The 205,529-nt window shown below is 37.9% G+C and overlaps 22 protein-coding genes and 1 pseudogene across 31 annotated transcripts; 15 read left to right on the top strand and 8 right to left on the bottom strand.

Annotated features, from left to right (window-relative positions):
- The first annotated feature begins 28,903 nt into the window (after nucleotides 1–28,903).
- LOC106636539 (uncharacterized) lies at nucleotides 28,904–58,789 on the top strand. 2 transcript variants are annotated; one of them, XM_014348935.2, is made up of 3 exons: nucleotides 28,904–29,202; nucleotides 55,665–56,144; nucleotides 56,453–58,789. In XM_014348935.2, the coding sequence occupies exons 2-3, from the start codon at nucleotides 55,726–55,728 to the stop codon at nucleotides 58,038–58,040; spliced, it is 2,007 nt and encodes a 668-aa protein (XP_014204421.2). In that variant the 5' UTR covers nucleotides 28,904–29,202; nucleotides 55,665–55,725; the 3' UTR covers nucleotides 58,041–58,789. The 2 variants fall into 2 exon arrangements, with proteins under 2 accessions (XP_014204421.2, XP_023245387.2); XM_023389619.2 differs by lacking the exon at nucleotides 28,904–29,202 and adding an exon at nucleotides 30,686–30,912.
- Nucleotides 58,790–61,562: 2,773 nt separating this feature from the next.
- LOC106640477 (phospholipase ABHD3-like) lies at nucleotides 61,563–67,922 on the top strand. The gene is made up of 7 exons (XM_089592703.1): nucleotides 61,563–61,920; nucleotides 63,928–64,097; nucleotides 64,381–64,591; nucleotides 65,247–65,359; nucleotides 65,966–66,209; nucleotides 66,398–66,563; nucleotides 67,187–67,922. Exons 1-7 carry the CDS (start codon nucleotides 61,816–61,818, stop codon nucleotides 67,369–67,371), a joined length of 1,194 nt encoding a protein of 397 aa, XP_089448829.1. The 5' UTR covers nucleotides 61,563–61,815; the 3' UTR covers nucleotides 67,372–67,922.
- A 3,070-nt stretch (nucleotides 67,923–70,992) lies between these two features.
- LOC106636583 (phospholipase ABHD3-like) lies at nucleotides 70,993–76,227 on the top strand. Its single transcript, XM_014348996.2, has 7 exons — nucleotides 70,993–71,452; nucleotides 73,934–74,103; nucleotides 74,197–74,407; nucleotides 74,728–74,840; nucleotides 74,923–75,154; nucleotides 75,262–75,427; nucleotides 75,509–76,227. Exons 1-7 carry the CDS (start codon nucleotides 71,330–71,332, stop codon nucleotides 75,691–75,693), a joined length of 1,200 nt encoding a protein of 399 aa, XP_014204482.1. The 5' UTR covers nucleotides 70,993–71,329; the 3' UTR covers nucleotides 75,694–76,227.
- A 194-nt stretch (nucleotides 76,228–76,421) lies between these two features.
- Nucleotides 76,422–77,875, top strand: LOC106636629 (transforming growth factor beta regulator 1). The gene is made up of 5 exons (XM_014349049.2): nucleotides 76,422–76,636; nucleotides 76,703–76,931; nucleotides 77,006–77,282; nucleotides 77,356–77,575; nucleotides 77,640–77,875. The coding sequence occupies exons 1-5, from the start codon at nucleotides 76,514–76,516 to the stop codon at nucleotides 77,802–77,804; spliced, it is 1,014 nt and encodes a 337-aa protein (XP_014204535.2). The 5' UTR covers nucleotides 76,422–76,513; the 3' UTR covers nucleotides 77,805–77,875.
- A 59-nt stretch (nucleotides 77,876–77,934) lies between these two features.
- On the bottom strand, nucleotides 77,935–81,205 carry tank (EI24 domain-containing protein tank). Its single transcript, XM_014349018.2, has 6 exons — nucleotides 80,734–81,205; nucleotides 80,249–80,427; nucleotides 79,896–80,160; nucleotides 79,341–79,684; nucleotides 79,178–79,252; nucleotides 77,935–79,107 (listed from the first exon to the last, which is right to left on the bottom strand). Exons 1-6 carry the CDS (start codon nucleotides 80,746–80,748, stop codon nucleotides 79,020–79,022), a joined length of 966 nt encoding a protein of 321 aa, XP_014204504.1. The 5' UTR covers nucleotides 80,749–81,205; the 3' UTR covers nucleotides 77,935–79,019.
- A 2,841-nt stretch (nucleotides 81,206–84,046) lies between these two features.
- On the bottom strand, nucleotides 84,047–87,992 carry LOC106636548 (cytochrome P450 4C1-like). The gene is made up of 11 exons (XM_014348947.2): nucleotides 87,921–87,992; nucleotides 87,679–87,828; nucleotides 87,169–87,281; nucleotides 85,805–85,895; nucleotides 85,557–85,742; nucleotides 85,384–85,456; nucleotides 85,195–85,321; nucleotides 84,985–85,125; nucleotides 84,675–84,906; nucleotides 84,427–84,606; nucleotides 84,047–84,326 (listed from the first exon to the last, which is right to left on the bottom strand). Exons 1-11 carry the CDS (start codon nucleotides 87,961–87,963, stop codon nucleotides 84,145–84,147), a joined length of 1,518 nt encoding a protein of 505 aa, XP_014204433.2. The 5' UTR covers nucleotides 87,964–87,992; the 3' UTR covers nucleotides 84,047–84,144.
- A 1,693-nt stretch (nucleotides 87,993–89,685) lies between these two features.
- Nucleotides 89,686–94,564, top strand: LOC106636549 (uncharacterized). The gene is made up of 6 exons (XM_014348948.2): nucleotides 89,686–90,044; nucleotides 90,861–91,166; nucleotides 91,247–91,357; nucleotides 91,702–91,965; nucleotides 92,043–92,214; nucleotides 92,931–94,564. The coding sequence occupies exons 2-6, from the start codon at nucleotides 90,917–90,919 to the stop codon at nucleotides 92,968–92,970; spliced, it is 837 nt and encodes a 278-aa protein (XP_014204434.2). The 5' UTR covers nucleotides 89,686–90,044; nucleotides 90,861–90,916; the 3' UTR covers nucleotides 92,971–94,564.
- A 991-nt stretch (nucleotides 94,565–95,555) lies between these two features.
- LOC106636501 (radial spoke head 1 homolog) lies at nucleotides 95,556–99,522 on the bottom strand. The gene is made up of 6 exons (XM_014348899.2): nucleotides 99,454–99,522; nucleotides 98,028–98,247; nucleotides 97,737–97,963; nucleotides 97,173–97,283; nucleotides 96,051–96,218; nucleotides 95,556–95,705 (listed from the first exon to the last, which is right to left on the bottom strand). Exons 1-6 carry the CDS (start codon nucleotides 99,520–99,522, stop codon nucleotides 95,556–95,558), a joined length of 945 nt encoding a protein of 314 aa, XP_014204385.2.
- Nucleotides 99,523–99,670: 148 nt separating this feature from the next.
- On the bottom strand, nucleotides 99,671–114,251 carry LOC106636676 (uncharacterized). Of its 2 annotated transcripts, none has more exons than XR_016293066.1 (5): nucleotides 113,998–114,251; nucleotides 113,647–113,882; nucleotides 112,996–113,571; nucleotides 100,310–100,634; nucleotides 99,671–100,231 (listed from the first exon to the last, which is right to left on the bottom strand). XR_016293066.1 is itself a non-coding variant. In XM_014349162.2 (5 exons), exons 1-4 carry the CDS (start codon nucleotides 114,042–114,044, stop codon nucleotides 100,510–100,512), a joined length of 984 nt encoding a protein of 327 aa, XP_014204648.1. In that variant the 5' UTR covers nucleotides 114,045–114,251; the 3' UTR covers nucleotides 99,671–100,414; nucleotide 100,509. The 2 variants fall into 2 exon arrangements, 1 of the variants encoding a protein (XP_014204648.1); XM_014349162.2 differs by having other exon boundaries at nucleotides 99,671–100,414; nucleotides 100,509–100,634.
- On the top strand, nucleotides 109,737–112,169 carry LOC106636679 (uncharacterized). Its single transcript, XM_014349167.2, has 3 exons — nucleotides 109,737–110,093; nucleotides 111,433–111,656; nucleotides 111,741–112,169. Exons 1-3 carry the CDS (start codon nucleotides 109,825–109,827, stop codon nucleotides 111,935–111,937), a joined length of 690 nt encoding a protein of 229 aa, XP_014204653.2. The 5' UTR covers nucleotides 109,737–109,824; the 3' UTR covers nucleotides 111,938–112,169.
- Nucleotides 114,252–114,428: 177 nt separating the features above from the next.
- EMC7 (ER membrane protein complex subunit 7) lies at nucleotides 114,429–116,310 on the top strand. The gene is made up of 4 exons (XM_014349166.2): nucleotides 114,429–114,663; nucleotides 115,034–115,292; nucleotides 115,366–115,440; nucleotides 115,516–116,310. The coding sequence occupies exons 1-4, from the start codon at nucleotides 114,455–114,457 to the stop codon at nucleotides 115,648–115,650; spliced, it is 678 nt and encodes a 225-aa protein (XP_014204652.2). The 5' UTR covers nucleotides 114,429–114,454; the 3' UTR covers nucleotides 115,651–116,310.
- On the bottom strand, nucleotides 116,219–118,354 carry LOC106636677 (uncharacterized). Its single transcript, XM_014349164.2, has 7 exons — nucleotides 118,260–118,354; nucleotides 117,913–118,156; nucleotides 117,726–117,835; nucleotides 117,545–117,655; nucleotides 117,296–117,436; nucleotides 116,599–116,649; nucleotides 116,219–116,536 (listed from the first exon to the last, which is right to left on the bottom strand). The coding sequence occupies exons 1-7, from the start codon at nucleotides 118,336–118,338 to the stop codon at nucleotides 116,349–116,351; spliced, it is 924 nt and encodes a 307-aa protein (XP_014204650.2). The 5' UTR covers nucleotides 118,339–118,354; the 3' UTR covers nucleotides 116,219–116,348.
- Nucleotides 118,355–122,566: 4,212 nt separating this feature from the next.
- On the top strand, nucleotides 122,567–133,130 carry LOC106636500 (uncharacterized). The gene is given in 5 exon segments (XM_089592632.1): nucleotides 122,567–122,740; nucleotides 123,608–124,121; nucleotides 124,662–124,922; nucleotides 131,565–131,829; nucleotides 132,794–133,130. Coding segments are annotated over 5 exon segments (1,551 nt in total).
- A 2,374-nt stretch (nucleotides 133,131–135,504) lies between these two features.
- Nucleotides 135,505–136,919, top strand: RpS12 (ribosomal protein S12). The gene is made up of 5 exons (XM_014349021.2): nucleotides 135,505–135,583; nucleotides 135,718–135,753; nucleotides 135,975–136,109; nucleotides 136,311–136,515; nucleotides 136,816–136,919. The coding sequence occupies exons 2-5, from the start codon at nucleotides 135,737–135,739 to the stop codon at nucleotides 136,879–136,881; spliced, it is 423 nt and encodes a 140-aa protein (XP_014204507.1). The 5' UTR covers nucleotides 135,505–135,583; nucleotides 135,718–135,736; the 3' UTR covers nucleotides 136,882–136,919.
- Nucleotides 136,920–136,977: 58 nt separating this feature from the next.
- Nucleotides 136,978–138,919, bottom strand: Zmynd10 (zinc finger MYND-type containing 10). The gene is made up of 8 exons (XM_014348897.2): nucleotides 138,822–138,919; nucleotides 138,599–138,707; nucleotides 138,211–138,491; nucleotides 137,942–138,147; nucleotides 137,657–137,826; nucleotides 137,447–137,584; nucleotides 137,148–137,380; nucleotides 136,978–137,068 (listed from the first exon to the last, which is right to left on the bottom strand). Exons 1-8 carry the CDS (start codon nucleotides 138,917–138,919, stop codon nucleotides 136,978–136,980), a joined length of 1,326 nt encoding a protein of 441 aa, XP_014204383.2.
- A 219-nt stretch (nucleotides 138,920–139,138) lies between these two features.
- LOC106636612 (serine/threonine-protein phosphatase 2A regulatory subunit B'' subunit gamma) lies at nucleotides 139,139–141,307 on the bottom strand. 2 transcript variants are annotated; one of them, XM_014349030.2, is made up of 7 exons: nucleotides 141,069–141,307; nucleotides 140,846–140,991; nucleotides 140,382–140,771; nucleotides 139,986–140,311; nucleotides 139,695–139,908; nucleotides 139,482–139,609; nucleotides 139,139–139,397 (listed from the first exon to the last, which is right to left on the bottom strand). In XM_014349030.2, the coding sequence occupies exons 1-7, from the start codon at nucleotides 141,112–141,114 to the stop codon at nucleotides 139,286–139,288; spliced, it is 1,362 nt and encodes a 453-aa protein (XP_014204516.1). In that variant the 5' UTR covers nucleotides 141,115–141,307; the 3' UTR covers nucleotides 139,139–139,285. The 2 variants fall into 2 exon arrangements, with proteins under 2 accessions (XP_014204516.1, XP_089448959.1); XM_089592833.1 differs by having other exon boundaries at nucleotides 140,846–140,980; nucleotides 141,085–141,307.
- A 1,585-nt stretch (nucleotides 141,308–142,892) lies between these two features.
- LOC106636680 (anillin-like) lies at nucleotides 142,893–152,275 on the top strand. 7 transcript variants are annotated; one of them, XM_014349171.2, is made up of 20 exons: nucleotides 142,893–143,390; nucleotides 145,642–145,768; nucleotides 146,024–146,242; nucleotides 146,743–146,912; nucleotides 146,994–147,164; nucleotides 147,427–147,663; nucleotides 147,736–147,946; nucleotides 148,300–148,583; nucleotides 148,670–148,772; nucleotides 148,838–149,052; nucleotides 149,128–149,259; nucleotides 149,330–149,514; nucleotides 149,579–149,714; nucleotides 149,787–150,036; nucleotides 150,129–150,293; nucleotides 150,368–150,624; nucleotides 150,710–150,880; nucleotides 150,967–151,189; nucleotides 151,263–151,407; nucleotides 151,488–152,275. In XM_014349171.2, exons 1-20 carry the CDS (start codon nucleotides 143,373–143,375, stop codon nucleotides 151,588–151,590), a joined length of 3,522 nt encoding a protein of 1,173 aa, XP_014204657.2. In that variant the 5' UTR covers nucleotides 142,893–143,372; the 3' UTR covers nucleotides 151,591–152,275. The 7 variants fall into 7 exon arrangements, with proteins under 7 accessions (XP_014204657.2, XP_089448714.1, XP_089448713.1 ...); XM_089592588.1 differs by having other exon boundaries at nucleotides 147,361–147,660; nucleotides 148,937–149,056; nucleotides 149,174–149,259; ... (2 more) ...; nucleotides 150,368–150,601; nucleotides 150,717–150,880; XM_089592587.1 differs by having other exon boundaries at nucleotides 147,427–147,946; nucleotides 148,300–148,562.
- A 227-nt stretch (nucleotides 152,276–152,502) lies between these two features.
- On the bottom strand, nucleotides 152,503–158,291 carry CPR28 (cuticular protein 28). The gene is made up of 2 exons (XM_014349172.2): nucleotides 158,130–158,291; nucleotides 152,503–153,602 (listed from the first exon to the last, which is right to left on the bottom strand). Exons 1-2 carry the CDS (start codon nucleotides 158,136–158,138, stop codon nucleotides 153,291–153,293), a joined length of 321 nt encoding a protein of 106 aa, XP_014204658.2. The 5' UTR covers nucleotides 158,139–158,291; the 3' UTR covers nucleotides 152,503–153,290.
- A 1,520-nt stretch (nucleotides 158,292–159,811) lies between these two features.
- On the top strand, nucleotides 159,812–182,286 carry LOC106636614 (flexible cuticle protein 12). The gene is made up of 3 exons (XM_014349033.2): nucleotides 159,812–159,896; nucleotides 178,786–178,968; nucleotides 181,951–182,286. Exons 2-3 carry the CDS (start codon nucleotides 178,960–178,962, stop codon nucleotides 182,284–182,286), a joined length of 345 nt encoding a protein of 114 aa, XP_014204519.2. The 5' UTR covers nucleotides 159,812–159,896; nucleotides 178,786–178,959.
- A 7,666-nt stretch (nucleotides 182,287–189,952) lies between these two features.
- Nucleotides 189,953–191,215, top strand: LOC106636619 (larval cuticle protein 65Ag1-like). Its single transcript, XM_014349039.2, has 2 exons — nucleotides 189,953–189,961; nucleotides 190,880–191,215. Exons 1-2 carry the CDS (start codon nucleotides 189,953–189,955, stop codon nucleotides 191,213–191,215), a joined length of 345 nt encoding a protein of 114 aa, XP_014204525.2.
- Nucleotides 191,216–194,185: 2,970 nt separating this feature from the next.
- LOC106636498 (larval cuticle protein 65Ag1) lies at nucleotides 194,186–195,354 on the top strand. Its single transcript, XM_023389621.2, has 2 exons — nucleotides 194,186–194,194; nucleotides 195,019–195,354. The coding sequence occupies exons 1-2, from the start codon at nucleotides 194,186–194,188 to the stop codon at nucleotides 195,352–195,354; spliced, it is 345 nt and encodes a 114-aa protein (XP_023245389.2).
- Nucleotides 195,355–197,290: 1,936 nt separating this feature from the next.
- LOC111642909 (uncharacterized) lies at nucleotides 197,291–199,297 on the top strand. Its single transcript, XM_089592596.1, has 8 exons — nucleotides 197,291–197,446; nucleotides 197,519–197,638; nucleotides 197,717–197,834; nucleotides 197,949–198,210; nucleotides 198,305–198,332; nucleotides 198,735–198,868; nucleotides 199,043–199,172; nucleotides 199,241–199,297. The coding sequence occupies exons 1-8, from the start codon at nucleotides 197,291–197,293 to the stop codon at nucleotides 199,295–199,297; spliced, it is 1,005 nt and encodes a 334-aa protein (XP_089448722.1).
- A 2,825-nt stretch (nucleotides 199,298–202,122) lies between these two features.
- Nucleotides 202,123–203,166, top strand: LOC106636497 (larval cuticle protein 65Ag1 pseudogene; annotated as a pseudogene).
- Nucleotides 203,167–205,529: the final 2,363 nt, after the last annotated feature.

Below are 205,529 nucleotides of genomic sequence, written 5' to 3'. Positions count from 1 at the left end.
CCCCGGCATCTCGAGAACCCACCCCCTTCCCGTCTCCTATACTCCACGTGTGCATGGACCACCACCACCCTTGCCCGTGGGGAAGAGCTGTACCTGCACGAGGTGTACTTGCGCGTGCCCTATCTCTCTCTCTCTCTTTTCCTCTTTCTCTCCTTTGCTCTTGCATCGCCAAATCTATATATACGTACGTCATTTTAGGGGTGAGGGATGCGTAAGTGTCGGTGTCGGGCGCCCCGTGGCAGCTGTGTGGCTCTCTGACTCGCTCTGCGGGGCTCCTGTCTGTTTAGGATTGTTATCGGTGTGGGCATGTGGGTACGAACGATTCCGCAAAAAAAATTTAGGTACGTTTTTTGGTTTTCGTTTGAATGACATCTGAAACGAGGGTTTCTTTGTGCGCCGTTGAAGATGATTCATTGTTTCATCCGGGACCATTACAGCGAACCTGATGTTGTATACAGCGTACTTTTTTTGTATTGCAGTGAAATGATGAAAATCAAGTATAGGTTTTCCTGACAGGCGATGGTTAAAAATCATCCGTACGTGAAATTACTTTTGCAGAAAGAGACATTCAATTTTTTTGGCGAGAAGCTGCACAATTGCAAGTTATTTAAATAGAAAATTGGAAAGACTTTGTAAGGTTTCCAATAATTTGAAGACACGTGAAAACTTTTAATAACTTTCAAGTATTAGTTTCATGGAACTGTAACTATACATATAGCCTCATTTTAAATTTTGCATCTTTTGATTCGTAGACTACAACTGCCGAAAAGCATCATATTGGAGAACACAAAGAAATTCTCTTGGTTGCTCCAACAATTGATATTTCAAATATTTCAAGGCGATTCAGGAAAAATAGGTGTGTCTCGTGACAGCGATGACGATTGTCCTCATCGATCGTGAAAAACAAAACAGGACCAGTTGTACGTATCATACACAACAAAGGACATTTCACGGACTCCCTCGTATATACATACCCATCGAATCGCCGCATCACCGTGATGGGTTGCTCTTTTTTTTTTTTTTTTTCATTCTCCACCCCTCTGCTTTCGTTTGGGAAAATATTTTTTCGTAGATAGCATCCGCGCGCACTGCAGGCTCTGACTCAAGGGGAGCATCGTCGGTTACTAAACACCGGCCCATTCCTATGTACCTTCATAGCTGCTTTTTGAGGATCTATGATCTACCATGTTACAACAACCGGAGGGTCAAGGGGGGAGAGTGGAGTCAACGCACCGGAGGAACAAGAGAGAAAGGTCGCGTGTTGCTTGTATGCGTGAATGGCATCATATAGGGGTATATAATATAGGTACGGGCAGGAGAGACACAACAGACGAGAGACGGGCCGGGAGTCATCCGTTCCTGGAATTTTCGGTGAGAAAACGCTCGCCGGGAAATTAGTACCGCTCCGAGACTGACTCTTTGACTGTAAGTATACATGCAAGCGCGGGGAGGTATAAAGGTATGAGGCAAATAAGATTGATGAATGAACATTTTAGGGAACTGGCATCAGGAGGAGGAGGAGGAGGAGTACGCGTCTGGATGTTGCCGATGTGACGGGGGACCCGCCTCGAATCTTGTACTACTTGGGTTTAAACGACAATGGTCATTAGTATTCCCGTCGCGTCTCCGATGCGCGGATGAGAAATATTACCACCACCACCACCGCCGCGGTGTAATTGTGGGGCTACGAGCCTCGAAACTCCGATTGCGTCGATTTATACATATATATGTATATGCTTCCAAAAGAAAACTGTACAGCTATACGCGCCTATACAGCCGACCTCGTTGTCATGCGTGTGTATTAATAGCGGGGAAAAGTTTGCTCCCTCTGATCTATTTCTATATGTACGCTGCTTTCTCATCTCGCTATTGTCGGTATTTTCGTGACTATTCGTTTTCGTGTGTAAAAGTGCCGTTTCGATGTACTTATTTCCGGGGCGCACGAGGATTCCGTACATATTTACACAAGCAAATCGGTAGATAGCTTTACACTTTTTTTTTTTTTTTTTTTATGTACAATCTTGCATTAGCGTAATTTTCTTTTTCTTTTTTTTTTTTTTATCCATTAGCTGAAGTGCACCGTACGCGCGTCGCTGTTAGACGAAGATCATTTAAATTTTATCAAACGTTGAGCAAACTATCGGGTCAAGTGTCCCAAGAAAGAAGTCATGATTCCTGCCGCGTCTCCAAGTGGAAAAATCTATTATTCACATTCCAATCTACTTTTGATTCGCGCAAACGTCACCGACGTACCAATTTCCAATGATTTTCAAAGCTTAACGATTCGAATGATCTTATATTACTGCGTGCTTTTGCAAGCACATCCCATTTGTACGGGATTAGTGTGTATACATAAATCAACAGATTTTATCCACAAGTTAAAAGATCAGAAAGTGATATCCGACATATATGCACTTAATACAATTCCGAAGGGATTAGGCGCGCAATATCTCAAGGAGGAGTATACCTTATATATGTATACCTACCAACTGGTGTTGGAAAACTTGTAACATAAATTTGAAAACTCTTACAATGTGCGATCCTTATATCATAGTCCCTCCCCTTGTACATTCCACGGTGCACTGAGGATATATATATATATATGCCTATACGCGTGGAAAGTAAAAGCGGGGAAGAAATATCACCTGCTTTTCAAGGACAACGCTCGTAAAAAGAAAAAAGTGAGCCCCAAGTATGTACGTACATGTATCCATATCTCGTCGTTCGTAAAACAAAATTCAATCGGTTTTCCCTTCCAAGCCTTTCGCTCGACTTTTCTCTCTTGTGTGTTTTGTTTATCTCGTTTCGAAACTTGTTGCTCGGAAAAAGTCAAGGTGAAAAAAAAAAAATCGGGTCGAAGCCGCATTACTTATGCATGTATGGACACAGCCCCGGCGAGACGTATATCTTTCGGAGAACGTCCATCACGCATCGGCCCGAACCCGAATGAACTCGCTTGTAAACTCCCAACCTGACAAAAAGGATTGATATATCGCCGCGTATGGCTTTGAAAGAGAAAAAGAAAGCGATGTTGCAACGGTCCCTCGAATGATCTTATTCGATATGAGGTGTAATTTTTAATGAACACCTTCTCGATGACGAGTCCGCGCCAGTGCGCGTGTACACGTCCATTCACCGGTGTCATTAGCATATACGCTATTTGCTCGAGAGCATCCTCCTAGCGTCTAATATTTTCCTATATATAAATATCCGGGTGTGCCACTGGAAAAAAGGCTTTAGGATACAATACGTTTGTTTCAACAGCACACCATTCGAGGGGCAAGTCTACTGCAAATAACACCCGGTTGCTCAACAACACACTCTCCGAGCAGGATTACCCTCTTGAACAGAGATGGCCCTCATACTTAATTCTTGTCGTTTTTTTATTTTTATTATTATTAAAGTCTCAGGGTGTCAATTTTATCGTACATGTATAACTTATTGTTTTTTTCGATAAAAATGTATACATCACCATCAGAGGGATCAACCTGTATACGATAGAACATCATCGTTTGGGAGGAATCATGAATTATCCAATTATCAATATCTCTTTATGCTACATAAACAAGTAGCGAGCACAGGGAGGTATGACCGAGGAGGGAGAGGGGCCCTTGTATGTGTAACCCCCGAAAATCGATTCCAGTTGTAATAACATTCGAGAGAGATTACGAGTTTCCGAAACTCCCTTACTCTCTCTCTCTCTCTCTCTTTGACCTTGGAAAAACAGCTTTCGTTGTACCTCCACGAAAGGTATACGTACCAGAAGCGCGACGGCCCCCTCGCCGAGCACACACGCGCTCCCGGCTTTTCGTACAATACACACGTACATGGGCAATATGCCCTTACGCGCTGAACCCGTGAAAGAACCGGGAGCTGGTGTATATATACTGGAGAGGGTTTTTTTTTTTTTTTTTTTTCTCTTGCTTATTGTTTTCTTAGGAGTTCCTAATTACGGTGGAACAACAGACGCCCATGGAGGTTCTATTTGTGGAGGCTAATTGTGTTTTGAAAATATATCTCATGTTGGATCCACGCGCTTGAGAATTTCGCAGTTGGTACGTGCAACGATTTCTCCGCAATATTTTGCACTTTTTGTCAGTACTATGTAAGGGCATTTTGCTGTAAAATAGCACTGGCCCAACTACTAAGCAACGCGACATGTATAGTAATATCTGGGAACGACTGTAAAAACTTTTCAAGAAAGAACTATTTTTTTCTTTTTTTTTTTTTCACCCGATAAAAAGGTATCTCCAAGTGCTTGGGGTTCCATCATCATCGATAAGGTTAGTTAACTTGCATAATTTGTAAATCTCAAAAGGTAGCCGGTGGGCATAGTTCAGCCCGTAGTGTGGGTGCCTCGAGGAAATAAGGGTATTTTCAGGTTGATACAAGTTTTAAATTGAGTATATGCCAACCACCACCTGTGCAGGAGGAGAAAAGCCAATACGCGCTATACGTCAAAACGAACGTATGGGGAAAAACCACACGAAGCGAAAAAATGATGCCACGAGATGAGAAGCTCGTAACGAATGGAGCGAACAAAAATAAGGAAAATTCACGCATTTTCTTTTAAACGTATGATTTATTTTTTATTTTTTTATTTTTTTTTTCATTTTGTGCTCGGCCATATGCTGGAATGTTCAAGGAGAGGTGTGTGTTTTCTTCGCCAACATGGGTATTTTCACACCTGGACACCGTGCAACACGTGCACCCAAACATCATATCACAATACAAGGAAACAGAAATCACTCGATCATTCCCATGTTCCATAAATTTTTACAAAAGTACCCTAGAAACTCCTCAAATGAAAAAAAAAAAAAAAAAAAAAAAAGGTACTTTTGTAATTTTCAATGAGACAAAAACTATTTTGGACAAACGAAGAATAGTAGCGGCAAATCTCCCCCAAAGTATATAACATACCGTCGTACGACCGATCGGAGCCTCAAATCCACCGGGTAACTCTTGTTTAGGGTAAATTCACTGCAAACTTTATACCTCGAAGGGCGTCACAGCGTATGTATCGCTGTGATTTGCTCGCTCAGCCGCAGGGGTACGCACACCCAAGACCTGCGAGTCTCTCCCTCTTTATTATCGTGAGGATTTACTCTTTGTACACCTCTCCGGCGCGGCTAACGCACAAAAGGAGCCACCGGAGAGCCATTTGTATGTATATAATATATACGCACGCCATCGCGCACCTACATATATACCTACTGTATTCACGCGAACCCGCGTTTTCGACCCTCCAGATCCGCACTCGGTGGTACACATGTATGTGCGTGTGCACTCGGTCCCTTTTGATCCAACGGGGATCTCTGGCGCGTCGGCGTATAGGTATACACTTGCACATTGTGCCGTTCGCGAAATTGCGCCTTCTTCCGCAAAGGCACGTAAGTCGGGGGGAGAACAGCACGAGAGATCCAAAAGTGAAAAAGAGGCACATAATACACTCCCCTTTGCACGAGGGAAAAAAAAAAAAAAAAAAAGTCCCGTTTGGATTGCGTATGTACAACCTGCAGCGATGCGTGCTCAAACTAGACCTAGTGTATTACACGCGTAGCAGCTTGCGTGCGCTTAATGCATATTAAAAGCTACACCCGCACTCCCGCGCACGACCCGTGAGGATCACCAGTCCCTCTTTCCATACCCCCCCCCTTTTTTTTTTTTTTTTTTTTTAATTTTTACTTTCAATTTTCGCTGGACTACAGGCGCGTGGGCGATAAGGCGAAAAAGACGTCCATCCACGTGCGTGCGCGTCACGAGTGTTTTGTGTGTATGTATATTGTACCAACGGCGGTGGCTTGGTTGTTAATTTGCATGTTTTTCACGTGCACGCTTGTTAAGCGAAATTGCGCACCGCAAGTGTGTACTTTGGCGGGGACGGGGATGACGTTGCGGGCACTACACTGGTGTGGTGTGGCACGACGTTGAGATACCTCGTTGACGCTGTGTGTACTGTATAGTATGGTTGGTCGTACGTTGTGGTGGTGCTTTTGTTTTCCCTTTTTTTTCCAACCCTCTATTATTTTTCGCGGTAAGATAAAGGTGGACGTTTCTCAGCTATCTTGATCTCGGTGTGTATACATACATCTACTTTGCAGATTAACGATTGTTTGCAGAAAAGTCTTTGGTGGCTAAAATCTCGTGGGTTATTACATTTTTCTTTTTTTTTTGTACTGGCTTTTCTTGGAAAAAAATTTTGCGTAATTGATGTTCAGTCTTTAGCCACTCTTTGAAAAAAATGGCCCGTTATTTCGAGGACCATTTCTTAGATGGTATAAATAAGACCTGTGACAACTTGGGCATCGATTTGGATAATCTGCCTTTTTTTCGCCTATCCCAACTAAATTTCTATACCTAACTTATTACTGTTACGCTTGAGGTTCTCACTTGTGGGGCAAGGGAAGAACCGAGACTGATAACATTAAATAAAAAAATTTCAGAGATAAAACTCGCCCCTTTTTGTGAAAAAATAGCTCAGAAACGGCCATTCCTTTCTTAATCTCTTGCCATGCTCACATCTCCCTTCCTGTTGGCATGCGTTTAAGGATGTTTTGCACAGTTAAACTAAAATGTATCGTAACCCGAAACCATATTTTTCGCTCATGCCAGCGATGAAATGTCAAATTTCATCTATTTAAAACACCCTTTCTTAGCTCATAAAAAAAAAGAAGAAGAAGAAGAAAAAAAAAGAGAAAGTCATTCGAGCACAATAAAATCCACGGGTATAACGTGTACCCCATTTCCTCAATATCTCAAGTGTATTGTAACACTCCAAAGTAGAAACTTCCTTTGATCTTCCCTCCAGCTGCAGTCGTGGCACCGGCGCGCCATTTTATTACTTTTTCCTTTGGTCGCATCGGCTAAACTGTGTCACTCGTCAGTCCCGGCAGCTTTCTTTCCTCTTAATCTTTTGCCAAAGTCAAGTCTCCTATATACATACACGCGTAAAAAAAAAAAAAAAAACAAAAAAAAAAACCACCAAAGCACATACTAGTAACAGCGAGACTCAAAGTGTACATGTGTATACACACTAAATCCCACGGGCAGTGGCACCAGCCAAGGCATCCAAAATAGTCAAAGTCTCCCAAAGCTGGCAGTTCAAGCTACAATCTCCGCTATTCGCCCCTGCGAAACTCCAACTAAAGGGCCATAAAGGCGGCACAGCTTACGTATATATATATATACTATCAATCTTATACGCGCGTATCACCACACACCCCGGGCCCGAGCTCCGCGAACTCCGCCACTTTAAGTGTACGTACACGTTCAAACTCGTAAAGTATACTCATACACCCCGCGCGCGATGATTCTCCCACAACCATCGTGTGTAACCCACATCCGAGAGAGGAGGGACAAGAGGGAAGAAAAAAAAAAAAATACAAACGCATCAGCTCTTGATGCCGCGGAAGTTCCTTCAACACGCGCCAGGATAATTCGATCCGTGGTGATGTCCCGCAGTTCCGGTCGTTTTATTCGCACAAACGGGCAAGCCCCCCCCTTATATGTATATACTGGGGGGGGGGGAACGCGATACACACCGCCGTCCTCGAGACTTGACAAGATGATGTAGATCGTTTGCTCACCCTCCGGGTATATATATATATACACATACACACGTCACCCACGCATTCGTTTGATGCGCCCGAAGCGAAAGCTAAAATAAAATGACGGAAGGAGTGCGAGCGGCAGATGAGACCCCGAATATACATACATATATATACTTACCGCCGTATGTATTTTGTTTCCTCTCTTTTCGACTCTCGGGGTGGTTGCTTTCTTTCCCTCGGCTATAGGGTCCTCCTGGCCCTTCGCGGGCGTCAGTGGCGTCTCGCGTCCGCTGTAAAAAGCACCGAGCCGTAAAAGCGCGCACTTTCCTCTCTCTTGTTTTTTTTTTTTTTTTTTTTTTTTTTTTTTTTTTTTTTTTTTCGGGCAAGGAACAAACTTTGTAAGGGAGGTACCAAGTCGCATCTGCGATACCAACGCGTGTATTGTGTCTTGTACGTGCACTCGCCGACGTCCAATCTGACACTAAATGACGCAATTGTACAGCTTTTTTTTTCAATACCCCCTGTGTATGTATACGAGCGACTCGGCAATTTTGCCTTTTAATGGTTCCTTCAAACAACTTGTAAAAATAGTGCAATTTAACATCAAAGAGCTTAAGATCACTCATCCCAGTTTGCTCGACAGTGCTCGTACAACAGCATGTGTATACATTTGGTGTTTCTCAAGTAAACATTGTTATATTACGTTGTACGTAAGCTAATTGATGAATAATTTATATGATATCAATGGTCAAGTGTTTCTTTTGTATATCCGGTATAGATGCCACAAAAGCAACCTTACAAAGATTAGTTTTTATTTATTTAATTTTTTTATTTTTTAATATGCAAATAACACGACTGTTCGTGTTGAAAAAATGTCGATGTATAGTACCCCCGGATTCAAAGCAACACGTATACATGTTAAGTAAACATTGAGCTTTGCATAAATACCATGCTCTGATTGTATATGGAGGGCATATGTCGATTCCTTTTAAATCTCGCGCAATCCGATCGAACTATCGAACGCGCGTAGGTACAGTACTTGAATAAACTAGGAAAAAGCCGTTACCAAACGAAACCAACCGTCCCGGGTAATCTCATTTAATGCACGGGCCGACGTAAATTTTTCTCAAATCCCAAATTACGCGTGACAAGATCCCACCGAGTTTTCGGCTTCGCGCGGCAGTGTAATCCCACGTGCCATGCGGTTACTTTTAAATTACCTCCCAAATAAAGTCCGAGGGCTGTAGCAGCGAATACCCGGCATTGGCCTTATCAGAAAAATGCGTTTTATGCGCCAAAAGTGTTTCCTCCCTCGCACGCAGTGGCACTCGGAATATTTTCTGGTCGCAGTGACAGAAGTCTGGCTCCACTGGAGCCCAGATACACAGATACGCGGGAGATCTCGCCTGTTTTTTTTTGCTCGATGTATACATACAGTTAAAGAGCCAACCCTCGGAAAATTGCAGGAGAAAAAAATAATAATAATAATAATTCACGCACCAACATTTTGCACTCCAACCACTCGGGTCCGAGCTTCTTTCGTTTCCATTGTGCGGCATTTTCGTATTACACTTTGTTAACCCAATGCATAAAAGTGTATGGCTCAACCGTGAAAGAAATGAAAAAAAAAAAAAAAATATACACGATCCCAAGCCATGAATCACTCGTAGCGTCGAAAATCATGTACATTCCAGCATCTTTCCTACTCGCTCAAAAACTCGGAAATAAATAGAAGGAGCACCTCCGACCCTTACATTGTATGGCGTATCAAACTTTTTTACTCCCGGCGATGAAACTTCTCAACTCGCGGAGGAAAAAAAAAAAAAAAATAAAGATACTGCGCACCCAAGACGACACCTAAAATATATAAAACGCTTGCCGTGCTAAGTATTTTTGTAAAAAAAAAAAGACCTGCCGCTCTCCGCCCCTTTCCCTTTATCACCCCATGGCCCTTCGCGTATACATACGTTGCACGCAGGTGACTTGATATCACCTATACTAATCGATTGTCGTCAACGAGAGAAAACAGCAACATGATCATAAAAAGAAAACGTCCACGGTCTACGACGCATGTATATAGTATACACAACACATAAGCACACGCGCACGGGGGTTGACTCCCCTCTTTTATATCGGCGATTATTTACGATCTCTTAATTTTGTTCTCGAGAAGCCCTCGGAGCTGACGATTGTGTGTGTGTACGTGTATTTTTTTTTTTTTTTTTTTTTTTCATGCGCCAGAGCATGACGGACTTAACGCGTGCGAGACGACGGCATGTATACACGGAAGGTCCGTGTGAAAAGAAGGGAAGCAAAGCCCCGCGCCGGCCACTCTGGTGACATACACGTACGGGCGCCTATGTCAGTGGCTCTGCAGCGAATTTTTGGGGGAAAACAGAGGGTGAAAAGACAAGAAAAATCGCTCGGGAGGGGAGAAAGGAATTGGAATCTGTATGCCTCTGCGTCTCAATTAAAACTTTTTTTTTTTTTTCGCTCCTTTTCTTTTTTGAATTGTGCATGACTTACAACATTTCGACTACAAAGCATTCATTATACGTTCACAAAGCTTATAATGGAATGGTACGCTCTAACGCGCCTTTCGAGATGGTGGAGAGATATTTTTACGCGACGCTTTCCCGAAAGGAAACTAAAAATAAAACGACACTCGAGATCAGCCCCGCGTGTATAAAACAATGACGCGAAAGATTTCCTCCTCCGATCGTCCTGCACCACCCCTTTTCGAGACCCCGTGTGCACACACGTAGAATTGGCGCACAGCCTCCCACCGTACGCACAGATTTAGTGGGAGGGAAGAGAAATGCCCCCTCTTTTGTATAGGTATACAGGGACGCGACAACACGCACTGCGCAACGGATAACCCGCTATCCCTCGGAAAACAGAAAATCGGTAAGGCGAACGAGATGGAGAGAGAAAAAGAAACGGCATCGCGAGCTGGGTGTGAAAAATGGCTCGAAGCGAGCGTGTAACTTGGTATTGTCGAGCTCTCCTGTATACACGCGCTGGATAATCAGATCGTGAAACACCTGCAAACATGTGATATACCTCGTGGCACTGTGTTGCGAACCGCTAATCAAGCTCCCGACGCTGATGAATCGCGCGACGGAAATCGGATGATACGCGAGACGCGCGGTGCCTTTCGAGAGCCCGTTTGATTAATGGCCACGTGCGCACGCGAGTCGATCAACACGCACGCCTTGGGCGCCGATCAAGCAACTTTTTGTCCGCGATGTGGGAAAAATCATTCCACGGAGAAAGGGTGAACGGGGCGTCGGGGAGAGGGCGATGTCATTGTTTCCCCGGCGAGACGCGCCACGCGGACCGTGAACGCCAAAAGCGCGTCTCGGTGCAGCGAGAGCTTCGACGCTCGAAAAGCTCGGCCGACGAAACGGAAGGTATAAATACAAAAGCCGCTCTCCTCCCGCCTCCTTTTGGGAGAACAAGACACGGCGCGCTGTCGTTCGTTGAGGTAAAAAAGAGCCGCCGAGGAGTAGCCAGCGCGTCCAGGAACAACCGGCGAAATGAGCACGCAGCGAAGACAGTGGAGACAGAGCTATATATATATATATGTACGCGGAGGAAGGGCATTAGGCGGGGAGTTGGCTACCAGCCCGGCGGCAACGGCAGCACAGTGGCCGAATTACTTGCACGCATTGTGTTTCCGCGGCACAAAAAACGACAACGGTGGTGATGTGTGTGTGTAGGAGCCGTTGCTCGCGCTGCGCCGCATCGCCGATCGAAATGACGAGGGAGAGAGAATTAAAACACCACGTTGGCCAGCATAAGGAAAGGAAATGGAATGGAATGTATGGGGCCACGGGAAGAGAAGAAGAAGCCGTGCCAAAGCTGTTAAACTCTCGTGGAACGATGGGTGTATACCGAAAGGGTCGACGCCCGCTTTTCTCCATAGGTTGTGCTTTCCTTTTTTTATACATCACCGCAGCACTGCGCGTTAAATCGTACGTTTTTTTGGTACGTTTTGTGTCTACGTGCACTTGTGGAGCGGTGCCGAGCCATGCAGGTATATGATTTAAAAATCTCGATTCAAATGGTCTCTCGACCGACTGGCGTCGCTATACCTATACGGTCAAATGGATCCCATCTCCGTTTGCGCGTCTTGGGCGCCGTAGGTGATGGTAATAATATCGCGGCTATTAGTCTCGCGCCACCGTTTTCATAGCTCGGACGTTACGTGCTTTTTTGTGATGTATTCTAGACACGGTATAACGTCTCGCGAGACCATCCATACTGAGGGATGCTATCTCGTGGTTTCATAAATAATAGTTTCAACTTTTTGTTGTTTAATTTTCTACTCTGTAACTTTATTCGTCGTAAATCGAAGAAATCGACCGTCGAGGTGTAAAAGAGGAAGAGAGGGAATGATTCGTTCATGCAATTTGGGAATCCAAACGGTGCAACGAGACAGCTGCGCGTAGTTAATTCCCGTTGTGATTAAATTTTTAATGAGATACCTATTAGAGAGTGATACCACACCCTGTGCTTTTTTTTCATTATAACAAATTACCCGTGCCAGAGCAATTATAAAAGCTAATTTGCTCTAAAATCGAACGTTCGCCCAAACAACATATTCAATTATCAATTTGGATCGTTTAACGGTGTATCAGTCTGTACCATTAACAAGAAAGAAATTAGCACTTTACCTTACTATCTTTTCAGAATTTACGGTAAAAATATAATTGATTAAATGAACAGGTTTTTCCTGGAGACACACAAATATTGCACTGTACTGCTGTCTCGAAAAATATATATATATTTTTTTTTTACTTCTACAAACACGAATGGAAAAAGGCTTCTCGTTCGTCAACGAAACTTTCTACCAAAAAGGAACTCCTACATAGCAGAGACAGACCAAATACGAGAAATCACCGTTCAATCACGAACTCTTTTTTTTTTTTTTTTTTTTTTTTTTTTTTGGCGAATCGATTACTGTCCGTACACGTTAAGCCCTTACTCAAACAAAACTCGAGAAAGAAGTCATACACATTTCCCCACGTATCGTATAAACTTTTGAAATCGAAACAGCTTGTACACAACATGCGTGTGGCACTATACGTACCTCTAAGTACTACAACAATCATGAAACCATGTGTATATTATTATAATATCAGATTCAATAGAAGTATCAAGTTAGTAAATGTAAGTAATAAAATTTAAATACAGAAAATCAATAAAATTCGAAATTGCTGACATAGAAAATGCTGAATTTAGAAAGACTTGTTGGTACCAAAATAAAAAAAAAAAGTAAAATTGACAACACAAATATGCACATGTGGTTACGCGTAATTATGCTTAGACGTGTGTATACATATATGTATATGTACACGCGCGTATACATTAACGGGGATGCATCGATCCGGGTCTAACAGTGGCAGGCATACCTCGTGGCCAGAAACGTGACCACAATGCGCTTTGGGAAGGGAAAGAGAGATGGACCAGCAAAGAAGCTGCGCGGATAGGCCAACTCTTGATCACCATCGCCGCTAACTAACTTCATATACGTGCTTTGCCTTCTATTTGCCGTACACTTTTTGTGTTTTTGGGTGTGTATGTATACATGGCTGTGTTAATGTAACAGCGGCATTGCGAGGGAGGGCGGAGCTGCACTACCCCAACGCTTACAAGGGGGAGAGTATAATTAACGCGCACGTCGGCGCGCTAATTAACGCTCGAGAGTTATTCGAAAACACATACGTGTATACGCACATTCAGGCATAGAGTTTTATAGCCCCTTTTGGGTACAAACTACGAAAAATGTACTTTTACTTCCTACATCGGCATTACTGTCTCTGCCTCTACCTTTTCATTGGAGAGATTTTTTGGTTGCTGTCTCAGTCCCTGTTACCTACAAGTTTTGATTTATACGTGTACTCTTCTTTATGCCCGTCTCTCTTTGCCTTCGTTCCTTGGTTATTGTAATAAAATACAAATCTATCTTATTTTTACAATAGAGTACTTCTGACTCTAAATCTGATTACCTTTTCCAAAAGTTTTTATATCCCTTCCTCTTTACTCTTTTACCTTTAAAATTTTTGCAAGCTTCTCCGGCATTTGGACCCAAACCTTGTAGTGCACTTGTAGAGGAGTAAGCCACTCGGACAACTGAGTTATATCTACTTCCTCTACATCAATTGTCTCTATTTTCAAGGTCTCTTTTTCTCTGTAATTTTAAATTGTTCATCTTTCCTTTATCAATATCCTTTTTTTGTACACGTAGGTATATTTTTTTAACCTTGACCCCCTTCCAATTTTTTTTTCTCTTTGTCTTTTTTTTTTGCGTCTCTCTTTGAATCTTTGTTATACCACTACATTTCCGTCTCTTTGTCTCTGTCTCAATATATCAGGGTGTAGAGACATTGCACACATACACTGCGAGCATACACACATTTGTAAAGGGTGTTGTTTCTTATCGATAGCACGTATGAATAGCCACGGCTAATAAACGTCGTCCACTGCACCCACATTATTCACGCGGGGCGTACATGTATTGCCTGCGTGTATAGTAATCGAGTGGAATTACGTCGATCTTCCCTCGCGTGCGAGTTTCACTCCATGCTCGACTATATAACTTTGGTAACTCGCGTGTATATACATATATATATATATATATATAAATATGTATACGTATAACATGTGCGTAAGTTCCCTAGTATGTACATTTCTCCAAGTGTATAATTATATAGGTCGAAGGAGCAGTGCCAAGTCAAAGGGGGAGGGGCTGCGTGTACGTATAGGTACAATCGTGTGCCACGCACAGGTGCAAGATCAAAGCTTTGCAACGCGCGACTTGGATTATGATCGATGAGCGATGATTCGACTTTCCCCCCTCTCGGGCGTGTGTGGGTATATTTGGGGAAGATTTGGCATAGGTCAAACAAGTATGTAATTGGCGAAATGCATTATTGATGATGTTCCCTTCGGAGGGTTCATTCATATACGTCATGGCTAGCTGTATCGACAGTCGTATGTTTAGCACGTATTCTTTTTTATTCATTTCCTGGTATAGTTTTTATCCTACGTCCAAAAATTACATACAGAGGTGTAGGAAAATTGGATGCGATTCCATTTGTTTTTTCCTTTTCTTCAAAATACGTGACCAGAGTAAACAATAAAGTCCTAACGAGGCAGCTTTACGAGGAAATAAGCGTCTTTCTTCTGTAACGGATCCTCGCCTGTTTCGCGATCGTTTCACGCGCGTGTACCCGCAAAAAAGAAGAAGAGAAATGAGAGGTAGCGACCCTTGACACGCAGCCCAGAGTTCTTATATACTTGTACAACAGAGAAAAACGAGCGGTAGCAGCGGTATGGCAAAAAGAAAAAAAAAAAAAAAAGACGAGTTCGGAAAATCGCGCAAATTCCCGCATTCGCACGCGAGCGAGCCCCGGCACACCTGCCAACATCGCACACCTACTCCGAGCGTTTTTTTTCCGTCTCAACCCTTTTTCTCGTATCGATTTCACGTTAGACCGAGACTCCGGAGTTAGGTTCAACGTCTCATAATTTCGCATACACATGCACACACGTACGCACACTGTGTGCACGCGCATCATGAATACATGCATGTATCTTAGTTGGACACGCGTGTGGATAAGAATCATCAGCGGCGTAACCGTGAAAAATTCCGTGATGGCGAAAGGAAATGCGGTCGTGCGTGATATTTTACGATACATATAGGAGGAAACGAACAAAGGGACCTTCATCAAAATTTTAACCAGGGTGATTTTTGTAAGCCTCGCGAGAGAACTGTTTTTTTTCTTTCGTATTTTTTCTCTTATTTTACATTAGAGGAGATTTTAGATTCGAATGTGATGGTATGAAAGTTAGTATACCTCTCAAGTTGAATGTGCTTTTTTTGTTCCATAATTTTTCAGGTATTTCTCTTAAAATTAAACTATTATACGATGCGGTTGATTCGTCTTTTCGTCGGATTTTTATATCAATGATAAAATAAATCAATTCCATATTTTCCTTTGCTCGCTTGGGTTACATTTACTATCTCTAAACCTGACATTCACATATCTTCTTATTTATCACAACTACAGAGTCGAAAACTTACCGTCCAGTTTTAAAAACGTATGTCAATAATATAAAATATAGGATTATTAGAACATTGAACATTGAATGACGTTGTTAAATCTGAGTAGCATATATATATATAACAATGGAAAACGTTTTCAAAAAATTGTAAAATTCAAGTCCCTTTGGGCCTTAGAGTAAAAAAGTCGATATTTTATTTAATTAGATATCGTATTTATACCACATATGGATAAAAATGTAATGGTTCAACACTTCATTGTTATGCATATTTAATGATTAAGAGTGCGAAGCGTAAACTCACCCCTCGTATAGTCAAAAATACTTGTACTTTCGATGAAAGAAAACTATTTTCGAGTTCCTCATTTATTATTAAGGACTCCAACATCCCAAATAGCCAAAAAATCCCGTACTTTTTTGTACACGAAAACCATATGAAACTCGTCGACCCCGACATCTTGTCCACGTAATACTCAGATTGTCGTAGCTTGTGATTGATCACAAAATAATTGAATGAAACGTACACCGATCAAAGCGACCGGATGAAACTCCATCCCCGTACCGATGTATTTTCTTAATTACCTCGCCGATACCTAAACATCCCATCCTCTCAGTCACGTTGACAGAGTCAACATATCGACGCCGGCTGATGCGCGTCTTCTTGACCAGATCAATGCGAGAAAAGTACGCGTCTCGATGAATTATGAGGAGGAGGGGGGGATATCGATTGTCGGGTTCCACTCGAGTGGATCGAAGATTTGCTATAGCGACAAGTTAAGCTCCAACGCTCCCGTGTTTACTCATCCACTGCTTCTCTCCCTCGCGCACACCAGATGTGTATATTACCGGAGATGACAGCAGTGCGGTCCATTTTTCGTATATACATGGTGGCACCGCTGTATAGTATATATACACGTGCACACTCGGTACCGTGTACATACATATATACATGCTCGACTCGTACATGTTTGCATGCGTATACGGAAGGTGACACACGATGGTAATTTATTTATAGTCTTGTGATATTTCCGACATTTCTTTTTTGGGCTCGAGCTCCATGCTGCCGTTGGCTGACGCGCTGATGGATCGTGGGTAATATTAGCGTCTACGTAAACGTCTCGTACAATTACGTGACGTTGAAACACCGATCGACGCTGAACAAATACAATCGGCCATCATTTTGTGATGCCAATTATTTGTTGTTACTTATTGAATATTGGAGTAATATTATTTTATATGAGTGTACCCGGATTTTTTAACAGACAACATTTGTCCTTTTGAAGTTAAAGTGGAAGTTAAGGTGTTTTTAAAAAATTCAGGTATAGTAGGATGACGACAACTCGCGTTGCCATAAATTAATGAAAAGGCTGCTTCTGCTGAAATCGAATAAATTAGTATAATTGAATAGTTGTTTTTGAAAACGTTAAATAAACACTTCATGCCCAATCCGTAAACAGGAAAGATATATGGCTCGTTTAAAAAGTCACAACAAGACCTTTATTATTGACACTATCAACATTAATCAAACATATTGACTTCACACCCTTGAAAACGACGTTGTGGATAAAAGAAATTTTTAAACGAATATTAAAGTGTGCTTCGATATTTTACAACACTTTTATTGATAAACTTTTTATTTTCCTTGGCTCCCCTTTTGAAGCTCTATTTTAGTAAAAAAAATGTTGCAGTGTTACTTACATTCATTCTCTGGAAGAACTCGTGGACCCTACGTTGGGAAATTTAGTTCCCTCCCTACCACCTGCAGCGACCCTCCATAATACACCACAAGTCATGTTTTACTGTACAGTTGTAAAAATACACGGCTTGGTTGTTGTTTTTTTTTTTTTTAATAGCACAAAAAAATCGGAAAACCATCTTTACTCCATCATGACGCGTTACCCTCTGCCTTTTGTTGCTCGCCAATCCACCTTTGCTACGCAGCTAAAACACACACAAAAAAAAGAGCATTCCAGCAGGGCAGTGAGCGCAATTTTTATAGGTACAAGTCGTTAGCGATTGCTATTGTTCGCCTCTCCCCCGTAACGGCGCAGTCGTCCCAACGAATCAAGCCCTAATCCAAACGAGGTGTAAAGAGGCACCGAACAAACAGCCAAGCGAGCGCCCGATAAAAGTTATACCGCGCGCGTGTCACTCGCGCGAACGTTACAAATCGCGCCTGCGGAAATTAAGAGAGAGTCATAAAAAAAGTGCCGACGCCACTGGAAAAAAAAAAAAATACCTTGTGGCGTGGTAGAGGCGGAGGAGGAGGGGACGATAAAGCCAGGCACTCCCGTGACGCGACGTTCGCCGGGTTATATTCCCGTGCACCGACGCTCCTCCCTCGTGGGCTTTATTGCTCCTCACGGTTGTATTACCGATTTGTATCGCTCTCGGCCCAGCCTCCGCGATCACTCGGATACGGACTACAGGGTACAACGTGCACGCATATACACCTTACCCCTCCCGCGACTCTATCTGTCTCGAGTAATCAAGCACACGCGCAGATCCGAGATTAACCTTTGCTTTTTTTTTCCTCCACGACTACATTTCATCTCGTTTTGCGCGCGTGTCTTTTTTTTCTCGTTTGTTTGATCTGCCAATGTGTATCAAGCTCTTGCGATATTTTTAATATAAACGCTCGGGTTATTTTGTTTTTTAATTTATTCATTGGGTTATTATCATTATTACTATCTACGGATAAGCCGCAAATCCATCGGTTGGTCATTGTGCTCAAAAGAGCTAGTTTTAATGGACTTTCATTAAAAATTAATCAGCTGGTAATGAGCTTTTCCCCTCCCCGAGTCATTTTGCGTTACGATATTGCGTCATTGTATATATACCGCGTGGAATTAAACCGAGGGTTTTTAATGGGGATCCGGCAAACACGGGAGAGCTGTAACGTTCACAACGTGATTAAATCGACGACTAATTTACCGAGCTATTTTCAACCCGATATGGACACACTGGAATCTTCTTTTTTTTTTTCTCTTCAAATCAAGCAAATTTACGAGAACGGGAATGTAATTTCTGGAATATCTGAAAGTAAAATAGGAATAGTCGCGGAAAAAAGAGATAAAAAAGACACGTGCAGGTGTACTGCCGAGCTTTGATGAAAAATCTGATGGAATGTCACAACAACTAAATCCACGCGTTGAAGTACACGTTTGATCTTTTTTCCGTTTTTATAAGTTGTTCAAGAAGTAAAGAATTGTTGCCTATACCAAGCTTTAATGAACCGACCATATTATGTTGCAGGAAATGGAATAATGGATAAATTAATCATCGTTCGGAGGGCGCATTTCACATCAAATCGGATGCCCCGAGTGGTATATATACATTTACGTATTTTGAACAACTTCCTCTTGAAGATAAACGTGGCATTCTCAGCTTGTCCATCAACATAATCGAAATATCTCACCTGCACGCAGGTATACTATGTGTAAGATTAGTTTTATCGTTTGTTTGGACACATATCTTGTCATTTCAACAGTTAAAAACAAAAAAAAAACAAAAAAAGTTATAAAACGTGAGATCAGCAATTATTTCAGACTGAAGGACGGTATTGTTCCAAAGGTGGTGTTTTTCTGACGCGATCATCCTCGCTCGCATATTATACGTATTTCTGAAAGACTTGAGCGGAAAAAAAGCTCGAAAAACGTAAGAGAGGGCATGTATTATCTCTCTGACGGGCGGTACAGGTACACGTACAGCCGAAGCGGTGAAAAATTAAAAAGTAAACGCTCGCTCCCCAGCCAAGTTATATCATGTACACGTACACGCGTATATTATAGACCCATTGGGTATAACTTCTCCACCCAACGCAATTCAATCGAATCGACTGTGCGCGGATGAAATCTTCGGCGCCTGTGCACCATCTTCCAGTCGCTCGTCGTCGACCCACCCCTTGAGCTATACTTGACTCTCTGCGCGCACAGCCACACGCACAGTATAAAAACGCCAGCCTGTCGGATTTGAATCATCGCGTGGCCCACCGCTATCCCTCTTTCTCCGCGTGACAAGTGTGACTTCCGAACCCCCATGTGCGCGCCACTCCTACGTGTACATGTATATATACGTATACATCTACACGTTCGTGATCCCATTCGTCTTACTTTCCTCCCCAATACCCACCCTTGTTCTCGCAGTCTTTTTCAAAACGAACAAGTTCCAGTCGAGGGCTATATATATATGTGTACATATTTAGCTTTTTTTTTTTTTACCATTCTGTAGAGCTCGTATTGGTAATACGAGGTGTGTGATTACAGGAGTAGCTCAAAACAGTCGAGTGGGGCGGGGGGACGGAGCCAATATATGTTAGGTGTATAGGGTGGCGGAGGCACTTATTGATTATGCGACGATCGTGATTGATACTGCGGCCGTGTCGAGACTCGCGATAAGACGGGCGTATACGTGTATGTGTGTATTCTGTTCTGGTGTGTATATAACGTATACGCATACGTGCGTGTGCGCGCGATGGTTGCGAGAAATTGAGATTTACGGGTGGCATGCGTTATTGGCACGAGTCTTGAGTTTCGATCTGCATAATGGCGCCGGTGCTTTATGACGAGTGTACAGGAGCTGAGGGGGGGGAGACGCGGAGATAAGGGCTGGGATTACTTTTTCGGGATTGCCAATGAATCGTGGCCGAGGTTTAATGTGCGCGTGTGTGTGTCGCGGAGAGAGATTTTCAATTTCCACATCGCGACATATTAAAAATGTACGTCCCTGGGCTGCAGCATTGGAATTATTGGCGCGGTAAATTAGACTCCGAGGAGGAAGATTGGCGGAAAAATGGAAAATTCAATATTTTACAAGGGAAACGTGATTTATAAATTATTTCTTCGTCTTTATGTTTTCAATATCTTTTTTGTGAAATCGGCCGATCTATCGATGGAAAAAAGCGAAGTTCAAGATGATGATTACTAGAAATTGTTGGAAATGTAGAAACATTCGTTAACACTTTTGGAATTAAAGTTGAGAGAAAAAAAGTTGACAATTTAACAAATCAGGAAAAAAATACGTGTTTAAGGACTAAGTACTTGAATAACAATCGTCACATTTGATTTGTTTTGAGTCACTTTTGGCGAGCTCATTTACCTTTACTTTGTACTGATAATACTAGTTGGAGATTCAGAACTAAATTCAGTGCCAGTGGGTTACAAGCTCTTTTCCCCGTACAATTCGGCTCGCTTCGATGAGCGTACAATTTGCTTTGATTTCTCGAGTAGTTCTATCATTAAATATTCATCAGTGGAATCAATAAAGTTATTTTATGCTCATAAAAAAATTATACCATTCACCGCTGCTCGATTCAATCCAAGACAATGGCAACACCAAACCAAGGCTTTGAAGCATCAACGAGTTAGGAAAACAAAAAAAATAACCCAATAATGACATCAAACGATCATTTACGTTATTTCCGTGCAACCGATTCCTCCGATCCCACCGACCTTGGAAATAGAATCACGGCTGCATCGACGGTTTAGTATAGACAGAGCTTGGCCACTGAGCGCATGTAGTAGCATAGACACGCGTCTTCCACGTGAAGCACGCGACTTTAAGACGACATGCGACACGGCCTGTTCGATGCATTATCTACATATATATACGCACGAAGCACTCGAGTGACCGGCTTAAGTGAATCATTGACGCTTGAACGGCGAATGATGCGAGATGTGTTGGTACAGTGTACACCTTGATAGCGGATGGCAGCTTGTTTGTAAACAAGACGAGCTCTCGTGCACACGCGTGCATTTGAGCGTTTATCCCATTAACCGGTGATGCAGTTCGGCGGATCGATTGATCACTTTGACTCATTTCGATGGAACCGATGCAACCGATACGTGTTTTCTCCATCTGCTTCCTCGAAACGCTTCATTCACTTTGTTGGACGATTCAATTATGTCGTTAATATAAATGGTGATGCGTTGGACGAAGATGCATTTGATAAAAAAAAAAAACGTTTTTCGATATTTGATTGAAACAATACGTTACTTTTACTAATCAACTTTAGCTAATATCTGTTTCCACTTTTTCGTCGCTAGATGTAATTTTTCAGTTGCATGACTTTGAATCCTTTTGTGGTTCTTTTTTTTTTTTTTTTTTTTTTCTTTGTTTGGTGCATCTCTAATTCTGTAGTTGTTATTTCATCTCTGAGGTCCTGTACTTTTTAATATGTTTTGGTTGCCATACTTCTTTATCTGTGTCTCTCTAGGTCGGTTTCTCCTAATCGCTTTATCTTGTCTTTTAGTTTCTTTCACCTCCAAGTCTCTGTCTGAGCAGATAAATGTTCTGCTACAAAATTGAAAAGTTCAACATCATTTGCTCTTTCTTTCAGTTACCATGACACCATATCTTTTTTTTTTTTTTTTTTTTAATGTTTCTTGTTTTTAATTTTTCGTGTTCATTATATGAATAAATTTTCCGTTACTTTTCTCTTGTAACACTGTTCCCTTTTTTTTTGTCGAACTATCTTCTGACTTTTTGTTACAGCAGTCACAAATTTTCGTTCAAAATTATACATTTTAGCAATTCTTCCTCTATATTTGCTTTGATCTCGCCTTCTATTTTTAAACATTTGTCCTCACAATACTGTTTATCTCGTAGACAGACCTGTTTATAGTATAGATTGTGTCTCAATCATAGTAGGGGTTTTTTTACATTTGATGTATTATTGTATACATTTATGATTATCCGTCCTTATTTTTAAATTAATGTTTTAATCCACGATTCTACATCATTTATTTGTCTCTATTTTAAATACAGTTGCTCACACGCAAACGGTTTACGCCATAAGTAAGGGAAAGGAAAGAGAGAGAGGGGGGGCGAACAACAGAAGGAATAGCTGGTTTGAGATTGTTTTCGCGCTATAGTTGACATCCCCACGCGCTCCAACTGCACATTGACGACAATTTCAAAGATAATCGATGCCAAGCAGTATCGATGAGTAGGTGCGAGGAGTGGCAAGTGGTCGTGCCGGTGAGCGTCTGGGATTGTTGGCTTCCGGATGCCAAGGATCGTGGCAAATTTACCCTCTCTGTCTCTCTTTCGCGAGAAAATCGTGAGATCACTCCACCGTGGAGGTAAAAAGGGAGCGAGGGAGAAACTGAACCCAAGACGGATGAAGGAGTTGTATTGATGGTTAAATTGGAACATGTCCAAAGTGCGAGGAAAATAGACTATACTGCACGGGGAGAATGCGCGGGAAAGCAGCTGAATGAGTTCTCGAATAATTAAGCTCCTCCGAGTTATTTACAAGCCTAGGGAAGGATGGGGTTGGAGAAGTGTCTGGATACGCGGGTCGTTGAAATTGAAGTTTCAAGTGGTATAGGATCTTTTTCGATATGAGTTGTATTGACTTGGTTGTCGACACAGGCATATATACGTACTTATAGAAAAGGACAGCAGTGCCTGCTGCAGGTAAAATTTATCTAATCATTTTAATAAATAAATCCATGCCAGTATTTGGTGCTGACTAGACGTTGGAGTGAAATTTTGCGACAAACGGTTTTTTAGATATGACCCTGAAAATCAATACTGTTCGATGCAAGCGAGCAAAAAAAACACAAGCATAGTAGGAGAGAGCTTATTTTTCTTCCGATTCGTTGGATTCTGGAATTTCTCCGCGATTTTTCCGATATCGGCGATGTTTCGAGCTCTGCGCTTAGAAAAATCTCGAGAACAAAAGTATTGACACAATCATTGACCACCGAACTCATTAGATCATTCATTCGCGTGCTTTTTTCCTCTACTCTTTTTCTTCTTGAAAATTCCAGTTTCATTTTCAAGAATTGCCATGATTAAATTGACCAGATTGACGTTTTGCTCCAACACAAAGTATGAAAATGAAATCCACGGATTAAGATTATTTGATACGTTTTAGGTATTGATTGGATTAGTATCAATGATCTCGAATCACTGAACTGTCAAAGAGTAACTTTAAAGACGTGTATGAACCTGAAACCAAAGATGATTTATCTGTAGATACTGTGCTACTCTTAAGTCATTAAAAAAAAATCAAAATTTTTTTTTTTAAGTAGAAAAACCTACGTATGGTCAGACTTGTTATAATTTTCTATTATACTAATAAGCACATTGAAATTAAACAATTTATCATTATTTTTTAATTTATTTATACCTTGTAGTAGAGATTAAGCTAGTAATCCAGGAGAAGTTAATTTAAGTATCGATTATTACCATGTTATACATGTAACTGTTGGATAAGTATAGTGACACATGTGGCATCCACACCCAGACAAGTGAGCAATAGTTATTTCAATTTATTTTTAAAAAATGATGACGAGTACAGTATTGATACTGAAAAGATTTGTTTGCATACTGTGTGCTTAATATAAATATTAAAATTTAATGGTAACAGTTGGACATTGTAAAAACGACCCAAAAAGGACAAACCACAATGGCATCTTCTTTAATAACTCAAATCGAGCATTTTAATTCCCTGGACATGAAACGATAAGCCACCAATTGCGAATGTAATTTATAAATAGTAATTTCATGAGAATTTCCAAAGTCGTCGAGGAAACGTTGGACCCTACTTTTATTCAATAGTCGTCCAGAAGATCGTAATCCCAACACGCTAGGCTCTTGCATTCGAAGAGCAACAATCGGTACGTAGCCATCACGATAACCGAGGGAAAAAAAAAAAAACCCCGAGAACACCACGTAATCAACGCCATATCGAAAAGCCCTCATCCCCCCATACCAGAGCGCAAAGTATAAGCGAAAAAATAAGCTCCCCCAGACTCGTAAAGTACATCCCCCCGCCATGGAGCTAGAGTAAGTAGAGTTGGTGTATATGTAGCAGCAGCCCGCGGAGCGAGGCGATAATAGAAGACTGTGTATACGCAGCTCGCCCGATGTATTTATGCCACAATAAAGAAAAGCTCGCTCGCCCATAGTGCACGGAGGAGGGCTTTCGGGGGGCAACAACGCGCCGCAATATAAGTAAGGGCAGAGGAGGGGGTGGTTTTAAGTTTCGACGGGGAAGCACGAAAATTATTGGGGATCGGGGTAAGGTTTATAAAGCAGCGGGGGGCTGCCTGGCGGGGTATCGAGGGGTGGTGGGGGGTATTTTTCACGGCCGATCGCGAGCGCGGACGTGCGTGCCCCCCTTTTTTTTTTCTCCGTACATTATAAGGGAGCCCCTTGCGTGTACCTATACTTGCGACAGCTCGGGGTGTACGCGCGCGGAGAGTCAATGACGCCGCGAGCGCCCTGACCCCCGGGAAATTTGCTGCTGCGGGCTTTCGTACGCGGTGCATTTCAATTGTCACTCCCTTCGCGTTTGTGTAATAAGTACATACGTGCGCTAAACTGTTTGCTTTGGAGGTTTTTTTTTTTTTCTTTCTTTCTTTCTTTCTCCTGCGATGGCACGCCAAAGTGTGCGAATTGCGCCAAGTGTCGTATCACTGCTTTATCTTTTGCCTTTTTCTGTAAAAGTTCCAACCCTCGTGAGAGATTTACACTTACTCTGGATGATTTCAAAGTATATATATTTTTGTTTTCTTCATTATTTCAAACGAGTAGCTATTTTCTTTATTTGAGCACAATATATTTTAAAGAGGACATGTACCCTGGCACCAGTCGAATTTTCATTTCTACATTTTTCTACGTAGCATAAAGAATAATGTATAGGGCTGAACAAAATCATACCATTCGAGGAGCTACAAAACGCATTTATCAATATACGTTGTTAAAGACGTTTATTTTTATGTTTTATTGAAGTTGGTTGTTGAAGATGATTGGAAAATTTTCTTGATTAAAATTACACTTGCGGCTCTCGCGTAATTTTTGAAATTTGTTCATAGTACTAATTTGTACAAGTATAACGTACGATAAATACACCATTGCTTTTTTTATCGAAAACACAAGTCGTTTCGTTACAACACGCAAAAACAGGTTCCAAGCCCACAACGCGAGGTGGTACATCCCGCATTTAAAAACATAAATTTTCACGCAGTGAACAACGAGTCGATAAGCACGAGGCGTTGACCTTAACAATGATAGCACCACTGCAACAACAGCTAGAGAATTATAGGAATTACGTACCCTCCACTTGTATATAGAGTAACGCATGAGCATATTCATACGCGCCCACAAAAGCAAGATAATCCAAAGAGAGAGAAAGAAGATAGCCACGCACTCTCCACAAAGCTCACGTGCGCATATATATGTATATTCACGCACGGAATGCTCGGTTAATAAGGGTATATACGGGAGGGCTGTTACGTTATACAATAATATGCACACGCGTTATAACTTCGCCGTGGGTACTTGTTATGTTTGCTCAACCTCGAGTACACGATCGGTCTTTTTACCATTGTGTATGTACTGTCCGAGTTACCATTGTACACTGGAACGACGACCCGAGCTTTTTGTCTCGCGAGTAGCTGCGAATGTCTTGGCGCACGTGGATATTTTGATAGATGATCCGGGGTGATGTGCACCAAAGATAAGTGCAATGCTTTTCCATGGTGCTGTTTTGCTTGGGACCAAGTTAAACGGTCTGTAGATATTTAGTTGTTTTAAATAACGTATTTGGAGAGGTTTATAAATTAATTCCAAATTTTTGCTTTTTTTGTGCTCGAACGATAACTATTTGATAATACCACGTGGTTATTTATCAAAGCGTAAAAAGCTTTGTTATTTTAAAAATCATTTGTTTCGTGCGCACCGGTACGTTTATCCGTTTAACCGAATCAAAAAATGCTACGAGCAATCGAAGCGTGAATTTCCGGGAACATCCTGTAATCCGTGTTTTTCCTTTGATTTTATCATGGATTCGTCACTTGTGTGTTCGATCACATGTAGCTGTTATTCCTTTTTAAAGGATTCGTCTGTTGTTTCGTTGAACCGTGAATGCCGATGCATTGAATTTCGATTACAGCGAATTTCCCCCGGAATTATTAAAGCTCGTTCAACAACACAATTTTTATTTTAAACAAAAAATATTGACATCACACCAATTAACATTTTTTACGAGCTGTTCAATTTCATAGTGTTTTTTTTCCGTTATTTATTTTTAAAGAAAATTAAAATCATTCAAGTAAAAAGTAAAAAGTTGGAAAATAATTTTATCTCTGGGGACACAAACAAAAGTTTTGCTTCCATAGGCAGATCAAAGAAAAAATTCATTTTCTGCTTTTACTTTAGTTAATAAAAGCTTGTATTAAAACTTTTTTGTTACATATAAATTACTTTTATACTCTTTATAGTCCAAGATTGTCAACTTTTTTTTCATCAAAGTGTACATAGCGCTCGCAATATTTTAAAACTTTGTCCATAGACTGCACTATACTATGATTTTTGTCCCTGTCAAGTCGAAATACAAAGATTTTTTTGCACAAAAGTAAATGCTCACGTAACTTGAGCTCAAATTGGTGAAAAAAAAAATAATGTAAATAACGTAAACGTTTAAAACTGCCTGTGCGAGCAAAAATTGAAAATTTATCCATCGAAATGTGTGAATATACAACACACCCACTGAATCACGGGGCCTCAAAATCCATTGAACCGTCAGTCAAACAAAAGCAATACAAATAAAAAACGCCACGTCCATTCTTCGTTACCCGCGCAAATAAAGCACAGTTCGGAAGCGCAGTTTGGAAAATATAAAAAAAAAAAAAAAAGAGCTGCAAGGGGGGGAAAAAAAAATTGCTTGCAGTGGACAGCCCACGTTAAACTTTGACCACTCCCTGGACGTGTGTGTATATATTTTCGAGTTGGGTCATATAAGTTCCGCGCCGGGGAACCACAATGGCCCTCTCGCTCTGTGTAGTGGGGGGGGGGGCACCGAGACAAGCTCGTCCCACCGGAGAGCGAGCCATCAATGAAAGCCGGAAAATAAATCAATCAAAATTCCAATGCGCTTGCAGCGCACAAAGAGCCAAGTCCCATAAACCAGTGTCAAAGCGAGCACACGAGAGAGCACGAACACATAAGCTTTCCAGCTCCTCCTTCAGCTCCCCGTCCTCCTATATATGGCGTGCCATTCAAGTCGATCGCACCTGACTATATTCGTATCTCATCCCTTTATCAACCCCGTGCTGCATATATGTATACTGCAGCCCTCTATACTCCACGAGGGTGTCGTGTGTTTGGGCTCGTGTTTCGCAAACAGCCCACAGTCGCGCATCAATGTCTATTCGATGATCTCGAGTTTGCATTATACTCCTGTCAACTGGATTTACATTTTTTTTTTTTTTTCCAATTTCTTGGTACTTTTTCCAATTGGTTAGGGTATAATTTAATTACTTCAGACTAAAACACGCCACGAACACTATCGTACGTTTGCCTCGAAATTTTTCGACAGGCCTATTATTGTAATTGTTATTATCATCATTATTATCCAAGAGATTTCCACACAGAAAAAGATTGACATGTATAAATACATTTTAAAAAAACTAGTTGTAAAAAAACAAACATCAATAACAGAAACTAGGATTTTCAACGGGTATAAAAAAAAACGATCGTTTTTTTTATGTTTTTCAGAAAAGGAGGGCTACTGCCGATTGGCTAAAATAATATTGCATAATAAGGGAACAAATGAGTCGTTCCAATCAGAAACTAATCATTATTTACGATGGCAAAAAGCAATTGGAACAACCGGTTTGAATCGAGACATACATTAATTTATGATCCACAAAAAAATAAAACCAAGTCTTCGAAACTGTTTAACTCTTAATATTTGTCTCACGATACACCAGCTCATTGCGTGATGATGGAGTTTCATCCTCGCTAACGGATACAATTATATACATAGCCGATCTCACCGATATCCAACAGCATTTAGGAGTATAACTGTTACTACGAGCGTATAGTAATTACACGCGTGTCCCATGTAAGCGTCCACTGTCCTTAAGAGATCTCCATTACGCAACTTCGAAAGATCCAGGGTATAATTATCATCCACAACAAATTGTGTCCAACGTTATAGCATCGTACCGAACGATCATCACACATTACGTTGACTAATGTTTCGACTGTTGTTATTTGTCGTCCTACGTTTTTTTTTTTTTTCCTCTCCAAGTATAGTACATAACACGATTAACTAGAGACGTATAGACCTATAGACTAGCTAGACCAAACACACCCGTATGTTTATGGCAGTATCAACTTCTCGAACTGGAAAGCTGAAGAGAAAAAAAGGAAGAGAGAGAGAGAGAGAACAGAAGTGGTAAGCTTAGCTATGTAGGTGATGGAGGCTACATAGCCGTAAAAAGCATACCCGTGAAGGGTACGAACGCATGCGCGCCAAGCTGGGTCTCAGCTGCCTCGCAATGACGAGAAATTCAGTAAATTGTGCTGCGTAATAGAGCTTCTTATTCTATTGTCTTCTAGTTTTTTTTCGTTTTTTTTTTTCCTTTGGGTCACTCGTTAGAGTTGAAAAAAAAGAAACAATCCTTCCACTGGAAAAAAAGCGATATGTACCTTCGAACGTTGAGGGTAAACGGTTGGAGAAAAGAACGACGTGATACACAGGAGTAGCATAGTTGTCTCGACCACTGAATCAAAGACACCGTATTGTTTGCGAGCACAGACGACACAGCAACCCTTAACGCAAGTAGGTGCGTACCTTACTTGTTTAACGTTCACTCGAAGCGCAATTCCGGGGTGGTAGAAAGTTAAAAACTTTTTAAAGTAGAGAGAGGTTAGGTCGGGTTCCATACGTAGGGTATATTTTAGACGAATTTTAAGGGAGTACATCGCATATTTACGCGAATACCCAATTATCGTAACAATAGTTTGTCAATGACCCCGTTAATGCTCTGTATAATTTTCCCCGGAGAGCTCCCGCGAGTTCCATTGTTGCGCAAAGCTTCGTGGTGGTTGTTGTATATGTATTGTATGCGCGAGATGAATAAAGTTGCGCGATTGTTTGCTCTCGAGGTGATTGTTTGATATGATAATAGACGGATTTCGAGTATAGTGCAATCATGCGATGGATCCACTGCGTGGCCATTGTCGCTTTTTCGGGGTACAAGTTCTCATGAATATACCGTGGTTATCAGTACCAAGATAATATCATTACTCACTTTTATTACAATTTAATCATATTTTTGGGGATTTTTGCGACAGCGCGGAAAAAAAGATAAAATTCGTTCAAGCTGTTAGTTTTGTCGTTGTTTAAATGTACATTCAAATGAAAGAGGATTTCTTGTTTCGCTAAAAATCTTGCTATCTATTTTTTTTTCCATTTTATTGGGAGTATTGCTTACATACTGTTTTTTTTATTTTAATAAATCGTTGAATTATAAAAAAATTCTTGCACTTCACGTGCAACAAAATAGATAAGTCGTATGATAATACATAATTATTCTCTGTACGCAAGAATGTTATACACGCGACAAACAGTTTCAAAATTGGCACACGAATTCTGGAATAATTAATCAGTAAGTACATTGAATATTCGTTGAAATTCTCGCGATTTCATTCACTGACATTTACATTTCATTGATTGTCCGTGAATACGTGCGTATTTTGATCAATGTACAACTAAACACTGATTTCAATAGTAAATATTTAAATACTTCACATACTGAAGAGCTAAATTTCATTTTTAAATGAATCTAATATAAATCTACGTTGTGAAGATATTTTCTTTATTTTGAAAATACGAATTCAAATTAAGATTGTACCTGTACAATTTTATATTACTGATTTGTAGCCCAATGTTATTGTAGTCAATGCCTGCTAAGAAAAATCTGTACAAAAAGCGATACTCGAATTTCAAAAACGCGTTTTCCAAAAGTATAATTTGTAAATACGTGATTTGACCAACACTAGCTTGTATATTTTATCCTATAATTACCGTAATCGGTAGTCAGCTCGCGTGCCTACATGTAACAAGAACCCAAACACACGTGTATAGATACTTACAATAGCCACAAGTGAGTGAAGTAAGACAGAGTTGTATACGGATTTGTCTAGCGAGAGAAAGAGAGAGAGAGAGAGAGAGAGAAGCGCTGCTGGCAGGTCGAGGAGAAGGAGTCACACAGGCATCACGTACATGTCAAATCGACAGCAGCGGCAACGCGAAAAAAGCGTCGGCCAGTACTAGCGCGACAACCGAGCCGATCGCACAATGAGCCGGCCGATCGCGTGAGCCATACCGATATCTTCTTTTTTTTTCTTTTACGTCATTCGCCAAACAGTACACACACTGCACAGTGTTTTCGCAATTGGGCCAGCCTTTGGAGCTTTGTATGATCCAGTCGTCCTCGATCTCCTTACGGCTGTACGGGAAAACAAAACGTACCCAAACAAGAGATCGGTAGGTACCTAATCGCATAATCATTACGATCGGTAACGCGATGCGACGTGTAAACACACGCACACGCACAGAAGTAGATACGTACACGAGCGAATGTTTTGAGTTGTACAGAAATTGCACGGTTCGAATTTCCGTGCACCGGGAACTCGAGCTTTAATTGATCGTGGCTGTGAAAATGCAGGTATTTTTAGAACTCTTGGGTCGAAAATCTCAACAAGCGCGCCGTCCGGGCTTCAATCGATTTTACACCAAGTTTTCGTGCATGCTTATAAGTGACCTTGTTCTAGAGATTTTACGTAATTTTTGCATACATTTTGTCGGTTGAAAATTACCCAACGATTTGTTTATCGGTATTTTTGATCTCGGGATCACAAACATCGGTTGAAACGTCATCCGCGTATATTTTATATATTTATTTTTTACGTGTGCGACGCAACGTGTACTTATTGATCTACAGTCTTTTCCTTTAACGGCAATGTACACTCTGTTATATCATACTCGTTTGCGTTGAAACCGGTACACATTGACCAGTTTTAGCAATACAAGTTTGATGGTAAAAATTTTAATGTTTTGGTAAATGCTTGAATTCACCGAGATTGCCAGATTTATTTTAAACAAAAAAATTTATTTTCACCTACATTCCGTTCAATTTTTTTTCTTTTTTTTTCAATTAAAATAACTAAAATCCATTGAAAAAAATACTTTATACACTCAAATAAATATTTCCTAAAAAAACTTTTTTTCAGTTTATCGAAAAAAATATTTACTTTTAATGGAATAAAATCTTTTTTCCAGATTCGTATGAGTAGTTTTTATTTATTTATTTAAAAAAAAAAAAAAAAAAATTTAATTGAGTTAAATAATTTTTTGTTTCAAATAAATCCGGCGCTCGTAGTGAGCGATTAAAAACTTTAACTATATCCTATTGAGAAAAATCGCAAAGTTTTAACGCATCGTGATTGTTTCGCAAATTTCCTCAAATGCCTATGCACGCAAGGAAATAAAAATATCATTCTGACTAAGCACGTGTGCATCACGCGTCGGTGAATAGAATATTGATCAAAACAATAACTTCCCAGTGCTTGGGCATCTTGAATATAAACGGTATATAATAAATTCTCAACTTGTTTCTAGGGAAAAGTAAACAAAATATAATGATATTGCTAAAATTAAAGAACAATAATAATAATAAGTTTTCCTAGATTCATCCATTACGCATATACTCTGATATACGTATACTCGTGTCTACGATAATAATAAAAGATGACAATAATAATAATAAATAATAATAATAATAATAATAATAATAATAATAATAATAGAGTGATGAGTGGGGGTTTGAAACTGAATCCAAACAGCCATAAAACAGATACGTTAAAGATCGTGGGATGATAACAAAATTACACTTTGCTTTAGCTGGTCTGTAAATCTGTCTTATCAGCAGCTATTTCGGGATAGGTCTCATCATATTTTGGCAACAGGACTGAGCGTATTATTTGAGTGTATACGATCGCAACGCCAAGAACTTTTGAAGATGTAGAGATTCTTGTAGAGCACGTGATCGCAGCTACGTCGTGAATCTTAGATGTTGCCTCTTTTCTGATGCGAAGCTCTATCCGCTTTGATTTTCAATTTCACACTATTTTTTTCCGATTGGTGTGAGCTTTCTTATAAACTCAAAATTTTTGTTTGACTTCAGGAGCTTTTTTTTTTAATTTTATTAATGTATATTGGATACACTTTAATTTTGATTGATTTTTAAATAAAAAATCTTGATTACTTTTTGCAAAATATATCCAAACGAGTGATGCATTTGAATTAAATCTTTTGTAAAAAAACTTCTCATGCAGGTCGATTTCGAATAAATTGGGTATTACTAAACAACTTTTGCCTTAAATTTGTTGTGTATTTTCATTTTTTCACTCGTGCAATGCAATTTTAATTATTTGTAAACACGTGAACACTTTCATTCAATTGCTAAATCAAACATTATAATATCTTCGTTTGAAAAAAAGAAAGCTTTAACTCGATTTAATTCAATCAAGTGCCCTCACAAACCATAAAGCACTTCACACATTGACTCGGTCTCCAACGCGGCATAATTCAATTACTTAACGTCGGTTTTTACTCACTATCTTCCAAGCGAGTTTAGTCAGTCGTTCGCTCCGGCCTCTGTTTCATATCCAAACTGAAAAGCCTGTTTGAAATTCACGAGTTGATACACTTGGGGTAATTAATTCTAAAGCCGCGACGTGGAAGAGAGAGAGAGAGAGCGAGAGAGAGAGAGAGAGAGAAAGAAAAAAAAACCTGCTGAAGAGCAAAAACACCTTGTTTTCACGTGCAAACTATTTTTCTCTCTCTCGCTTTTTCAAACTCGTACACCCGTACAACAAGTAAACGAAGTAGTCAGCTAATTAATCACGGGCATCAGTTTCCTCACGCACCGCGCCCAGAGCCCCTTTCTCTTATCTGTTTTGATAAGCAACCCTCGTCTCCTCTCACCATCACTCATTTTTCTGCGGTTTTATCTTTTTAAACGAACAAAAATTTTAATCTCTTTGCAAATTACGCACGCCCTTTTTTTTTATATATACTCGCAGTGGGAGCACGTACGCGGGAATATCGCGCTTTTAAGCGCCTGCTTATCAGTAAGCATTTAATGTCACAGCGAGCAAACTTTTACATTTTTTTTTTGTAAATTCTTCAGGCAGTAATATTTCTTCCAGAGCACTATTTCAGCGACTATTTGAATAAATATTTTAAGATTTTCTTTCTTATTTATTACGTCACTTTCGATAAAGTGTCTCTTGAATCATTAACGATGTCTTTGCGGAATCAAGTGATACTAGAGAAATCTCAGACAGTTAAAACGATAATTCAATTTCGTACTTCACGTATTTTTATTTTTTGCTTTTTATAAAAAAAAAATTTTGTCTAAACACAACAATGTATTAAGTTTGTTATGAAAAAAATAGTTACTCAATTGAAACTGAGAAAAAAACCATCTGGTATTTTACAAGCATAATTAACCCGTTAAAAATTATGTTTGCCAGCTCAACCGGATGTGTACTCAAAAACAAATATTACGTACCTACTTTACAACAAAAAACTATATTTTTTCAAGTTTAACGAAAAAATCTACGAGTTTGCTGGTTCAACAAGCGCATTGCGAGCGTGTAGGTACAATTTTTTTTCACTCAGCCGTATCGCTTACTTTTCTCATTTTCGAAGAGCTCGCTTTTCGCGTCGACGAAAATTGAATCGACGAGCAACTTCGTACTCCATCGCGCAAATAAGCAAGCTTGGAATGAGAAAAATTTTTCAAAAATTTACTTGCTACTTCCGCGGGGCTCTCTCATCCTCCAATAAAAAAAAAAAGGAAGCTACAAGGGGGAAAAAAAGCTCGCAGACTGCCTCGGCGAGATATCGAAGGGTCGAAAACGTCTGCTCTATAAGCTAGGAAGGGAGGGGAAAAGAAGGAGACGCCGTTAAAAGTTATGAAGAAGAGATGGGGGGGGGGGGGGGTGTGAGCGAAAAAATCGCGTTACGTGTAGCTGCACGATAGGTATATAAGTGTACGCGTGTGTTGAAAGTCGAGTGCAGCGGCTTATCTTGACGCAGCTGACGGCATTAGCATATAAGCAGCCACTTCCCCTCTGTAGGTATACCGTATAGTCAACAGGCATCGAGTGCCTGTGCACACACTACACGTACACGTATACACGTATTAATGTGGGTGGAAAAAAAAAAAAAAAAAAAAAAAAGCAGAGTCAAAAAGTCAAGTATAGCCCCTGTTGTGCGGTCGATCGTTTGTTCGCTTTGGAAAAAGCATTAAAAAAAAAAACCCGAGTTCGTGTTCGTAATATAGGGGCGCGACTCTTTCTTTCGCTCTGCCACGACTCTTTGAATTTCATTTAATTTTCGACGGCTAACTTGGGTGGAGTAGCATGAAAGCTGAAACGCGAGACAAGTGTATATGCTAATTGTGCTTTCGTGCGCCGATGTCTTCCTTTTTTTTTTTTTTCGTGGCGAAAGTTTTTTTTTTTTTTTTTTTTGCAACAGTAGAGCATTTTAGTCGTCACGTCAGACCTTACCGTCGGAGTACAGCGGCCACGAGCATAAATTTGTTCCTTAAAGCATGCTTTTGAAGTATATATACCTTTGTTTTGTTTAGCATTCCGTAAGACAAAATCACGCACGTGCCTGTCATAGTATTTTTTTTTTTTTTTTTTTTTTTTTTTTCGTACATCGATGTTTCATCCGAATCTTCGATTGTGCTGTCAAAGTTGACTTTGATAACATGTCGATCTGAAATCAATGGACTTCAAGCCTATAAATCAATAAAATCTTCTACCTCAGTCATTAGGAGTTTTTCATTGTAATATGAGCTAAAAGTGTAAGAAACAGGACTCAAAACCTGTTGTGATTCTATCAAAGCTTAAGATTAAATATTTGTCTTTGAATTGGTGTTTTGAAATATCTTTTTTTTGTACCTGCAGACTACATACCTATAAGTTTTATTTTCTGTATCTCTGCCTCTAAATCTTTATTTGTTTATACTCGAGACTTTATTGTTTGTGCTTTCTCTTTGTCGTATATCTCTGACTTTATATGATTATATTGATATCTTTTTTTCGTACTTGTGTCTTTGCATTAATTTTTGTTATCTGCTTACACATATTTTTTTTTAAAATAATTTATTCTTTAGAATTGTCTTGACGACATAAATTTCATTGACATGTATTAAACTCCTTGTTGACGTATTTGTCTTCATTTTACCTATGTTTGTATCACCTATTCTCTAATTTCCATCTCTAGATCTCTATCCCCAACTCTTTACCTGTAACCCCTTTTGACTTTTTTACCTTTGTCTATAAATGTTTTTTACTTTGGATCCGTATTTTAGCTTCTAATATTACTATGACTATTTTTTCCTCTAATTGTCTACACCTTTGTGTTGTTTCTTAAGTTTCTTTGTATCTGTCTCTTTATAAACCATTTTAAAAGTTGCTATTATCGTCTCTCTACTTTTGTTTTTGAATCCAAGTTTTTATCTAAATTTTTTGTTTGTCTTATCTTTTGTACTATAATTAATGTGTCTCTATTTTTTCGAGAATACATCTTTATCTTTGTGGCTCTATAAAGTTATTGTAACTCATATCTCTATCTTTAAACTGTCAACTTTATTTTTCCATCTATTATCTCTCACTCGATTATACTATGTGTTTCTTTGTATGTCTCCTCTATATTTTTGTTTTTATGTCTTTCCATGTTACCGTAATGTTGTGTTTATCCACCCTTATTTTTGATCCATAGCTAAAAATGTTGAGTGTTATACAGGGAACGTATGATAAAGAGAGAAATCGCAGGTATCAAAGAATGAGAATTTAACGTAATTTGTACACAGATGAAAATCACAATTTCCTCAACTGAAGCTCTATTTTACACGCAAAGAGTATATGTGTGGGGTGATTGAAAAATAGGCTTAATCAGCAAAGTCAATAAACATAACAAACGGCTGGTGTACAATGCACACGTACCCATATATGTATATATACAGACGCGCACGAGCCGAGTGGAATTGCGCTTTATATTGCACCCGAGTGGCGTAGATCAGACGAACAATTAATCACTCGTGCGAAGAAGCGCCAACCTATATGGGACTTTAATAGGTGCTCCAAGCAAGAGAGAACACGACGCGCTTTTAATCGTCCCCCCCTCCCCACCGTACCTACGTTGCACCCATACCATACGTAACAGCCGCAAACTCTCGGCTGACACGCGTGTGTATTGGGTACACGTACACGGCAAATTGCTGCACCGAGCCCCGCCTTTACTACATCCCTGCAGTATACTCTCGTGGAGAGCGAATCGATATAACGTCCAATTCATTACCAAACGTGTAAGAGAGGCTGGAGGAAGAGTATATAAGAAGAGAGGGAAGGGAGAGATGCTGGCTAAGGCAAATTGCCGACCTGTTCTGCTGGCGTTGATGAATCTCGGGCGTTGCTCGTTCAATGCTCGCCTCTGCGCTCGCGGACCTGATTCGTATTATAATGGCTATGCGTATATCTCACGAAAGCCCTCTGTGTCTATATATATATATGTATACACGTGTATGACTGTGAGCCGATTCTGTCCGGGGCTGATGCTGCAGGGCACGATGATGTAAGATACCCGCGACGATTTTTCACGCTTAACGAGCTTCTTGGGATTGCGCTTAAATGCTCGGATGCTATCGCAATTCCACATGTATAATACATTACGGGCCTTTTGAGATAACGCGTATTAGGTGCTTTCATAAATTCTTCTATTACGAGACACGATGAATCGTTGTTGTTTTTTTTTTTTTTTTTTTTTTTTTTTTGCTTTCGGTGTGCGGCTATGTCATTTGTACGCGATTAACATGAAATTCGATGAGATACATTAGCGTTCAATTGAATATCTCGTTATTAAATGGTGGTGCAGAAACAGCGTTTTATCATTTTGAAATTACTCTAATAGTGCCGTATTAAGATCGGTTGCGGGGCATTTGGCATTTTATTATTGTGGTCACTTAATTTTAGATGAGCTTTCACGTCGTTGACCAAGTGATTTTTTTGCAAACACAAACATCTAAATTTAAATTATATTTTTTGTTTGATGTGGTGAGAAATGTTAAACAGCATTTGATATTCTTCTTTAATATTAACAAACGAATTTCCCGACAATTTCCACAACCATAAATCCCATGCACCAAACGCGGTGATTAAACGAATTTGGCTCGAATCTTGAAACTGACAAGCAAACCGTGGCTGGACGTTGCAGGTGTTGTACGCGTGTACGGCCAAGTTACGAGGACACTCGCTCGAAACTATTATTAATGATAATTTTGCGCTCGCGTGGAATTCCATTCCCGAGTGTGAGCATGTACAATATACACGCGGCTGTCGTGACGTTGCGGGGCAACAATGGAAATAAATACACAGCGTCGTACCGAGGACTTGCATTCCCGCACGCGTCCACTTTTGCATGGAAACAAGAAAGTTGCATGTGGAAATTGCTGTCAGAGCACAGGGGGACTAACTGCAGTAATGGGCCACAGGTGGGCTTCGCCGCACTTTCGGAGGTACAGAGTGATTATTCAAAATCCCCCCGTTTGATGTCCTGGACACGGAAAAGAGACCAAAGGGGAACCACATCGTGGATGTAAAAATCCAAAAAAAAGGCTCTTCATCGTAACAAAGAATTACATGTAATGGAATGAAATTAAAAATTTATGAAAGGTACATCAAAGTATACGGACACGCTGCACAGTTATTCGTAAGAAGTTTTGTTTGAAAGACCGTGTCGAATGGCTTGACGTAACCATGAAGAAACAATATTATCCTCGAACGTCAGCTCTGCACAGTATTGGCTCATTGTCCGTATGATCCTCGAAACCTCTTGATTGTACAGGCAAACGTTGTTGAAAAGTTGCGGAGCATGGAAAAAAAAAAAAAAAAACAGCAATGAATACACGGGCCCCAATACCTTCGCAAAAGGGGGTACCGCTGCGAGGTAACAACGGGACTTAATGGGAGGGGAAAAAAAAATACAAGCGCCATCCAGTAGCCCCGTCAACACGTCCCACGTGACCCACAATTACGTAACGCGTTATATACGTGTGCGAAGCCGATTATTACGGCTATACCTACCTCTACCGCTCGGAAAGGGAGGAAATCAAACTTCTCAAGAAATTCAATAGCCGCTCTCGTTGTTGAGTCCAAACCCCCCATTCAATGCCCATTGAACCAAACTCCATCCACCCCGAACCCCCAACCTACCTGCACGTGTTTTAAATAGCTCGTTCATTCCGATACATCGGTTATTGGAGGGGTGGGGGGAGGTTGAAATCTGCAGCACCGCAACGCGAAAGAGCACAAGTCGGATAACTTCTGCCGATTCGTACATACAAAGTCACAACGGGCGGCTCTCGTACGTATACATATATATATGAGCTGGCGGTGCTAGTACCAGTCGTTCGGCAAATATTTGCTCATGAATTATACTCGGGGCCGCTAATGGAGCCGCGTTTATCGCGCACAATGCGCGGTGGATGGAGAGAGAGTGGCACAAGGGGTTGAGAGCCTATATACACGTAATACACGCTGACTCGCTCACTCCGAAGCCCGTACATATATATACATGTATGTGATGATATGCGTATACTTATGCGTGCACAGCTGAATGTCGACGGATGATCGATACGACACTCGAGGCCTTCTCTCTTTGTACTTACCCCCTGTGGAGAGAGAGAGAGTGCGTTCAAGTATATGCATCGGTGCGCTCTCCACCACGTGGTGTTTGCTGCCGGTGGTATGTATAATATGTAGGTGCCACCCTCGACTGTAATAATTATTATTATTATATATATATGAGGGCGTGTGTGTCAGCCAAGTCGTGCCCTTGGCGCCTACGTTTGCGCTCCGTCGGAGCGCTGCTGGGTAAATTACGAGAGTATATATGGTGGCAAAGAGCGAAAAGGGTGAGGGCGGGTGTGTATATGATTTTTGAATAAAAGGGGTGGGCCGAGGGTAAGAGATTCGTATAATGTATACACACACCGAAAACGGAGCTGTCTGACGCCAGGGAGGGAATTAAAACTGGTTTCCAGCGAGACAGATTGCAAACCTTATGCTGTGTATATACATTCTCTCTCTGGTGGGCTCTTACGAGCAGTTGGTGTGTACACTGGGCTGGTGTACATATCACCATTCCTGTCGGCGAAAATGTGGGTTAGCGTCGCGAGATGAGTCGCGCCGAACCATTGTGTGTTATTATTCTCATACACCTGTACCATACGTACACCTCTCTTACGCGCTCGACAAACCACGTATACACACATCTCTCGCTTGAAAATTGAATTTCGTTTGGTTTTTCGATTTTTCTCCTCTTTTGTGCGATGTCGTCCCTTTGCTCTCTTGCTTCCGCGTCCCGCCTGTGCTCTCTTCCTATACTCTTGCTATACTTCTCCTGTCCCAGTTTCCGATCTCGGTATTCGTACTTGTGGGTGGGTACCTGTTAATGGAGATCAATAAGTGACGCGTCGTTTTATCACAGGCACGAGCGGTGGAAAACATTTCGATACTCACGACCGGTAGATTTCGGTTCCTCCTTTTTTTTTTTTGTTTATAGGGTCGGAAAGGGGTGGATGGACACGTCTATGACACTTTTCGATATTTTGGGCCTTTTTTTTCTTTTTCTTTTTTTTTTCTTCATGACGTGGATGATTGATAGGGTTTTGCAAAAAAAGCAGCTTTTTGGGGGTTCCGGGAACTTTTTGCGAAAAATGTACAAACAGGTGAATTGAGAAAGTGTGTCACCGTATCGTGCGGTTAATCAAGATGGCCTGAATTTTGTACGCGTTATTGTCTCGAAGTATGATCATAGGTCAATGAATTTTGAAAATGTTGTCTAGATAATTAACATCTTCGAGTGCAGTAGCATCTGTCCCGTTTTTTCTAGTTGAACACCAACTCATACTCCTTAGTATCAATTAATGGAGTAGGTATTTATATATTAAGACTGATATTTTTGGGTAACATTAATAAACTTTCTGTAAACACAAGATTCGAACAGAAAAAGAAAAAAGAAGGAACATCTTCTTCCTCGTTGCGAGAAAACCTCTCGACTCTTTCGAGTACTCCTCGAAGGATATTGCCTCGCACTCGCAACAATAAAATGAATAAGCAGGAAGACAAACGAACACCAGTCGAGCAAAAAAGTCAGTCGAAGAAGGGGGAGAAGAAAGGAGCTACACGTATATATTGATACGTATACGTGAGGAAAAGGGTGTGCGAGGGATGCTGGGAGAGCAGTAGGTGGCGCGCGTATAAATCGAAGGCTACAGTCCCCGTCCATTTGACGGATCGGCGCGGCTTCTTCCTGCAAGGACGCGGTGGTGTGCTGCATTCACAGTAGCCGGGGAGCGATCGTATCTACAAGGTCTCTTCCTCTTTTGTGGTTGAAAAAGAGTGGGGGAGCCTTGAAAAAACTTCCGCAATTTCCGGAATCGACAGGCTCCTCCCCCCCCCCCACGACCCCACCCTCCTCCTCTCCCTTTTTTGTCCGACTCTAATGGGATTTCTCCTGTACGCGTCCTTTTTTTTCCTTTTTTTCTTTTTTTTTCGTCATCGCCGACCGAGAGAATCGGAATATTTGAAAATCGAGCTTCGGGCTCGTACGTTCTGCAAATTCCGCGCTTCAACTTCGTTAATCGCTCGACCCCGGCCTCACGAACACGTCCCGCGAAAAGTTAGAAAATCTAATTTTGCCCGAGCCCATATACATGCATGTGACCGGTACACATGTGTCCCTCGTGACGCGTCGCGCTATTCGATTATGACGCATGAAACGGCTTCGGGAATTTGCCGGCGACGTCACACGTCGCGTCCAGTTGTTATCTGGGTCGGGCGCAATTGGCGTGTGCCGCGATTTTGGACGGGATCAAAAAACAATGAAAAAAAAGAAGAAAAATAGCCCCAGAGGAACGCGAACAAGTAGCAATAAGCTCATATTCGACTGTGTACACGGTGTTTTCTTCTTTGTTTGTTTTGTTTCGTGTTTTCGGCGCAGTTTGCAGAGGGAGGGGGTCATTAGCCTCCGGATCGTTTGCATACCATCAATGCATATTTTGCAGATTCGTACGGGTTGAGCTCTCAAGCTTGTACGGCAAATCTGTGCTTTCAATCGTGTATACAAACAAAGCTGGATCTCCTCTTTTTTTTCCTTTTTTTTTCATTATCTCTCTGATTATGCAAAACTTGTACACAACAGCCGTGCACGTGGATGTCTGTTTGAAAATCAACACTGTTGTTTTTTTTTTTTATAAGTTTGGGCGAAACATTAATTTATCGAAACGAAAAGGATAACGTATACGAGATAGATCGCAGAGTTTGAAACACGTGATCCGCCGTTACGCAAACGTTATTTACAATAATTACGAATGTATCAAACCGATCTCGGAGGAAAAAAAAAAATAAAGCCTTCCTGGATCGGTCCATTGGCTTATCCGAACACACGCAGCCTATCTCATATCTCCGCATGAACGTTGTGGAAAAAATAAAGAAAAGAAAAGGACTCAGAGCCCGAAAATCGTATAAGGAGGTTACAGCGGGGGGAGAAAGCCCAGCACGTCAAAAGAGCTCCGTTTGATACATCCGTAATCCTAATCTCTGCGACGCAAAAAAAAAAAAAAAAAAAAAAAGGAAACGCTTTTGCCCATCTTGAGCGCTATCTCCTTTGTTCCCCGTAAATATTTCATAAGCCGCACGAACAATGGCTCCTCTTGGGAAAAAAAAAAATTCATTACCGCTGAGAGGGGCGCTCCCAAAAATGCAGCCAAATAACCCTCTCGCCTGCACGTTCGCTTTTTCCATACACGTGGGTGTATGATACGTATACATCCTTCTTCTTCCGGCTCTCCCGGTGCGTTTTATCCTCTGACGATGCTGTGCCCGGGATATATGCAAAAATCGGCTGCGTCTAAATCCACCTCTTGGCTCTACTCTCTGCGTACGTGTATGGCACTGAGATGGGAGGAGGGGAAAAAATCGACAAAAAAGGAAGGAGTAACAGAAAAGCGAGCGAGAGAGAGAGAGAGAGCCAAGGGAAAACGCCGGAGCGCGCATATCGCGACGATATTTGGAAAAGAGAGCCGGAATAACTCAGCCGAATGCAGATGAACTTTCGAACTGTCACGCGCGAGAGATATCTCCTTTTACTACTTTTTTCCATTTCCCCCCCCCCCCCTCTCTCTCTACTCTTGTCTGCGTGGCTCATGAAAAGTCTCCGTTGTCCTTTTTACCACGCCTGCGGGCTGTTGTTTTCAATTTTTTTAATTCTCCCGATAACTTTGACGTTTTCCTCCGTTCATTCGCTTCGTTCATATTTTGCCTAAATAATAAGTATTACGGTGGTGCTCAATTTCAGGTGACCCGAATAAAAACTGGGGGATAAATTGTCCCCCTTTGGTGTTCCATGATACAAAATGACATCGCGGAACACATCCTCTTCTGACCCAACGATGCAACCGTTAATAAATAAGATGGTGTAACAACGGCGAGTAGCAAAGGGAAGAAAAAAAAAAAAAAAGAAAAAAGAAAAGACGTGGAGAGAGAAGATGGGGTTTAGCGGCGCCAGAGGCGGAGCCAGCTGCGATGATTCTCCACTGGTGAGAGATAACCGTGTATATATATATATATGCACACACGGACAAGTCGCGCACGCGAGGAAGAAATACAACATGAGGGGAGAGAAGCTCGGGGTGCGGGACACGGTAGCGGGTACATATATATATACATAAATACAGTGCAATAGCCAAAGCCAAAAAGCTATACATACAGGGAGTAGCACCATGGAACGCATCCAACACCGAGAAAGAAAAACTGCTGCAGCCTCTGGCTAGTTTCTTCCAATTCCTTTTCCCTCTTACTCTCTTTTCGCCTCGAGCGATTTTCCCGTCCCTCCCTTTTTTGGCGAAATTTTCCATATCTTCGTGGCTTACTCCCTAAAAGTTCACTCGTTTCATTCTGTCTTCGTTTTAACGTTTCGCACCAACTCCTTTATTTTTCCCTCCCCTAGCGTGCATCCCCAAATTTTTTTTTTTTAACGGCTTGCTACTTTTACGCACGTTTTTTGAAATTATTTTTCAACGTATTCTCCACGCCGTGCACGCAACTTGGAAAAACGTGATTTAGTGGCAAAAAGGAAACAAAAATTGTCCCAAACACACCTTTGATTCTTATAATTAAAAAGCTCCTACCCCAACAGTCCCCCATTAATCTAAAGCACTAGAAATTGCTGACCAAAATCGCAAATACCTGTAGGCACCCTCAAAAGAGTAATGGCGACGCACTTGTATTTCTTTCCTCCCCTAAACCGAGCGAAATATCGCGCACTACACACGTACGCGCAGGGATGGAAAAAAAAGCTTCGCGCGTTTCCACGGAAACTTATTACAACCATCCCCTTTGCGGGCCCCTCCTTTTCCAAGATAAATATATTATTTTTTAAAATCCACACGCGCACCCTTTGCTCGCCTGAATAAAAAAATTTACGACGCCTCCACTCTACCACCGGTCCTGAGACGCGGTCGTTCCAAGCGCCTCGCCCCGCGCAGCCCGTTTTTTCTCTCGCTGATCCACGCGAGCACGTAGCTCTCTGGTCGATGATCATTTTTCCCTTCCTCCACCCTCGCCTCGAGCCTTTCTCCACATCATCCGGGCCCTTTATGCGGGGGACCACCTTCGGAGTAAGTTGACTTTTCGTTCGCGCGCGATACGCTGCCTTGGCTCTGGTGGTCGCGAGCGCGTAAACCTTGGCTTTACGGGGAGAGCAGGGCACTTTGCTTGTCAAAGAGGCCAAGGAAGGTCATAAAGGGTCCAAGGTTGGAGTACGCAAAGACCTGCGTGATTTATCGGCGTGGCGAGCGTATACATAAGTGTACATACGTATAACGGACGTTTATCAGTACATTGTGCGTTTAGCGCTTGGAAGAGCAAGTATCGCGCGATGATAAGTATACGCGTCTGGCACGTGCATCGTGTCTAACGCGACGTATAGGTACATGTATCAAAGTGAAATGTGGTGAGCATTTTTTTACAAAAAAACTTTTTCAATAAATTCCAATCGATTTTTAGGCCCATTTCACGATGATTTCTAATAACAATTGGTGCAAAATATTTAATCAGATGATTAACGGTAATAAAATTAAAAGTTCATCATGGCAAAACGGGTGCAAAATAACTAATTTTTATCAATTTCCGATCGAATCTGTTTCAATAAACAATCAAGTTCAATCGGTAATGGAAAGGACAACGAGTTAGTTTAATCCCAGACTCGGCAATCAAGTCGGTAATTTTTTCCATCAATGAAAAATCAAACTGACATCTCCAATAACCTTTTTTTTCATTCAGCAAGTACGGGCGTCTTCCATATTAATTTCAAATGTCATCCAACTTTATCAAAGCAAAAACGTTGTCTGTAATTAATACGAGCAGGAGCTCTCTCGCATCCTCGTACGTATATAAAATTCACTTTAAAATTGTTAGCAGAGGCGCAACCATATAGATGTTAGGTAAAAGTCCACGCGCACAGTTCATTACCTCCTCCCTCCTCCCTGTATAGTGTATTTTGTGCTCAAATGCACTACACTGCTGGATGAGGGCAAAAGAGCAAATAAGAGGCCAACCCCGTGCAGAAAGCCGTACTGCAACGCACCACACGCACGGTCTAGGTAAAGAGAATGCAGAGATAGAGGAGCAAACGCACGCGAGCCGGAAATAGAGAGAGCAAACACTTGGTAACTTGGTACACGCATATATATATATACGCACCCCCGGCCACTTACAAATGGCCATTTCATACACGTCTATACACGTGAAGCGGATCCTTCTCCCGTCAACCTCATCGTCTAGCCTCTCATCAATCGCTCTCTCGATCTATCCAGCAGATCGTTCGTATCGGTATGGGTGCGCTGTAGAAGAGAGGCCGCGGTCACCGGGACGTACATAGGTATGGATACCTGTACAACTGTGCCCTCCCAAACACCGCATATACACGGATCACACACGGTGGCTCTCCCCCCTGGTCAATGATCCGTTTAAAGACACTTTAATGCCCTCGCTGCCGCTACACCGCACTTTGCTTCACTGTAAACACTATTACTTTCATTTTTTTTTTTTTTTTTTTTTTTTTTTTTTTTCATCCCTCTGGCATGGCAAAAGACACGTTTAACGCGTAGGACACGCGATAAAGTCTTATGCAGCACAGAATAGCTTTTTTTCAACATTATTTAACGCTACACCGGAGAAAGAGTATAAGCAGTGCAGGAGTGAGCGCAGAGCCTTTTTTTCGAAAGATAGATGCAGTTGTATACGTAGGGGAGGTTTTCAAGCGGAGAAATAGACGTCGTTGCAGAAAAGACCCTCTCCGCGAAATAACCGTCAAAGGTTTCGCCGAAACGAAGTATACATGTCTCCCCTTTCTTTCCCTTTTTCGCCCGACAGCACTGCCACGAGCTCGTTCGGATGGATTTGCGAATTAAACTTGTAACAGCCGTGCGTTACTCTGCAGCCGTATATATACAGCGCCCAGGTCCTTTGGTGGCAAAAAGGGCCATTCACCGAGAGGGTCCACCCACGTTGTACAGAAATCAATTACCAACTTAAACACTTGCACCTCGGAGAGCCGGTCTCGTTGAACTTTCTCGGCGTGGGGGAAAAAAAAAAAGGTGCATTAGCGGGACAAACACCCCCCCCGAGGAGCAATCAATCGGAAAGCGACGACACACACACACACATACCTCATCCTGGTTCTTGCGTAAATAATGTCGCCTCCCCGCGAAAACGCTCCACCCGCAATCAGCACCGGCGAAATCGACAGCCAACAAAGCCCGGCTGTATTACCATACACGGAATTTTCTCGATACGTCGCGTCGAACGTTTACCCTTTCTACTTCTCGTTTCTTGTCACTCCGCGTACATATATACAAAATATACCAGAGGGGAAAAAATTTTCATGATTCCGGTACAGAATCGTTGTTGCATCGGATTACTCTATAATATATACACATGCGCGCGGAATCGCTTTCCAATCGACCATCTCATCCCTCGTTCGTGCACAGGTATACATATAAATCGAAGGCGGTGCCGACAGAGGGTGGGTGGGGGGAGGAAAAAAAAAATTGTTTTCCGATACAGTCCTTTGAACTTCAGCGGCAGCACAGACGGAGCTAACGATCGGTTCTGGCGCGTCAAAGGCACCGAGCGACCGCCGCTCTGCCAAATCATTCGCGCAAATCGAATCAGCATCTCTCGTCTGTGTGTGTGTGTGTGTGTGTGTGTGTAGAGAGAGAGAGCCTATATAACCTCGGGGGGGGGGGGTGTCTGTGATGCGCAGCTCGAAAATTAACAAAACGCATGGAGGCGATACCTCCCGTTGAGCCGCGTGATGGTGGTGGTGAACCGACGTACGGATTATGGAAATATATTTTTTCGCACCCTTTGTTTTTACACGGCTCGCCTATGATTTAACTCCCGACGCCGGGCTGCCGCCACCGATCCCCTCCGCCCCCTCGCTATTTCTCTTGTGCCTGTCATACATATATATCTATATAACCTCATGGATTCGAGCGCCGAGACGACGACTCGTCACACGCATGAGTAGCTCATCCTTTCACGCTCTCGTGATCCTTACTTCATCCCTTCTTCTTTTTTTTTTTTTTTTCTTTCTTTGCACCCCCTCCCCCCTGCTTCCATGGCTCTGTGTCTCTTTGCTGCTACTATGCCACTATCAAACTTTCCCGCTGCTCTATACTGTTTTTCTTTGAAAGTCATATCTCTTTATTCCCGCTGGTAACTGTCGCTTCCGACCGTACGTGCCCTCCTCCTTTTGCGCGCGAGTGTCTCGGAAAGTGATGAAAGAGAAAAAAAGAACCAAAAAAATAATAACAATAATAATAAAAATAATAAATCGATTTCGTCCCCAAATGGCCTTTCATTGGCCAAATTTCGGTTACAATCGTCACGATGCAAGGCTGCAGTGGTGTACTAAACTGCAGTCACCGAGTATGCTTGATCTTTGAATGATTTAGGAAAAATTCCTTAGGATTGAATGTCACGATAAAGAGGCTTTTTGAGCCCTTGGAAAGAATTTTTAAAGGGGTCTCTCAGAGTACTCTCCGTTGCACACCCAAGTGTTCATTATCTTAAAAGACTCGAGGATTGAAATCACTTAATGTGCTTGCTATCTTTTTTTTTCTTTTTTTTTTTTTTCAAGATTAACACTTAATGTATTCGAGTTTATTTCTTTCTCTTACCGTCTATCTCGTCTCTGTGCGACGTGACGCGACCGGGGATGTGGATAAAGGGGGACGGATGGCTTGAAAGGTCCTTTGTCCGCGCGTTTTATTAGTTTTTCCACTTATAACCCTTGGCGCGCGCGGTTTCGTCTCTAACATTTTTTTCGCTCGCTTTTTCCTCCCTCCCAACCTTTCTTTCGCGCCCACCACCAATTTTCTCCCCCCCCCCCCTCCGGGCGTGTCTCTACTTGCGGTGGTAGCTCAAAACTTTGCCGTCGCCGCGTCTTTCGATTCCTTTTACCTCCCTTTTATTTTTCTTCATCGCTTCCCATCTCTGCCTCTCCCCCCTCCACCCGCGCGGGACTTTGTCTCCCGAACAGTTGTAAACATCCAAGTCTCTCATCGATGCTGTATATATACTGTACGAAATTGCCACCGATCGCGTGCTACCTCCGGAAGACGATGAAATCAACCAAAGTGCAAAGTTTACTTTTTTTTTCTTTTTTTTTCGTCTCTCTTCTTTCCACCAAACTCGTTGGCATACATCATCCACGAGATACTTTTAGTTGTCGATTCGCGCACGTGCGGCCAATGGATTACATACTCACTCCGATATTGGTGAAACGGCTGATATGGTCTATTGAATGAACCATACGGTTTTTTTTTTTTTTTTTTTTTTTTTTTTTTGGTAGACAATTTTCATCCCTTGAAATTGTTACTGTTTGGAAATGAAAAACTCGTGGTTGCCATGCATTCCCCTGATTTTATTGTTTTTCCCTTGAAATATTCCAGGTTGCAAGTTTAAAGTTATTGAATTTGCAAATTTTCCGTGATATAAGGGACTTTCAGCACTTGGTCGTAAAAATCGTCTTGTACTTTGAAGGCAAAATTTATTTATTCCAACGGCTAATTTGCACAATTTTTATAAAATTATGGAGTTAACAAAAGTTTTAACAGGGTACACGCTGTACACCATAAAAATCCATTTAACTTTGTGGCAGTTGAAATCAAAAAAATGTTTTTAAAAATTTCTCTTTAATAGCGAAAAAAAAAAAAAAACTTGTCTTGATATACATCAGCCCAAACTTTTCAAATAAAGTTATTCTTTGTTGTTGCACGCTCGACAAGTCTTTCGGGCACTGAGCAAGCCACTGGTCTGGAAAGCGGTATTACGAATGATTTTCTCTTCACGAGCATGGCCGTTGGGGTCGAAAGCGTAAAAATTGCGTGGCGCCTGTCGGTATATGCTGCCCGTACTAAGGCTAGTCACGGTAAATTAGGTGCAGCCGAAAAAAAAAATGATATTATGTCTTTAATCCATTACTCCTCGTGTCTTCCTCTATTGTCTCACTTATTTTCATAGAATTCACATTTATTCCTTACAACTTTTACCGTGTGCTTTAAAGAGTACAACAACGTATGAAACAAAATAAATATTTATTCAATACTTGTGAAAGTTTGAATAAAAAAAACGGTTATAACTCGACAAACAAATTGTATCAATGTTATTGATTAACGGCTGGAGCGATTGATGCATTATTTATTCACATCCCATGGCGTCATAATCGTTTATTTCGGTCTTTTATTGGAGATGTTGCCAGTGGCAGTTAACCACTTGCTCATCAAAAACAATACATCGCCTAAAACAATGAGCCTCGTGGCAGAACATGTGCGTATACGTATAGGTGCCATTCACTGCCGAATTTCGCTCCGACTTTTGTCGCCTCTAACGAAGCGCAATTATACCCGCACTCGCAATAAAACTCTCGTTCGAAACAATTAATGCCTCAGCGCTTCGTTGTTAACTCCAGAAGAAGAAGAAGAATAAAGCAACTTGGCTCTCTCGTTTCGCATACTGTAAATAAGAGCCGTAAAACTTTGCCATCCCCTCCAGCACACGGCGCTCACTCCTCGCGCGCAACTTTCATAATTAATTCACGAGCACCCGGAACTGCAAATCTTTGAACTCGGTCGAGCCATTCTAGCCCCTGTTTTTTCCTTTTTTCCTTTTCAGGCTCGATGGCCCCGCAAAAACAGGGATGAAAAAGTCAAAGAGTATATATATACGCGCCATTGTGTACGACATAATAAATGGAGTGCACGGGATACATGTACATCGAGCTGGGGGGGGCAATAATAAAGCAGTTTGCGTGATTGATAGTGGCGCGCGATCGCGACGCCAACGCCACCCCCTCCTGCCCCGTGTATTATAGATGGGGGTTAATTGTGCGAATCGATATTATATACATGGCTTGTACGTACACGCGTGGACTCGAGAGCGTCACTTATTGGGATGCGCCAAGAATATATTAAGGGGCATTCCTGCATCCGTGCGCTTCTCTACCATATATAGCGCCCCCAGCAGTGTGCAGTTTCGGTTTCTTCTCTCATTTACTTGTTGTTGGACGTTTACATATAAGTATATACATATGTAAGAATAAAAGGTATGTAGGTTGAGTCGGTCGAGGGTCGGTATAGCGAATACCGATCAGTTAATCGTTGGCCATCACGGAGGGAGGCGCTCGTGCGGGGTAGCCTCGCTCTCGCTGTTATATATATATACATACATGTGTGATCTCGCCCGTTTCATCAAAATTTCACAGCCAGCTTTGCGCGAGAGAACTAACCGCGCGTGTATGTATATAATAATAAAAACAAGTATACAGGTGTGTACAACTCATCGGCATCGCTTATTTAGCAGCCAACGTGCGGTTCCCCGCGTTTATTATGATGTGCGTGCGCCTCGGTGGGTGAATGGGTGGGTGGTGTGCATGTACCGCGCGCCTCTGTGTATTATACGTGTACGATATTTTACACCCGCGAAGTGGGAAAATATTTTTCACGGCTCTCTCTCTCTCTCTTGGGGCTTGTTTGCTCGCGAAAAATTATGGCGCGGGATTTCGCGTGCACGTATAAGAAGGACCGTATTTGCGCGAAATTTTTACACGTACTGGAAAAATAAAGTATTTGGATCGGTCGAGTCGAAGATTATATTGGTATTACCTCGGACAAAAACAAGAAACGTTTGCAAAAAAATCTTTTTTGAAATGTTACGCAAAACAATTAAACAATTAAAGTATTTTCAAATTACAGATAATTAGCGCTCGAAGAGAAAGATTTTCAATATTCATGACTGTTATTAATTAATGTCCAAAATGGCATACGCAACTACTCGAGATTTGGTATAATATAGTATAGACGTAATTATCAACCAAACTACTCCCACTTATTTGTAACTTGTATTTAACTCAATTATACTCGCAACTATGACGTACATAATGCACTGCTTCACTTGTTACGTGAGACAATTTTTACCTTGGATAAGTATACGGAATGATCGTAATCTTTGATTACCGCCTAATTGACCCGTGCACCTTTACCATACATCAACCAAATATCCATACAAGATTCGCTTTTTCGAGTAACTTTTGAAAAGTATACCTATACGTCTTGTTAAACTATTTTCACGGTGCACAGCAAGACAGGACGACATTTTTGGGATACTGTAATATACCCCTGCATGGTATTGAAAATTCTTGAACGCTCGAAAATAAATATGAGGCTGATGTACACGTATTTTTGCCTTCAGTTTTCCAATAAGGCTATGACAAACTTTTTCAATACAAAGTTTCTTACGCGCATTTTACCCACAAAGACACGCGTACGTTCCGAGCTAAAGAGAGTACACATACATACACACGCATATACATATATATATACCGAAAGCCGCGCACGGAGGACTCGTAAATTTTCAAGCTCCGCGTGATCGCCTCCGCCCTCTAAATATAGACAGCTGCCAGGAGCGCGAAGTTTGCGTTTGCGACTCGAGTTGCGCGAGCTACCGGTCCCTCTTTGAAGTCATTTCGTTAACTTTGACGATACTTATTTTGCCTTAAAACGTCCCTGCAGCGCCGTAGACTCTTGTTAATTTACCCGGTGCTGATGGACACGTCTTTGAGAGCAGCTTACTCTTGGATGATACGATAATGAGATTAAAAATAAAACTTGGGACGGATAGCTGCTTATTACTTTTATCGGAAGGACGAAATAAAACTGAGTGTACTCGAACGGCTGGCCTTTCGGTTGGTGTTTTTTTTTGTTTTTCTTCCTTCTCTTTCTTTGCAAATGGAAAATAAAAAGTAAAATAAATAAGTATGCTAATGAAACAACGAATGAACGAGACACGCGAAAACAAAGTGTCCTCCCACGTGGAAAGAATTCATTTGAGCTGAAAAAAAAAAAAAAAAAAAAAAAACACGCTTACAAACTAAATGCGTAAACGCGTGCGGCGCCCATTACGAGTCACTCTGGTAAACGCTCGCTCCGACAAAAGCGGCAATCAGAGACAAAAACGCCAAGTCAGAAGATGAGGCTGCGCGACAAAAGACCGATACGCGTAAAAGTGGGGAAAAAAGAAAAAAAGACGTTTACTACCCAAAGTGCGTGCAAAAAAAAAGGAAACTTATTCGTTTTCCAGCATAATAGCGTGCATAGACAGTCTCCCCCCGCGAATAGTTGGCCCCTTTCTCTCTCGAGCGGCATCAGCACTTGTACAAGTTGTAGTATACACGTACACGCAGTATATTGGAAAACAAACAAGCGCCAACACTACGGAATCAGAGTCGGCGATAAGTCGGGGAGGGGTACAAGGATGAGCGAACAAAAGGCGAGTCTTCAAGTCCCAATTCAGCTCGATGACCCTTTGAGCCGCTGCTCCGTAGCGAAAATCGTTTCGACCGGCCGCGAAATTGGAGCGCCAATTGCCGGTCCAGCGTCACAATTGGCGCACCATATAGAGTCGTGCGAGCCGCGTCATCAACCTTTTATCCGCCGCTACGTTGCTGAGATAAACCGAAAAGTCGAAGCGAGAAGGGGACGATTGCTCGCGCGTCCGCACGTGAGTATACGTATACATGCACGTAATATTACTAGGATTATATTTATATGGTTATACTTGAGCAACTTTACGTGCAAAATTCAGATATAGGTAGTATTATTTATACAACAGGAGACAAGTAACAACACGCGCTTTTGTTCCTTTGTGTTGCGTGAAAATACAACATGTTGTCATGAACTCTTTTTTCTTCTTATTTTTCATTAAAAAATGCAAAAATCACTTGTAATTTTAATAAAACACCCTTCGCAACTGTTCAAAACTATTATCTGTGGAAGCAAAAACGCTCGAGAAATAACTTAATCATTTCGAGTTCTATGAGTTCCTAAAAATTAATGAAATGGTTGGGAAAAAACAAAAAAAAAAAAAAAATGAAACAAAGTCGGTATCCCTCCGAAACAAAGAGCGTATGACAAAAGTTGGAAATTTGATTAAAATTCTAGAAATGTCCAAACTTTACTTTAAAACCGCGTTACATACTCCACTCGGACAAAGTTATACTTTTTCGGATGGTGTGAAAAAAAAAAAAAAGGAAAAAAAAAAAAAAAAAAAGAAGAAGCATGCACGATGACAAGGAAATACAACGAGTATAGGTATACCTCGCACTGCAAACCCACCAGCCCAAGACGATATTATATTGTGTTCCCGACTAATTTGAGATGCTACCTTCTCCTCAATCGAGTCAGCCGAGCAGTACATCCTCGGAACAGCCGATTTTTTGCAACACCTGCATCGACCGCGTACACCCTCACACCCGTACACAATATAGACGTGGAGGTGAACGAAATTAGAGAGAAACAGAAGGAAACGGGAGAGGAGTATATATATATAATATATATGTATAGGGATAAATAGGGATGCGGCGCATTTGCATCGTCGGCTGCGGCCGTTAACAAGTTCGGCGCACTGTCAAAACCAGATTTCTCGAGTTTACAAGGCCCCCGCAGCTGTCGGCTCGGCTTCCTTCCCGCCCTCCCTTCCACCGCGCTACACATCACCTCCTTCTAAAATCGATGTAATTCCCTCTCCATCCAACTGCGCATACATCCCACCTCGACTCCATATATATATATATACAGTTGGATGTACATGTATATATAATTACGGTCTCGCGCTGATGCGTTTCGCGAACAGCTCCGCTTACCTATATACATATTATATGTACGATTCGGCCTCAATTCGCGATCTACGAAATTTGTTATACTACACCGACGGACCGGCCTCTCCCATGTATATATACGTACAGAGCTCGGGCGCTTTAGCGTTTCGTTGCCTTCGGAATGGGTGTTTGCGTTAGGTGTACGTGTGTGTATACCTACTGTCTGTTGAGCATTGGACCAGAGAAGCCGGCCGGCGTCCTTACACGTATATATATATATAGCAGAGCTTCCTTAACGCGGCCGGCTGGTGTGCAGGTACACAGGGGTGGGTCGCTTTGCAATTCGATGCGATAGACAGACGGAATTAGGGAGCGGCGCGTTGGCTTTGTAGGTGGTGTATACGTACACATACAGGGGGTGGACGCATTCGAGCGGTGGGATTGAGTGGGAGAGAAAGAGTTAAGAATTGAAAATCGAGCAGGAGCTTCTGGCTTGGTTGGCTGCACTGTTGTCTGATGTTGTGCTACGATGGGATTATTCGGGTGGAGAGGGATCGTGGCGGTGGGACGAAGAAAACAAAACTTACTTAATCTCATTTCTTATTGGAATTTGTCTTTTTTAACTTTTTTTTTTGCATTTTTTCCACACCAATGGCCACGCTTAAAGAGTTATTAATCTCGTTGAAACGAGGCATTTAATCAATTTGGAACCATCAGATATATATATATAGAGAATTTTAAGCAGTAATCTACTAGTGAAAATTACTTTTTTTCTGCAGTCAAGATCCGTGTCAGTCTACATCAAAGTAAAGTTAAAACGATCGAAAAGAAATTTGAGTAATAGCCCTGCTCACTTCTTTTAGAATTTTGATCAACGTGCATAATTTTTATAATGCACAGTGTGAAAAGCGAGTTTTTTTCGAGCGTGAAAGCCAAGTGGAGGGAACGCAAAAAGTCATAAAACGCCTTGCTCGAGTCGAGCTTGGAACTTTAAACGCCCAAGAAATCGATCGATTGAATAGAATCGAAACAGGAACCCATTGTTGGAACTCGTATTTCACACAACTTCGAGAATCAACAAGTTTAACAATGAATGTACCAAGTGCATGTTTAATAAGATAGTCTCGTTGCAAAAGCTACACTGATATTTAATTTACTTTGAGATATATATATATTTATGATAATACAAACTGTGTCTCGCAAACGCAAGCACGCCGTTACGTTAAAACCACAAAAAAGCAGTTTCCGTCGATACAGCAGCATAAATCAAGTACAATACGCGCAATACGATTCAGACGTTCCCGAGCATAAATATAGTATTAAATCTCTCTTCTCCTACATTTTATCCGCACAATTAACAATAAGATACCGATCAACGGGAAAGAAAGTCCATCCGTAAAATGAATCGTTTTACGACTCGCCAGTTAAGCGTATCTTCGCGTATGACGCCCCGAACGGTTAAATCAAATGGCCACATTGTCCAAGGCAATAAAGCGAAAGAGAACGGCTGATAATACTTTGCTCGCTCTCACCCTCAAACTCACACATATATCAAAGCTTTGAACGGGGAAAAAATGATGGATACGGTACATATAGGTAACCGTTGGAACGATCGAAAAATAGATTTTAAAATAAGTTCGAATGATTATATTATTGCATGAAACAAATGCCTCCTTTGACGAAAAGCGCTTAAAATTGCATGCAGATGCTGTCGAACTATAAAGCTTATACAATGGAAACTTGGGGATGAAATTCGGAAGTTTAGCTCCAGATGCACGTTAAACGGAATCAATCGGTTGGGTTGCGCTTGCGGACAGCTCGAAGCGTGCAAGCGCCTATCCCTGTATCTCTACCACCTCCCCATTGGCATATGTATATACACATGACGGTGCTTGAAATTGATTATAACGCCAAGTTTCCCTTGTATCAATCGATAGGACAGCGGTGAAGGAGGAGGCTCGAGGACACCGAGGATCGTCCAAGACGAGGGGAAGGAGGATGGCTTCAGCGATGGCGGTGCTCTTGATGGCTCTGTCGATTTGGCTGTTGATCGGCCCAATCTCGGCCTACAACGAATTCGGGTTAAGCGACAGCGGCAACGGGGAGTACGACTGCCCGGAGGATTGCCACTGTCACCGTGACAGCGTGCGCATCAGTTTGGTGACCGATTGCTCGGAGAGCAATTTGACCGGGGTGCCGCACGACGGGCTCAGCCGGAACGTCTACTTGCTCGACATGAACGGCAATAACGTCGAGCACCTGGCGCCCTTTCCCCCGGACATCAAGCTACGCAGCTTTCAAATTGCCCACAATCGCCTTACCGAGCTCGCTTACGACTCCTTTGCCAACCTTACCTACCTCCTCGATGCCGACTTCTCTTACAACCGCATTACCAAGGTTGATCCCGAGGCGTTTAGGTGAGCATCCGTACTCCACATTTTTTTTGTTTTTCACTCTTACCGATAACCACCTGTACGTGGTAGCTTATTGTTTGCTCATTCTACAACTTTTCAAACGATCACTTAAGGCGATACATCTACCAAAGGAGATCGTCAGTACAATTGTTAATTCATTCAATTTGATTGATATTTTACTTTGCTTGGCCATACATTTGACATATTTGAGTACATTCGAACGTTTGACAATTTGAATCGGCACTCAATTTATATCAAGCGATTGATTTAATTGATATTGAATGATTTTTGAATCGATTATTGTATTGCAGAGACTGTCCAGGGCTTATAAATTTGGAACTCCAGCACAATCCACTGTCGGAAATACAAGGCCCGTTCCTCAACTGTCGGCCTCTAAAGTACCTAGACCTGAGCGCGTGTGGTATTCGTTCTCTCAACTCGGAGTTCTTCCAGAACACGTCGAACATCATCAAACTGTACTTGTCAAACAACCCTCTGGGCCACATTGAGCCCGGACCCTTCGACCACCTCACGAATCTCGAATACCTGAAACTCTCCAATTGTAGTCTCACGTCCATCTCCCCGGAAGTATTCCGTGATTCGGAGAACCTGCGGGAACTCGAGTTGGATGAAAACGATTTGCGATCGTTGAACTGGAACGCGGTTCTGACACCCCTCGTTCGCCTGGAATACTTGAACCTGAGAAAAACCAAAATCACCAATTTGCCGGGCGACGCTTTCGCTAAGAATCGATATTTAACGAGGTTGGTGCTGGCTGACAACGAACTACACCATCTCGACGTTGAAAGTACATTAGGACACAACCTGCACAATCTTCAATCCCTGGATCTCTCCAACTGCCATCTCCAGGACAGGTTGTCCGAAGAAGCATTCAGAAACGCTAGTAATCTTCGCGACCTGAACCTTAACGGCAATCCAATGTTCGCAGCCGATCTGACCGTGGTGCTGCAGCATCTGCCGGAACTCCACAAGTTATCGCTCAGTAACTGCAAATTGCGCAGATTGCCCGAGGCTTTCGAGAACCTCGAACATTTGCAAGAACTCGACATTTCGTACAATCCACTTTCGGACGCGTTTGTCCATCTGCTGAATCCTCTGAAATCTCTCGAGTACCTTGACATGTCCTACTGCAATCTTGGTCACGTGGGCAACAACACGTTCACGTTAATGACGTCACTAAAGAAATTGATAATGTCCGGCAACATGCTGCACTCCCTCGAGGAGGGACTTTTCACCCAACTAACGCGACTCGAGAGCCTCGAGCTGAACGATTGCGGTCTGAAGCACCCAATCGATCCAAAAGTCTTTGGTGATCGTCCCTACGCCAACATCATCGAGTTGAAACTGAGCAAAAACCCTCTGGCGGTTCCTAAAGAAGGTCCTTTGCTGCCTGATCAGCTCTCGGGTGTGGAGATCATCGATTTGAGCTACTGCGACATCGACCGACTGCACGAAGACGTGTTCTCGGATACGCTAAACCTCACGACTCTTAACCTGTCGAACAACAAACTGACCGGTGCCGACAACCTTACTTTCCTCAACAAACTCCGACAACTCGAACACCTGGATCTCAGCAACAACAGCCTAAGTACAATCAGGCCACGCGTCTTTCACTTCAATCCGCGTCTTTTGAGCGTCAACCTGATGGGCAATCCTTTCGTCTGCAACTGTTCGATCGCCGAGATGTGGGACTGGGCTCTGAAGGAAAAGAACGATCTTGATGTCCTGGTGGGCTCTCAGCCGTCGCAGTACACGACTGGTGCCGTTAAGTTGCGCAAGACTCTGTCTTGCTCTTACGATTCTAAGGAGACGAACCGCAACCTCGTGAGGACCTGGGCCAAGTACATTCGCGAGTCGCAGTGCCACAGGAGCTCATGATACGGTACGGCTGAATATCAGGGTGTTGGGCAGAAGCAGCAGGTCGTACGTGGACCCACAAAAAACGAGCTGTAGGTGACGTTTTTATTTTTTTTTTTTTACAAGCCCCTTAGTTACGTTTATGTGAATCCTACTCCATGATAAATTATCGATTAGTTTACATATTCTATCATTGTTGTAACTTAAATTTTAATACCGTGTGTAATTTATAACATTAGCAGTTTTGAATATTCGGTACTTTAAAACAAAACATAAAATAAATTGAAAACAAAAAAATTGTGTATTTTCGGGAAAAAATTTGTTGTTTCTTAAAACAAAATTTTAAATCAAACGTATTCATGGTAACATTTCGAAGTGTAATAGTATATCAAATGTATTATTAAGTATATTGTATTCTATTATCAGTAATATAATTATCAAATGCTGTATATTACTTCGTATAAAAAGTATTTTTTTTAATACTCTGTAAGTATACATCAGATGTATTGTGCTTGAAAGTATCCGCATAGTAATGTATTTTGATATTGTAGTGAAAATTAATTTTTACCTTTTATGTTAAAACTTGAATATTGTAACAGGTTTATTTTTTAATGCTGATCTGTAAGCATCGACGGATGTATGTTTTAAATTATTTAGTGTAACACTTCTTATGTATAGACGATATCAATTTTCTTTTTACCTAAGCTATTAAAAAAACTTTTGTTAACATTAATCAGCTCTCGTCTCTTGACTTCAAGTTGAGGAGTTTAAGATTATGAAACAGATGTTGGTTCCGTAGCGCAGTTTCTTTTATGATAATAAAAAAAATTAAAAATTAAAAATAAAATTCTCTTATTACAAGTTAATCCAAATAAGAATTTTAATATCGAAATTATTACAATATCTAGAATTGTGTATAAATAAATTATTGTGCGTAAATAAATAATTCCGTGAATCTTCGTTGTAGCTACGGTACTTCAAGTTGGGTGCACAACATTTTTAACCCAGTATTTGTTAGGTGAACGTGTTTTGTTCCAGCCTTTTTAACGGGTATGATTGGGAAATTAGAGTTTCTTGGATCCTTTTGTAGGATATATAGTGTGGAGCTTCGCAAACTTCTACCATGCAGTTATCACCGTCCTAAAGTAAAGCTTCTCTCCCTCTAATAAGTAGTTTACCCAACTCTGGCAAGTTTTCCACCTCGTTATGTTGAAGTAATCATAATACTTTGTTTCTAATGTCACGTATGCGTTTCTTACGTGGCTGTAAACTGTTTTCGCTTTTTTTGATGTGGTTTTAGCTGTCAGTTTCTTTTTCTTTGTTCATCAACTCAGTTTTTTTCTGTTTTTATTTTTATAGTTTTTCCGTACACGTCGTAAATCAAGTGATTTTCCTGCTTTCGGATTTTTACTCTTTCTACGTTGAGCGATTTTATTAAGAATCTTTTATTTGCGATTCCTCCTGAATATGCCATTTATTTTTTGCTCCGCTGGGTTCTGTCCGCTTTACCTTGTATTTTCTCCAAATCGGGCATCCAATGATCCAATATCATATCCGATGGGTTCGCCACAGACATCTGTAGAATCTCCAGTAGATTTCCTTACCATGAGTCAGTCTTTCATGAGCCGCGCTGTCGGTACTGTATCATTTGACGAGCGCAGTTCATTCTCTTCTTTATAGATGTCGGGTTTTATAATTCTTAACTGCGCTCAACTTCAATTATTTTATGTTACCAAATGATAAAATATAACGGGAAAAACAGAATTAAGATAAATAAATAACGCAAATAAAAATGATTTCCATAATATCAAGTATTGATACATAAAAGAATTATTTACGACTATGGAAAACCTACAGATTGAAAAACTTTGAGAAATTCAATATGTAATCAAAGTACATATATTATTAAATATAACTTTTCGTGCGCATAACTTACGTGTAAATATTATACTGATGAAAATATGTAATAATATCTTTAATTTAAAAAAAAGTTGCTTTTTACGACTTTTTTCTTCTATTTAGTTTTCACCTTCGGCTTGCGATGATAAATAAAGTAAGATCTTTGATCAAAGAAACATTTACCTTGAGATTAGCGTAGAGTTAGATGAGCGCAAACAGAAGAATCACCGGAGATCTTACAAGTATAATTTGGCATGCAACTCGCACGTGTGCGCATAAGTCATATTCGAATTTTTCGATACAGGTGACTGAGTATGGAACTATCAACTGATTTGGTTACATAACGAAGAGAATGTTATGACTTGCTACGCCATATAGATATTGAAATATCTGAAAAACCCGTTACAAGAGATAACTGCAATTGGAAGTAAAGGTGTTGGCTTGAAACATCCATTATATTTAGGTGTGGTCTCTGTCCTCAGCAACGGACTATACTATTTCTTTTACCTTCGATGAAGACATTTTCAGAAGATTGTTGACGTGTATAAAATTCAAAATTTGTCTTTTGTGCCAAAATGATGGTCCTTCTATTTCGCCTATAACTTGGCTTGGAGTAATATTTGTTTGAAAAGCAATCGAAAACTCTTAAGATATCACGTTTCATTCACAAGACATGGATTTTTTAATTGTGACGCTATGCCACGCAAAACAGTTTCAAATTTTAATTTTCTCTATCTCACGATTTTTCAAAGATTTTCACATATACATACATATTTTTATTGTTGATCATGTAATCGCATGAATGTTTGTACCTCAGATTATGATTATTTGTTGTAGACAAGCTGATAATGACAATAGGTGGTTGTACAGATGGATTTGTATTTGGGTAATCTCCCTAATATAGATGTAGACCTATCCAGCTCATCGACTGCACGTTATATTGTAGTATACGGAATATTTATTCACGAGCATGATTTATATAAATACTGTGGGACAAGCCAATAGAATTTAATTTGTACGGAAGAGACGCTTTTTAAAATAAGAAGAAGCGTTGTAAATCAATTTTTTAAGAATGACAGGTTTTGCTGTTTCTGAAATTAAAATTTAGTGAATTAATATTGAAAGAAAACAAGAAAACATGTAAAAATGAGAAAAATAATTTGACAGTTCCTCCTTTTCCGAAAACAACAAAATATCGACTATCAAGATGCTCCTTATCGCGTTAAGTTTCGTGTACACCAAGTTTTCCACAAAAACTGAAACTGGGTATTTTAGACGCGTGATACCATAAATATACAATATTAAGCAATGTACTGTAGAGATTAGAACATTTTGTTTCCGTGTTGCTTTTGAATAAAAGAAAAAAAAACTGAGCTGTCATTTTGGGAAGAGAAAGGACAAAATAAAAAGCAACAGCTGGTGCAGAAGATAACACGTGACGTAAGCCTGTCCTTTTGCATCATTAAACTCGAAATATACAACTGATCACGTCTATCTGATCGTAACAGTCTCGTATTTCATGTATGACTCTCTGTAAGTTTCTATAGATATAGTGATAGTACGCCCACATCACTGATACTTATCTACTATATACTAACCAGCGCCGCAGCCTCAGTCTGCCTCAGTCGTAACGCGGTGAGCGACGGCATCGTTAGAAGAGCTGTGCCACACCGCAGCAGTACAATTCAAGTGTTGGCGCGACCTGTGACACCATTTTAAAGTGTCTTCGATAGCCTTGCCCACTAGCAATTTTATTTTTTCTACTTTTTATATTTTTTTCGTAAAGATAGGATATATGTAGTCTTATCATACATTTCACACATGTGCACGTTTTTGTAAACGAATACCTTGCCCCACGGGCTGTGATTCGCGTGACCAGGAGAGCTTTATTATCATCATGATACTAGACATGCTGGAAAGCGCCCTCTGCATACCGAAGCTTTACTACGGCGCGCTTTTCGGTCTCGGTTTCTGCGTTTACTACCTCTTCGAAGTTGTCAAGGTGCGTAACGCATACATACTTACAGAATAAGACAAGGACACCTCTGTAATAATGAGTCACTGCAGCGGACTGTCTCCCTCATCTCTTTTGCACGTTTTATGTGTGTATCTATACGAAAGAAACGGGTGCCTGTGACGTGTTTATCTCTCTCTCTCTCTCTCTCTCTTCGCGGTTAGTGAGATATTGCGGTTGGTTTTTAAATATACATGCTGACTTGACAGAGTGACTCGAGGAATATGTTGCATTACGTGCTATGAGACAATCTTGACTTGAATTTTAATACAGCGCGACGTGTATTGTATGTGTTTGTTTGTAATAATACGTTAAAATACGTTAGTTTTTTTTACACGTAACGAGAGGACTTTTGGACGAATTGTAAGGAAAATGAGTTTCAGAGCATGTCGACCCTTGACTGATGTAAAAAGAAAAAAATCTACAGAGGACGGAAGTAACAAAATGCCTTAGTAAATATCGGTCACTCGTAGGTGTTACAAAATATTTATAGCATCTCTGCTGCCAAACGTTGTGAAACTCACCTCAATAATTAAATGTAGATTAGCATATACTTTCCGGAAAAACCGTCAATGTAATATATTGTCATTCCAGTTGCTGTATTTTTGTTTCGAAGTTCACGTTGAAATGATAAACTTCGTTACTGCAACAATTTATTTCGTCATAAAAAAAAAAACGACATTATCAGCATAATTAGTAAAAATTAATTTTTATGCAATCAAAGTTCCGCAACGACATTTTTGTTCTTGTCAAACTCGTGCAACGTGTTTCAAGTTGTAGACCTTTCTATTCTTTAATTCAAAATTTTATTAAAAACAGTGATGACAAATATGTATTATTGGGAAAAGATCGGCTGAATCTTCGCAGCCGATCTTATTTATTAGAGTTGACATGCAAATGTACTGAGTAATCGCAACTTAATTTCTTACATGGTTTCCAACAATGTGAGAGTTAAAAAATTTTAATCCGTAATTTGACTTGATAATTATTTTTTCTCAATAAATTAAGTATGTATCTCGTTTACCTTCGCTCATACATGTTTTGAATGTGTGTATACACGTAACGCTTAATGTATAAGATTAACGCTCGGTTCAACATGCGGTTACAATTTATGGGTACGTTTTGCGGATAGACTATTAAAAGGCAGCACAATAGAAGAGTCTCGTGCGTGACATAATATACCGTCATGTCTCTATATTTATTTCTATTAATTTGACCTCAGTAGCGTTCACGTTCATGGCACTCTTTTAAAGCACATTCTAACAGAAGCGGAGAGCGCCTGGCGCATGCGTTACGTGACCTATTCCTCAAAAAATACGAATGAAGCGTCTTTAAACGATGAACAATTTGTTTTTCTAGGTATTTAGAAATATTTTTCGAACAAACACTCTTACACATTATTAAAAACTTTTTTTTTATTTTTTAGCTTAATATGAATTCAGAATGTCATTGGTTGTTTGTTTATAAACCATTTTATTAGAAATTCTCAAACTAACATATAACTAAATTTACCAAAATTCATAAGTGTGTGTATGTAATCATACTCCTGATTTATTTAATGTTGTCAAATATTGTCATACTTCTGTCTACTTTTGTCTACTTCTTCAAAACAAAAATATGAATTTGTAAATTGCGTATAAAAAAAAAAGTTTCATGATATATGAAGTTTGTGTGCGGAATACTTCTTATACATCACAAGTTACGGTAGCCAACACGTGCACGATCAACTCGCGTGTAGCATGCGTACATTGTCGAGTCATAAAATGTCAATATCCATGTCTAAAAATTATAATTTGTATGCAGAATTTTTTTTTTTTTTTTTAGCTCTGACTGTATAAAAAAAATGCTAATCAATAAATAATGGTCTATTTATAAAATAAAGTAAAACTGTTACGTTAATAGAATCGTGTTATAAGGGTAAAAAGTTTTTTTTTAATTAACGGCATGTTACTACATACACTGTGCGATTAATTATATTTTTTCTTTACATTACAGGCACCACAAGTTTATTGTGCTAAAGGGCCATTTTTGGATTTCATAAATGATAATGTGCCGATTCTCAAAGACAAATTTTGGCCCACATTATGGTGTTTTGAAAGCAGAGCTCAGACTGTTTTTGCGAACTTACTTCGGTCACGATTGTGGCCGTACATAAAATACCGCAGGTGTGTTGAACTTTGTTTTATTTGATAACAATATGGATCAAGAAATAATACATAAAAAAAAAGTATTAAAAAATATCCTTAGAGATTAACTCACATTGCGTTTATATCATTCAAACGTATAAAATTTGACTTTGATTGCTAAAGCAGTTTTTGATTTTTAAATTCGTCTGCATAACGTCAATAGAAAGACTCATATTTAATTCATTTATGATTGCATCTCGACAATATCGAACATAGTATGTAAAAATATGTGAATTAAAAAATGATAAAATAATCGTTGCAGGGAAATTTTGATTCTATCAGATGGCGGTGAAGTGGCCCTTGACTGGGCCGAGCAAAATTGTTGTCCAACTTCGCCAATCATGATAATATTGCCCGGTTTAACCGGAGCAAGTCATGCAGAATACATAAAATGTCTAGTCTACGCGGCTAAAAATGTCGGCATCAAATGCGTTATATTTAACAACAGAGGATTAGGTGGCGTGAAATTAAAGGTACAGATTTTTTGCACACAGTTGTGTTGGGATCGACCCCACAAAGCCGTTTCTCGGTACCTCAGAGTTTTTTCAGGATAAAAAAGCTAGCCACTTCAAGGAGATTTACATACATGGCAATGGCGCTATGTGGTCGATCCCAATTATTATCTTGACGTTATGCAAGTGGAAACTCTATTATTTGTCGTATTAATAGTAGACTACTCATTTTTCTTGGAAACTTTCACAACAATCAGTTTTAAAATTTATATTTAAACAAAATATTATTGTGTAAAGTTCCACTTCTCATGGGGGATATACGATTCAGTAACTTTCCACTTGGATAATTTTACCATTAATTATGTGACTATTAACGAAAATTAGGCAATTAAAATTAATTGTCCTATTGAACATCTAAACCCTTTTTTTTATATCTTAGAACATTTATCAATAACTGAAACTTAAAAATAAAAATACTTATAAATGTATATTATTGAGTTATTACATGAAATCAATCACCACACTCTAGTAGATATTAATAAACGTGAGCAATTAAAACAATTGAAAGTTAGTAGGAAAAACCAACATAATATACGTAGATAAAAAACTGTCACACCGTGTATAAAAATATGTATGGACGCAATATGTATGTTAAATAAAGGATACCTTATTACAGACACCAAGATTGTACTGTGCTTCCAACTGCGAGGACTTGAACGAAGTCATCGAGCACGTGCACCGGCTCCACCCAAACATGCCCATTGCAGCCACAGGTATTTCAATGGGAGGGTACGTGGCGTATATAATTATTTAAACTTTATTTCTCTGCTCATAGCTTATTAGTGATACCGGAGAAATGCCGATTTTAATACCTCATATTGATAAAACGTTAATTTTATTCATGTTTAAAAATAATATGGTTCAAATTGAAAAAAAAAAATCAAGTTACACCGTGTTATTTTCAAATGTGTTGTTGGATAATTCTAGTAAATAAATTCAAGCAATAAGGTTTTAATTCACATTATTTGAAATATATTTTTGATTACAACTGCGGAACAAAGAGAAGCTTACTGATTTATGACATTTGTTGTAGATTTCTTAATTTTTTCGTATTTACTTAATATTTTTACACTATCTGAAAATAAGAATCTGGTCTTTTGAAATAAAAAATTTTTTTTCCGTCTTAATGTTAAAACAACGAAACGCTAAAACACAACTCGAACGCTAAAAAATTAATATTTATCTTGGGTATAAAAATAATTAGAAACAGCTCAGTAATCGAATAGAGAGGCAGTTGAGATAAAAACATCTTAATCAATAATTGTATACCTCAGTTTTAATCTGATATAGAAATAAAATACGGGTGTAAACTAAACGTATTACTTATCGTGACAGGTTGATACTTGGCAACTACTTGATCCAGAAGGGAAGAGCCGCCATCGGCAAACTAAAAGCCGGTCTCGCCATATCCGTGCCCTGGAACGTGTTCGAAGCGACGAAAAGCATCGAAAAGCCATACTTGAATCTGATGCTAAACTGGCATCTTTGCGATAGTCTTCGGAAAAATGTGACACGACACATGGACGACGAAATAAGGGAACAGCTGGGCAAGGGTTTGGATATCGAAACAGCATTGAAGGTGAGTGTTTTGTAGAACTGAGAATTTTTTCTTTCTTGTTTAACAGCAGTAAGAGGTAACTATGTAAATTCTAAAACAGAGGGATATAAAGTTTAACAGAGCTGTACGTAACAAAAAAAAAGGGGGAAAGGAACACAAAAAAAGAATAAATAAACGCAGTGATCATAAAATTTTTTTTTTTTATATAGAGTACAACGGTTCGCGAATTCGATGAATACTTTACGTCAAGGCACTTTGGCTACAAGGACGTTCAGGATTATTATTCAACAGCCACTCTTCACGATAAATTACACCGAGTGGAAGTTCCTCTTCTCTGTCTCAGTGCTGCGGATGACCCATTTCAGCCGCTGGAAGGTAACCCCGAAGACTTTTGTTCGAAAAAAAAAAACTTTTACCATCGACTTTCCAAGAGCTGTCAGAACTTGACTTTGGGATTAAATATTCATTGTAGGAAACCTCATCGTCGATCTGACACGTTCAAACGCTAAAAAAAGGCGTTAGGGTTAAAAATTTACTAGCTTTGAATTTTTTACAAATCGTCCTACCAGTAAAAACGTATGACATTTTTTTTTTTTTTTTTTTGTTCTATTTCAATTATCAAGCTTCAGTGAATTATATCTATTATATTCTAAGAGTAATTTACCCAAAAAAATAAATAGTTAGAATAGCAATAAATATTTTTCTGTACAATAATTTATTCTTGAAGCTTAATATTTTCATTTAATATTTAATATGCCTTAAATATCCCAAATAATGACTCCAATACTAATATATTTCAAGATTTTCGGAAAGACCACCATAAAAAAATTTATAGCGATAAAATTCACCCTTTGTCATATTAACTTTTATTTATTTTTTTTTTTGTATAAATTTCATTATTTTCTTTGAGTTAAGTAAATTAGCTTATCGCCAGACGAAAATTATCGCACCAAAAATACTAATTATAAACAATAAATAAAAAAAAAAAACTTTTTCAGCAATACCACTAAAAGAAGTCAAAGACACCAAGAATGTCGCAATGATCGTGACATCTCGAGGAGGACATATAGGTTTTCTTGAAGGTATCTGGCCAGTAAGAGAAGAACAGTACATGGGAAAGGTGTTCGCTCAATTTTTTACAGCAGTTTTTACAATTGGTCAGGACCATCCAGCCTTCTACTAAATTAAAATCAATCTACACCTCTTCTCTCTTGGCTCACCTTGCCGAATTTGTACAAAAAAAATTTAATACTATCCAGTATGCGTTTTTACTTGATTTTGAAACGTACATTTAGTCATACATATATACGCAACTCGATTATTCCCTCCTACCAAGATTTTTGTACTAATGCATTCGTACCTAATTATTAACTAATGTAATATTTAAAGATTTTTACACTGTTTTTTTTATCACTTTTGCATATTATTAATTTTAAAATTTATTAAATTCTGTTGTGTAGTAACAAATGTTTAGTGTGCCGATTTTGTAAATATCTGTAGAATTTTTGTCTGCGAGCATAAATTAAAGTGCCTAATAACAATTTTTTTCTTTCATAAACTAGAAAACTCACATTCCTTATTTTCTTAATAATTGTTAAGAGGTTACATTCTTATAAAAAAACTGGTCATAATAATGATCATAATAATGTTTATATACTAAGTTGTTGAACTTGTAAAGTTATGTAAAAAATTATAACTAAAAAGTTATTCAATAAATCCTTTTTAAGAAAAAAATATACTCAAAAACAATTTATTTTGCAAGTACAATTTCTTTTTGTTTTTTTACGTAATGAATATTTTCTAAAAATCCTAAATAATACAATTTCTTGACAGTTAATAAAGAGCATAAATTTTTTACCACAGAATTATATCATATATACGGTTGTGTAACAAGTATTTTTAATTAAAATTATTATTATCTGTACATAAAAATGTAAAATAATTACTGATATTTAAATCAAATTATAATTTAAAAATAAATTATTGTGATGCTTGAGACTTGTAACTTATTTTACCATCTTTACTTGCGTTCACATACACGCATAAAAGTAATTATAAATTGTTTTTCTCAAATTTATTTTTACATGTATTACAATATAGAAAAAAAATTTTCAATCTCAAACTGTCTTTTTCAGCCTCAGCTCAACATAATCATTGCACAATAATTCAGAGGTAAATTAAGGTGGATCTTGCGCAAAATAAAAATCGTGGTATCACGAGTGTTACAACTCACACCTACGGCTCAAAGTTTTATCTCTTACTGAAATTTGTAGTTTTTTTTTTTTTTTTCAATTCTATTTTCGTGACTCTGGTTGATTATGCTGCTTTCTTTTATGAATTAATGAATTAATATTTGTGTTGATGGATACCACATAATACGGAACCTGTACTTACTATTTTGTTATCTAGATAACATCTTATCTGTTTTGTTTATTTAATGATTTAATGCATACATCATGTATACATTAATCACACATACCACTATTTTTCAGTTTCAAATGGTGAGTTTGCAAATATTTAATTTAAAATTAAATTAGCCTCTGTTGTATAAGAAAAAATTCATTTCTTCAGCAAAGAAAATATTTTTTTATTAAAATAATGACATTTATTGAAAAATAAAAGAACAAAACTTTATTGTTCGTATCCCTTTTTTTTTTTTATGTACAATTTACACAAAAAGTATATCTGGTTTTCCTTACTGATGTTTAGTCTATATAATACGAAAGCTCACTTCTTTGAAATAAGTATAACATGCGGCAGCACACACGACCATTAAGAGTCTCATTAGCATTTTTCTAAAAACAGAACTGTCAAGAGCAGGTCAAGTTGAACCTTAGAGCTATTTTACAAGACAACGGTAAGAAAAGGTATTTTTAGATGAACTTTAATTTTTTTTCAAAAAACAAAGGTGTTAGTTAAAAGAATTATTAATTAGACGCGTTATAAAGAAATGTTTAGTGATTGTTTTTAACATTAAAATACTTTATTAAACCATATTTTTAAAAGAAGTTGAAAAAGGTTGATATTTATCTATTATTTAATTAAAATATTTCCTCGTGTTCTTATTACTTTATTCCTTTCTAATATATTTTCATAGATAAATCGAATGTATTCAAAACCCTCATGTGCATGTACTACCATCATCCAGAATGTTCAGGTAAATTATACACATACGTGTACGCGTACGTAAAAGTGTAACGTTTAATTAAAAATTTTAAAAAAATATGGTTTAATTTATTCAATGGACTTTAAGTTTTCCTCAAATACTTTTACTTATGTCAAGCTTTCGTCATTTTTTAATTATATTTTAACGGTACCCCTTTCTTCATCCATCGTGAAGCTAAACTTTTTCTGAAGTATTAAGTTAAAATGATGAAAAATTAAAAAAAACAATTGTATTTGGAGCTCTTCATCTATCAACGATTATATATTATAAGGTCATTGAGTATCATAAACAAATCTTGAATAATTTTTTGTTTTTATAATTTTTTTTTAAATTATAATATCAGTACGAAATATTTATGCTAAAAGTCAGTGTGCATTAACGTACTTCATAAAATCTTGTGATACCTTAGTTGAACAGTATGTAAAAATTAAAGAGAAAAATTAAACAAAAATACATCTTAGCAGTACAATGCACCTAAAAATAATGCCATTATTGCAGAATTATGCCATTGAAACCCTTTCGAAAAACTCATTTCATAAAAAAAATTTAAATATTTTTAACTTGAAATATTTAATTGTGATTGTATACGTAAAAAAAAAATTAGATTTAAGTACCATATATTTGCAAAATTTATTATTATTAAAAAAAAAAAAAAACATCAAAACTGCGGGATACACCAAAAATTTTGCAGTAAAAATAATGATTAGATTTACCAAATAAAATTTTTCATTGTAACTAATTTGTACACCATTAAATAACCAAGCGAATGGTTCATCCAAACTGAACCACCATTAGCCATTTTTTTATGGTTTATAAAACGAGACTTCTTCATGTTTGTTAGCTGATAATAACTATTACTTTTTTGTTTTTGTTCTATGTTTTTTAAACGAAACAACCAACTCTCCTTTACCATCACACGAAATTTAAAATAAACCTGATGCCCATCCCGATTTCTATAACACATTAAATTATCCACTTTTTTCGTTGTACGCAAGTTTCTGTGCACGGGATTTATTGCACAAAAGTACAACACTTGGAAAAAAAAGCTCCAACGAATAAAACACAACCGATCCCTTTAACCCTGGACTCGTCCAATTGAATGGAAATTTATGATCTTATCCATTTCCGCTTACCCACCTCTCTCTCTCTCTTACGCACACGCACACACACTTCCCTTCCCAAAAAATCTCCACGCGGGCACAGCGTCGTCTTCGTCATAGTTATTCCGCAAAGAGAAAAGCTCTGCAAGCTCCATACGTCAGATGGAGGGCTTACTGCTGATGCGCACACGTGCTTTTCTCGCGTATCACCCCTCGATGGTATAGATATGTATACACGTAACATCGGCAGCGTGCCGCATCGACGTCGACGAGCGTGAAGCCAAGTTCAACACACATATTTTCACACACGGAGACTTTCTCCACAGTTATAAGGTTGTGCAGTCTGCAGCTAATATACATACATACACCCGCTGGCTATATATATATATATATATAGCCTGGAGGGCACTACTATATAGACGCGTGCGGCTTACTTTTGTGCCACTGTATAGGTACACCACCTACGTATAAAAGCCGCCGAAGAGGTACACGTACCTCAGCTGCAGTATTGTATGTATAATACGCGACCCTCTCTTTTACACTCGTCGATACTCGTGTACGCTCGCAGTTGTCATCCCCAGAGCGCCCCGAGCTGTCCGTGTGGCACGAGCTTTCGCTCCGGGGACTGTTTTTGCTCCCCATCGTAAAAAAATTACAAAATACCAATATTTGAAACGAAAAAAAAATAATAATAAAAACTAGTGCGCGCAAGTAAAGAAGAGGAGTGCGTTGCATCGGCCTGAAAAGTACATCAGGGATATCGGCAAAAGGGCAGTGCAATACGCATATACACACACATATATACATATACATATATTTTTTACAATTATACGGCGACTGACCATCACGGCCGCCACGTGGGCACGCCGTGGGTGATGGAGGGCCTAAAGATGATGCCGCTCAACGTCCTCGAGTGCGCCCTCTGTTTACCCCAATACTATTACGGGGCGCTTCTCGGTCTTGGTTTCGTTGCATACTATCTCATAGACGTCGTCAAAGTGAGTAATATTTACCACTGCAACATTCAACCCCCACTTGCAGACGTTTAGATTTTTCATACGATCTCGTTTGACTTTCTTGAAGTTTTTTTTTTTTTTTTTCCTTCATTAGTGTAATTGGTTTTGATTGATTTTTTTTTTTTTTTTTTTTATTTAATGGATCGAGTGGTGGCTTTTTTGTGTCGAGCGTACGGTGTTTGATTAATTATTCGGGGGACGAGGAAACAATGCCCTTTTTTTCCGGCCAAATAAGGTCGCTTCGATTGTATATACCTGGAAAAATTGTACTTCGTGTGTATATCGACCACACGTGTGGTTTTTCATTACTTATGAACGTTGCCGTTACATTTTTTTAAGTCGTGGAACATGAGTGGTTGTACAAAAGCAAATACGTTGTATTTCGTTATTACGGAGAAATTAAAAATTAAAAATCATTCGGTCTCTGGTTGAAAGTATTTTATAATTCATAGGTAACAGTGAATAATTAGTCGTTCAAATAAAAAAGTCGCTCGAGTTTTTGAAAATTCAATACCAAAATGTACTTTCAATTTGATTTGAAAAAGTATCACTATGAGATGTGTATATACTTGACGCAGAGACTTAAGTGTTATGAAAACGATTTTACGTAGGTATTGATTTCTCGGGTTCTATATTTGCGTGGATGTAAATGTAAAATAAAATCTTTAAAAAGGCTTCAAAATAACTTACGAAAAATATCTTCTATACGACTCATCAAGATGTCGATTCTTTTTTTAAAGATAAGTTTAAAACATTTTTTTAACGAAATTTTCGAGTTGTGCAATTTGTAAGTATATTATTGGAGAAAAAGTCGAAACAAAAGCTTATTAATCTAAATACTTTGGCACAATGAAGTTGTCATGATTCAACTGTTTTTAAGTAGGACACGTTACAACCGGAAATTCGATTTAAACTGAAAACACCGATGAAAGTAAAAAATAACATCCGCAACGAAAAAAAAAAAATTTACTTTATCTGATAAGCGTGCACTTTTGATCTCTCCTTAAATGAACCCTGAAAATGTCTGTACTGTCTCTAAAAATAGAAACCTTATCTCCGTTCACTAATTTTTTTTTAATAAAACAGTTGGCTGGAGTAATTTTTTTTTTTTAATTTAATAACTTTTTTCAGCGAGCAATTAAAGTATTTATTTATTTGCGTACAAATTACAAAAAAATAATCTAGAATCTTTTAAAATAAATTTATTCAAACGTATAGGTAAATCTTATCTAGAACTTAAGTAATAACAATTAGAATTTGGATTGATCAATAAAAATTCATTTATTTTGCAACTGCTTAATGCTTCAATAAATTAAAAAAAAAATATTCATAACTTATCAGTAAGAGAAAATAAGAAAATTGGGAAACACCCGAAACTAAAACGTAGCTCAATTAAAAATTGCATAAGTTTTTATTGAGAAAGAGATTAGTAATGTTAAAAAATAATGAATGAACAGGACACGTTTATTATAATTTTAACAAATAAAAGTTTCATTACTACTGTTATTTAGTTTTAAATTATCGTAGACATAATATGCCGTTGACTTAATTTTGCAAGCACGACCCAGTTAATACATTATACTTAAGTTATTTATTTTTCAAATATTAATTTCGACACGAAATTCAAGGGTTTGTAAAAAATAATAAAACTCGTTCGATTTTTGGTAAAACTATCCGCTATTGAGGTCAGGACAACTCAAGCCCTTGAATGTATTTTATTTGAAATGAAAAAAAAAAATTATTAGATTTCTTGGTTTTCTGTAGACTCAAATTCCTCCTTCAACAATAATTTTTTTTACTTTATTTCATTGACAAACACGGATGAAAACGTGCACTTCAAAACTCAGGAGTAGCGGAAACATAATATCACAATCGGTGGTTCTTTACATTAGTGTAAAGACAATCGTCACGCACCCCAACTGCCGTTCTTTGACCTGCTCAATCTGTGTCAATTTTTATTTATGCATAAATAAACAAATACGTGCTCAGTATTTTTTGATAATTCATAACTGACGACCCGAATTAAACTTTTTTTTCTCGTACATCGTTCCGTTTCCTCTGCTATAGTACATACGGGTTTTATTGTCTTTTCTACCTTCGAGTAGAATCTAGTTGTTATTAAAAAAAAAGAGGGCGTTAACCAAAAATATGTACTGGAATTAAATTGTAAAATTTGTTATGGCCTTAAATTAGTGCAAAGTTTCAATAAATTGCTTATAACAACGATAAACGAATGAATAAAACAAAAAGTAATAAGTAACAAGTCATAAAAGTAACGGACACTCAAAAAATGATGAAAACCGATAGATAGCGCGCTTCGAGTATTTATACCATCAGTCAATGCGTCTTTTTTCATTGTTTATCTGCAAGCAAAGCGATCAGTCACGTTATTTTCACGCGACTATCCCTGTCACCACATCATTGACACAATACCTATGTATTACGTGGTGGCATCGTCCGCAGATTCCACTGCTGGTGTGCGCCGAAGGTCCCTTCTACGATTTCCTGACCGACAATTTGCCGATTTTGAGGAATCGCTTCTGGCCAACGCTGTGGTGCTTCGAGGCTCGCGCCCAGACCATATTCGCGAGTGTCGTGCGCGCGAAAATGATGCCGCGCATGAAGTACCGCAGGTAAGGCTCGCGACGTCAACCAGCTGTATTTTGTATTAACAAAAGGAAAAAAAAAAAAAAAAGGGAGATATACAATCGATAATTCCGCTGCAGAGAAATGTTGACGCTATCGGACGGTGGGGAAGTGGCCCTCGACTGGGCGGAAGAAAATTCGAATCCATCCTCGCCTGTGATCATCATCCTGCCCGGATTGACCGGAGCCAGCCAAGCCGAGTACATCAAGTGCCTGATTTACGCTGCCAAAAGTTTGGGCTTCAAGTGCGTGGTGTTCAACTACAGGGGCATGGGTGGCATTAAAATTAAGGTAAAAAAAATCTCCAAAGTGGTTTTAACTGAATCTTACGGTCCGAGCTCCCCAAGCGATACATTTGTTTGAAAATCTCTAAATCTGAGTTTTAGTTCACGGAAAAGTAGTTTAATGGACCACCTCCGTTGCGACTCGGTTTGAAAGTTGAGCCAGAATTTTTTTTCACATCATTCACTTTGACTGCACTGGCCTTAGATTATTGTTTTTTATTGCACTGTTCGCCTCGTTTCTTCGGGGAAGCGCATTATTGTGTTTACGTAGCCAAGAGTCGTACGAAAGGAAAAAAAAAAAAAAAAAAAAAAAAAAAACAATTTCAGACGCCAAAACTTTACTGCGCATCGGCCTGCGAGGACTTGGCCGAGGTGATCGACCACATCTCCGAGCTTCACCCGCAAGTCCCGATCGGCGCGACCGGAATATCAATGGGCGGGTAAATGCCATATAATATAATTTAAGACACACTAGGTGTCGAAAAGATGATCAATCAGAATATTCCCCTTGGACTTGTATAGCCTACTGCTGGGGAACTACCTCGCCCAGTACGGCACCAAGGCGATCGGCAAGCTAAGAGCCGCCCTGATAATTTCGGTGCCGCTCAACTTGTTCGAGGCCACCAAGAGCATCGAGAAGCCGTACTTGAACCTCATACTCAACAAGCACCTCTGCTTCAATCTCCAGAGGATACTCAGGCGCCACGTGCCCAAGGAGGGCTTTCCCAATTTGGATTTGAATGAAATTTACAAGGTATGGGTATATATATATATATATATATATATATATATATATATATATATGTAAGGGTTGAATCGTTGAACGCGGTGTAACCGGTTGTTTTGTCGGCCGTTCCAAAGTGCCAGACCGTCCGGGAGTTCGACCAACACTTCACCGCCCGGCACTTTGGCTTCAAGGACGCCGACGACTACTACGCGAGCGCCACCCTCCACGACAAGTTGCACCTCATCGAGATACCCGTTCTGTGCCTCAGCGCTGCCGACGACCCCTTTCAGCCGCTTCACGGTGGGCATGGTATACCAGATGTGTGTATTATGATTTGTTTTTCATTCTTTTTTTTTTTTTTTTTTTCCTTTTGTACTTCAGTGACGCCTTTGAAGGAGATCAGGAATTCGAGGAACGTGGCAATAATCGTCACACCCCGAGGAGGACACATTGGGTTTTTAGAGGGAGTGTGGCCCCTCGGAGAGGAGCAGTACATCGGCAAGATGCTGTCGCAATTTTTCACCGCAGTTTTCACCCTAGGCAAGGAACACCCGGCCTTCAGTTGATGCCTCGGCATTGGCTCCACTTAACCGTCTTATCGAGTTCATTTTATGCATATATATATATACCTACGTACTTATATATTAATATTATTACATGTAATTGATGAGACACACACTATGTTGCGTTTTACGGTGGCACAAGGATTTTTTTTTTTTTTCCATCCCTTTCTCTCGTGACGTTAATTTAAGAGTTTTATCATCGGTTATGGTGTTTACGCGGAACGAGACTGATACTTTTCTTTTCTCTTTTTTGGTGTTGTATGTACAACAATTGCTGTTTTTCATGGTTCAACGATCTTTGTTTTTGTTGCAATGTCACACACAACACTATATTATACGTATAATGTACACACGTAATGTATCGTATCGTCGACTATAAATACGTATTTAGACAATTAAAAAAAGTGCCTAAGAGTCAAATAATTTGTATGATATAAGTATATTATGATATATAAATAGCGAGAAATTAAGTGCCATGCGTTCATTAGTTTGTAAATGTTACTTTTTCTATAGGAATCTCATGTGAATGATTATCGAATAAAATCTGATTGAAAAAGAAAAGTTTACATGGACAATATTCATTTCATTTTATTTGCTTGGAATTTGACATTTTGAATTTCGCGCTTGAAATTACTTAGTACAGAAAATTAGCTTACCGACCTCTCTTTCATAGCAGACGACATCGATATATGAATAATATATGTGCACTGTATATATGATGTTAACCTCAAAGTGTCAACAGCAAAGGCTTTGTAATAACAAATAACACTAAAAATATAGAAAATCGACGTTCCTTATTGATACGAACGCTAGATCGGTTGAAATGTCAAATTCTTACGGCACTACGTATTACAGTGAAGCCTACAATAACAGAGAACATCAACAAAATCTCAAGTACAAAAATAAACTCAAAAAATTGAAGAAACTAATCAAAGACATTGTAGTTGTAAGTTAATTAAAAATTTAATAGTAACTTACATGATGATTTTTCCATAATTATTCTTATACGCAGGAAAATTCGGCACTCTGCGATGAAGTGTCTAGAATGCAGGAGAATCTTGTTGTGGTCAAAGAAGAGAGACTCATGCTCTTGAGAAGATTGTGTCAACTACAGGGAGAAGTCGATCTCGGGACTCTTTGTGCCAAATCTCAAATGGGAAGTTCAAGTTCACCAGTGGCAAACTCCGACACCCATACTCCCAAGAAAAGTGCCAAAAAACGCAGTAGTGTAGAAACTCCTGGTGAGTAGATAATATATTCATAGATGGCACAAAGTGATGAAGTTCTGTGAAAAAAAAACTCGTTTTGTTTTCAGACACAAAAAGCAAACCAAAAAGATCTAGCAAGATAAGCAAAAAAGTTGTACAGCTGATCCCCTTGGATGTCAATGGAAGACCAATATTTCCAATTTCATTGGGAGACTTGACTGTTTATTCGCTGGGTGACGTTGTTACAGATAGAATAGCGTATCACACCGAAGACCTTATATTTCCAGTTGGTTATTGCAGTACCAGGGTATATGCAAGCTTAAAAGACGTTAGGATGAAGAGCTTATATACTTGTAAGATTTTAGATGGTGGAATGAAGCCAAGGTAAATTCGATACTTTAAAATAGCGTCACGTGTAGTATATAAAGTAAATAATCTGATTTTTTTATGACATAAGGTTTGAAATAGTTTCCGACACTGATCTGGATCAGCCACTAGTGGGGTCAAGCCCAGATGAGTGCCATTCACGGCTATTGGCAACCATATCACCAAGTTTAAGTTCAGTTTTTCCAAAGGGTGCAGATTTTTTCGGTATATCTCATCCAACAATACAAAATTTAATCCAAAGCTCACCAGGCACACGTAAATTGATCAACTACAAGCCACAAAAATTCGAGGTATATAATTTTGTATGTTTTATTTTATGTTTGTGTCTTTCTAACGATCTATTGTATTAATTAGATTAGCAAAAGTTCAGACATCACCGAAACAAATCCAGCTGGAGAAGAAGATCCTAGTTTAGGTTTTGCAGCTCTGCACAGGCATTATGCTTTACCCTCTGCATTTGTGATTAAACAAGAGCCATCAAATCACGGATTAATAAGTTTTCAAGAGCTTCTTTCATAATCTTGAAATATAATTTCATTTTAATTGATAATTTATGTAGGTAAGTTTATCATAATTCGAACAACGAATAAAACGACACGATTTTTGTAGACAATCCATAGTATATAAAACATTTATTATGTCCCTTAATAATATTTACAGTTGGTCAGTATTACAAACAGCCGTTTAAGGAAATTTCTCAAGTAGTCTAAAATAACTATTTAAAAAGCTCCATGAGCACAATTGCTCAATCGAATTAAAATTATTCGTTTACAAAGAGCCATTTGTCACAATTAATGAAAAAATTCTATCACATATTATTTACTCGTATTCTCACTTTGTCAATAAGGCATGAGAAATATATTGCCTCTTGCAACGGAACTTTCGATATTTTACGATCATTACAATTTCAATTTTACAAATCCGTAGCGTGTGTATGTACATAAAAAGTTCCTTATGCCACCAAACCAAGATTTTCATTGTTATAAAATAAATAAAAAATAAAAATCTCTCAATGTAACAAAATATAACGCATAACAAAAAGTCTTTGATAAAAGTATTTTTCGGCATTACATACTTTTACGAAATATTTATATTCGTAAAATTATTAGGATGTACGCAGTTCAAAATTTTACATTGTTTATGCATAGTTTATGCATGTGTTAATTTGTTGAAAAAACATTTACAACATTCCTGACATTGGCTGCCTCATCATTTATTTGTCCATTACACAGGTACAACAATAATATGGTACCTGTGTAATAAAAAAAACGTAGTAATGGCAGCAAATGAAAATACTAAGCAACTAAAGAGTTAAGTAGGTGAGTTTGCCCTTATAAAATAATATTTGTCAACACGATTTTATCTTCAAAATCTTTTTAAAAAGTAATAACCCAAATAATCCCGGAAATAAAGATCATATTCCATCCACAATTGAATCGTAATGCTATTTGACTTATATTAGCGCTCATGTTCGTTTAGCGACGGGCGTAATTTTAAATTTTACACTCGTATACATGATTTATATATGAACATATATTATCAGTTCGATTGTTGCGTATTTACATTGACATAAAGCTTACGATATAAATCACACTTCATTTAACTGTTTTCGTTCAGTTATCTTTATGATTTATGTAAAAAAATTCGATGAAAAGTTATCGCACTTAAGTGCGTTATTCAAGAGTCTATTTTCTCATTGGTATTTTTCTCCTGATCGCTTAAGCCGTGTTTTTGTCACCGTCTTTTTGATGCGCCAATATATCTGTTGGTCACGGTGTTTGCCACTGCAACTACTGGTGAAAACAGTCTTAGTGGATACTCTCTGAAAAAAACAAAATAAGTAATGAGATGGTTTTATTAACTCAATTTTGTAGTAAGAAAAATGTACATACGCATCGAGTGTAACAGGTTCAGCTTCATTTCCACTTACAATGGAAATCGGAAAGAAAATGGCAAAAACACAGCCGCTGTGAAAGTATACCACGATTATAACAATATGTAATAAGTGTATTCTGCGCGTTAAACATCAAAAAACAGAGAAAAACATTTATTTACTTCACAAATATAGATGGATGCATCCTAGTAGCTACTGTCATAGGCAAGCCAAATCCAACAAAGTAGGGCCAATTGTTTTCAATGAATTCAAGCCTTCTGTGCAATTCCCAGCCCATGTTGAACCATTTATACTCAAAGGCATAAAGGGAGTAAAGAAGGCACAGGTGAATGAACTGAAGAATCTCACCAATGGGAGACAGCGGCAGCATCGATATGATGAAAGCTTGGGCCACGAATAGTATTTGCACAGCAAAACTAAACAACATATCTGCAATGAGTTTGCTTACACTTGACAAAAGCATAGGCCTTCCTTGGCGATATCTGTACGCACTGTCAGCAATATCCTATAGAAAATTATTTATCCATTTCAAATGTCAGTCATTAGATATTGTATGTTGTGTAATCTCTACAAGAAACAGTTTTACAATTTATCATACGAGTAAGATACGGAAACTTATCGTACGAAAAAACGTGGTTGCGGGTATTTTGCTGACTCATTAATGTATGTATATGAACTGATATGTGATAAATAAATCATGAATTGAGTATAATTACCTGAAACCATAGAGCGTTGACTATTCTACTTAATAAAAACATTGGAAGTAACCATAGTACGTCGATTATAACGGTCACAACTGGTTGAACAAAGGACCACATTGTTTCACCAGTGTTATCCGAAAAACTGCACAGAGAGGCGAATTGTTTGATAAAAAGCATGACGATGGGCAACAACATGTAATTAACGAAAATAATGCCAAGAAAGCAGACGCTAAAGTTTAAAACCATGCATTGGAACGTCCTTTTGAGCACCTGGGATTCTCTGTAACATTAAAAGAAAAATGATCATCAAAAAAATCGTGAACATCCGAAACTCTCCCTTGGTTGTACGAAATGTCTGGTTGGCTGACCTTTGATTCTTAGGTAATTTTGCTGGGCTACTTCCATGATTGTTGTCGGAGCGCCTGCGAGGGTCCGTCCTCGTCGGCGATTTCTTCAGTCTTTCATTGATCTCCTTGTCTATGGTCAATATGACAACGGCGCCTCGTAGACTGTCCACCAAGCCTTGGAACATGGGCAGCACAAAACTCTGTGTTTGATGCAAATAAATAGTATAGTTTAGCTGCAGTGACTGCAGTGATAAACGAAATTAGACACTACTGAGAGCAAAAAGAGAGAGAGAAGTAAAGAAGCATGTGCTCCGAAACGAACGAATTTGATGAATATGCCAGTTGGAGAGTGGCCAGGGTAATGAATTATGTACCCAAAAAGCGAAATACTCGATAGCCCAAAAATATCTCTACGGCGACGGCAATGATGACCCTTTTTCTCTTTGTCTTTTCAAATGAAAAAAAAAAAACAATAAAAAAATACTCTAACGTATTGAATCACTCACCTTTAATCCCCGCATCTTGTGAAACTGTATCCTATGGACTAGTAACAACAAAGACGACGACGACGACGACGATGTGGATGAAGTAATGATGAAGGTGATGATGATGGTGTTATGCTGTCCGCGTGTGCACTGATGCGCATCTTCCGCTAGGAAAAGAATGAAAGTAGTAGCAATAGCAACAGAGAGCACCTTTCTGGTTTGTTTCTTGGCTTGGCACTACGAGCAGTACGAGCAGCTATCGTGCATAACTTGTATGCGTTGGACAGTTTTCTCTCTGCACTTGGAAACTTGGATTACACTAATGGCTATAGGTATAAAGGCCGTATTGATATATTTTAGCCACTTCGTAGTATAAAAAAACTATAGCACAACAAAGCACCAGCTGTTGTTCGTTCACCCCCCTCGTCCTTCATCATCACCATCCCTTGTTGCTGTGGTTATTGCCCAATAACAAGTGTACACAACGTAACTGATGTACTAACCTACTCACATACAATTGATACAATTATTACAAAGTCACAAGGATTGAAGGAGAAGGAGATTACGAGAAAATTGGAAACTTTAAATTTAAATATGTGTGTGTGTATACCTAATGCTCGTACGTATTAGCGAATGTTATGAGTATGTGAGTATGAGGGCCATTCTACATTTCTGCTTTCTGTAGAGCTAGTGCTTCTGCTTGCAGTGACCGTCGAAGAAGTGCTATGACATCGACGTCACATTTTTTTGATTAGCTGATCTGAACTGAATTTTAATCCAAATACAGATATAAATGTGCAATTTGTACTAAAATTTTTGAAAATGGTCCCGCAATCCACAATTCGCAACCACTCAAGTCCACGAGTGTGAGAGAGATCTCATATATTTATCAGTCTCATGGGCTTAAGCGGTTCCGTATTGTGACCGCGGCCTGAAGCTGGAATCACGTGGTGCGAAACACAACTCCGAAATGGACCAATGAGAGCCCGTGATGGCTTTCATTGGTTATTCCCGTTACGTGTAGAACAAAGTTTATTTGGACTTTAAATTTTCACCCTACATATATATATATTATGCGGAAATTTCTATGAGCTCTAAGTCGTAGGTATTATACGTATTGCGTGATTTTTCACTAATGTCGAGGTTATTAAACATTTTGGTATTTTTTTATTCATGATAAATAAAAACAAGATGATCCCTTATGTAACGCATTTTTTGACACTATTTATGCACATTTTTCAATGAACCTACATACAAACAGGTAAGTAATCCAGAACAATATTGTTTAAGCACATTTGCGCTACTGAGGAAAAATACGTCGTTTTGTTAAATTTTTCTTTCTTGTTTTCTCGAAAGTTTATTCGAATTATTTTTAAAAAATGTTCTTAGAATTCTATGAAATAAACTTTATCACCAAAACTTTGAAATTGTTAACATTTTTTCATAATGCTGTTGGAAACTGAGACAGAAATTTATTTAACATTTGATCAATCAATAAATAAAAACAGTGAAATAATCCTAGGGCTGAATTAAAAAAAAAAAAAAAAAAAAAAAAAAAAAAGTTACAATTACAATTTGTCGTATTTAAAAATATACATTACCACAAACCTCATTTGGTTAGAGGAATTGTATTTTTTTTAATCGCTGCGTAATTACTAATACATATTTTCAATTAAAATTGATGTGCTTCAAATCGTCCACAATTTTAATCGAAGTATAATGGCACAAATCTATTTTCATCCCTATATTTTTCGATAAATAAATACACATCAACCAAAAAATAAAATACAATCGCACATGTATATACGTCACGCACTTGGACCACGCATTGCGGTGTCAACAATTTTTTTTCTCCCTTATCGTCACGTGTACAACAGCACTCGTATCGCCACCAGCGCACGAGACAAATGACAAAACTTTGGGTCCGCACAATTTACAGGACAAACGTAAAGTGATACCCGATAAACGTGCAGGTATATCGGCACGGCAATGAAGGACAGCACACCCGTATCAACGACTTCGAAGAGTCAAGAATCTAACCCAAGGGATGGCCTTTTGCGCATCCACCATCGGCGTGCCGGTGCTTATCAGCCGAAAGATAGCCTCGGCCTCTCTTGCATACTGCAAGGTATTACGTCGTATTTAGCCACTTTATAAAATTATCAATACGATATGTATACCATACATCTTGCAGCTATACTTTCAAAGGTTTGCTCCAACATTTTCAATAGTAGAAACATTTGTTGTGTAATATGTTCTTTTTTGCCGAAGTAGTTGGGGATGCAGAAGGTGATCATCAGTCGTTGCTGAGAAGAAGATCGTTAACAGTACCGCCCGACAACATTGGGATATCGTGCCTACCGACGGGAGATGGTTCGGAAAATTCCAAGGCCCCGGAATCCGAGGCCTCACCGGACGCCCCCGACATCCCTGACTCGCAATGCGTGCGTTAATTGTACAAATTATACATGTATACACCTGCTTGGTTAGGCCACACGTTTTCCTCCCGATTGGCGAGTCTTAAAGATCCTTGATCGTTTCAGCTGAAAAAAGTGGAACTGGACGTTTTGAAGAAGCTTCAGAATCGTGAGTTTGAGTTTTTTTTGCCAAAGAGGATTATTACTTTTTTTCTGTTTTAACGTGGCATTGGTGGCTTTGCAGTGAGAACGAGCGATTTGGCCGACGATCGGTTACTCGACATCGGTATCAGTAACATTAGGAGGCCGAAGAAAGCGCTTAAGCCCCGAAAACCGATTTTGCCGAAAACCAACATTGGATCGAGTTGTCAACTGTTGCGTGAGTTCTCGATTTTATTGTTCGATTATGCGGCGCGCTTGGTTTATCGATTTTAAATTTCTTGCAGAACGTCCCACCGTTTCCAACACGAGTATCCGGAGTATGGAGAAAGTAATGTTACTGTAAAATCTGTTGTTTTTTTTAACTATTGATAAAATCAGTGCACGCAAAACTGTCCTTGCAGAAACTAAGTAACGCGTCGGAAAAAAATCGGCGTGTCAAAAAAACTCAGTCAGCCCCGACTGGATTACGAGGGAAAGAAAAATCGGTGGGTGAAGGGAGAACAGGACAGTAGTGTTGAAGAAGCCCGTGAACAAAAAATCAACATTTTGTGTTTCACTCGACGTACGTACTTATTTTTAGAATAATTTGGGATGGTAAAAAAGTGGTCCGTTTTTTTTTTCAGAATCACCGAAAATCGTAACGCAGACGAAATAATTTATTTTTTGTACACATGTTTATTTATACAATGTTTACAAATGACTTTTTTTTAAGTATAAAAACTTTACAGGTTCCGAAACTAGAAATGCTCCTTTTTGTATAAATAAAAACATATACTCTTATAAAAATATTGTTTTACGAAATGAGGATTTCCATGTATTTAGAGGTATGAAAACTAATTTCGCTCGATTTCGTTCATTCATCGACGTCACGTTGTTTTTCACGAGAACTCAAAGAGACTCTGTAACCATGGACCGACCTAACGGAAATATCCGTTCTTAGTTTGACGTCCTTGAGAGCAACGTCCGATTTGATCACGTATCCCCGGATGACATTTACCAACATTGTTTTCAGTGCCATTATTGCGTAGTTTTTACCTGCAACCAAAAAAAAAAAAAAAAAAAAAAAAAAACGGAAAAAATAACAAATTGTTTCTAACATGCCATCACAGTTTATTGGTGCTCAATGTGCTCATACCGATACACCCCATCGGTCCACCACTGAAGGGGACAAAGGCGTAAGGATGTCTTTTGGAAACATTTTCGGAGCTGAAACGTTCCGGGATAAATTCATCGGGTTGGTCCCAATACTCGGGACTACGGTGCGTTCCGTACAGAGCCATCACCACCTCGCAGCCTTTTGGAAGTACACACTTGTCTGTAGAAATAATAATAATATTCCCTTCTCAATGTCGTTTCAACGGATTTCTCTCGTTTCCTACTCACCTAGTTTCAACTCCCCGGTCAATCGACGTCCCAAAAGCGGGCCCACAGGAAAAAGCCGTATGGTCTCCTTTATAACCATCTCGACGTACTTCAACTTGGACAAACCTTCTACGTCGACATCGTTGTCACCTAGTACTTCTTTGACTTCGTTCCTGGCCTTATCTTGAACGCTTTCGTGTATTCCCATCATCAGAACGGCAAAGCTGCTCGTCAGAGCTAGAGTATCTTGAGCCTGAAACCCCCACTCTGATTTGTTCTATTGATGAAAAAAAAAAAAAAAAAAAAAAACCATAAATCCAGATTAACGCACAGCGATGTAAACCGTGTAGATCTCGTCCCTCAGCTCCTCGTCATTCAACTCCCTCGCGTCCTCGTTGGCTGCCAACAGCTTGTGGAGTATGGACACGCCGATGACTCCTTCCCGCGTCTCTTGCCTCCTGGATTCGATGCACTGTGGACAGGATAATCGATGATAAAACAAAATCCTATTTTATTTGCTCGTTCGGTCCACCATATATACCCGTTCGGTGAAGTCGTTGATGACACTTTTGGCGCGCTGTTGCCGCCTGTGTCTTGCTGTCATCCGGAAAATCCAATCTGGATGCAGCCAGGCTTTCAGCATCCGGTCGTACGTTATTTGGTACATCCTGAAAAATTGTACAGCAACGACTCATGGAATTGCGAAATTTTTTAAGTATATAACACGTACTGAGCTGTGTGATGGATGAACTCGTAGTTGGGATTGGTCAACGCGTTCGCGGAGGAGTGGCCCATTATTGTTTCTGTAATGATACCATTTTTTTTTTTTTTTTTTTTTTTTTTTTTTTTCAACACATATTTTTGGGCATCCATAACTTTATCGATCAATTAAATCGTACGTACCGCAACAAATATCTATGGTGCAGCCTTCGATGTAGTGGAAGATATCAAATACCTCTCCATTGGCCAGAGGTTTTAGTTTCCGCACCAACTCCGTGCTTCGATTGTTGAATGTTGCGACAAAGGCTTCGAAAGTGCGTTGAGTAAACAGGTGGGACACCATTTTTCGGTGAGCTTTCCAAGTTTTTCCTTCAAAGGATCATTGTTTTTAAATAGTTCTTTATTTATTTCAAAAAGTAATGTATATATACCAGATCCGCTAATCAAGCCATTGCCGATAAAAGGATAAAAGAACCTGTAATGGCTCCCTTTGGTACTTGACTGTGGACTGTGCAAAACGATCTGAATAAAAATAATAGGTAGTTGTTCATCTCCATTTCTGTTATTATTTTATTGATTCTATAATAAAAATATCACAGCTTTTTTCTATAATCTCCGATGCATCAGCTGATATAATATAAAGGTTGGATGTACAAATAATCATAAAAGTAATTGAATTTGACTTTTTTAATCATCTGAACAATTGAAGAATTACAACTGTATCGACAAAACTTTTATTGGATTAGAGTGGATTTCATTTTTAGAATTTATAACTTCAACAAACAACTTTCTTATTCCAACGAAAAGTTTTATTGTGCGATAACATCAATATCAAGAGCTCATTTCTCGTGTTTTACCAAACTAATCAAGGTAAAAATAAAAGTATCAACGTCGTAAATCAAAAGAACTATCCGTCAAAATAGTTTTTCATCAAAAAATATTATGAAAGAGCGCGTGAAACGTCCCTGACGTGTCCATGGTGGTATATTTATAAATCTCGTTGCACCTTGCAGTCACGAGAAAAACTGCAACAGCGACCAAGCAAAAATACCTAATATCCATATCCGTAAAGGATATATTGCGGATTTTTCTCGTGCATGGCCTCAAAGATTTTTCACCGGCCAACAAAATTCCACGCCCGTTATCCTCACGAATACCTTCTTCCCGCACGTTCGAAAGACAAAAGTCTTTTTGGCATACGCTCGTTCGCACGACCGCTGCCGCGTTGGACGTGAGCTGCGAAACAATGTTTTTCGCGTGACTGCGCCCGAGAACGGCGCCTTTATTGCGTTGTTCAAATTCAGTGGCTTACCATATTTTTAATTAAATTTATTTTATATGTCACTCAAAGCCTCCTACGACGGTCGTTCAATCCTGCAATTATTTATTTAATATTTCCGTCAATGTCTACAACACGACTAAATGTTTCATAGAAAAATATGCTGTTAAGGTATAAGGTGTACAAATGTCAAGTTTGTCAAATATTTTGCATCGCAAATGAGCACTTGTTATTACGAATAAAAATCAAATTTTTTATTTATCATTCAATAATTTCATTCAAACATATTTTACTTCCGGGTGAGCCTCAATGGAAAATTCGTCATCGTAATTAATTTTATTAATCATCTGCGTGGGGTTGCAATAAACTATGAGTAATGGAATAAATTAATAAATTACATCATGGTAAATATCAATAAATTTCCTGCCTCATAACTGTTTGATCAGCCTTTGTATACATTTTTCCGTACGAAAAAAAAAAAAAAAAAAAAAAAAAAACAAATGCTATATATTTTACCTCAATGTCACGTGGCTCGGTGATTACAATGCAAAGCTTTGGACCCATCCACAGTCTCATTGGTGTCACATTGCCGTACAGCTCGAGGATACCCACGATACGCTCGAACAGTTCTGCGAGAATTTCCGTTGTAAGGTACAAAAGGTTCCCTTTTTTTGTTATGTGCAATCAAGTTTTGTAATATTTTTTAAAAATTATTCAGTGTCAACACCGGTTGTGTTTGGAAATAATTACCAAGAAAAACAAATATTTGCCATGATTACCTTAAAAATTAGTGTTACTCAAGAAGAAGTTTAAAATTTATCGTAATATTCAAGAAAAGTAAACGTAAGTGCCATTTTACAACAAAATAAACCCATCAGGTCGAAAGTTGAAAATCCTTACGTATATCATGTTTTATTTAATTCAATAAAGAAGCAAAATAAAGATGCTTGGGAAAAAAAAAAAAAAAAAAAAAATCTCGGGTGAAAAAATAAAACTGAGCGCTTGATATTGCGGATGTGCACTCACGGTCTGAAGCGAATATCAATGCATTTCCGACGATGGGATAGGCGGTCGGGCCCGGAAGCTTGGCGGCAACTACGAAGAGTCGTCTCTTGTTCAGTAGGTATTTCACTAAGCTTGCAATCAAAACCACGGAGATCAGTGCAACTGAAAAATCTAGGATATCGAACTGTAGTTATTAAAACGTGCCGAGGTTTGTAAAGAAAAAAAAAAAAAAATTGTTTAACAATTCGATTAAATAGGATTACCTCTGAACAACGGAATATAATTGTTGAAAGCGCGTGTGCTCATTGTGAAATAATTATTTTTTGGTGTACCAGTTTGACTGTTCAAGAGAAAACTGACGTGTGCACGGCTCTTCCCTTCATATTTGCCATTGTGTATCTATACTTGTCTTCTGAGTTTTAGTAGCCCATCACCAATGGCATCGCATGCACCAATTTATTGCCGGTACGTGATATTGATTAAAAATCATCACATGTACCTCACCTTGTTTTAACGAACACCATGACTATCTACCGATGTCAGGGTTAATACATCAATTCACATTACATTAGATCTTTGGTATTTTTTAACAATGTTAGACTTTTTTAACAAATACAGTTGTCCAAGTAGTGCATCGATGTATTTTAATTCACATACTATTAAAGTATTTAGGTATATAAAATTAATTGTATACCAATAAAAACACGTGACATCAGTTTCATAGTTTTAAAAGAACTAAATAATTGCCACACGCTTTGTTCAAAAAATAAAATTATTGCAGGAAAAGAATGAAAATAAAAAAATAGTCAACTTGTGATTTTTAATGGAGAAATAATTTTGTTTATTCAATATTGGTGTGAATAAGTAAAATTTTTTTTATGAAAAATGGGAATGAATTTTCATAAAATTTTAAGAAATACGCGTGAATCGAAATTTACAGTAATATTAACGATGCTTTGGGTCCATACGCCCATGATGTGTACTAACCCTCACTACGAAAATCTGCGTGAATACATAAACAGTACAACATTTAAAATTAATACAGCGCTTATACTTATGGTTCCTTGAACTTTAATATTCTTACTATTTATTTTATTTTCAATTTGATTATTTATTTTTATTATTACCGTTACTTCTTCCTAATTAAAACTTAAATAAATTTGTAACTAACCAGCAGTAATTTAAGTATTCTTTTTCTTTTTTTCTTGATATATTTAATGTACACGCTGCAAAACATCATATTTAAAATTGTTTCCCCGTCTCATTTCAATCACATAAATATTTAACTGCTACTGGATAATTGGTACTGTGACGATATCCAACTGAATCCATCCCAAACTGATTTGATCGAGTACGAGTCAAACGAGTTATTGACGCTCGGCGTTCAACCGTATAAAAATGAAAGTGTTTGAATTTCTTCAAGCAAGTGTAACGCTTTGCTGACCCTTTTCTCTACACAATTCCTAAACGAAAAGCAGTTTATTCTAGTATTAACCAACACCGAGTCATAAAAAGCATGATCTCCCCAAATTGTCAATTAACATGTATACACGTGTATACGCATGTGGTAGTATAACCAACAGCAGCAAACTAAAAATCATACGATACGGAAAGAAAGCAATCCTTTCGCTCGTTCTAGTCTAAATAAAAGTAAAGGCTTTCTCGCATCGTTACACGAAAGGTAGTATAAATGAACACCCCTTTTCTCCACAGGCGGTGCCTCGAAAACTACCCACCGGATCGATACCAAAAAACTACCCTTCGCACCCAGACTTCTTCCGCGTGTAAAACTCCCCGAAAGCGCACAGGCCGCGACATCTGACACAGCAAAACTCTACCGAGCGCGCCGTGAAAACTCTACCGGTCACTAAGCTCGGCTCTTCATTGTAACAGTCGACCTTCCACCGGAGGCCCCCCCCCCTCCCCTGCTGTTTCTACCATCTCATTGTAGTCAAGTATAGCTCCACCCGGAGCACACGCACAGGGTACCAAAGCTGCTGTGGTTTTACAACTGCTCGGGGACAAACATGTTCGAGGAGGAAGAGGAGGAGGAATCGCGTAGCATCTACGCGTCGCTCCCGATCTCCTCTCGGTGAAGTGCCGTCCACCGATATGACGAACCAAAGAAGCCACTCGACAGTGTAATCACAGGCTCATAGTGCTAGGACCGAGTGTCTTATCAATATATGGTCTCATCGGGGTGTGGATTGATAGGACGCGCGTTGGGTGACAGACGTGCTCTCGTGGGTGCTTCCCCGTTGTGAATATGCCGGCGGTCCAGTCAACTCTTTATCATACTCGCGACGTGAGTTAATGTCCGATGTCTCTCCTACGGTGTAACAGACTCGTACGAAGTTAGAGTGTCCTGGACCTCCCAACAGCTGCAGGTATATCGTCCTTTACCCCCAAGTATACGTATGTGTGTATATGTATATACACCTGTTTTTACGCGTCTCATAATATCTCCTTTAACTTCCAGCATCAGTGTATATGCATATGGACCTTTCTCTTTATCCCTGCGTCTCTCCTCCTCCGCGTTCGTTTGCGTGAAATTACATCTCTTTGCTCACTGCTTTTGTTTTTCAACTTTCTCGGCTTTCACCTTGCGAGGAACTTTTTTTTTTTTTTTTTTTTTTTTGCTTTTCTCTGCAAGTTCTTCAAAAATGCCCCTTCCTCGTTTTGACTCGTTCCGTTGATCGAAGAGCCAGAGTCTCTCTCATCTCCTCGGTCGTTGCTTGTTGCATTATTTTACGGTTTACTCTTTCACCTCGAATTTTTTCTTGTTCGCTTTTTTTTTTTTTTTTTTTTTTTTTTCACAGCGATTTTTCTCGCTATCAAAAACCACAGCAGTTATAGACTGTTTTATTTTTCTTTTCCTCTGTTCGCCCAATGTTTTCGGCTTCTCTTTCAAAGTCTATTCGACGCGGCTGGTGTTGACGTTCAGTATAGTGTTTGATCGGTGGTACATTCAAAGCGATGTTCAATAACGCGTGTACATGTATTCCTTTACATTATCAGGTATTGTGTTTCGCAACTATAGATTACATGATAAATTGTTTTTTTTTCCTTCATGCAAACGCTCGTTTGTTTTAATTGAAACCAAAGAAACTTCAGACGAACGAGTGAATTCCCACGCGATTAAAATCATAAAAAAATTAAATTAACCGTAGGATCAATGAGACGATGGATTGTTGATTTCACAGGGAGCGAAAGTATGTCGTTTGATCGTCGAGGGCGAGGGAGGCAATGATTTAATTTGATGGATTTGAAGCGTACCACTCCAAGACCGGAAGGAATGCCTCTGGACCCGGTTATCCAAGAAGCGACAAATGAGGCAACCATCACAGTGGAACCAGGCGCGGCGACCCAAGTGACGGAAGCCGCGCCGAACAATTACAATCCACCGCCGCTTTATTATCACGTCAACGTCCTGCCGTATCAGCCGTCCGTCTCGGGTGTCGCTGACAGAGGGGCACCACCTTCGTACGAAGAGGCGATCGATCCCAATGGTACGAAATAAACCAACGACAATTTTTCGAAAATTGCTCCTCTCCCGCTGTATAACGAGGTGGTTTTTTTTTTTTTGCAGCTCCTCCCCCTTCTTATGAATCGTTGTTCGGTCGCATGAGGGAAGCCCACAAGGGAAGGAAGGACATATTCGACTTTTTGCAAAATATACTAATCATACTACTGGGCACAAGTGAGTAATACCGGTTTACCGTTTTTATACGTGCGATTTTTGGCACTCGGTAATTCCCAACTCTATTTTTCACAAAGATTTTGCTGTTAACTCGTTAATCCTCTCAAACACATCGAGTTTTTTAAGTTTATTTGTTTTATCTATACGCAGCGAGGTGGTGTACCTAGTGTTTTTTTTAAATATTTTTAACGAAATTATTAAATTAACATTTATTTGTGTTACAATAGTTTAAAGCAATTCAGATGTAAATAATATTATGCACATCGAGAAATTAACTATCAAGAGCTATAGAGTTTTTTAATAAATTATTTTAATCGTTGATTGACTGTTTAAATTTCTTTCAGTTGGACTTACGATATTTTTGGGTATTACAATTGTAATTCCGATATGTATGATGGTTGTCGGTGGACTTTATCTGTACGACTGTCCTCAAGAGGAATACATTCCTATTTTTTTATTAGTCGGAGGTGGCTTTGGAATATTAAAACAGCTGCTTCAATTGTCCTCGAGAATACAGCATAGTCGCGAAGAACAAGACGAAAATAGGATAACACAGACCCCTACTCAAAAATTAATTAACATTTTTTTACTTATGTGGTTTACGTTTGGTAAGAAACATTTTCTGCATGACTTTATGATAGCTTCTTATTGAACCAGTCACAATTTATTTTTGATACGATTTCAGGAACATACTGTGTTTATAAGGAACATGAACCAAATTATGACCCGTCGCTGGGTAAATATTGCAATAAGACAGTATATTTATTTGCATTCTGGTCAGTTACCGTATTCTACAGTGCGTTCATATTTCTACTGGCTTTCGCTTGTATTTTCACATGTGGAAGCTTACTAGCAAAGTAGGAGTTTTTTAATTATTTTACAGTACAAATTTTTTATACCTATAGAATTACAAAAAAAAAAAAAAAACTTTTTTAACAACGAAACAACCGGTACTCTCAGAAAATTATATGACAACTTATAAACATTTTTCAAAATTTAACTGTTTATTTTTGTTTTTGTCCATAAAAAAATAAAAGTCGTAGAAAATCATAATTCTAGCGTAATCAAGTACAGGCAATTTAAAATTGATTTTCAATCATTGTAAAAAAGTTTTTTTTAAGAGTTAAAGACAATATTGAACAACCCAACAACAATAAAAAAATTCAGTGTTAAAGATAACTTATAGTACCTGAGACGCTTTCGTATTAAAAAAATTAATGTTAATATAATAAAATTTTTTAAAAGTATTAATTAACGATTTTAGTATTATAGATATGTTACTCTATGTAGTATGTTATAAAATATGATATATAGTAGTATTTGATTTATTTATTTTTTTCAATTAATTTCATTATTTTTTCAAAATGTCTCAAAATAACATATCTTGCTGCATACTAATTATATCACTTACTTTAAAAACTATGCTTTTTATGAAAAAAAAAAAAAAAAAAAAAATGAACACACTTAATAAGAGATTACGACAGAGTGTCTCAGGTACAGAATCTCAACTCAAATACTGCAACTCATAACCAAAAGTGTACATTTCAAGCAATATATATTTTATTTCCAATAGCATAAGACAAGACTTACGTATGGGTGGAATCGACGATTAATTTCAAGAAAGTGAAGCTGAATACCTATGTAGTTCACTAGCTATTTTGCTAGTCAAAATGCGTACAGATGTATATAGTAGAAATAGGTGTACTTGTAGCGATTTTTACATGTACGTCGGTATTAAGTCACGAAAGACTGCATACTCGGTGCGCGGTTTTAAACAACCTTCCTCTCACACTTACACACCTTCATCGTAATTAGTCTTATTTCTCGTTGCAATGGGTTCGTTTTTCAAAAACCTTGTGTTTCATCTTATATAAATTTTTACCTCATTGTAAATTTTTTTTTTTTATTTATAAAATATTATAGAAGCATATTGTAAAAAACTTGGGCTTCGTTTGAAACCAAGTTAATTTCAGAACGTATCATTGGGAACCAAAACTATTTATTGAGCTTTACGTCTTTTAAAGGCGAGATATACTTAAATAATTTGTATCGCCCGAAATCTGCGGAACAAACATATCCATCTGTATTTTATACATGCAAATCCGAAACTTTCTAAAAATTAATCTGACGAAATTCAATAAATTCGACTAAATTTGTTGACATGTAGTTTATGAAAGTACCGTAAAAGGAAAAAAAATCGTATAATTTATGTCTTCCGTTTTATTATAAAATGTTTTCGTAGCCCGAGGAAGAAACAAAAAGAAAACGTTTCTCTTTCCTTCGAATTTCTCGATGACGAACCGAGTGAGTGCCAATTTCATTGCAAACTTATTGTAAATAATTATCGATAGTAATGAGTGAAATCCAAGAATGAATGTAGAACCATGGATTCTGTTAATAATTTAAACGGTTAGAATTGAAGGGTATATGAAATTAACACCAAATTTGAATATATCCACGTATTTCCGGCACATGTACGTTAAAATGTACCATATATATTAAGAGAAACTAACATGTCATTAACTACAATGTTTGTAAAAGTTATTAACTTCGCAAATCAAACATCATAAAAAATTGTCATTTCACATTTGCTATAATTTTTTTACTGGTATTAATCAACGAAAAATAATAGTTAATCATTCAAATATTATGATAGTTTTTGTTTTTGTTTATTCGTAGTGAATTACAATTACTATGGATAAATTAAAGTAAGGATTAGTGAAAATTACAAAAACAAAAAACAATCAAGAATAGAACTTACACGAGGAAAAAGTATTGAATCCAAAACTGATGGTCTTGTGACTTAATTTTGCTAAATAATCATGGTGTCAATTAACTTAAACTATATTGACACTTTTGTTTCTTAGAGAATTAAGACTACATGAGAGAGGTTTGCAAGTCTTCCGTTTAAAAAAAAAAGAATTTACAAGTTTCTGACACTTTTATTATTTACTTGTTTCCAAAGCTTAAAAGGAATATTCGATCTATTTAGTTTCAATTTAGTAGCAACGTCAAAAGTTTCTTAGAAATTGTGCCTAGTTTACTTAAAGGAACTGCAAATGAAAACAAGTATGATAAACTTGAAAAGTTTATTACTTGGACAGGTTCCATTTTTTTTTTAATTTTAACACAATTACGAAAGAAAATTAGCGGTGTTGAATACAAAAATATCGATGTAGTAGAAAAGAGAATTATTTCACTCATTATTAATTTTTAATTCGTTAATTTGTATTTTTGTATGCTTATAATAAGAAATTGTCAATTTAAAAAGGAATTTCAATAAATATCTTTAAAAAGTTTTATTAGATTTTGATTGTACAAGATTTATTTCTCTTCTAAAATGATTTCATTTAGAGAGATCCAGGAAATTCTTATGTTTAGTGAACAGAAACGTTTAACTTTCATGTATAAGTAATACTAAATTGAATATACTTTTGATGTTATCATCCCGATTGTATTATATAAATGTATCAAAATTTTTGACATAACCAGCATTATTGTTAACTTTCGTTCGTTAAATTTTTTATTGATATTGTGACAATACAGAAGTACTAAAAAATGTAGTTGTAAGTACTCTTTGATATTTTTAATTGACAAAAACTCTAATAAAACTAATAAATAAAAAAATTTCTAGTGAACTTTTTGATTAAATATATAAATTAAAACATGTAATTTTTTATTACGAAATTTTAAAATGTATTCTCATGTTGTACAAGAGTTTAGTATTATTTTTGTGTGAGATAACTCGAAAATTTTTGTATGAAAAAAGTAACTTTATTTCTGTAATATAACAATGACAGCTTTAGCCAGTATATTTATCTCTATTTATACAAAAATAATTACAGCGAGCGATCGTTAAATATGTATATTACGTTAAATAAATGGCTTGAAACAAACGTTTTTTCTATTTGTCTGGCTAATACATTAATTATCCTGAACTCTTCGTTTCATCAGATTTATTACATTGTTTTTTCAACAATTTTTCTGTACCGTTCTTTCAAATTTATTGATTATCCAAAAGTTAAAAATGTTCTTTTAATGGTACCCAATTTCAAGAGTATAATTTTTAACTTAAGCAAAAATGCCGAGTAAAACTAAAAGTAAATATTTATATTTTTAGTTTTTGATCACGTAAAGGTGTAATCATAAAAATATACTGCTCGTTTTGCGCTTTGCACGCACAAAAAGCAATAATCCATCAGAGATAGTTGTCATCGTAGTCCCCACTACTGCCTCCCCCTTCCTCTCCTTCGTCATCGAACGAAACGTCATCCTTTTTTAGATACTCCTCCGCACGATCGTCCGGCTCATCGTACTCGCACACGTCGCTGAGTGACTCCTCGGACACCTTCGAGATGAGGAAAATTCGTTTACTAAATCTTCGTTTTTCAATCATACCAGATTTAATTTTTCAATTGTAACACACGATCAGATACTTGGGGAAAAAAAATATTGTACCCTTACACGAGTTTGTAAACCAATCCGATGTACATGAATTTTCTATACACGTATATACATTTAAAATACAAGAGGAGCTTCATGACAGAATTCAATAGATAAAAATGTCCCTCCGCACGATACTTGTCAAAAGCATCAGTATTTAATGTTGATTTTATTATTTTTCTATTCCACCAATATTGATACAATCAAAAATCATTTAATGAGTACATCATAAGTATAGCTTTGTGTGTACCTCTTCCTGAAGCGGCATCGGATCGGGCGGTAACAGCTCCGGGGCGTAAGCGGTGACGCAGCGTGCGCGCCACACCGAAGCGTGTCCCCTTCTCAGGGGCGCTGGTCTTCCTTCCAAGCTCTCTGCTATTCTCGCGTCTTCGGCCTCGTATTCCTCCGCAGCCTCTTCCTTCACAAGTATATGTATTTACGTACGCAGGTGGAGGATAAACCGGATAACGATGTGTATGGAAGTTAAGAGGCTCGGCGCTCGGATAATTTGGCGAAACAAATTACGTAGGAAGGACAAGGGAAGCTCAGTATCGAGTGCAGTTGGTGAGAGTATGGTGATAGCACTGATATCAAATCTCTAGTTTTTTTTTTTTTTTTTTTTTTCATGTGGGGATAGTAAGAAAATCAGGTTGCGTTGTATAATTTGTTCGTAATTGTTATTGCGTTAGGATTTCGTCAACAGACGAAAACAATTGTTTGGATGCTGAGTGATTAATTATCGTAAAATGATACAGCTTTTCGATGTTTCACCAGAGGTACTTTGAGCTGTCTCAATCGAGGAAACTTTGGGATATTCGAAGAAAAATGTTTTTTTAACAGAAAGACAATGAATTTAGTTTCTATGAGTGTTGAGATGTTGAAAAAAATTTTACTCTTTTTTTAAAAAAGTCTATTTTGAAAAAACACGCATAACTATAATTGAGAAAAATGCAGAAAATCAGGCTTTGATAGTTAAAAACTATGATTTAATATTTAGTGTACGACAAAATAAATAACAACAACCCCATTATTAAAAAAAATAGAAAAACAAAATTTATTTGTTTTATTAGTAATTACAGCTGATTGACTAACTCATTTCTGACTTTTTTTCACATTTGAAAGCTATTTACAGAGAATATAAATTAATCTAATCTTTTGCCAGCAATAATTTTAAATGTAAAATTTCTTTCATTCCAATGTATATTAAATCCTAATTTATGCTACTATTTAAATGTTATTAAATCAACCACCCTTGACAGTACAACTGAATTAAATTATCTGAATGTAAAACAAAAATATAAGTTGTGGAATCGTGAAATTGTATCATATTTTAAAAAATTATTCATTAGATAAAATAATCAATTCAGCTCACCCTCAAACTTTCATCTGTCTCCAAAGCGTTATCATCCACTTTAGAAACAAGTGCATAGTAACCGTGCTGTAGGCTAGAAGTGCCGAATACGAAGCAACCTCGTCCTACCGGCTGCGAATTGCAAATAAACTTTTTACTCTCTAAAAATCATTAAAAAACTAGTATCATTTTGTAAAACCCCTTACTCTTATAGCGCTAGAAAATTATAAAAAATTCTTAAATAAATATGTTCATCGATCGGTAACAATAAACCATGAATTAAATTTTTTCATCATAAAGATCGATCCCATAACACCTTAAGAATTTATTCAGCGATAGTCGCTATTCGATGACCCAATTATTGCACTTCAGTAACGTTTCTCGTTTCAATTTAAAGAAATTGTGTCATCAGTGCGTAAATATTATCAAAAGCATGCCTCAGTAGAAAAGAATGAAATACCTATACCTTTAAAAAACAACTCAATAATCGATATATATGAAAAATTCAACAAAAAACTCTTGTTATGATTTATAAAATTAAAAAAAAAAATTAATAAAAAAAACGTATAAGTAGAAAATATTGACCAAATTAACGTCCCAAAATCCATGGAATCGATGCCGGTTATGAATCATCTGTCCGGCTCCCTGCATGCGATCGAGGATCCAAGTACCGTAAAACTTGCTTCCCGAGCTCGCGTACGTGTAAGTACCGAGGCCGTGGCGTAAACCACTTTTCCAGTTTCCCTCGTACACGTCACCGTTGCGATAATGGTAGGCCCCAAAACCGTGCCTCTCGTCCCTTTTCCACTCGCCTGTATTATTCATATACGTTTTATACATGGCGGTTTTTTTTTTGTTTTTTTTTCAACGTCTCACCTTCGTACCGAGAGCCATCGGGATACAAAAAAGTACCACTGCCGTGTTTGACATTGCGTCGCCAGTCACCGTCGTAACGTGGTCCAGCTTTGAAAACGTAAACACCTCGACCGTGTCGCGTACCCTCGCAGTACTTGCCCGCATACGTGTCGCCGTTAGGCAGCACAGCCTTGCCGTAACCGTGGCGCTGACCTGCCTTGTTGCGCTCACCCTCGTATAACTTTTTTTTTTTTTTTTTTTTTTATTCGTTTGGATTTAATTTTTGTGTGCTTTTCATACGCATCTACACGCTTAATTTTTCTTTTTTTTCTATGAGGTAACAACTTTTAAGCACTTTACGATAATGACTCACGTTAGTGCTTGTCTCGTCATAGAAAGATCGGCAAAAGATTGATGGAGAGAAGAGAATGTAAAATCAGAGTGAGATTGGCATTGTTTTCGACAAACATCATCGGTGAGAGTGTGACGCCAGTCAATGGATCCGGAGATTTAATCGGTCGATCGTTCGGGAGGTAATTGAAATTGTTACGTATCAATGAAATCGCGAATTACTCGGCACAAATAATGGAAACTTTTTTCGACGACTCCCATTGTGTAGCGATGACGCGTGTTTCAACTCGCCACGTAAATCGATCGTCATATATCATCGCAGGTACATCGGATACTCATGTTTGGCAATGCGACAATAACCACTTTTTTTTTAATAACCAGGCTGCCAACGTCAATGGTATACCTAAACGCTCTTTCTTGCGATCTGCTGACTCATCGAGACTAACTTGCTCCAAGCCTAATTGATGCTCGAGACGTTCGTAGATTAGTTGGCTCGCCGATGGCAAGATTTGGACCGAGAGCTAAGGTAACTCAAAAATAATATACGCATCGTCTTAAGCCGCGATTGAGCCAAACAATGTTTCCGACGAGGGAGCGCGTGTTAAGTGGCAGCCACGCGAAAACAAACTCGCGTCCAATTAATTTGATTACGCGTTTTTTCGCTCCCTATCGCCGACGCCGGCTGCGATTATCTCTCGCGGTCTATATTTTCCGTCTCGGGGCACGCAAGTACGTCACACGGGTCTTTCTTTCTTTCGCCCGCGTCGAGTGGAAAGAGAAAAAAAAAAAAAAAAAAAAAAAAGTAGCGCGTGATTGAAAGTTCAGTTGACATTTATCGCGAGAGAGTATACGCGGATGAACAACTGCGCGTTTTATGTAATGCCGCTCTTTCCATTCGAAAGCGGGCAGTCGTGACATGATGCGCTCTTCGAGGCTTGACAATGACAAAAGTTCAAAAGCATTAGGAACGCGTGTATGTCCGAATGATTCGTTATCTCGCGCTACGCCGACAATATTCATAACCTTTGCGCGGGGAAAAATCATCGTTCGCTACTACGACTCTTTCTTACTCTGAGCAGAGCGTACCCGTACTTACCCCTAATGGATTTTCCGGCTCGGTTGGTAGGGACTCGGCCTCGTACTCGTAAGACTCCTCTTCGCTCATATTGCCCCGATGACGGTTTTGGGTGCGGCGACTCTGGAAACAAGCCGAACGCCTTGAACTTTGTTGGTGTTTACGGGGAACAAAAGCACCCTTGCGCGGTAGAGATTTTAATGGTGTGTTGGGGCGAAATCAGCAATAACAAAATTTATTTAGTGTTTTTTAAAATAATTTATTATTAAATCGATAATTATTCATGAGATACGATTTTTACAATTTTTTCCACAGCTGTGACTTAGGTTTATTTACAGAGAAAAACTCGTATACGTCGAGTGACTCTTAATTTTGAGTGGTGTAAAATTAAAAAAAATAATAATAATAATAATTCCAATAATATCAAGAAACTTTGCATACTCTTTTACATATATATGATTGTTATAAGATGAGTTACAATAATTTTGTTTCAATGAAGATTGTAATAATTTTGAAATGCTTGAGTTACTTAAAAGTTTATCCATCACTGAAACTAATTACAATACTGTACAAAAAACGCCATTTAAAAAATTTTTATTGCGTGAGAGTACTTAATACAGGAAGTTTAAAGACGTATACAAGTATAAAGATTTTGTTTCATCAATCAAAAAATTCGAAGGGAATTAAATTAATAGTATCTTTACCTTTCATTATTATAGTTAACTTAACATACACAGCGGATTCCTATTTGGAAAATTATTCTATCATGTACATCGTCAAAACGGTACTTGTGTTTATTCTGTAACACACAAGCTTAAACAAAGTAAACTAATCCTTTGAATTTTTGCTTATAAATTTGCTATGAAAAAAAACTCACCAAAACGATGGCTTATCGTGATCGTATAGCCCGAAAGCTTGGAGGGTCTTGAGAATCTTGCAATTGAATGCGTATTTCTTTTTACAAAGGCAAACATATTGCATCCTAAAATTCAAGAAAAATGTTGTTAGTAGACACAACTGTTGTCCATAACTGCGAACCGTTTGGCGGGTATCCTTCTGCAGCCGCAAAACTTAACTTTATTTTCCGGTTAAAAGACCAATGAGAACTTGCTTTTCCTTTTCCTTCTTTCTTACGGTATCTAGATTTCTCTGCTTCCAGTTGCTTTTGCGCAGTTTAATGGGACGTGAACCAACGTATCTTCCTATAACAGAGGAGTGACAACAAAATATAAATTTTTAAGTTCGCATTTTTAAATATTTATAAATTTTTTTCTCAACTGCTATCACAGTAATGGAGTTAGAAAAAGTATAAAAGCTTGCGTCACGCTGTAAATTGTTTAAATTTCAATTTCAAGATGTGAAACACTAAGATTAAGATGTTTTTTTTATTGATTTTTTTACTGGTGTCTTTAAATAAATATAAGTTTTTTCATACATTTCAAACGCTCAAGGTGCATCACTTTGCTTGTAAACGTATAAACCAAAAGATCTCGCTATTACGAAACTTTAATAATTACGATGTCATATTAATACTCTATTTTCTTATTTATGTAAGTCACTATGTCGCCTGTAATTTGTTGTCTTAACTACTAAGCTCAGCCACGTGAGACTAATACTATCAAGTAAAAAAAAAAAATCTTGTCAACAAATAAAAATAATAATAATGCAGGAAAAAACGTCTATGTAACGGTGAGTTAAATAAAGTTATTTTAAATACTTAAGTTTTATTTTCAAAACAACACAATACATAACTTTCGTAGAAATTTATAAACTTAGCTTCGTGTATACATGTACTCGAACATCCCACACGCAGTGTTGCTATTAAATATACGTTTTATTAATAGTCAAAAATTCTACATGCCTAATAGGATTTAGCGTAGGCGTTATCCCTCCCCTTGTCGCCAAGCCACTCCGCCAGCTTTATACCAAAGGCAAATCTCGGCGAACTTTCCCACGATCGATTAAACGCACATTCCATCTAAATCCCCAATGTTTACATTTAAAATAAATTTAACTCTGTATGAGGTGTAAATATCACTTTAGATAACACGTTATTGCAACTATAAAAAAATGCTACATAAAGTTTTCTTGGATGCAAGGTAAATGTAGCTGAAACGTTTAGTCGATTATAGCTGTAAAAGCATAAAATGTTGTACCAATTATGACGTTATAATGCTATTTCAAATAATACAAAAGTTCTTTTTAGAATGAAAATTTAATATTTAGTGTGCCGTGGATCAGCAGTGTAAATTTGATCAAAGGGAACAATCTTGCCTCTGGGCTCGACCGTCAAATAATCATATACTCGACGGGAGCCTCAAGACAAGCGCTCACCTCACATATCCGTTCGTTTGTTCATCATTTCCACAGCACAACTCTCGGTAGGAAGTGAATGCAAACATTTCTTTTGAGACCAAAACACACGCGTATTTTCTTTTGTACCGCTGAAATTAACTCCGACTCAACTATTTTTTCTTTGTTCTGACCGTTGTGACGTTAATTTTTCTTTTATATTCCTTTGCAGGCAACTTGTTGCTTGTTATGAAAGGCATGGGTCAAAGCGTATATTTGCGGTTTGAAACAAAAAATATGGATAAACAAAGAACTCAGATGAGTGACGACCAGTAAGATTTTTAACGACTATTTTTTTGGGCAATAATCATAAATTTCTTTTAACTCGAGAACTTGCAAAATTTAATCAAATTAATGTACAAAATTAGCTAGAACTTTAAAATATTTAGGTAGCTGATTGAAAAATTAGAATTAGAATACAGTTTTTAATTATTATATTTTACTTGGAATTAGTTTTTATTGTAATTACGAATTTAATGTGATTTGTAACTGAAATACAAATCATCAAAATTAGTAAAAAATTCAGTTTCAATATTTATTTCATCAAGATGTAATTATAATATTAAGAAAAGTAATTATAAGAGCTTCAAAAATAAATAAAAATATTTCAAACATTCTACGCCATTTTAATAGAAATAAATGATATTTGCAATATCTATGTTTTTAATATGACATTAATAAAAAAAAAATTAAATTCAAGTAAGATCACGGGTAAAATAATTTATTAAAAAATAAAATTTTATTTCTGTACTGTAACGTACGATATGCAAGGCATATCTTTCCCACGTAACAGTACTGTTATTATATTTCATATCATAAACTTAAATTTATTGAAAAAAATAAAAGGAAATGTAATTTCAAGTATGTGAGCCAAAAGTATTAGTATAGTACAGTAACTGATTATTAAGAATTGGCTTATCGTCTATACTTTGTTTCATATCACTGAAAAATATGCGATACACTTTTAAAGATTTTCACAGATATCGTATCAAATCTCTGATTGAACATCGCATGTACGTACTTTTTTATCGTATCATCGATAAGCTGTAGTTTTGAAGTGGATGAAATGCTCAAATGTAACAAAATTTCTAATAATTCAACGCCTTTTCAACGAAAAATGATTATTCTTTAGCACATTGTGGTATGTGAGGATGCTCATACGTTTACTGAAACTACTTGTTATGTCGGACTATTCAGGCTCGTACTACTGCTTCTTGTTTATTTTTTACATCGAAGTATATGTTTATAAAAAATTTAATAAGCTTAAAACAATTTTTTTTATAGTCATAATGTTTATTTCTTTTAAAATGTATTTTAAAATCATTTAAAATGTGTATGATGAATTCTTGAAAAAATAAAAAATCCTACTTTTTTGTACCTTTTTCGAGTTTCCTTTTTCATATTCAAAAAAAATTTTTTTTTTTAATTAACAGATAATAAATCTTTTTTTTTTTTTTTTTTAATTAGATCACAATTTTATATAGTGTTCTTAGATAAACTACTATGTTAGAACTTCCTTCTTAAACAATTACACACCTTTCGTAAAAATTCATTAAGAAAACAGAAGCTCGCAAAAGTTCAAAAATTCGATTTTAATATGACTCTTTTGCTTGTTAATTTACTTGGATATTTTCCAAACTGAATTCAACGCTACTACAACCTGATACACATTCACAAAGAATGCCATCAACAGCCGGAAGATTTTTTTCGTGGTATTTGTGTATCTCAGAAAAACAAGCGATAAATTTATTACATGCGCTTATTTGAAATAATAACTGGTGCTGATGATGCTTCAAAAGAGTGGGCGCGTCACGTGGAATGTGACCAACAAAAAAAAAAAAAAAAACGAATTTGAGAAAAAGAAATGTAGGACATGCGAAAACTGGCAAGTGGATCTTGGTAGTCATCTCCTAAGAATAACACGGGACTAGTCAGCCGTTTTTTTCGTCAGGTTGATATTTTGTCAGTTTATGGTATTTCGAATAGAAACATGGAAAAATTGAGTCATCTTGTTATTTTAATGTAGAAACTTCTTCATTGCTCGATTTTATATTTATATGGTAAATCTGTGTACTGAGATTGATGAAATTAATAACTTTGGAGACTGACTACTGAAAGTTCATAGTTTGTGAAAATTGTTTAGTATTTTCGAGCTGTTGACTTATATTTTTACCAGTATTTTAATTAACTTATTAAAAATTATAACAATTTAAACAATGTTGAATGATATAATGTAGCTTAAAATTTTCATTCTCTCTTTTGATCGTGAATGAAAGTGGTAGGACAAAATTAAACTTTAAAAAAAGAGGACGTTCTATTTATAACCACGAACTTGTTTTCACGAACTAAAAATGAACTCGGTCATTTAATTTTTTTTATACGGTACTGAGTAAATGTGTCATCGACCTCTATTATTAGGTATCGTGAAATCATCAAAACTTATATGTTCAAATGTGATTTAAAATAACTGTTATTTCTATTCTACATCAATTCAAGTAAAAATTTACGCTTCCTCGAGCTCTGTGAATATTGTAGTATAGATTTTTTTTATTCTTTATTGTAGTATAAATTTATTTATCTAGTGTGCTATTGAGCACTTGTACGGCTGATTCTATCTCTGCAGAGTACAATGCGCACAGATGAGGGGAAAAGTACGGGTGCACAAACATATATATGGGCAACTAGTTTCCTTCGTACTTTACCCACTTGATTTTACTTTTAAGAATCTCAAAACCAAATCATTATTTTTCGGATGAATAAATAAATTATAGCGGATCGCAACAAAATAAAAAAACAAAAATGTAACCGAGATACAGATGATTCAATACCCAGTAAAGTTACTCGACGATAAAAAAAAAAAAAAAAAAAAAAAAAACGTATAGCGTGTAGGGGAGTCTGATCATTGCAATCACTGACCCTTTGTTCGACGTAATTTACTTTACAAATGCAACGATGATTCAAAACACATTCTATTGGGCTTATTTGATATCGATTCACACGGGACAAAAGTAACGAAACTACATGATTCCTACGACGACAAGATCCATCAGCACATCAGCATAATGAGTTTCGTTCTCTCTAAACGCGGAAAAAAGCCAAGAGGAATACAATGCCCTTATCTCGAGCTCCTATCAGTCACATTAGCCGCCCTCCCCCTCCACCCCAGCAATCATCTCTGCGCTGTCATCATAGCAATTATACTATCCGCAAAAGGCACACACGTGTACGTATCTCGAGTGAGTTAGCCAACATAAAATATAGGCGCAAGCTGGCGTCTGGCTCTTATACTGAACCGGAGTTCTCGAGTGTCGGGGCCTACAGGCGCCCACGATAAGCTGCGAGGGGCAAAAAAGCAGTACAGCTAACGTATATATACATGGGTTGTTCTCCCGTAACTCTTTTAGATCAACTTCAAAATTTGCTCTTATAGTATTTCTATGTAGTTGAAACGGTAATTCACACCTAAAGCGATTTTACAAGAATGTATAGTTTACGTGCCTATTTAAATACGCTTAATGGTCATTTCTATAGGGGAAGACCGTAGTTTTTGTGCAAAAATCAAACACTTTGCAACTTAAGAAATAAACCTCTGATTTGGACAATAACGATCGTGCAAATCGTAGGACAAAACGTATGACGGCAATAATCCGTGATAACTGTAATTGATAACGCGTGCCTACGCGTAAGTTTGGCAAAATAAGTTACAAATTTTTTATCGGAAAGAGCTTTCACGATATTAAAATGGAATTGGGAACACGGATGATGGGAACCGACACTCTGACTCTCTTTTCGAAGTTTTCCTTGCGAGCGAACGAGGTAATAATGTAATAATATTGGATTAAAAGACAAAGAAAGCTTGAAACTTTTACCTTGTTCGATTTCATTTATTTGCGAGTACACGCGAGGCCCCGGACGCAATTTGAGCTACAGATACGGAAGAATCACCCATATTTATACTTACATTTACGGAACGTCCGTCGCTCTTGGCAATCAAACGCACCGAGCGCGGAAAGCACCACAATTATATGCATGAACGAGAGATGCGCGTTATCACTTTACAGTCGACTGTAAAACATACCTACTCGTTGTAGGTACCTATACGTATATAACGTACACGAACTTGGGTGGCTTGGCGATAGAGCCGATTGGTCCCTTGTTACGCAGCAGGGAGGGACGCTCGTACTTCCACTTTCCCTCTCCGCCCTCCTCTGTCACGAGTTCAGTGTATACACATGGTCTTGCGCGCGCCCTGACTTCAAATCTCGTTTAGCATACACAGACGCATGTACTGTATAGGCAAACATACGAGGAGGAGGTGGAGAGAACAAGTGTAAGGGTAGGGGGTTGCTGAATGAAAGTGGCCGCACGCACGTTGGTGGGACGCACTTGGTCGCGGTCAGTCAGACTCGGAAGTCTAGTACTTGCACGACAAGCGGTAATATCATTAAAGCAAACGAGTCACACCCCCACGCGTGTACCTGTGACCCTTTGCACCCGCGCGACGACGAAACGATCGGCTGGTTGTGCGGCAGCTGATACTGATTTTTTGGTTCGTTAAACTTTGCGCGCGCGAGTAGAGAAACGACAATCGGTTGACGCGGTGGTACTTTGGACAACTGCAAGAGCGATCGAGTTCAAAGTTTTTTTTCAATATTTTTTTTTTTTTTTTTTTTTTTTGTCTCCCCAAGACTATATAATCAAGAGTGACATTTAGTTTCATCCGACGGTCGCCGGATCTGCTTTGGAGACAAAGGGAAGCGGACGGAGGGTTGTAGCTGGATCGCCTTTCGAGGGGCTTCCGGTAAGTTTGAAACATTTTGATGTTACTAACGGAATGTGGTGCTTACTTGGTCCGTTTTTGAGTAACTCGCTTGAACTAATACCCTGCTTTGATGTTCGTGAAATTTCATCGGATTTTTCTTTGTGTGTATCAAAATGGACTGAATTTGAAAAAAATGGCCTACATGCAACATAACGTTCTGGAAGCTGACATTACATTATTGTCATTGGAAATGAAAAAATATTCATTATTTATTAAAACTTACGGAAATATTTTAAGAAAACCTAAACGAAAAATGGTTGCGAAATATGCAAGACTAACAAAGAGGCATTTTTTACTGTGCAACAAGTTGTATTCCTATTTAAATATGCAATAGGAGGCACGACCATTTAGTTGCGTTGCCTTTATAAAATTCTCTACAAAACTTTGGGTTTCGTTGAAATTATTTCTAACCGTTCTTTCTTATTTGAATATTTGAAAATACTTGCAATGCGTTATTATCTGCAACACATGGTAATACAATAACGATTAAACGCGAAAGAAATAGAAGTTTATCCTAGTAAAAAAACAAATACGTTGATTTATTAAATTTTTAATATTAATGTTTACTGTAAAAATCATTAACAAGTTTTCATAAATAAGTTGCATGGTAGAAATGGCAAAATTTTCTTTATAAAAGTTTCTCAAATTTAATTTTAATAATAAATTTTTTTACTAAATTTAATTTCAATAGAATAAGAATTGTTTTTTTTTTTATAATAAAATTTTAAAAAAAATTATTCAAGTTTTCGATGTACATAATTAACATAATTAATAATTTGCGTACATTAATAAATCAGTAAATAAAAAAAAAAAAATTATGTGAATAATTTCATTCCAATCCAATATAGTGATTAATTACGTATTATCAAGTACCAAAGTATTTTTACTGTTGATACCATTAAATCAGAATAACCAGAGTTTAAAAATATCCTGTAATTAAGAACATTGACGCTATACAGATAATGAACAATCTGTATTACTCATAAGTCAAAATTGCTGCAAGTAATAACTACAATCACTATCGAGAATTAAAACAACTAACCGATAGTAAAAGTAATTCGTCGCAATGATGTGACAAAAGAAAATCGTGACACACTGTACAGTTAATTTACACAATTACATTTTTTTTTTTTTTCGTGTTTTTATATTACTGTGAATCGCTACTACTTCAGAAACAAAATTTCTTAATCGTCACACTTTCTTCGCATGACTGTATTTTAAAAACACTTTATCCAATGTCACGTTAAACAGAATTTTTCATTTGTCACGTTTTCTCCGAGTGTACGCGACGTACGATTAGATAATAATGGATTTCGTAATCATTTTCTCCACAAAAGGTGAAAAAACCATTTTGCAAATTACAAAATCCATGTCAACCATTTGGTTAAAAATTAGTACATAAATCTTTAAATTACCTTCGTATACCAACTCAAACATTTAAGGTAGTCACTACAGCATCTACAAGTGCGTAATAATCCAAAAATGCTTCAAGATGTTCATAAATTTTAATATGCGATATGCAATTTTAATTTTTTACCATCGAAACTACAGTAAAAATTGGGATGTGGAGTAAGTAACAATGATTATTTCATACGTTACAATAACGTATATTTTAAAATTAACGTAACATTTACCGAAGAACTGCGGTAACTATTCCCTAATAAAAAGTTTTGTATTGCAAATAAAATTTTTTATACTTCCCTTTTATACTATCCTATAATATGAAAAACTCATGAGATGTTATAGTTTCTAAATAATTCAACTTTTTAATTTTGCCAGTTTTTTTTATAGCGGAAAAAAAATTACCGGTGTTTTTACAGTAACAATTATAAGAGATTAAAAACAAATTTCCAAATAAATTGAAAAAATGACTTCCGTATCGTGGTAAAACCAACTAAAACCAACTAAAGTAAAAACCAACATCCCCGTAATTGTCACGGTGAAAATTCCTGCAGCAACAATTAGAATGAACGTCGCGATAATCTATTGTACCACGCGCCACCCGACGAAACGCTATTTCAAGTGGTGCGTGAGCTTGCAAAAATCTCGCGAGCCCAAACTTGAAGATAACGTCGTCTTCGTCATCGCGCGGGGAGCACCCAAATCCGTATAGCGTCACGCAACGAAAATCAGCTGTGCGACTCTATCGAATTCCACGGATACTCGAGTATAGGTATTCGCCGCTTGGCCGAAGGGGATCTCGCGGATAGGCTCGCGGACCGCGAAAATAGCCGCACGTTTTTTTTCCCCTCTCGGCCGGTGAGTCTCTCCTACATAGCTCGAACCTTTTGATCGCGCCATCGGCCCAATCGCTGGCGCCGTCGCGCTTTGCTGGCTGCGCTCATGTAGAGGCGCCGGCTTGACACTGTCGCCTGCCTGCACTTTTTTTTTTTTTTTTTTTTCTGCCGAGAGATAATTGGATACCCCGCGCGCTCGTGTCACACTTTCGAGGAGGGAGAATGGCTTGGTTTTTCTTTTTTCTCCTGGATTTTTATTCGGCGGAAGATGAGGAAAATCGCAGCAGTGGATGCACCAATACTTTGAGCAATTTTGTTTCCTCGCGGCGAGAGATCGCTTTCGCAGCTCATTTTTGTTTCGTGCACGCGCGCGTCGAGCTATTGTTTTAATAAGGAAAAATTTGAGCACTATATTATATTACTCTGGTCGCGGGGTGTGAGGTTTTTCCTCGTGCGATTCATCGCGTGGAAATCTAAATTTAACATAAACATCGAGATTTACGATTGTTTTCCCGTCTCATTGGTTCTTTCGTAAATCAATGTGTTGGTCACAGAAAGACGGAAAACAAATTTTTTTTTAATCTGAAAAATACCGAGTTTTTTTATTACAAACTATTAAAATAAGTCTCCCATTTGCCATGGGTATCTAACAGGATTCAAACAACAGTAGAACTTGTCAATTTCGATTAAACAATTAAATCAAGTCAGATTAGAGTCAAGCAATTAAAAATAAGAGAAAGCCAAGTTAGTCACAGTCTTGTGTTGATGTACTATCAACCTATTTAACAACCTACTTAACAAATCTATATAATCAACAAAAAAAGTAAACTATTCTGGTAGCAATATCAGTATACGAATGGCGACCGAGCTGTAAGCCCACAAAATTTATGTTCCAGATAACAAAGCCCAACGAGCGCGTCGTCGATAGACTCCAGCAACAACGACAGACGGAGAAGGAAAAGATATACTTGTATACTCGCAATGGGGCAGGAAAAACAACAAACTCGGACTCTGCGAGTCTCGATTGGTGCTTGGATCGTGGTAGGGACGGCACTCGTGTTGGGCAGTATCGTCCGGAGCTGCGATTGCGCGCCTACCGTTGGCTCGAAAAACGCGTGGCACGACTACAACGACGTCCCCGCGGCCCTCCTCGGTGCAGCCTGCGACCCGGAGACGGGCCGGTGCTGGGACTCGCTGCCATCAGTCGCGCGAGACAACTACCTCGTCGAGCCCAACAAGCTCTCCCACAGGTACACACTCGAGGTTTTTTTTTGTCACGTATAAGAAACGAAAGCAAAACAACATAAATCGCCGCTTTTGCGCAACGGAAAATGTTACGGGGATCCCGCCCAAAGTACGCTTGGAAATCGATGATAAGGCGCGAAATACCTCGTCGTTCCGGCTTGGATTTTTCTGTTTTAAACATCCACGCGATCGATGTCGGCTGTAAACGAACGATATCGAGCTAATGGTTTTGGGGGAGAAAAAAAGAAGCTTCCTTGTGGGTGTCGGTTGAAGAAACTTTAAAACAATTCACCGTCAGTTAAATCCCACCCTGGAAAAAAAAAAAAACAACGCACCAGTTCAAGGAAGAGCAACAAACAGCGCAACGAAAGGTAAAAGAAAAAAAAGTTGCAACCGCTCGAGGTAACGTATCACTCGAAGAATTTTTGAGTCTTCGCACGTGTGACATACGTAGAATAACGCGGTAGAGTAGGTCTGACCTATGAGCGAGCAAAAGGGGCTCGACCCACTCTTTAACCCCAGTACGAGGTAATTATATAATCTAATAAGTAAAGCGTAGGCGTGGATATAAGGTACAGGTTTTTCGTTATTCTGCAAGTGTATAATATATACCCTATATATAGTTCCTGTGCCTACGTCAGGCAGCAGCTTTGGACTTTGGCTCTAATCCGGCTCGAGTAGCTCGACATCCGGTGTGTGAACAGAAGGACTCTCTTTTTTGCGTTGTCTTTCATTCGTGCGCTTCTTTACTCTCCCCCAACTGATTAAGTAATTTGTCGCCGTTGTTGCGCGTGAAAACGAAATCGCGCGGTCGGTACTGCCAATGCATATACAAGTGAACGAAGATTGGAAGAAAATACTTGATTGTTTGTTCCAATCGTGAAGATGGTTTAGGTTTTATATGCTGCTGTCCAAGAAGATATATTATCCTTGAACGGTAGAAGCTGGAAAATTGGAGTTACATTCAAATACTTATTGGGCTTTGACACAAAGATAAAAGAGTTTTTGATCGTGACTAATGCTGACGTTGGCTTTTAAATGTCACCGTAGAGTATATATGTATAACAAAAGGAATTTCATTTTTTTAAGATGAACTGTTTTTTTTTCTATGATTTTTCATTGTTTCATTTAAAGCACGCGATGAAAAAAAATGATGATTCCGAAGAGATGTGTGATTTTTCCAAACTCAAACGTGAATTTGAAGTAAAAAAAAGCATAAGTAAATTTTTTTCAAAGCTTGAAGCTGCACATTAGGATCAAAATTCGCTTTAAAACGACAAATAGACGAAACTTTTTGCTCAAACGAATAGTGGGAAAAATAATTTTTTTTTTTTTTTTTTTCAGAACGCAACCGATACACGTGAGAGCCGCCCAAGAGGCAACGGACACGCTTCTTCGGGAACAACTACCGGCTAATCCCGCGGATTACGTGTCGAGTGTGAGAGGCCGGAGTAGAACCAGACACTCGAAGAAAGACACGTTCATGTCGCGCGGATGGGGCGCTGGGGGTATGCCCTTCTCCGTGCTCTCCATGAAGCCCCGAGCCAACAACCACTCGTCGTCTTCCAGTGAGTTTTTTGTCAAATGTAACATATCAAAGAGGCACTGGAGTGATGTACTTGATTTTCAAATGGATGTACATTTCTAAACAGCTCCCACCCAAGGGGAGACGAGCAAAAATGGAGAATCGGTAAGTAAAAACGGTGCAGGCGATTCTCCGGCCTTGGCACCGCCTACGACTGGACGGTCGGGTCCGTCCAACAGCAGCAACTCGGGACAACCCAGACGCCACTACTCCATCATACCCCAGCTGTTTATATCATACGGATGGGGTCCTTCGGGGAAGTAAATTCAAGAGAGAAGATTAAAAAAAGGAGAAACGAAAAGCATGTTGTGTATGGTCTTGGAACTTGACTCGTTTTAAGCATTGAAAATGAATTTTTTCGCGTGGATAAATGCATGAAAGATTGAGTTTGATCGTTATTGAAGTAATAGATTTTATGAAATGATGTAGCCAAAGATGTATTCATTGTTACAGAAGAAAATATGTTAGTCGTCAATAAATATATCAGATAATGGTTTATGAATCTTCAAGAGTTGCGATTGAACTGATCCAGCATGATATCGTTGCGCACTTTGAAATGGCACTTGTTACATTTATTATTTTTGTGTACGGAGGAGGTTCTTCTTGCGAAAGCGGTCCAAGTAAACTCAATAACTGAGAGACACGTGAGATTATTGGTTGCATCTCGTAATAAGAACATTAACAGTATTTTTCGTCTAGGCATAGGAGATATTTTAATGAAAATATTTAAAAATTGTGTGTCGTTAGTTTAATTTGCTAGGCATTTGTAAAAATACACTTCGTTTTTCTTTTAAATTCATTCTACTACTACTTGTATTTTATAACTGTTAGTTTGTTACATTATTTAGTATGACTGTTACGTTCATACAATTGTGATACTTTTGTTCATTTATTTATTCATGTTATTATTATAGTATCGTAATTAGAAAGAACTTTGAAAAACTTTTAAGAAGTTGTGAGTACTAAAGTTTATTTTCTGATTTTTTTGTTAAATAATTATCAGAATTTTTACTTTCGGTGATAATTAGTTGATTTTATCATTTAAAAATGTTTACTTTTAGTTTAGATTCTTTATGTTTTTAAAATAGTAATCTTACAGTTGAGATTTTATAAATCAGTAGCTTGTTATTAAATTATTCATCAATGTTTTGTAAATTTTGTACTTAATTTCAAACAATTTTAGTTTTATTTAAAGTATTGAATTATGAAGCATTATATTGAAAAAAATAATGGTAGGAAAAAAACATAGTAAATACACATATGTTGGTTTAGCCTAATAAATTTTTTTTTTTAAGATATCAATGAGTAAATTTTTGACTTACCATTCATTTCCTTCATAGCTCTAATGAAGTCTTGTGGATCCTTGAACGATACAAAACCAAAGCCCTTCGTTTTGTTTGTTCTTTTGTCACGAATTACTTTGGCTCTCTGGAAACTGGAGAACTTGCTAAAAACACGAACAAGCATTTCATCGGTAACATCGTTGCCCAGATCACCACAGAATATTCTAAAATCATCGTCTTCCCACTCCATCAACGAAGGATCTTCCCACGTTTGTCCACCAGCCATTCTGATGATTTTTTTGTTCTTTTTACCTTTGCCTTTAGGATGTGACTCTTCAGCATTAGCATTTGCCATAATTGAACTAGCTTTGCCTTGACTAATAGCCAACTCTGCTGCTGTACTGACACCTTTTGCTTTTGGCTTCTTTTTCGAATCATCATCTGGTATTTTGGTATTTATAATCTTCTCAATTATTTCAGGATGAATAATCGGTGCTACTGGAGTAGATTCATAAGTTTTAGTTGCTGCAGACATCGTTGCCTCTATCAAGTTTGGTATGTAAGGTGTAGTTATTTGTGCTGGAGATGAGTAAGTTGCAACAGAAGTTACTGGACCTGGAGAAAGTTATTTTTGAATTAAAAAAAAAGCTGCAAAATAGCATTATAAGTATTCAGACAAATTTTACTTACCTTGCCTTGCAACTTGAGCTGGTACCATAAGTGGTAGTGCTGGTGGTGGTGGAGGTGGTGGTGGAGGAGGAGGAGGAAATCCTAGCATAGGAGGAAAGGCTAATGAAGCAGCTGCTGCAACTACAACAGGGGATGGTTCGTGCTGCTCCAACTGTCTGGCTACAGTATTGTAAGTATTGGATCCAATGACAGGCCTCATCCCTGTCGATACTTGTCCTCCAATTTCGGCCTCAAATCTATAGTTGCAGGAAAAATTCAAGAGTCATACATTTTAAGATTAAGCTCAGCAGAAGGCACTTAATTCGCATTTTGGAATTTTAAGATTGTAAGATTGAGGTTATACGTCCTTACCGACTCATTTCGTCCTCCATCTGCCTCAATTTCACGTTTGTATCCATGATGTTCTGAAGAAGTCAAATTTAAAACGCTGTGTCTATTCGCACCAAATCCACGTAATTACGTGGATATAAGGTTAGGAATTTTAAAGAAAAATGCTACTTTTTCAAATGAAGTATGTCCACGTAAAGTGAAGTTCGCGTTCGGGTGCCCAATGGGCACTGCCCATGTCACACAGCCGAATGGTTGGGTGTGCGAAATCGAAGACCTAACCCCTTTGATAAATAAATAAAAGGCCTTGTCGATGTGATGTGCTATGTGCAGCTATGCTATGATGCTAGTGGCCAGTAGGTGGCAGTAGTGCCGGCACCGAAACGAAACGTGCGCACGCATCCCTTTATTTATATATATTTATATGTAAAGTCTTGTCGACTGCTGTTGTCAGAGTTGTCACAAAAAAATCTTTGCAATCATGTTGGGCGAAACGGGATACGTTTTCGCTATTTTCATCGTTCTTAGTTTATTTTCAAGTCGCACACTCGCAGAAATCGACGAGGATACGTCATCCGATTTGTACGTGATCGAAGGCAAAGTGTTTCCGTGGGAAAATGCAGCGAATTCGGGCTGGCAATTGATGACTCGAGTTATGGCCAATGGCGGAGAACATTATGGTTTCCTTAGGTAAATATTGACGCAACTCATGAAAAAAAATATCAAAGCTATCTTTTGCTTTTATTTGTTCAAATTTCTTAAAAATTATTTGTTGAATGTACTAAGATATCTTTATGAAGATACAAAAATCGTCAAACATAAATCCTAACCTCAATCAGTGTAATTTTTTATTAGTAATGCAACTAAGGCGTCTCTGACTGACTAATAATAATAATAATAATAATAATAATAATAATAATAATAATAATAATGTCACAGTATGAGAATTTCACCTAATTACTTACATGGTTGTACAGTATTGAGTTGTGCTATTTATTTTTTTTTTTTCTTTTACATAAATATCTTTGAATCATTGCACTTCAATTTTGTTTGTTTACAGAGAAGATGGAACCTTTGTGATATCAAATGTACCATCTGGTTCATATGTGATTGAAGTAGTTAATTCTGTTTATGCTTATGAACCAGTCAGGGTAGAAATAAACTCCAAAGGAAAGTTTAGGGCAAGAAAAGTTAATTTGATTCAAACTTCGCAAGTTATTCAAGTGCCATATCCATTGAAAATGAAACCACATTCTCCATTCAGATATTTCCAGGTGAGAGAACAGTGGAGGGTAACAGATTTTCTTTTTAATCCCATGGTAAGTTTTTTAACGATTGATCACAGCATCTCTACATAAAATGACAATATGACTGATTGGTGAATTTTTGCAGGTTCTTATGATGATATTACCACTATTCTTACTCATGGTGGCCCCTAGAATTATGAACGATCCAGAAGCTAAAAAGGTGTGTAGAGTTTTTGATTACTAGTTTCAAACAAAATCTATGATGACATCAATATTGATATAAATATTTTTCCAGGATATGGAGCAACTTAATTCCCTCACAAATTACAGTGTACCAGACATGTCAGAGGTTATAACATCATTTTTATCTGGCGGAGAGAAACAAAAAGCTAAATCCATTAAGCCAGCAAAAAAAAGACAAGGCAATTAGTGTGTGCTCACTTTTACAAGGTTGTTGCACGTGTGCAATAAAAGTGTGATTAAATTTATCTTGCACTAGAGATGCAATGTGAAAAACAATTTAAAATAGTGTGGTCATAAAAAAACTCAGTTTATTATATTTTTACTGTATGATTACTCAAATGAAATGACGAAATTAAACGAAATGGCGATTGTTTGTAAGTATTTAAACATCTTGCGCAAAATTAAACGATTAAAAAATTTGAGCATGACTGAAATTCAAAACCATACCTATTTTAATAGTTATTTGATCTAACTGTTTTTTGTGATGCAGAGTGGCAGTACGAAATTATTTTGAATAACATAATCTATTGTTGTTATGATTAGCTGATCTAGTCTTATAACTTTCAAAACAAAAGTTTTCATGTACATACAATAATATTCATTCAAATCATGAAACTTGTTACCATACAAATATCTTCAATTACTAATGTTCTACCGAGTTTATCATTATAGCAGCTTTTAATTTATGCACGATTTCGGTTCAGCGCGTGTTTATGCAGAGTTGAAAGTTTTTTAAAGATATTTAAAATCACATCTTTGATTATCTGTAATGTAAGCACTTTAATTTTTTTTTTTTATATAAAACATTATTTTAACTACAAATAAAAACGTACAACATTGGAACGAACTTTGGAAGCTATTTTATTTATAAATTGCAGTTCCTTCCTATCTGAGCCCAAAAGGCCACAACGCGCACTCGCTGCAAGTCGGAGTAGGTGGTACTTCGCATGTGCACTTGACGCAATTTTGACCGCTAGCTCGGTCAGCCTTCAGATTCAACTCGTCACCAATATCCATCGTTAAATTGCCAAACACACATTTCACGTCGCTTTTAACTTTTGTACCCAAAATTCCTGAAAAACCAATATCAATTTTAACGTGTGATTTATGAATCATATAAATCGTGTGTTCTTACCCAGTCCAAAGATTCCACCTAATTTGCGTTTCACTGAATCATTTTCCATTTCTTGGGGGGAAAAAAACATTAATTTTTATTTTTGCTTTCAGTAATAAACTTAAATTCTACAACTTAGACGGGAACATTTACAAAAAGTTGTATCTGGTATCAGAAGGTATCAGAAGGAAAAAAAGGTCAAGTCGCTGTTTTGAATAATTTTTCGCTACATCTCATAACACGTAACAGTCAAAACAATCCGTTTCCAAAAAATCTGCTCATTTCGCACATTAGCCACACTAGTATGATTTTAGACCCAAATCGACCCCTTTTTTGCACAACAAACACAGAGTTATCCCCTCTCCGTTTTATTCCCAAACGAAATTGCCATTCGTTAAAAAAGTTTTGCAGTGATAGCGCGGTAACGTTACGAGGAATAATACACCGTGAAAACGAGATTACTGTATTAACTCGGTTCGAATACACATGACGAGACGCGGAGCCAAGGTGATAAGATAATGGGTCACGTACAGCCGCGTACATTCCCGCAAACATCTCGAACGTGATTATTTATCGCACGCGACATTATCTCGAGCACTGCGCCATTTTTCGCTCGCCAACTCCACGTAAAATACGTATCTTTGTGCTCAAGAGCTACGAGTTTTTTTTTTTTTTTTTTTTTTTTGGTATCACACCGAGACAAGTTTCGTGTACTCACGGCATCGGAATTGATCGGGGCAGTAGTCGACTGGCGATTGGTTTCTGGTGTACACAGGAGTGCAATTGCGATGTATTTCCAGAGAATGCCGGAGCTCCACTCCACAGAACACCTTGCGACAGTAAGCCGAAAGGTTATCGCCTGTTTGGTCGTACAAAATTTATCAGTTATTTTTATTTTTTTATTTTTGGGCGAGGAGGGGCCGATAAAAAAAAATAGGGAACATTCGTATTGCATCAGTATGGGTACCTTTGAAGCCGGACAAGCACTGGCACTTGTAACCTTTTGGCTCGAAACGCTCCCCCTCCTTGTAGATCTTCTTGGCAAATTTGCACGTAGCTATGTCTTTGCCTTCCTCGGCTGAAACAACGATGCAAAAAAAAAAAATTAAGAAATAATTGTCCCCTTGGTTGTGGCACGCGTCACTTACGGCACATCTCTTCGTTGATGCAACAAGATGTCAAATCGTGTCTCCACCAGCAATCCTTTTTCAAAGGCTTGAGGGTCGGACAGTTGTAGTTGGAGCAAGCCCAGTCGAGACTGTACACATAGTGGAAAAATCGATTTGATTGAACCAAATTTGATTGAGGGGGAACAAAAACAGATATGTAACTTACTGGCCTTCGGGGGTCTTCCTGCAAACGCACACGTCGCAGTGGCTCGGCTTGTCTTCGTCCCGGAGTTCTTCGTCGTAGTTATACTGATGGCCGTTCATGTAGCACTTGTCCGGCGAGTTTTCCGCGTAAATGTGGGAACAGTCGTAACTTGTGGCGCAGCACCTGTCATTTTCCTCGAAGATCGGCTTGCAGTTGATACCCTCGTAGAACTTTATCGGCCCCTTGCACTTGATGTTTTTGCAATCTGATTTGCAGAAAAAACAAGGACAACGCGTTAAATTTCCAACAGACAAAAGAACAAGAGATAAAAAAAAAAAAAAAAAAAAAAAAAGAAATTGCCGTTCAACCTTGTGACAGAGCTCGAGGGATGATGATGGTTGTGCACAAAAAGGTGAACAAAATAATGTTGTTCGTCTGGCGAAACATGTTGGTGTGGCTCGTGCGATCACTGCGGGAAAAATGAGTACACCAAGTCCGCGAGCGCGGCTTGAGGCTCGTTTATATATACACAATTCGCTGTTTCAGAACTGCAGATACGAGATACGACAGCTGTATGGGAGAAAAAAGGGGGCGGAGAAACACACATGTACAACAACAACTTGATGACCTTTTTTTTGTTTTAAATCCGTTATGTCAGTTTGTATAACGTATCGGTCAATTTACAAAAAAAAAAAGTGCGTTTAAGTTGTCGTTTTGGGTCACCTTTCCTAGAGCTTTAGTGCTTTCACGCAACCCTTACGGAAAAGTCTAGTCGATAAATTAAACAAAAAAAAACAAAAAAAAAAAAACTGTTGAAGAGTCGCGTTTAAAATCGCACAACATCGAGTCACTTGTTCCGTGTATCCCCGTACGATTGCACATTAAGATTTCTCTCGTTTTTAAATCCTAAACAGTCAAGTACATGTCCCGTGGCGTTATTGAAGATTATTCTTTTTTCCTCGCGCGACACAAACGTACATATACATAGTATCTCGATACGCGTATACACACAACTCAATAAAAATTTATCTCAACGAATTAAGGAGTATGTAAGCTAAGTAATCGCAAGACTGAAAAAAATAGTAATAAATAAATAACCAATTGATTTTTGAATAATCAGGAACACAATTATAGTCTCCAACAAATCGGTTTTGGGTGAAATGGTAGTTTTGAGCTCGCGATAAGAGATAATGATATGTTTTTTTTTTTTGTTTTTTTTTTTCCCCCCACAAAACTCCAAATGTTTTACGCTGTTTCAAAAACATTTGCCTCAATGGCTAACAATGAACATATTGAATACATGATAAAAAATTACTTGGGGGTACTGCGAGGCTTGAGAGTTACTTTGATGGCTGCTATTATGACTACATATATAATATAATCATACAATAAATAGCGATGACCGTTGGGGAAAGCCACGTATGTAATATAATATTTAAATACGTATTCTGTAGATGGCAACAAATCGCGTGGTTACATATTATATAGGTTTTGCGCAACGATTATTCCGCCGGCAGATACAAGTGTATACTTGGCATATTAAGATTCGCGGATGCGTGTGCAGTTTTTTTTCTTTTTTTTCTCATTGGGGTCAAACACCCAGTTGACGAACATCAATGGCTTGCACCTATATATGTATATGCATAAACGATCTCTGTTTATTGGGTTTATCGATTTATAGGTAATAGAACTATGTCTTTGTAAATAAAACAATGGAAAACACCCTGACCTATATTCCCTTGCATTCAATGTCCGAATCACTTGACTCGAAATACCCAATTGTACATAATAATATATTCATAAATATAATATATACTTATATCCAAAATACAAATCACAAAAGACTATTAAAATAGCCGATTCTCATCGTATTCGGACTTTTTAGCGGGAAAGCACTGGTTAAATATGCAAAACCATCATCGTTACGATTCCTATATAGATGTATACATACCACTTGAAAAAAAAAAAAAAAAAAAAAACATATATACAATATTATTCGTCCCACGACCGCACAAGCACCGACTGCTAATACTCAGGTGACTCACGACAAATAGGCACATACCTACGAGTAGGGATACAACATTACATAGGCACACGTGCATCGAAAAGACGTACAGTGAAGAAGAGACGGAGAGGATAGAGCCCACCAAAGACGGGAAGGCCTCCCCTGGCGTATACACGCTATTATATACTTGATAATGTTCACTTCTCTCTCTGAAACGGTCAAAGGCGGCTGATTATCGCTCGAAATGACACCTCTTTCTACACCGGCGCACCTCTTTATTTCTTCCCCCCTCCCCTTCGCATGGCCTCTTCTTTCGGCATGGACTTTTTTTTTTTTTTTTTTTTCTTTTCATTCTAAACAAGGATACTTGAAAAAAGAAGAGTATACACGCCGCCCGAGAGATGACGTTTTAATTTATCGCTTCCCGGAGGGTCCGTACTTTTGATAATTTTCTCGCGATTAGGAATCCTCAATCCACGTATACCGGCTCTCTTTCTTTCCCCGTTGCGCTCGCGCGTGCGCGATATTTTAACAGCCGTTTATTTATTATCTCTGAGCTTTAATTTTTTTTTTCCTCCTCTCCAAGCTGTAAGTATCCATACGAAATCACCAATAGCTTTTTAAATGAGTTCCAGTCGATGGTTTTCACTCGATTGAATCCAAGATTTTTACGTCAAAGTTCGCTGATGCCAATAATTAGTGTGAAAACACTCTGGATTGTACTGACATTTCTTTTTTAAAGACAATTTTTCACAGTATACGTTCTACATGTGTATATATAGGCAAAGCATGTTATCCTACGCTTCCCAAATAAATCGAACATGCGTCAAATACCAGAGGATCGGTTAGCGTAAAAAGCGAGAACACTATGTGGGGCACGCGCTTGTTAACATATATACACAACCATATTGCGCGTGTGTCTGCCATGTCTCTCTCTCGTAAAAGTTAAAGAGAGAAAAAGTGATATGATTCAGCGGCCAAGGATGCGAGATTCTCCCCCTACCTCCCGCGCATCTCCTTTTTTTTTCTTCTTCTTGCTACACACGCACTACCGGTCGCTGCACCGGTCCTCTCCCTTTTTTTTTTTTTTTTCATTCATACTCCCATTCGCTTTGGGAATATCTTCCTCTCTCCTGGAGAGATTCTCTCGGGGCGGGGAGACTCTTCATTCATGCCAGCCCGATGACGCGTGAGGTACACGCACGATTTTTTTTTTTTTTTTTTACGAGACCATTTGAGGCATCTAATAAACTTTGCCTCGATGCAAATCTTTCGAAAATCGCGATTTTTTTCAAGGTCGATCTCAGGTGTACAGTGTCAATGGTGTCGTGTACCGTGCCGATTTTTCGACAACCACCTGAAAATATAACAGCTCCATGCATATTTACTTTGCTGGAAGTAAGCATTGGTACTGTAAGAAAAGTCACATTTTCTCCATGTACTATATCGTCTTGGCTGAAACTAACCGATTCTACTCATGTGTTTGCTTTTTAATAAAAAAATTGTGCACGTACGCACTCTCACTGACCAATTTGATCACCATAAAATGTAAACTACCTATACACTGTGAATCGCCTGACTAGGAGACTAATTTTTGTCGCCCTTTTTACGCGAAGCTCTCGGTATGTAATGCTCATTTCCTATTCTTCCTTCGATCGCTGACTAACTTCGCTTCTCGCTCCGTTACCGATTTTTCTGCCTTTGAATCGGTAATTTCTTCGACAATGAAGGTCTCCCTAAAATTGACGCAACGAGCTCACCATGTAGGACATACAGGAGAGACGATGCTCGTTTTTTCGGTAGAAATCGGTTTCTATAAAACGAGACCTGCAGTTTCGATAATAAGTATACTGCGATCACACATGTTTGACCAAGTGATGTTGACATTTTATAAACAAGAAGAATAATCGGTGGGCGCGAGACAGGTTAGAAGTCAACCTATATATTTTATTTTCTCGGTAGACGAGCACTTGGTGCTCAACGTTTTTATCGTCGCGGTGATGTTGAAAAGCTTACCGATTTTTTGAGAACCATATTACCTATTGATTCTCATGGCATGTGCTGTGAGATATAGATTGTTCTCGTGTCACCTTAAAAATCGGCACTTTAGACCCCCAAAATCGTGACCACAGATGTTCCAACTGCTTTACATATAAACAACGACTCGTACACATGATGTAATCCACGAATCCTTTACCTCGCCATGTATGACGAAAAGGTATACAATAACCCCTGAAACGTTGAAAGAGAGGGAACAAAAAGTCAACCAACTCCCGGCGAATCCCCGACGCGTATATAGTAGGTACACATATGTAAGAGCCATCCCCCGTCGGCAGCTCCCACCTGTGCCAAAGATGAGATAAAAGCGACTCGTTGGCTCTTACGCGGCTCCCTTCCGACAATCCTCTGCCTTTTCATCCTTCCTTGGCCATTCGGCACCAGTGAATGAACGGCCGAGCACGTGGTTGATTCATTCATTCGTTCCAACGTAGTTTAATCGTGCATTTTGGGCACATTGTATCCGTAAGCAGTGCAGACGCGTGTGCGTTTCGGCGAAGACACGTCAGCCGGATGTTTTAAGCCGGGAGGGGGTGGAGGAAAAGTCGGAAAGTCCGTGGATGAGTCGTTTTCCCGATAAACCGGCGAACCGTTCGGTACGCTTGTATACATATGTACGTGAATCAGCGATCGAGCGCCGCCGGTAGTCGAGGCTCGATAGAATCGCCGCGAGTGTTGGATGCCGGTGAAAAAACAGTCGGCGGCGCGGGAGCGTCGGCTGCCAAAGGGGATCATGCGACGATCGGCAGCAGCTGTGACTTTGTCGTCGCGAGACTTTGCAATTTGGTAAAATTTTTTTTGTTTTGTTTCTAGTGGAGTGTACAGTTGTTTCTTTTGCTCTGAGGAAAAAGTGGCGTTTGGGTGATGGGTGTGCGAATGATCGGTAATACCGCCACTAAACGGTGATGTTGGTGAGACATGGATTATGTACAGTGAACAACGTGTGAGTGTAAAAGAATATCTAATCACGTGATTACGGTAAGACTATAGAAGATTTTTTTTTTTTTTTTGTTAAACTAGCTGAGAAATTATTTTAAACTTTTCAGTCACGTATAACATTAAATAGTTTTACACGCTAAAGTATGCATATAATTGATTTACGTTGATTCAAAAGAATTCGTGGTAGTAAGTTAATGTCCAAAGTAAATCATTACTTTGAACTATTTCTAAATAAGAAACTCAGAAAATACGATATTTCGTGCGAAGCCGTCTTTCTTTTGACGAGTATATTTATAATGTTTATTGTTTTCATAGTGTCGAATGCGGAGTTTTTTTTTTTCTTCAGTTGCTGAATCAAAATTTTACCGATCCAACCAATAAATTGTCGCGAAATTCGTCATCGAATCAATAGTGTTATTGAAAAATTCAAATATCATTTGAAACGCGTACTATTTCTTTTGAATGAAGCCTCGGGATTTGATTCAATTTTATGATGTATTTGTAAAAGCGATGACTAATTTTACTTGAAAAAATTAATTTAAAAATATTGTTACCGAAGATTCTCGAAATATTGTACGTGTACCTGTAAAAATGTAATATTTAAGAAATAATATCTAAATGAATCAAGTAAAATGTTTGAATGTACTATTAGATATTCTAGTCTAAAAACAAATATGGAGTAAAAATTACTTGTAACTTGTTTCGATCGATCAGTCCAATAGCACTGACGTAACTGTGGATTGTCGTGCAAAAGCCATACCGATCATTTTCATTGTTCGTACAACTCGTATTAAAAAAAAACTCTCACTCTACTATCACCACTATAATCAAATAAGTAAACAAACGAATAAAAAATACATTGGTGGAGATGTCGTGTGTGGTTTGAATTAAACGTATAACGCACATCAGGAAACGGAATCAAACTACACATCGAGCTCAGCCTCCTCGCCTCTGTTCGACGGACTCGCGGGCCTGGAAGACCTCGAGCATTTCCACGACACCCAACCACAACGTCCAACGACGGCAGGGATCCCCGACAGCGATCGGTTTTCCCCCGAGTTAGCCTCCCTGCTGAAAATCACCGAAACAGAGGATCACCAGTGCCAGAGCAAATCAGCCGACGAGGAGGAGGAAGATTCCGGTTCGGTGGGAAACGGAAGCGGAAGGACGGAGCGCGCCGACGAGGATGGGACCGGCAACTCCAGCGAACCGGTCATGGTGCCGTCGGGTGAGTTTTTCAAAGACCGGCCGTACACTTGCCCGTGTAATACGCCAAATGGAGGTGCACTTGCAGTGCTCCATTAGCTTTTTCAAGATGCGATCTATCGGTTTGGCTGCTCCAACCACTGTGGCTGTTGGTTCGGGGTTTTTTTTTTTTCCTAACTCGTATACTTTGGGAACCGACGGTATCTTGTTGGGTGCACAGTATAACAGGTCATTTTTGTAGCTGGTTTATACATAGTTTAGTGCAACCTGTTTGGCATTCAATTAACGTACGTATACCTACATACTACCTTTGGTTTTTAGGTAATTGCGTTGTTTTTTTTTTTAAACCACACGATTGATAAGTAACTATTATCGGTAATCACACGCGTGTTTTCGCAATCGCGAACAACAACTATTTAATATTATTATTAAGTGCATAATGAATCATCCTTGGTTTTTGATTCAATTGCAAGTGCTCCTATATTGGCATTGTAAAATATTGTTTTTGAAGTTGTCAAAAGTAAAAGTCGTACTTGTGCATCGCCTCAAAAATCCCTTGCAGACCCGTGCGAATGGAACCCGAGTCACGTGTCGAGTTGGCTGTCGTGGTGCGCCAGGGCGTTCTCTCTGGAGCCAGCCCCGGTGCCCCGAGTACTGGGCGACGCGTCCGGTCGCGACATTCTCGGTTGGAGCTTGGAACGGTGGAAGGAGCTTTTACCGAGGTGCGGTCGAGTGCTCGCTCGGCACCTGGGCTACCTCAGGCTGCAGGCCTCGGGGCACAGGACCGAGGCCCTCGCGCAGGAAGAAAAGTCCAGCAATCGTGGTGAGCCACTCTCTGGTCTTTGCGTCTCCCGCTTCTTTCTCTCTAATTTTTTTTTTTTTTTTTTTTTTTTTTCCGTACACAGTGAGACAGTTTGTGTTTCTGTTTTTTTTTATTTTAAGGTTTAAGTTTACTGTTGTTTTTTTCTGGCATTCCTAATTATACTCACGTGAAAAAAAAAGTGGTGTTTTGTATAGAAGAATAATTGGCGCTTTTTTTAGCCTTTTACGTAAATTTTTGTTTTTTTGCCAAGATGTAAAGAGATCATTTGGAAAATCGTAAGTGCCATTAAATGTGACGAAGGTAAAAGTTTAAGAAAACATCGACAATCGAATGGACGATTTTTTTTGTTTTAAAAAATCCATTATTTTACGGAATACTGAGAAATTTGCGATACCAGGTACATTAAAATTTGTTGTGCTCAAAAATGGATACATTTACCAGCCACGCAATAACAGCTTCTACGTAAATGACAGTTTAAAAACACCAAGCGGGTCTGAAATTTTAAGTGTATAGGTATATTGGGACTTGAACAACAACCTCTCGAAATTTCATCCAGTTCGTGAGACATTTGGGTTTTCTGGCAAACCAAATTGAAATGTCCTTGGATGCGCGATTATTCAAAATGTCATTGGAAATAAAGCCCATGTGAGCCAAAATGAAACTAATTCATCGGAAAAAAAATACAAGCTTGGCTCAGCTCTCTTACAGCCCTGATCACTTACTTGTAACACACACACACCTGCCCCTTTGGCCCAAAACTATCGCTTAATCCCACATACGTATTCATTCTCGTGAAAAGTACAGCCCCGTAGATCGTGATGCGAAAAAAAAAAAAAAAAAAAAAAAAAAAGTTCAAGCGAAACTGACCAGCTTGAAAAATTACCTCCAACTCAGGATTGCGACTCTCACGATACACGCCGTGTCGTCATTACACGCTTGCGCCGGAAATCACGATAATTAATCAGGTTTGCAAAAACCACGTCCATATAAGGTCCCGCCGTTACAGCGCACGTACATCCTAGACGTGTACGAATCAAGGATGCATGAAAAAAGAAAACCATTCGTCAACATCATCCTATAGCGCTACACCCATTTATGCAGGTATACACATACGAGTTTATACGGCACTAAAAGTATACAGCTAGGGTGTCCGTATATCCTTAAACGAGGGGCCCCGTTACCAACACCGCCTCCTCTGACTATATTGCACACACACACACGTACCGGATTAAAAAAGCGGATATCCCGTTCCCCCCGAGGTGGTGCACTTGTGTGTAGTAGAGGTGTATGTACAATATAGGGCAGGGACTGGACCTTCGACCCCCCCCTCCCCTGTCCTCGTTTATACTCTCTCGATGTCCATTATCGATAGGGGATGGCGAGTACCTGATGTGTGTGTATATAGGAGACTGGCCGTCCAAGAGTGGAAGAGTAAGCACCGATGGGCTGATAATGGGACTGATTACGGAGAAGGGAAGAAAAAACGATCGAGATTTCGGAAGGAAGATTAATTTACAGCTCTCACTTTGCCGTATCGGCTCGTTTTGTTTCCCTTACTTTCGGTTTTTTTTTTCTTTTTTTTTTCCAGATTTTTAGACGAAAAAAAGGATTTTTTTTATTGAATATCAATTGAATAAAAAGTCTCTGATCGTTACCAAATGGTCGCTCATTGGACCAGGTGAATTGCGGTATCTTTGTTGGAAAACAACAGTGTCTCGTGTTTGCCGAATAATCGTTAAATAATTGTATAGCAGCTGCAATAGAGTTCCTATCGGATGAACAACGAATTACTTTACAATTGTATGATCTATTTTTTTTTTTTTTCTTTTACTGAAACAAATGTTGGTAAATTGTGTGGTTATAATGGTTTCTTAATAAAGGACTTTTCAATAAAAAGTAACAACTTTTTTTTTTTTTTTATTAATATGTATCATGTACCTATGCCTCGACGATGGGCATTCCAGGGCAATTCTATAAACTACCCCCAAAAAAGTCTATGCAACTTTAGATATAATTAATTATACAAGTACATGTTGTAGCAAAGTTTTTAACGCACATAGTAATTTAATATGTGACGTTACACGCAGTTAGAGTTGAAAAAAAAAAAACAAAAAAAAACAAAATATCTCCAACATCTAATATTGCATTGACAGGAAAGAAAAAAAGACTACAAAAAACTTAAGAATCAATAAAATGGTAAAGACGAGCGTGAGGCAATAAAAATACACACAGGCGACGCCCACTTCTGAACTCATCTCTTGAATCCCTGCATAAACAATTAATCCTCTGGACTTTTTTCGCCCTAACATACGATACTTTCCGCCAACTTTTTTATCCTTATAAGTATATATAACCTTCACATGGCATAAATAACGCAAACGTATTTTTGTTTTGCTTGTATGTGAATAATATATATATTTATCTCAATGTAAAAAAAATAAAATAGAAATAATAATAATACAATCACATACAGTTCCAAGTAAGCTAACATATGTATATTTAACAAATGATAAATTTAAATTGTAAAAAATCATGGTTAATAAATACAACACCCAACAGTTAGTGCAATAGTTAAATAAATCAGCATAAAGTCGAGCGTGTAGAGCACGTGGGTAAGTAAACGCAGTATGAAAAATGGAGCTTCACGCTGCGATGAAGAAAAAAAAAAAAAAAAAAAAAAATGAGTAGCGCGGCCCTTTAAAATCCGGATGACCCATTACCGGATTAAAAGTGTACAATGTATGCCGGTGCACGTCCAAAGCGGTTTTTCAAGGGTAAAAAGCACGATTTCCCACAGCAAGGCACTACGGTCGAGCCGGGCCAGGTCAAAATCGAGGTCAGGCCCAGAACGGAATTAATAATGGATACCAAACGAACGAGAGAGAGAGAAAGAGAGAAAAAAAATGATAAAGAAAAGGTCGCGCCCGATCGGAAGAGTCCCTGAGAACGTATAAAGTTCTTAAAGGTATATATGCATACATGCGCTCCGGGTAGCGGCTAGCTCGAAATTCCGGACAATCTGGAGTTTGGTGATCGGTAAGTTTTAGATACTGTATACCTATAGGTACACATGTTACGTTTTAATACTTATTGTATGCACAATGGGAGCGGTGCATCTTTTTGCTGCTTTTCCGTTTACGGTGGGTTTGTCGTATAAGTAGATCGGAACGGAACGGGAAAAAGAGCGTGAGAGAATCAACACGATTGAGCCTCGGAACCAGCTAATGTTTTCGATTAGTGTGGTTTTTTTTTTTTTTTTTTTTTTTTCAAAACCATCTATTGCGGAAGAAAATTATACCCATCCTCGTATCGCAAACGGGGCTTTCAGTTGTGATGAAAAAAATGATCGACAAATTAATATGATCGTCCGGCTAAAAAAATCACACCGAGACCCTCCCTCTTTTGTACAAAGTTGCATATACCGTTTGTTTGCAAGTGAAATTAACGAAAAAAAAAAAAAAAAAAAATAGAGCCTCGTGCGATCAATCATAGTTGAAACGATAAAAAAGAAAAAAAAAAAAAAAAAAAAGAAGAGGCGAGCTATCGATAACGCAAAAATAAAATAAAATATACGCTGAAGCAGTCGTGAAAACACCCAGAGAGGGAACGAGAGAAAGAAAGGGAAATCTAAATCAGCGCTTGGCAAGTTAAGCCCTGGGAGATACATATATACACATTATTGCGACCCGTTTGAATGAGACTCCCCGTATATCTATATGTACATGTGCATGTATGTATTGACACACACACACATACTTATATACACACGGGGATGTAGAAAGTCAACTGGTGTCCTGTGCTCGCACCCCTGCGTCACCGTATACGTGCATGGGCCACAGCAGCAAAGACGCAAAGAGAGAGGGAGCCGTTTATTAAGCGAATCAGTGTTATCGCGGTGAGAGAGCCCTCATGAATAAGGCATCGAGGAGTAAGGTGTATACATATAATATGTACATACACAAGGGCAGGGGTATTGGTATAAAGGGGGAGGGGGTTGTGTTGGCACCGATGCATATGTATACACACACACACACACACACATCCGAGAAAAGCTCGGCGCGCCACGGGGCGCGGATATATTGTTTTCTTGATGAGCTGTTGCTATTGTGTGCGCGCGTGTATAAGTATTGCTCGAGTCCCCCGCTCTCGCGCGGGCACTTCCCATATACCTATGCACACCACCTCACCCCATAAGTCTTGGCTCACCGTCTTTACCCATCTCTACATAAGTGTGGGCTACATGTGCGCGAGGATCGGGAATCGAGTGATTGTCCGGAGTTGAGAGGCGGGATATCCATCAGAGAGTCTTATGGTGCAGGGCAGGGCTATTGTTTTTTGAGGGTTTATACGGGAGGGAGGGGGTTTATAGGTGTGGAAGTGATGCAAGATAATGTAACGTATCTGATGTCCACTTTTTTTTTTTTTTTTTTTTTTCGTACAGGCTAGGGGTTGAATGGTGTCCAAGGGAGGGTGAGAATTGAAACAATTATCCATATATACTGAGTGTTTTTTTTTTTTTTTCCCAAGATAGCTGTGCAAAAAGACAAAAATCAAATGGTTCCTTTACTCAATCAAGTGCAATTTTTCGCACAGTATAGTAAATCTCATGAGGATTCACTTGACCGTTGGTGCATAGATCCAACTAGGCTTCCTTTTGTTCGTCTTATTTTTACTCCATTTTTTTGTACTTATTATTTTATAATGAAAATTCGAGAAAAAATCGTTTTTCCCTACCATAATGTCGTTTTATCTGTCCTCGCTGTCGCCAAGTCGCCACTGTACTCCAAACCCCCCAAAAATAGCCCATCGTGTACTTACCGACATATACGTGGACAATAGGCACTTTCTGCAGTGTATACTTACGAAAGCAGAAAAAGTGAAAGAGCAGGTCCTCCTTTGCCGTCAAAATTTCGGCGCGCGCGGTCAGAGGGTTGAAGAACGGGGGGGGGGGGAGGGCGCAAGGTGGCCCGATAAGGTCTGAAAATCACTTGGGGAGCCAAAGGTCGCTCTCTCAGTTGCGTTCCGACGTCGGCGACCTGTACAACTCGCCGCTCGATTTTTACAATCCCTCCAAGTGTACAAGCCTTTCGTTGCACCCTTGCGCGCGTACGCGCATCCGATGTTGTTGCTGCTCGCTGTGGTGATGGTGTTTGTGGCTGAAACATTGACGGAACGGAGCAGTGATTGATTTTTCTTCTATTTTCATTTTTTTTTTCTTTTCATTTGACTCAGATTTTTGTTTTGTTTTAATTTCTCTTAGCTCGACGACTGGGTCTTGTTTCGTTGGGACTGCGAGAACGCGGCTCTTGATTGGTTGACGCAATGTCGTAATTTTTTTTTTTTTTACTATTATTTAAAAACGTAGCTGTAATTTACTTTGATAATTTGTTTTTCTATTGTTAATTCAAACGAACATTTAGACAGTTATCGAGTATCGGTGATTTGGGATTTTGAACTGTTTGATTTTATTTTTTTCCTAATTTTCATGAAAAATCAGTCAAGTCTCACGCACGACTGATGTGACATTGAGCACACGTTCTACCTTTTAAACGACGTCAGTTTCAGGATCTCACCCTATCACGTTGCGATGAACAAAAAAAAAACACAATCCTGACATGACGTAACGTGACTTTTCGTAAGTTTGAAAAAAAAATTAAAAATCCAATTAAACTGGTAAAACAAAAAATCCTTGGCACGTATAGTTACGATGTAATCGTCAATATAATGCACAGCGCGACTGGATCCTCGGGACTATCGGGCCTCATGAGACGCATGCGATACAGAGAGGACTGGTCTTCCGGAGAATCGAGCGATGTGGAGGATCCAAACCCACCCGCTGCACCTTCAGCAGGACGCGCGACTACACCCCTCGACCACGGCGGCTATCCTTTATAACGGTAGTTTCATCAATTGTTTTTTTTTTTTTTTTTTGTTTTTTTGTTTTTTTTCCTATGGTGGGTTAAATCGATGAAGTTCCAAACAGTCTATTATAGGTGATTGGCGAGCACCAATGTGTGAATTAAAGACCAAATACCAAACTTTCTTGCATTGTATTATTGTATGTATGGACACACGTAACGTGGGTTTATTTTTCCTTAATCCGTTGTTTCGTGAATCGATGTACCGTTAGGTAAGAATAATTTTTTCGAAAGTATAGATGTATACTACCCCAAATAAAGAAAACGGTTGAATTTCTCAATCTCAATCTCGATATAACATGAACAATGACTGTGCACGGGCTCAAACGGTGACATTTTTCAGTTTTAGAGTCGAAGCACAAGCGGATAAAAAAAAATGGGGTGGGAACACCCCTTTTTCTACAAATGCTCTTAAAAATGAGCAGACAAATAAATAAATAAGGTCCCAACATCCTGCCGCAAAAGATGACGTATATATACTTAAGCTTAGGCAAGACGTTGTCCCAACCAATCACTTGTGGGGAAAACCCCCAAAATTTAAATGATTAAAAATAGAAATAAACAAATGAAAAAAAAAAAAAAAAAAAAAAAAAGGAACAGTAGTGTATTCGATATTGTATAAGTGGATGTATAAAAGATAAGGCATATTATATTATACCAATATAATGTATACATGTATACAAAGGTGTTGTTATTCCCCTCCTATTTCTCGTCGTGTCCACAGAAAGGTTCGGCCTCCTGCAGCGCACGTGTTCGCTGATTGGTGCCGGCAAGGCCACCTCGCCGGGGGCGTCCCTCGGCGGCGGCCAAGTCCAGCTGTGGCAGTTCCTTCTGGAGCTACTCGCCGATTCGTCAAACTCGTCGTGCATTGCGTGGGAGGGCTCGAATGGCGAGTTCAAGCTCACAGATCCGGACGAGGTGGCGCGCAGGTGGGGCGAGCGCAAAAGCAAGCCAAACATGAACTACGACAAACTCTCCAGGGCTCTCAGGTGAACATTTTACAGCACTTGCTCGACTGTTTTTTTTTTTTTTTTTTTTTTTTTTTTTTTTTTTTTTTTTTTTTTTTTTAAGAAATCAGCACTTTTTGGGTTATTTTCAACAACCAGAGGGAAACAAGAAAAAAGGAGTAGCCATCGTGATTGCCTCACAACGATTTATTTTACGATTTTTAATTTCGGGAACACGCCAATGGGGCTCAGTGATGAGTTTGCGATGATTCACGAAGACTATATGTTTATACCACAGCGCCTGTAAAATCATTCGGTTTATGTCTCGCCGATGATTCGTGAGAAACGATACTCGTATATTATTTTAAAGCTGAACGAAATACAACTGGCAAGAGTCAACTTGTAGATTGTGAATTTCGTACATCCTTGAATAAAAAGAATATTGCGTTGTAATTTTCAAACAAATTTTTGCCTTTTTTTGCGCGAAAAACACATTACAATGATTACGTTCGTGTGTAGTGTGTACACGACTCGATACTTTTGCTAATTCAACGTTAAAAATGACAACTACTCGTGTATATAAAAAAAGAACCACAAAATAGATGGCATACCCCACACAAATCGGCACCTGATCGGGATACGACGCTGCTGTATCATTTTTTTTATTTTAGAGATTTCTCGTGTTTTCACAATATCTCGATTTTTCACGGCTAATGGTATCATCAGAAAAGTTATAATTTTTGTCCCACTACTTCAGTTTGAGAAAATTACGTTGCTATACACCTTTTTCAAATCGAGGATGAAAATAAGCGTAGGTATTATTAGTACATTATGAGGGCGAACCAGAAATGACTATACACCTATACACAAATCAAAGAATCATAATAGACGTTACACTCACCCTACAACTTTGACCAAGAGATGAACCCCCATTGAGTCCCGTATGTATATATTTATGATTATCCACTTAAAATGCCCGCCTGATCCACTTGTCGCAACACAACAGGTACTACTACGACAAAAACATCATGACAAAGGTGCACGGCAAACGGTACGCGTACAAGTTCGACTTCCACGGGTTGATGCTGGCCTGCCAAGCCCACCAAGCGGGTACACCGGGGTCAGTCGGGCTCGAGCCGTCCAACAGGTCGGTTAGGCCCCAACCGGCGCACCACCACCCGCATGACCTGCATCAGCATCGTGTTTATGCACCCTCGGCGAGCGCGGCGTCCACAGGAGCTGTGCCCCAGCACCGTCATCCGACGCTCGTTGCCGCGGGTTTGCGGGCGCAGCCACCACCGCCCCCACCGCAATTTTATTACAGATACTTACCATCGGCGTAACGTGGGTTGACTGCGGAAAGATGATTTTTTTTTTTTTTCTACGAGGACACGAAGGTGACGATTTTCCTTTTTTTTTTCTTAGTGTTTGTACATATTTCAGTATCAATATCTTGTGGGTTCGTGTCATCGGAAAGAAATCATCTTTTCGCATTTCAATTCATCGGTACTACACTTAATTGTTGTTGAGTTAATTTGTTAGGTCGCATGTGACTATACAGTAGGAGGTACAGCAGTGGGTTTTACAGTTTTTTTTTTTTTTTTTTTTTTCAACAACGTAATGATTTTTCGCTGTTGTTTCAACTACCAAGAACAAATTGAAGCTTTAACGAAATTGATATTAACATTGCGTGTGCGTATGTGTGTGAGAAATAGATTGTGATTTCGTAGTTTATTGGATACACGCGCTATAATTTAAATATATAATTTTTGATTGTCAATACATTGACATTAATTAGTGTATAGGTCCGCTGCCTCTTTGGTAATGGTAAATTATAATTGTTTCTTTATTTTCCGCTAAAGTGTGAATGTAGTGCTTGGAGTGTATCTGCACGAGTAAATATTTATTAATTGTTTTTTTAAAAGTTTCTTATATTCTGTACAACTAAGATCTTATGGCCTTGCAAAATCCAAAATTTCTGAATAGTGCCTCTAAAAGTAAATCAACAATCGATTGGCTTTCAGTTAAAAACGTTTTGTACAAAAAACTTTGGGTTTTTTGGCTACGTCGCAATTTTTCGTTAGCCGCTTTGTAATATTTGCATTCTGGAATTATGCAACACGTAAGATGAAAATCTTAGTATTAGGATAGAAAGAAACTTTCAAAGAAGTAGGAGCTGAGAAAAATTCAGTTTTTAATAATAACAGACCCCTTAGTGTGTATATAGATAAATGAATATTAACCCCATACTCGTTGATACAAATGATGATGCGACGTGATGAAAAACATGTTTAGCGACAGTGACGATTTAAAAAATGAATGTTAAACAATATCCCAGACGAAGAACATATGATAAACTTTTATGTCACAATTTACTTGTGCAGAAAAAATACCAATCCCATTAGAGTAATAAAGCATTAATTTTTTACATTTCATTTGACAATAATTTAAACGTTAAAATATTTTTTTACTCATGAGTCGAGAAAACTTTCAAAGTTACACCAAATAGTATTGTTTTTCGCCTGAGATTATAATGCTCGTATGTTTGGTGTTAACAACAATAAAATAAGTAGTGATTGATTGTAAATAAAATGAGAAGAATACAAATAAAGTAGGATACATGTACGAATACTAAAAGTCAAAATGAATGTAAAGTAATTAGACTGTAGTATACTCAGGTGTCATCATCGGGAGGAAGTCTCGTATTTTACGCACTGTTTTCTGGTGTAAAACTCGTGCGTCTTGAGCAAAGAACAAAAGTCTGCAGTCAATGTCAGACAAGTACGAATCAATTGCCAATTAATGGCAAAAATGTACATATATTTTACAGATGGAATGAGTTTCGAAATGAAAATGTATGTTTTGTAAAATAAAATGTATTTGAAAAAAAAAAAAAAAAAATTGCTGTTGCCTAATTTTTTCCCTCTTCTCAATTGATAGAGTATCAAATACGATAGAGTAAATCGATAAATTATTTTAAATATTTACACGATTAAAAACGATTTCATCGTTAAAATCTAAGTACAAATTAATTAATAAACCGATGTTTATGAATAGAAAAAAAAAAAATTAATATGTATACAAATATACATGTGAATATATCATGCAAATATATGTAGCAAAAAAAAGTGCTCGCACAGTAAAAAATGAAATCGAAGACGTACCAGCGTTTATGTGAAAATCTACGTTTCCTGCTGGTTACATAAATATACCATTGACTTTGTAACATTAAACATTTTTCATTAATTTCCTTCCCTGTGCATTTAGCTATGCTTAGCACTGGAAAACATATCCGATCGATGCTGAACAGTATAGTACAATAGCGTTGGTAAAGATTTGGAAACAATTATTTTTTAAAGATTACACGTACAACTCAACGCGAACATCCCACGACAACGTCAACAAGAGTGAAATACCTGAAAAAAAATCATAAAATATTAACGCGAATCTAACGCGTGCCACTCTCGTTGTGCCTTTGGTTTTGTCCTTTACTGGTAAAGTAGATCACACACCAATGACCGGTCGTCGGTACACAATTTTTTTTTTTCACATCAGTAGGTAAAAAAGTTGCCGTTCAAACAATGTATCATATGATGTTATTAAAGTGCGCAGACGACTCTTTACCATTTGCACAACAGAGATAGCACTAACCTTAATTCGTAAACACGCGTGTCCACACTACTCCGATTTTCAAGTTCCACGCCGCCGACTCTCTCACAGCGCCCAGAGCCCAGAGAGAGACTCGGAACTCGGAACGCCGGCGTCGCCGTCCCTCTTTTTTCTCGCTTGCTTCAAGGTAACAGACACATGCCGCTCGTTGGCTATTTTACGAATCCGTTTTTTACAATGGCATCGTATTCGTAAAAGCGCGTACAAATTTCGCTCGACAAGTACAATTGTTCTAATTTACCCTTGATCTTTTATTTTTAGCTGTAATCCTGTGGTAAACATGTCTGACGTCGAGACGTAAGTGATAGGATTTTTGTTACTTCTCCATAATTGTCAACTAGTTTGTTCTACGACACTATTGTAGGATTGTTATTGTTAACATCACATCTTTCACTGCTATTGTATTTCTATTGGCTGATTAATTTGTCAATTGTCACAGTTTACTTTGTTTCCATAACCTATAGACATCTGATTACATTTGGAGTTGAGATAACAGTGCCGGTTTTTCCTTTTTACAGGGACGATGTTCCCTCTGCGGGCATCGGAGGAGGTCAAATGGACGTCAATTCTGCTCTTCAAGAAGTACTAAAAAACGCCCTCATCCACGACGGAGTTGTTCGTGGTCTTCACGAATCTGCCAAGGTGCTCGACAAGTATGTATTCATTTTCAAATGCACAATTTAACTTATTTTAAAATACACGGTATGATGATACTTGTAGGCTCCCTCTACTGAGTTGTTACCCATTAAAAGAAAATCATGCGGATAGAAGCCTTTCTGATCAATGTTAATCACTAAGAAACTTGATTGTAAATATATCAGAACACGCTATGAAGTTGTAAACTTGATTTTCAGGAGGCAAGCACTGCTTTGCGTTCTTGCTGAAAACTGCGACGAACCCATGTACAAAAAATTGGTCCAGGCTCTTTGCAATGAACATCAAATACCTTTGATAAAGGTCGACAACAACAAAAAGTTGGGCGAATGGGCTGGACTCTGCAAAATCGACAATGCTGGCAAAGCCAGGAAAGTTGTTGGTTGTTCGTGTGTTGTGATAAAGGTAAGCTATTTTAATTTTTAAACATCAGTTTTCCAATATAAAATTATTTGTTTTATAACTTTACCAAACTTAGAAGCTTATTGTTTATTTAATTAACGTCATGAACAGTGATTTTTAATTTAATAAGTTTAAATACGTTCAATAAAAATACAATGATGAAAATTTTGGCTCCCTCTACTGACTCAAACCCGAATTCTTAAAACCTGGAGAGTAACCATTGTCTGATTGTTGAAAAATTCAACATAATTTCAAATAAATTTCCTTTAAATATTATAAAAATTGCATTTGTTTTTGTTACAGGACTTTGGAGAAGAAACACAAGCCAAAGATATTCTTATGGAGTATCTGAAGCAAAGCTCACACTAATTAGGAAAAATATTTTAATAAATAATATTTACAAAACATCCAAAGTCATTTTATTTATTCTATAAACACTGAATTCCGTGAATAAGTGACGTGAGTTTAATCAATAATCTTACTACATTCCTCTTTTGACTTTAAAATGTTTTCACATATTATTTTGTGGTTTGTCCAGTCCTTCACTTGACATTCTCTAGAACGCAGAAATATTTTTAAATTTAATTTAAATAACACAATCAACTCCCATATAACAAACAGCGTTTGAAGTGTACCTTCCACAGTACCAAGCTTCTTTACATTTCGAGCATCGATGCTTGGCTACATTCTTACATTTAAAGCACTTCTTTGAGTCTACAATATCAAGTTTGTCAAAGTCATAAGCTTCGCTCAAAATCTGCGCCATATTCTTGATATGCTCTATATCTTTTGAGAATAACGTTTTTGCTTGATGTTCAGCGAGTCTTTTCCATCTCTTTTTATATTTTTCTTCAATAGCAGAACTTATCTGTAATTTGGCCCAAAAATTCGAGTAATTTATAATCGATACTTTTTTATTGATTTTTCAAATTACCTCTGGAATGACTTCAACATTTATTGGCGGTTGAGAACTTGGAGTTTGAGAAGTCACGTTCAAGTATCCTAGCCATCTTCGAAGATCTATCAACGGTGCTATCTGATCAAGAACATGCTCTTGCATGTATTTCTGCAACTGTGAAAAATTTTTTTTATGACATGTTCAAATGTTCCTCAAAAAGTGATGACTGATTAAAAATTAATGAACCTTAGTTAGTTGGGACACTCGGACTTCGGTAATATGGTAGTACGGAGCGCACTTTGGATTCAACAGTAGTTCCCTCAATCCAAACCACACTTGAGCCTCAAATTTGCATATTTTACCTTGATCACAATCCTCTAATTTTTCCCATCTACCGTTGTAAATCATAGTGTCACCTAAAAGATAGCCCGTACTTTATACACACATTTGCTGATATTATCTATATAACATCTTAAAGTATCGAAAAACGCGCAAGAGAGTAACAAGTAAAAACCGGCAGCACAAAAGAACCTTTGTCGTTTCTCCTCCTCCACGGCTGGAGCTCTACAAGTTGAGAAAACAAGTACGGCACGTCGTTGGTGGTGAGCATACGCGATAGCGCGCATAGCGGCAAGTTGTCCGCGAACTCGGCCAAGTAGCGCAAGATCGAGACGCACCGCATCCCCAGATCGAATTCAATCTGGAGCCTCTTTGCGGCCAACTCTTCCAGGCACGACCTCAAGAAAATAAAACAAAATCATCGTTAGCCGTACACGCGTGACAAGTGAGCTTTTTCTTACTCAGAATCGTCAGCGGGGGTCTTGGTGTTCTCGCGGTAGAGCAGCATCGTCACGTAACTAACGGCGTAGTCGATGAGATCAACAGCCGAGTCGTCGATACTCTCAACGCTGTCCGAGTGAAACAGAAGGTTCTCGAGCAACGAAACTGCCACCTCCTCGTGGTAGAAGACGCTGAACAGCATGAAGGTGTTGCTCGGCTCGCCGTGTAAATCGACCAGCAGTGGAAAGACCTTGTGCTTCCATATCATTATTTGGATGGCCTCGAAAATCAACAGCGGGATCTACACAGGAAATTTTTTTTTTTTCTTTGTTGGTGTCTATACAGGTTACATTTTGTGCCATTTTAATGTTATCAAGTAGATTACAAAATGTATACCTACGTACGGACCTTGCCAAAAGTGACGAACCACTCCTTGACGCTTTCCTCGCGCAAACCGCTCGCCTCGAAAACGCTCTGCTCGTTCAGGAGCATCAGCTTTTTGTGGCACTCGAACCAGCTGAGAAAAAAAAAAAAGTCTCTTAAACCGTATGTCAACTGCCTCGAGTCCAAACAATAAAATGCCATCTGATTGTTTTATATCAAAACGAGAATAATCATAGGCGACGCGTACCTCTTGGTGCCGACATTCTCGAGATCAGTCCTCTGCAGATTTTGTACAAAAGCCTCGACTTCCCAGGGAGTTAGGATACTCTGCGCCCCTTGGGACATAATTAATGACGAATCGGCGTACTATAACTACGCACAACAAATTGTTACCATCGTGTCCACCATTTGTAAACAAATTTAATGGGTATAGGGGGGTGGATATGACAACGCTCGAGCGTCTACTGTATGGTAAAGGGAAAGGGGTGTGAATACATTCAATAGTCTAATTGGCTTTTGCGTTTATGTAAAAGATTGTTTTATTTTCAAACATCAATAGGCATTTTCAAGGCACTTTGTAGACGTAACTACAAAAGTATTGATAATAAATAAAACACGTAATAATATGTTACGGTAAATCTCCATTTGGGGGGTAATTTGTGTATATAAATATGTATACCAGAAAATATACATCGAATAAAATCACAGTCGTCAAACGTGAGACGATTCGTCGTTGTTATCCGCTGCCATGGCTTCTCGATTCTCGTATGCCCAGAATCCATGGAATTCGATTAAAATACTGATCATGGTATCACCCTGACCACTGCAGAAAATATCAATATGTTGGCGTTAATAGATGAGATTGTAAGAGGCTTCAATGAGAATTTTTTAGTGGAAAAAAACTTACCAAGCTAGAAGATCCTGTAACGTTATTTTAAAAGGATCGGCAGGCTTTACCATGTCAAAAATTTCATCTTTAACATCTTCGAAGCAAATGGGCTCTTGGCCGTGTACTGTCATCTGCTCTTGAATAGCCTATAATGTAAAATTATTTACTGATCAAGTTTTTTCGAGTCTAGCAGTATTTTATCATGGAGTACCGATTATTTTGACTTCTTACCCTGAAAAAATAATTTAGCGTAAATGTATCCAAATAACCTTGGTTTTTAATATCCAAAACTCTAAATAGATAGTGCAAGCTTTGTGGTTCTTGCCGATTTTCCAGTGCAAGCACAAAGTCGAGGTACGTTTTGTAATCCATTTCTCCTTCATAGGTCAGACACTCTTGAAATACTCTTTCGAGAAAAACCCCGGTTAAAGTGCCAGTTCCATACCTGAAGAAAAACAATTTATACTATCAAGTGTTACTTTTTCTGCTGTGTGAAAATTCAATCGTCGGAAAACGCCTTACCCAGATAACTCTTCTTTATTGAGCATACCATTATGATCTTTATCAAGATTCAAATACTGTCCGTAAACTTTTAGCGCAGAAGGTGCTGAAAACCAGTTTGCTTCTTGAAGATCTTTTGGCAAATCTTCATCTCGCAATTCTAAAAGATCATCAAGAAAGCTACATGCCAAAATATCTTGTATCCTTACTCTCCCTGTTCTTAGTGGATCGAGAAAGAAAAGAAATTTTCTGACTGCTGTACAAATGTAGAACGAGTGAAATGATTTTTCCAGTCCCTCAAGTTGAGACAGTGTTGGAATTAATTCCAGTATATAACTTTCCAAGTCCTGTAAACATACGATTTTTCAACATAAGAAATTAAGTATTTGACAAATAATTTTGAAGTAAATAACTTACTGTTTCTCTTAGATATCCTTGCCCTGTGAAATCGTACAGTGAAAGACCAATTCTTGTCTGATGTAGCCAAACTTTTCTCATAACGTAATTGAAAAACGATGTGATACTGATTCTCCCGTGTGGATCCCCTTGTTGTAGTTTTGCATATATAGTAGCTGTGAAGTATCTTGCGCATTTTGGCCCCACAAGTTTGCTAACCTTTTTAAAATCTTCATAATTGATCAGCTTGTCCTCACCCAATGTACCATTTGTACTGTGATGTTGACCCAGTATCATCCACAAGGATTTCAAGTCGATGTTATCAACAACTTGTTTGGAACGCCTTTGCAAAAACAGAGCTCGCGATTCTTCTCTGAGTTTCTGTTGCAGCTTCTCATCTGCGTTCGGAATCTAAGAGAAACACTATTAATTATAGTTTACCAACGCAAAATGACAGAAACATGAGATAGCCTGATCTTCTGTACCTTGAAATAAAATTTAGGTATCACTTTGTATGTTTCATTCTCCTCTTTTGGATCAGCACCTTTCCAATCTTTATAAAATTTTTGAAAGTATTCATCTTCAATTTTTTCATTATCTTCCTCCGTGTTTCGAATTGTCTCATCAGCAACTAAGGATAAAAAAAATAACGCTCTAATTTTATCACCATTATTTAGTTAGATGAAAAATGTATATAAATAATCTAACGCTTTTTCGAAACGACGCAATTCCGCAGCAAGGACGCCAATTCCATGACCAAAGTCTAAGGATGGAGGTTAAGATAAAATAAACATCATAGTTGGGATCGTTACAGCACTTTTTAATTCATCACAATATTTCTATGACTCTGTAGGTACATTTTGGATTTCTTAAAGTTTAATTTAAATATTATCAATCTTTCAATTTCGGAGTTTGTTTACTGGCACTGCACACACGCAGAAATACGTTTGTCAATGTTTACATTTATATATATATATATATATATATATATGTGTGTGTGTGTGTGTATGTATATATATATATATGCCAATTAAATACAAGTGCGCCCTATATTTCTGTAAATTGACAAATCCAGATCGATAAATAATACATTTTTTAATATTGTTATTTTAAACAAGAGACAAAAGTAATAACAGTTTCAGGTGAATGATAACACATTAATGAGTATACTTTAATAAAAATGATTTTTAGGACTGAAAAATGTATGTATCAGTGGTTTGTAAGAAACACCAATTATTATGACTGCACGACTCCAAAATTGGAGCTGAAGCAATGTGCGTGTATTTATTTATTTTTTTGTCATTCACATATTTTATTGTATACATGATGTCCTCGTGAGGAATAAAATACAAGGGGCAATCAGTTTACTCATAAAAATATTTGGATTTTTTGAACAGCAAGTGTACAGAATACAATCAATAACAATAATACAAGTACCTTGTAAGGGTATTGAATGTATATTCTTGTTGTTTTTCTTTTTTGTTATTTTCTTGAGAGAATCGTCGAAAAAATATACAGCTGTAACAATTTTTAACTCCTAAATTGTCAATAATGTCACAGTTGTTGAGTAGTGTTACATAGGATTCTGTGGCCTTGGGGTGCTCACATCAGCAAGGCTTGTTTTTACCACAATACCTATTGTTTTTTTTCATTTCTCTTTGACTTCTGAAAAACTGTCGCAAGGAAAATAAAAAGGAAAAAACATGAATGACAGCTGCGTACGTGATGTTGACAGTTATTTGCAAATTCTGCAGGACAGCCAATCGTGTGGCTGGATTTTGAATTGTTTCTTCCCTTGCCCCCGCACACCCAATCGTCGAACGAATCCAGTACAGCGTTGCCAAGTATTCATTCTGGCTCGGAGATTTAAACTTATTTAAAAGGCTGAGTGTAATACATACAATTTTTGTAATTTACTAGTGTAAAGGTGTTGTTAATTATTTTATATAGCCGCAAGTTCCTATACAGTACAATAATAGTGGTTGAAGAGGATTTAATTATCAAGGATCCAATGAACTTTTACTGAAGTTGGATCATCTATAATACCCCAAGCGTGCAATGATTAATTTAAAGATGGTTTGTAGGTAAAAATGTTAATGACAATAATCATTATAATCATAAGATTGAAAATTTTTATTGAAGCGCATGTAAATATTTGGTGGGATAATAGTAACTTGACGTATAAAAATAGATTACCAAAATTTTTAACGATTTGACTTTACTTTTTCATTATATGACAACGGCATTATAATTATGTGTACAAAATAACAAAAACCTTCTGATGACTCATCTATATTTTCCACTAATACTTTATAAGTTTGTATTTTTATCTAATAAATAAAAACATTAAATAATAGAAAACAACCCTTGAGAAAGGAGAGAGAAAAAAAACACTCGTTCAAACCTCTCCGGGAAACGCGGCAACGTCGAAAACAAAATTTCACCCCTGTCTGCTAGTCATCGAGCGCCGCCAAGCAGCAAAGAGTAACAACACGGCTAAGCGGGCAAAGCATGCAGGCAGTCCGACCGACAGTTTGCGAGACAACGAACGTACACGCATAACGCAACGGACGTTGTTTAAAAGTGCCTCAGTCTTACTTGCTGGATCAATCGATTCGATTATATTTTACAAAAGCGTGCAGTACTTGTTTACAAAAACCAATGAAGTAACCCTCAAAAAGACATAAACAAAAGTGTATAGTATCATGTGTGGTACAACGGGAGTCCGTTAAACCAGCGAATAAACAACAGTGTGTACGTGCGTTGGATATTTTTTAAAATCCTCCGTGGTCCCCTTCGCTCACACGGTGACCAACGGTTAAAAAAAAGGAGGCGCGGCGCGCTTTTAACGTACATTCGTCACAGCATCCGCTGAGGATCGCGTTCAAAAAGTGCAAACAACAGCAGAAGCCATTGATCGTGTCCTGCGGGAAATCCCGAGGAGAAAGGGTGCACCGATCACGTTCATCTGGGAGCAGTAAAAGGAGACCGTATACGCGAAAGCGAGAAACAATGGACCCCTTCACGCAGGTAACGACGAAGCCCTTTCAAGTTCACCCAAGGCGCGCTACACTTTTCCGGTTGATGTTGTTATTTTTCATTGTTATTATCTAAACTATTATCTACAGCTTCTGCTCGTACTTGTTGCAGCGGTGATATATATATACTTGTAACCAGTTGTACATACCTTACTGCAAGAAGCCATGTATATGCTCCTGTGTTCAGCAGCCGATTAATAACTTCCTTTCGTTCGGCTAATGGACTTTAAATCTTTATAAAGGCCTTTGTAAATAAAATAACCCGTCCATTTGAGGGAATGATAGCTTGATCTATATAAGAATGCATTTTATGTTTGATACAATTAAGTGAATATTTTTATTGGCGCTATACAAAAATCCGCGTCCCTGAAAGTACTTATACATAGTTTCTCACGGGACCAGCCAGTGGATACCCGTTTTTATTGTTGGAAAAAAAAAATTCTGGTCTGGAATGACTTCGGAGACGTTGAAAGGAAGGTTTGGATTTATTTCTATAAAAGTCATACTCTAAAATTTGTGAAAAAGTAGCAAGGAAGCTCAGTAATTGCTAATTACAACTACTACTGGTGGATTTTTCAATATTATTTGCAAATTAATTTAACATAGTATCACAAGGTCGTTTTAAAAGGACTAAACATATTATAGAGGCAATGGGCAACAAGTGAAGGGATAGATTAGCTTTATTGGGTCACTAAAAAAATCGTCATGTTTCTTTGCACTTTCTCATCCCGTTTCGAAAGTTTGAAGAGATGAACAAAATTTACTTATGTACATAAAAAAAAAAAAAAAAAAAAAAAAAAATTATAAAAATTGAGCCGTCATTCCTCTTTACAAATATCTACAGTAGCCATGAATTTTTTTAATATCCCGTGCCCTATGAGTCTCCAAAAGGTACAATAATTGTCAGGACTAGATAGGCTACTTGATACTGCATAGAGAAACAAAGGATTGTTTGAGAAAGAAAGGAACAAATTCTAATTCCCTTATCTATGTTAGCTTACAGATGCCTGTAGCTCATGCAAAGTCTGGATTGGGATCTTCAGGAGAGCTAGTTCTTTCGCAGAGGGCATCTGCTCTTTGCTTTCTCCCTCCCCCCCCAAGTTGTACATATAAACGTATCCCATGTTCTTTTCTCTATCCCATTCTTGCTTCTCTTCTCTTTCTCTTTCATTCCAAACGCACGTCATGCAAACGTGCAGACCGACGCTTTTTCAATAGGCTTTATAGCCCTCCCTTCTCCCCCTCGGTTTCGGGACAAGCAGGACTTTTGGAGTCGGAGCGACGTTTTTCCTCCGTTACGCTCAAGGACGCTTAGTCAGATGCATTTATGCATGTCTCTTTTGGCGCTTGCACGTTTTTATGACCCATATATTGTTTCTTTGACAAGATTAAATTACTTGCTGCTTTCAATAAGATCCCCTCGGAATTGGTTCAACTCGACACGTATTGCAACAATTTTTACAGAGAACCGTAAACTTTTCGTACTGAAAGTGTTACTTTCTGCCCACTATCTCTGCACGTAATTAATGTATACATAACAAAAGTCCAAAAGTACAGAATGTCTTTTGCAGCACGTATAATTTCATATATTATGTGCCTCTTGGGTGCAGAAATCGGCAATTTATAGCTCGAGCAACGGAACCATAAACTACCGATTTCCGTACATCACTGTAAATAAAATTTTCAGATCCATCCTACGGTTTATCTCTACTTTTAGCCGTCGTCCAAGAAATTTTGTATACTTTCACTTCTTTCGTACGTAGACGTGATGTGCGCGAAAATTGTAAGATGATGAAAACTTTTTTAATTAAGTCAATTATTTTTGTTCGCGTTACAATAGATCGTGTTACCATAATATTTTTTTTTGTACATTTTGAGCTCAGGTTGCAAAGTAAACAGTATTTCGGTCACCACTGAGCTTCATTTCATTTTGAGACGAGAGTAAGTTTCGCTGACCATTTCTTATCTTATCTCACCCCCCTTGATTTTATGCACATGGCATCCTGGAATTAAATGATTCATTCTCAACTTTGGCCAGACAATTTCTCTATACACCCGTCGGTTTCTTCTGAATTTTAGCTGCGAGAATATTATGTCATGGATTTTTTTGTTTGACATGGGACTGAACATTTCAAGAATATTATTTTTACGAGAAGAACCAACTGAAATTCAATCCAAACTCTAAATAAAACACAATTCATAATTTATTTTCTGTGTAAAATAAAAGGTTGTATTAATTTTAGCGTATGTTGGAACGCGCAAAGGCAAGGAGAGAAAAATTAGACACGCAGTTGTCGAATGCTGGACATGACGTACCGAAGAGGCGCAGCCCCTTGAGAGATGCAAACGATATCTTATCTCAAACACCAGGTATTAGTTAGCAAACAGATCCGTGCACAGCTCAATACTAAACAAACACAATTATCCTAAATCAATATATAATCTTTTATGCTCATTGAAACGCTTGCAAGCAATTATTTTTATTTACTCGATAAGAACTAGTTTTTTTTTTTTTACGATTTTTTTTTGTGACAAAATCCTTTTTGATTCAGTATAAAATTACTGTAAAAACCCTTTTAAAAAAATGCTTTATGTTTAATAATTAAAAATACTTTTCCCGTAAAGTGATCACGGGTGTCATTGCTAAAAAATCTCCTGTAAAAATGGTAAAAGCATCCGAAACCTCACCTACTGGATCACCAGCGAAAACAATTAGAAAGTTTTCGCCTGAAAAATTTGAAGAGAAAACTCCAAAAAAATACGAAGAGCCGAACAAAGAAAACGACAACAACCAGATCGACAGTGTCAAATCAAAACTTCAGAGATTGGGCAAACTATATTCTGGTAAGATTCTAATAGTACATACATACAGCGAGTTCGAGTGCACGCGATACACATACAGATTCACCCACACAAGCGTCCCAAAACTGGTTTCTGCATGTCCGCGCCTTCTTGTGTACATGCTCTACCTTTCTTCTGCAGGATAGCTCAAGAAAGTGAAAGGTCGTTCCCCCGCTGGAGCCCTTTGTTTACAAGCTGCTACGTACTGCAGCTTTATAAGATTTACTTGAGCTGTACCTGCAAATATCTTGTAATTCTCCTATGCAAATATTTTTTTTTTTTTTTTTTTTCTCTTATACAATTCAAAACGCATGACTTATGCTCGGTTGAAATGCATACATTTTTCCCGTTTCTGAAACAAGTTTATGTACTTTGACTGTACAATTAAAACATTATTTCATAAAAACTTGAAAAATTGTTTATTGCTTCAATTAGAGTCCTTTGAGCCCCGTACTTGAAAAAATACAAATTATTCTCATGCAATATATATTTCATTGATCCAGAGGACAACAGAGAATTGAGCTCCCCTATTCATAGGACGGAAGAAAAGTTTGCCATTGAGGAGATCAGACCAGAGCAAAAGTCTGCAAAGCCAATGGCAAGACTAAACAGACTGGCAGCTCTTGCCTCAGAAATAAATAATTGGGAGGATGACTTGTCTCACCCAACAGCTGTAATTATGAGTTCTCATAACGTATTTTGATGAGTTCTGCATCTTATGTAGATAATCAATCAGCCATGCACTAACTTTCAGGTAAAGCCTACCTTAAGCAAAGCGGAAAGAGTCCAGGCCAAGCTCAACGAGCAAGTGAGAAATGGATCAGATTCGCAGCCAAGCACCAGCAGTCTGAATAGAAACGGCAGCAGGAAATCCGGCAGTCCCCTCAAGCCTATGAAATGGGACAAAGTCATGTTGGAGAGTTTGGTAAGTGCTGCGATTGGGTTTCAATCCAAAGCAGTACAAATAATTTCCTAAATCCCTATACCTCCTCAATACACGCATAAGCGCACAAATGGCAGTGGTAACTAGGTACATCGAAACGCTTACACGCTTGTACATTGACAGATGACCATAAAATGATTCGTCAATTTATTGGGCCGAAAAACGCAATGTTTTACAGGAGGCACAGGGTTTTAGTCGCGTTAGCAGCTCGAGGCTCGTGTATGACTATAAGAGTTGTTCTCAGGGTACTGGAGGCAGTCAACAACAGTGGCAGCAACAAAAGCCGAAGAATTCATCACCAGCCAAGTCGCCAGCCAAGTCAATTCCAATGTTTGCTAGGACAACGGAGGAGAAGAGTAAGAGTGCCATGTCAACGAGTCCGGCATCATCGACGCTAAGCAACGACAGCGCGAGTAGCAACAATAAGACCCCGGAGAAGCAGATAATCAAGAGCACCGGGAGTGGCGCCAGCTCGCCGGCTGTTAGTAACGCGCGATTGAATTCGAGATTCGGTTATAAGGGCTCCCCTAACAATTCGGCTCCCCATCTACAGTCGTCCCCAGGTTCGGTACTCAGCAAGGCTTCGATGTTCGAGTCCAAGGGTTCGGCCACCAAGACAAAGGATCCCGCAGAGATGACGCTGTCCGAGAGAAAGGCGCTATTCGAGAGAAACAAGGGCGAGGCACTCATACCCAAGGCTCCGCTTACGATGTCCGTGCCAACGAAGATGCTGCAGGAGAAAGAAAAACAAGCCAATCATGCCGGTCAGATACGGAAAAATTTATCTTCGTTTCCTTCTTATTTTACAAAACAAAGAGAAACAATTATCTTGTTTTGAATTTGTTTATAAAATCGTGCGTGACTCGCTCACAAAATATATTCTTATGTCTTGTTGTACTTTGCTTGCTTACAAAGTGCGTAAACTGTTTGTGCTTTACGTATTGCTCGATAAGCATTTCCTCATTCGTAAAGCCGTGACGAATGTTTTTAAACATCTTATTGGTCGTTTGACACAACTGTTGTTACGCTCAGCCTCAGTTTAACTATACTCGCTAGCAAACAAAAGGCTGGAGATTGTAATGCTGACATAAATATCATGTGTAATTATCCCTTGCAGATTCAATCGTGAGGTCAAAAATCGACACTGGCCGAGCAGTGGAGGCCCAACGTTCGATATTCGAGCAAGGCATCGTCACTCAAGAGCTGGAGAACAACATCCTCCTGACCGTTCAGACGGAGAGGCAGCGTGAACTGGAGATGCTGCGCTCGCGCTTCAATCGCCACGTAGCTCAGACAGCCGCGAGCACAAATCTCGTGCGAACGAGCGAGAGTAGCGAAGGTGGCAAACCAGGATCCCCCAAGTACTCGCCGGTTTGCCCAGTTAAGCCAACCCCCGCTACTGTAATTCCATTGAACATTACCTTTTTTTGATTCATCTATTTTTTTTGGAACTTTGACTCTAACGACCTTTGTTTTTGCGAGATTAGGACCAGGCGCCGCCTCCTCCACCGCCACCGATGCCTAATGATACAAGTATTCAATCATGCAGCACTCCGTCCAACGTTAAAAATTCGCCAACCAAAAGACAAGGTACTAAATTTGTTTTTTATGAAAATTTGAAAAAGTATAACCAAAGTATCTGTAATCATTTTCAGTGGCAACAAGTCCTCCAAAACCAAGCGATTCGTTCAAGAAGCTTGTCGACGTGAAACGCGCCAAAGTGTCTCCACCGAAAACCAACCGGCTCTATCCAGATCTAAGACATATCGAATCGACCACAACAGATAGCGACTCTGACTATACCACCGAAAGCACTGCAACACTTGACGCGCCCACAAACACCGAAACCGAAGCTGAATATTACGTCAACGTAAGCAAAATTTTAATATTTTTATCAAAACATTTACTGTTCATAATTTAGCTAAATTAATTTTGATTCTTTCAGAATCAAGATGACGATTACAGCAGTGACGACTACGATGATGATGAAGACGATGTCGAAGACGACGATTTAGGCAATACAAGTTTGGGTCGCAGTATTTTGCAGGTCGCCAGTCAGAGTGCTCTTCATAAAAAAGTATATTAAATTAGAACTTGAATTGAACATCTAGTTTAATTTTATATCTAACTCATCATTTATGCTTCAGAGATCGATTGAACCTGATCCAGATAGTACGACTTCCGACATTTCGGTACTAGATGAAATGGACGAATATCTTGATGAATGTTTAGCTCTGCAAGATGCTACGGAAGAAGGCCCTACTCCTCCAAAACTGAACAGAAATGGAAAAAGCCCATCATCTGCTTCTAATAGTTTCAAGTACATGCAAGGGTACATATTTTGTAATCCAATGTTTGACAACTATTTTCTCTTTTTTTTTATTTTCTTTGTGCAGCTCTTCTTACAAATCTCCCATCAAAATAATTTCTCCTGCATCATCGCCGAGAAAGAGAGAACAGTATGTGGTGGGAGAAGGTGGCGTGGTTCCTCTGATGCACAGTGTTAGCTTTTACAGGAAACAACAGTCTCAAGTAAAATATTTTAAAAATTAAAAATGAATGCTTGATTTACAAGATTTGTCATTATGAATATCTTTTTTTTAGACTCCTAAAACTCCAGCACGTGTCATTTCTCACAAGCCCGACGATAGTGCTGCATCCGTATATAACCTAGAGGAAGAAGACAAAGAAGCTATCTTAGTTCAAGATAAAGTAAAACGATTGCTCGATGAAGTACAGAAGCAACAGACAATTATTGGTCAAGCCAGTCAAGCTTTGAATCTGTGCCATTCTACTATAGAATTTAGCGATTCTCGCGAGCAAGTTGAAGGAGAAAGGCTATTGTTACTCGCAAGTACGTATTGCCTTTTAATAATTAAATTAATGTTTTTTTTTTCAAAAAAACAAAAAAATTGTAATTATATTCTCATTATTTTAATTTTACAGCGCACAGAAGACAAGCCGCTTTGAATGAAGTTCAACGGCTAAAGGTTGAAGGAACTTTACGACCAGTTGTTCCTGGAGCTCCTGAGGTCCAAGAAAGCGGATCTTTGACTATATCGGCCATCACTCTACCATTCAAGAAAGACTACTTTCACAACATTGAGCCCGGTAAGCCTGCATAACTTTATAGCTGACATCTACCGAGTTTTGGAAAGTTTTAAAATAATAAATATTTTTTTCAGAAACATGTTTGCACTTTGTGTGCCTTATTCGTTACCTGGACACGGTAATAGCTACTCCCGTCGTTGGAGCTGACTCAGGCGATTCTTGTATACGTTTTCCTTCTACTTTAAAATTGCAAGACTTGTACAGCGACTTCAAAGTAACTATCGAGATCTACTCTCTGCAGACTCGGGCGGAAATTCTTCCTCACGATATCAAGTACCACATCCACAGTAATGGAAGTAACTGCTCTGGCTTGAACTCCAATAGCAAAAAGGTTGTGTTTAATGTCGTGGATTACATTGAAATTATAATAAAATTATTTTTTAATATTAACGTATGCTCATTTGTTTTTGCTGCAGAGTGGAGGTAAAACACCAAAAAAATTCCTAAAGCAAGAGAGCAAATTAACGATGCCTAACATTCAGAGTCCAGCAGGTCCGTTAGCCGTCCGTACAACAAATTTCAAACTTGCTGGATACGTAGTATTTAGTTTGAAAGAAGTTCACAGACAACAGTTTACTTTAAATAAGGTATGTTATTATGATGACTGCTGTATGTACTATTACCGATGGTTATTTTCAAAAATGCGTAAAATAACATGTTTTATTATTTTCAGGTTCCATTGACGTCACCTTTAGAAGGTCGCTTACAAATGCATGTTTCATGCGAGCTGACAGTTTCCGTGGATCATCATGGTTTCTTAACGATGTTCGAAGACGTCTCAGGATTTGGAGCCTGGCACCGCAGATGGTGTCAACTCCAAGGAGCTTTGCTGTCTTATTGGAAGTATCCAGATGACGAGCGTAAAAAAACACCCATTGGAACTCTCGATTTACGAGGTAATTGTTTGAAAAATAAATTTTTTTCAACACTCCATTTGCGTTGCTTGATTTCATAACATAATTATTTCAGGCGTGTCAACGACAAATGTTACTTTAGTGTCTCGAGATATATGTGCAAGACCGAATACATTTTTACTGGAAACGACAAGACCAGCTCAGCCTGGAGACGCAGACTGTCTTGTTATGGCCAGAAAAGGATCAGAAACGACGATTAGGTAATTATCGATTAAATATCGATGTGTATTAAGAGTAGTGATTAATAAATCTAGTAAAAAATATTTTTATTTTTTTGCAGGCATCTATTGTCGGCAGACACAAAAGAAGAAAGGCTAGAGTGGTGTGCCAAACTAAACAAAACATTGAATCTAATTCGCGCCTGGGGTGGTCCATCAACATAAGTATGTAAAAATTAATACATGAATTACAAATTTTTATTTTATGAGCATGAAGCTAGTTTTCATGGATTATATTTAACAGTGACTATTTAATGCAAACATCAAGAGTTTGTGATCAAGTTATAAAAGATTGACTTAATCATTTGATTATGATAATTTTAAGATTATCATGGATCTACAATAATACTTAACAAACTGATATTGACTGCAACATTGTTTACTATTCGAATACAATTACTTAAATACCAGCATTAAATGCTGAGAATGTATTTAAAATATTTTGCATTTCGATGGATTTTTGCCGTTTTCTAAAATCTAAAGGCTATTGATTTAATATTTTTCAGGTATCAGCAATCATTCATATTAGTTTAAAATTTTCAATTGAGTTGATAGGTTTGTTAGATATTATTATAACTATTTAATGATTGATTTTTGCTTCTCTAGATAGTTATATTAGTTGAATTAGTATGTACTTATAATAATCATTGTAAATACTAAAATAACCTTTTTTTAATGTATTAATATATAAATAGATTTATATATCAACGCAGTATTCATATACACATGCGATTGTATGTATTCGTATTAGTTGTTAATAATTGGAAGTATCAGGACCGTGGTTTTGTATGTTCTTATTTGTTATTGATTTAATGATGACCATCATTTAGACACTACTGTTTTTTAAACAATAAATACTTGTAACAAAGATATAATTGTTCAAACTAATATGATTTTTAATGAAAATTGGTATGTTTTCCGTTAATTTTTTTTTTAAAACCTTTTGTTTTCCCACTTATTTATCTAAATCAATTGTGCTGATCTAGTAAAAAACTTTTTAAATGTTGATAAATCAAAGAAAAATAATTATGAGATTACAAGCACTGAACAACTATTAAAATGATTTCTAGGCTCAAATAAATCATAAAGCTTTTATTTACTCAATACAATACGTTTATTTTGACGTCGTTTTGAGTTGCAATTAAAAATATAAACACATGTTTATTTCTTGCTACCGTAAAAGTAACTCAAAATTACGTAGGTATATATCCAACAATCAATACATAAATGATTAAAATATGTTTGTTCATATGTATATCAGTGTATAGTTTATCGTTAGAAAACGACAGCTAATTTTTTTTTTTTTTAATCTATTTACATTTTTTTTTTTTCGTACAAAAATAGCATTGATATCCGCTCAATGACAACGATTTCTCTGAGTTTTCAAGTAAACACGAATAATTTTCCGAAATCAACAATTCAATTTTATGGGGCTAATTTTCTCGCGACAAACATTGCAAGTTCTCATTGAAAATAATGTGATCTAGAGTTATTAATTTTTGTACTATACAGGAAAGAAGAAAATCATCCGTCAAGTCACTCTACTTTAGCTGGCCCATTTCGATAAATTTTTCAATTACCAAAAAAATTAATAAGACAAGAATGATTTTCGTGCAATGAATTATTCTCAAGATCGATTTCGAGATGAACGACGATCTGGTAAAATTTACGATGTAAAAAAAAGAAAAACATGTTGTAACGCGTATCCAATACGAGAAAAAAAGGCTGAAAAACACTGGAGAGTCGGAAAAAGTATAGCGACAGTGGGGAAAAAAAAAAACAGTAAGCGAGCTTGACGTGATGGTGAGTATAATTAATATTGAGCGAGTGAAAAAGAGGAGGGTCGAGCGGTAAGGAGATGAAATTTAGAGGAGCGTGATCGTGGGATGGAAGCCGTCCTTGTCGGCCTTGTAGTCAACCCTGTAAGTCTTGCCGTCGGGCGTTTGGTACTGAAAACTGCCTGTGACCTCGAGAGCCTCGTCCTCGGTGCCCTGATTGACGATCACCGCGGTTTCCTCCTTTTTGTGCCCATCGCTTTGCTCGTAACTGTAGTGATAGCCTTCCACTCCGATGTTGTTGTTCTCCTCCTGCTTGGTGATGGTGATGCCCGCGTAAGGATTCGGGTTTTGCTGAGGCGCGCACAAGCAGCCCACCACGAGCAACGATAGCACGAAAATCTGCGAATCATACAATTTTTTTTTTTTTTTTTTTTTTTTTCAGGTGCTGTTAGCTGATAAACTAACGTGTCCCCTGGTTTGTTAATTTTCAACGTCAAACATTAATTTATGCCAAACGATTTGCCGTCAATACCTAATTCTTATTAAATCGTAGATTTATCATTGGCTGGTATAAAGGTTAAATTTTTTTTTTTCCATTCATTCATATCTAATTGTTTCTTTAATTTTTAATTGGATAAAGTAAACATGTTTTTATAACAGCATAAAAAAAAGACTTTTTTATTAGTACCAAATTTTTAAACATAAAAAAATTCAAAAACCTCTCATCTTGATTATTAAAAAAGTTTCTAAATAAATTGTTTTAAAAGGATTATATATTTAATTTTCAGATTTTCCTCCGTTATTGGCGTATTCAAGCAGTCCTAAACAAAAACTTACACAAGTGTAGAAATTTTATAATTTTTATTTACTAATAACTTCAAAGCGTTACCCATACCTATTTACAAATATGACGTTAAATAAAAAAAAGAAAAACAGTATTAAAAAATTAAAAACAACAACAAAGGAAAAAAAAATTATTAAAGTCGGTTACCGGTAAATTCAAGACGTTAACTTTGATCACACGCAAACGCGCATTTATTTACGTGACCAGTAAGTAGTGTAAACCATTTTTCCGACATGTTTAAAATAAAAAATTAATGGTACAAAGCTTTAAATTTTCTCTAAATTACACTCGATTTTGACATTAGCAGCTCATCCTCCGTGAAATGCAATATTCCGAAATGCTCTCGCTGTTGGTCGTTTTAATTAAAATCACGTAATTACAACCGTTTCCCAACACCCACGCAGCGCGCACATTTTGCATTATTATTTTCAATTCCTCCAGGATAATCATCTTGAACGCTGTTGTTTAACGATTCGTTAGACCTGAAATCCCAGACTCGCAAAAACCACGAATGAATAAGCAAACATCAGGAGTAATTGTTTGACGATTTGAAGGGGGATAAATGCGCTCATTAGCGTGACAAATAATTTGTGCAAAGATTATTAAAGTATTTTTGTAAATTACTGTTACAAAATAAGTGTCTTGTGTAGGCGATTTTAAATGAGTCGAGAAAAGCCCGAAACGAATCGTGTCAAGATTTGCCTCCATTCACATCAACATTCATGGTTGCCGAACTGCAGGGGCAGAGAGTATACCAATTTCAATAAAAAAAAAAAATAACAATAATAATATAATAAAAAAATAAAACTGTAACATAATACAGAATTTTACATTAACTTTTATATTTTTATAATAAATTTAGGACAAGCAATAATTGTACACTCATGAATTAAGATTAAAAAAAGATAATTTTTGTGAAACAATAATGTAAAATTTTATTTAATAATTGATAGCTTTTTTTATGATGAATTTTTCAAGTACCAGTGATCCCTCATTCAAAGCTGATTAGTCAGAAAATAGTTGGCATGCCTGTTAGATAATACATTCGCGAATTTATATTTATTTGAATATACATAGATAAAGCGTATAGTGGCTCATATATAACTTACAAACTCGAGTGTTAAGTAACACTAAAAGTTATAATTCCACGTGAAAAGCGCATGGAATTTCTGACGAATCACATTTATGTCGACTCAACATTTTCCATAGGGTACAAGTGGTGCTTGAATAGCAATTACACACATTTCATGAAAATGAAGTAGCGCAACTGGAATTAATAGTACACGCTTTTACGGCGACACTTGAGATACTATCAGTTCATTTTTTTTTCAAATACACAACGAGACAAGATTAATTATTATTATCTCTAATACCCATTCGTAACAACAAACTCTCACAAAATAATTTACCGTTACTGGACACGAGTATAAATAAATTTTAATACACTTCTCACCAAAACATCCGACATTTGGAGGAAAAAAAAAAAAAAAAAAAAAAACAATTACCATCCCGCACGCGTAGCCCGTAATTTACAACTCTACAACGAAAAAAACCAAGGCGCTCGCTACGGCCCACGCTAATTGGAAATTCATCGTGCGCCCGAAATCCATAATTAATTTCACGCATATAGGTACATCCCAACCGATCATTATGACATCACACCACCGTTTATACACATCATGTATCGCTCTTCCAGAAACCTCCTAATTATCGATCATCATTAGACTTCGATACACTTGTATGGCATGGATATTTGAAGAAAAAGCAAACCCACGTAATTTCCATCTTCATAGTCAGTGAGAACTTTCAAGGTAAAATAAATATTACCCTATCACCGAAAAAAAACCAGATCGAACGAGCCGCAATAACCCCACGCTTCGTTCTCTGTATATCAATGTATAAAAAGAAGCAAAGAAAAAAAAAAAAAAAAAAAAACCAGAACACCGTAAAGCTCTAAGGCACATCGATAAGCGTATACCAGCAACACGATACATAATATATGTGTATACATTGTATAGCAAAGATGCAATAAGATTCGCGCAGTGTAAAGTATATGCCGAGCCTTAAAACTTTCTCCTATATACAGGCGCGTGCTGGCGTCCTATAACGTTTGACAATTTTACGTAACCCACTCTTATTTCACCTCTCGCGGGCGAAAGAGGATCGTCTTCTTGGTTTTTCAGCCGCCGCCTCGAGCCAAAATAGGCGCACTCACGTATATTTAATTATACATATAAATCGAACAACATATATATACGTGTATTATGTACCCGCGGGGGGGGGGTCACGATTTATCTTTGAGGCGTCGCTGAGGAATTGAGGATCGCAAACAACAAAAACAAGCGCGTTTAATGCTTATGTGATTGGGTACAGTTGATACATAGGCCGATCGGGTAATTACAATTGGGACCCCATACCGATTTTCCGGAGGACGATCGTGATACGTTGATGCTTGGTAGTTTACATTCATGTACCCATAATTTACACGAAGGGGCATGGCATCGCAGTTACTTATGGAGCGTTTGATGAGCCGCGTGACGAATCACGTTTTTCTTTTTTGTTTTTTTTTCCTCCATCGCTCGTCAACTCGTGCGTGGATTTTTAATTAATTTGATCGGTAAAAATGAGTTGTTTGTTTGAATTTTTATGGAATTTAAATTATTTCTAGTCCGAATTCGCGGAAGTTTGTGGCTTAATTATTCGCGTGTACGTATACCCATACTTTTTTAACTTTAAATTAATTGAGTCTATTGCTAAAAAAATTCTCCCTTTCCTGATTGAAAAATCTCTCGACGCTCGTTACTTCCAATACGCTTGTATACCCGCACTGAAAAGTATATAAAAATCGGCCGATCTCAAAACGTGTATCGTTCCAACCGATAAACTGTATGGAAACGGTATGATTTACCACGATTATCTAAAATATTTTATAATCAGTGAGAAAAATGAAACGATGTGTATATGTATGTGCACAAAGTAAAATGTGTCAATTGGCAAATATAAGGTACAATGGCTGACTATAAAACGGGAGTATGAGCTGCTTGTGGGGTTGCTAACTTTTTCCTGTACAGCTAATTTTTTTTTTTTTTTTTTTTATTTCAACGACATCCTTGAACGGGTCGAGCGCATAAGTTATGACCAAAGGACGATTATTTACCGCGGGGAGCTCGTTGGGAGGAAAAACAAGGAGAGCACGTGGCGTGGAACGTCGCCCGAGTTGCTCGATCACCTTCGAACTTTTAATGGATGAGGAGGAACGAGATAACTTGCCGACTGCACGTGAACCATACATCATCTCGAAGAGTATGCAGGCCGAACGCAAACGGTTTGGTCGGTCCAAGTGATACCTCGATATTTGATGAAAGGGAAGAGTACTACTCCTCTGGGTTTAATTCTACGGGGAAAATTTCACATCCGCTCGATTGAGAGCTTTTTTGATAATCTACTGGTAAAAAAATACAGTAGGTACTTACAGGTGACAATAGTGTGAGCAAAGGGGTGGTATGAATTCTCATCAAAAATCGAGATACCTACTTACTAATATCTTTTTCCATCAAAGTGTTGGACCACGCGATGTATCATTATCCGTAAACACGGAAAAGACAACTACGCACAGTAAAGCTGGAGGTGTAACTCCAGTGAATGTTATTTTCACTCGTTTTTTTTTTTTTTTTTTAAGGGTAACTTTTATTCCTGAATTAAGATTAACGCAGTTTTATAACAGATTTTTTTTTCTCCTCGTATCGCCACCAATGTCGCAGCAAAAAAATGATTAAATACCCCTTCAGGATTTTCCTTAACAATTACTTAGGTACACTCGAGATGTACAAACGAGGAGGACAATTGGAGGCACACACGCGCTCTTTATACTATTGGATCCGAAAAATTTTGCAGTCACACGTCTTTGGTCCACTTTCACTGTACGTCCGCTTTGTCGAGTGGTGTAGTGTAAATATAATTACAGAAAAAAAAAAATCCAAGATAGAGTAAAAAATAAATAAAAAAACGGAAAGGGGGTAGTAGTAAAAACAGTTGATATTATATTTGTATGTTTACAGTACTTGATGACTCATCACACCCACCGTCTTCATGTTATTTTGCGAACAACGAAATGTACGTAACAATATGAACAACGAAGAACAGCACTGTATATATATACGGACGTCGATGTCAGAAGGAGCAGCTTCGAGACACACGTGTGATATGTGCTACGTGTACAGTACCCACACCGAGGATGCGCCGGGCGCACTTGGCTTTATATACCCGGATAATTGCACTTACCTGGGGGATACGTATACACAATATCTTACCCACACCGTTATACCACCTACCCCCCCGCCTGTTGTGTAGCTACACTCAAACGCGTATATCTATGCCTCTATGGCCCGCCTCCCCCCCCCCGTCGAAGTCGCGGTCTCTATTTCTCATTCTTCTCTCCCTCCATATACGCGTCTACTCTCCTACTTGAAAATATGTGTAGAAGAGACGCGAGGGCGCGAGATGGTACTTTTACGTGTACACCGGCTTACCTACATCCTCCACTGCCTATACACTCCTACTCCTTGCTTTGCTCTCACTCCCGGTACTTATACGTGTATGTACACACATAGGAGATGCGCCACCTCCTTCCATTAGGTACATTCTTCTTGTATACCGTGTGTTACACCATGTATGATCTTCTTTTTCGCTTCCTTTTTTCCCCTTTGACGTACCATTCGCTGGAATCGCGCATCGGCATTCGTGTTTCGGGGGGTACGCCCTAGCTGGGATGTTGGAAAACGGGGGAGGAAGATATCGACGATGCCGTTTTGCGGTGGTTATAAATAAACGCCACGTAATTCCACGTTTTTTTTTTCTCAAGTCACGCGAGCCCTGGCTGCATGCGTGCGCCTTCCGGTAAATTTTAATCTCTCGCGGTTAATTTGTTTATCGCTGCTGCACAACACTGCAGGTGCTCTGCGTCGGTGTACCTATACTTGCTTTGACCGTCCATCATCCAGTGTGGCTTTTTTTTTTCTTCTTCTTTTCTTACTTCTTCAAAAAACAAAACAAAATTAGCATAGAGAAAAAACATCCAGCGCCATGACGCGTGACGCGATGATTGATTCGTTAATTTGCAAACAAATCATTCTTATACTTTACTCGGATGATCTCTTGCCCTCGGCCTCTTAGGTGTTTTTAAAAAATATTGATGTTTCCTTGGTTTTGGATAAAATTAGATTCAGGTATAAAATGCCGATTCTTTGATTCTCGATTGATTGTGTGCATAGACGTCTCAATTATTTTTTTTTGTTGAAATTTTACAACGATTCATTTTCCAACTGTTCAAAGATCGAAATTGTCATTTTTTATGTAAAGACACGCGTGTTTTGTATACCAACAATGTTGTTACGTGAATTATCGTACGAGTGTAAAGTTGCGTTGATCAATTGAGACACCAACGCGACGCTGTTGCGAAATTACACCCATCATTTTTTATTTATCCGCGTATCCTATACGAATTTTTTCGAGTGGGTTATCAAAATTATTATTCGTGCGCGTATTTGTATTCCACGTGTCGTTAATTATCATGCTGATTCGAGGGATCTATCGAGACGTGCGAAAATCGCGGAAGTGCGGGGCTATAAATTTTTAACCCTGACATTTTTATTTGTCGTACAAACACAAGTCGGTGGTGCGAGTTATTTTGTTTTTCATTTATAAGACACGATTGGCACATCGTGTACTATAGTTTCGGCATTGTTCCGAGGTGATGATAGTTCATTCACTTGCTCGTTGCATCTCGATGGAAAAAATATCGAGTATCGACATTTGTAAAGCCCAATAACAACGATCATCCCTTATACCTCGTAAGTTTTGCAAAAAAAAGTAACACCATTTTTCCCAGACAGATTTCATGTGTACGATTTTGTGATGCGAAATCAGAAAAATCCTGGTTACTGCAGGTCATCGTCCATTTTAGTACCACTGAAACCAAGAAACGTGTACGATATTTCGAAGAACTGCTCGTGCAAAAGCTCGACGCGTAAATTTACCACATAGTGTATACGTATAAAAATATTACATCGCAAAAATTGAAACACCAAAACACCCAAGGGTTTTCACACCCGTGTATATATATGTATACACAATGGTGCTTATACTTAAACACGTGCGTACGCGCGCGCGTAAAATGACGCAAAGAAAAGCGCCGTAAAAGCCAGATTATGCAAGGAATTATCCAATTCCCCGTTTCGACGTTATCACCCGTGACGCCCAGCTAATGGACATTATTCGCGCAGGCGAAAATCACCGAGTACCTATACACATTTCCAACTGAGCAATTAAAAAAAAAAAAAGAAACTGGGTGCGGAGGGAAGATGATTAACGCAGGTAATTACGACGGAGCCCGTGGCTGCACACGTATACTTAATTTTTTAATGATCGCGGAACCAAAAGATCGGCACCACGCCGATCTCATACCGATCACTGCTCGTTTCTCGGGGCTGCATCGATAGCCAAACCTCTCCCCCTCAAATCGCGCAATTACAGAGACGAGCCGAGTACAGGGTGTGGGTGGGCGTTCATTTTTTCATTAGTCCCTCCGATCTCCGCGGTTGCATCAGATTTAAAAAAAAAAAGGGACGCAATTATGCTCCCTCCCAATTAGTACGAAAAATCCGTGGTGCGCGTTGATCCCTTTTGACGATCGAAAGAGGGAGGGGGAGGGAGAAAAGGCTACGAAAACCGATCACGGCCGAATTCCGCGATTTCCAGGATTCCCCGCTGATGCTCGGCCTCCCCTTCCACGGGCGCGCACGTCCTTGGGATTCCCTCTTTCTCTTCTCCGTGCGGCTCGTTATGACATTTACTTTCCTCGGCTATACGTGCACGTATATATATATATACTCTCTGTGCACACACGCGCGCAGAGCGAGGGAGGGAGGAAAGCATCTCCGTCGTCTCATCTCTCGCGGCGATCGTGGCGAAAGTGATGCAACCGAGTGAGGGGCTTTAGCCGTACTTACGGCAACGACCTTGCCGTGTCCCGTGCGTTATATATATATATATACCTATACATACGCGAAGGAGAAGATTCGCACGCCGCGGGGTACATTAGCGCCGTCAGCGCTCAAGAGTATACCGATCACTGCGAATCACGAGTCTTGCGTGCACCTGTCTTCTTTTGCAGCGAACAGATGGTGGAGGGGTGGGGGGGGTCCTTTTATAATTGTCGTTGCTCGATGATTTATCTACGCGCGGTACATGTACTGTTATATATACGTGTAATTTCTCGTACGTGAATCGAGCGTCTTTTCTTTTTTTTTGCGAGGTCTTTTACCGATTTCGCGTTTCGAAGGAAGATTGCAATTTAATCGCGATACTTATACATGGATGTTGTACATTCGATTTCGAGGCGCGCGTCTTATTATTATAATTTTTTTTTTTTTTTTTTTTTCCCCAAAAACTTTACGATGCCAAGGGCGTTTTCTCGCGGATATGACACGTTTGTTTTTCGAGGCTATCAACGTTCATGGATTAGCTCGCACGCGCGAGATCAAGCCCCGATTAAACATTATACGTAAAATTGTATAATGTGTACTCTTCGGCGTTGGCCAACGTTGGAGCGTATCGATAATTACACACCTAAGCGCGCGGGGCTCTATTCTTTGGGTGTTCTGTTTATATCGAGCATCCCGATCTTTTGGCGCAACAAAAGCCACTGAAATCAGATCGAAAGACAAAAAAAAATCAGGTCGGCGAATTTGTTCGACATATATATACATATTTGTGTACCCACACTTGTATGTACTTTCTTCCTCTCTGTTGTCTGGTACACTATTCATCGAAATTAACATCGCAACAATAAAACTTCCAAAAAAGTACGTCCCCTTGTGGTGAAAAATGTTTCCCACTGACCATCCAACGCGTATGAAGTAAGAAAAAAAAAAAAACGACAGGTCACTTTTCATAGTCTTTCGAACCATTTGTTAGACGTACACCAACTTGCAATTTGCGGAGCAAGTATATATACGAACACCTTAAAATCGTCTCGGAGGAAAAAAGAAAGAGGAATGTATCATCGGCCGAAAGTTGTACGTGTATGTAATTAAAAAGCAAACAAAGTTGCAGGTCCACGTCCTACTCTGTATTTACGCATACGTATATATATACACCGAACGAGGATCGCTCGGCGTTCCTCCCACGCGCCTTCTCCTCGAGGCGTTACCGGCCCAAACAATTAAGAGCTCGACGCTAAGCTATGCGCCTCTGCCCATCTCCGTACGTTGCGTAAACGCCTGTACGTATAATACAGTGTTACACTTCCCACGCTTGGCTCGCCGATTTCATACCGATGCGTATAGAACAGCGAAGACGACTCTGTTTGACTATTGGACCTTGCGCGTGTGTCTGAATCGATGATGTGTTGCGTGTGGCTGCGAACAAAAAAAAAAAAAAAAAAAAAAAAAGTACACATCCGGAGTCGAAAACAGAGCTCGCCCCTCATTGCCGATTTTATTATTCTCGGCGTTTTGCCGGAATCCCTGATTCTGTTTGTTCGGGAGGACGCGCGGAAGAGCGGTGTCGGTGGTACGGGTTACGAGACCTGCCTTCGTTCTTTCGAACTGGCATAAATTAGCGAGTGATGAAATCGGTTTCGCTGTACGATAGGGTGATATTTTTCGTTGCCGATTTTTGGTCGCTTACTTTTTTTTTTTACCGCCAATACATGGAAGAGTACATAGAGGACATTTTCCATTTTCCAACGAGCCAATACATGCACACGAGAGGGAGAGTCCCATCGGCTTGTAATACTTTCTAATGCATTTTTCATTCGCGTTGGCTTTTCGAGTGCATACATTGGCGAGATGGAAAAATTTACAATTATCGTGCCCTGAAGGAAAACCTGTACGTCGATGGATGATGTATGAAATTGACGATATTACGAAGCGTGGCTGTGTGTACAAAAGTATTGTATATGGTACATCGGTACGCCATATAGCTATAACCAAATGACGTAAGCTCTTTAAATGATTCATCAAAATTTTGCGCGACAGCCAGATTTTCGTTAGTATAATTACGTTTCGAGAAATTTACTTTGCAAACGAGTCGAATCGATTATTACAACTGAAACACGGCGCGTGTAATAAATGTCTTCCAGGGTTCGCGCATTGAATTAAAATCTATGCTCTGCGGTGCATATGACAAAATTATTTATCGCGCGAAATCGGATGACCGATCGCGCATTAAAATCGCACACACACGCATAGTTTCGAAGATTTTAGAAAGTACCGGCAACAAGGATAGATATATATATATATCTTTAATCATCCGCGAGTGTAATGTCACAAATCTCGTGCTACTGCATTTATGCAAAGTTGACGGTCTTTTATTTTGACGATGGGTAAGCTTTCGTCTTGGCATTCCTGTTCGCTCGAGTCACCGCTTTGTTTTATTATCAACACCGAATGACTTGGTTTCCGTGTATTGTTTTTTTTTCCCCTCTATATAGAAATTTAAATAAATCGAAAAAGTTGCAAATGCCGTGGCACGTGCGTATATATACCGTTCGCGATGTCAATAAATACCATTTTTTTAGTAAAAATTTACCGGGTAAACGGTGCGAAAAGTAGTAAAAGTGTTGTTTTCACGAGCGACGCGTCAAAAGTAGAACGAGCGTAACGATGGTCAGACGACGGATAAGTACAAGAGTCGTGTGTGGAAAAAACATAAGATACGACGACGGTGGAAAATCGTACAAGTACACGAGTCAAGTATCGTATAGTAGGATTTTTTAAAACAAGCGTTATACTTATGCCGAATCGGCAGGTATATGTGTACAAATGTTGCATAACCAGTCGAGGCTCGGTCCGATCAAGAGATTAGAAAATTGAAAAAAACTGCTTTCAAAAGAATCATTTGCGTACACATATAGTACCCTGTCGTGTTTGGTAATAATATATACCTACACGTATATATATATATTAATTTGCACAATCCGTTCCTTTGCGAAAAGTGTACCCAAATAGTGATGTAGATGAATTATAGCTTCTTCTTCTAATGCAACGTGTTTGGAAATGTCAACTGTGCAGGAGATGATGTACCTACGTACACCGACAATAGAGAGAACGAACTAATGGTTTTCTAAATATATACACGTGTCGCCCTTTTTCTGTTGATTTTATTGTAAAAACAACATAGGAGATTCCTTGGACCGTGTATTATTTTTATGAGTATCCACGATGAGTATATTGTAACAATTAACAATTGGCACGGCTAACAAAAGAAGTTTTTCACATTAGTCTCTCGACCGTATACGTTACCTACGAGGCGAGCATCGTTGATTTTCGAGTCGTTTCATTGAATGAAAAAAAAAAAAACTGCGTAGTTGCGTATGTACACACAATTACGCGCACACAGCTCTCTCTCTCTCTCTCTCTCTCTCTTATACTGTTGCTCAATTAGCAAACATTCCATAATTTTCGTTTTTCTCGTATATATAAGTACATACTCACGCACACGTGTACACCCATGAGTCGTCACGCGTGCTATAAATATACCTACGTGGGTACATCAGAGAAGGAGAGAAAAACGCTAAAGAAAGACACACACAAAAGTGGTGTCCATACGCTGGTTTAGCCGCAGGTGATCCGAGCCATCTGTACATTTATTATTCCACAGTTATGCGAAAAAACATACTAGCCGAGAGCGCCCATACATATATCCGTTCGTATACGTATATACCCATAGCCTAGGAATGCGCCTGACAATCACGAGAGAGGGACAATGAAACTTCTGTCGTCCTCGCGCGCGTGCAAACCGCAAATTCTTTCGGGATTGAAGAAAAAAAAAAAAAAAAGGCGCAAACATTGCAAAGAAGAAGACTATACGCTTTGTGCCAATGAGCGAGCGAGTGGGAAAAAAAAAAAAAAATTCCAACCCGATTGTCTATCGTCCGAAATTCCGGGTCACCCCTTGGAATCGGCCCTGACATCGGAGTGTATATACCCAACTCGGTGCTGTCGCCGAGCGTTCATCGCCGATCCTGCACACAAGTATATATATAATACCTATAGGAGGTGGAGAAGGATGCGGCTCTGGTTCACCCAGAGTCGCTTCGATCGGTAAAGGTCGCGCGCGCGATCGGCCGACCAAGTATATATATGTGTATTATACGTACACCGCGTCATAGTCATCCATGTGCTCTTTCGCAATTCATTGGAGTACGTGTGTGAGCGTGTTAATGTCTGATAGAGGTGATGCGCGCCGTTGCTACGTACTCGCGCAATTAAGACGCATTTTTCAATCCCTCGCGTTTGATGGACTTTTTTTTTTTTTTCACTTATTTTCTTCGGCTCCTCCATTCGCAGGGAGTCTCTTGACCGATACTCCGTTGTCACCCTTGTAATTGTACGTACAAAAATGGACTTTGACGGATAAACCATCGCGTATATAGTACATAAATATACGTAGGTTCGCGAATTTGCGCGCCAACGAGACACATTTGAAGTGCCGATCTATGTTTTATATGTACCCGAGAGGGGTGCAATCAATCATCCGCGTGTTTGTTCGTGTGTACTCAACTATATACGAGGTTGTTGGTCTTACGTAAGCTTTTGCCAAGCGAATTGGTTCAAAATTTATGGGCATTTTGAGATATACCCTTAGGGTGTACATGGCCAAGACGAGGATCGGTGATGTTCTTCGCTGGACCACTCGAGTGTTTATCTTTTTTTTTTTTTTTTTTTTGTAGATCAGCCGAATATCGATCGGTTTGAGAATTAATGCGAGCCACGCGAAAATTTTTCATCACCAAGTACTGTTTGACAAAAAGTATATAAATATAAGGGTTTGAAACAATTATACATTCAAAACTCATACATGATAATATTACAAATCTCTAGCTGTAAGAGAGCATGGATTATTCATTTTTACGTTTACTCAAAAGAATACCTTGTATGATAGGTTATTTGATACTAGTGATGTTTTAACGTTTCATTTTTTGTTCCAATCAGAAATATACTTGTCAACTGAATATTTGTCTTTACTTTTCTTTCATTCATAATTCTCGCTACTCGAGTAGTTGATTGATGGATTCAGATAGGTTTGACGGTCCACCAAATACTCAATAACCTCATTCAGATATATTATCTTGAATAGGAAAAAAAAAAAAAAAAACAACAAGCTCTATGCGTGAAAAATCGTTAGAGCACGGTCGAGTGTGGATAGAGACCTCAGGCCGGGTGATCGGCAATTCAACACGCTCGGGTGTGTGTATTACGCGAGACCTGAGCCAGCTGATTCTCAGATAAGTACGGAAGAGCTTGTGTATATGCATTAGCGCCGGTGAAAAAGAAAGACGGGAAAACAGCGACGTAATAGCCATCAGCCGGTGTTGGCTCTCCTCTATATATAGATGCACGCGATCTCTATGCAGAAATTACATCAGCTCGGCGCGTTTACCGAGCGTCCGGTGCCATCCTCCGGCGTTATTACGCTGCAACTACTTTTTAACACAATATGTGGGCCACGAGCCATGGTGCTTTCACGTACTCGTACATATACGTACAGATTTCTCTTCGTATACGTTCAGATTTTCGAATCAAGATGTACACGCGTAACAAAATCGGTGAACCGATTTCTTGTCTCCTTATCACTCGATGCACCGGTCTATCGGTATATTTGACTTTCCCTGCGTGTGGGCTGCAATTTTTCAAGCCTCTGACGATCAAAAGACACATACCCCATCACTCGTTCATTACTATCAAAGATCGTTATTAACATAGTGACCCAATTGTAGGCAAAACAGAGAAAGAAGGAAAAAATAACCGTTCCGCACTTTGAGAGAGAATTTTTCGCGCCGATTTTCAACTCTGCAAAACCACGGCGAGAGCCGATCGAGAGATAAAAATCGAGATGACGAAACGAAGGAAGAAAAAAATCCCACTCGAAATTGGAAAGAAAAAAAAAAAAGAAGATTTGGCTCCTCGATCAATTTCACGGTGCACAACAAACCAGACACACACTGATCTATGTATACATACATCCATCCACCGATTATCCGTGTAAAAATCTGTACACGTACGAGTACGCGATGCGAGAAAAGAGGGAGCCAAGAGTGTACAGATAACACACAACCGACGCCGCGAAATGAGCTGCAAAAGACGAGTTCGACGAGGTCGCAGATGCAGGCACTCGAGGGCGCGATTTTCGCCAACAAGTATAAATATACATACATGGCGCAGACGAGCATATGTAGGTACGTATATAATAACGTAACGAGACGACGGGAGAGAAGATGCGATCGCGGGGGAATCGCAATGGGTCGTTTTCTCGCACCTTTCGCGCGCGTATGAGTGTATATCAACGCCGGTGCGACCTGTGGTGCGGGCAGGACGAGTACATCGGTATATAGGGTGCGCGCGTGTGTTAACCGAAAGGACTCGAGGTGTCCGCGAGCCGGGCTCGACGAGATTTTTAGAGACAGCCCGATCCTTCACCCATCGGATGTAACTTACACCTATACTCCCACCGTATACGTTAAATTTATCGTCACCTGCTATAGAGATATATCCGTACAAAGTTTGAGCCGATGTCCTTTCCCTTGTCTCTGTGGATGTAGGGTATCATGACATGTATACATGTACAAGCGTTTTCGATATATACTTGCCTGTATATACCTACGAGGTGCATGGGTATTTGCTTCATTAAAACAATTGTCATTAAATCAGTCTTCTCTAATTACAATGATCATTATTGACACAGAGTGTTCACAGTTGTCTGCAACGCGTTAGTAGAAAAAAAAAAAAAAAAAAATCGGCACACGAGGGATGCGTTGGAAGGTAAATAGCAATCCGTCAACGCGACCTCTCCGATTCATCGGGGTGTATAATATATAATATACACAGGCAGATGCGACGCATCGGGCGTCAGGACGAGGGAATAATAACATTTCGCCTTTTGCCGTCATCCACGATCGGATGATCGTTTTATTAAACGTGAGCTTCTCCGCGACGGCGAATTATCCTAATCGGCCGATTAAAAGTTTCGACGATTACTTACGTGTACATACAAATGAATAACGTATATTTTATGGCTTTGCATACGTATGTACACAAGAGTCATCACGGAGAACGGGAGTGTCGCCGCTAGATTGGGCAATCCTTTTTTTTTTTTTTTTTTTTTTTTTTTTCATCATTGCAGGAAAATTGCCCTCGTGTAGCCCGTGTACAAAGCTAAATCACCGCGCGCTCTCGTCTTCAAAAGTCCATGTATAGGTGTGCATTGCACCGGGGTAATCGGAGAAGCGTTGATTGTCCGTTGTAGGGGTGTACGAGGTGCGCGATAAATGTGCACGATAATCACGAGGGATGGGAGAAAAAAAAATATTCGCGTGTTTGTTACCGCAGTGTATGAATTATACTCTCCTCTCTCTCTCTTTATGCATAAGCGATTATTTTCCACGAGTGTATACTTTGAAAAAGATATTAATTGTTTGGCGTTACCTGGACGGATTGTATGGTGTCATCGTCGCGAGGGTGGTAAACGCTCGGGTAAACGATGGGTGAGTCGTTCGGTTGCTCCTCGAATGTTTGTTGTCGGTGGAAAATTATGACAAAGTGGTTTTATCGATATTTCAATGATACGGTGTCGACAATCGTTGAGCGATTGATTTTTTTTTTTTTTTTTTTTTTTTTTTTTTTCCCCTACCAGTGCTTGATGGTGCATCTCCTGACTTTATTTTTTTTTTTCGTACATTCGTACACTCGTGTTAAAAATTAAAAAAATTTGTTCGTACACGTATAAACAACCATTGCATTAGTATAGCCAATTAAACCTCCAAATTTTTTATTTTTTATTTTAGTTGAAAAACATTCCTGTACCAAACGACCGTGTGTTTTTCCTGGGCACGCGTACTTAACTCGAAGCAAATGGCTAAAACTATACGTACACGATAAATCATCATCTTTCACAAGTTTTTTTTTTTTCTCAGTCCAAAATCATGGAATGTACATATGTTTTTCAATGCTATCGAAGTAAAATTTTGCTTCAGCGCAAACAATTTATTATTATTTTTCAAGGAACAAATTGTAACGCAAAGTGTAATAGAAAAAGTGTTAATCCCGTGTCTTATGACAATTACCAAGGATGAGGGTTACTGGGGTACTTTTGTGCTGATGGAAAAATACATTATTAGACGAGGTTCGAAATTACACAAAAATCAAAATTGAATTGTAAACTTGCGAAATTCACGCTACGCGCAAGTATTCATGCTGACGTTGGATTAATTTTTAAGTATCATTTGCCTCTTTTGCTACTACGTGTCTCTCTATATTCCCTGCATCGTTGTATTGTGATGGGTTGAATGAGAAATATTTGTTCGTGCCTCGGGATCAAAGTTGAACGAAAGTAACGTATCCCAAGACATACTGTTATACCACTTTATTACAAATTTATACGTCGTATGAAATTAATGGAAAAAACGAGGAGACGAAAAAAAAAAAAATAAAAGTTCTTGGGAAACCTCGTGCACGGCATGTTGTGCGTGCCGCTGAAAAAGTTATTAGACGAGCGATTCAGACTCGTCCTATAATAATTACGCATAGATTAAAAGCGCAGCTACTAGTAATCCCAGTTTTAGCACGCGTAATGATTTTTTTTACAAAAATTAATGAGTTGTTTCACAAATTTTTTTTCCAGCGACGCCAGTTGTTCGTGTCAAAATTTTGTCACGCAGGTTGATGTATCGTATTGTTATGAACATTTTCCAACGAAGAAGCGAAGCGTATCCTTGAATAATTATCATGACTTATTATTGCTCGACTGGATTATTAAACGATTACCTGCAACGTTAGATCATCATGTCGATTAAAGCTTAATTTTTCTTTGATGCGAGTGGAAAGAAATAAATTTTCATCATTTATTGTGATTGTTCTAAAAACACAAACGAGCCCATTAACCTTGATTTTCAGCACTTTGATCCAAATGATCATTAGTCCTGTGCGATTAAAAGCACATTTTACAATGAAAAGGAAAGAAAACAACAATCTTGTCTATCCATCAAATCACCAAGGTAATTTAAAATATATATATATATACATATTCATCGCAAAACAATGAAATCGCCATTTCGTTCATTGTCCCGTGCTATTATACAGACAAGTCTGCAACGCTAGCACCAAGGAAAAAACCAACAATTATTCTTCCGAAGACACTCGCACGTGTATTTCTCAAACCCAAAAAAAAAAAAAAAAAACAACAACCACCCACGAATATCTCGGCATTGGTAATGCGATCGCGAGCGATAAGTCAAGTAGACCATAATTTACAAATCGACCCACCACGGGAGCAAACTGCATTCCAGTGCACAGTTGGTACAAGTAGCACCCCAAGGCCGATGGTGATGGTATACACATAACGAACAAAGGAGGGCACACGCGTGACCCTTTGTAGTGTACCTATACCCTCGTGTGCAGTGGAGTGCAACATCAAAAATAAAAAAAAAAGTGGTTGGAGGGTAAGGGGATAACAACACGTCGTCCGCTAGGGAGCCTCGATCGCTAAGATAAGCGCTTCGATCGGAAGCACGACAAATCGTATGTGCAAAATTGTAATACTTTAAAAAATGGCCACTTTAATGGCTCTCTCGAGAGAGAGAGAGAGAGAGAAACGATGGAAAATGCAGTTTCATCGAGCGAAGCAGATATGTTATTTTGTAGCGCGCGCCGTACAGGGTGAATGAATATGTGTAATAGCTGTGCGAGCTACTACCGTTTCGACAGCCCATGTATATATATAACCCGAATTCGCTCGCGCACAATCGCATCGGCGTTACACGTATGGTATAATCATCAGCGTCGAGAGATCGAAGATCGGTATTGAAATTCCATTGGCGCGGGCTCGCTTTGGGGCCCAACGGAGAGAGGGACACACAATGGAAGAGGCGCGCTCGAGAGCATCCGCACCCACGCGGACGTTTGTTTTATTATCCCCCGTATACGTTTTGAGTTGCGATACAGACATGCATGCAGCATATTTTTGTAACCGCGTTCCTCATTTTTTTTTTTTCTTTTTCAACCTCCCTTCGTGTGTATACATGCTGTGGTATTACATTGTCTCGGGACCTACTTTCTCGCCGATGGCACTTTCATCTCGCGTAAGATCGATTAGCCATTTTTTCAATTGTATGGTTCGATGTTTCTTTTTTAGTTAATAAAGACGTCAAGAGTATAATGGAGTTGAGAATAATAGCTCGGTTTTTTGAAACATGCAGGTACTTATTGTGACTCGATTTTTCGTCATCGTAATTGAATGACACACTCGTGTGATTTATATCGCTGCTGCATATATGTCAGTTTAAGGGTGTCGGTGTATTATTCCAGTTTATATGTATTTACACAAAGCGTAAGATTTTTAACATAAAATAATTATACAAGAACTGTTTGACACTACATTTAATCAGCTTACCTGTATTGATTACTATTTTATAGAAAATGGCCCGATCTTTTGTATATAAGAGCATATCCTTAATATATATATATATAAATTTCGCGAGCAAAAGCACATAATTTCTACTAGAGTGCAGAAACAAGGTCCACCATCTAATCGAAAGATCACTTCAACGAGGAAATCGACCAAGACAAACAATAGCCTTACCCGTTTGTCAGATAAAAAATACCTACACGGTAGCCTATAACCATTAAAAAAAAAAAGAAAAAAATCCTTGTAAGTAAAAAAGCCAACCGCGAATTTTTCTCCACGATAATTCTGTGTGTTTATCAATAGCTTTTTTTTCCATACACGCGTGTATACCTCAAATTACGCCATAAATTAAAAACTGAATGGAACCAACCAACCATCCCATACACACCCGCGGTTCGCGCAATCGCTCGCTCCGATCGGCGGCAAACTAAACGTGCCGTTTTTGTTTTTCATTGAAAAAAAAAAAAAAAAGAAAAAAAAAAAGAAAAAAAAAAGAAAAAGAAATCCATACACACCTTTCTCCTTCTTACCTCCAACAGAGTTCGCTTACGTTAAATCACTGCCCCGTCATCACAATTGTCCGATCAATCACAAAATCCTTGCACCTACGTCGCCCCCCTTCGAGGCATCTACCGCTTCTTGTACAAACTCTCAAATGATACCTTAATTGGGTATTATAATATCATCTCAAAGTTTTTGCTCCCTACTCGACGAACGTGGTTTTTACGCAACGACAAAGCTATATCGTCATTACCATTAATGATTCTTTATTGGCCCTTTATACAAGTGTACATACACGTGTAACCGCCAATAATACGTTATTAGTAGGTAATTTTGTTTCAATACGATCGAGCGTATTATATGGTCTTCAAAAGTGTTGTTTTAACCACTGATTTATAAAACTTATCTTTTTTCTTTTAATTTTTTTTGGAAAATTAATTTTTTTTAAATAAATGTAAATACGTACCTACCAATGTAGAAAAAAAAAAAAAAGTTACAGCACAAAAGAGAAGGGGGAGAAGAGGAGGAGGGCACATTACATCGCATTATTGCACAAAAGAGGATGGATACTTTTTTTTTTATAAATATTTTTACCGCAAGGCTCCATATGACGACAAATCATAACAACGAGCATAGTTACGCTGCAAGCGCATACATAGGGAGATCCCGTTACATCTGCATATATGATATGTACCTATGTGTGCAGCCTATCCGCAGCGCTTGCACATCGCAATATTGATGCACAAAGGAGTCATCATCGTCATCATCATTCATTAACGACGCGCGCTCGATTGTGCAAATAAAGCGGAGTATAGGCATGCGTCGTCGCCACGTGTACCCATATATATATATATATATATATTTTTTTTTTTTTCACATCTACGCATACTAGACGATACCGATTACCGATCCCATAGACACATCAACCCGGAGCACAATGCACGCGCCGTACTTTCTTCTCGGGCCCGGTCGCGTATATACCTACACACATACACACATATATATATATATATATATTTATATTATCTCCCCGTAGCTTTCTCTCCGCGTCCCATGATCCCATTCAAAGAATACCGATACATCTCTAGCGAGCCACCCATCGAACACTTTTGCCCTGCACGCAGAGAAAAATCAAAAGAGAGATTTTATCTAAAGGCGCGTGTCTGCTCGTCATCCGTCATCATTACCGGTTTCCAAACGAACGTCTTTCTCTCTCCTCCCTCGACCTGTCGATCGCGACTTTGTTTGTTGTGCACGCGAAAATGCCATTTGCGCAATAATTACATAGTACCTAAGTAATAATGTACGAGTATATACCTACATACATAGGTTGGTTCGTATACTTTAGTGTATCTATTGGTGTACAGGTCAAGCTCCCCTTAAAAAAGATCGATAATAATGCCGTGATTTCGTGGATTTTAGTGCAACGTGTGCGTCGGGGAACCCCCCAATATCAGGTAACGCGGTTCAATGTATATAATATATGTGGAGCCGACATTCGGTCGCGGATACAAGTTATTACGTGCATTTTAAAAATTTTTTTTCGTGATGTATCAGAAATACTTTGGTACTTTTAACGATCCGACTTTACAACGAGTGTAAAAGCTATACGTCCCTATCGCCACTCGAGAGATTGTAAATACGTTACAATAATTGAGTTGCGTAAAAAAAAATAAATAAATAAAAAAAGAAAAAAGAAAGAGCCGCTCGCTGGATCATCTTTATTCGTTTTTATTGTTTTCGAGTGCAAAAAATCGTCGACGCGCGTTAATGCACGTATACATGTGTACATACGGTGGTACGAGGGGGGGATCGAAAGTATCTCTTCGATGAGCGCACGATTTTACGAGCTATCAGTCTCGTTCGCCTTGAACATTTTTCTTTCTTTTTTTTTTTTTTTTTTTTTTTCCTTTTTTTCACTTGGAAGTACAAGTGTTTAATTGTTAAAATATATATGAAGCAATAGGAATGCCGCGTTTACAATTTTATTTTTGTCCGTCATTTCGACATCTCGCGCGTCGTCATCATCGTCGTTGTCGTGTACTTGTGTACCCACGGTTGTATTTTTCAAGTATGAGCAACCAGTTATTAATGATACCCTCGTCGAGAGAGAGAGAGGAATTCTTTAAACATAAAAAAATATATAATAAAAGATTGTTTATCGTTGATAAAAGGCCCTGCGCTTAATTCTGCGCCTATTTACCTTGAAGGTAATTGTTTTTTTTTCTTCTTCTATTTCTCTCTCCCCTCGTCTCTTTGCCGCGCTAATTAACATCAATGTGATCGGCGACTTGTTTGCTGGTTATAACGTTGCGTCAATTTTTTTTTAATTTTCATGCATCGAATCAATGTTTGATTGTTAATACGTCGTTATATATATATTGTTTGATCGCGCGCGAGCCTACGTGATTACAGTGCCATTAGATTTTTATTAAAACAAATAAGTTGCTCGTCGTGCAAATGTACTGGTAACAGTGTAGTTACTAATTATATGAAATAGTGGCAGATTAGCTAAATTAAAAGTTTCTACGTAACAAAATGGTGGTAGCGAGTTGAGAGTTTGTTTGTCAAAGGGAACGTAAAAAGAAAAAAAAAATGCGAAAAAAAAGTAGATTCGTATGCATCCTGACAAGATGCAACCAATGTATAAGCATATACATCGGATGAAATTTGTTTTTTTTTTTCTCTTCACTTTTGGGAAATTCCCGGTTTGCCGTGAAAGATATTTTTATACCCTAAAGTGCTGGAGTGTATCATCGTCCTCTTAATTTTCTACATGTCCTAAAAAAACACCATATACTTAATCGTCCAAAGCAAATAAAGATGTACCAGTTAAAATCAATTTATACGCGAAGGTCAATCGATTACTTCGAAAAATATACATACTGGTTGTTTCAGTTCTTATATACCGCGTGTACTGCGGGTAAACTAATCCATTGCACCGAAATTAAAACTGTACAATATAGTAACACGCTAAAAGAGTTGAAAAAAAAAAAAAATAAAATAAGCCACCACTTGCTTATATCTCGAACATTGAATCTTGGGAAATAAATCACATATTATACACGCGTCGCGAGATCTCAAATGATTTTGGAGGGGACATGGGAAGCCTGCTGGGATGATGTATTTGGTACACGCGAAAACCACATGTATCGGTCGTCCTTCTTGCACGCGTGGACGAAAAAAATGAGGCAAAATGGGTCACGGTACAGAGGCAAAAATTGAGACAACACGGCACACGACCCATTGGCGATTATATTGCAGATGAAGTATATACATATATACGCACTTTATTTGTCGAATCGCGAGTTTTATAAAAATGCAAATAAATTCCATTAATTACTTTATAATCGTAAAAATACCAGTGACGTATGGCCCATCCAACGAACCAACTTAATTATGCGCCGTAAGTTACATCACTGCACAACACATCTCTTCATATGCACGCACACACTAGCTCGAAATGCGTCAAGTTTTATTCGTCGGTTCTAAATGACATAAGATTCGTAAGCCGAATTTCGTTACGTAACACTTACATATATTATGTATACATGAATGCGCCCACGAATGGCATTTTTTTTTTTTTTTTTCCTTTATTGATGCACAAACGACGTTTGCTATTAATAAAACGAAAAAAAAAATCGGACGACAAGATAAGTAGACACCGAGCGAATGTTGGGGTTGAAAAATAAAAATCGGCAAAAGCAACGGATCGACTGGTTTTTTTTTGGAAATGTATGCTTCGTCATCGGGATAAATGATACCACCTTTTCTTTCGCGTGGATAAAGCGTGGGGTGATAAAAAAAATTCCACTATACAAACCCCCTGCGTGTGTAACCCATGCGGTACGTAGCATAGAAAATTATTGAGTTATAACATTTCCACGCACATGGTCATACATAATATACTTATACTCAAGCTGCAACTTATCAAAAGCACAGCATCAGTAGCCGTCACTGTGTGAATATGTATAGGTATGACGCGGATGTCGCAATGATCATCGTTACAAAGTCTCGTGCAGGGTGATGCACGTGTGCGAATAAACGAGTGCACTCGTCAAAATGTGAGTGGAGCACAGTTGGAAAGAAAAAAAAAAAAAAGAAAAAAAAAAACAATCGAAGAAGATGAGATTCCAACTCACGAGGGAGCCGGAGTTATATATTTTGAATTCAGATCCCGCGGGAGCTCTCTCTCGCTTTCACTATTGCTCCTCGGCATATTATGTGCTACATGCTTACGCGCAACCTATCAAGTATAGGATCCTTTTCGGTTTGTTGCTACTGTGGAAAATGTGGATTTTTTTTTGACGTAGGTTTTACACGCGTATCTAGGAACGTGGTATATTGATTTTTCTTCTTTTTTTAATGCACTGTAAAATAATAATTACCATAGGTACACCGAAAAACTTGGAAATGATTGCTCCCCCATAGGGTATCGTAACTTTGATTGATACTTTTTCTTGTGCGTAGCATAGATCGATTTTCAGCCACCCCCTGATCGGTCACTTCACGAAAAAAAAGCCACGTTCGATGGCACGCCACCTAAAATGCACACCAACCAAGTATAATTCTGTAAACCGTTGTACCACACGTCCACACGTATAACGATTAAATGGCAAACTCGGCCACTTTTCATCCTCCCCTTTGCATGGTATACAGAGCACAGTCTCTACCTCCATACATTTTACGCTCGGACGCGTCACGACTCGTTATCCTAGGATAACCAGATAAACGGCCGATTGTTAAAAAAGGATAACCGGTAATGGTAAAATGGTATCCTTGGTCGGAGCCAGCTTCGATGAGCCGCGTATGCATAAATCTTCGGAGGGCTACCCGCAAATCGAGCCTCGATCGGCCGATTATTATTTTCTCCCCCGCCCGTACATCGGGCAGCTGCTTTTAACCGTGTCGCTATAGGTTGTGCAATCGGGGCTCGGACGAATTTTATAAATATATATGCATCCTAAAACGTGAGCCCGTCGGGGATTATGTGCTTCGAGCCAACCGCGATATCGTCTTCGGTTCGTGCGTTTATTCTCAAGTCTCATATAGTTGGAGAAAAAGCCACGTGTAGGTGGACGTATGGAAACCGATCATCAATGTGGATTCGAGCAAATAAATAACGCTTGATTTTGACTCCCATTTTAAATTGATTTTTTATGTTTGGTGATCAATTTCCTAATTGGGCGGGCTACTGGTGTTGCGTGTGCTCGCGCAAGACGAACAGCAGGGGATTCCAACGTATTATATATGCGTACGCGGAGAAAAAAGTGGTTCCCCAAATCTCAATGCATATACAGGCTGTTTTATCTCCTCCTGAAAACGTGGACGGACAAGGTTAACTTTTCATCTCGTTCGCGCCGAGAGACGACCGCACAATGTAATCTTCTGGTTGTCCGAGGATCATTTCAAAGAAACGATATGATGGGTCGTCGCCTTCAGCGGCGGTGCCATGGGTGCCCACAAATGTGTATATGGTAGCTGGATGTCACGCACACCATATACGTATATACAGCCTTTGCTCATTTGCGCATTTTTTTTTTTTTTTTTTTTTTTCTCATACGTTGCGTGAATAAGTATCCAGTGTATACTTTTTGCAATAACGTACTACCAATGGCCTAAATGTACGCTTTCGTTACATTTTCTGCCATACTTTTGAATCGTACATCGTTACACATTATATACCTTTTTCTTTTACCTGTACTACTATGTTATTATCATTTAACGATCGGTATTTGGGTGTTGAATTAATTGAAGGATTGAGACCTAAGAAACAATTAGTTTATAGGTTTCGTAATACAAATTTCTTTTTTTTTTTTTTTTTAATATGATGCATTATTTTTACCGAATAATTAAACAAAATTTTTCTCGTCACAAGTAGCGTGCAATATATTTTAATCTATTCAATTAGATATTTTTAATAAATTCTTCGACACTGTTGTCTCTTCGAAACTTTGTTTTCTTTTTAAATATGTTTTTCTTTTTTTTTTTTTGTAAATATTTATTAAATTTATATCAATAACTGTACTGCAAGTAGTAAATAATAGAATTTATTTTAGCCAAAATGGACCATTATTTTTTTGTATAAAAACAAGAAATGAAAGTACTTAAAAAAATGTCCATGCTTCAGTCTACATAATGTATGAAAATTCCCAAACTTCTGGTCCAAAATTTTAATGATTTAAAAAAAAGCATTAAGAATAAATTTTCCGACTTGTTTTGTGACTATTTCTATAATAGTATATTTTTCGAATAAATTTAGTCAATTTTTACGAAAATCAGGATTACATTGAAAATTACGTATTCTAGTAATACTTATTTGTCGGCGATTGACCGTAAGGGTTATTAGCATAAATTATTGTGAAATTTATTGTTATAGAATTTCAAAGAGAATCGTTAGAAATGAAAACGTGTTTAGCATCCCTCGGGCAAAATCATAAACCTTACTAAATACCCGAAAAATATAAATTCGTTTCCTATGATTTCTCAGAATACTCACTTGGGATTCAAATAAAAACAGTTTTCGGTCCTGCTTTTGCATCGAGGATTAATTTCTCAAGCGTAAACTCGTTTCGAATGTACAAAATACAGAAAAGCCACCGAATTTCAAATGATCTTTTAATATCGAGAGGATATTCAAATTTTCTCTGTACAACTTACGCGATCGTTTCGTCACTTAACGAGGGGCACATCTTCGTGCATTATAATGTACATTTCGGAATATTAGGCGACAATTTTTTCCTCTCGTTTTTACAATTTTACATAATTTTACAGGCTCTTGCCCATGAATAAATTGGGTGGGGATAAAGATTCGATTATTGAATGACAAAAACGCCAAACTCACGGGGTATAAAAACTCTGTGAACTCGTCTTCCAAGTCAGTCGCAAGTTTTCTTCAACTGTGCATCTTCCAGTTTCTGAGAAGCCAAAACCTCCACATCTGTCAATATGAAGACGGTAACAGTCATTTTTTATTTTGTTTATTTATTTATCTATTTTTTTAACAAACAATGTTTGAAAATTGGAAAACACTTTTCAAAATTGTTGCATTAGATTTTTTTCTCAAAAAAACAATACATCGTTTGTGCTAGAAAATTATTATTGCTTTTTTTTTTGTTAGTAGTTATAGTAGCAATCATAACACTTGTCATTGACAAAATTTTAGCCAGAAAAATAAATAATTATGTTGCGAAGAAGAACAAAATTGTCTTTTCAAGTTGTCTAAATGTTTATACATTATTAATATCTCAAGTAAAAGTAAGTTACAATGTTTTTCAATAAAAAGATTCGTGATAGGGTGTTTTAAAACGTATAAAATGCTTTTTAAGCAAGTCCACATGTGCAATTCCAAACGACAAGAAAAAAAAAAGAAAAAAAAATCATAGTATCGGTCCCTGGTGTACGCCATTCGAAAATATCGGTCAGGAGCGATTTGTGTTAAAAGTTGCAAAATACGGGCAAGAGAAACAGAGCAATTTGGATAGTCAGTCGCAATCGCGTCTAAAGTGCATCGGTATCCTTGAAAAACCGCGTCAACCGATTTGGGGAGAGAAAGAGCGAGAGAGAGAGAGAGAGAGGGACGCGCACGTGAAAGAAGAGGGGCAAAATAAAACAATAGCCGGGTTTCTTAAGGGCTGTCAGTTTGGTAACGGCCCCTCTGATCGGCTGACGTCCTCCACACGCGCCATTATTGGCCTCCTTTTCTCTCCCTTTTTTTTTTCTTTTTTATCTTTTCTTTCACGTGTGCCATTGGCGGTGAGCTTGTTCGCGTGCGGAACTCGTTTCGCTACCCTCTCTTTCTCACGGTGAACGAGAGTTGGAGGAGAAAAAAAAAAGATACAAAAATCGGCAATAAGAGGATGCGTCCGACATTGCCTAATATCGATCGAGATGTTGTATATGTGCCGTGGAATCGGGTAGTTTCTCGTGAATAGACTATACGTTTCGCCCGCATAATTACAAGGACCAATTTTTTCGGATTTTTGCCATTTATTTTTTGTTTTTTTCTTCAACACAAAAAATAAATGTAACGTATTTCTCTTGTTTAATATTTGGAAAAACAACCGGTGAAATCAATGCAAACTTTGACCCAAGAGAGACGCGTACGGTATATGTAGAGAGCCACACACATCGGCGGTACTCTGAAAGACCGGCTAGTAACGATCGATCCCCCCCCCCCCTCCAATAATTTACTTCACCTTCTCTCTTCTCTGTAATCTCTATTTAATACACAGCGTCTTCGAACGACAACTGAATACATTATACCGACACACGGGTGCACACCCACGCACGTATATACGTACATACCGTGGTTTGCGCAACGTCGCATCTGATGTCGCGAGTTTTTTTCCTTTATTCGTCCTTTTTTTTTTCTTAAACTTTTAACCGCACACACACACACACACGCACACATATTCATACGGGTATAATAATGATAATAATAATAATAATAATAGATACACGTGTTTGAAATTCACTGCGTGGCTGTATAGCAGCGATCCGCATGCCTATTTAGGTACCGCGGCGTATATACACATCGTGGAAAGGTCGCGTACAAGGAGCGTCTTCTTTTCCTCCCTTTCATTCTGCAAACAGATATATACGTGCAAGTGGCACGAGAGAGCCACAGATCGCAGCTTCTCTCTATTCGCCTATATACTATATATATATTGTATATATGTATATAGATGTATATATATATACGTTTAACACAAGCAAAGAGAGAGAAGTAGAGATTAGGTAAACGGCAGCCCAAACGGGGAGAGTTCTTGATGATTATTGCGCAAGTCGAGCTGAATGGGGTGCCCCTCCTCCCTCCCGACGAAAGTGTTTATCACACTCCGTTCCCTCCCCAGAGCTGATTCTATCGCCCCGAGGCTCTTCGATCCATACAGCCACGCGAATACATTCCTCTTTGATCCTTTTCTTTCCACCATCTCCCCCCCCCCTTGTCGCGACGTCGCTCTTATATTATTATATGCTCTTTAATTTTATACTAATGGCGGAGTGTAATAAGTACCTATGTACCTTCTGTATATATAGTATACGCTATAGCTGTTACCGATTACCGATTTATACTGTATTCGCAATGTAACATTATAAGCGCGTGATGGAATACCTTAGACGTGTACCTATATTATGTTATGTATACGTACCTTTCGATTAAATTTGCTCCGAAGCTGTTATGTAAATAGTGTATATTTATGTATATGTACTCGTACCTATTGAAATAACCGCGAATAGGATGCCGATACAATTATATACATATTATGCTCTGTTACATGTCTATCATTGGGTGTTTGCCCGACAATTATAACAACCATTAGCTCATTTCAATATAAACGCTCTCCTCTTTCCTTCGAATGTTGAAATGTATCGCAGATCGGTATTTTTTTTTTCTTCTAAATCTTTAAAAGTGCGTGATTAAAATTTTCATCGCCAACTCTTCGGAACTATTTCAAGCGTCTGCAGTGAAAAATCACCCATTGGGAGATGATTGAAAACCTTTGGATTAAATTTTCGATTTTCCTCGAGCCATAAATTTATAGTTAACACCATAGTTTATTTAATCATAATAAACACGCTCATCTTCACGCGTAACGATTTTCGACGCAATTCGTTAACCATCGTCCTCTCGCTCGTTCAAACCTCTCCTACCCCCCCCCCCTAATTGGGATACACATACCTATTACAACAAACACGTACAAGCGTGCTGTATAATGTAGTCTCTATACTTTCACAAGATCACCTTTAATTTATTAAGGGTTTGGCAACAACAACAAACCTACATGTACCTACAACCAGAAATTCATAGGTTATGAAACACGTTGACAAATAACGCTACTGTCTACACTATGTACCGCAGTACAAAACCGATAAATACTTGTAAACAGAAAAAAAAAAAAAAAAATCATTGAACCTCGCAATTTTTAATTCCAGATCGCAGTATTCGCCGCCCTCGTGGCCGTAGCAATGGCAGCCCCTCAGTTCGCCCAGCAACAACAACAACGTGTGCAGCCCGATGTGTACCTCCTGAAGGAAACCCCCTCGAACAACATCGGAACTGATGGATACACTTTCGGCTTCGAACAGTCCGACGGACAAAAGAGGGAAGAATCGGCTCAGGTTGAATTCCGTGGCCCAAAACCCGAGGATGCCATCATCCGCGTCCGCGGATCTTTCAGCTACGTTGCCCCTGACGGCAACACGTACACCGTTTCCTACATTGCCGACGAAAATGGCTTCCAGCCCCAGGGCGCCCACTTGCCTGCTTAAAAGACTCATGCAGGGATGTAGATAGTTGTTTTAGTTTGAATTAAATTGTTTTTAATTAGAAGCACATAAACATTTTTGGTTTTTTCATTTGTCTCCATTTTACAATAACCCACCTTGTCCGGGGGGGTTACGGAACCGATAACTTTTTCGCCCGTTGGGATGTGTCAAACTGACTTATTCCTGGAGCCTCTGAATTATAAATATGTTATTGAACCACTGGTGAGCTAAGGGCTCATTAATCGTTTTTTATACCTCTCGAGTGTGGGGTGGGTTCATCACCCAAATTAACCCCTTGATGATAAACCTCAATCGATTTCAAGTCTAACATCTCACTAAAATGAACCCTATGGCATTGACGTAACGGATATGAAACGGAATACACTTGAATGTAACTTAAACTTTTGATTTTTAATTGTTGAAAAATTTTTTACTTTTGCTCAAGTAATATAACGCGCATCAACTTGTTTATCGATTCATCCAAACGCAAAGCAGTATCATTACCTTTGTAAACGGGTAAAATAGATCATGTTTATTCAAATATTTTTTAAATTTTTGAAACTTTACTTCTACTTTATATAGAAATACTTTATGAATCGGTTGAGATTTTGGGCTGAAAAATACGAGTTAACCATAATTTTTAAATTGCATTTTACATTTAATGTGGTTTGAAATAGTTTTGCACCAAATTCATATTTCACATATTTACTTTTGAAAATTGATTTAAAAAAACGAGGGGAATCAAACTTAGTTAGGAAAGCATTGATCGATTCGTTGATCGTTCATCGCCTGTCAGTGAAAGATGTCCAATCGAGAAAATTAGCTTGAATAGCACAAAGCACCTTCCGATCGATAGACTTCCAATGCAAACAAACGTCAACGTCTGGCATTATACACACACGAGATCCGCCATCAGATATCCACTTACAATAACCCATTACCCTTATGTTTTTTTTTTTTTTCTGTTATCATTATTATTATTGCATTAGTCGAAACACACACACAGGCATAGGATTAAATTCTGTTATGTCGAATCCATAATCTCACTCTCTCTCTCTCATCTCGTCATCTCGTGTCCATCGCTCTTGTATACACGCACTGCCACGCCTCATAATAACACCATTGGACTCAATATCTTGATCGCATGGTACAAGCTACGTAATGTACTTTCTACGCGTTGATGGGAGACACGCGATGAAAGACACACGATTTTCTAAACTTGTAGTTTTCGACGAAAGCCCACGACTATTTCGTAATTGACGCGGAAAGTGACGCGTTCATTAGAGAGGCGATGTCTCACGTTTCAGGTGTGAAGTGCTATATGTAATTGATGGGAGCTAGACAGTGCTACTCTTTTACCATGGCTAGATGTATCCTTTTTTTTTTTCATCTCGAGATCTATTAACGCAGGGTTTCATTATCGATTCGGTATACGATTTCGTACCTTTTTTTTTTTTTTGCAATAAAAATTTTTTATTTCCAAACTATTGACCCACGCTCGTGTACTCTCGAATCGTTTCGCTTCGAAAAGTTTACCTGCGTGTACATACACGATCGTTACAAAATCAGGCCCCCGAGGCATCGTCGTCTATGATTATTAAAAATAAGCTTAAATTTTAATAGATAGCTCGCTCTCAGCTTGGTATACCCCCAAGTTATTCATTAAGCTCGTAATATTCAAATGATGCAAGAGCATTTTAAGTTTTACGAGATTGAAATAAGGAGGAGGAGAAAAAAAAAAAAAAAAAAGTCCCACAATCCTCGGCGTATCACGTATGCAATTACATAATGCGCTTACAACGAAGCTCATCTTTGGCTTTTGTAAATTTATTTTTCATTCGACGCGCAGTAAGAGGATTTTGTTAAAGACTTTCGAGTCAGTTGACAAGTATATTGACGCTTTTTTTTTTTTTTGATTGGGATGATAAATTTCACAAAGTTAAACGGTCCCCGGCTTGTTTGGCATTCTTTTTTCCTTTGTCACGCCTGAAATCCTGTAATTTAATTTTAATTTTTTTAGACATTAGACAAAGAACTCGTTGGATTGTTTTCGATTCAGTTGAAAAATATCTAAAGCACGTACAGTATAACAAAGCAACGGATACATACAGAGAGAAAGAGAGCGTACGCGGAGTGACAAAAAAATCAAAAGTAACAATATATAATATCCCGTCAGGGTGACTGTACTGTAATACGCTCTTCTCGATGATTTATAATACATCCAATGCAGAGGCGCTCTCCGAGAGTCGTTGGATGGGAGGGAAAAAAAAAAAAAAAAAAAAAAAAGAATTTGGCAAGGAGAAAGAGTAGCTACGTGTACGAAGCTCGTGTGTCTTCTTTCGAAACGCCTCTTCGTTCTGCTGCCACGTTACGATATCCAATATAGATATGGGTGTATATATGAACGTTACATACCGGTGAAAAAAAAAAAAAAAAAAACCGGCCGGCGTTACATTCCAGCTGAAATCTTCTTTTATAAGAGAGAAACAGTGGCGGCAGAGTTGCCCGAACAATGAACACATGCCGAAATACTTGTCCTATACACGAGACTCCCCCACACACCCTTTCTCTCTCGTTTTGCCAGTGTACTTATATACGTAGATTATGGTATAGGAAAATTCGCGTTGTTTCGTGCAATACATATATATTACATTTGCATGCACGTATAACGTGTGCACATTTTTTTTTCTTTTTTTTACCATAATACATGTAGCAAGTGTAGCCGTTGACGCGGAATTTTACGCTTCGATCGCCCATCGAGATATTTAATGGCGAGTGTTACAATATAACTTTCGATTGTTTGTGCGACTTACAACCTTTTCGTAAGACATGCTACTTTGGACGATTCGATGTTGTTGTTTAATCGCAATAAGCTTCCCCCGCGACTCGTTTCCCCGACCGATGTGTACACAGATTTTTTTTCATTTCAGTCGTTCGAGAAGAATGCGTGTGTTTACGTGGGTGTGCATGAGTTTCGTAATTTTCGTGAACATGCGCGCGTCAATCGAGCGAGAAATTACAAGCGCAAACTTCGGCTTGTCCCGGGATGTATGAAAAAAGAAGTGTCCATCTTCGAACCGAAGCTTCTCGCAAACACCATACACATATATAATATATATAGAATATACAATGATTTGCTTACTCTCTCTTTCTCTCGACACAACATCCGTCATGTAGGTATACGCCTTACGTGTATATATGCACGCCCGTCTCACTTCCTGGAAGCTCGAGTTTTTTTATCTTTCGACGCGACGAGAAAAGATTCCATTAGCGAGGGCATCGAAAGTGCCGATTTTTGGGTCACGGGTGCTCTGCTCTGTGTGTGTGTGTGTGTGTGCCGTCGCCTCTCTCTCTCTCTCTCACTCCGATGGGATGAGTTATCCTTTCGACCCGAGGCGAGAACGAGAAAAGAAGATGTGTACAACCTTGCCACGGGATTACCGCTTCGATCGCGTAATACTTGTGTATATGTATACCTGCTGCGCGCATCGGCCCGTAAAAAACACCAACTCCCCGCCATCCTGCTTATATTATACACATGTGTGTATTATACATATATGATTGCTTTCTTCGCTTTGCTTGTGAGTGTCGTTGTACGAACCGAGATTGTCTTGTGCGTGTATATGTGTGTGTGTGTGTGCTGTATTGTTTTATTTTATTGCGAATAATTGAATTTCAATCAACACCATTGTCTTCGGAAAATTATGTTGTTACATTGTTGTAATTATCTCGAGTGAAGAATTTACGTACGGTGCGTTTTGCGATGTGTCGTAGTTTTTTAGAAATATTTTTGTACTTTTCACACGCGGATTTTTATCATTGAAAATCCATAGTTGAAAGCGATAGCTTTGGAATACCATGGCTAAGGGTCATTATCTAATTGGTTGGTATACTTGTACCTCCAAACCATGTGAAATCTAATTGTAAGTTGTGAAAAATTTGCACAAATCAAACGATGAAACTGTGAGAAACTCAAAGCTAAACTACATATATATATATATCACTGAGAGAAAAAAAAAAAGAAAAATTATACAGAAATTCCAGCAATAATGCACAGTAAATTGGATGAAAGTTGGCAAAAAAAAAAAAAATTATTATTTTCAATAGTAAAGATTATTGTTTTAAAAGTAACAATTTCTGTGCGGGAAAGTAAAATTTATAAACCGATTCTTTTAAGGTTTACTGTTACAGCAATTTTTACTGTAAAAACAATAATCTTTACTATTGAAAATAATTATTTTTTTTTTTTTTTTTTTTTGCCAACTTTCATCCAATTTACTGTGCATTATTGCTGGAATTTCTCTATAATTTTTCTTTTTTTTTTCTTTCAGTGTCAATTTTGGATGACATCGCGATGAATCTTGCATCGAGCCTAACTTTGATGAATTACTGCGTCGAAATCTCTGAGTACTTGAGCGATGTCAATTTAACGAGTGTAAAAATACGAATGACAACAGTGGACGACGAGCTACCCGAGAGATCGAGAACCAATTTTTCATTTCGTACCGCAAAATTGTAAAAACTAGTAAAAAATTCGTAGCTTTTTTATCTTGCAAACAATAAATATATTCATTCATACATAATTAGTTTCTTTTTTCTTCCTTTCCAGCAAAGCCACCAAAATTTGACTTTAAAATTATCCTCTCATGATAAGCACCTATACGTAGGAAACTATTAAAGCACAAACGAAGAAAACTTTGGAAGACGCGGGCATTCGAGAAATCAAACCCACGATTTCGAGTGAAATACCTTTCTTTTTTTCCTCAACATCAGGTTTGCAGCCTTGAAATTACGAAAGAAGATCCCGGTCCTGTGTTGTACAGGTTTTTTTTTTTTTTTTTTTTTTTTTTTTGTTTCCCGAATCCCCAAAAAGGCCACAGCATCATCTATTTTAAACTCGATCGATTTTATTTACGAGAGAGTCCTCAAGGTCCTTTTTCCTCTCCTTTGGGAACCAAAGCCCCTCATTATCATAATACGCTTCCATCCGCACTGAAGCGGGTATTGTTTTTACAGGATAACGAAATAAATTACAACGAACGAATACATTATAGTAACAACGCTCGGGACGCGCCGGTTAGATCATCTTCCGTGTGGTGTTGGTTTTACGGTAAAGATGCTATACGAAAGCTCTATTCTATGACAATGGTATTTTTGAAGCTTCTAGTTGTATTAAAAAACAAAAAAATTGGCAATCTCGTAATGGATGGGAAATTTCGATAAATACAATTACTCGCATTTATACTTACCCATCGATAAAGTATTGGATTAATTTCTAATATTCTTATATATACCATAAAAAAAATGTACGTTCGTCCTTTTCGTTCGTTCGATTTTCATGTGTGATAACTGAACAAATCGCAGAATCTCAATGCACTTGGCATTACAATAGTGAGCTCAATGTGTGCCAATTAAGAAGTATATTATAAAGATATTACTTTTATAATTACAAAGGGTCAAAAATCGCGTGTGAAATTGCGTGACTTAATATCAATAGAGCTTCTTGTACCACGTAACCGTTGAATAATGGGTACCACTTATCTCGTTGTCATGAGTATACGTATATGTATACACACACGAGGGCGTTAAAGTGTTGTCCGGATGACTATATATACATTATACGCGTGAAATGTAACAACTGCGATAAATCGATATACAGTATTGTATAGGAAGTAATAGTAGATATAGGATTTTGACTCAATTAAACGCAACTCTACACCCCTATACAATTAATTGTTTAGACATCAGTTATCCAGACCATATAAGCGTGTGTTGGTAATTACCAAAACAGATGACATTGTCGGTTGAGCGGAAGGAGGGGGGCTGTTGGGATGTTAATGAAGAGATAATCCGATTGTTTATTTACTGTAGGATTAAACCTTTTTTTTTTGTTTTTGTTTTCAATCATCCAAAAGATAAATACAATGAGTGCTAAATTGACATTTGTATCCAATGATAAAAAAAGGGTCAAACCTCGGATTGGCGTGGATGAAAAATGTTCAGTCCAACGTGTGCTTCTGGGGCTTATATATACAATAGCCGTGGGGCTTTTTCATTAATAAAATTTCTTCAGCTGTCACTGGCCAACCTGTGCACGTGTACATATATATGCGAGACGATCAAATTAAGCGCGCGCGTGCAGAGATTGTTGCGTTGGCGAATTTATTAAAACCAAGTTGCTCTTCGAAGACGCGCTCGAGAGGTCAGAGAGAGAGAGATGCGCGCGCGGGTTGTCGTTGCAAAATTTGCAATTACGAAAGCACCGCGATAATTTGCATTTGGTCTGATGGATTGGCCAGTAACGCGTGTTAGACGCGTGTGGATTAAGGGGAGCCCCTTTGATTACACTCGTTTCGCGAATGTAGTCTCGGGGTTCGCCGAGTGATGGACGTTACTTTTTTTCTTCTTTCGTACACGCGTTAAAATGCCAAACGCGAAATGAAAACGAGTTTGAAGTGGTTGGAGTGGAAGGAACGATAGGTGGATAAAAATTTGATTTTTTTCCGAAAAAGTTACGTAATTTTGATCCCTGAGGGGGTTTTCGAGGATACCCCTCAATGTAAAGTGACAATAAATAAGATTAGATGAGATTAGATTTAACTTTATTGAGGCCTTGTGGATGTGCGATGTGTATGGCCCTCCAGCAAAAAAAAATAAATACATTGTATAATAGAAACAATGATCACAGAAGTACAGATTTATATCAAGGGTCACAAAATATATAAACATATAAGCTGTCCGTACAAGGTTTTTTTTTTTTTTTTTTTTTTAATATACATACAATCTAGCAATTTGGACACGATATACATTTATTTATTATGTTTATTTCCCTTTAATAAAATTACCGTATAAGTGAAAAATAAGTTATCCGAGTCTTTTCGAGCCTCTTACTTTATACAGATGTGAAATTAAAACAAGTAGAGAGTCACTAAACTCGTTGAATTTTAATTTATGTTAAACGTGACGTAACGAGCAATTAATTTCAAATGCAAAACTAGTTTAAACGCGACGATGTATTATCAGATTACACACGTGGGACTGACAACTCCTTTTTAAATATTCATGCTTTAAATCTTATAGTGAGATGTTAATGTATTGAGTATATGAATGTACATCAAAGTGCAAACTGCAATCAACAAAAAATTTTTAATCGATTAAAAAAAAATAGAGGTGTTAACGAAACTCCTCTGGTATAACGATTCCTCCATTAAGAAAATTATGATATTAAAACTATTGTTATTTTACGTGCATACGTATGACTATCAATTTTCATAGATTTTTTTTTTTTAATAAATAGAAAAAAAATAATTTCATCAAATGATGTATTTTTCTTCTCAACGTTAGAAATGAAAGCTGTATCGAAACTCATGAAAATGATAGTTGAATCCGTAAGTCTGTAAGCTCGTAATCTTTGTCTCTTCGAAGCGTGGATGGAACTGGGCATAAAAAAGGAAGAAAAAAAAAAAAAAAAAAAACCGAAAACGAAAAAAAAAAATACCGGTCCGTCGATGATCGGGCCAATGAGTGGGGTATTTTGATAAAGCAACAGAAGAAATTTTTTGGTATAAAAAGAGCCCGCGTCCTCCTGTTCGACATTCAGTCCTTGTTGACTCTTTGTCCTTAACTAAGCTCATCTCTCGTTGTCTCCTTTCGACTCATCCCCGTAAACATGAAGATGGTAATGTGTACTTTTGCTCACGTGATTTTCTCCTCTCGCGTACTATACTCTTTATTTTCGCGAGGTGTTACATTTTTTTTCGAATCGGGTGCGTAGCCGTCGATCATCCAGCGGGTGCACAATTAAGCTTCCGTGTGTACGAGTTGTTGCATAACGTTTATGTGTTCCGAGTACGCGATTCGTGTGACTCAGACATGCTATAACGTTACTCCAAAAGATTGAAAACTTTTTTTTTGCTACTGTTTTTTGGATATTTTTTAAAATAACATTTTACCATGAAATTACAAAAAAAAGGTTTCAACAAGAAATAGAGGGGTGTAAATAATTTTAAATCATGTAGCTTATCATAAAGTAATTAAGCAGAGTTTAAACACATTATTCAAATACTTTCACATGTTTTTCTTAAAATTTTTTCGAAGTTTAAATAAAAAAATTTTTTTTAAACGCAACAAATATATTATATTTTTTGAAAAAAAAAAAAAAACGCAAGGATCTTTTAAAAATATCCAAGCTTATGTTACTTAGTAATGAATAAAAGAAAATTTTTAAAGCACATGTTTATCAGAGAAAAATTTAAATAATAACTTTTCTTAAGCTGTTAAGTTATATTGGATAAACACCTTTATTATTCTGACCTCTGATTCTTTGATTTCTATGGCGAAATTGTGTTAAGATTTTACGATGGTATCAACCTTCTTTTCACGTAAACAATGTTTTTATTCGATTTGACGACTCATCAGTGACTATGATATTTAAATTGGCACTTTCGATTTCAAAATTAGTAATGTAATTTAGAAAGTAAAAACATCGATTTGCTATTTATCCGAGTCGAAACGTTAGAAAGTACGAACGAGCCAACCGTAGAAAAAAAAAAAAAAAAAACATGTTTAATTAAATTATTGTTAAAAATAATTTCAGATCGCAGTTTTCGCCGCCGTCCTGGCCGTAGCCCTCGCCGCTCCCCAGCACCACTTCCAACACCAGGATGATCCACACGTGGTGACCCTCGTCAAGGAAACCCCCTCGAACAACATCGGAACTGATGGATATACTTTCGGCTTCGAACAGTCCGACGGACAAAAGAGGGAAGAATCGGCTCAGGTTGAATTGCGTGGCCCAAAACCCGAAGATGCCATCCTCCGCGTCCGCGGATCTTACAGTTACATTGGCACTGACGGCAACACCTACACAGTTACCTACGTTGCCGACGAACATGGCTTCCAGCCCCAGGGCGCCCACTTGCCCGTAGCTTAAGACCCACACTTCGTCATTTCATCTAGTCTAACCCGCACCGTTCATACATTTTCTTCAGCAAATAAAAAAATCATTTTTTTACCAAACTGATTGTTTGTATGATTTTATTCCATATTCCTCCCTTACCTACCATAATTACAAGATTTTTGAATCTGCATTTGAAGGTTTCTAAATTTTTTAAAAATCATAAAAGATACATACAAGATATAATTGCTAGTACTCATGGTAAATTACTGAATAATACAATAATTGTAAGGTACTAACTTATTTTACGACATATTTTTTTTCCAAGATCAATGCAAAACTCAAAATTTATGATAATCTATCTACCGTTTAAAGATTCGAGTAAAAATATCACTCAACTTTAAATCTGCGTGAAAAATAAGACATTTTTAAAAAGCGCTGCCAATATTTATTTTTATTTTATGGAGTTTAATAATATTAAGCTTAATGATTTTTATTTTCATTATTGTTGATTAAATATTCGAAAGATCAATGAAGTACAAATTAAATTAGTTTTTTTCCTAAAACTAGGACTTCTAATTAAAAAATATATAAATTATAGTACGTATTGAAATTTCACTTTTAATTTTATTCTTTCATAGATGACTATTTATATTTTTTATGTGCACAACACATAACAATACTAAGATTTATTTCTACATTATTATTTTGCATCCCTCTTATACGAAATAATGAGTATGTGATTTTATAAACAATCAAATATCAGGTTGAATATTAAATAAATTTTAGTTTAAAAAATTTAAGTATTTTTATAGTATAATTATATCCCTTTCAAATTTTTATCAGCTATATAGCTCAGCTCTTTACAACATTTCAAGTTTCTATTGTATTCTGTTAGTTCTAAGACATAGTTTTATTTCTAGAGTGCATGTATAATTTTTTTAAACATCACATAAAAAGTAAGACTGTCTTACGGTGGAACGAGTAAATGTCAGATTTATATGCATAAACATTTTATTAAAATATAATCCACATGTTAGAACAATAAGGCCTAAACAGCCAATTTGTTCATGCGATGTTAAAAAAGTTACAGTAAATGTTAAATAAAAAACTACATCAATAACTCGTCTTTTGTCGTTTATAAGAGTAATAGGAAGGTAATAAGGTATCTATAGAACTGTACAAATCATATTAACTGATCAATGTATTCAAAAAATCCGAAAATCTGTATTATAAAAAAATCACAAAATTTACTGTCTTTTTTGGAGATACTCTTAGACTTTCGTTATTTTATTTAGTTTTTCATAGCCACCTAGTTGTGGAAAATTATGTTTTAAAATTCAATACTTTGCCAGCTTTGAATTTTTCCCACTCAATATTTTTGTATATGTATTATTTAAAAAATATAAAATTTTCAATGTATTTGGACTAGAATGGTTTTATTCACTATACATTTTTTTTTTTTAACACAGTGTCTGCATACTATAAATTATGTATATGGTGTTACGACCAGACGCCCTGAATGTTTTAAAAGATAAAAATAAGTCATTTGACATTTTGCACAAACGTTAAATACAAAAAAAAATTAGCAAATCGATTTTTTTTCTTTAATACTAGCAAATAGTTTCTGATGGTATTGTCTCTAAAAAACTTTCATTAATAATAAATGGCACGTCATTGTCTACCTCCGGCGGTTTTCTTCAATTTTTGGCTGGCTTGCTTTCACTATTTTAATTTAAATTCATAAAAACAATGTTCTTCTTAAAGTGCCAAATAACTGATGTACTATTTTTTATGTTCCGTGCTCGAGGCATGAATAAATTTTAAAATTTTTGTTTTCTAATATCATTATTTAGCTATAGAGAAATAATTTAGGAGGTAGAAACTGAGAAATATAATTTTTCTCAATGACAGACACCAAAATACATGTATGTACATGTATAAATATTAACTATTACTGTCTTGTAAATAGTAGAAGAAAAAATATTGTTAAAGACACTTTTTAGTTTATTTATGTTTTTTAATAAGTAATATTAAGATTCAATACGTACGTATTAAATAACAGTTGTGTGACTGCTACGTATATTTTTCCAAAACGAAATTTACAAGTAAACTTGGATAAATACCAACGTATAGTTTGACCAGATAATCTATTTTTGACAAATTAGTTAAAAGCTGATAGTAATAATTCTGTATTTAAAATATGAAATTTTTTAAATTAAGTATAAAAGACTTTTTTTTAATAAATAAAAAAAATTATCAAGCCCTACATTCTATGCTAGAATTCATAAACATTTAATTTTTAGTTTACTCGAACCCTCCACATCGAAGACATATTTCGAGAAATACGTTTTTTTTTTTTTAACTAACAGTTTTAAAACATAAAATTGTTTTGGAAAAACTGCACTTAACCTTAAGTACTCTTGATGCACAAACCATTTGATTATAATTTGGAATAACTAACTGAACGTAATGAGAGTCAATTACCAAGGAAATAGTTTGATATCCAATGAACGTCACATTAAACTATATCATTCAAATTTTTTGGACCAAAGAAAAGCAATTTAAAAAAAACGTTGACGAACAAAAATACAACTGGTTTCCTTTGATAATCAGGTAAATAAGTGCGCTCGTACATGATATGTAAAATCTTGTTATGGTGCAACCACCAATCGGTAGCTTCTCACACGCATGCACAGACCTATTCGTACGTACACACACGACACGCGCACACCAGCCGCGAAGGTCAGCAAAAATTTTCGATCTTATAATAGCATCGACCCATAAGGCGCCATGGGATGTCAAAGATGAGCTGAAAAGCGAAGGTGAATGGCAAGAAGGACAAGGAGATGGAGGAGGAAAAAAGGAGGATTTTTTTTTCGGGAGGCAGGGAGGATCCGGTCGTCGCTGCTCGCGCGCGCCTATAAAATCGTCCGGATCTACACTTGTGTACACAGTTTTTGTTGATCCAGCATCCATTTCGGACTCTGTTTTTCACTCTTAAACATGAAGACGGTACGTAACTATACATGGTGCTCGCGATTTCTGAAACGCGAGAATCTCAGACTCGGCTGGGCTGTCAGTAGTTTTTTTTTTTTTCTCTTTTTTTTTTTTGTAGCACGTGTATACCAATAATTATAACGCAAATGTAGTGTACTGTTCTATAATATTTCGTTGTACAGTAAATACAGTGTAATGATAAAAATTTTGCAGAGTGAACTAATAATTTTAAAAATTGATTTAATAATCTGCGTAATATTTTTTCTATAAAAGTGCAACTGATTGATATAAAATTAATTTGTACTAAAATTTCGTTAAAAAATTAATTTTACAAAAAGTACTTGAACACCATCGCTGTCTTGTATAATTTTTTGAAAAACAACATTTGACTAACTGTAGATACTAATATTTTTTCTTTAATATATTAATTGCCATCACATTTTATAATATTCACAAGATATAATTTAAAATAATATTTAAACAATCAAAACAAATATTATAAATTAAACACTTGTATTGTTACATACTTACGTGATAAATTAATTTATCTTAACTTGCAGCACTTGATGTTTTGAAAAATCAAATAGAAGTTAAAAGTTAAAAAATTTGAGTTGATTATAAATATTTCTCAGCAGACTTAGCTCCAATAAGAATTCAGTTATATTGTTAATAAGTATGAATGTTTTAACGTTTAAATACATCCGATGTATCAGTCCAATAATACTTAGCAATTGCTTGAAACGATTATCATAACTTATATAAATGGTGATAATAATAAATTTTACATATTAGATGTTTTACGTAAAAAAATTAATGAATTAATTAAACATCAACTACAGATCGCAGTATTCGCCGCCCTCGTGGCCGTAGCAATGGCAGCCCCTCAGTTCGCCCAGCAACAACAACAACGCGTGCAGCCCGATGTGTACCTCCTGAAGGAAACCCCCTCGAACAACATCGGAACTGATGGATACACTTTCGGCTTCGAACAGTCCGACGGACAAAAGAGGGAAGAATCGGCTCAGGTTGAATTCCGTGGCCCAAAACCCGAGGATGCCATCCTCCGTGTCCGCGGATCTTACAGTTACATTGGCACTGACGGCAACACCTACACAGTTACCTACATTGCCGACGAAAATGGCTTCCAGCCCCAGGGCGCCCACTTGCCTGCTTAAGACTTTATTTTTAAATAGTTTACGGTTAATTTAATAAATATTTTTTACAAAAAAAATTACGTCTGAATTTCTTAACCTCGTCCAATCTTCTGGCGATAACGCTAAACATACGAGAAAAAATGAACAGAAATCAGTAGAAAAAATTTAGTTTGATAAAAAAAAATGTTATTTGTCATCAGTATACAAAAATCCATTTTTGACGTTGTACAAAATCATCATCGTAATAATTGAAGCTCCTAAAATTTTTGGCTATAGTGTGCGGAAAACACCTATTTTCCGCACGCTATTGCCAAAAATTTTATTTTCCGCACAGTGTGTGGCAAAGGTTTTTCCACACACCGAAAAAAATGTTGCTACACACCAGAAATCTCTCAGAAAACGAATTAAGATACCGTCTGAGTACAACTATCGTAACCCTATCCGGTGTAAGTTTCTACTCTCAAATAAAATTCCTTCTTAACGAGTTTTTATTTATTATTCCATTAAACTATATCATATTAAAATTTTTGAAAATTTCGTTGGGAACCACAATCCCATTGTATTAGTATGGGATCCTTTAACATAATTTGTTACAGTTGAAAAATTATTTGAAAATGTTTTTGTTTAAATAATTCAAAGTTTACTTTTTAAAATATAATTTTAATTTAATCAAATTTCTGTTTCTATATTTGAGGCATAAAAACACTTTTTTTTGTTGGACGATCATTTGGTAAGTTTGCATAGTATGATAGACTCACACTCGTGGCTGGTGACGGTAACTCGTGCGTTGCGATCACACTCGTGTGCTCAACTGGTACTCGTTCCCGTCAACTCCAGCCACTTGTGCGAGTCAATCACGACTCGTGTGGGAAATCGTCTTTTCCGCACTTGTTACGTAAATAAATATTGTCTAACTAAGAATTTTATAAATAATTTTTTTTTTTTTTTTTCACTAATTTGAATAATTAAATCAATTACTAAAACTGCAGTATAAAGCAGATGTGAGAATACTAAAAATTGTCAAACTAAAGTGGTGTAAAAAATGTAAATATCACTGTGATTTTACTACTTCTTTGATAAGCACTGCTCCCAAGCAGCTTCGAGTATGGTGGAAAAAAAAAATTTAATATATGGCATAGTAATTTTAAACAACTAATTTTTCCTATCATGTTTACAAATACAGATTTAATAAATATGAAAAAAAAATTACTATCGTGATATTCATACAACACTACTCTACAACGACCAAAATTTAATTTTTATATAGGATAATGTGTATGGGTAAATAAAATTCACAAAAACACATGTGTAAGTCATGCAACACATGCGTTCACTCATTTCAAGTTTTTATTGAGTATTATATACGAAAAACAATTTTTTTCTGATAGTGACCACACTTTTTACATTCATCATTAGATTGAAGTTATTTGCAATGAAATTAAACAGCAATTTTTTTTTTCAATAATCTATCCTTCTATCTAAGACAATATTTTAATTATAAAAATGATATTTTAGATGAGCACATGCAAGTGTAAACAGATGAATTAAATTCGAATTATGACGAGTGATTAGCATATAAACAATTTTTTTACAAACTTGCACTTGTGATATAAAATAAAATATTCCCTTATAGATAAAAATTCCCCACGAATTGTTGTTTTTTGTAAGACTATTATAATTTAAGACGTCTCAGAATTATCAGATGTATGGTTGTTTTTTTTTTTTTTTTTTAATTTATTATTAAAATGAAACAATATTACTGCAAGTACTGTAGGGCATCCTTACACATTAAAATAATGGAACTACGCATTGTGCTCTTAAATGTTGTTGTAGTTCAAGGTAACAAACTTCATGCTCACCATCGATTCAGCACCGTCTTTAGAGAGGCTATTTATTCGCCGACAGCATTGCGATTCTACTTGTAAAACAGCCAGTATACTGTTGGTCTTTGTTCAAAATGTCATTAGACGGGGATCACTACGTCCAGAAGTATTACAAGCTTATCAAACTATTTATGTGCACGATAGGACAATGGCCGTATCAAGCAAAAAAATCAGCTAAAATATTAACTTTCATTACTGTTTATTTTCAAGCAACTTTCATCATTTCCCAGGTTTGTGATATATTAAGATCGTTTTTTAATTGAAGTTACAAAAATCATATTTTATCATCAAAAAATTTTTAGGTAATAAAATTAATAAAGGAGATGAATAATATTGATCTAGTTATAGAAATTCTTTCTCTGCTAATGGACAGTCTTACAGTTCTAATAAAATGTATCAATTGTCTTTTGAAAAAAAATCAAGTAAACTGATATCATGTTTTTATTTAAAAGTACCGACTGCATACTATTTTAACACATTTAATAAATATTTATTCGTAGGTAACAATCGTTTTGAACACAATTAGAAATGACTGGAAAAATTTAAAAGATAAAGAAGAAATTAAAATTTTATCAAAATACTCTTTGTATGGAAAATTAATGGGATATACGTACTGTTGTAAGTAGATACTTGAAAATTAATTCTAAATATTAAAAAGAGACATTTTATTCGTCTCAAGAAAACTAATAACTTTGATTTTCAATTAAACATAATAATCACAACTTCTTGTAGGCATTCTATTTGCAACTAGTATAACTTACTTTATCCTGCCATTTACACCTTACATCCTGGATATAATTAATCCACTGAATGAAACAAGGCCGAGGGAGCCAAAACCCCTGGTCGATTACTGCATCGATGAAGAGAAGTATTCTTTTTTAATTTTGCTGCATTTCACTTTGTCAATGACATCAGCCGTATTACTCATGTTGGCCATTGATACTTTTTTCGTGAGTTGCGTTCAGCACAACTGCGGATTGTTCGCTATTCTCGAGTAAGTTAACATCAGTGCCATGTATTGAAACAATATTGAATAAAGTAAATGTATATGTGTGAAGTAAAATAGGAATAATTTTTGTTTTTTAAAGGTACCGATTAAAAAGTACTGAGAACTCGGTGATTAATTATGATGATGGAGTGGCAGGAATTGACTTTAATAAATTATTATACTCTATCCATAAACATAACGAAGCAATTGAGTGACGTATTATTTTTTTCTATTGATACATATATATATTCGTTTATTTATAATTTTATATTATAATTCATAAAGAAGTATTTATTTATAGACAATCGAATATTTCAGATTCTGTAGGAAAATTAATGATACCTATAGTGACTCTTTTTTTTTTATATTGTGTTGTGAACTCGTTGTAATGAGTTTAACTGGAGTCACGGTAAGTAAAATATTTAACATGTCATCTATAAGTGTGTGCGTGCGTGTGCGTGTGTGTGAGCGTGCACTTATGTGTGTGCATAAGTGTAAGTGTAAGTGAACAAGAAAATCCGTATTTTTAGGCACTGTTGAAAACAAACATTTTCGATGTGATCAAATTAGGAATGGGTGTAATGGGTCAGACGATGCACCTTCTGTACTACTGTATTCAAGGCCAATCACTCATGGAACACAGTGATACTATATTTTATTCTATGTAATTTTCACTTTAATTATTTACTATATGTATATTTATGTCACCTGTAGGTTACAAGACAAAGTAAAGTTCCACTCGAAGTGGGGGGAAAGTTATACATATATTATACTTTTAAAGTTTTAGTCTAAATTTATACTACTTAATTTTTTATTTTTTATTTGTATTTTATATCAGATATAATTTGAAATGGTACAACTCACCGATAAAAGTGAAAAAACTCACAATGATGATGATGATGCGGTCCGCCAAGCAGTGCAAACTCACAGCAAAAATGTACGAGATTTCATTATCTACATTTATGGAGGTAATGTGGTTGATTATTAGCTATTATTGATGATAAACGTCACTTAGTAATAAATTTTATATGTTTAGGTGATGAAAAGAGCATCGTCATGTTTCACCGTACTAAGATCCATTAGTCAAAACTAAAATACCTTTTCTTGATCATTTTTGTGTGCACTATATTATAATCATATGTATGTTTTTCACAATACTTGGATTTTATAGTAATTACGTAGCAAAAGTACTTGATTAGTAAATACGATGTAAATAGAACCAATCTGTAAATAGATAATTGTCGAGTTAGTTAAATATGAGTTTTCAAAAAGTATGATTATAAATTATAAAAATTAAAAAATACAAATGATGCTTGAGTTTAGAGTTCGTGAAAAACTAATTTTTGTTTAATGAAACATTGATAATTTTTACAATGAAATATCATGAATTAACAGATTAACAAGAGGGTACAAATAAAAATATGAACATTTGTATTAAAAATCTGAATTTTTCGTTAAATATACATTATTCTTATTATTATCATTTGTAATAGTTATATACAAAATTAATGACTATTTTCTATAACAATATTACCAAAATTAATATTTTTAAAAATCACAATCATTAAACAATTAAAACGAAAATAACGTAATAATCATGATTGTGATCCTAAAATAAAAACGGAAAACCTTTAAAAATCATGAAATCAATGTATATTTTGTATGGAACTGATTTAATTTTAGTGGGTACACCCTTATTTTATGTGTACCGGTAGTTAACAGCGTTGATGCAACTGATGCGTGGACGTTAATATGAATAATAAAAACTAAGTTTTGTGCACTTGAAGACAGCAATAGTTCAAGGCAAAAAGGTTTACGCGTAACATCGATTAAGGTGTCCTTGAGGAGAGCATTTTCAATCGTCAACAGCTCTAGGTAAACTATGTATAAACAAAAAAGTTAGTTCTTCAAGAGACTTTGTTCATCACCATGTCATTCGAAGAGGGTTACCATGTTGGCTGTTTAACAAATTCACCAAGCTAATTATGTGTATGATTGAACAGCTGTACTATTAGGATCAAAAGGCAGATAAAATTTTAATTCTTGTTTCTTTTTATTTTCAAGTAACCTTCACTGTTTCTCTTTTATGTGTTATAAAAATAATTTTTCATAATTAACGAACACAAAAAGTGCAAACAGCAAACTTAACAAATTAACAATTACAGCCAACGATCTGGCTGTAGAAATTTTTTCTGTTAGTATAAACTGTGTCGTCGTGATAACATTCAACTATGTTTACAAAAACAAACAAATTAAGTAAATAAATCTAAAGTTTTTTTTATTTGATAGAGCTAAAACATTCAGTTACTTATTTTTCATATACCAAATCCATTTTATGTAGGAATGAAAAAAATAGGAATATTTAAAGGATAAAGAAGAAATTAGACGTACGTGTTATCAAACTATTTTCATGTGCCAAGGGAAATATTTATACCTGTCTTTCCGTCGATTAAATTGGTATCTCTGGTTTCTAATCTTAAATGATGATCACAACTATTTGTAGGTATTAAGGTTAGTATCTGCATAATGTACTTGTATCTTAAACTTCAAGATTTAATTAATCCATTGAATGAAACAAGGTCAAGGCAGCCAAAACTGTTGGGCGTCGTTTTTTTTTTTTTCACGACGTTTTTCTGTGTCACTTCCGTCAGTCGCTGTGGCTATGGTATAGCCAATGATACTTTGTTCGTAAGTTATGTCCAATGTAACTTGACGTATTTGCTATTCTAGGGTAAGCACATTACAGCAATTTACGTAAGCAACATTAACTAAAATAATTTTTTTCCCACACAGTTGGCTTTTTTTCAAACTGTATGTTTCAATAAGCTTAACGAGAGTCACAATGCAATTTAAAATTAATTTTTTAAATAATATTTACTTAATTTAATAGTGTTCTGAAAAAAATTCATTTTTTTCAAATGAAATTTACCATGTATGCATGTCATTAGTCGATCATTAACTTTAGTTTGACCACTTTTGTGCATTAATTTTCTGTTTTAATACAATTAATTTAATATTAATAAATGATTTTGCATCCATTGAACAAATACTAGTATCTATACATTTCATAGAAAATTAAATATGGTTATTTCAAAGGATGCAATAATCCATATCAAATAAACTAATTAATAAAACTATAATAAAATAATGTTCTGTAATAAATATAATTATAAATATTAAACACTTTATTAAAAAAAATTTTTCCGAATAAAGCCAATAGTTTCATAATTACAATTTTATACAAGATGGATTTATCATGAGAAATGTACGTGACATCATTTGTAATTCAAATTTCTAACGTATCGCTGATGTGAAAGAATCAAGTTAGGGACTATCCTTTTTTTTTCATCCAAAAACTAGCAGTACCATCTTTTCTTTGAAGTCATTTGTAATTATATCTGTTTGAGTAAATTACGGTGAATTATTATTTGGGTGTAGCCAGAAAATAGAAAGAGGGTGTCAGCTCCACCGAAGAGTTACAACAATTACTACCTGTTCCTTACAGGATTACGGAAAAATTCTTGGTTGAATGACCAGTCAAATTTTGAGTATAAAATGATCAAAGCCCCGAGAATTCGCACTCAGTCTTGTCTAATCCTTAGAGCTCTAACTTTCCCGTTTTTCTTTTTAATCAAACATGAAATTGGTACGTAATTTCTTAAAGTTGAGAGTTTTTTTATATTTTATTTTTTATTTTTATTGATGATTACTAAATATTATTCGTTAAATGGTGTTAGTATTTGAAAATCTTATTTAATTGCAATTGAAAAAGTTCTATTTGACCTAAACTTTTTATCTAAATAGAATATGATATTATCGTTATTGACAGTGCAGAGTACTTTACTGATATAATTTAGTACAAATTAATATAAATCTTCAAAAATTTATTACAAGCAAAAAATGCTCATAACAGTAAAAATGTTAAGGTCATGTAAATTATCTATATCGATTTCAGTTAAAAATCAATAAAAAATCAGTATTAACTTAATCGATTTAATTTTTGTACATCAACGTTTAAAATTAAAAAAAATATATTATAAGAAAAAAACAAATATAGTATAGTTTATTAAATTTAATAACAGTAAAATTCAATTCTAGTTCATCGCTTTCATTGCCATTTTGGCCATCGCTGTAGCTACTCCACAATTCAAAGAAGGACCACAGCGACCACAGCCACCTCAACGACCACTGTCGTCCCAGCGACCACAGCCATCCCAGAAACCTCAGCTGCCGCAACAACCACAGCTGCCTCAACAACCACAGCTGCCTCAACAACCACAACCACTCCAGCAACCTCAGCTGCCCCAACAACCACAGCTGCCTCAACAACCACAGCCACCCCAGCAATCTCAGCTGCCTCAACAACCACAGCTGCCTCAACGACCACAGCCATCCCAGAAACCTCAGCTGCCGCAACAACCACAGCTGCCTCAACAATCACAACCACCCCAGCAACCTCAGCCACCCCAACAACCACAACTACCCCAGCAACCTCAGCCACCCCAACAACCACAGCTGCCTCAACAACCACAGCTGCCTCAACAACCACAACCACTCCAGCAACCTCAGCTGCCCCAACAACCACAGCTGCCTCAACAACCACAGCCATCCCAGAAACCTCAGCTGCCCCAGCCACCCCAACAACCACAGCTGCCTCAACAGCCTAATACGCCATCGACTGTCCAGCCCCCCAAAGTCTTTGTCGTCAAAGAGACCCCCTTTTACAACTCCGGCGGCACCGATGGCTACCTGTACAACTGGTTATACGAACTCTCCGATGGTCAGAAACGCCAGGAGTCCGGCCAACTCGTGAGCATCGGCCCCAATTCCGAAGACATCGTCCTTCGCGTCCGTGGATCCTACAGCTACATCAACCCCACCAACGGGCAGAACTACACAGTCACCTACGTCGCCGATCAAAAGGGTTTCCAGCCTCAGAGCGCCCACCTGCCCAGAGTTTGAATTTAAATTGAGGTCAATTGACTTTGGTGTACATAGTAGTTCTAATTGGTCATCATTTATTGCGTTTCACATAAATTCGTTTCACCAGTGACGCGTATCATCCTGTCTTTTTTTTTTTTTTTTTTTTTTTTTTTTCTTTCGACATTGTGAAATTTTTCAACACGTGCGTGAATATGGAAATTTGAATTCATCAAAGTGATTAGAAATGCGACGATAAGTTCGAGCGTTTGCGTAAAAAGCCAGTTTCTAAGAATGCGATTTCACAAACGCTTTACCTCCACCAATCTGTACGTATATACTTTTTTTTAGAGTGTGCGATCGAATAATTCGTCGTTGATGTTGTTGTTGTTGTTTTTTTTTTTTTTTTGCGACTTTTCGTGTTTCATGTATCCTGTGAATTAGTCGAGTGAACAACGCAATTGTAAAATACAGTTTCAGATAAATTTTACTGCACGAGTTGTAAAATAATAATAATAATAAGGAAAAAAAAGACTTTTTACTCTTTTTTTATTATTACTATTATTATTATTTCCTGAGAACATTTTTAAAATTTGTATACACCTCAATTTTTAAAAAAAAAGAACATCACTTAATCTTAAGAAGGACCTGTGAACCTCAATATTTTGACGATTGCCATCGATGTCGTAAAAAATTATTCTCGATTTAGAGAACCGGATAAAACGTCAAGACAAAAACATCAGCATTTGCATCGTTTTGTCTGTTCAAAAAATGTTTTCCGACCAACGTAACATAATTGAACTGGCCGGGGGATCCCTGTTTCTGCCCACGATCCCATATCTGCGCCATTGGTAGCGGATCGTAGTCCAGTTGGCTCCGACCAATGTTCTCCGCCACTTTGTTCTCGCCTCGATTAAGGGAATTCATTAACCGCTGCGCACTGTCTGTTATCAGCGCATAGTGGGCTACGAGGTCTTGGTCGCCTCGGGATAAGAAACCCGATCGCCATCTACGCGTTCAATCACGATGTTTAGTATTTTTCAATTTTTTTTTATAATTTAAACGACACGTGTCATTGTGCAGCATGTAATTCTTTTATATTATGTATCGATCAACTTTATATTTTAACTGTATATTTATATTTTTGGATTCGTTTTGAAAATAAAAAATGCTTCTTCATTAAAAAAAAAATACGGAAATTCGAGGCTGTTTGGTAATGATGTCTTTGAATTTCATTGAATTCCCGGAGGAACAATTAGTAAAAGTATTGAAAAATAAATGAAAATTCTCTCAAAAGCACCATGTTTTCGTATCTCTTTAAATCCAAGAAACCATTTCTTTATTAAATAATAATTATTCAATTTTCAAGTTTTTAAAGCCACATCTGAAGCCTTCAAATTACATTCAAATGATAAAATCTGTTAGACGGTCTAGAAAAAAAACCCGCTAATCATACGTGTATGGTTGTGCAAAAATATTAAAAATCAGTGTGTATCAGTCAACGAGCTGTTTTTGTTTCAAATGCTGTTGTATGTAACTTTTATCATTTAATGAAGAAAAACGAATAAACCAAGAATGTTATTATCACCTTCCGTACGAGTAGGCTTCGACCGAATCGGAGCCTCCACCACCTCCTCCTCCATTCGAGGTGTGGCCTCTCGGATGCCCGGACCTTCCTTCGGGGTGGCATTGTCCATTTTGGGATGCATCCAATATGTACCCCGCATCCCTCGGTGATCTACCGGCATACCTGGCACCACCTAGCATCAAGTTGTCACTGGTATCGGCGTCCATATACTTCCCGATCGCATACCGATCTCGACGAAGTGCCTTTGCCGTGAAGTAACGCAGCTCAACGGGATTCCAACCAGTTTGCGAGCCGATCACCTCGTACAGACAATTGTTGCCTCCTGAACAAATGGTCGACGGGTTTTTACCTCCTTTGAGTACCCAGTGGCCGGTACCTTTGCTCTTTGTGTACTGTATTCGTATCTCCGTTGGCGATCTTTCGTTAAAAGTTCCAATCAAATAGTCGTCCTTGTACACTTGGATTTTTTGCTTTAGAATTTTAGCTATAACAGCCAAGTGTAATATTCCTGCCGGGTGGTTGTTGTATATGCTTTTTATGATTTTATCTTTTATTTTTTGTCTCCGAAAGTTTTTCGATCGACGATTTTCTATCGGATCTAGAAATTTTTCTTTCCTTGTGTTGTGGACGAGAAATTTTGTTTGCATGATAATTGACTTGAACGAAAATTCGCAACTTTATTGTAATTTGGACATTTTCCGGAAGATATTGCCAAAGGGTGATGTTTACTTGAAATTTGGAATTTAGATGTCCACAAGTACACGTCGCGAAAATTCCGTAACTAACCTTAACCAACGACTGTCACATTGTCACCGCT

The sequence above is a fragment of the Copidosoma floridanum genome, unplaced genomic scaffold (assembly GCF_036245765.1).
Source record: "Copidosoma floridanum isolate Cflo_tuat_1 unplaced genomic scaffold, Cflo_Japanese_pri ptg000019l, whole genome shotgun sequence".
NCBI classification, from domain to species: domain Eukaryota; kingdom Metazoa; phylum Arthropoda; class Insecta; order Hymenoptera; family Encyrtidae; genus Copidosoma; species Copidosoma floridanum.
This window is presented reverse-complemented; position numbering and strand designations above follow the sequence as displayed.

Excerpts from the sequence above, each read along its gene's own strand:
- LOC106636539 (XM_023389619.2), top strand. The coding sequence starts at position 30,845 with ATGATCCAGTCGTCCTCGATCTCCTTACGGCTGTACGGGAAAACAAAA. Across the intron at positions 30,913-55,664 it reads CGTACCCAAACAAGAGATCG|GACAGCGGTGAAGGAGGAGG; the intron begins GTAGGTACCTAA and ends ATCAATCGATAG. Across the intron at positions 56,145-56,452 it reads GTTGATCCCGAGGCGTTTAG|AGACTGTCCAGGGCTTATAA; the intron begins GTGAGCATCCGT and ends ATTGTATTGCAG.
- tank (XM_014349018.2), bottom strand. Across the intron at positions 79,253-79,340 it reads CATCCATCTATATTTGTGAA|CGGCTGTGTTTTTGCCATTT; the intron begins GTAAATAAATGT and ends ATACTTTCACAG. Across the intron at positions 79,108-79,177 it reads GAACCTGTTACACTCGATGC|AGAGTATCCACTAAGACTGT; the intron begins GTATGTACATTT and ends TGTTTTTTTCAG.
- LOC106636677 (XM_014349164.2), bottom strand. The coding sequence starts at position 118,338 with ATGTTTCGCCAGACGAACAACATTATTTTGTTCACCTTTTTGTGCACA. Across the intron at positions 118,157-118,259 it reads CCCTCGAGCTCTGTCACAAG|ATTGCAAAAACATCAAGTGC; the intron begins GTTGAACGGCAA and ends TCTGCAAATCAG. Across the intron at positions 117,656-117,725 it reads CATCAACGAAGAGATGTGCC|CCGAGGAAGGCAAAGACATA; the intron begins GTAAGTGACGCG and ends TCGTTGTTTCAG.
- LOC106636501 (XM_014348899.2), bottom strand. The coding sequence starts at position 99,522 with ATGAGCGAAGAGGAGTCTTACGAGTACGAGGCCGAGTCCCTACCAACC. Across the intron at positions 97,284-97,736 it reads GATTTTGGGACGTTAATTTG|CCGGTAGGACGAGGTTGCTT; the intron begins GTCAATATTTTC and ends TGCAATTCGCAG. Across the intron at positions 96,219-97,172 it reads AGACAGATGAAAGTTTGAGG|GAAGAGGCTGCGGAGGAATA; the intron begins GTGAGCTGAATT and ends ATACTTGTGAAG.
- LOC106636583 (XM_014348996.2), top strand. The coding sequence starts at position 71,330 with ATGGAGGGCCTAAAGATGATGCCGCTCAACGTCCTCGAGTGCGCCCTC. Across the intron at positions 71,453-73,933 it reads ATCTCATAGACGTCGTCAAA|ATTCCACTGCTGGTGTGCGC; the intron begins GTGAGTAATATT and ends CATCGTCCGCAG. Across the intron at positions 75,428-75,508 it reads CCCCTTTCAGCCGCTTCACG|TGACGCCTTTGAAGGAGATC; the intron begins GTGGGCATGGTA and ends TTTGTACTTCAG.
- LOC106636679 (XM_014349167.2), top strand. The coding sequence starts at position 109,825 with ATGGGGCAGGAAAAACAACAAACTCGGACTCTGCGAGTCTCGATTGGT. Across the intron at positions 110,094-111,432 it reads CCCAACAAGCTCTCCCACAG|AACGCAACCGATACACGTGA; the intron begins GTACACACTCGA and ends TTTTTTTTTCAG. Across the intron at positions 111,657-111,740 it reads CAACCACTCGTCGTCTTCCA|CTCCCACCCAAGGGGAGACG; the intron begins GTGAGTTTTTTG and ends ATTTCTAAACAG.
- Zmynd10 (XM_014348897.2), bottom strand. The coding sequence starts at position 138,919 with ATGTCCCAAGGGGCGCAGAGTATCCTAACTCCCTGGGAAGTCGAGGCT. Across the intron at positions 138,708-138,821 it reads GAGAATGTCGGCACCAAGAG|CTGGTTCGAGTGCCACAAAA; the intron begins GTACGCGTCGCC and ends TTTTTTTCTCAG. Across the intron at positions 137,827-137,941 it reads GAGGAGGAGAAACGACAAAG|GTGACACTATGATTTACAAC; the intron begins GTTCTTTTGTGC and ends GCTATCTTTTAG.
- LOC106636612 (XM_014349030.2), bottom strand. The coding sequence starts at position 141,114 with ATGGAATTGGCGTCCTTGCTGCGGAATTGCGTCGTTTCGAAAAAGC. Across the intron at positions 139,909-139,985 it reads AATAAAGAAGAGTTATCTGG|GTATGGAACTGGCACTTTAA; the intron begins GTAAGGCGTTTT and ends GTTTTTCTTCAG. Across the intron at positions 139,398-139,481 it reads TTACAGGATCTTCTAGCTTG|TGGTCAGGGTGATACCATGA; the intron begins GTAAGTTTTTTT and ends TATTTTCTGCAG.
- LOC111642909 (XM_089592596.1), top strand. The coding sequence starts at position 197,291 with ATGTCATTAGACGGGGATCACTACGTCCAGAAGTATTACAAGCTTATC. Across the intron at positions 197,639-197,716 it reads GTCTTTTGAAAAAAAATCAA|GTAACAATCGTTTTGAACAC; the intron begins GTAAACTGATAT and ends ATTTATTCGTAG. Across the intron at positions 198,333-198,734 it reads TAAAAAGTACTGAGAACTCG|GCACTGTTGAAAACAAACAT; the intron begins GTGATTAATTAT and ends CCGTATTTTTAG.
- LOC106636629 (XM_014349049.2), top strand. The coding sequence starts at position 76,514 with ATGTCAAATTCTTACGGCACTACGTATTACAGTGAAGCCTACAATAAC. Across the intron at positions 76,637-76,702 it reads TAATCAAAGACATTGTAGTT|GAAAATTCGGCACTCTGCGA; the intron begins GTAAGTTAATTA and ends TCTTATACGCAG. Across the intron at positions 77,576-77,639 it reads ACAAGCCACAAAAATTCGAG|ATTAGCAAAAGTTCAGACAT; the intron begins GTATATAATTTT and ends TGTATTAATTAG.
- LOC106636549 (XM_014348948.2), top strand. The coding sequence starts at position 90,917 with ATGGATTTGAAGCGTACCACTCCAAGACCGGAAGGAATGCCTCTGGAC. Across the intron at positions 91,966-92,042 it reads ACTTATGTGGTTTACGTTTG|GAACATACTGTGTTTATAAG; the intron begins GTAAGAAACATT and ends ATACGATTTCAG. Across the intron at positions 92,215-92,930 it reads TGTGGAAGCTTACTAGCAAA|CATAAGACAAGACTTACGTA; the intron begins GTAGGAGTTTTT and ends TATTTCCAATAG.
- LOC106640477 (XM_089592703.1), top strand. The coding sequence starts at position 61,816 with ATGATACTAGACATGCTGGAAAGCGCCCTCTGCATACCGAAGCTTTAC. Across the intron at positions 61,921-63,927 it reads ACCTCTTCGAAGTTGTCAAG|GCACCACAAGTTTATTGTGC; the intron begins GTGCGTAACGCA and ends TTTACATTACAG. Across the intron at positions 66,564-67,186 it reads CCCATTTCAGCCGCTGGAAG|CAATACCACTAAAAGAAGTC; the intron begins GTAACCCCGAAG and ends AAACTTTTTCAG.
- RpS12 (XM_014349021.2), top strand. Across the intron at positions 136,110-136,310 it reads TCTGCCAAGGTGCTCGACAA|GAGGCAAGCACTGCTTTGCG; the intron begins GTATGTATTCAT and ends CTTGATTTTCAG. Across the intron at positions 136,516-136,815 it reads GTTCGTGTGTTGTGATAAAG|GACTTTGGAGAAGAAACACA; the intron begins GTAAGCTATTTT and ends TTTTTGTTACAG.
- LOC106636680 (XM_089592586.1), top strand. Across the intron at positions 146,243-146,742 it reads ATTGGGCAAACTATATTCTG|AGGACAACAGAGAATTGAGC; the intron begins GTAAGATTCTAA and ends TCATTGATCCAG. Across the intron at positions 148,773-148,837 it reads TTCGCCAACCAAAAGACAAG|TGGCAACAAGTCCTCCAAAA; the intron begins GTACTAAATTTG and ends AATCATTTTCAG.
- LOC106636548 (XM_014348947.2), bottom strand. The coding sequence starts at position 87,963 with ATGAGCACACGCGCTTTCAACAATTATATTCCGTTGTTCAGAG. Across the intron at positions 85,743-85,804 it reads TGGCTTGATTAGCGGATCTG|GAAAAACTTGGAAAGCTCAC; the intron begins GTATATATACAT and ends GATCCTTTGAAG. Across the intron at positions 85,457-85,556 it reads CACCATAGATATTTGTTGCG|AAACAATAATGGGCCACTCC; the intron begins GTACGTACGATT and ends GTATCATTACAG.
- LOC106636676 (XM_014349162.2), bottom strand. The coding sequence starts at position 114,044 with ATGGATACAAACGTGAAATTGAGGCAGATGGAGGACGAAATGAGTCG. Across the intron at positions 113,883-113,997 it reads ATGGAGGACGAAATGAGTCG|ATTTGAGGCCGAAATTGGAG; the intron begins GTAAGGACGTAT and ends CTGCAACTATAG. Across the intron at positions 113,572-113,646 it reads AGCTCAAGTTGCAAGGCAAG|GTCCAGTAACTTCTGTTGCA; the intron begins GTAAGTAAAATT and ends AACTTTCTCCAG.
- EMC7 (XM_014349166.2), top strand. The coding sequence starts at position 114,455 with ATGTTGGGCGAAACGGGATACGTTTTCGCTATTTTCATCGTTCTTAGT. Across the intron at positions 114,664-115,033 it reads GAACATTATGGTTTCCTTAG|AGAAGATGGAACCTTTGTGA; the intron begins GTAAATATTGAC and ends GTTTGTTTACAG. Across the intron at positions 115,293-115,365 it reads ATTTTCTTTTTAATCCCATG|GTTCTTATGATGATATTACC; the intron begins GTAAGTTTTTTA and ends GAATTTTTGCAG.